Genomic DNA, 233,567 nt, shown 5'->3' on the forward strand with positions numbered 1-233,567 from the left:
CTCCCCAGCTTTCTACAGGGTTTGTTCTCTAATTAGTTTGGTCTTGGGTCAGACAGGTGTCAAGGGTTGCCTAAGGAAAGGGGAACAGAGGTGCTGTCAAGGGTAGCATGAGGATGAGTGACTGCCTCTTTGGCAACACTGTTTGCCAAACTGTTTGACTGCAACTGGAGGTTGTGAAATTGTTCCCTTGGAGTTTGCTTTTACTGGCAACCACTGCCACTAGGTAAGAGTCCTCCATCACTAACCTAGGTTTCCAGAGTTCATCAATCCATTATTTCATACCTGGCCTTGCTGCCTGTTGGCTTTACCATGCTCTCCATCTTTCACCCTTTCACTACCTGTGCTGGACTGCAGATGCCCCTGACCTGACTAGTCCCACAAAGTGTGCCCAAAAAATGACATCTTCACTTTTTACACTGATGCATGTATAAATGCACAGGGAATCTGATGGTGGCCACACAGCAGCATCCTTTGTATTGCATTTGAGCCACTAAGGATTTCAGGTTTTTTAGGCAGTGTTACTGCACTGGTTAATGGGAGAGACCTTACGCAGTAGTATCCTGCCCCTGCATATTCGAACTGTGTCTATCCCCTATCAAATTAGCTCTTGGGAGAGATTTTCCCTCACTAACCACCAGATCCCCATCACCACACCTTGGAAAAACATCCCCATGGTTAGAGGGATGCAGCTCTATCATGTCACGCTTAACTGTGCATTAGGGAGCAAAGCATGAGGGTGGAAGCAGTGAGCATGGCTTTGAAGCCACGCCTGCCAAGGCTCAGCAATAAGCATCTTTCCCTGCCTGAGGAAGATGGTTGGACCAGACAGCCTCCAGAGGGGTCTTCCCATCTCAATCCCTTCGACCTTGCGATGTTTGCTTCAAACTATTTGCTCTCTCCTGTGTGCCTGTCTGTTTGAGTTAAGGACACGAATGTCCTTTGTCTACCTGTGATCGCAGCTTGCCCGCAGCGCGGTTGGGATGACGGAGCAGGAACCACCGCAGGTGCCGTAACAGGGCACAGGCGGCTGGGCGAGGCTCTGCTCGGCGCGCAGCCCCAGCTTCACGCGTGGCCACCGGCACAGCGGAGCGGCACGGGCTGGGAGCGGGAGGCTGTGGCAGCAGCCCCGGCGCCCAAGGCCTGGTGCCTCCTGCCAGAGTCCTTTCGAGGCCGAAACCAAAGCGGTTCGGGATGGCAGAGGCGGGTGGGCAGCACCTGCCCGTTCCCGCACCGGACGCCGCAGCCCTGCGCTCCCTGGGCACACCGGCGGCGTGCGGCCCGTGCCGGGGAGGGACATACACAAACCGGAGCCGCTCCTGCCGCCCCTCCGCCCCCACCGCGGCCGGCGCTTATTCATCCTCGCCGGAACGCCCGCCGGGCGCCGGCGGCCGCGGCAGGTGGGGCAGGTCTGCGGCGCGGGGGTCGCTGGGACGCGTAGTTCTCTGGGGCGGGCGGCGGCGGCGCGGCGCGGCGGCGCGGACTACAAGCCCCAGGGCGGCCGGCGGGGGCCGCACCGCGCGTGGGGCGGCGGCGGGAGGTGGTTCCTGGCAGCGCGGCCCCGCGGCTCTCGCCGCTCCCGAGGGCGGCCGAGCGGAAACCCGCCCCCAGCCGCCCGGCATCCAGGAGGGAGACGGCCCCGGCCAGGGCGAGAGGGATGCGCCTCGCCCTGTCCGACAGCGGCGAGCAGCGGCCGCCCTTAATTAGCAATTAGCCCGTCCCCAGTTCTCCCTCGGCAAGCACTATCCCATGTACGCCGACCCGCCGCTGGCAGCAGCGGCCGACGGCTTCTCCCGCGGTGCTGGCGTGCGGGTCGCTTAAGCCATGGGGAATGGGATGAACAAGGTAACGCCGCTCGTTGTTGTCGCCGTGCGCGAGTGCATGTGCGCGGGCCAGCGCGGCGGAGCCGGGGGTGGCGGTCCCTCCCCGCCTCGGGGCGGGCGGGATGCCGCGGCGCCCCCGCCTTTGTCTCGCCCCTGCGCCGTGGGCACCCGCTCCAGGAACAAAGGCTAGGGCAAGAGGGCTTTCCCCTTTGGTTTTGGGGGTCCCCCACCTCGGGGCGAGGGCGGAGGGACGGAGACCGCGGCCGCGCCGCTCCCCCGGGACGCGCCGCCTCCTCCTCCCCAGCCGCAGCGCGGGCGGGCGGGCGAGAGGGGGGCCCTGGTTTCGGTGATGCGCGTCCGGGCTTCCCCTTCCCGGGCAAAGCGAGTTCCCGACGGGCGGCGAGGACCGCCGTGCCCCCGGCCCCGGGCTTCAGTGCTCGCTCTGTCCTCCAGCCCCGGGGGCTGCCGTGGGACAGAGCCGGCATCCCCGGATCTGCGGCAGGACCCGGGGCATGGGGCTGTCAGCGAGCGCGGCACTGAATCTTGTCACTTGGACAAAGCTCGCTCCGCTCCCAGGGCACGGAGTAGCCTCTGGACGCGGGCTGTCGCTGGAGGGCTGGGCCCGGTGCCGGTGGGACAGGAAAGCGCTCGGCCCCAGTGGAGATCGCAGTGTGGAAGGAAGATGGATCTGTTTTGCAAAGGGTGTTGGCCTTTTGGCAGTAGGGGGCTTATTGTACGCACCGATTCCCCTGGCATGTCATGGTGATTATCAAGGGACAACTGTGATTTTTCTCAGTATCTTCACCCCTATTTAAAACCCAGGTTTGAAAGTGTGGTGGTAACTAGCCTTTTATATATAGCTTACTATGAGGAACAGAAGTTGAGTCATCTCCTCTGTCTTACATCCTGCTTTGAGTGCTTTGGGAATAGCTTTGCTGTGTGCGTGGCCTCTGACAAAGCGGAGAAGAAGAGCTAGAAATAGCTGCTCACATGTTGTCCCAGTCTGACATCCTTGGCCCTGGGATTCAGATTGATGAACATCCAGAGTGCTTAGTGTGCCACCTGGAAGGGGAAGCCTTTTCATCCTATAGGTAGAGACACTGAAATAGAAACCTTCGGCAGGGAAAAGATCTGCCTGCTGAGGAATTGAGTTAGTGCATAGGAAGTAGAACCTCCCTTGGTCCTTTTCTCAGTTTCTGCTTTCAAAGTCTGGGGATACTGCTGTGATATTAGCCACTCATTGATATTAGCCTTCTAGAAATGGCTAGTTAGGAAGAAATACAGCTAAGAAAGACTCCTTTTAGGCTTCTGGTATATTTGTAGTATTTTTCTTGGAATTTTTGAAATTATCAGAACATTTAGAGGGACACAATATTGGATGCTTAAGTTGCAATGTGGGGAGAGAAAAAAATAAAACCAAAAGGACAACTCTCAGCCCTTTGAAGCTGCATTACATTTTACTGTGATAGGATGTGGGTAGGAATTGGCAATCTGTGATTGGCCAATTTGGTAATTTTAATTCAGTTAAATGTTGCCCTGACATGTACCAACTGGAGCTTTCAGGACAAGCATAAAACTACTTGGATTTTTCTCCCCTTTCTTATGGCTGTATCCAAGAGGTTGAGAAGTTCAGCATTTTGGAAAGGGTTGGATCTTTTAAGGAGGTTACAACCATGCTGGGTATTGGCCATTAGGGTTTATTTTTGTAGGGGTCCCACATGTTGGTCTGGTACTTGCCACCTTGAGAATGTGCCCCTGGATCATCTCTTCCTTCTGATCTTGAGTTGGTAAAGCTGGAGGGGCAAGGGGAAACATGAAGCCCTCAGTGCAGATGTAGGGGGTATTTGCTTGTCTTAGTGTAGTCAGTCAATACAAATTTCCTTAGTTTCCAGCTGAAGTGTGTTTTTTGTGGTAGAGCTGTATACAGATGGTAGGAGAAAATAATCAGCTTATTTGGTGGTGGATTACTTCATTTAAGGAACCCCTTTGTACTGCTGCCAAGGGAAGAGGATTAATGATGACCTGTAATGGGTGTGGTAAGAAAGAGCCCTAGGGACTGCTACAGCCTCTGGATGCTGATCCTTTCTCAATGGCATGGTTCCCTCCTTATTTTTCTGTCATGATACTGATGTATTTCATAGCAAATAGCAATTGCACATGACTTTATGTGGCCATTAGAGTGATAAGGGCTGGAGGCCTGGCATTCTTTTTAGGTGGGGTTTATCTCTTATTGCTAATTTTCTCTGTAAAATTAGCCCGGTCTAGTTTTTTTCCTAAAGCCCATCCAAGCCTTCTCATACTCATATTTCCCAAATTAAACTGAAAGCATTTGTTCATATATACCTTTCTTATTCTGTTTAGAGAAGGAGAATCGGCTTGTGAATGTGCATTGACCTGGCTAGTATTAATTTTCAGTACTTTACCTTTTTTCCTTATATTTTTAAGATGTATATTTTACAGAGTAATGGGATCTGACTTAGGAAATTGTTTGGGTGGTCTGATTTGTCCTCATGCTTAATGTCTAACTCTGACTTGTATTCAAAACTCAGGTTGAAGTCTGTGGTTGAAATGCACAAAGATGTTTTCCAAGAGCTGAAGTCTAGTGGCTGAGATGGTGACAAGATTTGACTATCTGTGAACAGGATCTTGGTGAAGAGCTCTGTCTGGGGTTTAGTTGTTGTTCAGTGCTGTTAAAGTTAACTGACAGTTATTCATGTAAACTCTTCAGAAGGTTCGAGTGTTATCTCTACAAGAAGGGCAGATAAGCCCTGTTTGTTGTAGGAGTGGATTCATAAGAAATTTAAACCACTGTGGCTAGTTACAGCTGAGGTAGCCAATTTTATGGAAGTCAGAGAAGCTGTGCCAGTTCTTGTCAGCAGCAAATCCCCCTCCCTGATATGGGCCCCTCTCCTGTACTACTGGACAAAGGTAGGCTTGTCTTCTCCTTTTAGAGTGCCTGGCCATCTCTGAGAAAGCCCCATGAACTTCTCCAGAGTGCCCATCAGTACTAACACATCTAGAAGCAGTGTTGGGCAAGGAGTTAGATGCTTTACTATAAGCATTTGTCTATATAGGAAACAGCAGCAAAGTAGCCCTTTAAGCCATTTTCCAGAGAGATGTTTTGTCAGAGAGGACTGACAGAAGCATTAGCAACTCTTGTCTGTTCCAGGGCTCTGTCTTTGTGCAGGATGGAGAACATGAGCTGCTCCCATGTGAGGTACAAACGAAGACAGGTGTTGGTGTCCTTTTTCCATGGTCGTGCATTCTTCTACATCGGTTACTTACTCTGTGGTCATTTTCTCAATGTTTCGGATCATAAAAAGCGGCTACTGTTTTTATTCATAAAGTGGTGGTTGAGAAGTTCACAAAAACAACCACCTTATTTTTCTACTCTTCTGACTCCCACCCCTTCTCTCTCACACGCCCCTAGCAGCCATCAGCCTTCATTTTGCACGGCCTGGAGTTGCAGTTGCTGAAGGCAGTGTGAGATGACACAGCTGAAAGTTCCCAGCCATAGTCGAGTGCTGAAGTATTAGTCAGCATGACATGAAGATTCACTTCTTTCCAGGTAGCTTTCACCCATAGTAATGTTTCTTGCTTCTAGAATGACTAGTACAACAAGGGTAACATCTGTCCTTGGTTGCACAGTGTCCTAATTACCTATCGAGCATACAGCATTGCATCATGATACACAGATGCAGACTTCTGGATTTTTCCTCCTTTGCCAATAAAAAAACCTCATTTCTGCAACCCCCCAGTGTTTCTCAGTATCTTTAGTTTCTAATGTCAAAGCTTAATGACTGTGACTGGAAATTAGGCTTTTATTCTCTCTTGAGAATGCACATCTGATGCAGATATAATGTCCTGGAGTCTAAAATGCTATCGTCTGCAGCAGTGGTGGTGTGACAGAAGATTTGTGCTGCAGATAGGAAATACCAGACAGCTGTTTTAAAATATCAGAAAAACTTTTTTCTTTTTTTTTTTTTTTTTATTTTTTACTCTTAAGTTGAGGAAGCTCACTGGGGTGATCTCATTGGTGAAATTCATTCATAACTTGAGTCCCTTTTGCTTTAGAACATGATTTTGTTTGCAGAATTTGGCCTCTTTGTCACTGACTCGAGTACTGTCCTTCTCTATAACAGCTACAGGCTGCTTTTTCCTAGCCTGGGATGCAGCATTAGAGCTGCACTTCTAGCAGTGTCATCAAGAATGCTTGAAATATTGAATTGTCACTTGAAACCATGAGTCTTGTACACATGTAAGGGGACAGCAGGATGTTGTAAAGGTTCCTTTTCCTACATGATACCCTGGCATCGAAAACTGTCCTGGGGATTTTGCTGTCTTTGTAAGAATGTTGAATTTGTACAGATGAAGAGGAAAGGAAAAGGGGGAAAGCTGTCCAAGTTTATCTTTGCAAAATGTACAGGTGCCTGTTTGTACAAGACTAAAGAACTGTTTTCTTGATGAGCCAGTGCTGTAATCAGCCCTTAATTTGCAAGCAGGGTCTACAAGCAGCGAGATACAGCAAAGGTCCTGGAGAAGGCATCTTTCAATACTGGGGGGGAAGAGTTGAGCCCTGTGTTTAGAGCCGGTGTGACACAGCAGGCAGAGAGTGATTGCCCAGCAAAGCCTAAAGGGAGGAATGTTTGCACAAACCAAAGCTGTAAGGAGTGCAAGAGGTGCTGCAGCCTTTCTGTTTTCTGCAAGGCTCATAAATCACAGCGAACACGACGCTTTTATCGGAGGAAAGCCCTGAAGTTAGGGCAGGTCAGAAGCTATTTTACAGTCTCTTCTGCTGGCCCTGCTAACCTGTGCATGGTGAGCTGGGTCGCCTTTCAGCAGGAGGGCTGCAATGAAACGCAGGCTGTGGCAATAATCCCTGATGAAAAGTCCTTCATGACTTTCGGAACTTCGCGGCTGCCGGATTGAGCTAAATGGGTGGAGTTTTCCCTTTAAATAGCTGTGCCTGAGAGGCTGTTGCTGCTGTTGTGGTGACACTGGGGTGTTGCTAAGGCTACAGGAAGTCAGTGCTGACATATCTGTATTGGTGGTATGCTTAGCATGGACTGAAGAAAAATGGATCATATGGTTTCACCACCACAGTTCTGATCTCCTCAAAGGCTGTGGGTATGGGTCAGAGACTTCAGGTGGCAGAGAGCAAAAATCTTGGCCAGAAAATGTGTGTTCGGTGTGCCTGGGTTTTTTTTTAATGTCCTTACTGCTGTTCCCAAGTTGAGAGGGTTATGAGAGGGTGGGAGGGGTAGCACTACAGTGTCACCTGCTTCTGTGTCGGTGCATGCACGTGCTGGTCCTTGGGCAGACCTTGAAACTCGCCAATTAAAGCATGTCCTGTAACTGAGACCCATGCGGGCATCTGGGAGTGTGGGGTGAGTGGGTAGATCTGGGAGAGAAACATGCCATTCACGGACTTTCAGCTGTTCCTTTCTATGTGAACACACAAGTGGCTGTTTGCAGTGATTTCCTCTAAGAGCCCCACAGTGCTGCAGCCCTGACTTGCCTGGCTTTGCACTTCAAAAGCCTCGAAGGATGTAATTTTGCAGTGCTTTGTGCATCTTCCTCAGCAACTTTAGGCAAATCACCTTAGCTGTGTGAAGTTTCATCATTAGTTCCATGAGGGTAACTCTTACCCTGCTGCGGGGGGCAGGGGAGGGCTGTGTTGCAAGGCCTGCTTCATAATTTGTAACCCATATTTGCTGTCCTTGGAGAGCTTCCATTAAGTTAGAGTCCCCACGATTAACAACCTGCGTCTGCCAAGGAATGCTGTCAAAGCTCAGCATGCCTAGAGCTATCTGGTTTGAGAAGGTTGCAAAGAGGCACAAAATGCTGTCAGCATGTTTTAGATTGCATTTGACAATAGACGGCTAAAGTAGTATGTTCCATCCTGTATGCAAATTGAACTTTGTCAAATTGTCTTACCACAAGATATCTATATTTGATACTATATTTCTTTCTCACAGATTCTGCCTGGCTTGTACATTGGCAACTTTAAAGGTAAGATTAGTTTTGTCATTATCTCTAGGATTACTTAGCCGGGATCTTAAGGTGTGGTTTTGCAGGCACTCAGAATTCTCTGGCATCTCTGTAGCTTTTTAACCCCATCTTGCTTCACGTTTGGATTCACCTGGTAGCACTTAAAGAAGAACTTGTTTGCTCTCTCATCTGTGTGCTGTGCTGCAAGTACTTTGAGAAAAGTGAAATGAATACCATCTCCTCGGAGCATGCTTCAGCTGGAATTCTTAAACATTGGCCTGCTTTAAACAATTCCCGTGCTTGGCAGGCAACCCTGTGAGCCAGGCAGATTCTTCGTAAGGCTTATTGCAAGCCCTCCTTAAAAGTAAAGGCTTACTATGCTTCCCGCTCATTGCTTTCATTATTTTGGTTATTTATAACAACTTCTGAAGAGTTCTGTTATCAGTGCTTGTGAGACTGATAGGTCTGCTGGTTGCAGCCTGACCACTGATACTCACACCGTCTCTGTTGCAGATGTAAGTTTCTATGGAGTTTTTTCCTTTATGCATGGGGTTTATTTTTTGTGTACAGAAAAACAGACACATTTAGAAAACACAGGAAACTTTACGTAGACATCCAAATAAATAGCCTGTTCTCAAAGCACTCTGTTAGCTGCAGTTCTGGCTGACTCTCCCTACTCAGAAGTAAACCAGTTGTGCATGTACAGTTGTTTTGATGGATGTAGACCCTATATTTCCTATGCTTGGGTTAAATAGCAAAACAGGGCTCACAGTGGCTCCTGAGATATCCTGTCCTTCCTGGGCTGTCTGATACCACACCCAGTCTGTTAAGACTGGCAACATCTACATTGGATTTAGATGGTGCTGCACCTTCTCTCTGCCTCATGCCCACCCTTCCTTCCTTGCCTCCCTATCCCAAAACGCACAAGTTCAGTGTTTTTTGCCTGATTTACCTGCCTCTGGATCTGATGACCCATACTCTGGATCCAGTGCTTGCTGGCCCTTGGGATGTGGAGCTCATCACTTTGGAATGCAGCCCGGGGCTACATGTGAAGTTAAAAGGTGCCTTTTGCCACATCACAAACACAAGCACAATGGCTACTGTATCAGGGAGTTAATCATGCCATGGTAAGGAAAATGAGAGGATGGAGATGATTTCATGCTGATAATGGAAGGAGAAAAATAAAAAAAGTAGGAAAAAAGGAAAATAAGGCCAAGAGGGTAGTTTTGAAAGCCCTTTGGGTGGACCACTGCATGCTCTGATGACAAAATTAACTGACTTGGTCACTGCCATGTTGCTTCCTCTTTTTCTTTTCTGTTCCCTAAGTAATTGAGGCGAGGGGTGGAATTGGGAGGATGTTGGATAGTGGGGTCCTTCTGGTTTCAGGTAGTCAGGCAAGGTGGGCAGAATGGGTGCTGGTAACATGGCTCCCAGTCCCTCTCGCCGTGGCCATCCCGCTGGTAAGCCCATGCCAGTCCGCCCAGGGGAGCGAAACTCAGCCGGAACATCTGTTTGCTGGTGCAGTTCTGTTTTCAGTGGAAGGGAGTTGGCCAAGGTTGTGGAGTGAGTCAGCATCTCTGCCCATGTAGGCCTGTGGCCCTCTCACTTGTGCTGCGCTGAGCGCTCTCCACGTGCCTTGGGAGCGGCCCGGGAATGGCACGGCAGGTCACGCCTGCACGGAGAGCAGAGTCGTGGAGGTGGAGGTGCTGTGAGTGGGCAGTGTTTCTGGGAACCTCGCTGAAAAAAAAGCAGAGGGTGTAATGCTTCTGCCTACCTCCATAAAAGAGAGTAAAGACGAGTTGGCTTTAACCCCAGTGTTTGTGTTCTGGAGTCTGTTTTTAAAATTAATTAAAAACACAAACAAAATGTCCGTTTATTTACTGCTATGACCTTTGCTCATATTGCGTTTAATGACTGCGTTCTACCATCATGAGTACCTGTTATAATCTCAGATAAGCTACCATACCTGGAGAGGAGAAGATAGGTGTTGCAGTACTTCACTAATACAAGAGCATACTTTTTAAATTCTTAGCCTTTTCTGCATCCCTTGTCCCTCAACACCCCCTTGCCTCACTGCTTAGGAGCAGTTGCAACAAGCTCTCTGTGCAGTGAAGTCACCCCATTTAGGAACAGGTTGTTGGTTAATTACCAATGTATTTTTCTGGAGGAGTTTGATCCCCGTGTTCTTGGGGCGTGTTCTGATTTGTGGCACTTTTTAAAAAAGTGACTGATGAGCGTTGAGGCTGCCACGAAGGGGATCACTGACTGAGAAATACACGGCAGCATGTGCAGTTGGGATTGGTCGGAGTATCCTGATTTGGGCAGCTGAAATGACTAGCTACTTGTAAAGACAGGGATTTACACAATTATTTCCTGTAATGCATTTTTCTTCAGTTTAAGACCAATAGCTTGAGTTGAATAAAGTTGCATCTTGTCTGTAAGAGGAGGAAACACTGAATCCCTGGTGTTGTGCATCGTACCTGGACACAGGGCTGAATTCGTGGCACTGTCAGAGTCCCTGAGCAGGGGTGGAGAGGAGTGAGCTTCTCCTGAAGCTGAGTCAGGGGAATGCCTGTAAATCGCTCTGATCTGCCCTCTGGAGGATAGCCTTTCCCCAGTGGCTCCTCAGGGAGCCTCTGGGCATGCACAGTTTCCAGAGCTATATCAAAATGCCATCCTACTCACACTTCTGTCTCACTGCTGCATGGGAGACCTCTGGGAACACTGGCAGACTGGGAAAAGGCACAGTTCTTCCAGATGGGTGCCTTTCTGCTGAGTGAAAGTGGGATGTTTGAGATGTTAAACACTAATTCTGGAGGGCTGTTGTCTGGAGAAGGCATTCAGCAGTTGTTCTGATTGGGGAATTATTATTCACCATTCAGCTATATTTCTACTTTTAGGCCTAATAAACTTAAAAACAGTCTATGGCAGAGCAGTGCAAATTCTGCATTTGACTGGGAGATAAGCTGACGCCCAGGAACAGCTTCTGAAAGGAACCTGTGGCAGAAATGGGAGCTGAGCTTGCTGCTTCTGTTTCATTTGGTGCTGCACAAACCTCTAAGCACATAGACTGGGAGGGGCTTTAGTAACCACCTTGAGGGTCTTTAGGGTAGAAAGTTATATGTAGTGCTGATTATGGAAAGCACTGAAGTATCTCCTGAAATCCCCCTAAGTCCACAGGGCTTGAGTATGTCTCTGAAAAACTTTCCTGAATAAGCACAGATCTTGGCATGTGTTCAAGTGCTTTTTATCTTACAGGCTCTATAAGCATAATTCAACTCACCAGTAGCACACGAAAATTGTGGTATGCTCCCGAGAGGGTGTATTTGAGATTGCACAGCTAGAGGGCAGAAAAATTCAAGAAGAACCATGGATGTGCATATAAAATACCAAGACTGAGTCTGATCTGAAAGCCCAGAAGGAAACAGAGCTCTTGGAATTCTGTGACAGTGAAGGAGGAGTTATTTCTTTGCAATTGGGAGAGTAGGGGGCTAAGAGAGAAAAGTGAGGGAAAAGAAAGAGGAAGTTGACTCTTCTTCCTGCCTTTGGTTTTGGAGAAAATTTGGTTTGTTTCATTTGTACCTTGCAGATGAAATGCCGTCCTCTCAAAAGACAAAGTATTTATTGTGGGACTGCGTGTCCACTTGTCTTCTGCTCTGGAAACTTGATGTCCCTTGAAAGTCACCTGTGCTCACAACAAAAATGGTTGCTTTGTTCCTTAAGGGATTGACAGGACAGGCTGTTTCTCTGCACATCTGAAAAAAAAAAAAATCTGTTTTTTCTGATAAGAGATTCTTAATGGGTGCTCAGTTTGCTTCCAAACCAAGAGGTGTGGCAGTAGCAAAAACCAGACTCAAACATGTTAGTACCTTGAATGTTAAAGAGTTCTTCCTTGTGTGTAATCATTCAAGGTTTTTCCCATGGAATATTTGGGGGCTTTTTAATCTGAAGGGGAAAGCCACAATTTGAGGTTTAATTTCCCCCAAAGAGTCCAGTGTTGCTGTGGATGATCTGGATAGTCTTGGGAAAGTTTCTGCCCTTCCCATTACTAAGTGTATAAAAGGGCAATGCCCACCAAGTAGTTCTGCTGTGTTTCTAGAGTCAGCCAATTCCTGTTCTCATCTGCTTAGTATTTTTTAAAAGTTCCATTTCCTAAGGCTTTATATCAGATACTGAAAACAGGAGAGGATGGAGATACCATTCCCTTTTCCAGGTTCACCTTTTGAAGGAAGACAATTTATTGGTACTCTATTAAACAGAGTACTGACCTCTTTTCCCCCTTTTTCTTGTTCCCCAAAAAGGTCCTTTTTAGAATGGGAAAAAATATGTATATGAAATGGAGACAGGAGATGTGGAGTTTTTGTACATGTGCACAGTTTGTGTGTGTGTCTCCGTAATTGCACATAACTGGATTCAGGAACAAAACTCTCCTGATGGGAAGCCATTCTCAGTAGTAGCTCTTAGTGCTCTGAACCACTGCAGAGGAGGTTCTTCTTTAGGTGGCTGTCTCTCTGTCTAGCTCTCTCCAAAGTAGAAAATAAACTGTAGACAAAATTTTGCTTTATATAATAAAAAAATAAAGATCTGGTGATGATGAAATTGTCGTCTCTATACATCTGCAGATTGAGACTTAGTACTATTGTACATACTGGGCTGACTTGCCTTGTCTGAGAGGAAGTCCTTATCCCTCACCTTGCATTTCTATGGAGGCACTAAAATACTGAAGTAAGAGAGAATGGTTGTAGGTACATTTGAGACTTGACCAGTGTAGAATTGGAGTCGTTCAGTCACTGATGTGTCTTAACTGGAGTGGTTGGAGCTGTGTTGTCTCCCTTTTGCTGATGGGGGATGAAAGCACACTGCACTAGGTGATTGCTCCCCAACCACGCAGTAAGGCTTCCCAGTGCTGCAGGGAAACAAATTCTGACAGGCCCCGGTCCCTGGTTTTGGTGACTTTGGCATTGCTATTGCAGTTAAGTGTTTGCAGCTCTCTGCATGAGTAGAGGTTAAGCTTGGAGTCATAGTATGAAACTGAGGGAAAATAGGCTAAATGTAGGAGGGAGAGAGGAAGACTTCCCCCGTGTGAATTGTGTCATTTTGTGTGAGGAGAGAGTTTCCCAAAGGCTTTACTCAAAAGTCCCCATCTGCATCAACTGAGAAGCATTTTTCTGTATCAAACAGAATGTTAGGTAACCTGTTGTGAAGAATAATACCACATTTGAGGCACTCTTTAGCGGATGCACAGGAGGAGCTCTGATAGGTAGGTTTAATCTTAACATTTGAAAATGAGGTGTTTCATGCTGTGATTTCAAAACGTGAGCCTGCATGTGCTTATACAGCACTGTGCTACAGCAAAGAAGTTAGAATTGCTGTGGTGATGGTGGTTCTTTTGGTTTTTGGTGGTTCTTTACATAACCTCTAATTTTTTTTTGTTATTTATGGTATGAGACTGTGAATGACAGGATATCTTATCTGTACTGGTGTTTAAATAGCTTTATTGTAGTATCTGTAGAGACTTAAGGCAGGTGCTGGGGAACCAGGGGAATTTCCCGTTTGTAAACTGTTAGAAGTTTAGATCCAGATAGTAGCTGGGAAGCTTTTTCTCCTCTGCTTTACTGATTTGAATGGTTATTTCTCAAATATATTAAGGACTTGCTGGCTACCCTGTGACATAGGTCTGGGGTGGCCATTTCCAGCTTGTTTCTAGGAATATCTGAAATTTCACTGTATAGTTTTGATTTGCTGAAATTCCTTTAGCCTAAGTCTCGGTAGGCTAAGAAGAAGAACTAAGGTACTTCAGTCTTTTTGAGTTGTACTGTGTCCATTAAGCCTTTCATACTGGTTCAAAGCAGTCAGCATTTAATTTGGATCATATCTTCTTTTATAGCAGTTCGCCTTGTGTGGCAAGACATTTCTTACCATGTAGGTCATACTGATAATTAGAGATTGAGGTCTCATTGTGCTAGCTGTACATTAACACCATGAGTTCCAGCTAGCAGGCTCTGAAGTCTGCCCTTAATCTTTGTAAGATAGAAACCAGTAATTTTTAGGGACACTTAGACTGGTTTCTGGGCTTCCAAATCCTTGTCTGCTTAGGTATTCCCTAAAGAATTGAGACTGTCCTGCAAACCGTGAAAAAAATCTGAGGGTCAGGTGGATTAGAAGACCTCGCCTGGCAAGCATTAGCATTTCTTCTTTGAAATGTTTGCTCTGAGATTTTTAGGAAATTTTATTTGTTCTGTGAAGCTAGGCTTTAATTCTGTTTCAGGAAGAATTTGTGTTAATTCTCTCTTGAAGGATTAGGCATCTGTGTTGATCATGCAGGCTTGAGCAATAGTGAGTAAAATCCTTGCAGATTTGACTCTTTTCTTCATTTTATTAGCTGTAGAGAAGCTTTCATAATTGGATTAGGTTCAAATTTTATTGCTTGTTACTGTGCTCACTTGGATCTTGTCTATGGGGCAGTATAATTAAATGTCCAGCTTCTCTTTGTGATGCAGAAAAGGCACTGAAACTTTATAGTAGGTGGATAAGATGACACGAGATGCTAATTGAACTCTTGCACGTACATAAAGAATGTACAGGTGATGCTATTGTTATTTTTGTACCTAGAGAGAGCCGGTTTGAAACCTTTGTGGTCAGTGCTCTTTTTTCTGTGTGCAACCAGGCTAATGTGAACAGATTGTATGGGCAGATTTCAAAGGCAGGTGTTCACATCACAAAACCACTGCTGTACCATTCTCTACCATGGTGTGCTGTGCCATTCTCTAGCAAAAAGGTCAAAAGTAAATGGACACAAACTAACTTTTACCTGTATTGGTGGTTCTTTCAGGTCATTTTCTGACATGCTGATAGTTTAGTATGGGGAAAGTTGCTCACTGAAGACAGCTAATCTATTTTACCTTTTTTTCCTCATAGAATCAAGCCTATGGTTTTGCCATATCTAGCATGAGATTTTCAGTCGCCCCAGTTATCTTTCCAGTTTTGAATGTCCGAAACCCCTTGGTTACAGGTCTAGGAACTACCTTTTCACAACTGCACTTCCTTGCTGTAGCATTTTGCTTTTTCATACATTTGATATCTTTATAACCTGTCTCTCTTTAGACTTAAAATTATCATATGTATTGGCTAAATGCACCTTTTCCTCTACTGGTTCACAGAATGTAAGAATCTTGTTGTTGTCTTGGCTTGTCTGTTGAGAGCTCAATTCAAGTTATATGGTTGGCTTCCCTTCTCAGACCTGGATATCACAAAATCTGTCTCCCAAGTGAAAATGTATCCCCTGAAGGGGGATTTGTGGGCAAAGAGGTCAGATATTTCTTGTACAGCTCTGAGTGCATGTTCATTTGGCCATCACCTGCACACAGGCATGCACAGACTTATATTTCAGATGCAAAATACATGAAACTTCTGACTTGAGAACACATTCCTGAGTCGCTTAAGCTTGGTCTTTATATAGTATATAATTTGTTTTGGAGTTAGAAGTGTGTCTTCCCGTTACCCACTCTGATGACGGTGTTCTAGAACAGCTGCATCTGGGGTTTTGCCTGACTTTATGAGCTTTAAAAAGAACTGTGTCAATGATAAGTGACTTTTCAACATGAACAATGGAAATGCTATTTCAAGAAATTAAAAAAAAATTATCTTCCTTTTTCCCCTCTATCACAGATGCCCGAGATGTAGAGCAATTGAGTAAGAATAACATTACGCACATTCTTTCCATCCATGACAGTGCCCGCCCTATGCTTGAGGTAAGAGTTGTGGAGGACTCCACAGTAAATCCTTACTTTGCAGTTACTTTGTTACAGTCATCTTGGGGTTAATTTCTTGTTCTGTGTGATGGGCGTTCTGAGACTGATTTTCTTGAAAGCTGTAGTTTTGGGATCCAGCCACAGGTTTTGTTGGTGCTGCTGTTATAACAACAAGAAATCTAACTGACAAAGGAAGAGAACTACAATGTCAATCTGTATAACACAATAATGGGATTATGTTATTAATTTAATAGTAAAGGTAAGTTCCCTTCTTTGTGGAGTTTAAGCATCACAAAAACAACATTCCTTCCCCAGTACTAGCCCTTCTTTGTACTTGGGCCCCTTCCTTGAGTCTTTATGGCAGATGGGTTTGCCCATAAGTCCTTTTCTATGTGAAATAGCCTTATTTAGGCTTGGAGTGTGGGAGGAACTGGTGATCCTCATATAATACATCTAATATAGCAGGGCATCTGTAGTCTCCAACACTTCAATATAAAGTATTATTCCCCATTTTACTGAAGGGAAACTAATCTGAAGACTTGTATTTGCTGTTATCTTGAGCAGGGAAAGAGCTGGGAACAGGATACAGGTCTCCTTTGTTGGAATGCTATGCTTTCTTCTTTACACCAGCTTACCTTGGAGGGGAGTCTGTCTGGGCTTTGCTACATCTTAAAATCCTGCTATTTGATTTATGTCAGGAACTATTGTCCTCTAAAATTTGTTTGTTCCTTCCCTGCATTCCCCTTCTCATGAAATATGGCAAAACTGGGGGTAAGGCAGTTGTTGGTGTTAGCCCTCATATGCTGCTGGGAATCTCTGCTTTTCTTTTTCTTCATGCAAAGCGTCTCAAGTGATTTCAGTCCTTAAACTACAGAATTTCCACTTCTCCCAGGCAAGTCAATAGGTAAGCCAAACAAGAGGTGTCCCCAGTAGTCACAATCAACCCCAGTATCAAGGTAATGCTGAGGTTGACCTTAAATTTATAAATGTACTGAAGCAGAGCTTTAGCTGTTGACTTTGTTATGCTGTCCATTTGACTTGTGTTGTGCCTGATGCTTGCTAAGTCTGAAACAGACTGAATTTCAAGTGTGCTCTTAGTTGAAGAGATAAACATTTGTGCTGAGTAAAGGAGATGTCATGTTGCTTCTAGGGTGCTGGTCCTTAAAATGAATGGAATTTTGTTTTGTTTTATCATGATTAGAAAATTAGGAAGACTGATTATGGTACAGATCAGCTGCAGCCTCAGGCCAGTGCATCTGGTGGTGGTGGTGGGGGTAGTTTTGGCAGCCCACATACCACCTCCTTGCTTGTAGCGGTGCATCTGTTTGTGAGGCTACATGGTGAATAGAACTGGGAGCTTTTGTGGTTTAAATATAACCAGGTCACCATTTCTTCCTCTAGTTACCACCACGAAAGACATGAAGGATTATGTTTACCCAGATCTGTTCCCAGTCTGGTTCACAGCAGTGTCTCAAAAGTTACAGTGTCATGGGAACAAGCAGTGGCTGGTTGAGGATGGACTTGGTTTAATTACCCCTGCTTCCAACTGTGCCTTCAATTTTCTGTGCATGCAGTATAGTTCCTTTAAAACTTCTCCCCAGTTCCTAAAGTAGTGTGAGGATTTCAAATTCCATTTGTTTGGAGCTGAGCTAGTTTTGATTACTTTATCAGTCATGGTCTTACTGTGGTGATTGTTTGTGACTGAATGCTTCTGTTTTGGAACAAGAGCCTAGAAAACTTCTGTTAGGTTTTGTTACTTCCTTTGTTATTTACGTCCATGCCATGTTGTAGGTGGGCTTGTCTACAGCTTGTTAGTCTACATTGTGCTTGGGGATTGTTCTCATGTCCACTGAAATCAAGTAGGAATGCTTTCCCTATGTGTATCCCTCATCACCTTTCTGCCCAGATTTCACTCGTGGAAAGGGATTACTTTTGTGTTCAGAAATTCATCTAATGTTATTCAGACTGCTAAACATGCAATTGCAGTGATAAGGGAATACTTTTCCCTGAGATTCCCTGTTTCATGTGTATGCTGATCACCTGTAAAAAGCTGCCTTTGCTTCTGCAGTAGTTGCCTTTGTCTTTTGCTAGCAGTATTTTATCTCCAGTATTCCCTAGTTCCTGTAGGAGATGTAGGAACCTGTAGGAAATGCTACAAATAATTAATTAGACAAAGCTTTCTGTGCACACTAAGGAAGGTAAGTGTTTTTAGACATTGAAAAGCCGGTAGTCTTTTAGTAGCATGTTATCAAAGAGAATTTGGCCTTTTCTAGCTGTCCATGGAACAAAGAACATGGATGTGTACTTTAGCTCTCAGAGGTCACAAATTACCCTCATCTTGCTTGTCCGATTTTGAAGTTTCAGTAATGACTGTTTTGATGCAATAATACTTCTGAATACAGCCCTTAAAGTGGTGCATCAGAAGTACTGATTGTGTGCCCAGTGCTGGTGGGTTAGAGAAGGAAAGTGCCCAATCTGACTTGGTCATTCATAGTCAAGAATGCAATACAGAAAAAATAGAAACAAACATCAGTCTATGCAGTGAACACTAACTTGCTACAGATTGTAAAACTATTTTCTACTGTAATAGCTCAAGGCATTGCCCCTCTCTGTGGTGTTACAGACTGTTTTTACGTGGTTGGTTGAAATGCTCCCAGTACCTTTTTAAAAGTGTGCTTTGCTGTGTGACTTACATACTGCAGGTTTTGAGTATAGGTTGCTTCAGTTCCTCATAAGTTGGTAAGCTATTAGAAAATGATTGAAGAGTTTCACAATGAAGTATTATCTTGGTTTAGGTTACATGTGCCTATTGAGATACACTTACAAAAAGTTTTCTTATAGAAATTTGGTTTTGGACATTATCTCCATCATCATTTACAAACTCTTATGGATGTCTGATTCGTGGGTGGCTTAGTTATCAAAGTTTGGCCTTAGGAAGTCATGAGTACTTTCAAGCTGGAATAACAGGAAAAAGCAGGTATAAAATCAGTTGGATTCTGAGACTTCTTACGCCTTTAGACATGGCCAGCTTGCATAAGTGCAAGACACAGAATTGTTTGTAACACTTCAAGTGATTTACACTGGAAGAAATTTGCCAAAATCTGGCCTGAGCTATCTTGCCATGTTGCCCTTTAGTTCTTTTTGTATAAACTGTTTCAAGGAAATTTTTCCTCTAATAAAACCATTTTTGAAATATATTTAGAGAGCATTCTAAGGCTGTTGCCTTAAGTGTGTTGTTAAACAGGATCTTAACCAGTGTGGTGAGAATTTTGTAGTTTAAAGATGCATGTTTATAGCTCCTGTGATACAAATATCTATCTCACAGAAAACCCTCTGCGTAGCAGGTAGCATGTCCAAGAGAAAGGTGTGCATGCCGTATGGAATCAGGTTTGTTATTTCAGATGTAATGAGTAAGAGCAGTGTCCAGCAGCACCATGTGTGCTTCCACAGATGCACAGGGGCAGTAGCCTTGGTGAATCAAGTTGGCTCCTCCAGAGCACTTTGGATGGCTGCCCATGGAACACTCACAGATGTTTTATAAGTCCACACAAAAGCCATAAACAGAGGAGAATAATTAGGTTTCTTGCCACCTGCTTTTTCTATTCTGTTTCTCAATTAGTTTAGGTTTTAAAATCTCTATTTAGGATATGAGACACTGAAAGGTAGATGGGGAAACGTATCTCCACGTTTGCTTTAGATAATAGCGTGTCTGGCAGTGACCTATAGGATCCATCCATAGGTTGTCATCTGTCTGGACTCCCGTAAGGCCTTTGACATGGTACCCCCCCAACATCCTCCAATAAATTGGAGAGATGAATGCCATGGCTGGACTGTCTGGTGGATGAGGAATTGGTTTTATGGTCACATCCAGAGGGTCAGTGGCTCAATGTCCAGATGGAAACCAGTCATGAGTGGTGTCCCTGAGGGGTCTGTATCGGAACCAGTGCTATTTAATATCTTCATCAATGACATAGACAGAGGGATCGAGTACACCCTCGGCACATTTGCAGATGGCAACAATTTTTGTTCCGGTTGCTCAAAGTATGTAAAGGTAAATCTTATTAATCTTGCCAGAAGAATCTAGTTGCAGGTCCATTGGGGTGTTAATCTCTGGATTTTCCAGGTGTTTAACCCTGTTCTGGGGGTGGTTATATGGAGATGAATGTGGGCCCAAACCAGATAGACTGTTGATGTGAATTGTGCAGCAGCTTGAAAACAGCTGCATCCCATTCTGGAAAGTGTAGGCTGTGGTGGACAGTCGTGTCTAAGCAGCTGAACTCACAAGCATCCTTAGTCTTCTCATCATTCCTCCCCACAATCACAGACTTAAATACTGGTAAAAAGAAGAATGCTTCCTATGCTGCCTTGGGCAGGGGTTGTTGTTTGCAATGCAGGAGAGAGAACAGCATGAGTCCTGGGGGAGGGAGGGGTACTGAGTTCTTCTTGTCAAACAGGTGCTCAGACCCTGTCCCAGAGGTGTCATCCCCAAAGAGGGGCAGGGATGGATAGGCATTCTGTGGGTCGCCATGTGGAAAGTCCACATCAGGACTGCACGTCATTGTGGCTGGCAGATGATGTGTCACAGATTCAGACTGGAAGTAAGCAAGACTTCGGCTGTGAGGCTTAGTGATTGCTGGAATATAGTTCCAGAGGTAAAGATGGGTTTTCTCATCTGCTTCATTTTTGTGTGGAAGTTCATTCAGGTAAGGCTGGGTTATAGCGGTCTTTGAGCTTTGCATTTTAGAGCCAGAGTGTTTCACTGTCCTTGGTCTGTCTGAGACACTTGGAGGTGCCGGTTGTGGTGACTGTTGTGAGCATTGCAGACACCTGTCCATCAGTCAGGAAATGGACCGAAACCAGCAGCTTCTTTCTCAGTCCACCACACATTTGTCAGTTACCAGTAATTTCGCTGCTGCTCTTGACCTGCACCAGAGGTTTGATCTAGGAAATGTATGAATCCAATTACCAGTAACCTGTGGTTGTGGAGTCCTTTGGCATTAATTTATTTAAAGCATTATCATTGTCAGACTGACTCCTGCTGTGTTACAGGAAGCTTTGTATGCTGCATTCATCTGGTAGACATCATTACGATCACTGTAATGTAGATCTTAAATCAGCAAGAGTTTATGTGGGTATGCCTGTACTGTCCCTGCCACAGCACCTTTCTGTTGTTCACTCTGTTAATGAGAAACTGCATTAAGAGTAGCTTTTTGCATGTGTTCTGTGTCTGTATACATCAGTTTTCTTTCTTTGTTTTCTGTGATTACAGAATATTTGTTTGGTTTTTATTTTCAGTATGTTGATTTTTTCCCCCCTCATTCGGGAGAGTTTACCAGAGCACCCTAAGAGGACAGTTATCATTTTTCTTTGTATTCTGATGCCATTAACAATATCATCTTAATCTGGTACATGCTGTCTCCATGGCAGTGGTTTTCCCCTCTCTTTTCTTGAATTTGACTACCTAAATAAGTGTTGATATGGTAGGTGGGTGGAGGGTTGGGGGGGCAGAGAAAAGCTGATTGCTGACTGAACTACTGTCTGCAGTTTTGAGCACCACAGTATAAAAAAGACATTGAGCTATTGGAGAGTGTCCAAAGGAGGGCCATGAGGGTGGTGAGGGGACTGGAGGCAAAGCCGTATGAGAAGCGACTGAGGTCACTTGGTCTGCTCAGCCTGAAGAGGAGACTGAGGGGAGACCTCATTGTGATCTTCAACATCCTCAACAGGGGAAGTGGAGGTGCAAGAACTGATCTCTTCACTCTCATGACCAGTGACAGGACTTGAGGAAACAGCATGGAGCTGACTCAAGGGAGGTTTAGGTTGGTTACCATGAAAAAGTTTTTCACCCAGAGGGTGGTTGGGCACTGGAACAGGCTCCCCAGGGCAGTGGTCACAGCACCAAGCCTGGCAGAGTTCAAGAACCATTTGGACAATGCTCTCAGGTACATGGTGTGACCCTTGAGGTGTCCTGTGCAGGTCTGGGAGTTGGCCTGGATGATCCTGATGGGTCCTTTCCAACTTGGCACATTCTATGATTCTGTGATCTTTTTTGTCCAGTCTGTTTGCTTATGCAGCCACTACAACATAAATGTACTGTGTCTTTGGAAATAAAGAACTTCTCAGCCAGGTTGTCTTATAAGGAATTTTAGATTTTTTTCTCCTTTCAAATTCTAAAATTTTTTACCCAAGTAGAAATAGGGTTTCAAAGACTCAGTATCTAAGAAGCTGAACTAAAAGGGAGCAACAGAGTTAAAAAGCTGTATGATGATCTTTTAGAACAATCTTTCGTACTCCCAGAGTAAACAGTCAAATGCATTAATAGAATACAGGCAATGAAAAGATGCTGTAACTGGAACAGAACCAGTAAGTGTGAGTGTGAGGAATAGAAGTTGAAGAAAAATAAGGGTGCTATGGGGAAGATGTATAACTTCTCTGCACCAGATTTATCACTGCTGAATGCTGTGATTTACCTGTTTTATTAGGTATTAAGGATGAGAAGCTTACAGCTGGGGAAATCACAAGAGGAAGTGCTGAATCAAGATTATGAATTAAAAACAAAGTGTACAACTGGCTGGTAAATCCAGACCTTTGGAAGAAAGTGAAGAGCTAGATGACTGAACATTATCAAAAACTGAGAAATGTTTATAAGATCAAATGGTCATAGCCTGAAGAACTGGTATAGATAATGGATTCATACCAGCTTGCAATAAGATCTGGAATTTTGCTTCATATTTTTCAAGCCTGGCTGAATGTTGTAAATCTTAATGCAGTGTTAGCTGAGCTTGATAATCTTCTGTGTTCACCCATGATTTTTAGACTATACATGTGTACTTTTTTTAGAAAAGGAAAGCAAATTCAGCTATTTTAGAAGAAATGAACTGGCAGCTCTGGCACAATGCAAGTAATCTGGTTAGCACAGTTTGTGGATAGTATTTTTGCAGCTATTTAGGTTTTGATTATAGAAACCTACAATATCTGCTGTTAGCACTTAATGTGATGAGGTTTACAATCTTACCTCCTTTAAGTTTTCTAATTCTTTCCTTCTATCACAAGTTTGGGGAAACTTCTTTCTCCCATGGCTGCACTTTCTGGATTGACTTAATATTTTTTGTGTGTGTAATACAGGAATTACCCTGTGCTAAAAGTAAAAGAAAAAAATTCTGTGTTGTGCCCCCAATTTCCCCAGCTGATAACTTTGGAAGTGCTGAAAGCTGCTTTAGTACTTTGTTCTGCAGTCATAGATTCCTAGAATGGCTTGGGTTAAAAGGGGCTTTAGAGACCATATCATTCCAACCCCCTGCTGTGGATAGGGACACCTTCCACTACACCAGGTTGCTCAGGGCCCCATCCAGCCTGGCCATGAGCACTTCCAGGGATGGGGCATACACAGCTTCTCTGGGCAACTTGTTCCAGCGTCTCACCCTCACAGTAAAGAATTTCTTCCTAATATCTAATCTAAACCCGCTCTCTTTCAGTTTGAAGTAATTTTCCCTTGTCCTATCACTACATGCTCTTGTAAAAAGTCCCTCTCCATTTTTCTTGTAGGCTCCCTTCATGGACTGGAAGGCCACAATTAGGATACCCCAAAGCCTTCTCTTCACCAGGCTGAACGTCCCAATTCTCTTAGCCTTTTATTCTAGGACAGGTGCTCCATCCCGTTAAACATCTTAGCCCTCCTCTGGACTCACTCCAGCAGCTCCACGTCCTTCCTGTGCTGGGGCCCCAGAGCTGAATGCAGTGCTCCAGGTGGGCTCTCACCAGAGCAGAGCAGAGGGGCGGAATCCCCTCCCTCTCCCTGCTGCCCACACTGCTTTGGATGAAGCCCAGGATGCTGTTGGCTTTCTGGGCTGCAAGCAAATGTCGCTGGGCCATGCTGAGCTTCTCATCCACCAGCACCCCCAAGTCCTTCTCAGCAGGGCTGCCCTTGATCTGTTCATCCCTCACTATCTGAGGACTATCCTCACACAGATAGTAGTCCAGAAACCATTTCTCTGGACTCAAAAGCATATCACAGCTTAACATGAAATGACTAAAAAGGGAAATACTGGGAAACCAATCACCTGTAATTTTTTTTTTTAAACAAAACACGAAACAGCAACATATGTTTATTCTGGACAGATGCTGCTCAGAAGTGAAAACAGCTAATCTGTTGAAACTGTATTGCAATACTGGATAGCATGCAGAAGTCTTGAACTGTAGGAGGCCTTTCATATATGAAAATTGCATCTTGGTGACACGACAAGTGAAGTCCCTGCTGGGCATGGCTGGGCAACACGTTCTCTGCACAGGCTCTGTTGTCATTGATACCCAACCCAAACGCTTACAGGAACTGTTAAAGACGGAGATGGCAAGATAGCCTTCAAAATCAGAGTTTCTAATATCACATAGCAAGGTTGTGGCTGTTGTATAAAGACCAGCTCTACAAATTCATAATTTAGTCATGTTGGACTGTTGCATTTCTATCCATAGCAGTAAACTTGTGTATCACCAGTGTTAGAAGCTGTTGGTTTTCAGCCATTGTGCTAACTTCAAGAGAAAGTGTACAAGCACTTGTAACAAAAAACCTTAACTTTCCTCAGTGATGTTTCACTGTCTTTTCATGGTAAGGGTTTCCCCTCATGAGACGTTTCAGAAGAAAATGCTGAGCAAAACAGCTACCATTTTTCTTTCAGGTGTAGCGGCACCAGATGATTCTAGTTTGAAGTAATGCCGTGTCTGGCATTGATTCTGCTTGTGAAGTTGGGAGCTCTGACTAATTTTTCAAATATTACCCTGGTAGCCCACTAAGAAGCCACCAACAGACTTCGACAAAGCAGCTTTTAAAGTGTGTCAGGCCAGGCCTTCATGATGGGGTACCCCTTGCAGGACTGCTGTGGTAATGCACTAAATTAGTTCACAGTTTGACTTGCTCATCACATGCGAGCTGTGTCAAGGCAAGCACGTTCCTGTCGTGACAGGTGGCAGGGAGGAGAGGATGAGGACTGTTTGGAGCTTTCAGTGGTGAGCTGTTCGCATGAGAGATGTTTAGACCAGTAGATGTCTGGTGTTTCTAATTGCTTGGTTACAGTGTTAACCAGAACAGGACAAGTGCTCGGACCTGCCTCTGCAGAGGAGATGATGTGGAGTGTGTTAACCCATGCTTCTAATCACAGAATCATAGAATATTTTGGGTTGAAAGGAACCTTAAAAATAATCTAGTTCTGACTCCCCTGCCATGGATGGGTAGGAACACCTTCTACTAGACCATCCAACCTGGCCGTAAACATTTCCAGGGATGGCAAGTCCACAACTTCTCTGGGTATCCTGTTGCAGTGTCTCATCATGCTCACAGTAAAGAATTTATTTCTAATATCTAATCTAAAGTTGCCCTCTTTCAGATTGAAGCCATTGCTCTTTGTCCTGTCACTATGTGCTCTTGTAAAAAGTAGCGTGAGTGTATTCCAGAGGTGTAGTTGTCATGTTCCAGCATTCCCTTAAAGAAAGAGGTGGTTGGGATATATAGTTTTATTTTAGTACTCAGAGACTCCCTTAAGGGTTCAGGGATCAAGTGTGATTGGTAGTGCTCAGATATGCCCTGACGTGCCTGGGAGCTTGAATAAGTCATGTAGTCAAGGCAGACTAACAAAGTGCTTCCCCTCAGCTGAAGTCCTGTAAATACTCTTGGTGTGTCCTAAAGGAGATAAACCACAATTTAATACAAACTCATTAGTGTTTTCTCCCACTCTGCATTCCTTCATACGAGACAGGTTAGAGTTGGAATTCAGGGTTAGAATTAGAAATAATAACTGCAGGTCTATGCAATTAAAATAAAATCCTTAACTTTTCAACATTTGCCTCTTTTATTGAGGAGAGATGGGGAAGGAGGGTTTTAACAGGACACTTTATATTTGTGACTGGCACATTCCAGCCTTAAGGAACTTTTCAGAAGTGTCACTGAGACTAGTTCCTAAGAAAACTATGAGCCAGTGTTGTAAAAAACTCTGACGTTGTATTATTCCTGATAGCACAAATCAAATGTGAGAATTCTATTGCAGGAGCATCCCACTTGCTGCTGTTCATATTGTTAATGTAATTGCAATTTCATTTATAATATTTTTCAATGCCAAGCCCTGTGTTGTTTGCTAAGGTAAATTAGTGGTTGTCCTTGGCTGGAACACAAATGCATTTTCTATGAGTCATTAATAAAATCAGCACTAATGGTGATTGCTACAGAAAGTAACTGAAAGGACAAACCGACGGTTGAACGGTTTTCAGTTTAGCAGGTTCAGTTCGATGCATTACTGGACAAAACCCTTTATGAACTCTCGTTGGTTTGGCTTGAGGAAGCTTTGTGCCGGCTGTTTCCCACTTTAGCTTTTTTGCTGAAATGCCCCTAAACAAAAATAAGTTCTCCTGTCCTCATCTGTTGATGTGACGACTCAAATAAACACATGGTTTTTGACTAACCTGAAAGAAGTTGCCAGGTGCTGGAGGTTTTCTATTTGCATCTTGGTTCACAAATATAAGTTTAGGGTTTTATGTTAAAAAAAAATTTCTTGGAAATCGTTGATGGTATCTTTACATAAATTTAAATAGAAAAGTTTAATGCCAGAAATACAATACTGCTCTTTTAAACTTTTTTTTATGGAGCCTTCCCGCCACTCCCTGCCCTTGGAGAGCAGAAATTTTGTAATTTGAGGTTCTTTCCCCCTCTCATCACCTTTTAACATCTGATACTCTAGATTCAGGCTTCCAGTGCTAACTAGAACCTCAGAAATGTACGTACAGCAGTGGTGGAGACAATGTTCTGAAAAATGTCTGTAAAAACATTACTTGGAAAACCTGCTAAACATGAAGTAATGAGTAGCATTTTTAGTCCTTCTTATTCTCATGCATGCTGTTTTGTGAGTGCTCACTCTATGTAAAAATCACTGGACGGTTTCCTCTCACATATAAAACATATGTTAATATCATTTAGGGTGTAATCAAACTGATTATCATTCTCAATGACTTCAGACTATCTTTGATCTTTGCAGAGGAGCAGCCACCCATGTAGGCACTGCATTTGTCTCACAGTACTTTTTGCACCTTATCCTGCTCGGAGCCAAAATAATTCTTGGTATTGTACAATTGAATTTGTATGTGCTCTGCAAAGGTCCTGTTTTCAGTCATTGACCCATTAGCTGACATTTGACACTTAGAGATATGTCATTTTGCTACTGCAAAATTCTACAAGTTCTGCCAAAAACCCCCAAATGCCAGTTTTTACAAGTTTAGTTAAAATGAAGTCGGAGTTTTTAAAATAAGATTCTATTGAAGTAGACTAGAAACAGAGATTTCCTTATACTGGACTGTTATGTTCCTGAGCACTGAATGGATTTAGTAACAAAGACTTGATTATCTTTTTTAAAAGCTAGTGATATTGGGAAAGTCTTATTCTTTAGTTGTACTGACTTTCCCAAATGTGACATAACTGTTCCAACCTTAGTAGCTCAACCTCTAAAATAGTTAGAAATTTGAATATTGACAGCAATTCCATGAATACCTTATTGACTGTAGTGTAAAGCTTCTACGTATATATATATATATATATATATGTATGTATGTACCCGAATCTGGTTTAATGCCTTGATATTCACTGCAGCAGAACTGACTTATTAATTCCAGAATCTGTGATTAAATTGCACAAATGTTGTTGTTGTTTCACAAATAACAGTGAATTTTAGAAATTTTACTTAACTCTCCCTTGTTTCAACTTTGACAATCTTGAAATCTGAATACTTGCTCTAGTTTTGTTAGCTCTCACTGTATCGGTTTAACTGCAGCACTCAGTTTCAGGGCTTAAGAGAGACAGAAATCTAGTTTTGGTGGTTACTCTGCTGAAACAGAGAACAAAAAAGTATATTATATTTTATTTTACTTATTTTTTTGGGTCAATGTTAACAGGTTAAATACACCAAAAGAAATGGAAGCACCGCTTTTATTTGATGTGGGCATCATTTAGGGTCAGCATGTAAGTAATATGCAAAAAGTTTGGGGGGTGGGTGGGTGTGTTTGGTGGAAGGTAGAGGTGTTTGGTGGTAAAGGTGATTGATGGAGAAAGGAAAGTGAGCAGTGATTTCAAAGTAACAAGTGGAAAGTAGTAGTGAATTGAGATGAGCAGAAAAATGCTGTGTTCAGCATGTCATTGCCCTAGGATCTCGGGTCTATACGTATGCCATATGTTTGGGATATTTTATTGCCTAATAATACACATAATGTGTAAATAAAAAGGCTGGATCAATTATTTTTTAATTGGGTACTCTGAGGAAAAATATGTTTGGAGAGATAAAGCGTGACTGACATAGCTGTCAGCTGAAGAAATGTTTGAATAACAATATATATGGAAGAATATTCAATAAATAAAGGGGATGTATTACTTCGTATATACGATTTAAAATAGTGTTTCTCTTTCCATCAGTTTTTATGCTTTGCAAGCTTTTTCCTTTGTTTTGAATAAATACCATGTTTTGAAATGAGTAGCTGCTCTGTAGCACGTAATTTAGTGTGTGTAGGTGAAGTGGTACAATACCTGTTTTGAGTTGTTCTGTCCTTCCTTCACTGAATAATTTTACAGAATTGTCATTCTTAGGGAACAAAGTATCGTTAATTTAAAAAGAATTAAATAAAGAGTTCCATATGGTTGACATAAAATTTATATTTGTCTTTCCATCTTTATTAATATGCAATTTTGGTTCAATCTGGGATATTGCATCTGCAACTGGATTCAGGTTTATTTAATGAAACTGCTGACTAGGGACCAATTTGGAGCCTGTTGAAATTTTCACAAGAAGCTGGCTATAATAGTCTTTTGATTTAGCTTACTCTGTTTTAGTCACTGTCCCAATGATTGTTGCCACCTAACATTTTATGCTTTGCAGTTTGAGAATGGCAAACAAACTGCTAGGTAAGAAAATAGTAATGTTTCTGTCTTTCTTGCGTGCTAGTACCTTATATTAAATGTTGTAGGTAGCTATTTGTTTGCTTGGCATAAACTGTTCTGCTTTGAAAGGTCCCTTTGGGACAGTTCTTCGATGGTACCTGCAGGGTATGTGCACAGGAAAGACAGTAGTGTCTTGGGGCACAGATATACAAATATTGTGATCCTGGGTAGTTTTTTTTTCAAAAAGAGTCACAAACAGCAGGGTTCAGCAATTAAGTATCTTCCTGAGTCTTCTGTGTGAATACCTGCCTCATACAATTTTGTGGTGGTGTTGTATTTCAGGTATCCAATTATGATGAATTATATTTGATCCTATTATTATAATTATTGTTTCAACCAAGAGAAGCAAAACTAGATGGTAGGGTGGGATCCTCAGGAGTTACCAACTCTGGCCAAACTGTGTTTGGTTCGAAGTTGCTGAGAGTTTCACTGTTGATTTTTGTGGGAGATGGGTTAGGTCATTGCACAGTACTTTTGAAATCCCACCTCTAACTATTTCTGAGTTGAGTGTGTGATTATTTCCTCACAGGGAGGAGTCCATCACCACAGCCTTCCAAAAACACGGTGATATGCATCAGTCAAAATACCAAATTCCAGTAACTTTGACCATCTCCTTTCTGAGAAGATTTATTAATATATTAAGCTAACAGGCTGATTTGCAAGTGCAGTAGTGAAAAGTGTGCTGTGGGCTTCACTGGAAGTTCTAAGTGCTGAAGGTGTCCAGGATCAGGCTTTGGATGAGCCATTCAGGACCATGTGTGGTCTCTCATAGGCCGGTTTCATGCTTGCTTGCAGTAGCTGGAACTAACCAGCCATGACAAAAAAAAGAACATTGCAGGTCTTAAATTTGTGCTGGTGCTACTTCTGCTTTTAGAGTGAACACGATCTGAAAGCCCCTCTGCACTCAGCCTGTGAAAAGCACTCAGCATGTGCCATAGCTTCTGAAATCTGTGGAACAACTTGCGTCAGTGCGTGCTGGAGGAGCGAACCTTCTGGCATGTACAGCACTCCAGAGCTAACCCATCTCCTGCCCTCAATTTTCAATTTTTCAATGGTATGGAGTTGCTAGAGGTGATGGGGAAAGAATAGCCTGTAAATTTACTTTCGGGTCACAGGTCCTCATTTTACTGGAGTGACTCACTTGAAATGATCCTAGTGTCCAAGATAAACCTCTCAGATGTGTCATACAAGTGCTTATTATCATAATTAATCTGGCAATATAATTAATTATCCTTGGCTCAGCAATATCAGTATTACTGCTACATTGTCTTTCTAAAATACTGTGTCTGCACAAGCTGTTTTGGATCAGCGTTTGGCTGTGGAGCCCTCCTTGTTTCCCACAATCTTTCTGACATGGTGAAGTTTGTACACCTTGCAGAGGTGTGTCATGGTGCTGGGGTCAGGATCTCTTATAAAAGGGCTTGTTCTTTGGTGTGAGATGGCAAGTGAAGAAACAAAGTGTGTAAAAGGGGAGATAAAGAGGGGGTTCTGAGCCAGCAAAGGGGTTATAGATGATGCTGCCTCAGGTAGCCTCACACTTGAGCAGTGAAAACTCCTCTCCTTCCCCAAGCTGGCAAATAAAATGCCTGGAAGGTGCAGATTGTGTTCCACCTTATTGGCGAAGGTTCTCTTGTACATAAATGTGTGACTTTCCATGTGTGGTATTGAACATGCAGGATTATTTCAGGGGTGTGCATTGTCAAAAAGATAAAGTAAGGTGCATTTCATAGTGACCCTTTTGCTTGAATTCTTATCTTTACAAGTGCATCTGAAGAATTCATAACTTGGCATCTGAGATAATTCAGAAAAGTTCCAGTGAATGATTTAGTTTCTGTGTGTCTGAGCTACAAGTTGTATTCTTGGAAGTCCTATTTGAGAAGTCAGCTAAATGTGCTTTCAGAAGTGTTCTGTTTCTTAACAGTCATAGGAGCAGAGCAGTCTTTGAAAATAAAATGACAGTTGAAATGTGCGTTGACAATGCAAAGCAGTAGTGTATGATTATAGATATGTTGTTTTAAATATATCCAGTAACATTTTTAATGCATCAGAAGTGGTTATCTAATTTCCCTAATCAGTCTTGTAACTTATTATGATAGCTGACTAAGAAAGAGAGGCTAACTTTGTGGAAGAAAAGTATGAGTTTTATGGTTGTCCTTCTTGAAGGTTTTCAAAAACAAAAAACCAAAATCTGTACCACAAATACGGTTCTTCTTTGAAATACATTTTGTTTGTTTTATCAGCTGGGTAAAGAAAAATGATTGTATGAGATCAAAATAAACTGCGTATCACAATTTCAGGTTGTCACATCTGTTCAAAGAAAGGGACGGGCAGGAGAAGCTGCAACTTCATTTTCCTGGAAATATTGGATATTTCTAGAGAAACAGATTATAGAATATTTCTAGAGAAAATAGAATATCCATTATGTTTTCAGAAAGAGGTTTAGATCTTTTTAGTAAATATGCTCCTTTTTTTAAAAGCTCACTATTGAGCCTTGGGAGAAGCATGACTAAGCTATGTGCTGGTGTCTTAGCAACAAAGAAGATGTGAAAGCAAGTGTTTTAAAGTCTGACTGTGTAGAGATGATCTCTGCTTGTCTGAATGATGGTGTTGCTTCCTCAAAATTATTAATATTCCACCAGTTTAGGGCAGGACTTGTGCAGTGCTAGATAAATGTGTTTAACTTGAATCTGTTCTTCTTGTGCCTTTTTGCTTCTTTACACAGGGAATGAAGTATCTGTGCATTCCTGCTGCTGACTCACCCTCGCAGAACTTGTAAGTATTCTTTAAAAATAAATCACAAAACCCCAGAAATCCCATGGTACCATGATGCCTATTTTAAAATTTGCTGAAAGCTCTGATTCTGATCTCTTATGAGTACTACACAGATGTGAGGTTTAACCTGTTAAAAAAACACAGTAACACTTTACTTCAGCCTGCTTTTTGTGTGTAAGTGTTCACAGGAGGCTCAGTATGCATACACTCTTCATTTGTGGCCTTAAACTTCAGAAACTCCTTAGTGAGTCTGGTCCTAATTCAGTCCCAGTTTATTCTAGCCACTGTTTCTGTAAATCTTTGTGTTTGGCTCCTCTTTTTTTTTAGTGCCATCTCCAGCCATTAATAAAATAAAATATTGGAAAGAGGTTTGAATCCTGGTGCCTCAAGGGTTGAAATAAATTCCTCACAGTGGGCCTTCAAAACAAAATCTCTGTGTGCAATCTACCCCTGCAACTATCTGCTCTGGACTTCTTGAACCTGCCTCAGAAGTCCCTGCTGCTCTTAGCATAAGCTGGCATGGCAGGGAGTTTTCTGCCCTGCAGTGACTCTTACCTTGAGGATATAGGTACTACAACTAGGGTGTCCAAGCCTTGCTCTTCATCATCTCTGCTAAAATTCACATAATGCTAATTGACTGACCCCTGGTTTTAACTGAGCATAGTAAGTCTTGATTCCAAAGAGAAATCAAACCAAAAGAACGTGGATGGTGACCAGCTCTTTCTTCTAGAGCTCACTGTTTATGTTGGGGAGAGGTGAGGGGGGTTTCAGCCACATCCTGCTACCAAGTTTTGTAGAGAAACAAGTAGTGGAAAGAGGCCTGGTAGGTTTGGAAGGAAATGCAGCACTGCTTTTCTATCACAGCAATATTCTGGCTCATGCTTTCAGGGGATATTTTTAGAGCATGTGTTTCTCATACTCTAGAAAGATTCCAGTGTGGCACTTGATGTGTGATGATTTGCCTTTTCATTCTGCATTTCTGTCATGATTTTAAGGGAAGGGGGAAAAAAAAAGCACCACACCCCACTCGCAATAAAAAACACCCTAATCCCCTAGATTTCAAGTCTGTAATGAGAAGGCAGATAGCTAACTGCCTTAGTCATGGACAACTTACATGGTCTTAATATTTAAAATGAATAAAAAGAAATAAATTAAAAGAAATATCCTTTTGGGAAGGAAAGCAGATATAAGATTAGAGGAAAACATTCACATGTCATTAATTGTTCATTGGCAATTTGAGGTCTGTAGCATTTCTGACAACGTCTTCTAAATCTCCTTCCTTTGTTAATAGAGATGTAGATCAGTTGGGAATGGAGAGAGAAAGGATGGCATTTATGATGAACATTAATCAATGTACAATTCCCTCACTGTTAAATATCAAGGAGTTCTATTGAAAAAACAGCTCTTGTGCTTGAGCTGTCTGGCGCAGTACCAAGGCTCTTAAGGCTTCAGTAAGAAGATAAAATATTTGCATGAGTATTGTTTCTGTTACGCTGCAGGCATCTAAAATACTCGCTTTGGTATCAGGTGGTTGCAAGGAAACGTCATTACTTCTAATACTGATACATTCTACCACTTAAAATAAAACTTGATGAGTAACCGATTTTGCTTCTTTTGCTTTATACAGACCAGGCCTTCAAGTAAAATCAAATCATGATGCTCACAAATAGCACCATTGCTTGCTCTGCACATGCAGTCTTCTGAAAGCAAGAGGAAGTTGTCTTTGTTCAGCCTGTGAGGACTGCAGTTTTATCTAGGAGTGGTTAACCATACTGCCTGTGCCCACTGTGGAGGGAGGGATAGCTGGGGCGCAGGAAAGGGAATTGGTTCCTCCGCAACACTTCTGTGTGTCTACCCTCTTCTTCTGAAAAGGGGATTCTGCTGGTGTCAGGGAGGAAAAAACAACCAAGCAAGCAGCATCCTGTATTGCAGGTCCTTGTGTTCTCTTGGCTATGCTTGACAGGCACAACTGACCAGGTGCACACTGCTCTCTTGTCTGTTTCCCAACAGCAAGGACCAAGTGGAAGTCTTCAGCCACTGAATTTTGGGACTGAGCTCTTAATGCACTTCAGCTCAGTTTTTCTGAAGGAAACCTCTGGTTTCTTGTATAATGCACATTTACTCCTAGAAAACTTGTTTAGTGGAGTTCTCTTCCTCAGAGGGTTGAGTTGCCAGGGAAATACAGCAGGGATTCCCCTGTTAGCACGTGGATGTTCACTAAAGTGTGTCTAAAACTTTATTTTACTCCCCTATTCTGCCCCTAGCAAGCATAGGAAGAAAGCAATAGCTTTTCAGACTCAAGGTGCTTCCTAGATGTTAAATCAATGTTTTCCCTGGTCTGTGAGAATTTTACCTTGGGCCAGTAACTGCTCCAAAAATGTCATTTCCTATAGAACTTGTCACTAAAAAGTTAGTTCTATAGAAATAGAATCTTCCCTTTCTGACCTGTTCCAGTTAATTGTCTTTGGCTGTGTGTTTCTAAGGAATTAATCTCCAGCAGTCAGGTGGTTATAATACAGAAGCCAGGTGACCTATTAAGAGGAGAAAATTTTGGTAGATTTTTTTTCTTTTACATCACCAAAGGAAAGAAACATCGAGATGCTCATCCTATCTGATTTGGATGCTGTCTTTTTAACCTTTATAAATATTTGTAGTAGTCCAACTAGCAATGAACAAAAATATAGCTCTGGTATCATAACTCTGCTCTTGGTCTAGTTTTGAATTATGCAGCGGGCTAATGCGTAAGTTTAGATAACTTTTACAACGTCCTGGTTGGGGCGTTGTACTGGTGGTTCTTCCTGTGGTGTTTTCCCACTGTGAAGATGATGCAGTTCAGGACCCAGCTTTCAGCTGGGAGATGTAAAATCCAGATATCATGTAATAAATTGTCCTGAAATCCAACAAATGGGCTGCAAATCAACACATTTGTCAAGTGCTTTCCTGTTAGAGATGATAATCAACTGTTTTGTGGTTAATGTAAGACTTGCCATTCTTCCTTGTGTCTGGCACTTGCTGCACAGCTAACTGGTCCTCAATCTTAGTTTTCATCTAAACATGATTTTATTATAACTTTGAAAATGAGTTTAGGCAACTGTGTCTGCTGGCTCCAGAAGAGACCCTGATGCCATAGGGTTGTGGAGGAGTACATATCTCCTATTCTCTTACTCAAGGTGAGGAGGGGCCAGGGTTCTACAGAGCAGCACTAATTCTAGATGTGACTATTTCTCTTCTCATTTTCATGAATGCCTATAAACACACTCGAAAGTGCTTCAGCAGACTGAGCATCAGCAGTTAGGAAGGGTGAAGAAAACTGGGTGAATGGAGTTCACGATGTTTAGTACCTTGCAAAGGTGGTATGCTCAGTCACAGATATTTTTCAAACCAGAGCATTGAAGTGTCTAACCAAAACTTGTGTGAGACCATTGAAACAAATTCACTGGTGCATGAAGCTGCCCTCCTGGCCAGATTTTCTAGAGAGAATGAGAAAAGATGAGAACGTCAGGATGTTGTCAATACAGACCAAGCTGCATCTGAGTGAATTTTTTCAATCTCAGCTAAGCTCTTCTTCATTGTGCAATAGCAAAGCCTCTTGCACACATAGCCAGACATCTCATTTGTCCTCTTAAGTTTGTTTATGTGCTCCCCTGGCAGACTGGAGCACAATGATTTGTTAGAACTCAGCCAGTGACAGTGTTTTGGCATGACAGTCTGAGTACACATGCATTTGTAAGGCTTTGTCTTCACTTATCCCACATACTTCATCAGTTCCTTGGAGAAACATAAAACCCTGAGCTGAGCTGAGCTGACCTGCTGTCCTAAAGCTTGGGATTGCATTGTGCCTTGAGATTTTCAAAATAAGTTGCTCGGGTCTTCTCTAGCTGTGTTTTCCATGTTGTATCTAGTGATGCAGGAACTGCCTTGGAGAGGGAGTCCTGGGCTTTGGGATGTTCTTTTTGTTTATTCCAGTTAGATATCATTGCCTTTGCAAGTTCTGCAGGCAGTGACACTCCGTTGCATCAGTGTTGTCCTCCAGATCGTGTTTACAGTATCAGCAGCTGCGCTGTTAGGCCAGAAGGGAAGCTTCCTTCCTTTTATGTGGGTATTCCTGATTTTTGTGTGGCTGCTGGTGCTGGGCTGAGGTTTTTTTCTTTTACCCTTGTGGTATAATATTCGCCCAGAGAGGGGAAACATCTTGAATACAGGACGTTGTGTTTCATGGGTGTTGAGCGCAATGTGCGTTCAGGTTCACCCTTGCCAACAGGCCTGGTAATGACTGCCCCCTTAGAACCTCTTTCCTCTGCCCATGTTGCCCACATTGCTACTGCTTGTGAGCTTGAATTGCAAGAGCACTCAAAGGCCACAGTGAACTCCAGCTCTGTTGAGCTGAGAGGTGCTGCTTGACACTGTGATAAACCACAGGCAGCGCCAAAGGCTTCGCAGTTGGAAAGGCAGGGTGAGCAACTTGGAACTGGGATGCAAAGAGGCAGTGCTGCATATTCACTCAGATGATGACAGCTGCCCAGTTGCTATCCTTCACTATGCCCCACTTAAAATGAAAGGGGCATGGGTAAAGGATAATGAGATTATAAACCCTAAAGTTTGCAAACTGAGTTTTCTCTACGTTTTCTCCTCTGCTGCTTTAAAACAGATGGGCTGTAGGCTGACACCCTGAATACAGGCAGAAGGGGTACTGCTGTCTGAAGGCAGAAAACTGGAAGGAACTGAAGAAGCCAGGGCTTGACTTGAGAAATTTTTCATAGCAGGGACAAAAGGGAGATATTTCACATTGGCAAGAAGAAAGTCCTAATGTTTAGATATCCCCTAGCATGTGGCTTGAAGGAGGAGTAGGGTCAAAGTTAAGCATAAGTTTGGGTAACAGGTAGTGTCTCTTTCTGAGAGACTATTTGTCTGGAGAACTGTTCGTGTAATTGTGCTGAGTTCCATCTGAAATCTGAGCACACATGAGGACATGTGAGGTCAAGTCACTGCTTTTAAGAAGAATAAAACACAAACTGAAATACAGACTCGACAGTCATCAGTATAAAGTGCTTGTTAATGTTTATCACACTGTAGTGCCCAAAGTACCAGTTTCTTATTCAGATAGAGTGGTGAATAACTTATGCCAGTGAGTTTTGTGTTTCATTGGCAGACAATAACTTTTACTTTGTAAAACCTGTATTCAGTTCTAAATTCTAGAAACAGCGTGAAGTGAGCTTTCGGATATATTTCTTTCTTTCTAGGTAGCGATTTTACTAAATACAGCACTTTCTTTATCCCCCTTCTGCTTTTGTTTTCAGAGCAAGGCATTTCAGAGAGAGCATCAAATTTATCCATGAGTGCCGGCTCACAGGTGAAGGCTGCTTAGTTCACTGGTATGTATACTGCTTGCTAAAAAAAAGTTTTTAAGGGTTTCTCTACCTCAATTGGATGTTCATAATTTTCATAAATTAGCGTTCATCTCCACTCTGTAGCAAAATCTTCTTGGACTGAATTGCCCCCTTTATTCAAAAAGTCCCAGAAGATTTGCAAATACTATTGAAGCCTTATGCTAGGACTTCTGAGTCTCTGGGGTGGGCAGCTGCCTGGAGATGAAAGAAGCCCAAGAAATTCTTCTTCACCTTCTCTTATCAAACATTTTTTAGGGATTGATTTGACTAGGGATATGTTGGCTGGAGACATATTATTTATTTCCCATCATTTTAATCACCGTATTTCTAAATGTGAGTTCCATAATCCTAATAATTTGATTAGTTTCTCTAACAGCTGTTTTGGTGACTTCGGAGTTGTTAAAAAAAATTGCCTGAACAGAAATTGATTTTTTTCCCTCTTTCTTTTCTTTAAGTTGCTGAAGCATTCAAATGTTGCATTTGTTAATAGCAAGTCCCTGATTGGAGAGATGCTCCTGGGACTGTAGAGAATAGAAAAGGAAATCTCACCTTGGGTTTTTTTTCTTGCTCTCTGCTATTGGTTGTGGTCTTTGTGCTGTATGTCCAAGGGACATATCTGAGTCTATATCTGGAATGAGAGTCACCTTGTGATTTGAACACTGGACTTGTACACAGGCCCTGAGCATAAATCCTCACTTTGGTATTGACTCATGACAGGGCTGTGCATGAGCCATTTGGTCAGTCTTGGTGTATGGAAAACAGGAATAGGTAGTCTGAATTCTGATAGAGTTTTAAAAACTTATATTTAATTTTTTTAAGTATTTCAGAAGGATAAAATGGTGAAAGAGTCTGAAAACTTTCTTTTTGCTGTGGTAAATATGAATCTAACACATCCTTTATACTTGCAATAGTAATAGTTCTGAGTTTGTCCAGTGTTGTTCAACGAGGCATAATGAATGATTCTTATTCTATCCCAACTTTTCATCTGGAGAAACTGGAGTCCTGAGAGTTGAAGCTGCACAGTGCAGTGGATAGCAGAAAGAGGAACTCAAGCAACCAGACATATGTACCTTTTAATGGTTCAGTTAAAGTTCATTTTGGTCCCATGAAATTGCAGCCTTTATTCATGGTGGAGAGGGAACAGTCTTATTTCACTGCTCTGATCTATATAAGCAGAAGAAAGAATGTGGGTGACTTATTTCTGCCTTTTTAAAACCCAAATCTAACTTAGAGTGTGTGCACTGTCCCGTCCTTTTGTGAAGACTTCATGCTTATTTCTTCCTTTCCAGTCTCATATGAATTACCACTCAGAAGCTGCTTTCTTGATCATGTAAATTTTTTCTGCTGCATTTGAAAAAGCAGCACCAAAACCATATAACTCAAATATTGTAATATTTCTTCCTCATGGCAAGCAACATGGCAGTCTGCTGTGATGTTGAGAAGTGATGCTTTTAACTGTGACAGGTGAAGTACAGCACTTCTTCAGTGTACTGCACCTCCTTTTCCGTGCAGCCTTGCAGGTGTCTCCAGAAGTGTCACATTGGTGGTTGCCTACATCATGACCATCACAGACTTTGGCTGGGAAGATGCACTGTCTGTTGTCCGTGCAGCGAGATCCTGTGCAAATCCAAACATGGGCTTCCAGAGACAGCTACAGGAATTTGAAAAACATGATGTTGATCAGGTAAATGAACTACAAAAAAGAGCTGTGAAACACAGCTCCAAGTCAGATCATGGGCTAGTTCTCATTATTTTGTGGTCTGTGTGGTTTATCTGACTCCCCATTTTTGCTTTGAGGAAATGGCTTCTTAGCCCAGCCTGCTCCACTGAGGAGCTACAGATAGATCTGAAGGTATCGGGGAATGCTGGACGGGAGAAGGGATGAAGCACAGCATCTAAAGAGCTCCTGTCCAAATGGGCTGTTAGTCTAGTGGTTGCTTCATGCAAGCTAAGACACAGTTCAAGGCTGACACCTTTAGAGGGGTAAAAGGTAAAGGGTGAGTTGCTCAGAGCATAGCAAAAAGGCCAACCTATAACTTCCAGTTGCATAGAAGTAGTGGGTTTCCCCCCAACACATTCATTTGGAATAGTAAGCAGGAAAGAAATTATCATCACAAATCTTTCCTGTCCAGGAGTTAAACTGAGTCCTCATTATGACTTGTGTGTTGTGATTCCTGCCCCCCCCCATCTTCTGTGGCTAAGACGTAATAAATTTTCTGATGTGTAGGGCAGCCTCAAATCTAACCCTTTTTTTTGTTGTTGGCCTTTGAAGGTTTTGTAGGACTAGGAGAATCGGTGGAAGAGTAGGACTGCCAAGGGGGTTTCATAAAACAAAACTTAATTTCTTACTCCAAAAAAACCCCATCCCACACAAAAGACCTGCTCCTTGTGGGTGATTGGTGACTTCCACTTATGTTACCAACCTGCTGTGGCTGTCCCCTCCATTTTCCATTGCTCAGCATGTTGTTGTTGTGTGGGCTTGTGTGCCTATTGTGCTTATTAAAAATAACAACAACAGCGGCAAACCAAAGTCGGAAAGCAAAATACATGAGGCAAAGGATGTTGGTTTTTTTATTCCATCCCTGTCATTCTGCTGCAGAAAGCTCAGAGTTTAGAAATTACCATTTGTTTTGCATGATGCAGTTCGCAACTGTAAATAATTGTGTTTTTTTAATATTTAACTGAATGTTTCCTGGATCGTTTGGAACTGGTGTAAATGGTAAAATAACTGATTTTTAAGAGACAAACGTCAGAGAGGGACTTTCCAGACTTGTCTCCTTCCTCCCTTACAGTCATTTCTACTCTAATTGATTTGGTCTAACAGCAATGACAATTAAGGCTATATGCAAATAGCCTGATAAAGACAGTAACGTCTCTCTTTTTTCATCCACCATGGACTGCACATTCTGTCTTTATTCACTGAGGGGGAGGTAGTAGGTTGCAAAAAGAAGTATCCACCTGTATTCACTGGCTGGGCTGTAGTTTTTTACTGTCTCTTAAGAGCAACCACATCCTTAGCAGGTGTCTGTTTACACACCTGATTTCAGTGGAATGGTGCCATCTGCCAAGGGCGTGAACTTTTTCAGATTTCAGCAGCATTGGGTGTTTTGCTGTGCCACTAAAGGGTGGTGGTATCCTGTGGGCTCTCTGGAATGTTGTCCTTTAGATCTTGGCCTTATAGGATGAGGTTTAGTCACTAAGGTCACAACATAATTTGCACCTGTTCCAAACTTCCACATGGTAGCCTGAGGCTTCAGATTTGTCTCAGGACCTCTAAGGAATGGGAGGAAGTATCATGTTGAGGTCCTGCCTCCTCCCAGTGTCCTAGTTAATGATCTTTGTGGATCAAGCTGTTCGTGGGCCCCAAACAGAATAAAGCTATGAAGGTTAAGGTTTGGACAATTAATATTATCCCCACTGGAACACAACAGTCGGAGTCTGTGTTTACTAGCTGCTTCTGCAGATAAGCTCTACAAAATCGAGGAATTGGACAGTTCCTCACCTGGAATTGTCCTCAGCTGGACTCAAATTCTCCAACTGGCAAAGAAGTGATGGATTTGAGTGGATAAAAAAAGTGAACATGTGGGATTGCCACTCTTTCCTGTGAGGCAGTGATAGCTGTTGGCAGGTCTAAATCAAGGAAAAGGAGTGGGGGGTTTATACAATATGTACTTATGGAGCTTGTTGGCATACAGATATTTTGTGGTCAGAAGTTGTGGGTTTAAAATGTGATCTCATGACAAAAGAATTACTTTTTGTTATCAAACACAAAGATATTGCCTCAGCCTCTGAAAGCACCTGAGCTGAAAATTGCTGCAAGCTGAAGAAATGGCCAGGGAAAAGGTCTCAGCATTATTGCCCTGCCATTGCTTGATTCTTTCCTCATCATTTACATCTGGTTACTCTTAAAGCAGGATACAGAACTGGACTGACCATCAGCTGGGCCTGGTACATCTGTTACCATGTACTTTATTCAGTCATTCATGTCAGTAACATATGGGGTCCTATTCTATAGCTTGTATTAAACTCCGAGACTACTTCTTCCTAGAAGACACCTATTAGGATATCCACACTACATTTTTTACTACTGGTGTTTGTGGGCTCAAGATAAAAAGCCTGGAAGAGTGGTTCACTTTCTGATCTTCAATCTTCTTGCAGCCTGTTGTGACTTGGGCAAGTTGGCTAATTCCTCTTATTGTTTGTGTATGCAGCAGGAACAGGGAGATTTTAAGTACAGGATGTCCTTTCCCAGCAGGTGTTCCTTACTCTGTATTACTCCAATCAGCCAAGCTGTTCCACAGAAGTGTCATTTCAGGAGATGTTAGGGGTCTCAGTGATTTCAAATATGTGTTCCTGTGCTGTGCATTCTGTGCTGATATTGAAGGACATGCAATATTTGGAATGCTTTTCTTAAACTGCGTATGATCCTAAAGGCTGTTGAAATTTTGTAGGAGAGGAAGCAGAATTACTTCTCCATCAATTTCATGTTACTGTTTCATCATTTTGTACATGTATTTTCAATTTCTGCAGTTTAGGCAGTGGCTGAAAGAAGAATATGGGGAAAACTCTTCTCAGGATCTGCAAGAAGCCAAAAATCTTCTGAGCAAATACAAAGAGCAGGCAGAGTTGCATCAGACTACTGGAGGAAGGCAGTGGAATAACAACTTCTCATCTGTGCCATCTCTCTCATACAGCAACTACACAACAGAGACCTAATTGCAAGAGGTCGACTTTTTTTCTTTCTACTTTTGCAAAACATCTTGCCATGTTTTCCATCCCATCTTCAAGACTTTCAGCAGTTAACCATGCAAACTGTTGATTTATAGAAAGCTTCTTGATGACATGATGTGTGTGTGTGTATGAATGTGTTTCACACAGTTTTGTAATTTGGGCAGGATCAAGCTCTGTTTATGCCCAGAGACAGGATCCAGTTACTGTGGCTGAGGCAGTTTGTCTGTCAGCCACAGCTATATCCCCTTCTGCCCACATTGCCTGGCATTTGCTGTGAGGTTAGCTCAACTCCTCTTGTTGTAGGCTAGCAAAGGGCTTGGAGAGATGAAGTCTGGTGATTCAAGCTGTGGCAGTTTGGCATCTCTGCACCATTAGTGTGGCAAAGGTGTTACTGCACCTGAAGAAGGGAACTCAAGTCTGTGTCTCTGCTGCTCCTGTTCACAGTCCTTTGGCAAGTAATAGTGTGGAGGTGGGTGTGAACTGGAACGCTAGGCTGAAAGCTGGAGCAGGTGAGACAGGGGCACAAGTACCTTTCCCCCAGCAGTAGCATTTAGGAGAGAAGTGGGACAGACAGCTCTGAGTAATAACACCTTCAACCGCCACAGCTGTCTTTGCTTCAGTGCCCGTGAGACAGAGCTGCCGGCAGAGCTGCCACAGACCAAGAGCAGCCAGGCTGTTACCACAGCTCAGCTGATGTGCAGTGATTTAAGCCGTGGTCCCTTGACTGTGCATCTGGTCTGCCAACGTAAGCTTTTCTGGAGAACAGTTTATCAGGGCTCCAGTGCCACTGAACTTCATTCCCCATGGAACACGTGCCTCTTCAGCACACGCCCCTGCGCACATGATAACGCGTCTCCAAAGAGTGGGCTCGGTGTGAGTGCGAGCACCTGTTTCTTTGCTTGTGCTGTGGTTTGCTCTTTGACTTCAGCTACCTCAGAAATGCTGTTCTTGTCATTGTGGTTGTAAATGCAACCTTGAAAATTGCCTTGTGTAATCTTAATCTAATACTGAGTGAAGTAAGTGGGTGCGTGTGTGTGCGAGAGTGTGCGTGTGCATGTATATTTCACAGATGTCTGTATTTCAAAAGTTTATTGTTTTCTTTTAAAATTGCCCATATTTCTCACTGGTTTAAAGACTGAGTTGTTGGAATTCAACTTTCCTGCTGTGTAAACACCACTATATATTTTGCTGTGATCAGATTTGTAGGAATGCATTTGTACAATATATTTTAAACTAGGTTGAAACTAGGGGCCACACTCTGCTCTTGGTAACATTGTGTGTTTCTGGAATGGAGCCATTGCTGGACTCAAGTGGCTTGTAAGAGTGTAACTTCAAACATGTCAGTAGGGGTGCTGGGCACTGTATTGATTGCTGATGGTGTAATGCGGGGTGGCACTGATGCCAAGATCATGATTTTTTGTCTTTGACTTGGAGGATGGAAGGCCCACTTTTCTTGAAGATTCTAGAAAATAAAAAATACCACCCAAACAGCCAAGATAGAAAACTAAAACCAAACCTTTCATTTGTTCAAATGTGGTGTATATCATGCTAAAAGCTGAGCACTGAGTGAGAAGCAGTCAGCATACTAAATAGACTGTTGTGTCTCTTTCAATTTCTTCAGTACTCTGGCCTCCCATATTCCTTCACAAGATTCCTCTACATGTAATTTCCTGCTTGCAGGTGGCAGTGAATTCTCTGGATGGGAGCAAGGCTTTTGGGTCAAGTAAACTCTGGCTGTTAAATATCTGTTGTTAAGTATTTAAAAAAAAATATGCTATGGCTTGTGAAATATGGGTCATGCATATCAATAATTGCCTAAAAGGAACAAAAGGGAATGGGGTGGAACTGACCTGTCATTTCATCTGAGGTCAAGCCTGCATCAGAGTTCTCATTGCACTAAGTGCTTTAAGTGTACTGAGCACAGTGAGAGCGGGATAATCATATCTTTGTTGCAGTAAGGGATGTTGCTGATTTGGGAGAAGTGCTGGAATTGACCTTGTTTTCAAGCTTGCAGCTAAATGAATCACTGCCTATTTGGTATATCCAGCAGCTGCTCTGTGATTGCCCTGGTAAGAGAGGTATTTAGCTGTTCCTGAAGATGTTGATCTGCAAATAATTGTCTGCTTAACAATTCCAGCCCAGCAGTGTCCACATTGGCAGTCCCTTCTGTGCTTTGAGGGTAGATGTGATAATTGGAAAATGTTTTCCTCGGTAACAGGGTCTGACACATGTTCAGGATGCGGGTCCATTTGTTCAACCCTCTACTTACAACAGGATACCTAGGGCAGCGTCAGCCCATCCCCAGAGGGCAGCTTTGTCAGGAGTATTCTGCCTATGGTCTTGCAGGTATCCAGCCAGACTGTCCTGTAGCTGGCTGCAGACACTGTGTATCCTGTAACACTCCTGGCACTCTTGTCCTTGCAGTAGTAATCCTGTGAGTGCTGGTAAGTTGGCAGTTCTTTTTACTGTTCTGACATGTGCAAGGCAGAATGGGAGATACCTGTTAACGTTCATGTGTCCAAGATTAATCTGCACTGCTTTTTTAAAATAGTTTGGTTCTCTCCAAAGAGTCAGTCCCACAAACAGGATTTTTTTTGGCCTGAATTTGGCTTTAGGGCCATATAGCCACATCAGTGTGCGTTATGCTGCAGCTCGGAAGCAGATACAGGGTAAGCTGGGAAGACGGAGGGAGTGCCATATTGTCAGTGAGTGGAAGTGCTTCTCTCTTTTTGAAAGGCAGAAGAGGTATCTTCTGTAGTCTCCTCCTTGTGTAGTGGTCTGTGTGTCCTGTATACTGCAGGTAAGAGCAGTATAAGATCAACATCTGTCTAAGAAAACTTGAATCTGGTTTGTCCATGTAGAGGGCAGAATGGTGGTTGACTCCCTAATTACCATGCGTGCAGGAGAGACAGCTACAGTTCTCACCTTTTGCCTTTTAGAGAGCAAGAGGAGCTAATGCAGACTGAGAATGTGACATGATTTGTCTTCCAACCAGCCTTTCAGTGGCAATTTGTAGGACTTTCCAGCTATCTGGAACATGACTAGACCCAATTCATCTCTTAGTAGTTCGCCTTTGTAGTGCAGATGATGCATTCAGTTGTTTTGTTTCTGTACTTCAAAACACCGTCCTCATTTTGATGTTCACTGGAAAATGTATAAAGTTTATAACACCTTATTGGATATCCAGATTTGAAATGTATAATCGATTTTTTTTGGGCTACACCTGATATCCATGTGTGATTATAAGCAAATGTCTAGTGTTATAGAATGTAGGTAATGGGTAAATGTATTAATAGTATTTATTACTCTGTTTTTTAACCTGGAAAAAGTTGCTTCCTTACATTTTGTGGTTGAGTGGGAAGATACGGCAAATCATATCTGTTTTTTAAAAAGAATAATAACTTTGGTTGCTATAATGGCCACCACCTATAAAGATGTCAGTGAAAAATTATATCAATTACTTCCACAAGTTTAAAAACTCTAAATCTGGTAAGCTTCTTGATTCTCTGTCTTCCTCTTCCTGGGCATCTTAGTGAAGCCTTGATTGCTTTTTCCAAATGTTTGTATTTAATACGTTCTACAATTTTTTTATAAATAAAATTAAATGTTAACACCTTATCTGCTTTTGTATTTCTTGAAAATCAGTAATAGTGTCCAGAAGGCTTCTACTCGCTGTTTGTATCCCTGCAGGTACAGTAAGAGTACAAGACTAACTCATTTTGGTATTTAGATTACTGCACACAGACTTCTTGAAACTTCCCCTCTCTTCACTGAGTTCTTCCAGGTCAGTTCAAGAATCTTCAGCACAAGCATGTCTTGATAGTCTCCCAAGAGGATCTTGCATGTTGCTGTCTTATTTATTGTTGCTGGCCCATCATTGCAACAGGGTGTGTGGTGAATCCAATGTTTTTATTATATTGAAATACCTTCTTTTCCATAGCACACTGATTTAGGGCTTAATCAGCTGTAAAACTTACTTGGTTTTCAGGCTGCCAGTGCTCAAGGCTCTCAGTAGTGGTCTGTCAGAGGAAGCTGATGTAAGTGGCAGATAATTCTCAGGGGAAAACATTAAAAAACTTACAGTGTAAGGGAGGAACTGCCCCATTCAAATTCCCACAGATAACACACTGAATTTCTGGTTTGACACTACCTCTGCTAAGAGGGTATTTCTGACATTTGGGCAATTGGAAAAAAAGCACCAAACCCACACCAAAAAGCCCACCAACCTGAAAGTGTAATCAGTCAGATTATAGCCAGATCTCATGGTGACTTCAGTCATTGCTGAAAGCTGAACTGTTTTTGCAGTGGGACTCCCTTATCATGAAGGCAGAATTACATGCTCAGGCACAGAGAGTTTTGAGTCTTCTTTTTTCCCTCTCCTTCCTCTCCTAGTATTTGTTATTCTATATATTACTGGGAACGTGTGGATGGTGATTCCCAAGGAATCTTGGGCATTTAACTAAGCAGTAATATCCTCCACTAGACTAAAGCAGTTGTGTCTGTAGATAGCTGTGGAAGTGATAGATGCACCTTGTTCATAATACATTTCATAATACACAATACATTATTCATCTTCAGTGTAAATGGGATGGCTCAGATTTTATTAATGTGTGTTTCAGTCCTCTTTGTGAAGAGACTTTGAATTCAGTACAACCTATGTGACACTTGAATTAGTAGTGTGATTACCTTCTCTCTCCTATCTGTTATCCATAGCAATGTCTTAGGTATATGTGCTACAGCACTGATGAGAGAGAAAACATGCTTAAAGTATAATCCCTCCTGATCTAGGAAAACCTCGTAAGTTTCAGAGGAGGGTTCTCCTATGCCTAAAGGAAAACAGCAGTTTCCAAATGAAAAATGCTCAACTGCTTTATCTTCCTTTTGACCACTTAGTACTTTTCAAGGGTAATTTTTATCCAAATCACATGCAAAAATCGTGCTGGAGCCGTGGTGCCCTATTGCTGTTCCTGACTGTGTGTCTCGGTCCCTCGGTGTTACATGTAACTGTTGTGAGTTCTGGAAAGTGGCAGTTTTGATCTGATTCCTGGAGTCCTGTCCCACCATGCAGTCAGCTGAAGGGACTAGAGGGCAAACCTGCATGTCCTTAGATGTGCTGATAACCTGGTAAGGAGTTTTGTCTTTGCCAGCAAATTATGAGAGTCCTTCCACCTCCTCAAGAAGATTGCATTGGCAGAGGGAAAATGATGATGCTCTGTAGAAAATATTAGACAGCATGAGGAAGATGATGTTGCACTGTGCAGTGTTTCTGTAGATACCCCTGGAGACACAAGGCATGTGACAGAAACGGCTAATTTTACACTTTGTTCCCAGCAGTGCTTTAAATGTGGGTTTTGTTTTCCATGTGGCCCAGCTCCTGTGCTTAACTATTTCATTGCTACATTTAGCTACTCTGTCCAATATTATTATTCTGCCCTCAGCCAAGGAACAAATTCTTTCTTTATATATTTGAATGTGTGCTTTGCTCTAGTGAATTATGCCAACTCTGGTTTACCAAAACTGAGTAGCTTGTGAGTAGCAAGGTGACTTCCTGTAGTTTCCATGTAGTGTAAATATTAGGAGTGGGCATTAATGAAGAGTGAGCAAGAGGTGTCCTTTTGCCATTGAGTAGCTGCATAGCTCAGTCCTTGGAGGAGACTTGGTTCTGCTCGTGTGAGCCAAACGCACCTGCAGTAAACTGGGACTAAAACTCACTTGCAAGCAGCCTCAAAAAGTGGGATTTTCAGCCAGACCTGAGCCCAGTTTCCATTTTAGTTGAGACAATTATGAATGTGCAGGTTTGCACCCTCCATTATTTACTGAACTACGAATAGAGAGATCGGAACCAAGACGTCGAAGCTACTTGAAGTGTGAAGTGTTTTTCGGTTGTTTGCTCAATTGGTCATTATTCATACAGGCATTGGCAAAGCAGTGTTAGACCTGGGAGGAGGCATTTACAAATGGACCCTTTGAAAGTGAGTTCTGATTCTCCTTCTTCCCTTCTTTCTCTGAAAATAAGTGAGTTTTTATTTAATTTGTCAGCAGATAATACAGCAAATGGGATTTTTGTTACAATTTATTGCATTTCTTCCCCTCCTCCCATTTTTTTACCTTTCTTTTCTGTGTGTGGGTTTGTTTGTTTGTTTGTTTGTTTGTTTTGTTTGTTTGTTTGGTTTGGTTTTTTTAAAATAACTAGTTTTGTCCCTTGAGTCAGGGTGAGTGCCAGTGTGTGGCTTGCAAACAAATTTGTTTCCTGTAAGTACGTATTTATATTAAAAAATGCTCATGTTATAAGGTTGCTGATTTAATTAATTGTATTAACAAGTACACTTTGGCTGTCTGTGTATCTGTCCTGTTACGGTTGAGGTGTTTTTTTCCCAAGCCTGATGTGTCTTCTGTTGGATGTTGTCATCTTCTGTGGCCTTCTGGCTCTTGGACAGCACTGGGTGCTTTGGATAAGTGACACTGATCCATGACAGTGTTGAGCCTAGCATTTAAAAAATTGAAAAGGGGTATTTTATTTCTGATTTGTATGCCAAAAAGCAATGTTCATTGGTGGACCGGCATCCTGTGCAGGTTACTGATTGCAAACATTTTATTTGATTCTCTCCCTTCTGTTTTAAGGCAAGATGCAACTTTGTTGAAAGTTTCCAGGTAGGGGAAAACTGTCCTGTGTTGAGAGGAAGTATATGTTGAAGGTGTCAGAGTTACGGCTGTGTACATGCATGCTCACTGTGTATTTTTCCAAGGATTGCATTTTGGAAGCCTTTGCAAGTTAAGTCTGCAGCATGTGACTTTCCCAGCAAAACAGCTTATTAAATCCCTCAGTGTCTCAAAAGAAGGAAAGAAAGGAGAAAAACAATCAAGAAATTAATATTTTTGCACGTTGGAGGCTGTGCAAGTGTACCTCTCTCATTTCCCAGCTGGGTAAGGCTGTATGAAGTTAACCATCAGTAATAAGTTTGGAGGGTGAATGGGAAAAGTTATAACCACCAGTGGCTATTAATGTAATACAGTAGTTCATTGGAAATGCACTCTAGACTCTGCTGTCACTGAAAGAATCTTAAATACTTTACAATATTTTCTTTTCTTTTAGAGTTGACCTTCATTCCCCTGGGTTGGTCACCTTACATCAATGTTTCCCTTGGGAGATCTCACATATTTCTAGCTGGCTTTCTCTCCATTAGAATTATACCTTCCTGATAATGCAAGACTTGCATAAATGGCATAGAAAGGGTTGCAAGAGCACCAGTGTTGCAGTAAGACAGGCTAGGCATTTCCATTGTCCTTTTTGAAACAACGGACTTGTGGTTTTGACTTACCAAGAAGGCACACTGAGTCAGTCACCTTTGTCCAATCCATGAAATGCTGGACTGAGAAGCATTTGGGATTCTGTTACCAAATCTCCTACAATCTGCTGTGTGACCATGCAAGTTGTTTTAGTCTTGTTTGCTTCATTTCCCCAGTAAAATGGGGAAGCAGTTATGACTTTCCCTGGTACAGCTTTGAGATGCCCCCTGTGAAAAGCACTGCCTCAGTGTTGGTTGTGTATTGTCAGATGAGGTATCTGCCCTCCATCTCAGGGGTGTTAAAATATGTTCGTAACATCAGAGATCCTGAGGCAGGGCAAGAGGCTGCGGGGGTGTCAACACCTTCATCCCACCTGCATATGAAGCACTCCACAGGATGGTGGTCAGATGAAGATGGGAGAAAATTCAAGATCTTACTGCCTCAGGAACCGTTTGCTGTACTCAACATGAATTATAAAGTGCAGATGTCATAATTTCTAAATAGAAAAAAAATTGAGTGAAGAGAAAGAGGCCCAGAGCAATTCTGGTTGTGACTGCCCTCGATGAAATTCGTCCCTCTGGTGTATCAGTTGAACATAAAATCTCAGGTAAAAATTAAATGGTTGGGATATGTAATGTGCTTGTGATTTGAAGAATGATGGGGGCAGCGGCGGGCGGCAGGCAGAGGAGGAATAGCATATGGCAAAAAATTAAAGCATTGGAATAGCTAACAGTAACATGGTTTGAGCTGCTGATACATGTGCTGGTATGTTCCATGTACTCCAGGAAAAAGTCTGCCAGCTAAAAAAAAAGGGATTCTCCACAGTACTTTGGATATATGGCTATGGTGATAGAAAAAAAGTGTTGTCCTGATTTTCTTGTTCTGGAAAGAAAGTGCATATGGTGACTACATCTAATAAAAGCTGTTCTGGCAGATGAGAGCTGGAGGAAGAACAAAATCAGTGTCTCCTTGGCCAAGCTGCTGCTGCTACTTTTGGACTGCTTCATGGAAGACGTGAATTTGATTCATTTCCAAAGACAGCTTGGAAACTCCAGGCAGCAGAGGAAGGGACTCCCCCTTGATTTAGCTGTTTTTCTCTGAATTCATTGCTCTTGTGTGAAATGCCATCAGTGCCACCTCTCAGGTCATTTCTGAGGGAAGGTCAGTGTTTGGGGACTCAGATTGAGTGATCAGGGAGCCTCAGTGCCTTGAAACCCCTTGAACTTCATGCACGGTTGGGGAATTTGCAGTGCCTGCTGTGGGCATCTCAGTTAAAAATAAAACCTTCAATTTCCAGCCACAGTAGATGCAAATTGTGTGTTGGAGAAGCCTCTGTCTCTCTACCAATGGCCAAAACCTCCTTGTCCTCTCCATGGTTGCCTCCAGCACTAAGCTGGGTAATTAGGATTCTTTTAGTCCCTCCAGGCTTTCCTCCCTCCCTTCAAGACTGAATGGAGGCGGTTGCTGGATTCTGTGCTGATGACTTGTTCAACAAAGCCGAACAGTTTAATCCATTTTTAATCTGAAGCATGTATATTAGGGTGGTTAGAAACTTATAGATTATTTACCTAGCTGAAAATAACTCGTGTGGGGACCCAGCCGTGGAAATAGCAGAGCTAAAAGTAGGGAGAGAATGGTTTGGTGAGTGCTCTGAGAGTGATTTGCCAGCTCTGATGGGAAACAATAAAGGGGAGGAAGAGACAGTAATCGGTGAATCAATCTGCAAAGCTCATTTAAAAATACCTCCTTTTTTGTGGCTTTGGTTACAAGAATGCTTTGTGGGCTGTAGAAGAAAGGCATTAGTAGCTGTTTTAAACCAGCCATATTCTAATTTAATATTTCATGAAGTACTGTGAACCTCTGTGCAAGAGAATTTCCGCCTGTGTGCTTGTTGGGGGAGAGGGAGGGCAGATGGGCAGTGGGTATTTTAAACAAAAGGTTGCAATTAAAGCAAGAAGGAGCCTTCTGTAAGTAGTGCTAGGCTGCAGTTGAGTACTTTCTCTGAGAAGGGATGCAATGACACACTAGAATCCCCATTTCAATAGAAGATGCCGAGATGATGCCTGAAGGAAACTCGACAATGGATTTGTGTGAAATGGCCATGTTCTCCTGGGAGAGGGTAATAAATAGGGTCGTGTCTCCATCCCTAGAGTGAAACCTGCACAGCAGTGAGGGTTGCCAGCTGTGCATCCCAGCTGGCTCTGTGCTGTGACAAGGCATGCCCTGGCTTCCCAGAGGGCTGATGGGTGGGACAGGCCCACGCCGTGGTTTGCTGGCAAACTGCATGAGCTGTGCCCCAGGCAACTGGGAGCGGACTGTGCATTGGTGACACTGAGCTGGTTCAGTTTGGGAGAGGATTAGCATGACCACCTGAAGGGGAAGCTTTAAACATTGAGTGCAACCCTAAGATAAGCCTTTAATGCACACTTTCAGAAGTCAATTATGCTTTTGGCAGTTTTACTTTTTGGCCATCCTTCAAAGGAGGGTGATCAATATTCTTGGTCTGTCACATGTTGTTGCAGCTTTATGGAACAGCAGCTTCACATTTCAGGGATGACTTTCACAAGGCCCTGCAGGTCCACAGTCATTCCTGGAGTGGAGTCATAGCAGTCACAAATAGGAAGACCTCTGTTATGATATATCTTCCCTTCCACCTGTCAGTAATAACAAGATGTGGGAAGAGTTTATGAAGATTGCCTTATTTATTTATTTATTTTTTAAAACAAGGTTACTGATGGAATGTAGCCCAAAGTTATTGTTTCAAAATATCTTCCCAAAAAGGTAGTGTATCCTGGCATCTGACAGTGGGAACAATAAACATGAGAGTAGTTTGAATTATGCAGGTATCTGCTGTGATCATCTTGAAGAGTAACACATAACATTTAATAGAAGAGAAAAGCTTGTAGTCATTGTATGACTTTGGGTTGTCATCAAATTTCTCTTTTTCCTACGGTCTTCTAGAGCTTTGCATCAGTGACTCTCAGTTTCTGTCACTGTTGGTGTGTTGGGCAGCCGTGGTGCACACTTGTTAAACCCCTGGAGGTGAACAGTCATACCAGATAAGCTGATCTTAAGGGGGTTTGTAGTGCTCTAGCTCAGTGAAGCTAAGAGAAAAGCATAACCATGTTTTTAGAGGAAAGCCAATTCAGGCTTTGATTTTGCTCTGTTGGTTTCCTGCTGCTTTATCACAAGAGAAAAACTCTACAAGCAAACAGTGGCACTTGTGGGAGCTGGAAGGAAAAATTGGAGGAACTTTCAGGAACTGTGTAAGTTTCCTGAGAAAGACACACTGAGGGAGAGTAAAGGTTTTTTTCTGGAATTAGTGAGAGGGCAGAAAAGATGGCTAATATTGTTTGTAATCAGAAAGGTGAAAGAAAAAGGACACTTGGAGAATTAATTACATTGACTATTGTATCTCAGTGCACCAAACCCCCCCCCAGAACCCAACAATGAAAACATGACTAACCAAACTGATGGTTCTAGTCCAGAGTGAATACACAAACTGGCTGCCAGTGAGCTGCACTTGACAGGCCAGTGGTTAGAGCCCCATTCCAGAATTTCTTGTGTGGAGCAGGAACATGAGGAAAGAGCATGAATGCATCGGTAGAGAATATTGGGCCCAGCGCTGTTCAGTATCCTCATACGTGATCTGAGTGATGGGAACAAGGATACCCTGATGAAATTTGGTGATGATACCAACCTGAGTGGGGAAGTGACACTTTGGAAGGGAGAGCTACCCTGCTGGACAGATTGGAAGAGCAAGTGAACAAGAACCTTATGAAGGACAAGTGTAATATCTTGTACCTTGGAAAACATAATCCAGGACTGTATCACGGGTTGGGATCTACCCAGCTGAGGGGCAGCTCTGTGGAAAGGGACCTGGTGTCAGTCCTGGTGAACAAACAGCTTGAGCAAAGGCTCAGAGAGGACTTTATCACCACGTCCCAGTATTTATAGGCTGGCTACAAAGAAGATGGAGACCCCTTTTAACAAGGAGTCATATGGAAAAGATAAGGGGTAATGGGTACACATTACTCTTGGGGAGATAACTATTGGTCACAAGAGGGAATCAACCACAGGAGTAATCTTCCCAGGGAAGTGGTGGATTCCCCAGCATTGGACACTTTTAAGATTCAGCTGGACAAGGTGCTAGGTCATCTTGTCTAGACCGTGCTTTTGCCAAGAAATTTGGACCAGATGAGACTTGAAGCCCATTCCAAACTGATATTCTGTGATTCCATGGTAAGATTTAGGACTTGCACACTTAGGCTACATGAGCCCGTGCTGACTTCTGATATTCTGAGCAGGTCCACTTGGTACTGATATTTTATATTTTGAACTCCTGCCTATGCAGAGAGCTGAAAGGACCTGACAACCTCTGCTCCCTTAAGCTCTGAGGAGCTTCATGGAAGTGCACTAAGTTGAACAGTTTTTCTCAGTTCTGCAGGTATGACATCAGATCGTTTGTTTGTGCTCTTTAGTGGCACCAGCAATTATCCTCACCCCAAGGCACTGGAGGCATCTATGACCTTCTTTGAATGGCCTCTGTGCTCTGGAAATGTAAGCTAATATTTTGAAGTGTAAATTTATAGACTGAGAGTTGCTAAAAGGATCCTATTTTATCTCTGGTGAGTGTAAAAATTATGAGAACTCAATTCAAGAGAACCTTTGAGGGAAGAGAAGAGAATTGGTCTCAAGCAGAGCCCTTTTAATATGGATTCCCAAATGAGCCTTGGGCAGCAATAATGATGTTCTTGAGTTCCCTGAAGTGTCTCCAGACACTTCTTTTTTCCTAATGAGGACAGCCTGTCCTGCTGCTTCTCCAACACTATATATGTTCCTCATTTGCCTTATGAAAAATAAACACCAGTCCTTGGAGCTTTCCCAGACTCTACTAGAGAGGACTTTATCTGACTGCCTGACATGGAAGCACACACCTATCCCAAACATGGCATGACTGGACTACCTAGGCACTGCTCTCTGTCAGACAGTACACATTAAACAGATACTGGTCTAGGTTTCAGGCTGGAGTTTAGATGGATTGGGAACAACACCACTGAAGCTGTGTCCTGGGACTGCTGTCAGTCATATGGTGCTGCCAGCACTGTGGAGACTTGGAAGTAACTGTGGCAGTAAAGTCCTCGCCCCAGAGATGTCTCAGAAACCCAATACATGTGCCATTTTATGTGGAGCATTTACTGTTACTCAAGAAGCTTTACTGTGTCAGCAGGGAATTTTGTTTGCATCCCCTTAAATGCTGCTGTCTGTCCTTTTCAAAAAGTCTTTTACAAAGCCATTGCCTCGCAGCTGTGGAGGGAAACCTCATAATTCACAGCTACTGGGGCAGTGTAGCAGCAGGCAGCCCCTTGCATCGGCAGGACTGGGGCTCTCTGTACATGTGCAACAGGCAGCTCCTGGCCTGGACACTTTGCTCCCAGTGAAGCCAGAGGGGGAACCCCTTCCTAGTTCAGTGACAGCAGGATCTGACTTTTGAGTAGCAGTTTAAGGCCCCCAAATGGTCATTTTTTTTCTTCTAAATTTTTTTCCCCTTTCTCAAGGCAGCCAGCCTGCAGCACCAGTGTGGGAGAAAGGCTCATGTGGTACTAGAGAGATGTAACAGGATTTTGCCTTGAGATGCAATGGGATTTCATCCTGCTTCTCATATCACCAATAAATTCTCCCATCTTCAAGGACTAAGTGAAAGAAAAGGGTTAGAGAAACTTTAAAACAGTGAAGCGCATTTGGCAATATGCTTCTAACAGCAACCACTGGCAGTGACTTGTGTCATTCTGAACAGTAAGACCTGGGGAGCACTGCAAGAGGATTCTCAAGGCCTTTGTAAGGCTGGTAGGTCTGAATATCCAGAGATGCTAAGGAGGGATGAACTGTCCCATGATGGGCCAGAGGTGCTGCAATAAAACCAGTGGCAAGGTATTCATACCATCTTGCTGGGACCAGTAGCCCATGGTGCCTTCCCGCTCAGTCACAGCCAAAATTGCATTTGCTATAAACAAATACAACAGACAGCTGGGTTTTTTAAGGGCCAGTGTATTTATTGACCCAATCCACAGCAAAAGGAAAAAAAAAGAATAATTATGTAACAAAATGAGTAATGCTGAGTGGGTGAGGGAATTTCTTGGTGTTTTCTAGCATGCAGCTACCTTGAGCAGAAGTGTGTGTGGCTAAGCTTGCATCACTGACAATGTGAAAAAAATTATTTTGCTTCAAAAGGGAAGCATTCCCCCATGCTAGTAAGTCACCCTTCAGAGCATCCTTCCTGTTCATGCCAACCATGAGTAGCCATGCATGCAAAGATCTCTTCTTCTTTCACCACTAGAAAAGAGCAACCTGGTACAAAAGTCAATGAAAGAGGCCGTCCAGGCTGCATCAGCTGTCAACAGTCGCTGCAGCTGTTCAGTCCTCACAAGGCACCGTGGGCCTGCATCAACTGTCAGCCAAACTTAGGAGGATATTCAGAATTTTTCTGAGATGAAGTGAAATGAAGCCATGCAGGCAGTGTGTCTAAAAAGGGGAGTATATCCCATGTCACTGGAAGGAAAGCAGCAGTTCACTGCCGCTGAAAACTTCCCCCTCTACCTTTGCAATCTGCCCTTGGTGGTCCCAAATGCTGTTCTGATGAGACAGTTGTGGATGCAGAACTAAAGTTGCCATGGCCCTTTGTTTTCCACTGATACCAAAAGCTGCTGTGATCTGGGGTGGAGAAAGGTGGGAGGAGATGTAATAGTGTATTGTTACTCTAATTTCACATATTCATTGTTCTGGGAGACATTTCCGAAAGCAGCCAAGTTTCTTTTTCTGAAGTGGCTACAATGTCACAGTGTTGTGAAGTTTCCTCCTGTCTTCTGACAACACTTCAGCTCTTGTGTATCTCACCTCACATTTACTGAGTTTATCCTCCATCACCCAGGATGAAAAAATGCCAAAGCTGCTTTAGGCTGAAAGATGCTGACATCCCAGGAGAGAGAGGTTTCTTCAAGCTTGTCAAGTACTCTCCATGCTCTCATTCCCTCTCATTTATAAAGGTACCTGACAAGGAGGACTGTAACACAAATGTCCCAGCTGTCACAGGATTGCAGAAGGATGAATTTCCCCCTGCAGGATATTGCACCAAAGCCCCTGCCCAGCACAGCTGGCCAGTGGAGTGCTTTGTGAGGCCTCCTGATCCAAAGGCTGGAGCTGAAACCACTGGGCATCCAGTGGTTCATCTGGTACTGTGCTGCAAAGTGATTTTTGGTTGGATTTGCTGTAACATGTTTTTGAAAACTTTTAGAAAGCCTTCACCAGTTTATGTATGTGCTAGGCTGATCACTGATAGCAGGAGAAATTCTGACTTGTTACCCTCCATTCTTGCCCTCCACTGAAATCCTTGTTTACAGAGACTTGTTTCCTTTTAAATCATTCTCCTGCACATCTAATGCGGCTGACCCGCTTCTTTTCAGAGTGAAATACCACTGTACATTCATTTAGGGCTTGCTTGCTTACTCCCTATAGATCACAGCCAAACTCACATTGTGCCCCTGTGAATGACGAGCCAGCTCTCTCCTCAACAGAAAAATGTAGGCAGGTTTTTTTTGTTGCTGCCTAAAGAAGAGAAATAGATAACTGGATTTTTCTTTTTCTTTAAATACTTTAGATTATAGCCCTCCTTGCTCACTAAATATTTTTCCTTTGGGGCTCTGGGTTCCTCTTTTGTCTATCAGAAAGAAGAATGTAACAAACTGCTAGACCATCACCACCTCCTTCTCACAACAATCTGCATGTCATCACCATCTGCTCAGCAAGTCTGGGTTGAGGATTTACCCCTCGCTAATCAAGACAGGATGAAACTGAATCATGTTTGAAATTGTGAAGTTCCTTCCACAGTGTTGTATGTGCCACAAGTGTGCCTCTGGGGATTCTCCCTGTTTCTTTAAAGCAGGGAAATCCTAGTGGAAGCCACATCTATGACTTTTGTGGAACTTCCCAAAGCTCCCTTCCGAGTTCCTTTCGCTATCATTTAAATTCCTGCTTTGCACTGCTTTTCAGAAAGATGCTCCAGTTCAAAAGGACAGAAACCCCAGACAGTTTTATATTTAATGGACAATTGTAGTAGATAGTAGGAGCAGAATGGATGATACATATGTGGTATGTATCTTCTGGGTTTTTTTTTAATATCACTGCTTAGTTTTTAGTGAGTTTTCTTGTTGTGCCACCCTAACCCCTCCCCTCTCCAAGTAATTTTCTTTTTTAACTGGGCTCCTTGCAGCTCTCTTTCTTTGAAGTGGAACCTCAACCCCAAAATATACAAAACCATGTTGATCTTTTGAACCCAGGAAATTATGTGTGTTTGAACTTACATACCAAGGAACCCAAGCACATTGCTTACATTTGCTGGTGTGAAAGCTGGCAACAATTGGTTAAAGCAAAAAGTACTTGAAGTGGTCGTATATGCAGCCTCCCTTCCCCTGGGCATGGGGCTCTCACAATGTCCCAGGGTGTCCAACACTTGGAGTGTCATCCAGCCACAGACTCTTGACAAGCTCAAAATGTGCCAGGAATCAAACAATGTGTCAGCCACACAGCGCTCAGTGCTCCCCAATTCCCTGGAAAGTCACTTCTTCCTTGCTGGAGGAATGGACAGTGATGCCGTGGGGCGTCCCAGCCCAGGGACACAAGTGACAACACCCCTGTCACCAGTTCTGTACTTGTCCCACTTCCACAACCGTCAGCCTGGCCCTCTCCTTGTGTGTCCCACAGTTTGGAAATGGACTCCAACCATGGAATGTGTCCAAGGCAGGAATTCAGTTTTTACTTTGTTCTTTGCTGTAATAAATCTTGTTTAGATCAGGTACCACCTCTGGAGCAGTCCCACTTCTCCACTATGGTGAGAGTCCATCCCTAGCCTGGCCTAACCTCTGTGATCAAACTGCAACAAGTGCTTTTTTGTCAGTGCTCATCATATTTGGGATGTCTTTGAGTGCAGTTTGTAAACTGCATTTATGGGAAATACTCTGAGGACACAACATGGCTGAAGAAGTTTGGTCAGGTGGGCTGATGCTCTGAAATCCTACCTGTCACCCCATCTTTTTACTGCAAATAAAGGAGGTTGGATATGAAAAAAAATTCCTATAATTAGGATTTGCCTCTTCCACTGGATGAAGGGTAACAGAGGTTCCCAGGTGACAGTGAGCTGGACCTATTACTCCAGGGAATAGGGGACACATGGCCACGCTGTGCCTCACATCACTGGCAGAGGACCATGAATGCCTTGCCTCCATGTGAGCAGTCCCGGGCAGTCCTTGGTAGCTGCCCTGCAGAGGTTTGAGATTATTTGAGTTAAGGAAGAGGTTGTTCTCAACAGTTCCTGGCCAGCATCAGGTACTTTCCTTATTTTTTTTTATTTGAAAACTACTTAAAATTGTTTTCTTTTCCTATAGTTTTATTTATTTCTTCTTTTCTTTAGATTAACGACTGCTGCTTGCTGATGAAAGTAGCTGGAATAGCATAGTTTGAAATGCTTTGGGGAGATGGGTAGGCTGTTCAATCAGGAGGCAAGGAGCCTCCTTCCTTGAGGAAATGGAAGTCCATAAAAATTTTGCTGTTGGTTTTCAGAGGTGAAGGTGTCAACCCAGGGTTTCAAGCTCCTGGCCTGACAACTGGGCACTGGGGAAGGTCACCATGCTGCTTGTGTGCCACCCTGGTTGGATGTGCTGGCCAACTTTTCAAAGAAAAGCTACAGAACAGCATTTTTGTTTTATGTGATGTTATTTTTCAGATTTTTCAAAAAAATAGATTTTGCGGCTAATGTATTGTCTTATATTGTGGTGGACTTGGCCAGTGCTAGGTTAACAAGGTTGCACTTGCTGATTTTAAAGGGCTTTTCCAACCTGAGCCCATGATTCTATAATATCTCAGGAGTGAGGACATGTGGGGAGGAGCTCTTTCAGTCCCGTGCACAGGCTGATGTACAGAGGCATGTAGGCAGCTTAATGAGAGTTGGTTTGAAATATTCTTAGCTATGAAGCAGAGGGGAAGTACAGGAAAAGAAAACAAAACATCCACCAAATCCACCTAAAATAATGTCAACTGGCTGTGAGACTCTTCTGCTTAAAAGACATAGCTTTGCTCACTGGTTTGCTTTATTTCTAGTAGTTTAAAATGTCTCTGCAATTAGTATTATGGAAATATATGACTGGCTAATACTGTTTTGGGAGTCACTATTTTAAATGAAGGAACTGCAAATACCCTTCCAAAATGAGAAGGCAGTTCATATGACATCAGAAGTTGAAGTCGCTACGATAGAAGATGCTTAAAATTGTTTGTTGTGAATCATGTCAGGCTGCTTATAGAGCAGGTGCTTTGCTGGAATAAATCGATGTAGTCAGAAATCTGCCCCAAATTTCCACAGTGTCTCTGAATTCAGTCAATTACATCTGCACAGGTCTTTCTGATGTATAAATGACTTTCAAACTCAACCCCATGCCTCAGAGCTGGTGACTGAAGTGTGGTGTTGGGAGGCTTTAATAGTGCCCCTGTTTGGGGTCTGAGTTGTGCTGCTGCTTTGGGCAGCGGGGGACATCCTTCCACAGGGACTTGCAACCGTGGATTCTAAGGGAAGAAGACCCTGCGGTAGAAACCTGTGCCACCAGCAACCTCCATCTCAGGAAAGGGGTTTTGGGACAGCTAAAGGTGTAGACAGGTAGCTGCGGGCTTTTCAAAACTATTTTTAGGGGCTTAATGCACTTCTGAAAATGCATTTACCAATGTCATTTGCCAAGGGCTTCAGCACCAAGCTTTGCTGGGTTCCTGAAGAGCCCTGGCCAGGGTCTTCACTCGAGAGGAGAGCTGGGGAAGGAGCTCACTTGCTGCCACGCTCCTGCTCACCTGGGTCTGCTCTGGGCTGCAGCCAGAGGGCCAGACCTTTACCGAGCACCGGGACCTGCCCCCACGAGCAAACTCCCAGCAGAGCCACAGGCAGATGTGATGCCATGGCAGCCAGGGCAGTCCTCCCACCCCGGGGCGGAGCAGTGCCAGGGAGAGGGCGCCCCTCACGCCCCTCTGTAGGTTCCTCTTCTGCACCGCGGAACTCCCCCTGTGCTGATGCCTGAGGGGATTTCATGGTCTCCGGTGCAGAGAGGGCCCCTGAATAAGCCACAGTCCTCAAAAGGTCTCTGCTGCCAGACATATTGCCTCTGGCATATCTCTAACAGGTCCCCCTGGCTTAGGGACTGAGTTCACTCAGTGGTATTTTAGGAAGACAGGAGACCCTTTGTACCCAGAGAGGAAGGAAAAACGTTTCTGAAGAAAAGGAGGAGTAAACTCCTGGGTGCAAGAGCATTTAATATGTTTGCCCTGTGGCTCAGCACTGCCCCTTTCTGTAGGGACCCACTTCAGAGAGCCCTTGACAGCTGTTTTGAGGTGACATCTGTCTCTCTTTGCCTTTGTACCTTGTGTGCAATTCCCAGGTGAGTCAGCTGGGACTTCAGAGGGGTTTGGTGAAAGCAGAAGCCATCTTTCTGTGCGTTGAGGGCTTGTGAGCGACTGTTGAGAAAAACAGTCACTTTTCCTGGCATGCCTTTAGTCAGTGTGACCTTAAGAGTGTGAAAAACGGGGCCCGGCGGTGACTGCCGTGGTTAAACAGCAGCAAGAGCATTTTCACAAGAGGACTTCAGTCATTAACTCAGAAAACTTCCATGAAGGCAGCAGGGCTTTTGGGTGAGGTTTGAAAGAGTCAGGCATTCGCAATGGTGTGGAAAATGCCAGAAATGGATGAACAGGCTGTGAGCTGCTGCAGTGTTCGTATCACTAGCAAGGCTGACTGGGGAGGAGTTGTGTCTTAGGATATGCAAAAAGCACCCATTGATGCAGCATTTAATGGGGACACCACAGCCGTGTTCTTGATCAGAGCTTTCTACTTTGCAGACCAAAATGGTGGTCCTACATATTTTTGCCATCTTAAATGGAAATAGTTGATGTCCAGAAACCCTGAGTAACTAAGTCAGCAAAGCTAATGAGATTAGAATGTCTTACTCATGAGAAGACTGATTTGCAAAGGCTGAGTGTGCATGTAGGGGTCTGGCTTTTATCATCTCCTCTAACATTCAGGCAACTGCAGATAGTTTTGTAATAGAGTTCTTGCTGCACAAAGCAACCAACCAGTCAGCCAGGTAATTTCCTACATATGTACCCTCTGGGGATTTTATGATGGACTTTATCTTCTCTTAATATGCAACTTATCTACCTCTCCATCTGTACATGGATTTCTTTGGACAAGAGCAACTTTTTTTTTTTTTAAAAATACTCTCCAGCCTTTGAGAAAGAAGGTTTTTGTTTTTCTCCTGAAGGGTTTGACCTAGTGTGGATCCAATCTGCATGTTTCAACCTGGCCCAGAATTTGCTGGTTTAAGAACCACAAAGGAGAAGACATGAGAAGTGTTCCTTTTACAGTGATACATTTCAAGATGGTTTTATACTTAGTCAAATTACAGCTGGCACCCTGAATACCACACAGTCTTAACCCTGCAAATTGAAATTGGATTTTTAGAAAGTATTTCAGATGCCTTTTGGTAAAGCTGTGGTTACTTGTCTTGATTTATGGTAGCAGTCACCTCCCATCTCAAAGATATATTCCAGTGTTCCAAAGGTACCTTGGCTCATTGACTGAAAGGATTTCGTACTGGCCCTGCCAATGCTTTTTTTAGAGGATGGATGGCGTTTTGCAAACCCACTACCTGAAGACGCCTGCACTTCTCACTTCTTCCTCCAAACGTGGTGATAATTACATTTAAATTTCAGAAGATGGCGTTGAAGATTTGCAATTAATATCCTACACTGTGCGTGTGCCCGGCTTGCCGGCGGCCTGCCGGCGCAGCGCGGTGACAGATTCTGCGACCTGAGACGTTGCAGCAGAGAGGATGTGGATGGAGGTGTGCTGGGGACGTTAGAACAGAACAACACCACCAGTGTCGCGGCACGAAACACGTGCTTGAAACACGAAAAGCGGCAAGAGAGACTTTCATGCAAGCCCGGAGCTCGCTCCTTCATCCACCAGCTCCCACCACGCTAGGGCAGGAGGCTCTGAAGGCAGGCGAGCGAGTGGGCTCCAGCCCTGGTGCCTCACGATGGGCTTTGCGGAGGCAGCATCCCGTGGGCTCAGCGGGGCGGGAGCCGGAGCTGGCGGCTGGCCCTGATCCCGCTGCGGCCGCCCCGTCGGGGCTCGCTGCCTGCGGGACTGGCGCCGCTGCTGCCCCCCTACCTTGTCTCGCATTTCACACCTTTCGGGCTGCAAAACACGGTGTAGGCTGGACGGGGAGAGCCCGAGCCCCGGGGGGAAAGGAGGCGGGTGTCTGTCTCATGCCACTCCGCGATCCCGGCTCTGTGCCCCGGGCAAAGTGGGGTTGGGTCGAAGAGGGTGCCGGCAGGGGGTACCGACCCCGGGCAAGGCGTGAGTGGGTGGGCGGATGCCCCCGCGTCTCCCCGAGCATCTCGGGGGCCCGGCCGGCGCCGTCTAGGACGTTTCTGGTGGGTGTAGCGAGCTGGATCTTTACAGTAAAAGCCGCCCGGCTCTCCCTGGTAGGAGTTTCCCCGGGCTATTTATGTATGTCCGTCTGTCTGTAGAGATTTAAAAAAACCCAACCCAGCGGGGACGCGGAGAGGGCGCCGATCTGCACGCCCTCCCGCCCGCACCGTGTTTACCAGCAGCGGTATGTGTCACTGCCTCAGATGTTTTCCAGTTCGCCAAGTCCCCGCTCCCCTCCACCGGCTCCACCTCCGGGCCCGCCTTCCCCCGCCCGGCACGACGCCCTCCATCATATAAAGAAACTTCCCGGTGCCACCGGCCCAGTCGCCCTGCGCCCGGTCTCAGCAGCCGCCCGGCACCGGCGGCCCCTGCCCGCTCCCAGCGCCGCGACAGAGGTAAGCGGGGGGCGACCGAGCCGCCCGGGACCCCCAGCCCGGGCGCAGCGCTCCCGCCGCAGCACCCGCGGGCCGGGCAGGGAGGCGGGGTGGGCGGTGCGGGCGTCTCGGCTTCCTCCAGTCGGGGCTTCTCCTGTGGCTGTCGGCACCTGAGCGAGAGCTTTGCCTTTTTGTTTTCTTCTTCTTTTTTTTTTTTTTTTATTTTTTTAATTTTTTAAAAATTTTTTATTTTCCCCCCTTATTCTATTTTTTTTTCCTTAATTTAAAGCAAGAAAATAATACCCGCCCGTTACCTGCTCCTGAGGTGACGGCGTGCACCGGCCCCCAGCCCGGCTGGTTCCCGCGACCCTCGGGAGGGTCGCAGGAACGTGTGGAAGGGATCCGCTTCATGCACAGTGAAAGGGGGGAAAGTGACTTTTTTGGGGTCTTCGCAGAGACTCCTGCGGGCTCCGTGCTGGGTAGCCGTGGTCCCGAACGCTTCCCCCCCGCAGACGCACCCATGTGCAAGGGAGATGCTGGAGGACCGGGTTTGGTGTCCGGGGGAATGCTGCCCCTGCGGAGGGGTGTAAGAGGTGCGGAGCGGTGCTGCCTATCTGCCCACAGTAGTGTGCACCTGTCTGGCAAGGGGCTTGGGAAGACTCTCCGTGGGTAGGGGCAAAGATTCCTGGGTGAGGAATCACTTTATTTTGCTAGATGTAATAGGGGGGGTGGAGTGAAGTGGGAACCCACGAAACTAAGATTTCGGGCATTCAAGCATTTTTCAGATCGGTGAGACAAACCTGAGGCCGGGTCCCCATTACTGGTGCCGGTGTCCTGGCGTTTGCACCTTCCCAGTGGGCGCCCATCCCTGCGGAGCCACGCCGCTCTCCATGAATGCCTGCACCTCTGCGTGCAGCTATAGGGCTCTGCATGGTGGGCTGCAAGCTCCCACGTCCCTGGGGACATAAGTGCCCTTATGCCAGGCTCTGTGGGTTGCTGTCTTTCCACTTTTAGGTATATGCAACGTATAGATTTGAGCGTTGCTATGTGTGTGTGCTGGGAGCAGTTGGAGGGGTAGATATGTATAGGACATCATGTGTTCAAGTGTGCCTTGCTGAAGTGAGCTTGTGGAAACCAGTGTGATGTTATAGATAGATGCCATATAAGTCATAACTGCATGTGAAGCCCTCGGAATCGTGTGCGTGTGTCTGATATCACATATGTGCACGATCATATGCAAATACATTTTAATGCAACTTTCCTCTTTTGGTTGAAAAGTAAACCCCCAGTTGAACTCTCAGCAGGACAAGGGAGTTGTGCCTTAAGTCACTTGCAATAAAAATTTTAACGACTGATGTGTGTTCATGCAAAAGAGTGTCGGGACAGGGGGAAGTCTGTCAAAGTCTGCAGCACAGGCAGTGCCTGGGGAGGGCTGTGGGGGGCTGTGCCCAGTTTCCTGAGGCTCTGTACCGTGTTTCCCGGGGCCCCCAGGGTCCCCTACATGCCGTGGCTGCTGTTTGGTGTGGTGTGTGTGGCATCAGGGACCGGGCACCGCTGGTGTGTACTTTGCCCAGCACTTGACCTGTGGGTTTTCCTCTCCCCACATCCTGCCCATTTTCCCCTCCCCCACAGCCTCCCAGAGAGCTTGGACGTGTGTGGAGAGGTCAGCTTGGTGAGGCACCCCAAAACTCCCTGCCCAACCTCTGACACAAGTGGCATGAGCTTGGAGCCGGGCGAGTGCGGGATGAACTCGGTGAGCTGTGGCAATGGGAAACTCCGCCAGTGGCTGATCGACCAGATAGACAGCGGCAAGTACCCCGGGCTGGTGTGGGAGAACGATGAGAAGAGCATCTTCCGCATCCCCTGGAAGCATGCTGGCAAGCAGGACTACAACCGGGAGGAGGATGCTGCCCTCTTCAAGGTAAGGCTCAGCCTGGGCTTGGGATTGTGGAACACTGGCAGGGCAGGAGGGATGCCCCTCACCATCCCATCCTTGCCGCCTGCCTCTGCAGGCTGGTTCTGCTGGTTGGCTGCTGCTGGACGCTGCCTGGCTGGTGGCGCTGGCTGTGGCCCGGTGTCCCTGTGTTTGAGGGACAGCCCACCCTTCCATGCTTCTCTGCGTGGAGTGAAATGCTTTTGGGACTGCAGCACATCTGTTTCCAAACTCATTCCCCTTTCTTATGCCCTCTAAACTGTTTTTGATACCTTACCATGATGCTTTTTTTTAGCCTAAACCTGTAGGGAGTAAATTCATGCATAGTTCATGCACATGTAAGCACAAACACATATGCTGTTTCAAGCATTGTGCCTTGTAGTTGATTCTTTTTTTTTTTTCTTTTCTTTCCTTTTTTTTTTTTTCCCATTTTCCTGCTCTTTTGATTATCTGAAATGTTTCCAGGCTTGGGCTCTTTTTAAAGGAAAGTTCAGAGAGGGCATTGATAAACCAGATCCCCCTACCTGGAAGACAAGATTAAGGTGTGCTTTGAACAAGAGCAATGACTTTGAAGAACTGGTGGAGAGAAGCCAGCTGGACATCTCAGATCCCTATAAAGTGTACAGAATAGTGCCAGAAGGAGCCAAGAAAGGTAAAGCATCTCAAATTCTCTGTGTAACAGAATGTGAATGTGGCTCATTGCAAGCATATGAGGACTGAAGTGTGCTTTTCTGGAATGGCCCTGCAGGCTTTTTAAGTCTTTTAAGGGACAAAAATGAGGGCTCAAGTGCAGCTTGTTCTGATGGCTTGAGAGGCTGTGTCTGTGGGAGGACTGCTGGCGTTTGAGTCGGAGCATTGAAAGGGAGCACTTGCAGGAAGATGCAGACAGGCGCCTGCACATCACTGGAGGAATTGCTCTTTTAGCTGGAGCCTCCCTGCCAGTTCTGTGTAGTGAGAGCCAAGCAGGCAGCTCAAGGGACAGGCCAAAAAAAAAAAAAATTTTACATGCTGGATCTAGGTTGGGAATACAGGGAAGAGCAATTTTGAGGCAGACAGTAGGTAACTGCCTTGGGCGGGAGGAGCTGGGAGTGAGGGATGCCCAGCCTGCAGCCTCCAGGGCAGGGGCAGGGCAGTGTCTGTTCTCCAAGGAGTTCCTAGTGCCAGGCAGGACCTGTGGGAGGCAAAGGCTTGGCATCACTGTGCACTAGGCTGGGCACTGCAGGACAGACTGCTTCCCGGAGCTGACTGCAAGGGGGGCCAGGGAATCCAGTCCCAACTGGGCTCTGGAAGGCATTTTGGTCCTCTCTCTGTTCAACAGCAGGTTGTATGGATTTGTCTTTAATGTGCCGATTGCAGATTTCCTTAAGATGTGGTTGACATTTATTTTCATCCCCCTGGTGAACACAGGTGCAAAACAGATCAACATGGAGGAGCAACCATTAATGATGAACCATCCCTTTCCAATAACATCTCCTTACACTGCACTACCATCCCAGGTATGGCATTAGTTGAGTGTTCCGCTTGGTGCCTCTACACTGAGCAGGACAATTTCTGTGCTCTGTGCTGTGTCTGTCCTTGCTGGTGGGGCTCTCAGGTTCTCTCTGTGAAAAAACTTCATTATGAAAAGCGAGAAATTGAGAAGCAACTTTTCTAATGTCAGATGAGGCCACAGGGCAGTTGATTTCCCTTGGTGTTGTTTATCCCAGAGTAATAGCTCTTTTCTGTTGGACGACAGTTCCTAGTGCACTGCCATTCTGTTGATGCCAGAATGCAAGAATCCAATGAAGCCTTGCTCTTTCAAGCAGACATTTAGCAGCAGTGCTTTGACTGCCTTTTGTTATTCCACTCCACTTATTGTTTACACCAGTGGTGAGAAACTCATTTGAAAGCCTCATTGGTGGTGGTGGCGGAGTGCCATCCGTGTAGCCTGGGCACAGCTCAGACCTCCATGGGCTTTGGCAGGGAGAATCAAGGAGCTGAGATGAGAAAGCTGATGCAATGCACAGCATTAGTTTTGACAGCTGCCTACTAAAAGAATACCTCGTTAAATTGAATAGGTACCGAACTACATGGTGCCCCATGAACGGAACTGGAGGGAGTTTGCCCCGGAGCAGCCGCATCCTGACATTCCCTACCAGTGTGCCAGCGTCCCCTTCGCCGCTCGCGGTCATCACTGGCAAGGGCCCGGCTGTGAAAACGGTAAGATGCCCCTGTCTAGGGCTGCTTGCTGAGGCTGGCCACCTGGAGGAACCTCAGATTCCAGGTTTATTATTTGTGGCTTTGACTGGAATTAACAGATGTGGATGGAGAGGAGTGCTGGGTTCCCTTCAAAGAGAGCCACCTTTGTCCTGGCTTTTGCATTCACTGCCACTGAATGTGTGGTGTGTGGGCTGTACAGTCCTCTGAATTGATAGAAATCAGCCCCCAAAAGTCCTCAGCTGTCTCAAAAGCCCTGAGCAATAAAGAAGGCAACCAACCCTCACAAAAACCCCAAATGGGAACATATGTTCTTTAGCTTTTCTCTCTGATTTTGGACTTTTTGAGGTACACACCAGTGAGGTTTTCCCTCCAGCCTTGTGGGTTAGACTGGCATTATTCTCCCTAGAAGAAAGCTGGAATTATTACTTTATTTTAGTGCTGTGGAAGTGGGACAGCTTGTCATGGATTGAGACTGTCTTGGGGCTGGTACAGCAAAAACAGAATAAAGGGATGTTTCCTTCCCCAAAGATCTCACAGTACCAGAGCCACACATAATCATGGCTTTCCAATATCTGCATCCATAATAAAAAGCCCAATTTGTGAAAATCAGCAGTGCTGAAGCATTCAGGGAATAAAACATAAGAGAAAGGGAACTGTGTCCTGTAGACCCTTGCAGGATACCTCACCTGAGGATGCAGGCATTTGCTTTGTGAGGAGAAGCAGCTGGTTCAGAAGGGCAGGAAAGGATGGGAAGTGAGAAAAGACTCCTAGGAAGAGATGCTGTATTTTCAGAGGACAGCTCTCTACTGGTTTTGATGCAGAGAAATCTTTGGATCTGCAAAAAAGTAAACGCTCATTGCGCTGCAACTTTTGCTGGCAGTATTTTGGAATTATTAGGCTTTTCTTTTAGTTGAGTTATTTGCTAATAAAAGAATCAAGGTAGCAAGCAGAATGAGCTCTGCCCTGAAGTACATCCTCTGCAGCAGTGAAACACATTTGGATACTTTGCTGAATTTGTAGGCAGTTGTTAGTGGTTGATACTGGGTTTCCCACTGGGCTCTAAAATGTGTCAAGAGACATAGGGTGTTTTTTATCCGCATCACTCCAGCTCCTGATTGTGGTGAGTTCTGCCACTGGGAACGGTCACTTGCATCATCCTCCAAAGACTTTTATTGGCATTAAGAAACAGAGGAAAAACATCAATTGCCCGTGGTATAATCCACTTACTGAAAGGCATCTGTTGGAACAGTTTAATAGTAGTTCTGCTAATAAAACCCTAATAATCTCCTGCCACGAATTTTTCCTTACCTACATTTAAACAGTGTTAAGCCCAGCTTTATTGTTACACCCATCATTAGTAAAATTTCTTGTAAAAACAAATTGTTTTATGCCGGTGACTTTTAAGAGCACTGTAGTCTAGTTAAAAATGTGAATTATTTCTCTAATGGAATAACATGTTAGGTAAGGAAAAGGACTAGGGGGAATATTGAAGTGCTAAGGGACTATTTCATGCAGACCCAAAGAAAAATACAGTCCAGGTAACATCTGGAGTGACTGGTAGAGTTGGCCTACCTGGAGGAATTTGGAAATAGGACCTTTTTAAGAAGAAGGGGAAAGAGAGAGAGAGTTCCTGTTGGGGCCTAGGAAAACTCACTTTTGCATCACTGTGATTTCTGCCCTAGCTTTTCTCTTAGGATTTAGGCTGCTGTCACTGACTTTTGTTTGTGAAAACAGGTTGTCAGGTGACAGGAACCTTTTATGCTTGTGCTCCTCCTGAGTCCCAGACTCCTGGCATCCCGATTGAGCCAAGCATAAGGTCTGGTGAAGCCCTCGCTCTGTCAGGTAAGGTCCATAATCCCCCAGGCTTCCCGGGGAGCTTGACAAGAGACTCCCACTTCTGACTTGCCCAGGCACCATCCCTCCTTTCAAATGAAAGGAAAAAAGAAGCAAAAAAAATAAAAGTAACCTCTTTAGTGAAGGAATTTGGTGTATAGTTTTAAGTCTCTGTTTTCCAGGGTACTTAAGCACTTCCAGCCCCAGCTCCAAGGGATGGAGGTGGTTAAAGTTAATGGAAGTGCTTCACTGGCTCACGGTATTAGTGCTGAGGTGCTTTGGTGAGACACCAAATCAGGCCTTCCCAAGGCAAATTAGGAGTATCAGTGACTTAAGGCTTAGGTTTTCATTTAGTAGGAGCCCCCCCCCCCCCCAAATTGGTTTTACCTGGGTACTTTGTAGTGCTCCTGCTGGTGCCATCTGGCTTTGCTCTGCTTTGTTTTTCCTGGTGGAAAGAAAAAGACATTCAGGAAAGGAAAGGGAAGTTATTTCAGCCAGGTTTGCAGATGTCTGGACGCTGGGGAACTTTCTAAGTAACTCTGGGAAAAGGTGTGGGAATGTGCTTTTCACAGAAATAATGGATAGACCTGTAATGTGATACTTGGTGGGTTTCTTAAGTGGGATTGCTCTCCTGAATCAGGGTCAGTGTGTGTGCAGATGTGTGTGCCTTTGTGTGTACGTGAACATATATTGTACACACATGTATATATTATATATATATATATTCAGTGCCGTGTGAATTCGTAGGAGTCAGCCAAGTTGACCAAATGGCCATTTGAAAGCAAGGCAGGGGATTTTGGGTACAGCTCTGTCGGAGCTGGAGCCAGCAGTCACTTCTCTCCAGGCAGCTGAGTGCAAGTTTGCAGGTCCCCTGTGCAGAAGCCTTTTCTATGCAAAGTCTGGGGGGAAACACAGCTACTTCCTTATTAAATCTGAGGAAGTGCACTGAGCCGGTGGGTTTAATTGTGACGTGAACTTGGAAAATGTGACCAACATCAACTTCTTGTGTGCAGATCTTTCCTTTTAAATGGAAATGTGAAGTTTGTGGGATTTTAGTTCCTACCAAATTCCCACGCATCAGTAGCCCTTTCAATAAGATAAGAGAGCATTAATGCTACTGTGCCCAAAAAATTGTAGTATTTATATTGTTTTATATGTTTTTATATTTTTTACTAATATGAGCTTCTGGGTGGTGCTGACCATTGGGATCAGAAATCTCATGCAAACTTGTCTCTTGGCCTTAGCACAGATCTGAAACATAAAACATCCATGCTAATGCATCACAGTGATTGTTTTTTGTTTGTTTGTTTGTTTCTCCTTGTAGACTGTCGACTCCACATCTGCTTATATTACCGTGAAATACTGGTGAAGGAGGTGACAACTTCCAGTCCTGAAGGCTGCAGGATATCCCACGGCCAAAGCTATGAGGTCAGCAGCCTGGACCAAGTTATCTTCCCTTATCCAGAGGATAATGGCCAGAGGAAGAACATAGAAAAACTGCTGAACCACCTGGAACGAGGAGTAATTCTATGGATGGCACCCGACGGCCTCTATGCTAAGAGACTTTGCCAAAGCAGGATCTACTGGGACGGGCCTCTGGCGCTCTGCAGTGACCGACCCAACAAGCTGGAGCGGGACCAGACATGCAAGCTCTTCGATACTCAGCAGTTTTTAGCAGGTAATTCCCACCATGGCTTTGATACTGTTTTGGAAATGTCACCCTGTGGTCGCTGTCCACATCAGCTCTATGGGAGTGCTCTTTTCATGCTACTTTATGAATTACAGTGAGAATTGCCCCTTGATATTTCTGGGCAAATGGAGCCAAGGAGTACTTGAATCCTGAGTAATCCTATAAATTTCTGTACTCTCTGCACATTCAGTGCCCCTGCACAGGCCAGCAGGAGTGAACTGAGGCTCAGCTGGTGACACCCAACCCCCCACATTTCTATATGAAGCATAAAGAGGAACCTAGCAAAATAGTTTCTCCATAAATTGACATAGAAAAGTGGATGCTGATCTTGGATTTGCTAGTCTTAAGTCCTGGATAGGTCTGTGGTCTGCACTTGTGCTCCTCTCAGCTTGACCCAAAAAAAGCCTGAGGTCTTGCCCAGAGTATAAAAATTTCAGTAGCAAGCCTTCTTTTCAGACTGTGCCAGTGTCTAAAAGATATCTGGGAATTTAAAAGGATTTCACAAGCTCTGGAATTTCAAGAGTGCCTAATATTCTGAGCAAGGAGGTGCGTACCTCACCAGAGCTCTCTGGGAAGGTCTCATTTTGCACAAGGCAGTGCAGAAGGAGCAGGGGAGTGCTTTAGGACAGTGCCTTCTCCTTCCAGCCCATGAAGGGAAGGGACAAAGCCTCAACCCCACTTCCCAGCACACCTGAACAGTTAGAGAGAGGAGAGCTGTCCCCCCAGAGGAACTGGTGGGAGATAGTCATTGTTCCAGAGGACAGCTTGGGCAGCAGGAACAGACATTGGCCCTTTTTTGGTATTTCTGGCATCGCTTAGAGGTGAACTAAGTGGCTATGATTTGGTGTGTTTTCTTACTAAAACTGGGCATCAACACTGGCATGACACTCTCAGGGGAATAATGCCTTGCAAAATTTAAAAAAACCCCATCAAACTAAATCCAAATCAGCAGCTTTAGCATACTTTATATTCCAAGGTTGATGTGCTCTCCTAGAGAAACAGTCAAGAAAAAATGTATTTAAAGAGAGAAATCTTACATAGATGTGAGAATTGACAGTTAGAAAGGGGAATTTGAGGTCAGGGTGTTGGCTTGGGCTTCAATCACATGCTAATTTAAAGATGTATAATTCTGTGCCCAGTGATGGTTTTGGAAATCCCTTTCCCTTTTCTCGGGTGGTTTTTTAGGTGTGCTCTGGGTTCTTCCAAATGGTTGACAGGACATCTCTTTTTAGACACCTAACCCCAAAGATAAGCTCAAGCAATAGTTATTTTTCACCCCTCCTAAATTACTTATGCACCAGTGCCTGTGCAAACCCAAGTGTGTGGTTGCAGTCACAGTCTGTGGCGTGTGCAAAGTGAGTTTTTGCATGTGATGATGCTCAGTGAAGTTTGTAGGTGACTTGCTGTGGGCCTGTCACATCTGCACATTAATTGAATGTGCTGAGGTCCCAGCCTGCAGGCAAGCTCAGGGATTCCCCTGTGCTGGGAAACCGGGGCTCCCCTGCGTAGAGAGGTGGGAGATCTCTGCCAGGAGAGGGAATCTTGAACAGCAGAGAAAGGGACAGATGCAGAACTGCTATGGACCAACCACAACCCTTGGGAAACCACTGAGGAGCTGAACCCTGCAATGCAAACTGCACTGGAGCATTGGGGCCTTTGCTGAGAAGCCTCTGCTGCTGAGAAAGCTAAAATGGGGCAATAAATCAGAAATCAGGGGAATGGTCTCTGTGGAGAGAGATAAATGCATTGTAAATGTTGTAAATTGGGCTGGCTGGAGAGTAGGAGGACAGGGACTTGGAGTTTGAGGGTGGCAGCCAGAGAATGGTTGGTGGGACAGAAGGAGTGGCAGCTGGAGACGGAGTATCAGGAGATGGGAAAGGTTTGGGCAGGGACATGGGGAGCCCTTTGGTGTTGGAGGATGCACTTGGGCCTGGAAAGGAAGACAGAGCAAGTGGAAGGTTTTGGAGAAGCGCTGGGCTGACCTCAAGCCATGATTACCCTGGTGGTGGGAAAGAAAGGGCTTTCTTCTCCAGGTCTGTGCTATGGGCACTCCCACAGGTATTCAGGACTTGGAGAATTGCTGAGGCCAAGTAAAACAAGGGAGAGAGGAAGTTGAAAGAAGTTGCACATTATCAGTGTGGTTGGATTGGGCTTGGGTGGATTGTCCTTCCCTGTCCTGTACCAGCACAGAGGGAAGCAGGGTCCCATGGAAAACATCTCTTCTTTCTTGCCTTATTCCCAGAGAGCTCATGGCACTCTTCAGGGGTTTTTAGGGAGACTTTGGGGAAAGCTATGCTTTAGTCCATGTTTTAAGTGAGATGCCCATTGTTCTACTTGTATAACTGACCCTCTCAGTAAGACTGGTAGTCCAAGCCAGCGCTGGGATGCTGTTGTGGTAGCCACTGAATCCACACCTTGGTCTGAACAGCTTGCAGTTAGAGTAGGAATGGCAGGGGTGTATTTTGGGAAAACATGCATTTGTCATGTCAAGTTCAAAGGCTCTCCTTTCCCTCTCTAACAGGGAGGGTGCTCCATTATAACACATTGGCTTTAATATTAATTTCAGCTTTTTTCAGAAAGTGTGAACAGGATTATAAATGAAAATGATATCTTTATTAATCAGCTGTGTAGAGATACGACACTTAACACAGACTTTAGCAAGGATATGTTAGATGGAATGTTCTCTTTTCAGGATGGAAATGCAGTGTCTAAAACACAACATTTGGTCCACAGCACTGGAGATTTTGGTTTGAGTGGAAGTACCTTATAAATGCCTGCCCTGCTACCTTTCATAGGGGACACTGACTATTAGAATAATTATATAATTTGACCATTTCACTTTGCACAAGGCTGTGGGTTAGTGAAGAGGGTGCAGGAGCACAAAGACACAAAAGGCTCTTTTGCTGGCTCAGTACATGGCTGAAGTGTAGTCCTTCCCCTTTTCTTACCTCAATGTCCTGCACCAGGCACAGTGATGACAGTGGCTCTGTGACAGTCCGGCTGTGGCTAAACTTTGTGCCTATCAGTGCTTTGTGTCTCTGGCCACTACCAAGCCACTGGTTTCAGTGCTGCTCTTCTGTGTCTGCTTGATGGTTCCCAGTTACCACTAGTGTCTGCTCCAGGGGCTCTGCTGGCGGAGTCCCACAGTAGTACTAACTGGGAGACATGTTGGTTTGTGCAGATGAAATTAATTGTGAGACAAAGCAAACAGAAAAATTGCAGTGTTGTAACTAGCTCCCCCTGACCCGAGGGAAAGTCTCTGAACTCAGTGTCTTGTGCTTACCTCTTGTCTTTTTCCTGACCTCACTCATCATCCCCTGGAGTTACTTTGTCTTCTCTCACTGTGCTCCAGGGTCATCCACAAAGTCTATCTTACTGGTCTATACTGGTTTTGACTGGGGCAGGGTTAATTTTCTTCATAGTGGTCCATGTGGTGCTATGGTTTGGATTTGTGACCTAAACAGTGCTGATAACACAGGGACAATTTAGCTAATGTTGAACAGTGCAAACACAATGCCAAGGCTTTCTCCGTGTCTCACTCTGCCCTCACAGGCCACAGTCTGGAATGACCAAGAGTCTGGGAAGGGGCACAGCCAGGGCAGCCAACCCCAGCTGAGGGATATTCCATTCCCTATGACCTTGTGTTCTGCAGGAAAACAGGGCTTGGGGGAATTTGCCAGAGGTTGCTGTTGCTTGGGCACTGGCTGTGTGTAGGTCAGCTGGTCATGAGTGATTGCTTTTTCCACTACTTGTTTTTCTTTGTTTTGTCTTGTTTTTTTCTTTTTACCATTAAACTGTCTTTATCTCAGCCCATAATTTCTTGTCCTTTTGCCATTCTGTTTTTCTCTCCCATGCTGGAGCTGGGAGTGAGTGAGTAGCTGTGTAGTGCTTGCCTGTCCTCCATGATTATTCCACAGCACAGTACTTTCTCTCTTCCCAGAGCTGCAGGCTTTTGCTCACCATGGACGTCCACTGCCAAGATACCAGGTCGCCCTGTGCTTTGGGGAGGAATTTCCAGATCCACAGAGGCAGAGGAAACTAATTACAGCCCATGTAAGTAGGATTTCTGCCTTACCTAAAACAAGCACACTCCTTGGCAGATATGAATCTGCCAGTCAGGCTTTTGTACCTCATGTGTACTATGGGGGAGGTAACAAATTGTTGAAAGTGCAGCACTTTCCAGAACAGGGTTTAATCCCCAGATCTGCCAAGGACTGGTAGCCCTCAGTAGGGCAGAGCACCTGATTTTCCCGCTCTGCAGTGTGTGTCATTTGTGATCTGTTGCAAATCCCATCAAACCCTAAAGCTGAAATGTACCGGGAACTGCAGGGCTGTGTTGTTACCACCAGCCCAGATGTGCAGCTCCTTGGACTGCCTGGCCAGTGCAGCATGCGGTGCTTTTACACCCACTGCACCTGCAGGTGCTCCAGAATCCCAGCCTGCATCTCCAGGACCTCAGCCCTTAACGGGACACAGGGGCTGCCTGTGCAGCTTCAGGGCTCAGGAGCTGTCAGGCTCACGGGCTGACTGACCACAGTTCACACACACTCAAAGCTGCTGTTTCGGGATGCTCTCTGAGAGAGGGTGATGACGGAGACTGAGACCAGGTACTTTCTGAATTGGCTCTATTGGTCCATAAAACCACAAGACAGGTGGTAATGCACACATTGGTGGCAGGGCTTGGCTTACTGCATCCTTGATAAGAAAACCGGTGTCTCTGTTAAATTTTTTGAAAGCCCCTTCAGTAGCAGCGCAGGTCCCAAGTCAGACTTTTGCCATAAGCTGTGGCCTCTCCTCAGCTGTGTAGCTTTCATGCTGCCACACTGCTGCCTAGCAGGTCTCTGGGGTGGAAGTTGAGAAGCTCACAAATCCATCCTGAGCTGTGTAATGACTAGTTAGAGATAGCTGCCCATTCCTGACTCTCCTTCAACTCTTTTCCATTCCTGTTTTGGCTTTACAGCTTTCCATCCCTCCTTCCTAGCATCCTCTCTTCAGTCCCCCGTCCATCTCCTGTCCTGGTGTCTTCTTTGTGAGCCTGTACCTCCTGGTCTTTCCAGAGCTTTGCTTCCCCTTTACTAACTGCTCAATCTCCTCATCCTCTTGATCTGTCCTGACTCGTGAGCTGGTGGGACTCCACCATCCCACCAAAGAGTTATGCACTGGAAGCTGCCTGGCTCATCTGTCCCCCTGCCTTCCCATCTCCACCATCTCCTCCAAAACAGTGCCTGTGTCTTTTAATATGGAGGGATTGGCTGACCAGCAGGAGAGGATTGTGGACAAGTGTCATCCAGCCTGTCCTCCACTGAGAGTAAGGAGAGCTTCAAGTGTTTGTTCTCAGTGTACAGCTCAAATATTTACAGTCAGAGCCCAAAGCCCTGAGAGGGAGCGGTGGTTTCTGAAGAGACAGAAGTGAAGGCATTGTTAACTCATACAAATCCCACTTGGTGGTTGATCAAATTCCTCATCAGAGTTTGAATGAACAGAAACAAGAGTAACCTTGATGTTAGGTTGAAATCTAACTTCAGACACAGTCATTTGTCAATGTATCTCAGCTTACCAAAGGGCTCCAACATTTCAAGTTAAGTCCTCAATGTGCTTTGCAATTCAGACAAGACTCTTGGTGTGTTCAGTATGTATTTAAACACCTTGAGTGGCCATGGACATCTGTGTCCTGTGGGCATTGCTCACATCCTGGGGCTGGCTAAGGGACTGCAATTTTTGGTACATCATTTGTGTCACTACTGCAGTCCCTTTTAAATGAAGGCAGTGAAGGTAAGGAGTGGGAGGCACTTGGCAGGAGAGCTATGCTAGGCTAGGCAAGACCTAGCTTAAAACAGAGATTAGTGAGACTGCTGAAATTGTGTTCCCATTCTGGTAAGCAGAACTGTTTTGTCCCATCTTGGTCTTAACTTAGAACCACTGTAAATAACTAAGATAAGGAGTGTGAAGTTTTGTCACATGTCTGATTAACATTTTGTCTGTTCTTAAGGTTGAACCTATGTTTGCCAGGCAGCTGTATTACTTTGCTCAACAAAACAGTGGACATCTGCTGAGAGGCTATGATTTACCAGAACTTGTGCCTAGTCCAGAGGATTATCACAGATCTATTCGCCATTCCTCTATTCAAGAGTAAGATCCTCAGAAAGAGTGGTTTTAAAGGCACTGTAAAGATTGTGGAGAGTGGAAGAGCAGATCTGGGTCACGATTTGGAGATCCACAGTCCCAGCTGGATGTGTTCAGGGTTTCAATGATAGGAAAGTGAACAACTAGGACAACTGTATTGTACAATAAAAGTGACGGGTCTTCAACATTTGGATGCTACGTCTCACATAGGGTTCCACTGTTGCTGAGAATAACTCAAAACTGACAAAATGATTGCTGTGTTTACGTTTGCTTTATGTTCTCCTCGGCTTTTGAGGACTGATCCTTACCGAAGACTTAAATCCAGAGTTTACACTGTTACCTTTGCAGGGCTATTTATTTTGGATTACTGATCTCAGGGAAAGTACATAAATTTGTGGTGTTCCCAATTTGAAACTGTAGCTACTGTAGGTGGGTAGCAAACGTAGATGGTTTATTGAGAATAGCTAATACATGTAAGTGGTTATAAATTTAGATTCATAAGTGTGATGCCTATATTCTTGTATAGAATATTTCAGTGTATTTTTTGAAAACAATGCAATTCTTCAGAGACATATTTTTTTAATGCCTGACTGACATTTGTCTTGACAATGAATTCTTTTGCTGCCATTGTTGTTATTGGATTAGCCTCCATGATAGCAGTTTTAAAGTGATGCATTTATGGTACTGTGTTAAGAAAAGTGACCGTTCAACTCATATTACCTGTGAATTTAGTGGATTAACCACTAAAATTCTAGAGTCCCAAAGAACAGGTTTATAAATAAATTGCATTTTTCTTATAATTGTAAGCTACTATGCATGCATTATACATACATATATATGTATGTATGTGTGTGTGTGTATATATGTATGCATTAGAATGAAGTTGGCAGACCTTGCAAATAGCACAGGAATGGTCCCACTGCCCCTTTTTTTGATGCCACGTGCATGAGCCAGCTTAAAATAACCACCACCTCTGACTTATACAGAGCCAGCTCTGCTGTTTGTGTGCACTCACAGCTTTGTTCCAGTGGTACTGAAATGAATGTGAAGGGAGAGCTCAAGGAGAGCAGCATTTGGCCTCCTGTACTAAGACAGTCAGGGAAATAGTTGTTTGAATGTTTGTAGAATTTGATGCAGTTTGTAGCTTTCAGTGATAGGGTGCCATTAAAAAGACCAAGAGGAGAGGTCTGGTGGGTGTGTGTGTCAATGAAATTTCCTTGCTGGCAGGCAGACCATGTGATCTTAGCAGCTTTCACTCTAGAACGTGATCCCCCTGTGCTTAGCTGACATACTTCACTTGACTTCCTAAATGAGGAAGAGAAAACGGTACTTGGTCTGGCAGCAGACTTGTGTTCTAGGGACTTTGAATTTATACATCTTAAAGATGCATCCTCTTTTGGGATATATTATCCCCCTCCTTCTCCGCAGTGCCAAGCAGAATGAACAGATCAGTTCTACTTTGTTACTTGAAGGATTTTTTTTCCTGGCTTAAAGATTTTTGTAGGGGAGACCTCTTTCTTAGACATTAAAAGCAATGCTCTAGGTGACCTTCTGAGCTTCGCCTGTGCTTTTGTCCTGCACATACATTTTACTGAAAGGGACTTCTGTGTTCAGACTTAACTGGTACAATACAAATATTTGATGTGTTTTTCACTTTTTTCTAGTGGTTGTTGCTTCATATGCTCATTGCTTCAGCTCACGTCTTGGAATAAAGTTCTATTTCCCTACCAACTCGGTGCGTATGTGTTGCTTTCAGTAGTGGGACAAATCTAACACGTGTGGTTCTGCACTGTGAACCCGGGCAGGGCTGCTGGCTGTCTGTGGGGAACTCTGTTCTAAGCCAAAAGTGCAGAGAAAGGTCAAAAGGTAAGGATTTTTGTTTACGGAAATGTCTGCAGTATTAGCCACAGGTAGCAGAAAAAGGGAAAATAGGGAGGTTCCCCTTTGGCTGTTGGTTTCCAGGTCCATGGACATGGCAGCAGAGCCCTGAAGCTGGGGATCTGGTGCTGCCATGCTCTGCTCCTGCCCCTCCAGGGCTTCTGGGGCTGGGGACCGGGCTGGTACCCTCCTGCCCAGCCCAGCATGTGGGGATCCTCTGTCTGCCACTTAGTTCCTGGTTTGTTATAGTTTCCAGTGCACTTTCAAGTGAGTAAAGCTAGGAAAGGGTGAGAAGGAGGATGGTGAAGTGAACTAAAGTAGTGAAGTTGCAAATAGGAGCGAATTTACCAGGTAGCCTCTCTTTGTTGGAAACCAGGGTCCTGAGAGGGGTTTTTGGGTGCAGATTACAGAGCAAGCAAGGTGTGAAATACAGTTACGAGATCTGTGAAGCGTCTGAAGATGGGGGGGAGAGTATTTTCTCTTTTTGTGCAGACTCCTATTGACTATCTAGGTGCATTATCAGTTTTGGCTTTGGAATAAGCTTTTAATTATTTTCCTTGAAGTAGCATAATTTAGGTCTAGTGGCTGTGGAGAGGGAGGGAGAAGAGCACCATCTAATATCTGGCCAAACACAACTTGCTTAGTTTGAATGCAGAGAGAGGCAGGTGAAAGGCTTATTTTAACCGAGCAAAGAGGCTGAGATATTTCACTTGGAGCGATGGTGCAGGGGGGTGAGTGGAAGGAAAATCAAGCTGTTATTTGTACCATAAATTGTTTTGCATGTGAGGACTTAAAAGCTGCATTTACTTTTGTGATGATTTCTTACTGTTCAAAATGACTACGAATACCTTAAGTGGGGAAGAAACAAAAAGCAAACAAACAAAACAAAAAAAAACCCAAAAAACCCTGGAAACATTTTCTCCTTTTAGTATCTTTTTTACAGTCACTATATGAAAGCATTTTAGGTACTTCCTACCTCTGTTAAATTCTGTTTATAGTTTCTGAGGTCTACTTCCTTCCTGTTATGATTTCGATGGCGTTGTAAATGACATGTTTTACTCCTGTCAACACTGAAGGCATAGCTGTTTGGTTTTTTTTTCAAACGTTTCTTGTGTCATTATTGGTTTTTCTGATTTTAATCCAGCAACAGTTGCAACTGTTTCTTGAAAGGGTTTTGTAGCAGAGAAGCACCTATATTCCAAATTTGATTCTTCTGAGTAGTTTTGCCTGCTGCTGTAAGCTGTATTAGCCTTAGAGGGGTTGTAGGTTAACCAGAAACAAGGAGATATATTTTAAGCTGAACTACAGTGCAATGGGGTTTGTGGAAAAAACACAGGATTCACGTGAAAACCCCTGTGGCCTTTTAGACCGGGGAATATGCATGGTGTTTACATCAGCATTTGTCAGCAGCGTGGAGGTGGGGAAACACCACCCTCGGCAGAGGGCTTTCAGGAAAAAGTAAAGCATTTCTCTTGCACGCTCTCAGATCGCTGTCTGTGTATACTTGTAGAGAGGTGGGGGGGAGGGAGGGGGAAGGAAGAGAGAAAGAGAAAGAGCACTCATCAAAAAGGCCAAGCAGATTGAAACAATTGTATCTCTTTTCCCAGGCAGAACTCTGTGTCAATTTTAGATTAACTTGGATGGCAAGATATTAAAGATCGCCAGGGTGGTTTTTATGTGAACTCTGATCTGGCTGGTCGTAGGCTAAGAGTTACTGATTTTTGATTTAATGCTTGTGAGTTTGGCTGGCTCTGAAAAGATGTCAACAGGTCCCTGTGACTCGGAACAGTTGGGAGGTAGCTGGTGTGCAGCCATCCAAGCACTTAACTTCCAAGTGTGTAGTCAGGGGAGCACATCCTTGTTGCATCCCAGGGGAGTGCTCACATCCACTGTGACCCAAAAGCAGCTTCACTGCTGGGCTTCAGGAGCCAGCTGGCCCAATGCCTGCAGAATGCTCCATGTCCTGACCGTGCTGAAGTGACAGTGAGGGAGGAGCTAACTTAGGTGTCTCAGAATAAGACTCTTGGAGCTACAGAAGTTAAATAACTTACAAACTGATTGGATGGGTTGTCACTGTCCTTTTGGGAACTGGCAAGAGGAAAATGCAATCACCTGTGCTCAAGTGGAAACTTAAAAACAGGCCAGATGCCTTGGTTCTGGGTTTGGACTTGTTTTTCTGCTTGGCTCTAGCAGAGACTGACTGGAAAGCTGATGTCTGAGTGGCTCTGCACAGGGTGATGTTCTACAAAAAGGCCATTGTCAAGAATGCATAGAGCCCAGTCCAGGTTTTCATCTCTTAGACAGGAGTAGCTTCATGCCCTGGCAAAAAATGGCGGTGGAACACAGGATTTCATTTTGCAAATGTACTTTTATTGTTTCTGCACAGCACGGCTGCCTTGCATGTCTTTGCAGGCAGCTGGCAGCCTCCTGCCACTCCAGCTTACAGTGCTGCCAGCTGAGGCCAGACCTGGTGTGCTGGGCACTTCTCTTAGATCAATCTTCCAGGCTTCAGCTATCATTTCCTGCTCCCTTCAAAAGATAGGTCATGAATTATGCAAAAATTCTGTATTTTAATCTAAGAGAACGACAGATTCAGGTGACTTTTCACAAACCACAGATAATGCGTGTCCTCCATATTCTTGGGAAGCGTTTTCATCTTTGACCCTTGGGATTTCTCTGTTTTGGTTTTGAGACCAGTTTCTGAATTCTTGCTCTAGGAATGTCTGAAATCCAAAAACTTATGGTCTCTGGTTGTCCTGTCTGCTCACCCCAGCCTTTAATTCCTTTCCTGGCCATGCAGAAATAATGTCCATGTAGTATTGATGAAACCACCTCACAGAGGAAGTTCTGTGAATGTCCACGTGAGCCTGGTGAGGTTAGAGCAGATACTTGCATCTTATTGGAAATACACTTTCCAAGCTCTCAGCTGTGTCAGTGCAAGCACAGTGTGTACATCACCACATGCATCAAGCACCTTTCATCCCATCCTCACCATATAGTTCATCTTTCTCCTCTCACTTCCTTCGTGAAGAGCAGATGTTTAAATGTGGATTTAAAGCCCTGATTTCTTCAGGTCTGCAAGATGCAGATTTTCTCTCTAAGCTGGGGATGGCCAGCGCAGCACAGGCAGTGGTCAGATGCTTTCAGGTTCTACTGCTTCTCCAAAATTCATTAGCCTGTCATTGTCCATGGATAAGTCCTACTCATATATCAGGGACTATTTATCTCATATATGTCGTACATCAGGGACTGTTTATCTCTGTTACGCCTCCTCTTCCTGGTCTAATATGCCTTGGCAAATGGTCATGAGGAAATTTCCTTTTTTCCTGGTGGTTGCAGCCATCTAGTAATGTGCATTGCTAGGTCCCTTGTTGTGGGTCTAGCTAACCCTTTTGGCTCCCTCTTGGGTCCTCTATCAGTTTTCATCTGCACTGGCAGTGCCTCTTATTTGTGCATGCCAAGCATGCTGGGGCACAACCTTTACAGTTTAGTCTCTAGACAACACCATGATTTCTATAACTGTGAGTAGGATGTTCTTTTGTCTTCTCAGTTGTGATTCTGACCCTCAGAATCATGAACTGCTCAGCAGAATATAATCATGGCAATCATCTATGCTAGGCTTTCCCGTAGGAAGCTGGTGTGCAGCTTCTCTCCACCCGAGGCACCACATTCAAATTACATTTTCTCGAGGAGGTGATTGAATCAATGGTTTCTCACGCTCCTGTCAGAGCCATTCATAACTGTCTCATAAAAGCAAAGGCTGAGCATTTCTAGTTTCTAGCACAGAACATATAGACTCCAATAAAATTGCTTTTAGAGCTGGATGTCCTACTTTTTTCCTTTCAAACTTCTGGGTTTCACGATTTTATATCCTCAGAAACCAAAGTTATGGGTCAGGCCCTGTTACATCTGCAATAGCTCATTTTCATTTCCTTTTTTCACACATGATCAAGAGGTTTAGCCCTCTTCATGACTGTCCCCTCCCACAGAAAAAACCCCATGCAAGGAGTAGTGAGAGAGAAAGACTTCAAAAACAGGGTGAGTGACCTCATCATGTATCTGCTGTGGAGACGTCAGTCTCCAAGAAATAGGAGAGCAAGGGGGTTTTCACAACTCAGCTGAAAAACCCAGACTGGGTCTGAAGAGTTCTTGGTGCCCTCATCCTTTATCTCATCTTTTCCCAAACTCTTTGGTGACCCTCCATCCAGAGAAGTGGCTGCTCTGCGATTTTTAACATGGATTACCATCCTGTGTTCCATTACTTAACATGGACTTTCCAAAAGCAAGTGGTGAAATAAATGACAGATTTTTGCATGGGAATATTGCAAATCCTTTTTGCCCTTTTAATCCAATCACATTGTTTTCTTAGAGCTTCTTCCACCCCAGTATAACTGAACCCTGGCAGTTTTAATTGCATCATCTTAAAAACTTTATTATTTGAACTAACTAGCCGGTTTGGTTGCTGAGCTTTGTGCAGCAGTCTGTGTGGGACAGAGGCGGACAAGCCCTCTCGGTGGTGCTGGCAGGAAGCCGGAGGAGCTGGGAGCTCTGTGTCCCTGGTGCCGCGGGCCAGGGACGGGGTTTGCCTGGTGTCACTGCGTGTGGATGCAGGTCACCCGTACCCGCAGACAGCTCCAGCCTGAAGGATGACTCTGAAGTCTCACTTTCCTTTAAAACCATCACTCTACGAATAAAATGGCTTACCTACAATCCCCACACAGTTACAGGCACTGTTTAAATATAGCAAGCATCGATGTCTATCTGTAAATTACAAGGAAATGAATAAATCGAGGCGACGTAAACCACAAAAAGGAAGTTTGAGATCAGCCTGGAGCTGTTATAGGCTGGCGTCTGCCGAGGGACCCGGCCGAACCTGCACCATCCCCTGCAGTGGCGATGCCGCCGCCGGACCCGGCCGGCCTCTCCCGGCTCCCCGGCGCGCACATCCACGTGCTGCCGCTCTCCAGGGAGCTGGCCCACGCAGCACGGGCTAGAGCTGTGTCCCGGCGGCACCTGCACCCCCACAAAAGCCAAAGGCATCCCGGGCACCTGGGGTCCCTGCTGCAGGGAGGGGACGGTGCGGCGTTTTCTGGAAATGAATGAGTTCATTTCTGGGAGGCAGTGGTGGGGGCTGCTCCAGCACGCAGGGGAGTGCAGGGAGGACGAATGCAGGAAGTTGAAGCATGACTTCTGTGCTGCTTACCATCCTGCAGCCTTGCTAGCTGCAGATATCTGGCAAAGTTTTTTGGCCTGGCTTCATTTTTTTATTATGAAGGTTGATTACTTCCTTTGTTTGCAAAATTTATATCAAAGCCAGAATCATTAAGTTAAACACGAAGGTATTACATACAGTGTGTGTGTGTGTGCACGTGCAGCTAGAAAGCCACTCTTGCCCCTCTCTAATAATCTTTTACACAATTGGCAGGGTTTATTCCCATGTGACTGAGGTGCTAATGACACCCTAAAAATTTTATGAAAATATTGGGCTGGGGAGAGGAAGAAAGATCAAGTGCAAATCAGCATCTGCTGCAGACTCTCAAAACATATTAGGCACTTAATTTTTCAGACTCCACCAGGGGAGGAGTGTCCTTTGATGCCTTGTGCCTTATTAACTGCCAGAGACTGCACTGCAGGACACGGCCTGCTAATTCTGCTGCTCCAGAATTACATCTTACCTGCAAGGTCTTATGGAAAACAAACCACATACCCTAAGGGCCCAATAAACCCATTTCTCCTCCTTCCACATGCTAGGTGTTCCCAGGATGAAGGCTGTAGCTCTTGGCACCAACAACCCTTTCCCCTGGCCACCAGCTTGAGAGATATGTTGACTGTGGGCAGGGGAAGGTGAATGCTCATGTGCAGCCTCTTTTTCCAGCCCCTCTGGCACACCCCTGTGGATGGGGTAGTACTGAAATTAGTCTAGCAGGATGCAAGGATTATCAGCATTGCTCTCTACCATTCCAGCCAAACCGTGTCTTCCCCAGGAATAACTCTTCATCTTTGGACGGGTAAGGCAGAGGACAGTGGCTGCAGCCATGAACCCAGTGAATGCAAGGAGCAAAGTGTGAGGAGGATAGTGGGTTGAGGACAGTTGAGTTGCAGGTATAGCTGGGGTTCATTAGGGCCATTTAGTGAGTTCTGCCTTTCACAAGGGCCTGATCTGAAGTAGAGAAGTGGGTTTTGGCCAGGAGGAGAAGTCAGCTTGTTCTCAGAAATAAGGCAGCAGGTGCAGCATGGGGAGCAGGGAAGGCATAAAAAACATAAAAATCAATGCATAAAGACAGGCCTCCCCATCCAAAAAAAAAAAAAAAAAAAAAAAAAAAAAAAAAAAAAAAAAGAAAAGAGAAAGCTAAATCTGGCTGGAAAAAGAGGTGGACAGGTATGAGCCATGAGCTGCTGCTTGTGGCCACACAGGGTCAGTTGGGGGGGGGTGGGCGGAATGGGAGCTGTTAGGAGGGCAGTCTGGAAGAGCTCTGTGAGAGTTGAGAGAGGGTTACCACAAGGGAGTGGGCCAGGAGCAAGCCTGGAGACCATCCTAGGGGAGGATGGAGGAGGGAAAAGGGAGTGAAAGGGCCCTCCAAGGGGCAGCAGTGGGGTCTTGGCTGTGAGGGAAGGTGACAGTGGGGCTGCTAAGTGTGGGTGTAAGTGGAGAGCAAGGGGGAGTTTGAGAAATACAGTGTAGTGAGTCATGGTTGGCATAGGGGAGGGAGCTTGAGGAAAAGCTTGGAGGGAGAAAAGGAGCAGAAGGCAGCACAGCAAGAGGGATGCTGCAGCCACTGGTGCTCTTGCAAGCAGGAGGAAGGGAGGTCAGGAAAGAAGAAGAAGATGGAGGATGATGATGGTCAGAAGTAAGGAGCTTGCTGTGTTTAGGGGAGTAAATGTTAAGTGTGTGGCTGGGTCTAAAAGAGCTGGAGGAGAGGGTTTTTGGAAGGCCTTGCCAGGAGGCTTTCATCCACTCTTAGAGGATGGGGTAAAAGCAGCTCATGAGCTGTGGCTAGAGATAGCCAGAGTGAACACAGTGCTACAGAGATAAAATTAGGAGACTCGGAGCTGTTGGAGAGGTCCTGAAGGATCTTTGTGCAGAGGGACAAGGGGATGCTGAAAAAAGCAGCAAAGCCACAGCCAGTGATACAGCCGAGGTCACAGCAAGGCCAGGTGGAGAGACAAGAAGATGATGCTGAGGGAGAGACAAAGGTGGCCATAGAGAAGGAACTGAGAGCCCAGAGATCAGATAAGGAGCAGAGCATAGCCTGAAGAACGTTTTTAAGAGGAGTGAAAGTTAGCAAGTGGTCCTGATGTGGTGAAGACTTAGTGAAAGTGGGATGTTGAATATTTCCTCAGTTCCTCAACAAAGTCAAGTGAAGCTTCCTTGGCTTCAGGTAAGCATCTTCCCACAGACACCCATGTGCTCCTGCTCCTGCCCAGCCATCTCCAGCTCCATGTTTGAAAGTAGAAAGAGTATTACTTTTGGAACAAAGACAGCAGTTCCTGTGCAGTCCACCGGGGAATCTCATTAAGACTGCCAAGGGTTTAATGGGTCAAGAAGGCTGATTTTAAGTAGTGAATAGTTCAATAAATCATTGATTTTATTGCCGATGATGTGAAAGTACCAGCTGCCATTGCTAGTCAGCACTTCTTTTCTTGAAAGCCCAGCTCCTTGGACTGGCAATGCCATGACCACGCTCCCAGCAAGAAGGTGTTGCTGCGAGCTGCACGGGTGCAAGGAAGTGCCGCGTTCCCAGAATGTGTGGGATTGCTCTGCATCACCCAGTCCAGCAGAGATGTTTCCCTTTCCATGAGCATGCAGCCGAGCCTTACGCATCGATTGTCTCCATCCCCCCTCAAGCCTCTTGCACTCCTTCTGTGGGCTGGGCTGGGGGAGACTGCTCCTCTCCCCCGTCCCATGGGTGGAGGGGAGAGGCTAAATGCATCAGGCAAATGTCATTTACCCAATGCTTGAGAAGGATTCACGCTGACAGCAGTGCCTGTAAAACCTCTTCAGGCTCACAGCCCCTGTGTTCTGGGTCTTGTACAAACATGGGACAAGGTCTTCTGCCGGGCAAGAGGGAAAGTTAACCTGTCCCCAGTGTGTGTGGGGAAACACCTGCTGAGGTTTGCTAAGGGGCAGAGAAAAATCTGGGGTAGGTCCAGAGTAAGCCCATGATTAAAGGCTACCCAAAGCCATCCTTTCACCCCTAAAATAGTCCTGTGCTTATTTGTGAGAAATCATTTAGGTTTGCTTTTAAACACACTGAAGGCAGGTGAGTTTTAAGATAAGTACACAAAGCAAATGTGCCATTTATCACTTCTTACGCTGATGATTAAAGCAAAGGTTTTCTTTTCTCTCCAAGGAATATTGTGAGCTGTGTGCAATCATGTTAATGACAACAGTAACAACAACAGAATAAGCATTATTTTAGTGGAAACTGAGGTGTTGGTGAAACACAATCTAAGAAGCTGGAGCAGGACAGGGCTTGGATAGAGGCTCAAAATCCTGATTCCACTGACTTTGTGGGGTGAGCTGTCACCCCAGAGAGAAAAGTCTGTTTTTTAAAAACCAGAGATGACTTCAGTTATTTGGGAGTGGGTCTGTGGTGTTACCTAACTGCTGAGGACATCCCATGAACCTCACAGCTGCCTGCCTGTGTTTTGATGGCCAATTTGGAACTGAAGCAACTGATGTGGTGGAAATAATTATCTCACCGTCTGATTTAGTCACTCCGGCAAGGTGTTTGCAGAACGTAGCTGCTTTGTATAGGATAACAAAAAAGCAATGGGCTGGCTAATTCAATTAAAAGCAAGTAACTACAGTCTAGGCAGTGACAGCATGTGGGAGGAAGTGGTGTTGTTTCCACTGTGACTGGCAGCGAGCGACTAGCGAAAACAAGGTGGTTTGAGGAAGGCTTGCGTGTTAATGGCATTTCCCTGTTCTGTTTGTCAAGCAAAGGTGGGAATATAGTCACAATTTACTTGAATCGGTTCCTTTACAAGAATAGCTGAGGCGCTTCCATGGGAAAGGTGCCGACTCACTGCGGCACACAGGCAGCCCTGAGCTCGCTGCACAGTGCCCGTGAGCGCAAGGGGCTCGAAGGTACTCGAAGTCGCTGTGGGCGAAACAGAGCAGAAGACACCAGAGCTGTGCACAGGGCAGGCAGGAGATGGTGGTCTGTCTGAGCTGCTTTCTCTCTGACTCTGTGGCAGCAGGCTCCCACCGCCTGCTGTCAGCTGGAGGCTTCTACCTAGAAAAAGTCTGCCCGTGGTGTGGCTGATTCACTTCGTACTTGCAGCGGTCGTAGACCCACGCTGCAGCCACGGGCTCAGCAGTCTGGCTGTGGTGTTGGATCAGAGTTTTCCAGAAGTGAATCAGACTCTGCCTGATGGCTGTATCAGGTGTGATAACCCAGAAATGTCTAATAGCACCTTCCTCTGTCTCTGCCTGTCTGTGTTCACTTTGCCATCCTTACTAAGATAAAAAGGCTGCCCGTACTGATTCTGGGTGCTCCATCCTATAGGACAGCCTATGGGATGTTAATTCCCTCCTAACCACCTCAGATGACTTTGCATGAGGAGAAAATATTTCCGTATCAAAACTCGCTCTAAAAGAAAATTGTCCATAAATAATTAATTTCAGCCTTTCGGTGGCTTGCTCTTTCAGTCAGTGTCTTGAGAAAGAGACAGAACTGAGGTGCAGCACAGAGAGGGACAGTTCCTGGGCTCTACCCAGGAGGCTGGCAGTAAGCAGCGATCGCAGCTCTTGCCCATCACAGGAATGTTTTGGATTCCTGGTGTGCTCCCCTCCTCAGAGAGCTGTCTTCCTCCTTCATTGTCCTGCAGGGACCCCAGCAGGTACCTTCGATTTGGCAGGAGCATGGTTCCATGATGCCCAAAGACAGCAAGCAGTGATGGAAAGGACCTTGATGTGCATGGGAGGGAGCACTAGAGAATGGCCTGAAGGGTGAACCTTCCTCACCACTCACCTGTAGCAGTGAGGGGACAACAGAGTGGCTAGCAAGTCCCTCACCCCTTGGCGCCCTGTGGAAGCAGCACATACGGCAGTCAGGGCTGTAGCTTCCTCTGCTACATCTGATGCTACAGGAGTTACACGTCTCCAGAGAATCGAGTGCATGTGTGCAGAGGAGGGGGCCGGAGCTTCTCAGCACAGAGATTTGGCTGTGTTTGACAAGGTATGAGCTCCCAACGACATGATGCCTCTCGCACTGGAGCAGGGATTCCTCCATGGTGCTGTGCTCCTACTCACAGCGCTTACTCTGGTCTGAAATCTTCCACACCTGGCTGGTACCAAACTCCTCACTGTACTTCAGGCTCAGCCTTCTAATAGGTCTTGTTTCTCCTCAAATGCATAACAGCAAAAATAAAAAAAATGTAGCTTCTTCCCCTCCCACACCAGCTAATCTATTTTGTCAAGAGAGGGATATGCTCCAGACTTAGCTCTGTGATTTCAGAGTTGTACAGAACAGCGTAAATCTGGAAGAGCTCAGGCTTGAGCTGGCATTACCTCTGGCCCATCCTGATCTTCCCATGTTGGCTTTGGTGAGTTTTTTGTCTGCGTCTTGTATTGGTTCAAATTAGACCACAAGCTCTCTGGCACAGTGCATGGGCATTTCTCTGGCACTGAGCACTAAGATGAACTGGTGGCTCCAGCTGGGAGCTCTGCGTGCTGCCACACGACCAAGGCCAGGAGAAGGTGGCAGGGTGAATATAACAAATGCAGCCAAGAACTGGTGTTGCTATCGCACATCTTACAACACACAAAGCACCAGCACACACTTGCTGGCATGCTGTAGAGCACAACCATCCTGGGCATGCTGGGTGCCTTGGAAGACAGAGCTTGCAAGCGTGTCCTGCAAAATCCTCTACCATCAGCCACAGGGGCACCCCCAGGAAAACAGTGAGAGGAGAGGCAAAGGGTTTCCTGTGCAATCAGAGATGCCTTAATACCACTAAATGAGTGCCCAAACCTCTCCAGGGTGTTAAAAACCCCCATGACAGCATAACCCAAGGATGTGCCCAAAGCAAAGCTAACAAGAGCATGACTGTGTGATGCACATGTTTACACTACACAGCTCCAGCTGTTCCAGGGCTTTGCAGCCCCATGTACCCAAACCGTGTCCACAGCTGATGATATTGGATGTTTTGTCTGTCTGAAGTGGTTTCCATTTCCAGCCACCCCTGGGAAGGGCAGCTCCTGATGATCAGTAATGGGGATTGCACGAGCTGGGCACTGCTAGGAGGGACCAGGATGCTTCACCTGCAGGTAAAACTCATATTACTGTTGGGGGCCTGCCAGAAGAGAGAGCAGCTACTTGACCACATTTACTTATACAAAAGGGTAGTTCCTTTTGTTCTGTGGTTGGCACCAGGAACTTCACGCCAGTGATTTTTTTTTTAAGTTGTTTTTTTCTCTTACCCGGTTTGAACGGGGCTGCCTTCTGCTCTTTGTTCCCCACTGCTCGTTTATTCTCACTCACTGCTTCTGCCTCCCTGTAATTCAGCAGCACAGGCCAAGGAGGGAGGCAAGGTGGCTCACTGGTGTTCATTTTTTTGCAGCAGCTACATTGTCTCTGCCTGTGCTGGTTTGGCTTTGACAGACAGCAAAACAAACTCCTTGGCGTTTGCATGGCCCCATGTTAAACCCCTCTCCAGCCCCATGGCATGTGGGTGATGGGAAAGTCTCTGGCCCCACGCTTCCCAGCACCTCGTGGCTCTGCAGCCTGGGCAATGTTCACAGCAGCAGTACCTTGGGAATTGAGCTGCATCTCAAGTGGAAGTGTTTGTGGTTTTTCTTTCTTTTTTGCCTTTTTTTCTTTCCCACTGCTGCAACAGATCTGTCTGCTTTGCTTCTGCCTGTCAGTAAGTTGGGGCTGTGGGACAATAAGAATACTGTTTTGCAGAAGAAACAGGGAGTTTTTTGACATTTGGAATTTAGGCTTTTGTTTGTTGTCTAGTTTGGTTTTTTTTTTTAATTCAGCAAGGGATGGGGGGAAAGCAAGATTTTTCCGGGGAAAAAAGCCTCCAAGAAACAATAAAAATAAAATAAAATAAAATAAAATAAAATAAAATAAAATAAAATAAAATAAAATAAAATATCAAATGGAAGCCATTCAAAAGTACTTCACACCAGTAAGAAAGTCTGAAATCAGGAGCGGGGGTCTGGCCCAGTCCAGTGTGGGACTGTGTGCCTGCTCTGGTGTGGACACCCGTGCCATGCATGGATGCAGGTAACTCAGCAGAGATATTGAGATACCCAGACACTCCTGTCCCTGGAGGCAGCAGCCAGGGATGAGCAAAGGAGGCTTGAACTCGATGGAGAAGAGGCTCACTGGTGGGGAGGATGCCTCTTCACCCCTGCCAAAGTCAGTGACTACAAGGCTCAGCCCTCAGCCCACAGGGAGTATTCCTGGCTCTCCAGAGCTGTGCTCCATAAGTGCTCAGAGAAAGCCCAGCAGAGGGGATGCCTCCCCAGGAGGCGGGGTTGGTCCTGTGTGATTCAGCTGGAGTGTGGTTTTGGGTGCTCGCAGCGAGGCAGGGCCTGGAGGGAAAGCAGCCCCACCGCAGGCACTCATGGCAGCACAGTGGGGCTGAGTTGCTCAGGGGCTGGGTGTGCAAAGCTGGGCTTCTTCTAAAAACAGGAGACTTACTCAGAAGCAGAATCGAGGTGCCACTTGCCTTTACTCCAGCTCTTTTATATATAGTCCCCGTTTCTCCTGATTTTACTTCAGCAGTCGCTGTATGAATTGCAGCTTTGAAGTGTGTGTAGGGGAGATGCAGGGACAACTGAGTGCTACTGGCCAAGCTGGAGCTGCTGGTTTGCTGCTGGATGTGGGGTTCCCTCTGCAAGGGCTGTGTTGAGAGCAGACTTCATCCTCCAGATGGTTGTTGGGGGCTTATGTCACCTTAAATGAAAGTGGGGAGTCTTCTTTTTCCCCAGGGATAGACCAAGAGCATTTTTATTAGTGTTTTCCTTCCCATTGCTCTTCTTCTTCTTTCTTTTTTTTACCCCCCCCAACTTTTTAAAGAAACATAGTCAAGCTGCAAAACTAAGAGGTTTGTTTCCCTGCAATGCAGGATGATGCAGAGCACAGATTATTCCTCCAGTCTTTTCAAGGGAGGTGTCCGATGCCAGGAAGCATGTTAGCTCAAAACCTGTGCTCAAAGGGAAGGAAAGAGAGCAATGGTGCTTTGACCTTACCTCCAGGAACCCTGGTGCTGGAGATGGCAATAGGACTCTCAGTTTGGCTGAAACTCGGAAGATCCCCAGATCCACCAGCCAAATGTCTCGAGGAGCTGCAGCCCTCGAGAGCCCTCCTGCTGCCCTTTCCCAGCACATGCCATGGTGATGTGAGCTGGTGCTGCTTGCACTTCAAGGATTCCCAAACCAATTAATCCAGGCCTCTGTTTATGACAGCAATTCAGAACACACACAAATGGGGGGCCAGCTCCTTTCTCTCTCGCCACTTTTACAAAGCTATGGCAACAAAACCAGGGGTTTGTACCAGCCAGAAGAGAGCTTGATGGAGCAGTCTGAAGTGTTTTCCTAGAAAAGATTCACATAGACATGAGTATTTGGCCTACATGATTATAAGCAGAGATAAACAGAAATGTTTATCTCTTTTTAAACATTGAAGCTGCCCTACTTGGATTTAGGGAATTTAAAAGTAAGGGACATCTTTCCATTCTGGTCACTTTAAAGATTGAGTTAATTTTCCTTTTTCCAGCAGTAATAGTGCAACTTCCAAAAGAGGAGCACATCCTGTGTGAAGTTTCCTACTTCGATTAATAGAAACAGGACACAATGAGCACACGTGTATGAAGAAGACACACACAGATCAGGTCATCATGTTGGAGTCAAAACAGACACCAAAAAACCCAAACCCAACAAAAACCCTCGAAAAACTCACAGGTTTGATTTCACCTCGTGGGAAGGTGAGCTTGAGACCATCAAACAAAAACTTTCAGGCATTTGGTTGCTCAATTTTTATTAATGCTCTCTTCTGCTTTGCTGTCTAGACACCAAACCAAAATGAGGTTGGCAGCTGCAGTAGCTTTTAATGAGTGACATTTCTTGCCCTCAGAAGCTTCCTGTCTAAGTCAATGGGGCAAGTGGCAGAAGAATGGAAACCTTACTAATTAAATTCCTCCCCCACCACCTTTGAAAAAGCGATACCATGAGTGGTTGATAAGAAAAATGTTATGGTTTTGATAGTTGAAAAAAAAATTTAAAAACATGGACAGCATTTTTTGAATGGAGTTATATACCTGCAAGACCTGGAAATCATACCATGGACCCCTTTACAGTCTTAGGCATGGGACCTGTGTCTGCCCTGGGTACTCAGGGCTGCTGCAAGGAACCCTCAGGGTGCCCAGCTCCAGGAAGGCTCCATAACTCGCCCTCATGAGCTCACATCTCAGACATTGCCCTTGCCCAGGTAGTGCTGTCCTAGCTGGTGATGAAGGGAGAATTTCCAGGAGCTGGTGCTGTTCCCTGTTTGTCCTTGCTCACTGCCAGGTGAGAAATGAAGGACCAGGCACAGCCGCAGACAGGGCTGGCAGGAGGCTTTTCCAGCCCTGCTTTTACAGTCAAGGTCTCAACACAGTGTACAGAGATGTGGTGTTGGTGGGGAGCTTGTGGCATCATTTTACAACCTGTCACTTCCCCAAGGACTCCAAGGTGCTGGCTGGACCAATGGTGGGATGGTGCCTAGTGGCTCTGTGGTGGCAGTGAGAGGCAGCTCTCAGCCCTTGGAAGTTGCTTTTGACTGGTCAGAGTAACCATCAACACCTACTAAAAGTAAAACTAACCAAACCCAAGCCCTAGCAACCTATTTCTGTGAGCAATTGCATCCATTATCCTAATGAAGAAGGAAATTCCAGGATTCTGAACAAGGATTGGGATTGACTGGAGTGATTACTCACCATCTCCTCCCAGTGGCAGGTGCCTCTGTGGGTGCAAAAGGAGGCTAAAAGAGTTGAATGAAGGTCTCTGTCAATCTAGGGAAAAAGAGCAGAGATAAGGGATGGTTTTGGCACAGGTCTCAGAATATAGAAAGGCCTCATGGCCCATGATTCAGAGGTGCTGGTCACCACTGTAGCTGTGTCTGAAGTGGTGGGTGTTCAGCTTGTCAGAAAGTCAACCCTTTATTCACAAACCCATCACTCACAAGTCTGCTTATTTACAAAGCCTTGAACTCTTGAAGGAAATCTCATTAATCACAGAAGTCTCGGATTGCTTCTTTGCTTTGGGTTGGTTTTTCTTTTATTCCTATTTTGCACTTCACTTACAGTATTATGCAGACAGAGGAGAATATTATGAAGGCCACATGGGCAGATTTAGGAGATGTCAGCGTTTGACTTGTCTGTGCGGTGCTGGTGTGCCTGGGTATGTGGTTAGCTTAAGGAGACAGAAATGGAAGGGACAGCAAACTTGAGCAACAAGATGGGATTCCAATTTATTGGACCCTTTTTGGCTGTAGCCTGATGCTGCACCTCCTAGAGGTACTCTGAATTGCCATCCTTATGATCAGTCTTCATTCAGTACGTCCCGATATGCTCCAGGCACTTACCCCTTTACTGCTTCCCTTTCCCATTGCCACCAGCTCTAAGGCACAATTCCTCCCTCCATCTCTCATCCTTCATCCCACTCCCAGCTCCTGCCTTGCCCCCAGCAGCTCTGGGGCTCAGGCTGCTGCTGCCAGCACTGTCGGTGGTGGGACCTTCCTCCTGGCTGAGACCCCAACGGGACCCACTCCCTTGTGCTGCAACACAAAGTTCCATGCAGAGGGACTCACGAGCAGACCCCAGGGGGCTCATGGGGAGCCCTGAGTCTGGAATAAAGCTAGGGAGGATTTTTTTAGCTGTCCAGCTCTAGTGAGTGCTTGTGAGTAGGATGATTTATTTCTTCAGAGGTTTATAACTTGACAAAATTTGGATGGAAGTTTTTTGCAGGCAAGCAGCACATTCCTGACACACAAGCCAAAACCCTGCCACATTTCAAGTCCTCTTTCCAAAGCCTGGGGACATGAGGAAAAGGTCACCAAGTTTCTTGAAGCATGGAGCAGGGGAGAAAGAGTATATTTTCTTCCAGCTGAATGATCAGCAACTACTTAAAATTTCCAGGCAGAGAAAATATACTGGGGCAGACTCCAACCTGGGATATTTTAGCCCAAAATTACAAGCAACTGTAACTAGGAAGCAAGAGGCAACTGCTGGATTTCCTTGTGCCCCATTTTTATGTTTTTCGAACACTGAAAGTTGCTGTGCAGTGTGTTTGCTATGGTTGGGAAGAATCAGCGCCCTGCTTTGCTTCTCCCCCCACCTTCCTTTTTTCTGAATGAAAGTGTTTTACAAATGAAAAATGAGGTTTCCTGAAATGAAAGGTTGCCTTTTATTCTGAGTTGGCTTCCATGAAATATATTTGTGAGCCTTTCATCCTTGTTTCTGAACTTGCAGGGGGGTGCAAATGACCATACTGTCCTGGTCAGCTTGGACAGGCAGAGACCAGCGGGGCATTTGAGGAGGTTCCGGGCAGCCCCAGGGAAAGGCTTGTCACTCTTTTTGTTGCCTGTCCCCACATTCAGAGTCAAACCTCGTCTACCTCTGTTTCTCCTCAGGGTGCATTGGACACCTGGGGAGGCACAGGCTGCAGGAGGGCTGTGTCCCTGTCACACCACGGGGTCACAGTCCCAGCCAGTGCACCCTCCTCGTGACATCCTGGGGAAAGGCTTGGCTGCCTGGGTGGCATCACCCACCCCACTTGGTCACCAAAGGGTTCTGGTTCCCCGAACCACAGCGGGGGAAGGTGTTCCTGGACTGCTCACCAGGTATGACCTTCACTTGCCCTGAGTGCTGCTGGTTAAGTCGCTCTTCCTTACACTTTCTGTCTCATCTCCATCACTTTTCTCCAGGTCTTTACTCTCTCTGTCTCTTCAATGACCTCCCTTTGTGTCCTAGTCCCTCTTTCTCCCTTAATTGCTACTTTCCTGGAGTGCCACCTGGAAGGATGAAAAATGGTAAGGAGTCCCATTCCCTGGAATAAGAGAACAGAAGTGTTTCCAGAAATACAGCCTGACCTGCATGGCCCTCTGGGCAAGTGACAGGGTGAGGAGACACTGGGTATGTATTGGAGAGTGTGGGCCAAGGCCACTGTGACTGTGCCTAGGAACAGCTGATAATCATGAGGGAAGGCTCCATATGGGAATGGCAGCGCCCCAGGACACTTAGAGGTACTTGGTAACACAGTGAGCACCAAAACTCTCCCTCCCAAGGAAAAAGCAATGCAACTGTGTGTGATAAACTGTTGCATGGGTTAGGATAATAGTCTAAATGGCACACGAGCACAGGAGTTAAAACTTGTAAAAAACCCCCAACCTTGCTCACTGACTCTAACCTGTGGACTCAGTGCCACAAAGCATTGCTGAGGCCAAAGCTCCACAGGAAAATTAAAATCGTAGTAAGTCAACCCCTTGCCACTCATCTATATGGAAGTTGGGAAGAGCACAGCAGTACAGCAGAGGAAAAACCATCTTGGTGCAATCTTGTGCAGGTGGTAAGAGCTGCAGGGATGCTGCAGTGGAATCTTCCACCAGGTATGCAGGAAGGGCAGACGATGGCCCGTAGAGCTGGAGCACTTGCTCCTCCTCACTCTCAGGAAGGCATTGTGCTTTTTAGAGCAATCCTAGGTTCAGTTTTCACCCTGTGGGACAAACATAAAAGCAAAAGGATGTGTATTTGTGTCCGTGAGCAGGGGTAGATCTACTAAGGGACAGGTCTGAGGAGACTGAACCTTTGCTCACCCCTATCTAACTCCTGCTGGCCTTGTGCCCACCACACATCCTCTTCTTTCCCAGGGCCAAAATGGAACAATTTCAAATGTGATATAACAGATTGTGTAAAACAGATTCTGTTTTGCCAGAGAGAACCTTGGTTATGTTGAAGTTAAGCTGAAATAATATATTGGTGAGAAGTGCAAATTTTTTTAAAAAAGAAAAGATATTGCCACTGCAAAATCCCCTTCAAGTAATTCCCTGCTCCAACAAATCAAATACATAAAAAAACCTCTTCCCAATATAGGACCAAGCAAAACACATGAGACACAAACCCCAAAAGAAGAACCAGCCCCAAGACTCTGACAAAATGGCAGCAAGTGCATTTTATTGGAATACAAGGAACTGAGTAGATGAAAATGCAAACAAAATGCAGATATGGAAAATCGGAAGAAAACACACAAAAAACTCAACAAGATGAAGAATAGAAGGAAATAAACACTTGGGGCATCATTCCAAAAAGCCCACACTTTGTGGTGTGAGTCACTTCAGATGATGCTCCACCAGCCCACTGTGTCTTTGTTCTCCTCCCTGCTCTCTGCAGCATGATAAAAGCACAGGAAGGATGTTCCATGGCAAATTGGCCATCGGCCACTTTCAAAGGGGAGTCATTTAGTGAGATTCACTCATATTTGTATAAGCTGAAACAAAAAAAAGATCAACATGTGCAAAGCAACCAGACTGATCTTGCAAATACACTTCATCTTGGATCTGGCTGATGGGAAAAACACTCTGTTAGAGAGAATGTGACACTATGAATACAGAGAACACCTCCCTGCAGGCCTTAAACACCTATTTCTAGATGAGTATTTACCACCATGTGGTCAATCATGGCTGACCATGTCGTGTACAAGTCTGATTATTACAGCCCTAGTGTATTAGTTTTACTTTTCTTAAATATAGGCGTGTATGGGGGAGAGGGGGTGGGTGTTTGACTCGCCCTTCATTTCTGTAGCACAATGGAGCTGTCAAGCTTAGACCAAAATCTGTGAGCTGTTCTTCCCAAAGTGGTCAACCTGATAAAAAGGCTCCCCAGAAAGGTGGAACCATTTTTATCAGTGAGTGTTTATCACTCACTATTGTTGGTAAAAGCTAGCTAGTCAGACTGAAGGTCATAAGAGACAGAGGAAACCCACAACATTTCTTCAGTTATTTGGGTGATATGCTGCTCCCGGAAAGGCTGAGAAAGCTTTTGAAGACTGAGTAGTTTTTCATTCATGCGAACTGAGTAGGTTTTTTTGTTTGTTTGTTTGCGTGTTTGGGGGGGCTTTTATTTTTTCTTTCTTTTTTTTTTCCCTTTTAGACCTGTCTTACAGATAAAACTTGACACAATTCACCGCAGGCAGGAAACCCTGGAGGGTGCGGTCTGCCGGGTAGAGGAGAGGCTCAGGGCTTTGAGTATGTCACTTCCATCCCTGCCCCTGGCACGGACTCTGGTTGCTGGGGGTGAGCACCTCCTGGCTCCACATCTCCTAGGGACATGGTGGCACACCTGATGGGACAGCTCTGCTGTTCAGGACAGCCAGTGCCAGACACATGATTTGGGGGCTGTCGAAGCCGCTGGGGCGGTGTCCATTGGGTTTCACAAATTCTGGTGCTCATTCCTCCAAATTGCACTCGGAGTCAGACATCAAAGGCCCAGTGTCACAAGAAGCTACGCTGGATTTGTAAATTGAGTTTTCAGTATGTTCACAGATGGCATGTGAGGGTGGCAGAGGAGTGAGAGCACTGCTGCCTTCAGCGTAGCACCAAGCATGCCTTGTCATGTATGAGCCACCCTGACGTACCATGACTTTGCTCCAGGAGGACTGCAGGTTCATGTCTCTGCTCTTGCATCAACACATGTGGTCACAGGGGAGGTACCAAGGCTGATCTCATGTCAGGAGGGGAGCCTTGGGCACTTTGTCCCACCTCAGGCAGGGCTGCTCTTGACCCATCCAGCTCCAGACCATGTGTTCCTTGTCCCAGCCCTCTTCTTTGTGCCAGCCCTTGTGCTTGGCAAGCATCTGCTCAGTGATCTGATGCAACTAATGATGAATTCGAGGCAAGGGTGGAGTGCTTGGCCAGGGTGGCAGTGCAGCAGCCTCACACTCCTCAGAGCCATGAGGTGAAGTGTTTTTTTCCAGCTTTGCAATTCCTCAGTCCCACAGCAGAATCCACTCTGAACACCATAAGAAAAGCACAAAGAAGTGTCTCAAGAGCACATAAGCTGCATGAAGAGGCACCTACACAAGTTGTTAGAAGGTCAGAAGTTCATGTTTAAACAATCCTTAGCTGTAACACTTCATCAGTCTTCAAAACTGAAATGTTGACCTTTACCTGTCCTCAATTCTTACTTTGAGCAGCAAAACATCACTTGGCTCCTTTTTTCTGACCAAAAAAATCTTGAATTCATAGACTCAATCATAGAATGGTTTAGGCTGGACTTTAGGCCTCATCTAGTTTGAACCCCCTGGCCATAGTCAGGGACAGCTTTCACTAGACCAGGTTGGTCAAAGCCCCATCCAACCTGGTCTTGAACACTGCCAGGGATGGGGCACCCAAAACCTCTCCGGGCAACCTCTTCCAGTGTCTAACCACCCTCACAGTAAAGACTTTCTTCTTAATATCTAATCTAAATATCTCCTCTTTCAGTTTTAAGCCATTCCCCCTTGTCCTACCACTATACATCCTTGTAAAAAGTCCCTCTCCAGCTCTCTTGCAGGCCCCCTTTAGGTACTAGGCAGTGTCTCCAGAGCCTTCTTTTCTCCGGGCTGAACAACCCCAACTGTCTGAGCCTGTCTTCATAGGAGAGGTGCTCTCAGAGGAGCCCTCTGATCATCTTTGTGGTCCTCCTCTGGATTTGCTCTAACAGGTCCATGTCTTTCTCACGTTGAGGGCCCCAGAGCTGGATGCAGTGCTCCAGGTGGGGTCTCACCAGAGCAGAGCAGAGGGGCAGAATCCCCTCCCTCTCCCTGCTGCCCACGATGCTTTGGATGCAGCCCAGAACACAGTTGGCTTTCGGGCTGCGAGTGCACATTGCTGGAACTTCTTGTCCACTAGTTCCTTCCTGCACAGCTTAAACCATGGGAATCAGGGCTCCTTACCCTAGGACAACCTACAGCAGCCTACATCCCATCTTAGGCATCCAAATCTGCTTGTGAAGCTGGGTGTGTAAAACAATGGGATCAGTACTGGAAAAGCAAACACACAAGTTCACATATGCTATGGGGTGGGTTCCCAAGTACATTCAGGAGGCTGGACCGAAGCATGGATTAACACAACTCAGGTGGGTCTCTGCAATGAGTACTCTCAGGAGCAGAAAACCACACACACACAGAATGTATTGCACTGGCACACAGGCTCCCCAGGGAGTGGAGTTTATCAAGGTTTATAAAGAGATTCAGCATTCACACATATGGGACCCTAAGAAAAATTGCATATTTTGCCCATGAACTAATCCATGAACCACCTGGGTTTGTAAAGCTGTCACTGACTACATGAGCTAGAAATCAGTTTTCCCGTTTGACTCAACACTTAAATAATGACCCAAAAAGGTCAACCTGGGCAATGCTGCAGCACAAGGGTAAAATGTGCCTGTGAGAGATGTCTTCCTCAGAGATTGTACTAGAACCAGTCCAGTTGTGCTGCTGATTTTGGAAACTTCAAAACGTAGAGTAGGTTTTATCCTTGTGAGACAGAAAATTTTTCTGGGGTTCATTTTATTCAGTTTTGTAGCATTTTTAATTGTTACACAGAATCTCACTTTCTGCACCAAGATATCACCTTCTCCTGTTCCCCAGCAAGGGTGGGTGGAGATGTCTGAAGAGACAGCAACGGAGATTCCCTTTCCTGTGCAGGCTGTACCAAAGAGAGCTAGAACAGGTGTCTACCAACACTTTTTACCCAAATGGTTCAGAGCTCTCTCCAAATTTATTTTCAAACCTATGTCTGCCTGTATTTATATCAGGTTCTAAAAATACGTAGCACCGTTAACATTTTGAATTTTAATTATCTGCTGAATATCTAAAAAGATAAGCTGGAACGGGAAGCCCCTCTGTGAGCAGAAGTACAATCTAGTTAAATGAGTGAAATTTATCAGAAAAAATGAGTAATGAGCAGTGAGAAAGACTGTCTCATTTTGCTAATTTTACTTTATAAATTATCTGATTTGACATTCTGTGCTAAAAATCTGCTTATGAACCAAGAAAAGTGAGGCATGTGCTCCACTTGGTTGAAGCAGAATCTGTGGCTGCAAAAATTCAGCTGCATTAGTACTGCAGCATGAAACCCTGTACCACCAAAACAAGGCCTCTCGTGCTTGTTTCTAGATCACCGTGTATTTAGAAACAAACACGTACACCAGGCTTCAGGTTTGAGTCTATGCTGAGCCCCCTGGTTATCTGCAGTCACATCAGAACTGCAGTAATTTCACCACACAGGTGTCATCAAAGCACGGAAGCAAGCAGCCAAGCTCTCCTTTCCCCTACCTGCACCCCATTTCAGGAATAAAGGAAAAGATAATTCTTAATCCTTAACTTGTATTTAATGCATTTTTCATGAGCTATATTGAGACCATCAGCCCATTCTATTTGTGCACTTTTGCCTGGGAATGGCAATGAACTTTTAATATTAAAAGTTTTTTTTCCAGAAGAAAGAGGTGAAGGGCTGCCAGAATAGGCTATAAAACTAAGCATGTGTTAACAGCATCTGTTACAAATAAGGCTGGATTCCACTTTCCATTGTCTTACTCCTTTTTCCTCAAGTTGTTTAAATTTTCCAATTCAAAAGGAATTTGGCTGAAGATTTCCCTTACTTGGTCTTGAGCTCAAGGAGGGCTGCTTGCAGAAGAGTCGTACAAAACCTATTACAAGCCTTTAAATACTGAGGGTATGAGAGGAAAGGAATACAGTTGTCTTCTGGGATGTTCAGACTAGAAGTAATTAGGTACAACAAAGAAGCCCACCCAGTCCCCCCATTTGTTCCCCAAAAACTCCCACAGCAGATCTGTTGGTACTACTGCTCCAAAAGCTGTTCTGTGCAGTGATAAATGTCACCAACTGTGGCATTTAAGTTGCTCACCAAGGCACATTATTTTAATGGACTTCAAGGTTGCACTGGTGATTCTCCAAAGGAAAGCCCCCTTGGGTTGTCACGTAATACTGAAAGGAGTATATAATTGACATGTATACGTAGTATATAATTTACATGTTCTGAAATAAATATACCATTTTGGACATGCTCTCCTAATACCTTCATTAAAGACAAGGTTTGGATCTCTGCAGCTCAAAACAGCACAGGAGAAATGGAGCTGAATTGCACATATCTCCTCTTTAACCCTTGGCAGCACTATATAAAACCAGAACTTAAAAGAGGTGAAGACAGAAATGGGTACCGTGTTCCTTAATGAAACTGTGTTCCCTGTTACTCCCAGTTTTGCCTTTCATTTCATGCCAAAAAAACTCTAGTAAGCGATGCTAAGTCAGAAAACAGCCTGTCAACCACTTGAAGCCAAAATACACTTAACACGTAACACAGCTTGTGCAAAATTATTTTTGCCTATAATTAACCATCTAGCTCCCTTCTTTCTGGCTCTCTTTAAGAATGCTGAAAGAAGCAAAGTGTCCTGTGCTAGCACTGCAGAAGCATTCCTAAGTACAGCCAACCTCATGTGGGCACACTTCGTGCTAATGTTTGACACAGAAGAACAGCAGAACTGCTAATGAGGACGTGGCAGGTAAATTGAACCATGTCTTTATCACTATATGGACGGGCTGGAATGTAACTAGGCATATTTTTATCCTTGAACAGTAAACACACCAAATTCTCTCCTAAAAATCTTTTAAAAGAATTTACAAGTTACAATTATTTTTATCTTCAGGTGTGGGTAGTCACCCAGAACTCCCCTAGTTACACAGCTAGACCAGAAATGCCAGAAGTCCAAAGCTGTACTTGAAGTATTTCATTATGTTTAACAAATTTCCAAATATTTCAATCTATCTGAAAGCGTGACTAATTCAAATCATATTTAATGCATGTGCTATAGCTTGTTTTGACAGTAGTCAGAGTCTATTACTAACTCCTGACTGATGCTAAAATTTTAAGTGCCATGCAGGAACTACAGTTCCTGAAAACCAGAAACAGATTGCAGATACTATGTGTCCCTCAGGGGTCTCTCCTTCTATCCCTGGATAAGATGCACCTGATCAATCAAATCCATAGAGCCAAAACTTTGCAAGGTTAAAGATCCAGATGTGGATTCTGAAACTCAGGCTTCTGCAGGGGCACTGCATTCAATTTTCAGTTTCAATGTGTCCTGATGAGGTTAAAGATCTTTTCCTTCTAATTTTTATATATGTTATAGAATGAAAAGAGCAAAATAGCTGTGATGTTTATAGTGTGGAAAACATGTAAACCCCCTCATTTCTAGTGAGTCCAGAAATCTGCTTGGATACAAAGATCAGTATTTGCACCCATTGATACAATCAATATTGTACTATTTAATATCGTCAGGAAAAACACAGCTAAGAGTATTTTAGCTGGACATATCCAAAGCTGTTGTCTGGAGTTGACTTAAATATGGTCTGGCAGTAGGTTTGGAAGTATAAATCCCCTGTGCAGGACTATCTCTGATGATCATGGTAACCATGGCAAAAGATTCTTGAAGCTTCCTTCTTCATGAGGCCAAAACTGTATCTAGGAAACTGCAATCTTCTATCTTCTCTTGGATTAGAAACAGAAAATGTCTATCAGTACCTTCAACATTAAGGAGGATTTTAATTTCAGTACATTCAGTGTTAAAAAGGAGTTGAGTTTGTGAATATCTCTACAATAAATTTCCTAGGGCAGTGCTTAGCTAAGTATTAAGACTTTTGCAGAGGAGGGATTTTGTCATTTAGTAGGTTCAGCGAAGAGCTCCACGAAATTCTTCTATCATGATTTAAAAAATATTGCCATTATACCTGCCTTTATATCAACAATCAAGACTTACTCTCTTTTTTTCCTGAACATACATAAGAGCATTTTTAACTTAAGTAGAATCAGAATAAACAGTAATTGTTTTCATTTCTTCCCCAGACTTATGTTCTGTACAGTGTTGCACTAGTTTTTATAGGCCTATTTTATCTGCATCAGACTACTTACCAATAGAGCAGGGAAACATGCTGTTGCTTCAGAAACGTTTCCTTGGCTCTGGATGGCAAAAGGCTGCTTGTGTAGAAAACAAAACAAAAATCTCACCTTCACCATAAAGTACTCTCTCTTCAGGGAGATGCAATAATTTTGGCAAAGGTTGAGAGATTGGACCTGTTTTACAAGGCCAACAGTCACATGTTATTGAGCAGCCATAAGCCCCCTGCAAAGCACAACTGCTTCTTATTTCCTTCTCTGTTGCCATACAGTGAAATTAAACTGGCAGAGTCCTGGGAAGATGCAAGGGGTTTAGCACACAGAATACAACCTGCCCGATCCTCAGTCATCTCATGCCTATTCTCATCCTTAAAATTCAGCACAGGCATGAAAAGTAGCAGGACTGTGGTTCTTTCTATATTACTAAAACAAATGGCTTTTAAAAAGCTATAGGAAGATGTTTAACTTGGACAATGACACACTATGAGCACATTTCATAAACAATTTCTAAAGAACGTCAATTAAAAAAACATTTTGTGAGTGAGACAGAACAGAATTTCTTCTTTCATGCTACTTATTTGAGCTATTCCATTAAGTTAACCCCCAGATATGTAATGATTTTTCCTTATTTTTTTCCCATCACTTTTATGGGGGATTAGAATATTTTTTCCTGTGTTGTTCCCTAATTACACTGATGCAGCATTTGTTTTTTATTTCCTCTCTGCCTACCTCTTGAACTACTCACGACTATTCAAAATACACGTCAAAATATAGTAATAGAAGAATGCCTCATTATCTCCAGAGGCTGAATATTTCAACACAGCATCTTATGGTTGAATCTTCTTGTAAGTCTTTACCTATTTTTAATATAAGTCTTGTAAGTCTTTACCTATTTTTAGTGAGATACAGCCTTATTACTTCCTAAATTTCTCTCTTATATGAGAAATAAAGCTCTCTAGGTTTTTATTTCAATGACAATTTTTTCCAGTTTGTATCTATTTTGGATTTTTCTAGAGGTTCAAAGTTAATGTAATAATTCAATTTATTTTCCCTTGTACTGTTTTCAGCATTTACCTTGCTTTAAATGTCAGAGCCTTTCACTTCTGTTACTTTGATTTCCTTGCTGTATCTCTTCTCTGCAAGCCGCAACTGATGGTGTATTCTGGTGTGGTCTCCCCATCTTTTCCCACTTTCAACAACACTTTTTAAACCTAATTGTATCTTCTAACAGTTTTTTATTGCAAAACCCACACTGACCACTTCTTGTTTTTTGTAATCTTCTTCTCAGAGGAACTGCAGCCTGCTGTACATTGGCTATGAAGCCTCAGCAGTCCCAACTCCCCTTCCATGCAAAGGGATTCCAATACCTCCTGTTGCAGCATGATGCTCGCCGACTTCCTTAATCCACAAACTGGATTTATTCAAATGCAGTGCTCTGACTTGACTGTGAACATTAATTCATATCAGATGGAATTCAAGGAATATTTTGATCGATTCCACGTTATTCTCGTTGCCGTCAATGAGATGTTCTGAAGTGTAAGTTGCTACAGACTACACAGAAGTCTGACTTCAGGTTTTAAAGACAAGCAACAAGCTGTTGTAATAAAAGATGAGTAAAAGAATGATCTTACAATAAAGAGATGTCTGAATGTGTGTTAATCCAGTACAGACAATAGAATAGGTTTTCAATACTTAGAACATGTCTGATACGAATACAGAAATGGTAGATTAGCAAAATTCAAAGAAATCACATTTTTTTGGAAAGTGAGGGATTCAAGAAGAGCTTATGACCATATTTCTTAATATTTTATTATTCTGAAGTGAAATCTTTTACAGAACTGGATGACTATTTCAGTTACTATCAGCAGTTGGGACTATGACCACCTTAGAACGGACAACAATTAAAACAACATCGCTCCAGGTGCTTAATGATAATAACATATATTTGAAATCTCACACTTCCATTCAACATGCTGCTAATACTTACACAGAACTTTTTAACAAGTGACTACATGTGCATCAAACTTTCTCCAAAATTACGTATTATAGGAATTGTAAACTGTATTTTTAAAGCACATAACTGAACTGGCAAAAGAAAAGAGCTAACACTAAAAAATTGTTTGAAAACTATGCACTATTCATGAAATGATTTATTCAAAATTACTTTAATTACAGGAAGAATATATTATTAATGCATTATTTAATTCCCAGCCATGATATTGGTTATAAAATTAAACTGATTTGTTACCCCCCAAAACAATGGCAGCCACACTGTTCTTCTCTCCTGAATCCCTATTTCCCCCCATACAAATCCAATAACTAGTGGTGAACAGAGGAAAAGAGGACTGACTAACAAGAGGAAGACAGTGGTAGTAAGCCTGTAAGAGCAAGAAAAAACAAGAAGAGTAAGAAGGAAGATGCAAAACAAATTACATATTGTGCTCTCCTTACTACGTGAGAAGCTATTAACTATTCTACTCCTTAACACCAAAGAATATTTTACTTGGACATTTTTTCTACTAATCTTATAAACTCGGAGTGCTTTTCTGCTAATTGCCAATGAAAGTGGAGCTTATTTCAGATGTGACGGTTACCATCAATATTCCAATAAAAGGGAGAAACATGAGAGGCAGCAACATATTTAATTAAAAATAAGCAAGAAAATAAAAGACCCCAAGAAATCAGACTTACAAACACTGAAACTGTAGATGAGAACAGAAAAAAAAAAAGTTATCATTTTTAAATGCAAAAGAAGCAGTGTACTTAATATGGTATCTGGACAGTTTTTAGTCAGCTCTAGGGGGCAATGCTCATTACATACTTCTCAATAGTTTATAGAATTTAAATCTTCCAGTCACTTCAGTATTACTCTACATCTAGAAATTAAGATTGATACACTGAACAACATGAGTAATACTCAAATTTAAGGTGACATTTGCTAAAAATACATTTCAATGTATTTTTAACAAGCGAAACTGAGACTGAAGAACAACGATGAATATTTCTTCATGGACATGTGTATGTAAACAAAATTGACTTAATTCCCTCGACAAAGTGAAATACAGTAGACAGAAGGCCATTTTATCGAAGTACATAGGAACAGAAGTCTCACTCAGCAGGACATCCCATAACATTACTGAAAAAGTTGTATCTCAATTTCTTTTCCAGTGGAATTCCTTTTGTTTTCTTTAGGGTGTTCAAAGGAATTGAAGTAGTCCAGAAAAAATGGACAATGTTTAAGCACATTTGTCTGCATTGTGCTGTTGTCTATGTTTTCATCATGGCTGATGAAGAAGCTTGAAAACAGGTCAGTTGCAAGTGCATGCTGCTTTTGAATTTGTTTAGCAACTCTTCTAGTAACCTGTAAAGGGAAAATAGTTACAACTTTAGGAGATTCTGAAAAGGGAACAATTACTGTGAGTTTTGACTATTCTGTCTGGGACTTCAGGTACACTGTCTGCTTTTCTTCTGTGTAGCTGAATTGCAAATTTCAGTTCTCAGTCTTGTCTTTGGAAGTTATTTTGTAGATTTCTCTTAAGTATCATGACTGAAAGATCAGAGATAGTATGACTATTCTAGGAGAAACATTAATTCACCCCAATCATGTGGTTTTGTCCCTAATAGATAAACTGTGTACGAGTTCATTTGGAGGCATAAAAATGGTTAATTTAGATCTACTGAGCTGTCAAGAAGGTACCTGGTGCAGTGAATAATATTTATTATAATCCACAAATGAGAGGTGTAGGAGCAGTGGTATTGATGGGCCTGTCGTAGAAAATATTTACTGTAACAGTGGAGATGCATTAAGTTATTTTACAGTCTTGGCTGGGTGTTTTATTTTCTCCTTTTTCTAGGGAATAATGTGATCTCTGAACTTTCTGCCCATTTCAAAAACAAGCCACCTAGGGCAGACATGTATCACCTGAACTCTTTGGCATGCTGCACTACTGAACAGCCAGTAAGAGAGAGAAAAAAAAATTACACTGTGTGGCAAAAAAACCCCAAACTAGCACAAGAATAACAACTTAAACCAAAAAATCAGTATCTGCTTCCTCAGCGGGTCCTCTGGAAGATGACCGTGTCCACGTTGATCACTTAGCATCATAGCAGTGATTGTCAATGAACACACATAAACAGCTCTCAGAGCACAAATGTGTTATTTTACACAAATACATGTAGGTTACAACGAGCTGCCTGGAACAATGACAATTGTCATGTTATGACCTGGGAAACAGAACAAGTTCTGCACTGCCTGGGACTCAAAACTCTGAGGCAGATGTAATAATGATGCAGTTCTTGATTCTCATCTGTCTCATGAAGCTCAGATGCTTGTAACTAAGTGAAAAAAAAATTTCTACAGGTGTTTTGGAAAATTTGAGTTAAAAGATCTGTCCTTACTCAAAACTGATGTCTAACTTTAACAAAGCACAAGAGCTAAGTAAGATGAGGAGGTATCTTTAGACTTGTGGCTAGTGAAGAGTAGGTTTGACTAAACAGACAGAGGACAACTGAAACAAGGCACAGCCCACAGACCATGAGCTGCACAAACAGTCTCTTTATGTGTCTACAAAATATTCTAAATTTTGACTGCTAAGCGCAAACTGATTTGATGCAGGAAAGTGCAATGAAACCAGTATCTAGTTCAAACCATTTATACTTACACTACTCTGCTCATTACAAATCTGTCCTAGTTTTACCATACCACTCTTTATTAAGCTGTGCTTGTAAAATAGACTACCAAATACTAGGCTGGATGCAGCAACAGAACCTGTTCGTCAAAGGTTGTTATAGTGGAAAAGGAAGAGCCCAAAATTCCTCCTCCTGATGTTAAGAAAGAGCCAAAGACCTTCCTTATTTGTTTTTAAAACAAAACACGCCATTTTTGTGAGTTCTCCATGTATCAGCTTGCAAAAGCCTGACCTTTGTTCTCGGCCATTTTTTTAATTACTGCTAAATTCGGTCATATAATACAATGGAACTCACAGAAACCTTAAGATTAACAAGGAAGGCTAAAATAGACTGATACTACAAGACAAATACAAAGCTGCACTGAACTGATAAGACTAGGATGGGCAAGCAGGATATGTCACAAAGCCATTGGCTCTTCTGGGTAATTTAATAGCCCATGAACAAGGCAAGGACTGAGCTTATTCTTTACTCTGTTAACAGAGGCCTCTGCTCTGGAATTTGGAAGGGTCAAATACAGTGAAAGTTAACCCTCCTCTAACAAAGTTTTCTTACAAGTGTAAAAAGCAATGGCTCCAAAGACCATAAAGGAAACAGGAAGGTGTATTGTACTCACTTTCTGTCAGTTCCACTTGAGAGCTGAGGCAAGGCTTCCAAAGCTTGCTTAAAGCTTGACCTGCAAGGAAAACAAAAATACTTATATTCTGCTAGTAAAAGACTCAGCATTTACAGTTTCCCTCTGTAAATTCTACAGAGAAATGCTGTATTTTATCCATTAATTTTTTTCAATAAATTGACAGAATATTTACCTGAGACCTGACATTCATGTGCAAATTGAACATGAAGTAGTGATGGGGTCAAGCAAGTATCTTGACATTCCTAATGCAATGTACATCATACATCAACAGGAAATGTTAAAACAGCAGCCGATTTAAGACTGTGCTTGACATCCTGGACTGTTCAAGAATTAACAGGCAGTGGCCAGCCTGCCTTCTGCCTGAAGTGACCACCAGTGTATGAAGAACAGATAAAACATCGATTTTCTCTTTCTGTGCTTAGTAGGGCCACTGCATTCTGCCTTACAGAAAGGTGCCTACAAAGAGAATTACAGTAGGTTTGCATTGAGGTAACATAGAGTCATAGAACAATTTAGGTTGGAAGGGACTTCAGGTCCAACCCTGATCTCAAAGTAGGGCCGATTTCAAGGTTAGAGGAGGTTTCTTTGGGCCGTTATCCAGTCAAGTTTTGAGTAACTCCAAAGATGGGGTTACCACCCCACTCTGGGCAACAGATGTGGAACGGAAGTGAGGGAACAATGCAGGACCTGCATAGATAGGTAGAGTCTTGTCAGCAAAAGATTAATATGGTGACCTGTGGCAACTACTACTAGTGACAAGTCCAGGAATAAAAAAATCTCTACAATGCTCCATCTTTCAGGGTTCACTGCGTTTTGCCCTACGATGATAATAGACAATATAGTTTCCATTTTATCCAACCTGAGCCAGTGCCAAGTAGTGTTCTTTTAGAGGCCTTTGTCACTATCAGACACTCAGAATAGGGAAGTGAGTACTCTGAGCTGGATTGCAGTGACACCACAGGACACTATGACACTGTGAAGACACATTAAGACTTGCAAGATCTACAAAACTGTTGATTAGGTGAGATGACCAAATTGCCACCTGCAGGGACACGTAATGCAAATCTTACAAGAAGTGAAGGTTATTAAAATAATGAATGAATCTGCCCATATCCAATTCTCACCATAATCACCTAGAAATTTCAGTCAATCAACTTTACTCAAAACTTCTGACAGCTATCATAGCCTGTTTTTACATGCCTTGGCTGCATCAACCACTATTGGTGCTAATGCTTTTCCTTCTCCCTTTATACTAATGTGTGTGTGTCCCCCACACTATTTATCTTTGGTCTTGCCTCAGTGAGAAATGATAAATTGCTGAAAGCCTTTTGAAGGTGCTGATTCTAGGAAACAGTGTGAACCTGAACTCCCTTTTCCTGATTAGGTGTGTGGAGAAGGAGTAGGGTATTATATAAGCCTATGGAGAGCCCTAATTCTCCATATCCCTGTAAGGGGACCCTGCCAGTGTCTGGATCTGTAACCTCTCTCATGACTCTGGGCAGGTTATTTGTTTTATGCTTTATGAGATTGCTGTAAAAAAATGGATAAAACTCATCAACAACATCTGCTTGTGTCTGGCTTTAGCATAATTATCCTCAGCAGCTGTACTGCTGTTAAGAAGTTTTACAATTTTTTTTTGGTGGCAAATAATAGTTTGTGTCTAAAAGTCCAAGTAAAAAACAACAAAAAAATAACAATTTTCTTTCAACGGATAAAATCTTGCTAGTCATCTGTTTTTCGTATATTTACCCAGTAGATCACATACTCGAAGCAAAATTTCTTCATTCTGAATTTACATTGTGTGTTTTTTGCATGTTTACCAAGGATGCCATTACACTGCAAAAAGTGACATTACAGCACATCTTACTTGCTCTCAGGTGTTAGGTATATGGCCACGGTATCCCTCAATGCACAGATTTCAAGTTTTGCCTAAAGACAGAAATACAAAAATTGAAACAATGACACAATGGCCTTTCACCAAGTGTATACCAGTATCCCAGAGCTTCACCTTCTTGAGAGGCAAATACTATTGCACACTGCAGTTGTAAGCAGTCTTGGCTTTTAACAGTTTATTTCCTGTACTCTTTGTTGCCTTGCTGCTCTGTCAGGAGACTGCTCAAAGGAACAATTTCATACTTTTGATTCAAGCCAAACTGTTTACGTAGTCACTGTGTAGCAGTCAAACACTGGTTTGTCTTTCAGTAACAGCACTAAATCTTCAAATCTGTTCCACCTTTTCTGTACTGTGATAGAAAGACAGAAGAATGCAACTTTTGGGTTTTTTTGTGAAATACAGTGAGCTTAACTTCTCACAGCACTGCTTAGCCAGGGAGGAAGGAAATACAAAAGTACAAAAGTCTGTCAATACACATTTTATGCTTGCTTCTTCTGTTGAATTAATTTTTTTCCATCAGATGAGGAAGTAGAATGATTGTACTTTGTTTCTTGTGCGTTGCCAGGTGGGCACAAGAGTTTGGGGATTTTATTCCTGTACTGTACTGCGTGCTCAAGTATTAATTTTCACTTAGGCAAACTGTGGAGGAGACTGAACTCAAAGATTAAACAAATTTCATAGATCATCCTTTGGTCTTTGAAGAGCAATCATTATCATCATAACTTTTATATGAAATAAAAACATTCTGCAAGAGATCATTAAGTAATTTCATTTAAAAATATAAAGTGAACTTCATAAAAATTCACATTCTGTTCTTTTAAGCAGAAAGATGAAATTTAATCCAGTTAGACATTACAGTAACTGATCTACATTTAGACACAACAAGTGACATTAATCTTCCAAAACAGAACTTTTAACAATGCAACACAGACAACTAATTCCAGTTCTAACGAAAGCCTTTGACTTCTAGGTATTTTCCTCACCTCTGCCCCTAGGTAGGAAGACAGCTAAAAGTAATGGTTTTTTAGAGCCAGAACTTTCTGGCACAAAATATAACATAGCCACCCACCAATTCTATACTCATAACTTTTTGCAATGCAGAATAGTTTACCTCTTTTTTGTACCGTGCTCCAAGCTCAAGCGTTTTGGACTTTTTGAAGTCCTATACTTAAGATTCTGGAGTCTTTTTTACATTTTAGGAGGTACCAATAACCCATTCTCAAGTACCACAGCCTAAGTAAACCTGGTGGAAGGGCGAGCCTGGCAAAACTGTGGGTCATGGGATGGGAACACAGAGTGAGGCTTGATTGAGAATTTTTTGTTCAGCCTGACAAGGCTCTGGTGACTCTCACACTGCTGCTGTCTGTCAGACAGGATTTTCCATGTTCAGAGGAACAGAAAATGACCATGAGTGACAAACTTACAGTAAGGAGAGAAAACCCTTTCAAATATGGGTTTAGGCAGCAAGTCCCTACAGTAGGTTGTTTAGTCAGACAAAAGGGATGTATTCATAGCTTTGTTGTTATTCATGGATTTGTTTTAAATAGGGAGTCAATCTTACTCGGCTGGAATCTTCCCATACTAATTCTCTGTCCAATGCCATTACTACCAGCAACTGGAAAATAAGGCTTACAACTGGATAACTATTTTCCTATCATAATGCAAGAATGCTGTCATGTACAATGAAAATAGGGAGTTTGCTCTTTTTCTGTTACAACTATAGCAATCTGATTCAAAGGGATTTTTTTAAAAAAGGTGTTTTTCTTGGAGTCCTTTAAAGCTTACTCAACAGCAAATACAACTACCAATCTAGCTGTAAATAAAGCAAGCAAAGCTATTCTACCCATGTTACAGCAACAAGGTATTGTAGAGAGAATATAACAAGTGACTAGTTCTGCAAAGTCTTACAAGATCCTACTGCATCCTGTTTTCAAGATTTTTAAATCTCAAAATATCACTACATTTTTTCTTTTTTTAAAGTGAATTTTTTATGTCAGGCCAAAGAGAGTATTTAACAACATTTCAAAGAGATACCATTATGATGCTTTTTATCTCATAGGATACAGGTAGCCTTTCAATCCTGTCTGACACAAAGATAACTCTAAAATATAATCAAACCCAAGAACCAGTATCCCAAAGGGTATTCATCCATAAATCTGAAATAGGTTGTAAACTAATCCTTTTTATCTCCTTGCTTTCACTGCTACAGTAAATCAAACAAACACCCAGATGATACCTCTGTTACTCTCAGTTTTCTAGATTCAGATGTTTGACAATACAAAGTATTCAGGTACCTGTAAAGCTCCATTTTTGCTGAAGGATGAAACACACTGCATCAGTCGACTCAGTTCTTCAGAGACTGCTTCTACAACCCTTGACATTACCCGAGGAACTAAGTCTTTGGAAATGGTAAACACCTAAGTTTTATGAAAGAAGAACCATGAGCACAACATCTACATTAACAGAAACATTTTCAATACTAACATTTCAATAAAAAACATAAACCTCTTTGACTGAAAGGTCTCCTTCATTTTTATCAATGTACAAAAAAATTTCAAAAGCAACTAGAATACGAAGGATGTCTTTTGATGCTTGCCCTGCACTTGGACCAATCCCCTCTGTTAATAGCAAAGTTGGCTATATGATATGTGATAACCTTGCAATACCAAAAAGCAGCTAAACTTCAAAATATGTGCTCTTGTCTGACGGATGCAGGTAGTCAGGTGGTTGTCTTGACTTGACAGACTGCTGTCTTGTAGATAGCACCTTTAATTCAGAGTTGTGTGACTAACACAATTACACATTCAGCTACTTTTTACCCATATATTTTGCTATTTCTTCTAGACTCCTTTATATTTGACCACTGTTGAATGGCTAGTGTTGTTATGCTCTGTGGCAGAGATAAACATTTGACAGCCTGTGAGAGTACCTGAGTGTCAATGGATTTTCATTTAGACTCTGCCACTGCTGTCATTTATTAGTTCCCTGGCAAAAAAATTAAACCTTACTGGTTTTCCCATCCATCAAGGCCACCTTTTTAACTGCTTATTTGTATAACCTTTTAAAGTGGCACTTTCAGAATAGTAACTGCAACACAAAATTATTAGATCTATGCTTGAAGCAAAGTATGAAGAGACCAATCTTCCTTAAAGGGAGCTTTACAGAAGCGAGAAATTGTTGGTGGATTAAAAAAAAAAGGGTATGATTTTTCTACACAGAATTGGGGAAAGTGCAGGCCAAGAGGCTGGAATATAGGAGGAAGTGAGATTATAGGTTAGACACACCAAACTCGTGTCAAAGCTTAAAGGTGATGATAAAGCTGCACAAAACTGCACAGGGCTGGGAGAGAAGATGACACAAGAAGCTGAAGTGATGTATGGAGTGGTGTATGCAAGCTGAAGTGTGTGACTGGAGCAGTGCAAGAAGGAAAATGAATGTATAAAGTTTTGAAACACTTCCCCAGTTTCTGCTTTGAAATGGTCTAAAGAATTAAGTAGTGGAATGATTGTTTTGCTAGAATATGTTTGCTTTTACACAAAGTTTAGATCTCATGTCTGACAAGGACATTTAGTAACTGACAGAAGATATCAATACATATGTGTAAAAATAAATTAAGGAAAAAAAACCCGAAGAAAGAAAGATTCCTACAGAGTTTTCAGTGATTAAAATTAAGAATTGTGTACCAGGCATTCCATAAGGCTGACCATTCCAAAAAGCAGGTCTGCACCACAGGCTAAGTACACTGACCACATAAATGTCAGCTACCATCTGTTACCAGTGCTGGAAAGGGGTTATCTTACTCAGCACCAAACACTGCTGACCAATTCAACACAAACATACCAGGAACATGCCCAAAGATCATCTACTGAGAAGAGAATATTTCTGCCTGCAATGAGCACTCTTGAAGTTACTTTACAGAATCCAGGAAAAATAATTCTCAGCAAGGGTGAATCATCACAAATTTGCAATAAGAAGCCCTTATTTTGATTTCAGCTAAATTTGAATTCAGCAGTAGAGAAACAATTTCCTTTCCATTTCAGTCTATCCTTGCTGTTCATCTGATGGTTAATTTTTGCTGTTTCAAACTACAGAAACTTGCAGCCTTGCTAACTAAACTTAAACCTGACCCAGCTTATAGAATTTCACCAGTGGAAATGGGAGTTTCGTCTTGACACATGTTCTCATATTTCTGTAATATTCTACATCTAGAAATTTACAAGGCAATGCTATTTAGGCCAGAATCAGTATCGGTCTCAATGAAGAGAGCACAGCAACACACCCTTCTGCTGCAGCATTTTAACAAGTATGAATGTTTACAAGACTAGCTCAGTAAGTCACAAATGCCTCTGAATTTTTTAAAGCAAACTCTCTAATTTCCATTTTAATCAATTTCCACTACCCTGTAAAACAATATTAAAAACTATTACCATGTTGGTATATGTTTTTAGTGTTTCTTATTCCCTCATTTGGAAGCATTTGGTAAAATCACGATGCTTCTGTGTAAATGCTTATGCTATAATTTAATACTGAAATTGTATCAAAAACACTGCAAGGCAAATTTGAAGTTCCTGAAATATTTTGCTTTATATGAATCCTTGTAATTTAAGAAGTAATAAGATAAGTAGAATCCTCAAGTGAATCTCATTATATTTTAATTACAGGGAAAAGGTAGAGCAGCCATACTTGTGGTATTTTGGAAGGTAAGAGTAATATTATTACCAATGCTTCTACCAGGAGCAATGGTATTCTGTTAACACTCTTGATGATTAGAAGGAATGATTATGTAAAACACAGGCTCTGATATAAAGAACCATAGAAAATTCCTGCATATTATCACAAAAGGCTAAATAATTGCAGCTCCTCCAAGCTTATTACATTATAAGTAATGTTTTAGCATGCACTCCCTAGCCTAGGTAGCCATTACCCATCTAAGTATTTCAAGCACTATTTGTGCTGTACAGAGACTATAAAACTTTCTGAGTTTAGCTTTCCTGTTTCCATTGTATGTAGAAGACTGTTGGATTTTCACTCTGAGTTGCATGTGTTGAACATTTCTTTCAAGGTGAAACAGAAGTTCATTTACAGATGTTTTGGAAAAGAAAGGTAATCAGAGAAAGAGAGCATCATAACTACCTATATATCTATATATTATCTGCATGGAAAGGGAGAATTTAGCTTTAGAATTTGGCTTTCCTCTTTATCAGATAATGGAAACAAAAAGGTGTAACGGAGTGTTACTGAGGATAAACAGGAACTGCTCATCTCCTTCTGCCCATAAAAAAAAGTTATCAGCTGCCGTAACAGGCTGGCTAAACCTAATCTAAAACACATCTGTAATGAAGACACTTCAACAAAAGGGTGAAAAACCCTGGTGAAAGGCAGGATTTAGCAGGAAAAATACAATGAAATCATATGAATATAAGCACGAAACAATCTGAAGTTTCTCCTCACCTCTGCATGCACAGCAATGATATTCACTAGTGCTTCTTTCAAATAGTTTCTGACACCTGAAACAAAACAAACAAAATAATTACTTTCATTCTGTTGTCTCAACAATACCATAATATTCTACTGTTCAATACTGTACTTTTTATTTTCATTTTTTACTACTACTTTTGCAATCAGAGGCAGAAAGAGAAAGTTCCATAGCCACACCACCAGTCTATTTCCTTTTTCAAATCAAATGGAGAAAGGCACATTTCCTTACAGCAGAAGGTTAAAGAAAGTCAGTAGGTTCCTGTTTTAGTATTCTTCTCTAGCAACATAATTTCACCAACTTTGCAATTTAACAAAAAACTAGCATTATTAAAAATATATTCTGGATGTTTTGCCATGGCAGATAACATGCACCACAATTTGCTAGGTTCTAAAGAACAAAGACCAGAGGCTTTGTTTGTATAACAGTCTTCAAGAGCTTATTACTTTATCAGCTTCTCTATCTGTGAATTATTATAGCTAGGAATAGCAAGGACTTGTTTCTCTGAATGCGGTTCAGAATATATTACTCATGGCAGTTTATGGGAGATGTCATGCCTTAGTAGAAATTTCCTTTTGGGGAGGGTAGAGAAGTCAAATAAGCATTTTCTTGCCAAGCTTATGAAATGCTTGTCAATTTATACTAAGAAGTGAATTCTAAACAGAAGAACATCCAGCAGGGTGTGCTTTAGTTAGGACAGGCTCTTAGTACTCTCTGCTGCTGTAATTCTGTAACTTTCCTGGCCTGTACTCCAGTCATCCAAGATTTAAAATAGACAAAAATCTAAAACTGCCTCACTTGTTTTTATGGCCCCTTCACTTTGTAGGCAAAGGAAAATTAGCAAGCATTTAACTCATTAAAGCATGTATAAATGCTGGAAGTACAAAATAATGAGAAAGGGTTACTGATCCACATGACCTCAACTTCTGATTTGGATTATTCTAGCACAAATCAGAGAAAGTGCAATGACCACATCACTCCCTTCAATATATTCAGTTGACAGTAAAATATGAGAATCATGGATAAAGACTGGTGAAACCACACAGCTTGAAGATCACAGTGTGATTAAGGCTGCTGCTATAAAAATTACAAAGTGAACCTTTAATCAGTTCATCTTACTTGCTCCACCTTTCCTCAGATAACACCAATGTACAACTTAGTCCTGCTACAAAAAACAGCTTTAAAAGGGGTTACCCAAGATCATCAGAACAAGTTATTCTGTGAGAAGAGTAATGTCTCACAACTGCCACCTCAGTCATGCTCACATCTTTAACCATTGGTCCCACAACTTGCCTCAAGATCTAAAAAGGTGACACTTCTCTTTGTTAGACAATTACGGACAAACATTTTATAATAGTAGGACTCAAAGACAACAGGATCCACTTGCATGAGGAACAAATATCTAGGATGTGCAATGGGACATAGCCTGGGCGTTAGAAAAACACAAGCCTTTCTCCACACATTCCAAAACATCTCTAGTGCCTTTTTTCTTTACCTTTATTATTCTCCTTGAAAAATCTCAGTAGTTTTTTTCCATTTAAATTAACCCAAAGACAAGTCAAACAGTATTGTACACTAGGTTGCAAATTTAAAATTTCTTTCATCTTAGCAAGAAAGTGAGGGAGGAATAAAGCAATACCAGAAATTTTATGAAACTGACTTTTTTTTCTCCTGCCCTGTAACCTTGCAAAACAAAGCAAGAATGGTACACACCAATACTTGAACCACACCAAAAGATCACAGGTATATGTGGAAATGCAACACCCCCTTCCTTTTTCCTCTTCTACTGTTTTCCTTCTTTTACTTCATTCTGCCCCTGTTTAAGTCCCCTGCATGCTTCATATCATAGAGGGAAAAATTTCTATCACATCCCAGAAGCAAATACAACTTGACCAGACCCTGAACGATGGTATGCAAATCACATCATGAGGTATAGGGTGAATCTGGGAGCTGATTTGCAATTAACCTCAGGGTGCAGAGTGTTGCTTTTGGTCTGTAAACCTATGTGGTATTCAGCTTTTGTCTGCCTACCAGCCTCATCTTGTGACAGTGGGATCTTTCATGTGGAAACTGTGATTTTACTTTTGCACAAATGCTGCACAAAATTAAGACTTTGACAGTCTCCCTTCTCCAGGAGCACTGTCATGGCATGTTCCTCAGTCAAACCAAATTTCAGTCATGACCTAAGCAGCATTTCTTTGGCCCAACTGAGTGTTCCCTAATGAAGTATCTCACTCAAACCCTGCTACTGCTGGGGAGCTGTAGGAAAGTACAGAGAGGGGGCTGCCATGTCAAACAAAGAGGGCACGTGTGTCTCCTGCAGAGGTGGGCAGCAGGCTGAGCTGGGAAGAAGAGTTACCAAGGAGGTAAGTGAAAAGCCAGAGTGGATAGAGACTGAAGTGGGTTGTGTAAGAGGGTGTTGTGATTCCAAGGAAGAATCCTCATTTCCCACTTATCCCACCTAAACCCCCGAGGTAGCGTGCCTCTTCTCATGCATTCACGCAACTTGGCTCAGGGTAGGAGCTGCTAATTCTGTTGGCTGCTGTGAGCACTCAAATTAAACAGCTTTTGGCTGTACTGGTAAAAGTTGGCTATCACTATGTCTGCAGAAACCTTCCATAACATATTTCATAAAGAGTTAGTCACTGAGTTGCCATAACTGTTATAACTACATAAGAACTGTTAATTTCTAAAAGCATGACATAATAATATCAGCAACATTAGCTCCAGGTGTTGAATGCCGTTGTCTGATGGTGCACAGCTAAGCTAAAATGGTTATTTATGTCAGAGCTCAGAATGAATAGAGTAAATGGAATGGAGATGGACACTATGACAAAAATGAAGTAGCAGTAGCTTAGTATTGCATATTGCTAGCCTATCCCAGCTGCATGATAAAATTGTTAACTTAAACCTCAGTGAAAGAGCATAAGCAGACATATTTTATCTTTCATTCTTATACCACACACAAGGACAAATGGGTGAACTAAGAATTTAAAGGAGATTAGTGCTACTGGGATTGCAAGAAATAAATAGGGTTTTCCTGACCTTTCACAGAAGGCTCAGTCCTGCAGTGACTTCAGGATCAGGGATCAGTATCAGCACAAACATTGCCTCAGTTTCTTAGACAAGTTTTACAATTTAAGAGCAAATAATTCAGCACAAACAGTGCAAAGCTATGCAGTTTAGAGACAGTCCATGTATATGAAATTGTAGTTACCTTAATTGCAGCATTTAATAACCTCAAAGACCTTGTCTTGGTAAGCGAAACAAGCCAAAGACAGAAAGAACATGCAATTGCACTCCAAAAATGCCAGTTAGGGGAACCAGACAGGGAAAGAAGGGAGAACTGTGCATGTGGAAGAACAATATAGGCACAAGAAAGAAAGAAAGGTATAAATGAATTGACCATCAGTGGAGTTAGGCTGGAAATTATGTGGTTTTATGACAACCATTGCTGTCGGGGAGTCAGTTTCCTACCATGAATAGAATATAAGCAAAACGGGTATTTCCCAGCCCTTCTTTTTGTCTTATTTGTGAAGGACTTAATTTTTGGATGTGGAGACAAAGCCAAACATATCAGAATGTCAGGACCTGCAGGCATAGTTAATAACCGTACTATATTTTGAAAAGTTACGATTAAAAAATATCCAGTTTCTGATTTATATCACTGCACTGTTTGTGGCAGTCTTTGTTGAAGCAAAGTATTACTCTTCTGGAGTATGATTCACTGGAAATACAAGCAGTGGCATCCAACTGTGAATTTGTTGTGAAATTCGTTTCAAAATGAAAAAATTCTGTCTAGAACAGAATTTTTGTGCAGCTTTCTCTACAACTGTTCAGCAGCCCACGCAATTACAGTTTTTGGGACACCATGCTGCCAGTCCTATTATACAGCACTGAAAGCTAATGCACCATGTAACTGTAGGTTGCAACTATTAGGCTAATCAAGTGAAACATAACATTCTTAAGTCTAAAATACCTCTTATTTAGCATATTGAAGCACAAATACAATGCCTTTCCATTGCTTCTGACAGAAATGTGTTAAAGAAAGGCTCAACAAGCCCTTGCAATTTCTCTGAGGAAAATGTTATTATTCTGTTACAACATAAATGCATTCCACTCCCACTCTATTCTTAATACCAAAGACTGACTTGCTGGAATTCTAGCTGCCACTAACAAAAGCCCCAGCATTGCTTTAAAGAAAAATGGATGAGAAGACTTAAGACATAAAAATGAAGGACAATTTCAGCCATCAGCTATCATAATGGCAGACAGAAACTTCAGAGTAGCATCTTCCAATTCTGGACCTTCCACTGTACTTTTTACTGGAGAGACATATAACAAAATTATCCACTAATCTCCAGTTTACACCACCTATTAATTTTATTCCTTTTTTTTTTTTCCACTTAAATATGTCAGTCTACATTTCAAAGCAATTTTAGCAACACTGTAAAGCCGTAGCAAGGATGACTCTGTGAATGATGGGAAAAGCAGAAGGGAAAAAGGTTTGTGGTTCTGAGGAGTAACAGAAACCAAACTTTTAGCTTGCCAATGGAGGAGTATTCAGGAGATCTTCAGATGGTGTAGTGCTACCAGCTGTCCCACTTGTAGTTCTCAGAGATATGTTTCCCCCAAGTACTTATATGACATCTTTATACTACGAAACCCCCAAAGTGATTGAGTAAGCATGCAAGAGCTGGGACTCCAATACCACATGTGTAATTCTAAAACACAGAGAGGCTACAAAAACTTGCATGCAAGAAAAGAGCAAAGCTTGCACACACAGTAAAACGGAACTCATCAGGCTGCTTTTTCTGTGCCAGAAGCTAACATGGGTCTTCAAATGTTCCCAGTCCTTCTACAGTAAATTGATAGTGAGGGAAGATATGAGCTTCAAACATTTTTTAAGCCTTCTGCAGACTCAAGAGTTCAAAGAATGAACTGAAGTTCAGTGAGGACAACTGAAACACGGGAAATTTTAACCCAGGCATACTGGGTTGGGCATATTTTTAACTCTTGTGAGATTGGAACCTCATTTGAGTTTGGCTACTGGGAATCCAACCTTGCTGCTGCCTCTCACCAAATCAGCCTTTTAGCTTGCCACTCATGCAAGAAGGAGAGGAAGATAAATGCACAGAACCATTTAGAAAAAGCAGGTGATGTCAGCAGGTACCTCTGCTTATCAAGCAGTAAACCAGACATGAGGATGAGATGCTATGAAGGGTTAAAAGAAAAGAAGAAAGTCCTGTGGTAACTTTGGTTAAAGAGAAATCATGCAGGATTATTGAAAGCTACTGCTCCTCTGTGGAGGAGCTAGAAAAGCCATCCACAGGAAATTTTACAGTTTGACAGCTGTCACTCTTTCTTTTTTTTTTTTTTAAATAAAGCTGAGAAGATTGAAGAGTTCGTAATACATTGACTAAGCTACCAGTCCTGTTTCACAACTGAATTGACTGACTTACTAGAAATCTAAGCTCTGAGGGACTGAAACAGAAATGAGTGTTGGGTAGGCACAGAGCCACCAATTTAGGGAAAAACAGAGAGCGTTCTGTAGGAGGTCAGTACTTAACTGGGCAAGCAACTGCTGCTGGTGGTAGCAATATCTCTTAGTGCTTCTGAAAAGATAGCACTAAAATTGTTGGCTTTGAGGCTTGAACATGACTTGGTAGAGATAGGAAAACTGATGCCTGGGAGTCTGAAATTTTGCATTTTAAAACACATCCAATTGTATGCAGTATTTTTTACAATTTATTGTTCTGTTCGGTGGGTTCTGCCAGTAACAGTCTGAAACCTCTTTTTTTTGTGATTACTTTATAATGAAAACTTTCCTGAAAAAATAATCACATACAGAATTTGGTGATCCAAATTATATTAATTAGATTAATATTTTTCATACCCAGCTGCAGAACACCAATACCTGCATTTTCCTGGACATTTCATTTGCTACTCTGATAGTAAATTTAGAGGAGGGTGAATGGAAAAAAGTATTTAATCTGCTCTGTTCTAAAGGAGGAACTGGCTTTATTTTTTTTCTTTTTTTAATATATATTCTTTTCAGTTACATTACATCCTATTGCCAGATTTAAGCAAATCGATATTGGAAATGTTAATTTCCAAGCTTCAGATATATCATGCCAAACTTTACAGCAGCTCACACATGCAGCATTCTGAACTGCATGTCAGTTAAACTCCTGCAGCTCTTCTGTAAGTTTTTAATCTGCTATGTGAAACTGCTGGAAAAAAAAAGCTGCACACATCTACTGCAAGTCGTTAATCAGTGCTGCATAGTGCACATTAAAAAAGAAACTAATGAATGGTATCCACAAAGCCATGTAACTTCTTTAAACAGTCTGATTTTAACTGTTAAATTTCCTCTAGGTTCTGGCTGCATCACAGCTGCAACAGCAGTATTTAATACCTGCTTTAACTAAAATGATCCTGGCACCATTTCTAGTGTGGTCACACTCTTCCTCAATGCACTTCCTGTTACAGAAGCAGTGCTATGGGCTAGCAGGATTCCTTTTGGGATGGCAGACAATTATTTGTATTTCTGCAGCCCTTGAAAAGGCAGAGTGTGCTCTGCAACACACCAAGTGAGCACTGTCCTGCCCTGTGCAGTCCATGTGGGAATTTCAAGCTTAGATGGATGCCTCCTGACAAACCAAGCTGCCCAACACACACCACAGAATTCCACTTTTCAATATAACCTGAACAATAACTTCCAGCTAAAATCAAGTAATCTCTTTCTGAAAACCCAAAATATAAACAGGTAAGGCAGGAGAGGTGGGAGGGGGAAGAGGTTCTACAGAGTATAACACTGAGGTCACAGCAGGTCAGTACAGCAGTCAGCACTGCCTCCATTCAAAAGCTGCTGGAACAATTTTAAAAAAGGTTATCTGTGCAAATGCGTCTTGGTATAAAAATTTTAATTTAAGAGATCTACAGATAACTCCAGGCTTCCCATACTTATGGATGAGACACCTCCATCTATCAACAAGGTAAAGATCTATCAACTACCTTATCCCAAGAAATGAACAGGAAGCAGCACAGACTAAAAGTGAAAATTCAAATGAACACCAAAATATTTTTATTTTTAGGGTGCAGGATTCCAAATAAACATGACTTATAATGTACCTTACATGTAAAATATTTCAGGACTCAGGCTACTGGACCGTGAAGTACATATAACAAAAACCAGTTTACACTGTGTTGGCATTGTGAAGGTATTTATCAAGGAATATTCCTTATATGAAGGAATAAACATATTACTTGAATTCTTCTGAGCACTTAACTTGGATTTGAGGAAAAAAAAAAAAATATAAGCAATTTGGATTTCGAATCAAGCACCCAGGATAACATGAAACAGGGTGACATCTGCTATCTATGAGGACCAACAGCACAGCACACCTGAGGCTGCATTAAATGCATTTGAAATAAAGCATTGGCCCCCAAAACTATTCAGAAATTTAATATTTATAACCAGGGAAAGTTTAATGTGACTGACAGTCTGTTAAATTTTCTATGTTCTCAGAACAATAAACTATATTTGCCTCATTAGAAAATGCCCTAAATTATTTAATGTTTCTGGAAAATTATTTTAAAAGCTAGCAACTATTTGCAATTACTACAGTAAATGTGATACCTCATTTAGAAAAGTAGTCTTTTAATTTCCAAGCAGCCTACACCTCTCAAGATAGTCCCTGAACCATGGAATAGACAGAAACCTAACTTGTTTGCAGGCATGAGCCTTTCATGAACTACAGCACCGGTACATGAGTATGTCATGCTATTTTACTGAAGTGCCCCCACCCACACAGTGATAGCATCTAACCTGACACCCCACAGATGTTAAAAAAAATATATATTAAAAAATGTAGAGATGTGACTTTGGAATTTCCCCATGGACATACCAAAGCAGCTCACCTCTGTTCTTTACAGCAGCACAAAGGTTTCTCCCTTAAAAGACAGTTGATAGGAAATCAGCTTCAGATAACGGTACTACGAGTGGCATGTTTTCTAAATTAAGGCAGATAGACAAGCCTGCTTGTTTCTTCCTAATTACTAAAAATACATTTGCTATCATGCTTTGTTGTTTGTCCTGGACAAAAACATTTCCAGAAAACTGCTTGCAGGATGCTTAGAGCAGAACATATACCTGGCAGTAGCTCTAAAAATACAGGAGCTCCACCAGGTCACAACCTTTACCACCACCTAAGTGGCTTTATTTGTTTATTATATTCCCTCCTCATTTTGACTCACTAATATTTTTCAAGTTGATTTTAAAAAAGTTAATAATTAGCAGCTGTCAAAAACCAAATAATAAGCATTGCAAATAATGACTTTCATTTACTTATTACTTCTGCTTCGCCCAAAGAAATACAGATACCACCTCTAAGAGAATTAAATGGACATTATCATGTTCAGTAAATTCCTTACTTCACAGTAAGATTTATGCAGTCTGATTAATAACATTATTTCTACAACCTTCAAACAGGATTATATGTATTTTTAAAAATGTGTGCATAGTATATTAACAAGTAAATACAGCACCATATAAAATAAAAAGGTAAGTTAGAGGAAAGTAATTATTTAAAACCAGTCTAGAACAAGATATAATTACAGCATTCACAGAGTTTTATGGATCCATACGATACACCTGAGCCAAGTTAAATGTCATGCAACTGCTCCATTGTCATTAAAGCAGAAAAAAACCACTTGAAAACAGGGACTCCAGAATCTCACTTCAATTTAAACAAGAATGTAAAATTTCTCACTAGGCCACTTCCTGCTATTGCTGGAAACATTCCCTCCTTTAAACGGAGATGGATTTCAAGGTACTGTACTTAATGTTGTTTTGAAAGTACATTAAGAAGAAAATGTGAATGTGTAGGCAAACTGGAAACTCTCTGGAGAGATTACCCACTTATTTAACCACATTTCCTGTTTTTTAACCCATTTGTCCTAAGTCCTTAGACTACTGACAAAAATAGATAAAAGTGTGCTATAAATAGTTCATTAGCAGGTTTTTCTCGGTAAAACTGAAAATGTTTTGATAAATCTATTGTTCTTACCAGCTCCATACTAATTAAACTGTGGATCAGATTAATGTTTTCTTGAAATTCTTGTCTGCATAGCTCACAGTAATTATAAATATAGAGTGCCTTAGGAATCTGTGAAGAAGTCCCAAGAACTAATAGTGACCTAAAAAATAGCTATCAGTAATTGAAATTTAATGAAGAAATTACTGTTAACCTATGTGGGGAAGTTCTGAACAACAGTTCTGAAGCAAGGGAAGAGGCTGATCGTGCAAAGTCAGAACCTTCCTAAATATTTTGAGATCTGAAGGCCAGAACGTTACATCTTTGAATTAGTCATCTTGCACTTAGTTTCAGCCATGGTACTATGTTGATCTAACACAGTGAATGTCATTAGAAGAACCTGACATAAGTAGCCACAAAACTAATTTCTAAAAATATTAAATGTGAAGGCTTTTCAGACTTATGTTACCTGTAGTCTTTGAACTATTCTAATTCAATCAATAGAAATTATGCCATGACATACAAAGAACCTGAAAGTTTCTGTTTCAGCTGCCTTGGAGGAGCAGGAGCTCTAAAGACTGCCAATACTGTGATTAATACCGGTGCCTATGCATGAACTTCAGTCTACAAGAGCAAAACACTAAGAGAGTAATGCTGGTTCTGTGCCTTCTTGCATAGCCCAAACCAAGATGTCTTTAAAATTGAAGCTGCGGAGGCTGTTCTGAACTTTCTGCTACCCCATTCAAACCACACAATGATCTGAGGGACAGCTGAAGAGGTCTGCTGCTTTCCTAAATCCCATGGCTTCTGGGATGCGATAAAATATATTTTCCTTTATTATTAAGAAGGAGCAAAATCTGTAATTGTGAAAGACTGCAACAGAAAATACAAAGCCCAACAGTGCTTCACTTGGGAAGGAGAGTAATGTGTTAGCCAGCATCAAATATTTAAAAGAGGTGCAGGTAGCTGAAGGCCAATTTGATATGTACGCATGTTTTCGGGAGAGTTTTGTTAAGAGATGGATTTATTTTCACTTCTTCCACCAAACAGCAAAAAAGCATTTTACCAATTCAGACCTGAAGGTCTTGACCAAAAGATGCTGCATATCATACTTAGAATTGGACCATAAAGACTGTCCAACTACTCAAATTATTGCAGAATCAGCCAAATTTTGACCAGCTAACCTGGCAACAAGAAATGTAAATGGTGAAAGAACAACAAACAAAAAAGCCTCAAACCCCCTTAAACTAAAGACTCCAATGCACTAATGTAAAAAAAAATACCTACTTCAGAGTTTAGAGCCATTCACACCTCTTCACCTAAGCATACACAGGTATCAACTCACCCAAATCACCACTGGTAAAGAAATTCATTGATGATCCTTAGATGAACCCAGTACTTGATATATGACCCACAGAAATTTGTCTATTTCTTGTTGTCATTTAAGTAATAATAACATGGTCTGGCAGAGCTACAGCCTTTACAATGCTCTACAAGTGCAATTGCCCCACCAATGTGTGGCTGTAACCCATAAAAGCAACCTGGTGTCAGAACAAGAATACAAACACTTCAAAGGCCAGAGTGTGCTCCCCTATAGATTTAGCACTACTTAAAAACTACCTTACCATTTCTACTTCAGCATTAACAGCTTTGGGGATAATGAGTCTTTTTTTTCTGTTGTTGAATTAAAGTGGCTATATGCTTGACTTAAGGGGAAACCCAACAGTATAAATTAATTACAACTATCAGATATTAAAATAGGTGGTTTGAGGCAGATGAAAAAAGAATTACACCACAAGAAAAGACATTTCACCCAACTAAAACATAACATCCAAACCAAACCCATTTTTCTTCCTGAATGGAAAAAAAAACAGGTTCTGAAGAATGAAATACATGCTTGAGACACTTAAGATATAACAAACCCTCCTTCTTGACACAAAAATGAATACACCTAAGGATGACTCAGTATTACCTGAACTTCATCTACCAGCAATTCATTCGCTGTAGGATGCGGCTTCATTTTCCAGAAGAAAAATTTTTAACAAATTTCTTCCCTCTGCTCCCTTTGATTTTCAGTATATAATAGTCATAGCATTATGTATCTCAGTTCTACTATCACTAGATTTCCACTGTAAGAATAATTTTAATGCTAAAGGATTTTCTTTTGATAAAACAGAGACTACTAAAAGCTAACAGGTAAGGTGCTGAAAACAGGGCACAGTCCCTGGTATGATTAGGTTCCCCACTGATTTTAGCAGTTTGTGAATTCTGTGTGTATCCAGGAAATGTACCAGAGTGGAAACTTAATGGCTCTTTCCTGGTCACAGAACATTCTTAAGTTTCCAAGGTTTGTGGGCAAAAGAAACAGAGGCAAGACAAAATTCAACAGTTTTTTCATTAAATAAATTTAGATTATGCTGATCAAGAAACTGCTCTGCTGCTTAAAAGCTCTCTTCCTATTTTTTTTTTCAGAGTGAAAATAATGGAGAAACTGTGAAACAGACCAGCTGGTGGGTGGTAGCCAAATGAAGAGCATCATCATCTTTTAAAACTAGTGCCTACATTCTTCTGAAGCTTGGTACTCATATAATTTCCAGTACTGTAACCTGTTTCCATTTATTTTCCAAATTCTTCACAAGTGAGTCTCTTAAGAAAAAAGAAACCAATTGTACCCCTTTGACATAGGCTTCCAACAGCCTGAGTGTGATAACTCATCACACTTGGAGGTCCTTGCCACTCCCAGACCTCTCTCACTTTACAGAAGTGAAGTCACACATACAGTGGTGTCAGTGTGGAACAAACTCAGCAACATGGACTAACCCCTTCAGATGGCCCCCAGACGTCCCCACACAGGAAGATTTACATCATGACAAGAATGCCAATTTAAAAAGGTGTTTCAGAGACAAAAGAGTGTAGCTGTATGCACCCCATGAAGATACAGGATGACCAATTCAATGGGAAAAGCAAGTCGCTTCTTTAATTGTAAGGTAGACTAAAAATCAACATCTCTATCAAAACTAAGAACAGTTGAATCCAAAAATCTCAAGCAGTATTTCCTTTCATTAACACAAACCAAGCATAGTCTGCAGGAATATTCATTTATTTCTTTCAAACACATCATTTTTAAGGCACCCTGAAGGTGTCCTTTCATGATTTTATAAAACCTAAAATTATTAAAACCTTTCAAAACACAGACTCACTCAGGAAACTATGTGTTCTTCTCATAATTCCTGAAGTCACTGGTACTGTAATAATAGCCTGTCAAATGCAAAATGACAGCAATTTCATAAATGAAGAATGGGCTTAGAGATATACTATGTTTATGAATTTACTTTGGCTGTCATTCAAATATTATTATCATAAAAAATGAGAAAACCGAAGTCAATTGATCCAAAAGAGGCTAATTTCACAAATAAAGTATTTGGAACAATACAGACACTAGTAATTTTAGTGTCCAGTTTTGCTCTGCATCTCTCTAACCTTCAAGTTACTGAAAAAATTTTAATTACCCATAAAACATACCCTGCATTTATTACAGTGACTTAAGACAGATATACTTGGGTAAGTAAAAGAAAAGGCAAAATTGGCAAGAGAAAGTAGAGTATGGACATTTTAAAATATTTTTTTTTAAGTAAGCAACTTCAAAAGTGGTGCTTTGAGAAAAAGCTTATGAGCAGCATTAAGAGGCACAATTTTCATGTTTTCTACAGTACGTTTTGTAAGTAATAATGATGATTTTTTTGGAAGCTGCTATTTCTATTGAATTATACAAATGTACAAGGATAACAAGCAGGAGGCAATGCATAATAAAAAACCCCAATACTTCTGGAGCCTGATTCTGCAAAGGTCTGTGATGCTCTTAAAAAATGCAAGGAGTCACCACACTGAAAGAAAGCACAGAACCAGTTCTAAGTATTTTCAAATACTTTCTTCCATATTGCTTTGTGTACCAATTGTACATGAAATAATGAAAGTGCATGAAATTTTTATTTGTCTTTAGTAACTAAATTCAGCAAACTGGCAACCAAATCAAAGCCACTGTATTAACTTATAAACACTAATAGGGAGCAGTATTTAGTAGGCATGATGGAAGTATCGAGTCATGGGAAAAAGCTGACTGCAGAAAGGGACTGATTACAGATACCGTGGATTCTTTGGAAGATGTAGTAGGAGGTTGAGCTCTGTTTCATTTCACCAAATTCTCAAACCTGATTTCTATGGTAAAATCTAGTTGTTGTTTGTTTGGTTCTTCTTCCACAGACTTGGCAACTTGGGATGACCTTGAAGGGGTAGTCACCATTTTGACTTTCAGCCAGTCCTTACTTCTACCAATGTACGTATTTAAAAATGCAACACGTACTGCAGTCAAATGCATGTAGATCAGCATATCAGGAATAATTACTCACAGAGTATACCTTAAATTTATGGCAAAAATTGCCCTAAGTTGAATTTTATGTATAGCTTTATTTATCTGTCTGCTTAAATAACCAGTGAGTTGGAACCAGATAAGAGCAGCTTTTAGATATGTTACTGCAGAAAAAGAAAACAAACCAAAACCCCAGAAACAAAACCCCCCAACCAAATCCCAACAGTCAAATAAAACAAAAAACCTTACCCCACCTTACTGGCTTCTAGTCTGCTATGAAAAAGGAGAAAATGAGAGAAAATTGTTGCAAGACACATACAGTATTTGGTGAGATCCCATATTAATCCTATTTATTAGTATGAAGGTGAGAACTTGCACTGACTTCCAGTTTTACTATTTAATTTTTTTTCACTTCCAAGCTTTACTGAATCCCTACAGCATTTTGAAAAGGGCATGGATTTGAAATAAAGAATGTTTCTGCATGACCTGAACAATAGATTCGTAAAATTATTTAATTCAAAATCAACATTTGGAAGCTATCTTGACTCAGGAGTGACCCACAATAACTGGAAAGCTTAAGATTTTTCACACTTCAAAGAAAAGGCTTTTAATATTTTTGAATTACTTCAACTGCTGAACAAGCCCAACACTAATTTCATCCACACATCAATAAAGTTTAAGTGTTTCATTAAATTTAAATTGCTATTCGTTGTGTAAAGAAATTTTAAGCTAATGAAATGTTTTTTATTACAATGGATCTGCTGTACTGTTAGAAGCTGATCATATTTTCCCACTTAAAAAGTAAGACTTCAAGAGCTTGATAACTTGGCTACTGAGAGAATATGCTCCAGGCTGAATTTTGTATAGAAGTTTTGTATAGAAAGCTGAGGCTTTTTGTTACACTAGAATTTTTAACTTAAAAACATGCACACACCCCTGGGCAGAAAGTGTTATGAAGTACTGAGGAGACAACTATTTTCCCACTGTACTAGTAGGCCTCTGCAAGTCTGTCCAGTGGCAAGGTTCATTTTGGAGACTGTATTTTCATCAGTGTTTGTAAAATGTTGAAACGACGGCATCCTTAACTACCGCATACATTCAGCGTTTAGAAAATAATAGCTTTTACTACTCCTCTTTCATCTTGAAATCTGTATTGTTTTATGCTTGACCATAGACCCCTTAGGCAAAACTTCAAACCATAACCAAGAATGTGAACTGACCAGTGGGTTCACTAAGGGCATCAAGGTTATCAACCTGCAGAGTTGTCTGGGGCAAATTCCAGATGTTTTAAGATGATTGCATCTGCACAGGAGGTAGTATAATACTGTATTTTATATGGCCCTTGAAGAACCTCTACCACAAGACACTAAGCACCTTTATCAGGGGAGATCACTCACTGTTATGGATTGTTTCTAATGAGTACCTACATGCTAAAGGTTATTAAGACGAAACCATTCTCTAAGCACAACACTGTGAATTATAGAAACCACATGGGCAGGTACATGCACAGAAAAGTCTGGTTATTTTGATAGAGCTTAGTTTATTTGGACCAATACCAAAGTTTTAACCTGGGACTTTCCATTTAAATATCACACATAAATCTCCAATCCTTTATAATTTGAGCTAGAGAACTATGACTTAGCTACAAACAGCTGCAAACCAACCTCTACTAGAGGTCAACCTTAAATAAGGGCCGCATTCACCTATGAATAGGTAACAACAACACAATTAAATTTCCCAAATATTAATCATGACCAATAGATACTTCTTGATCTCACAGTGCTACCATGCACACTGCCTTCTGAAACTGTGATGATGACCCCAGTACAATCTGGGTAAAGATTGCCAGAGGGACTTGGAAACAGTTCTGAGTACAAGAAGAGAGGAGTCCCATGATCTTTTAGCAGCTAACACTACCAACTGCATATTCTGAGAGAAAGAGAAAAGTATCTACAATTAGCACACCTAGGGAAATAAATCTTTGAAGGAAGAGAATAAATCCAAGCTAAAAAGCCTAACCAGGAACTCCAGAACAGAGCTGATACCACAGTTTGGGACTACAGGTAATTCTACTTTTCATGTGACTTACCTTCCCCACTCCACTAGTTTCATTACACCACAGTTTGTTAAAGACTGCCACAGAAACTACCTTGAGAATTACCAAGGTAATAAAAAAAATCTGGTTTCTAAGGGTAACAATTGAAGGAGCAGTCTAACACAGCCCACTCAAACACCTCATTCACAGCCAAGGTTTGAATGTATTTTGGCTTATAACCCAACTAGTAATCAAATAAAACCAAATAGCAGTAATAGTGACTATTGACTTGGAGTTCTAAGCTTTTTTGCCTATGATCTTCTCATACTTCCCTCATCTCCCTAGTCTTCAGTTCTGGCTTCCAAACCCATGTAAACCAACCCCATTGAGTTTTTCCTCTCACACGTCCATCCACTCATTTCTGTTCAGTTATCTAACCTGCAAATCCAACCTGCCTGTGCTCCAAAACTGTTCCCTGCATCATTCCATAACATTGGGGCACCCCAAATAATCAGTAAACCTCACAGGAAACAAAGGTGCCATTTGTGCCTATCAAATACAAAATAAACATGAGAACATTCACTATGCCAACAAGCTAGAGCATGGAGTATTGTTTTGGTGATGATACAATTTATTACTACTTTTGTTTTATTGAAAGGGTTGAGGCAATACAAAACCTGTGTGGATATACCCTCATTCATGCTTGTAAATAAAGGGTGCTGGAAGAGGGGGGAAAAATGCTTGCCCCTTCTCCTGCATGCATTATCATTGATTCCAATCAGCTTTCTGCTTTGAGCAATGCAGGGATTAGATCCTATTATCAAAGACAGTCATAAAAATACTAAATGATATTAGAAGATCTTAAGTGTTTCTCAAAGAGTATGCTTGAGGGGCTAAAAAAAGTTTAGGTCTCCTTGTAAAAAAATCAAAACAAAAAAAACATTGTTGACATTAACACATCCTCACAGAGACTGACTGCATAAACTAGAAAATGCTGAACTGATGACAAGTATCATACAACTTCCTACAACTGTCTAGACAACAGAAGAAACTTCTGAGTTGTCAGACATGTCTGATAAATAAATCCTCTGAAGTGGCAATAACTATAATCTCATTCAGGAATTAGAGTGACGTGTAATACCACCAGTTAGAGCAGGTATGTGAGCAGACACAATTCTCAAGCTACGAGACTGGGCTGCCATCTGACCAAGGAATCACAGCAAGACTTCATTTGAGAGATACAAAGATGTTGCACTCATGCTCTTCCTATCTCTAAAGCAATATAAAAGAAGTCTGGTTTAGGTCTTCAAACTTTCAAATGAGACAAATGCTTTCCCAAATATGTTATTTCCCTTTTTAAAATACACCTTGCTTAAACAGGCAATTTTCAAATTTGCAGACCACTTTTATTTTGTAGTTTGAGAAGAATGCAGATTTTCCAACTTTTATTGAAAAAATACCGAAGATAAAATGTTTTTTGGAGCTTAATTCATGGAGATTAATAGCTTTTAGCAAAGCACAGACGCAGACAGAAATGCCACAAGGTATCCTATCAGGAAGTTTGACAGATAAAGCCAAAGAGAAGCTGGAAGAGTGATGGACAGCAGTCTAGTAAGCAACTACTGATAGGCTTAATAACAGAAAATGCCATAAATCAGAACTGTGAGTGAAGGCAGATATGTGAAAAGCAAGAGGAAGCATAAGGTATAAACCAGTTAACTTGCAGATAAACTCTACTGCATGCTTGTACATGTGGAGTCTAGAGCTTCTGAGACCAGCCAACAAAAACTTGAATCAAAATTAGCAGCACAAAATCTTGCATGCAAGAAGTTGGAGAAGCACAAGAAACTGGCAAGCTGAAGGGCCATTGCCTTCTCCTGTTCTCATCTTTTGCAAGGACATAGCGGGTACAACGTGCATTCCATTTCACCAGCTAGAATAATCCTTAAAATTTACAATTCAGACACCAATATAATATGACAACACAATGTTGACAGAAGTGAGAAATAGAATGAAACCTGAATGCCTGAAAGTGAAATTGAAGAAAAATTTCACGTTAAAATCAAATCACAAAAATGAAGGTATTTTGAAACATGCATTGAAATTTGTGCTTATGTTTCAATCAGCAAATTAATTTTTTTTACAAAAAATGGCAAGGCTACAATATGAGGGCCCCCGGCTTTACAATTTTAGTACATGATTCTGCTCTGTGAAGAATTATGTGTAGTAAAACAAATGCAAGAACTGTAGTCATTCAACGCATGGATTGTTACACTTGCTGATTGATCGGTCATTTAGGGATGAATGAATTCAACTCATCCTAATACAAATTTAATTGTTATTTGGTTGGTATTTCCTTAACAGAAGCATGAAACATCCATTTACTAATGTATGTTGCATGAGTAGTTAGCATGAATGAAAAACAACATATTTTAACTGGACTATTTAAAGACTACTATGTGTCAGAATCCTTGTGTCATAAACAAACTACTGGTATTTTGTAACAAAAGCCCCCAAACTCACAAGACCTTTGGCAACTTCATTTGCCAGTGTAGAATACTCTTTTTACTTAACATTATATGCAACAGACCTGCAAAACATCATTGTTTTCTTTCTGTTCACATACATGGTATATTATATCCCTGAATCAAAATACCAGAATTTGGCCTTACTAAAGCATAAAAAGTCAGACAATTCCTAAAGAGAGGACATCAACAGTTTGACGACTATTGGAGTTCAAAATCATCTACTTTATGTAAGTAAGATAATTCTGAAGCCATCCATTTGAATGGTTAGGAGAAATCTAAAGGGTTACAGAGATTTCAAACAAAACTATTTTGCACATTTCAGTCAAAAAGTAATTGCTTATTTCTAACAAAAAAAAAAAGGAAGAAAGAAAAAGAAAATGATTTGTACTATATCCAAATGTTTTTAAGATGTAAATGCACTTGTCATCTTTCATGTAAGCAGGGTGCTGGTGCCCCAAATTAAACAAAAGAAGAAAAGTTAGGGTTGACAAGTATGTCGCTGCGTAACTACAAATTAAATATGCCTTTTGATATTTAATTTTTAACTGTTGAGTACCTTTTCATCAGGCTATTGCCATTAGAAGTTTTTTATTAGATTAATAAATTAGACAAATAACAGATAAAAGATGTGACAAGTATAACAAATTGATTTAGCAGATCTGACGCACTTAATCTTTTACTGTAATAGTGGCATTTGATATATTTGAAATGTTTCAAACAATGATCCCTTAACACACCAAAGAAGAAGAAATTCAGATTTAACTCTGCTATATTCAATTTACGCCAAGTACAGAATGAATATCTAAAAACCACAACCAACTTCCAGTTGAAAGTGCAAAATCACCTAAAACTTTCAAAGCTCTGTGAAATTTTATATACTACAACCCCCCTCCCCAACATCTGACAACACAAGCGAAACACAGAAGATACATATTTAAACAAGATTGTTAGAGCAGCAGCTGAAAAACTGTATGCTTGTGAACTCCGAGTGAATGCTGGCTAGACTGCACAGCAGCCAGCATTTCAAAATAAGTTATGAAGAGATATTATCGTATCTGAATTCCTCAGAAAAATAAATGAACATCAACCTTTTGTGTGGTAAACAAATCCTCACATACTACAGTCTTTCATAAATTAATATAGTAGTTGCATATGTAAACAACTTAAATATAATCAAACTTGCCATATTATGAAAAGTAATTTGAGATTTGCATGCAAAAGCTCATTAGTTTAGTGCCTTCTAACACCAGCAGTCACACCTTAGATCAAAATAAAGAGCCAAATATAAAATTACTTTGTGCACAAGCTCATTAATAATCAAAAAGACTGAATGCCCACATACCACAACTACCTTTGCTTGTATTGCACAAACAATACACAGAAATCTCTTCTATCCAAATTCAGAGCAACCATCTCATTCCTTCTCCAAAAGTCTACAGCTTTGCAAGTAAAATATGTAAAAATATAAACAAAAAGCTGCCTAATTTTGTCACATGAATAAGACATAACTTATGCTTTTTAAGCTAGAAATAAAAAAACCCCAACAAACACAATTTACTACCAAAAAAGAGAAGTATGAACAGGAACAAAAAGCCCCCTTGTATGTTAAACTATCAGATTGACCAGTATACACAAAAAACAATCTAAAAACATACTTGGCAACTGATTAACACTATGTTTCCTATTGTTCCTTTCATCTCTTTTAATTATGTTAATAATGTAGAATAAATTAGAACAATGTTTCAAACACGAGAAAGGAACTAAACTAGATTTCACTGTTGCTGCATGTTAAAATTGAAATCTGTTGTAGACTCAGAAGTCTACACTGAAACTAAAATGAAAACTTAAATGAGTTATTTATTAACAATAAATCTAATTAAGCAAATAAAACTGCCTTCTAACACCAGCAGTCACACCTTAGATCAAAATAAAGAGCCAAATAGAAAATTACTTTGTGCACAAGCTGACATTCAGATCTCTCATACTGAAAAGAGCATGCATGTTGAAAAACTAAACAGTAAAAATTTTAGCACATAGGCTAAATGAAAATTTGCCCCATGCAAACAATTGATCCTTTTTTTATACTTAAAACTATAACAAAAAGCATATGTATAAGGAAATATCTGATAATTATAGGACAATTGCCTAAATGAGCAAGGCATAAGCTTCTTCCACACTGACAGAAACATGGTACCACACTTGAATAGTACATATTTTTCAAAGCTTCCTCAAAAGACAGGCCTCTTAATTTTTTCTAAATTCTTCTTCAGAACTATTCATTTAATGTTCTTCTCATTCCTGTATTTTCCTATGAATTTTATGATGCAAGGAAGTGTTGTCCTCAGTACTTACAGACAGATTCCTGCAGAGCTGCCAATGATAAATAGTGTCAAGGTTTTGGGATAAGATTTTTCTGAATGTTCTATACCTTACAAGACTTTAGCTAGTCAAATTAACCATGAATGTTCAAACTGACAGGATTCAAAGGAGGCATTTTAAAGATAAAGACAAAAACGCTTAAGTGAGTTATTTACATGACACAGCAAACTCTGAGGACAGAAACCTACCTGCACCATTTTTCCCCACCCAGATTATGCTTTATTCACTTCTCGAATGCTGTAACAGCTCAGGATAGATTTTTGCCTGTATCAGTTCCACTTAATATAAAAACCAGTTGTATTTCCAAATCAGCTGTCATTTTATGTAGCAAGTCAAGTGCACTCATGTGGGAAAAAATATTATTTAAAGATGGAATTATAAATTATTGCATTTGTGTAGTTTTTCTTTGTAGATAATTTTTACTGATATGGAAAAGAAAACAAACAAACAAATTGGAAAACAGAGAATTCCCTTACTGCATTGGTCTACATGGCTAAACAACAATATTGGCAATAAATAGATGTAATTTCTGTACCGGAAATTTCTGTGGATTTGATTAATTTTGCTGATGATATAGACCTTGACTTTTGAAGCCTTGATTCTCAAAAAGAAAATGTTGATAGCACTGTCAAGGCAAAACATTTAGGCTATTGCTGTGCTACTTAGTGGTATTGCCTATATATAGCATTGCCTGTAGTGATACTTCAAGTATACAATAATTCATACATAACTTCTGTAAGCTGTGCAAAGAAAGTAATCAGTAAAACAAATAGGCTGTTATCCCTAGAGGATGAAAGTGCAAGTTTGAGGGGATTTCTTCAATTACACAGCAGCCTCTGGTAAGCTCACTTGTCTAGTGAGTATCAGATTTCTCTGTCCTTTTATTTGCACTTCAAGCCTGTCTCTTGTTTGAACAGTCCCGCGCAATCCATTAATTTACCTAAATAAAAATGGATTAATTAATTTCATTTCTAAATCCTACCCTAATTTATGTTTTTAACTTGCTCACCCAGTCCCGGTTTCCTACCTTGCTCCACCTCCATTCCTTACTTGATACCAGTCTTCATGACAAGCTTTTTGTTCCAGTCTCTCCCTCTCTCGCAGTTACACTATTTCCTATCTCAGCATTAGCATCCTCCCCTGAATTATTCCATCTACCCAAAAGCATTACTTCCAATAGTCCAGATCAAGTGTCCTCTGCAGAGAGCTGTTCAGAAACAGCCGTAGTCTTGAAGCTCTGGACTGGACAGCAAATTCACCACCAGAAAATTCTTAATCTTGTTCCTAACCAAATCATGAGTGTTTTCATATGCACGTTTTCAAAAATGTCCTTTGCAAAAGATGTATCATGGCATCAACATGCTCCCATTCTGGTGAGACTTTCAGTGGCCAGATGGGTGCTTGAAAGTTTCCGACTGAATCAGGGAAGTTATTTGTCTTTACCTTACCTTTTAAATATATGCAAATTGGTGTTTTGACCTCTCCTTTCCCTTCAAAAAAAGAACTGATCTTGTCAAAATTTGTCTTTTTACTATCATTAGTACTATTTGAAAGCTAATGCAGAAACAGCACATAAAAAAACCTTCACGCCAATCTCTAATGTCCCAGCAATCATCCAGCAAGGATGCAATACTACACATCACAGATAGCACTACTCAGGAACACAACTGAGGTCTAAAGAGCTTGCCTTGCCATTCTTTTTTTTTTTTTTTTTAATTTTTAAAAATTAAGGCTATGAAATTCAAGATCCAAACCAGGCAAATTAAACAAATCAAATATTTAAATTTTGCAGTTGTAAAGATTACTGAAAACATGTAATAGTTTCTAATATACAATTTTTTCTTAAGAAATCAATATGACACTCTTTAACAAATCCTTGAGTGAACGATGTGTTTGGCTCAAGTTAGGCCCACTCCCAGTCATATGTATGCTATTTCAGTTTAATAAAGTAGGTATTTTTCATGCTCTTGGAGATTAAGTGTAACATAGAGCTTTGTTTGTTTTGGGTTTTTCTAAGAGGAAAATACAAAAAGATAGCATGTCTACTGCAGCATTAACTGCATTGTTTAGATTATGTACAAGTATATTTTCTCAATTAAAAACTTACTGTACAATTTAAAGTTGTTTGTGACTATCAGTTTATTGAAAAAATCAATTATATGGCTGTTGAGTGATCCTTTTTCTTTTATAAGTTGAATACTGGAAAAAGTCTGATTCTCATATGCCTCACAAAGAAGCTTTTTTTCCTCCAGTTCTTTTCAATAATGAAGTCCCTCTACCTGCATGAAGAGGTCACTTATTACTCACTTACTAATTTTATCTTCAGGGCACCAAATATTTCCAGGGTCAATGAACCATTGCTATAATCAAACAAACTGAAGGTACTCAAAGTTACTCTTTGTCCAGGTTTTGGCTGGGATAGAGTCAATCTTCTTTCTAATAGCTTGTATAGTACTGTATTTAGTATCAGAATAATGTTGATAACATAACCGCGAATCAGGTGCTGCTGAGCAATGCTTACACTAAGTCAAGGACTTTTCAGTTTCTCATGCTGGCCTGCCAATGAGTGGGTGGGGGTCCATGAGAATCTGGGAAGAGACACGGCTGGGCAGCTTTTCCTGACTGGCTAAAGGGCTAAAGGATATTCCATACCATATGATGTCATGCTCAGTATATACACTAGGGGGAAAGCTGGCTGGGGGCAGACTGGGCATCGGTCACTTGGTGGTGAGTGACTATTTTTCATTTGCATCACCTGTTTTTCTTTCTTCTTCCTTGTGGTTTATTTATCTGTTATTTTCCTTTTCATTAAAATTTATTATTATTATTCTTTTATTTCAATTATTAAACTGTCCCTACCTCAACACACATTTTTTTACTTTTACCATTGTGATTTTTTCCCTCACTCCACCAGGGCAGGAGAGGAATGAGAGAGCAACTGTGTGGTGCTTAGTTGCTGGTTAATCATGATACTTTTATACCAATAGTTAACAGAGTACATTTGACAGAGGTTAATTAATCAGAAAGGTAGTTCATCAAGGTGGAGAAGCACAGAAGAAGTGTCTATATGTTCCTTTTTAACATGTCTAGCTTGGGGATTAACAAAAAAACCCCAAACAACTTTTCTACTATTTTGAATTGGCCAACACTATCATATGTAATCCTAAAAGGGTGTCTCTAATATTCAGTCTTCAATTTTTGCTGGGAAGTTCCAGAGACAGTATGTAAACCAACAATAAACAGGACAACAAGAAGGCTAAGGCCCACCTCTATCAGAAATTCAATATTCCCTTTAAACAAAAAAAAGACCACAAAATAATCCTAAAGGCAATGTGAGCCTAGTAAATACATGCCAATGCACTAGATCAAGAAATGAGAATATAAAAAGCTGACACAACTTCTTTGTCTTGGTTAGCTGGTGGGAATCCAAACGTGCCAAGTGAAAACATACTTCAAATATGATGATAAGTTATGAATTATTCAGACACATTTTTGAATGTGCAAGATGAGTATCTAAGTTATTTCTGCAGTACATTGTATCACAGAGTATATTCTGAGCACAAAAGTACTAACAAGAGATAGAAGAGACACTTATCTCTAAAGCAATAAACTCTAAGATCCTTGTGCTTTTAAGCAAACAAGCACCTGCAGCTCTTGATTCACAGATTGCCAGTGTGCTTCTTGTAATTACCTCCATATCCAATTTTAAAATACAACAGAATTTTTACTAAGTCTGCCATAGACAACTCTATGAAAAAATCAAAACAAGAATGTACAAATTGATTAAGACAAGATCACCTTCAAAATGCCATGTACTATGTCACTGCAACTAATTTCTACTTGGTATTAACCAGGCATATATGCGATAGGGGATTTAAATGCATTGGTTTTACATAGGACAAATTACATGTGCACAGGACCTAAGTGTGCAAAAAAGACAGACTCATTTATATTATGCTTCCTCAAAACAGAGGATCTTAAAGAATCTGAATAATGACTAACATCTCAGTCATTTTAAACACCTTATACCTGCCCTTCAATGGCAGTTTGCTGAACTACTGTTATAATGTGCATTTTCTTATAATTTTACCTTTTCAGAACTGTAATTACATCTATTATCAAAGTAGCCAGATTCTATTAGAAAATATCCCAAACTACCTCAATGAATTTCATTAGAAAATAGCAAAGATGGCTTTTATAATTCTTTCTATTATATTCAAGCAATGAAGCAAAATAATCACAAAAAACAAGTATTAAAGAGATTATCAATAATGAAAGCAGCTTTAATCATTTGGGGGTATTTGAAAAATGATTTAGGAATTAAGTAAAGTCTGTGAGAAAGAACTCATAATGAGAACATGTCAAAAGTTAAAAACACCGACTAGAAAAAAGTTTTTAATTGTACAGTATATTTTAGCTCCTATCAATCACTGTTAAAATCATTTGAGTTTAATAAGCAGGTATTTACCTGTTGGAATGAGACAATCTTTCCAGTCAAAATATCCTGCATAAATGCCAGGTTCTAATGACCCAACTATTGGATCTGCCTTGAATTCAATGTACATTTCAAACAGTCTTTGATCCAGCTCTTTCAAGGATTCCATACTAACCTAAAAAATTAAACGAAAAAAAGGAAAGTGAAAGAACATAGTAAACAGTAATTAACTAAAAGAATTTAATCACACAGCCAAAAAATTTCCTCCTGTCTTCTTTAATTTCAGCAAAAAGCAGCAATTATTGACACATTTCAATTCATAATTATGTACATAAGAACTTCCATATTATCTGTCCATCCTACCCAGTATAATTTTTTTTCCTGATTGTATTCAGCAATAGACATTTTCGTGAAAAACACAAGGAATGCCTAAGTAGGCAGATCATTCAGTAACTGTCTACTGGCACGATTTTTTTTTTCCTGCATGTCAGGAGGTCCTTATCTTGCAAAGTAAACAATTGAATTTTGTGAACGCTTTAAAATATGCCCATAAAAATTTCTGTCATTAAACATTAAGATTTTTATGTAATACTTTAGATCTATAAATTTTAATTTTACAATTTCTCATTGTGTTTAAAAAATACATGATTTATTAGGAGTCTCTGTCTTCTGAAACTGAACATATGGACTTCCCCTCTCTACTTCAACAAATCTCTGTACAATAGAACCATAAGCTGCATCTCATTAACATCTACAGAATTCTTCTCTTTGACAGCTCTCCATGCATTTTTTTGTAATTCACAGAACTCAGCCACTCTGAAAGCTGAGGGGATATGGACAGTTTGTTAATTGTATCTGAACAACTTTAAATTTTATACAAGGCTTTTTATTAAACACAGGTATCCCCTGTAATTACAGCTTCTAAAAAAAAATTCTGTAACACAATGTGGAACACCAGTACCTAAATATAGTAATGGATGCTAAATGCAAATAAAATGAAATTAAAATTAAGCTATAAATATCATGTGACTTCTGCTGAAATGTATGTACCTATATAAATAAGAGCTTAAGCAATACAAAAATAAAGCTTTTAAACTAGTGTTCATTTTCCTCAGCAATTAGGGGAAAAGGCACACATGCACACACACACATGCACACACATATATGAACAATAATTTCCAGAAGTAAAGGGGTTTAAAAGTGAGGTCTACTTTAAAAGCAGGTCTCTAGATCAGACTGGGAATTCAGAAGAAGAAAAGACTCCTTACCATTCCTTTCTAGGGATTTAATACTGCAAACTGCAAAATAAGGGTTGAAACTTATTACTACAGGCATGTCTCTAAATTGTGTTCTATTCTGGCATGCCTACATTATTAAATGAAGAGAAAAAGGAACTGCAAGATTTGAGTCAGGAACAGAGGCAGAGAAGTCTTCAGGAATGAGATCACAAGCGTAAGGGAAAACAGTTGTTACTGATAAAAGTTGATGTTAGGAAAGTTGGAATGGTGAAGTAGGTGCTCAGAAACAAGACACACCACAACTTTCCTGGTTTTCTAGGTGATGAACCTTCTTTGATTTGTCACAAGAGGATCTCTATCCCAAAGGCAAGCTTTCTATAAGGCATGAGAAGATCAAGGCTATTTTCTTCCTGTTTTCCTTCTACCTGACTGCCATTTTAAAAAAAGAACACATTTAAAAAGGTACAGAAATCTTGCTCTTTTTTCCTCTTACACAGGTTTCAAGACATTTGTCACTTAAATTTCTTAAGATTAGGGAGAATAACAACCCTTAGACCATCCCTATTTAGCTTTGAACTAGGGGGAAAAATAAGTTTGAGTGCCAAGTCCCTGCAAATATGCACCCATTCAAAGAATCTGTAAAACAACTGCTTCAATGTTCCTTAGCAAAGTGGTTTAGAATTAAGGAATTCCACTGTCCACTTCTGCAGCCATTCAATACAAAAGATCATCTGCACATTCAGTACAGGTTTTTTTGTTTCATACAAGTTATCTTCAATCTGTTTCAGGTTCAATACACAACTAAGATAGTGGTAACCTGGTTTTTCAGGTGGTGGAAAGATTGCAAGAAAGAATGAACAATTAATCTGAAAGTATTTTGAGCCCAGGACTGGGGGAGAGAAGCAGCAGAAGTTCTTAACATCAACCATCTACACCCATTTTCCTGACCCTTAAGTGGGTTAAATGCTCACAAAAATTATACAATTCTCACATTGTTTGTCTTTCTGCTATGAACATTCGTGTGATCACAGTTTTCAATTCTTGCATTAAAGTCATTTTGAGCCTCTACCCTTCCACCTTATCTAATTATCAGAACTGTGGAAACAATTTTATTCAGAAGCTTAATCAATAAGCTTGGATGAATTTTATGGAATACATCTTTTTTTTTCCACTTCCTAATTGAATAAACTGATGATAAAAAGTTGAATTAAAGAATCTCCACAGAGAAGTACAAGAGTCATAAGTATGTGCCAAGGTAGCATGTGCTAAAAGCACAGTGTAATGTTTGGCTGCTTTATGTAATTTTGTATTTGGAACACTAAGAAAAAAAATTGAAATAACCATATAGAATGTAAGGAAATGTTCTTGGCTACCATTTTATAATTTCTGTACTTCAGAATATTAGATGATAATCATTTCCCTACTAACAAAGGCAACTTTAAAAAGACCAACCTAATGTAAGAATAGTTTTTTCCTAAAACACAGTACAAAATTCACTTTAAAATTAAATTTATAAAGCTGACAGAATTTAAAAGTATAATTTAATTTCAGTCTTCTCAGATAAAAACTAGTCCTTAAAAAAGTTTGCCAATTCTTTATTACAATTTTTTTAATCTAATATTTAAATAAATTAAAAACTTTCAGAAGTTTAGGTGACAGAACAAAAAACTGAAACAATCAACCCACCCCTCTAAACATCTGTGAGCTTCCATTGTCATTAAAAATAAAGGGCTCAAAAATTGCCCTTTTATGATGACTATCTAATTAATCCAAACCCTCCCAGCTGGCATTACCAACTGACGTGTCCCATACATGCAGTATTGCACCAGTCAGAGCTTTCAAAGGGTTAAAGCAGATTGGAAATTAATCTGCCATTTCAACACCTGAATTTGGTAATTTCTAAACATACCAAACTTTTAGTGGCAATACTTTGATGTGGCTGTGCAAGGCAGGGTGTTGAACACATACATAACAGATGTCTTAGCTGCTTACATACACAACACTAACTGTATTGAGCTCAACTCGGTAGCAAAAAATGGCACTATCCAGAGTAATCTTCTATATTGTGCTAACCATACAAATCACAGCAATCCCTTTCAAATGCTATTCAAAACTATTTAGGCTGTAGAAATTCAAGCAACATTCAGGCATAATGGGACTAAGTATGTACTACATAGTTGAACAATCAATTTGAGTGAAATACTGTACTCTGTACTGGAAAAGATAACATTTTACTTCCAATCAACAAATATTTCTGTAAATAAACTAGCTTTATGGTCCTAAGGATTAAGTCACAACATTTCTCATAAGAAGTGATTAATCTTTACAAAAAGGCAGGAAAATGAGACAGCTACTGCCACCCACTTTGACATTTTCATTCTTTGAAAAAGAAAAAACAACAAAAACCCCCCCTAAAACACAACAAAAAACCCGTGAACTAGTTTATGAACAAGAGCTATCAGTAATGCAGATTTCCAGAAGAAATAATTTATCAAGTATATTCCTGAGATAACAATCTTTTACTCTCTGCATTGAGAGAACACAGTGACATTAAACAGCTTTACTAAGAAATCAGATAAGCTCTGCCATTGAACACACAAGTCCTGAACAAGAGCTCACATTTTCTACACCAGCTACTTAAGCCCTGTAAGAACACACAGAACCATATCCTTGTTGTTGTTGTGTCCAACTGATGCTTGGAGCCCCACCCATTTATGGAAGGCTCACCCAAGAGTCATTTTGGATGTCTGGACACTTGCACCTACTTTCCACAGAAAGTAAACCAAATAAAAATCTTCAAGCAATGCTACTTCATTCCAGTGCTCTCACTTACTTGAGTTATTTTATCAACACCTTGGAAGCCATGTTTCTCAAAGTGCTCAGCTATATTTAGGAAGGTATGACGTTCCAGGTAACGGCAGTTACTAAGCGCAATTAAAAGTCTCTGCTCCTAAAAATTTAAGAGAAGAAAGAGTATACTACTTAAAAAAAGAAGTATCAGCATAACCAACACTGTAAATGTATACAGAGTACTTTACTGACTCTCTGTGCATAATAAACATCCTCATAAATAAAGTGGGGTATGAAAATACTTTTGTCAATAAACTACTGAGAACTGAATGAGTATCAGGTGTGATGACTGAACATGCTTCTTATAGGATCCGGAGCATTCATTGGAACAGTTGTGACTAATACAGAATTGTGGTTAAGACTTCTTTACAAAAATTAGGTTTGGACAGCTTTCCAGGAAGCTGTTTCTGGATTTTACTTTGTTTCAAGAAATACACTAAGAATTATGACCATCATAAAATCAACTGAAGATCATCTTCACTTTCACATGAAGCTGGCTAAAACAAGAGAAGCAGGTACTGAACAAATGCACTCAACGACTCTAAAATACTAGAAGGCTCTGAAGTACGTTATATAATTCCAGAAATTTGAAGAAATTCTAGGTGGTTATAACTTAAGTCTGTTCTTCAATGATTTTTTTAACTACAAGGGAGACAAATATATTCTGGAGTTGAGATATCACAATTGCCTTTCCCTGATCTTGATATAACAAGATACAGTTTCCAAACAAAGAACCAAACAAGACAGAACTATTTAAATAGGTTGGGTCTTCCCTCTTCCCCTCTCCTTCTTTTGATTGCAAACTATTTTTCTACCTCAGGTAAAAGTTAAAAATGAACCGAGAAAATATTTTGAAAACAAAATTATCTGACAATGAAGTCACCATAACAGCACTGATCTGATTAAAAATGGTATTGGTTTTCAGACCCAGAACTCCTGACAGTTTTGTATTTCACTAATATGATGACTAGGACTGAGAGTTGCCTTCTACTCTAAGTTATAATCAGTCAGTATGCAGACTATTCGAAAAATGAGAATTTAAAAAATGCAGTGACCAGTCTTACTCCAATTCTTCACTTTCTCTGTTCTCATTCAAGAAAGAGAAGACAAAATGTCTTGTGATTTGCATAAGAAAATGATACCATGGAACCATGGAAGCCAGACATTGTCTAAAATGATAATTTCTTTTTTAAGTATTCGTAACCTATGACATATGGGAAGAAGCCACAGACACAACTTAAAAATTAATTATTAATTAATCTATGTGTTGCAAGAATAAAATGATATAAAGAACTAGTTATTGTAGTCTACAATTCAGAAACTTGCCCAAATTTGGCAATCTGTGATTCTTTATTGTAGCAGAAATTCTTATTGCTCCTGTAAATTAGGCACAGTTGGGCTTCTACAACATTTAAAGCCTGTACTAAGGAATATTAATTTCAGAAGAGGTTCTCATAGGTTTCTTGCAGGTGAAACCTAAATTTTTTCATCAGCTGCTTAACCAGAAGAAAGTGCATTCACCAAAGTGTCAAGAATATTAAAAATCTTCTTCCAACATCCTAAAACCCCAAAATCAAACAAGCCAAACAAATAACCAAGACTTACTCTCAGTAAATTTTCTGGGGAAAACTGTATTACTGAATATCTGTATCTTCACGGGTTCTAAAAAGTAACTAGTAATCAGACTGATTCTACTCTAAAACAAGATCATAAATCAAAAGTCAAATCCTCAGCTGCAATTTTCACTGGCTTCTGTGACACCATTTTAGTTTCTGAGGACCCACTTTCAAAAATCATTTTCATGAGTTACCTTAACATAGTACACTAAAATACCATAAAAACCAGTGCTTTCAATAAGAACCTTATAGCCTTGTATTTTCTCATGCTGATGTGTCTAGGAAATGCCTGTAGAATACAAAATTGTTCTCTATAAAAAAGGAAAACAAAATAAACAATATTTATAATAGCATAACAATAAAAAAGAGCCACATTCCTGTATCTCTGAGAAATACTTTCACATCAGCTTTTAGAAATAAAAGCCAAACTTACTGAAGAAAGACTTGACTCTTCATGAATGCTTCCAAACAAATCCGGAGATGAAACATCGACTGAAAGGCTAGGAATATTGGTTAAAAAGTAAGTAGTATAGTGCTTTTGATTATTTGATACATGGTGGATTCAGATGAACAGGAATGAAATGGAATCTTGTTTCAAGCCCCTCTTACACTAGATAACAAAGCAGCCCATGTTCAGTTTTTCCAAGATGCCCACAAAGCCTGCAGGAGGAGATTGGTGGTCTGATAGTACCATTCTAGCTACAGACCTTTCAATTCCTTCCTAAAGCATTTTTCTTTTCTATAATTTCTCTGTTTTGCCACAGATTCTGTTTTTACACCTATCCAGCCAATGGTCATCTGAGTAGGAAGAAAAAGAAATTGCATTAAAACCATAGTTAATTTGCCCTTTCTAATGCATATTGCTGTATTTGCCAAGTCTCTGGCTTTTCACAAACCAATGTTTGTAACTCCTGGAAGCTCAGGCTACTCTGACTTGTTTTGATCTCTAAAGTAAGTGGCTCATAAGCATTTATTGAACAAACAACTTTCATGAATTTAGCAGAAATACCAATAGAATCAGTAAAATAAAAACAAGGGAAGAAAAGATAGGCAGGGGATGTTTCACCATGACTGGATGTTACTTAGTGACAAGTGCAACTGATTCCATGTAAAGTCATGTCAAAACCAACACATCTGCTTCAACAGCACACAACTTCTGTCACTGAATAAAATGGTATAAGTACTGTAATATTGATTATCTTGTACAATCTTTATTACATGATGCCACACAACCTTTTTTGACATAAAAAGTACCTGCTCTTATTCCAAAGCATCAATACTCAGAGGCAAAAGTATTCACAAGAAATATGAAATACAGAAAGGATAAAACCACACCCCACTGAAATTAAAGACTTGCATCCACAATTTCAGAATACTACACATAAATCCTATTTCTTTTTACTTACTGTGATGTATCTATGTCACCATCAGGTTTGGTGCTCAGTTGTTCCAAACAGTCTATAAAGCCCTAGGAAATAATAAAGCACGATCTAAATTTTCTGCCAGAACTAAAAAAAGTTCTTAAATTCACTTTTACTACAGTCAATAAAAGCAGAATAATCATCATCACCTTTTTTTGTCTTAAACCTTACATAAATACAGTAACATTTTAGTTACTACTTTTGAATGCATATTTTCTATTTTGTATGCATCATAGTTTACTTGTAGGAAAACACAGTAATTTTCAATACTGGTAAGTCATTTTCATGATGCATTTCTAAAATGATGCAGTGATGATCTGCTGATTAGCATGGTTAACAGTTTTCACATGTTCAGTCTGAACAGTGGATCCCAACTAAAAATTGCAGAAGCCTCACTAGAATCCTTTTATTGCTTTGGCTCATGATTTCTCATTTGAGGAGACTATTAAAATGCTTGAGAAACCTAAAGAATGCTATTATCTAATTTCAAATCAATTAAAAAAAATCCGATTATGTTACAAAGAACACTATTTTCTGATACAAAAATTAAAAGCCAGATCTTCAGCTGATGAAAATCAGCATCTCTCCTCTCACTGCAGCATATAGATGTTAGATGGCATCAGCTCAGCACGTGTCAATTGTCAGTAAAATCTTGAACAATCACATTCAGGAAAAAACTTGAATATGTCACTTACCCTCAGAGGATTTGCCATCACCAGATTTAGCTAGTAAGCTCTACCTACTTTTAAAGTCAAACATTTCTCAGCATGCCTGAGTGTACCAGAGGAACAACACAGTCATCAACTTAAGATACCTTTCGGGAGGTGGATAAGGTACAACGCACACATTTTTGATGGTCATTTGTTTTGACAATTTCATACTTCAAAGTGCTCAAGTTACCTGCATGATCCCAATGCTTAGCTGGCACACATCCTCCTGTGTTTTCTGCTGTTGGAAAACCTGCAGATGCAAGCATATTATTTCAGCAGAACAGCTTCACATGGCATTATTCTCAAGGAAGGCTTGAGTAACTTATCCCTAAAGAGATGAGACAATTAAAGGAATGGCTGCTGGGACACTGTTTTCTTATGCATCAATTTCAATTTTTCTCCATCCTAAAGATGGGAGAGAGAATACAAGTCCCAGTAAATAGTTTGATAAGCATGAGGAGATAACATAGTAAAAAGAAGGAAGAGCTTGTACACGTGATAAGTGTCATTGTTGGCTAATGGAATTGCAGCAAAAGCTCCCAGGATATTTCAAGGTCTTTATGTCCTAAAAAGAAGGATTCATCATGCAGGTGAATTCACTGCAGATTCTCTTCAATAATGTTCATTAAGAAAATAGACAAGCTAGTCATAAAGATTAATGTGAGGACAGAGAAAAAAAACCAAGAGAGTTTGAAAAAGTGTTAAACTCCCCTACAACACTGAAACCTGAAAGAAAACATCAATGCTTCAATCAGTCAGGGCCTCAAGGCACTAAGTAGAAGGGGACAAAAAGTTGAATTTAAGTCCTTCAAGTAATTTGGATCCAATACTGAGTGAAGAGTAACTCCTAGGAATGGCCTCTCCCTTTTTTATTTTAGATTTAATGTCTACTGCTATCTGAAAATAACGAGTAGCATTTTTTTCAAAAGAACAGCTTTAAGGATTTAAATATAGCTTCAATATGCCCCATACACACAAATTACCCTTAACAAAGGAAGCACAAACGTAAGTCTAAAACCTAGCACAAGTGAAAAGGTGTACATGGGAAAAAAAATAAAGAGGAAAGTTATATCCTTGGATCATTCTCTGAAAGTTCTTTTAATATAAATTACTACTGGTTTCAGAAGAAGGACAAAAATGAAACCATAATTCAAAACTTACACTGGCTTCTCCAGGTTTGCAGTCCAGCACAGTTTTAAGAGATTGCAAGGAATGAATAATGCACTGTTCAAACTGGGATGGCTGAAAGTCAAACAAGTTGTTAGCTGTAGATATGCATGCTAAATATATACTACACAAATACATAAAAACTTAAAAGCTATATGGTAAGCTCTCTACTTCCAAATTATCCCAAATAAGGGGTGGGGGAAAAATAATTCACACTTCATATATTACCAGAGGATCCTTTCATAGTGATACACTTTTGTAAGTAAGTTGTCTACAGAACTATTACCATAGATCAATGTACATTTTTTTATCTGAATGATAGACTTTAACACCAAACAGCCTCATATAAAAGCCTTATGAAAGCTTTTTAGAGCTGTTTGTAGCCTTACAGATGCCTGTTGACACACTCTTTCCTCCACTCCTTGATCTGAGCTGGGATAGAATTTTACTACAGATGTCCAGTATTTCTGCGTTGTATTTCAGCAAAAGGTTTCTAAGAAAATTGGACTGAAGCTGCTTTCGAATGGAACAAAAAATGGTTTGAGGGGCTGTTGTTTACCCTCAGGTTTCCAAACCTGAAATATGAGTGTCTGGATAACATGTATCAATTTCATCCTGAAAGTGCCAACAAGTTCACAGAAGAGTCATCAGTCACTTTTTCCTTCTCTTTCTCTCTTCCTTTTTTTTTTTTTAATGCATCTGTCTGCTGGTATTGGGCAGGAACCTGTTGTGCAGGGCAATGTGAAGAAGTCACTGCTCCAGAAGAGAGGCATCCTCTTACCGGATTTGGGTCAAAGAAGTGGACAAAAAAGTTTGTAAGTCCTGTGAACTTGCTTTTCATTCACTAGATAGTTTATGGCATGCCACCAACTTCAGGCTTAGGAGTAACTTTTATTTCTGTAAATAAGAGGTGGAGGTGGATTGTGAAACTGATGCTCACATGGCAAAATGAAAACCATGAAAAAAGCCACTAAGACAATCTGTATTTAGTATTTTTGGATCCCTTAAAAGAAAAAGGCCAGTAGTAAAGTGCTGCTCTTGGGTTTTTGCTTCCACACTATAAAATACCACATCTCAGGAGAGGAAAGCTGTTTAGACATGTGATTCCTTGGATATTATGAGGCTGAGAAAACCTGGTTCTGTGTCTCACTGCATCTTTTACCTGGAATATAAATGATAAAGGGGTCCTCAACCAGTATTTCCTGCAAACTTAAAATCCAGTTTCTACCTCATGCCTAAAATGTCCCCAGAGAGACTGCCTGGCCCTTTTTTATACTGTTGCTCTATTATTACCACAATGAACTACCACAAAACATAGTCAACTTCCACCTTTAAAATTTGGCATGTTTCAACCATGGCCTCAAAAGGTATCTAGGGAAGTGTTGTATAGAAGGAATGAATGGATGATTTCTAAGTACAAAAAAGTCTTAAGCAGTTTTTCAATAAAGATGGGTCAGGATACAACACAAGCATAAAGAAATAACACTTTTGTGGAAGAACCTTCCCCCTGCTTTCATTCAGTAGATGAACACAGTGAAAAACAGAAAAGTTAAGGGACTTGCCCATGGCAGCAGCAACTGAAATCAAGACCAGAAGCTGTAAATCTGGTTATAGTACTACAATTGACAACAACACTTCTTCCTACAGTATGCATATTGTGACTGCTTAATGTACTCCTACTCAACTTCAAACACATATTTATAGAAGCAAATAAGAAGAACTAAAAAAGTCTGTGGAGCATTCCCTTAGATAACATACACAAAGCAACTCTCCCTCCCACAGGCCTTTTCTGCTTTCGCAGATTGTTTTTAAGTCACACCTACAACCTATTTGCTGTGTTTTAGGCATTACTCATTACTGTTTATTTCCAGAAAGCATCTCACTAATTTATCTGAATTTGGTTTCAAGTCATCGGTTGTTTGCATGTAGGTAATCTCCTAAATTAGTTGCTTTTCAGTTCAATTTCTCATTATAAGTGACCTATTTATTTAGCTACAGACCAGTTCCATGGTAGTGTGCCTACTAAGTTTTGAAGCATTTTGATGTGAACTGAACTTGTGACCTCAAGTATGATTTTTTACTTTGATAAACCATTCAAATATGTAACCATTCAAACAATTAAAAAAATTTTTTTAGCTTCTCATATTTTCATATTTTAATAAAACTACAGACACCAGTCTGCACGCATACAGATGAAGTCCAAAGTAATTTAAATTTCTAAGAATATAGAAATCGTTACACATGCAAAAAAAAAAAAAAAACAACCCAGCAAAGAAAGTGCGTACAAGACACGAAATATACCCACCAACGATGTCAAACCTTCGTTGTCAACAACCCAGTCCTCCTTTTCAGCTAATCTCTTTATATCTGTAAGACAGTAATAGGGGAAAGATGGAATGGGTGGGTGGGGAGAGAAGGTATAAATTTTCATTATTAAAAACTCCTTGAACTTGAAAAGATAAACCACAGACACTGGGACTGCAATGACTAGGCATACAAGCAAATAGCACTACAAGCTTCAAAGCCTTCAGCATTCTCAAATGACTAAGAATGGAACTCACACATGGTGTGCTGGTGACTCCACACAGAGAAGCACATCTATGATACATGGCAGGACTTGCATGAAGCCCATCATTTACTGGAAAGCTTAGAATTAAAGGAATATTGTGAAGGCTTTGGTTTGTTTTTATTTTGTAAATTTTTAATCACAATATAAAATACTTCATTTAAGAACCCAAGCCTCTAGCCTATTACACTCTAGCTCTTAATTAAAATGAAAGAACAACTGACTAGCATTTTAGCAAAGACAGAAGGGACAGCATATAATTCATATTCAGAACTGTAAAAGAGGCACAGGGTCCCCACGCAGGGTCAAGGATTCACAGTGCCAGATTTTCTTCAAAAATACATGAAGAGATATGCAAAAAGCACTCTCTTCCACCTCCCAGAAGGTGTTAACTTACACAGGCTTACTATACAACTACTTATTGGGATGTGAATCCAAAACTTATGCACTATAAAAACACAGTTCCTCTAGGGATGGCATGCATTGTGCATCATCACTGTGTTTTGGGCTTAATCGAAATGTAAACAGAACAAAGATCAACTGTGTGCAGTTTGTGGGGCTTTGATATAGTTTTTCCACACACAAAGTACTCATCAGAAGTGCCTGCACACCATGAAACTCCCTTTTAAATGAGAAAAAATTTCAGTGAATTATCATCTCTTCTAAAAATCCAAGAAAGGAGGATAACTAATGCATGCTGAAAAGTATCTTCAAAATCTTAGTGCTTTCTGCAGCTAAATTAAGAAGCTTAGTTATAGTGTCATACTCTGCAACTCTCATGGAAGTATAGGCTCAGTGAGGATAAAAGGCATTAAGGGATTGTGCAGAATAATTACACTGCTCACTTTCCTACTTAATTCAACTGTTATTCTTCTAAGGGTTTAGATTGCACTGGTCAGCCTTTACCTGCTTTTGTGGCTGCTCAGTTTTGCATTCTGTTCTTAGCTAATACAAATAAAATTCCCACTAAATTTCTTTCTCATATTTCACTGCTCATCAAATTCCAGTCAAATACAATCACGTAAACCCCCTGTCTAGTCTGGCATTCACATAATTTCTCTTTCATGACCTTTATGACCAGTGATCACATAACGGGAGGGAAAGAACACAGACTGCCTTCTCAGGGCCAGTGTGTGTATATGGTGTTTATCATAAGACAACAAAAAAACCCGGTGCGTGGGCAGATTTACTGTATTTGAAAAGCTAAAGTGTTCTATTGAATATTTTAACTACATCTGAGTATTTTAACTACAGCTGAATGCCTTTACCAACTTACAACATGCAGCAAAAGATGAGACTGAAGTTTATATTGGCACGTATATTTTGAGATATTTATAGGGGTGAAATTCAAGTTCAGGAGGAGCTTTTTTGTATTGCAGATAAAGCTATATTTATGTATTGCAGATATAGCTACTTCTGAGATACATTTACATAGCTCCATGAGAATATCCATTACCTTTTCTTTCACTCATTCCCCAATAATAAGAGTTTTTTCAAGGGCCCAATCAACCTGGTCATGTGCAGAAAAAAATCCCCACTATCTAAATACATACCAGAAATACAATTTTTCTTCAGTAGGCAAAGAACAAAAAAACCAGGCCCCAAAGATACTGCATGCAATGCATGGAATGAGAGTTATGATACAAGCAGGCATCTGTCCTCCTGTTTGATGCTATAGCCAACACACAGAACTGCTTCACTGATAGGGGATAGAAGCAGCGCTCGAGGAAGGCTGCTGTTATGGCTAGACAAAAGAGAGCGACATTATCCAGCCAATAACACATACCAGCATCTCTAAGGATCTGATTTCTTTTGATTCAAGAAAGAAAAGTATGAGTTGCTTTTATTAAAGACTAAGGTGCAGACTACCATAAGGGTTTTTCCTACACAGAATGTGTAGCCAGCAATCAAAATATGCAGAGCAGAAACTCTGCATCCAAACAAAGAACCGGGCTATTGCCATGATGCAACAAGTAGGCAAAACTAGTAAGACAACAGAGTTTTTCATCACTGATCACATATTGGAGCTCTCTGGACTGTGCTAGAGAAACTAGGTAGGTAGGTCAGAGATTGGATAAGCTGAAGACTGTCAAGAAAATGGTTGAGAGCTACTTTCTTCCTTTGAAACAGCAGGACATCTGAGGAATCACTCACAGTTCCTGGACAGAGGAATAAGTCAGTCCAATAAGACCATCCTCAAGTCACAATTAAAAGAAAAAAAATCTCTTTCACCTATCATTAAGAAAAAACAAACAATTGAACTCAATTGGGCTAAGGGATGAAAAGCAAAAATGACTTTCTCATACTTTAAGTGAAATAGTGATAATACTTTACAGAGTTTTACAGAGTTTTAAGGAGACGACAATGTATGAACTTATCTGGCTGGCTGGCTTGATATTAATGCAGAAAAAGAATATTAATTGTGAAATGGGATTTAATAAAATAAGAGCCAAGAACGCAATTCAGATCAATATTGTAACAAATAAACCATAAATACCTAATGATTTGTTGTCACCAAAAGTTTAAAGACTTGCTTAATATTGCCACCTATGCTTGGCACACTCAAGCGTAGAGTAAAACTCTTACCTTCATGTCAGCCTCCATAAAATCATATGCTAAAGATCAAAAGGGACTAAAATAAAATATTAAAAAGCCCTAATTTTTTTTAACATTGAGGGTAAGTAGTCTTTTGGAAAAAAATCCCACAGCCCTGCTAAGACAGTTAGTAGATCAATCTGCCCTGATTTTAGGAGAGACATTTATTTCTGGAAGATCTACTTCATTCAAATTTAAGTTTCAGAGTTGAATACAAGACAGCAGGAAAACTGGCCTCTGACGGCCACATTAGATTTAGAGAGTCACATTAGATTGAGAGAATATGTTACTGGTCTTCACAATCCAGACATTTATGGCAAAAGTTGTGTACACAGTAGGAAGCCCTGGAGATTACATTAGTAAAAAGCCCTGGAAACCACACAACTAACATACCTCATAAAGGGCTGCAAGATTTTTTTTTTTTTTTTGTCCTTGGGGGTAGGACACTGCTTATTTAATGCTTCATGTTATAGAAAAACTCAAGAAAGAAAATATATTTCCAACATGGAAAAGCTGCATCATGAAAAAAATCACTTGTGTTGTAGAACTGTCTCAACCCTAAAGAAACAAGTCTAACCTACTCTATTTATTAGACTGAGGTAAGAAAATACTCATAACTTATTTCTGGAAGAAAAATGGAGTATTTGAGTAACTCTTGCGAGAGACTACAGAATCAGATGAGTCCACTGCCACTACAACATCTGTAATAAACATGTTATTTTCCAGAACATGGTTTGGCCTAATTAGAGGCAAAAGAATGACAGTAAGCAAGGAGACCTGCAGCCTTCTATTACCTTCAGCTGTGTGCTGTAAGGTCACGATAATGCAACGTACACGAAGGTCCAGAATAAGATCCTGGATGATCTGAAGCATGTCATTGGGTATCTCGAGTGCAGTAAGAGACTCAGAACTAAGCCTGGAAAACAAATAAAGTTAGATGGAAGTGTAAATCTGAAGGTTTTTTTAAGCTGATATAACTACATTGAATTTTTCAGACATTTTCTGCATATATAAATACAAGAGCTCCATTCTCTGTGTATCTTTGAAAACCAATTATCCCATTCTGAGAAGAACAATTATTATTTAATTCTGAAGACTGTAAATGCAGATTTTTTTTTCTCTAAGTTTACGATAATGTCATCACAGCAACATACCACCTTTTTCTACCGTCTTACACTTCCCTGCTTGTCTTTTTGCATCCATATCCGGCCCTCTGATCCAAGAATAATCCTTTTGGAGCAGAAGCAACTGTTTTTTTCTGTTTGGTTTTTTTTTTTTTTTTTTTTTTGTTTGTTTGTTTTTTTTTGTGTTTTTTTTTTTGGTTTTGTTTTGGTTTTTTTTTGTTTTGCTTTGTTTTGTTTTTCTTTTTAGGTGAATGCCTAGATCAAATACAAGATCTACAACAGGGTTTATGAGATATTTTTTACTTGCATGAAAACAGTAACAGTGATTAAACTGCTAGAGATGGTGATGTGGCTGTGCATCAGATTGCTAAGAATATACACATTCAAGGAGCCAAAATACAGCCTACTGCACCATAAGCAGAATTAATTCACTGTTTTGCTTCCAACTCTGACCAGGTACAAATCACGGGTACTACAGGTAAGGATGGAGACATTAATTTCTGTTTTTCCTTTAGAAATAGTAACACAGCAGCTGCTTGCAAGAATTAGCATTTCAGCTTTTAACGAAGAGGCTGCCATTGTGCTCAGACTTAGTCAGGGGCACAGAGGGAGGTTCACTGCTTTTATCCAACTCCTGGATATGTAAGCAAGGACAATTCAAAGGCAGTCACTGCCATCTGCCCTAATGATACTACTGAGGAAAGCACAGGTAATAGAAAGTGCCAAGGTGGAAGAATAGGAAGGTACAAGCAAACAAGTGGAACATTTCCAGTCATCCACCTGTAGGCTCCAGTTCCATACGCCTGGTACTGGGCAAAAAGCACCAAACCCCCACCATTAGCCAGACTGCTCTCTACCCAGGACAACTACTGAATTAGCAGATTAGAAAAATCTATACTATCTCAGCCAGTCAGGAAACAGAATGTAAATACCCACCTGTGAGAAGTTTAAGTTACTTTAGACTGCACAGAAGACCTGTACTTTAGAGTTGATTCCATTGAGCACAGAGCTGTCACATCCCTAAAATCATCCTTTTTCTCATACAACACACCCTAACAAATGCATACCTTTACACCTTTATAGTAAGGCAAAAGTCTTGCAGCAATGGCTCACTTGATTGCATAGTTCTAATTTATTCTCTGGAACCTATTCATACTGGGCTGTGACAGGATGGGGTACAAGAGAAAGACTGTGCTACCACCTGTGTGATAAATACAAATATGTATGTGTGATATCAGCTGTGTGATACATACAAACGAGCAGAAAAATTAAGATCACACAGATGTAACTGCAACTCCTTATTATCTAATATTGTGAGCTTTATCACTTTAAAATACAAGCAGAAAGCAGTAAACCATTTGTAAACTGACAGAAAAGAGTAAAATTGTCATGTGCTTCACAATGACTTTTAGCTACAAACTATGAAAATAAGGCTTAAGCTATTACATAACTTTGCAACAGATAAAGGCCTTAGGCAATGTGTAGACTCTTCTTGGGAACAGCCCACCTTCATAATTAGTGTGAGTCACAAGATTTTTGTCAGACTGTCAAAGTGTGGGGGCTTGAAAATTAACGTACTTGCAGCACTTGCATAAACTTCTGACCTGGCCATCACCGACCAGGACCCTATGATAGCATGTTCCATTCCTCTTCTCCAGATACCCCTTTTCTTCCCTACTTTTGATCACTTTGCAGTAAAGTCTAGCCCACTTTACTCAAGTGCCATCGCTACAAAAACAAGGTGGGGAAAGGAGTAGGAGGGAGAGAGGATTTCCCCAGATCTAAGTTCAGTTGTTCATTACAAGGGTAGTGCCCGGAAAGCAAAAGGAGATTCTCTGAAAGACAGTCTTCATACAGGCTGTAACCTCAGCCTGGATCTTATCTCAGAAGGCAGGAGCATGGCTAACCTTTAGAGAATCTGTTGGTTACATTTCCAAGCCAGTATTACACATGTGCAAGTGCTAAAGTCTATAATTCTATAATTTGAGTGAAACTCATGGCTTGCTTCCCATAAAAGGGCAACACTGGTGCCCCTTCATATCCTTTCATCAAGTAGCAAGTCAGATCCAACTTAAATTGAGAGCATTCCACAAAATTCAGCCAGAACAAACTTCACATGGAAATATTTTTCTATGCGGTTACAGTACAGAAAATTTAAGTGACAACAGACTGAGAGAAAGTGTTAAACAGACTTGACAACAGGTGCGGATCACCCCATCCACACTAAAAATATCTATACATGATTCTACCCCCCCTTTCTTTTCTTCATCCATGCTTTGCCTGTTACCTGCCTTGAAAACTCTAGATAAAAAGTACAGTATCATACCCAGGTACTACTCAGAAGGAGTAGTTACTTTCAGAAGATAGTGACAATTCCTGTAGTCCCCACAGACAAATGCAAGCAAACTCTTCATATTAGTGAGTCATTTTGCGATTAATGAAATCTGATTAATTTTATAAAAAATATAAGCAGAGTGACATTATAAGCAGGAGTATCACCTTCCATTAAACAACTGTAATGATACAAGAGTAAGAAACATGATATTTTCACCCATTTTGGCAAAGATGGGAAGACATGTAGCAAATGCAGCAAATAATTGCTTTCTACCCTAAGGAATCAAATCCTGTTTCATTCACTGAGTGTCTATGCTGTGCCAGGCAAATATTTTATTCAAACTTTTTAATAAGATGCTATGGGAAAAAATGAATATATTATTATGTAATAAGACTATATCATGAGACATCAATAATTACACTTACACATAGAATCCTAAACGTGACATAAGCAATTTTTTTGCAATCCTATTTTTGAAAATGTTAACATTCTCAAAACTTAGGGTACTTAATGAAATGAACAAAACATTTTGTCTTATAGCACACAGATTGCAGGAATAGGATGATTTTACGGGTCCAGAGACCCATTTACCTTACAGTCTGGATAACATGTGTTAGCCACTGGCCAGAAAGTTCAGATTTCATTTCCCAGCCACCATACTGTCTTAATTCTCCTTCTCTGAGGCTGAATGGAAGCAAGGCTCCACGGATAAGTTTTACCAGAGAGTGCATCACTTCCTGAATCATTTTCTGCATCAGAAGAAGGGAAAGAAAAATCAAGGAAAGAGCTCTTCCAAGATGCTTAAGCAGCCATGTACTTGCTATATACAACAGGTAGCAATGTTAGATTTACAGATGGTTCCATATGGTAGAGAAGAGAGGACAAAAAGGTATGAGGGTACACAAATGATTTAAGAAATTTTATTTTTCAAGGTGACACTAAAGAATCTTGCCATGAAGGACAAATGAAAGAAATTAAGGTTCTGCCCACCATATCTCCCCCAGCTACTTACCTTGAAATCATTTTGTCTTTGCCTAGCATTTTTCTTCGATCTTTCCATTTGGCCAGATTTTTCAGCAGTCTTGTGAAAATGAGAAAATTGAAAAGTGTAAGTATCTTATAACCACTGTTAAAATAATTCTGAAAAAGGGGGTTTCAAAGTGAAGAAGTGAAAACTGATGAGTTTATGATGTAATTATAAAAACTAACTCAGGGCATTTTACTAAGCAAAGACCATATACATATATCAATAAACTCTACTTACTGTAGGTAAGTACCCTAATGTTTAATTCTGAGGAAAAAATGTGTGCTTAAGACAGAGACAAGAGTAAGAGTAGCTCAAGCAGTACAAACTTCCTGAGGTCAAAGTTTTCTCACTGCAGTGTTAGTGAGATCTAAAACATATAAAATATAGTCTAATTGTGCATCAAGTTTACATGAAGAAACTATTTTTTCAGCATGCAAGCTGACCAGAGAAAGACGCCAATGTGAAGTGGGAGACAATTTTTGGAACGACAATTTGGAAATGCAAGATGTGAGGGGGAGGGTTGCAGGGTTTTTGTTTGGTTTTAGGAACAGTATTTTGTTACAATGTTCTTTAAATAATTCAACTAATTGTAAAAGAGACTCTGCAAAATAAGCAGCATCTTCTTTTTCACTTGTTTGAGAACAGAGGAGCGTGAGTACACTTTGCATGAGACAGTTACAGTTGAAGAAAAACATGGTTTGACTAATAGTTTTCCTGTTTGTAGTTCTACCCTTCTGTGGAGACTACTGAGATCTCAGTAGAGCAAATTATATTGAAAAAGTTACTTCAAATCCTATGTGAAGTGCAGACATTGAATTTTTTACTTAGAAAATCTCCTATTCTATGTTTGTACAGCAACATCTACTGGACAAGAAGTGCAATAACATAACAAGAGTGTTCTCAGAATCTTACTTTCAAATAATTCATTTGAAATGCTGTGTTTTTCGAAATCCCTATTTAGTTAAAGCATTTAAGATTTCTGAGATAAAATAAATAATTTTAAGTGAGCAAAAACTGGAGAAAAATCAAACTGCTTAACAGTTTTGGAAAATGCATAGCCATAAAACTCTTGTACGTTAAAGCTCTGAATCATACCATTGCAGACAAGGAGAACAACCTTCAAATTATTGCTGCATTTAACTTCCACTTCTCTCTTTCAAGGCATTAAAAAGAAAATAAGTTGTATTCCTTGAAACTTCAGATAGCAACTTTAAATTGACATTGGCTTACAGCTGGATTAAACAGAGCAATTCATAGATCTCTGATTTTTTTTTTTTTAGTGGTTTTGCTGAAGACCAATCTTAAACCTTTCCTGCACAGACAGACCAAAACCATCTTGTGGTAAGATCAACGGTTACTACTCACATTTGTGACTTCACCTAGAGTGATTCAAAGAACTCAACTTTTCAAACTGTTGAAATACCACACACATTTTTAACTGACAATGTTTTAAGGCATATAGCTAGCCTTTCAGAACTAAAAAGAACCCCCTCCCCACCAAAACCCTACAAACTGAACAGTAAAATACAATCTTGAAATGCATATGTGGAGATTTTCTTTCTACATTTCTAAAAAATCTTGAAGACTTGAATAAGCTAACTGGAATAACCCTCTATATCATTTTTCATAGGATATTTCTTAAAAAATGTAGCAATTGCCTTGCTTCCTGAATGGTGATAAATAGCACGCACCCATGGTAAAAGAATTTTCTTAGTGGACAATTAAAATCTGTACTGTTTCTGACAGAAAAACACAAACTTTCAGTCTTGAATGCACTGTGATGACAGATATTCTTAGGTCTTCTAGACATCTTCTAGCTTATGTCACCCCCTTCTCTCGCTCATCCTCAATTGACTGTGGCATGCACAACATACAGGAGGAGCAGAGGATACCGACCTTCCTATCTCCCCAAGAATTTGTGGGACCAAAGGAGCAGAAGAAATCAAATGTGTAGGGATTAATCTCTCAGAAGTTCAGAATTAGGCCCAAAAAAAGAAGAGCATATGTACATTACAGACTAACAACAAAACGACCTCTTTTGTTTTAATACATTTAAACAATGTTTGTTCAGGCAGGACAGAAGATCACTACATTTTCCACTTGCAGTCATTTTCATGAGCAGGATTTCTTCACCTTGTTTACAGTTCAAGTCTCTGTTTCTCTAGAAATTGCTTTCTTTTTATTGTACACAGAAAAAAAAAATCACAGTAACTTTACAGGTGAGTTTGTAAAGTTTAATTTTCAACAGTACTGGTGTCAATAAGAAAGGATGTTATTTCCCTTATGAAATTAATTATTTTTGTTGAAGTCAACAGTACTAAGGTTTATTCTTGATTTTACTTTCTTCACTGAACATTATGAGTAGATGTCCTATCTTTTGATTTTTATCATGTAAAACGAGGATCACACATATCATCTATTTCACTTAAGCTATAATGCTCTGTACATTGCATTCAACATCTAAAGGGCTATAGTACCTATTAGTATCATCATATGAAAACAGTATATTGATTTATAAACAGTGGCAATAAATAGATAAATTAATTCTTTAGTTAGAGAAATAGAAAATGAGAACATAAGCTTCCAAATGTTCTTTATTGAATGCTTTTGTTTTTTCTACTAAAGCTGCAAAGAATAGTAGATAGACGCGCTGACTTCAGAATTTAAACACAGCACAACATTGTATACTACAAATTAATTAATTTATCAAAAACTAATTTTCAAAATCTGTTAAGACTGTGCACATAAAACCAGCATGGGTCATAAATAATTACTTTTGTTTTTCCCCTTCTTCTTGGATTATCAAGATTTTATTTGCATGATTTGGAACAATCAGATATCTAAGCAAGAAGGAGTACCAGCACAAGTAGTTGCAGCTGACTAACCTTCCAGACTAGACTCCCTATAATGTGTCTGTGAATTCTGCTCTGTGCCTTGGTTATTTTGCACTTCTGATCTTGAACCTAACCTCACTTCCAAATACTTAGAACTGAAGAAATGAGCACTCCTTTTCCAAAGAAAGGAAACAATATTTTTTCTGTATGACTCTGTCTTTTACGTATCTCTACCCTTCATGCAATGTGCTATTTCTTCAGATCACCAATGAAGGGCCAGCTATGAGTAAGAGGTGAAAGTACACAGGTATTATTGAGTCCAGCAACTGGAACACAGACACAGACACACACACAATCCCCACTGTCAGAATTTGAAGTAATTCTACTGTATGCTTATGGTCTTTTAAAAGAAAAATCTCTTACTAAAATGTCATTACTTCTACCAGGGAAATACAATACTTCAAATATAAGTAACAAAGGTCTGTAATAATTATAAGTCATTTATATAGAAGAATCCATACCTCACTGAATAAACTTCCATTTACATAAGAAACCCAGAGCTTCCAGAAGTTGGGCAGCTGACTTACAACAAGTTTTGTCAACTTTTCAACAAATACAACTTGCTGAGGAGCTTTGTATCGCCAGGCTAAAAGGGAAAGAAGGGATGGAAAAAGCAACACAAACATTTTAAAAAATAACAGTAGGAATGTACTACTAGGTTGCTGCTACTTTGTATTACACAGGTGACTATCGAGTATATATAAAACCTTTTGGGTAGAAATAAAAAATTTAAAGCCCAGTCCATACACGTGTACACTATTTGTACACATACAAGCTCCTTCTTCTCCTCTCATATGCTTACAAGATGCCAGCACCATGACAGCATCTACAGAATTGTTCCCCTTGCAGGAGTATCTAAGGCAATCCACCTAAAAATTCATTCAGTCTTCTGTCTTCAAACCACTCTAAAAAGTAAGGTAACATGAAAGCAATCAAGACATTAGAAAAGTTTCAAACGAAATCTTGGCAACAGATAACTTTTTGCAGTTTCCTCTGCAATGGGTGAAAGGGGGTAAAGAGAAAGCTGAACAGAGGCAGAAATACTCATTAACACAGAAAATAAAGGAAACCTTGTGAAATACTCTTCCATAACCATCTATGTTCTCTGTTGAAACTTTCATGATTACAATGGTTTAACAAAACAGGGTATCAGCACAGCAGTGGTAAGAGACTTGTATTTGACTTCAAGAACTAGTCTACTTTGGAACACTTGGACAAAGAAATCATATAGTTTTTGAAAAAAACACAAAATAAATAGCCAAAGCCCCCAAAAACCAAAATAAAACCACTTTAAAATGGCATGTTTGTTGGTGTGGTGGTTTTTTATGTACAAACTCAGGTCTTGTACAAATGATAAATTTAAAAATATTATCTCATCCTATATAACACTGTGGAAATGCTGAAAAACATTGCATGAAATAACACTTTTTCTATCTACTTTACTACAGAATGTTGCCTACACGACAGGATTTGACCATTTAGGCAAAAAATAGCTGCCTAATAGCACATTACATACTAGTAGGCTTCACCAGAGCCTCACTATTTTACTGTGTTGGTAGACAACCTTGAATCTTCATGCCTTCAGCAGCAGCCGTTTGTTGAAGTGTGGATCAAGTATTGGGCCATTTCTTTACTGGAGAATTGAATGTCTGTACTACCCACTTTTTCTCGTGGCCAAAAAGTTTAGGCAGTTTGGATTAGTACTTGAAAATAAAATCGTAATGGAAGTCCAAAATTTGGAAAGAAGCTCTGACATAACTCAAGTGCAACTGTGCTGAGAGTGATGTATCTGTTTAGGAGGCATGAAAATGTCAAAGCTCAACTGGAAAAGCTCCTAGTGTGGACACGGATAAGATACTTTCACCAGCTTGGTTTGTGACTGTCATCATAAAGAACTGGTCTAGACCCAGTGGCAGAAAAACTCTTATTAACAAGCTGTGACTATGTCAGGAAGCTGTGCAACACTGCTATAGCAGCAGAGGCTCTGTAACTTCTACAAACCCCATCTTCTAACAAAAAACAATTCAGTTCCTTTGAGAAACCATTTCATCTTTGCCAAAAGCTCCAGCACAAATCCAAGGTTATAACCAGGGATGTCTGCTGGTTACTGGAAACATGCTGGCAAGACTTACTTCATCTATGAAAATCTTTTCCCCTCGAGGAAGCATACTTCAGGCTTAGTCCAAGCCTGCAGACAGCAGATACTTCTTAGAAAAAGCTACTGCACATCATATCAAAAGGTTATGGCAACAAATTCAGGATATTTTTATTTTGTTGCTAGAGAAAGCTCTATACTTTATTCCACTGATTCTATTATAATCTCTGCAATACCAATCTAAAGATGAAACTAGAGCTATTGTCTGTTGTTTACATATTCTCATGAACTTATGCTCAAAGAGCTGAAAGTTATTTGAATGCTGCAATTTTGAATTCATAGTAATTTCTTTAAACAGTATCTTGGACAATCACTGTCAAACATATTGGAGGAAAAAAACCCCAAACACACTAAATCACCAAAAAAGCCCAGAGATACCATTCCTTAAATTTACCAAAAACCAAAAAGATCCACAAGCAAACTGAAAACAGAACACATCATGGCACAATTGGAACGGCAGCCCTTGCACAGGCATCCTAAATGGTAGGTTTGCTTTGTCTCTCCACTCAAAGTAGAACAAAGATGGCAGAGCTATCAGTGGTCACGTGCACCTAAGTACCAAGGAACTCAACTCAGAGGCAACTCATTCTAACTCTAGGATATTGGGACGGATTATTATACTGCTCCAATTCTCCAGTTTTCCTTTGAATCTTGGTTTAAATTGGTGTCTACAGAATATGCAAAACTTGCTGAAAACTTACCTTTTTCAGTTTGTAAAAAATAACAGATCCATAACTAAGACTCTAAAAGCAAAATAACTGATTGAAGTGGAATTGCCTGCCATATATGCAATTAAGTCCCTGCACATGCAAAAGAATTCGAACAAGTTAAAAAACCCCTGGATTTTGGATGTTGCTTGCTGCATTAAGTGTGGCATTTGTATTGTTAGTGGATGGCATTCAAAAACAACCAGCAATTTACTGTTTTGCTTTGTAATGCTTGTTAATCAACTCCATGCAAGGCTTTGGGCTGAGAAATGACAAGGGTAACAGTAAGACAGTTACTTCAGTAAGAAATTATCTATTCTGTGGAAAACATGTTTTCTGTCTCCTGTGATATCACCATTGAAAGATTCCCGAGAAGGTTGTTTGGACAAGGGTACTGAGGAGACTTACAACACAGGAGGTCTCAGCTGGCTGTGGACAGACAGACTGCTTGAGCTTAGTCAAACATTTTGTTTCCCTTTCTGGGTTTAGAGAATCAGAGATCCAGATATGTGAAGTCACAGAAGGTGCAAATGCAAGGAGAAGCATCTTAGCAAAAACACACAAAAGGTGTAACAAGCAAAAGGTAGTAGGTGGCTATGCATGCAAGAAAAAAGATCTGGTTTTGTAGAAAAAAAAGACTTTAACTACATTCTAAGAAGCAAATTTTGAACTTGAATTTGAATTTTATGAACTGCTCTTTACTTGCAGAAAAAAGAGGAGTTCTTTAGTAAGCAACACTGACGTATGAGAAGAAAGATTTGTAATTCCTAACAATACAAAACAAACACACGGAATGTGGGTTCTTGTTTGGGTTTTTTGACTACACCACACACTGGTCACTGGCAGCTGCAACTTTGTGTTTTCAAATAAAACAGATGCCTACCATCATCACGGCCAGACTGAAAGCTGCTGCCCCTTTTCAGTGAAGCAGTTTGACTGAGATGGCCAATCGGCGATGGACGCACATCACTGTCCAGGTCTAGCATGGGGCTGTGGAGCAATGCATTGCCTGGGGAGAGGGGAAAAAAACCCAAAAGTCAGAATAATTTTGCACATCAGTTGATATGGAACTGCATGCTGCATGTGGAATTCTAACTTAATTCAGTGATACAAATGTTATCTTACAAAAACATTCTTAATATTGCTTTATTTAGACTGTTTGTTCCTCTGTATCAATACTATTAAATACCACCACTATGGATGCCTGTAGCAAAGCCAAAACCACAAGTACCATGGGGAAAATGCCATTCTTCGGTCTGTATGTTTCTCTGTTTATAATTAATGCCCTAAAATTAGTTGCTTGAAAGCCATGGATAAACATGTATTTATGCCATTAGTGACATTGCCCACTCTTTTTTCCTGGTGTGCGTCCTAAATACACTTTTCAACAGTCAAAGGTTCTTTTTTTGTATCCAGCTGAAGTAGTTAAGGGCAGAGTGATCAACTATTACTCAGATGTTTGACCTTGACAGAGTTCAGGTAGAGAGAATCCATCCATCAGGAATCAGATGAACTAATGGCACCTTTCCTTTGTAAATGTCCTTACTTATATGTAACTACAAACCCACAAAATTTTTTCCAGTGTATCAAACAATTATTTTTCACCTTGGGTGCCTGTCCACATGTAGGTCACTGTTCACACATCTAAGCAAGGGTCCAATCTGAAGGAGGTGGATACTTGGAGTCTAATGTGAATTTTGAAAAACAATCATATAGGAATAAGAGGACTGTGATGATTTTTTAATATACTGGGACACACTACCAATATATTTTTTAAAGTCTAAATTGCTGCTTTATGCATTTCACATTATAGATACATTTCTGAAAGTAGTCATCAAAAATTATTTCAGCATTGCTCAACTGAGCTGTAACAATTAAACTTAAATGAATCACAATTAACAGTATTATAGAACAGCCCAGGCTGGAAAGGATGTCAGAAGACCATCTAGTCCAACCTTTCATGGGAAAGGGAGCCAGGGTGAGATTATCTAGCCCCCTATCCAGTTCAATCTTGAAAATCTCTAGTGATGGGAACTTTACAACATCACTGGGGAGGTTACTTCAGTGACTGATTGTTCTTAATGCAAAAAAAAAAAAAAAAAAAAAAAAAAAAAAAAAAAAAGTCTTATATTGAGATGAAACCTCCCCTGGTAATTCATGCTGAATTTTATTTTATACTAAGAATCTCAGCATTTCAGTTTATATTGTTGATCTTCTCCATCGATACCTACATTCACTTAAAATAACAGGAAGGTCACATAGGACGACCACCAGCTGTAACACTGAAACACTCAGATTCAGGAGTAACACAAAGCAAAAATGATTCAAAGCACATTTATTCTGGTGTCAGAGCAGCATGGCAGAAAAGATACACCTAATCCTTTTAATTCAACAGCTGGGGCTTAAAGAGCAATATAAAGTATTGTGACACTTATCACAAACTTCCAATAGGTGACAGTATTGGGTTTTATTTCATTTTGAAAGTATTTTTTTTTCTCCTATAATTTTTTAAAGGCTTTTAAAGAAATTTCCTGTGGCCTTTCACTGCAGCATTATCATTACCAAAATACCTGTCAGTTCTTCTGTTCATCTTATTAGTGTTCATAGTATAAGACACATAAGTAAATAGATCCAATCTGCTACATCATTCACAATTGTGATTGACACACTCTATTAACTGACTTAGTGAACTCATCCCTCCGATCTTTAGGCTGTATTAGGATTCTGTTCACTATTTAACTCCTACACCACTTATTAAACACATCTTTATGACACCTTTAAAACTGATGAGTTTTCAGCAACATAGAATCTGCTGCAATGATTTAAGTGTATTATTCACTGTCACCACAAACAAGATCTACAGTGAGTTTGAACAAGTGTTTGTGGAAAGACTTTGCCTTTTGAAAGAATTAAAAATGCACAATAATGAGAAAGCAAAAAACTAATGCTTTGCAGTAATCAGCATCCAGGAAAACAATCCAGTCATCTTACAGAATGAAGTAAAACCAAAACAAATTAATTCCCCTCCAAATAAAACTTCAGTATCTTACAGAAATTCTACACAGAATAAAAAAAAAAAAATGTAGAAGGCCCTGAGAAATTTTAAGTGTCTCACATAGTTCCTGGGATTTCAGGAGCACTTGAGTGAGATTCAACATATTTGCACTTTATATGGGAAAAAAAAGGTATGCCAAGAAGGCTAAGTCAAAATTGTCACAGGTACTGCTATTTAAAACATAATTTATTAAAAAATCACCAGCAAAAGTATAGCAATGTTATTTTCACAACAACTACAACAACAAAAAAATCCCTCTGATCTCTCTGCGTAGAATTAAGACAGAATGTAAATAATTTAAGACAGAATGTTAATATAAGGAATGTCTTGTAAACAGATGGTCTCTAAAAATGACAGTGCCAATTAAAGCTCAGAATTAAGAAAAACAGACACACTTACCAAAACACCTTAATGTGAATTAGTTCAATTAAAACACTTGCTCGAGGTAGCTGGATTGCTGCTGATGCACTAACCCCATGCACCCCAAATGGTTTGTATGTTCACCAGTAACAGAAAACATGTAAAGAACACTCTCTTGTTCCACCAGAAAAACCACATCATCAGTTTGCTGGTGTACCAGGAAAAGAAAGTTTAACATGAACTAATTTTTTAATTGGTTGTCTAGCATTACAAGCAAGTATAACACAGCAGCAGGGAACTACAACAGCACATATACCCTCAGGACTAATAAACATCTGGACTACATTAGCAAAGCTGATCTTGCTTTCACCCTACCAGAAGATAGCGCTTGAAGACTGCACACTAACACATAAATCTTGGAAAAAAAGTGGGAGTTAACTTACAAACAATTTTTTTTCTATCCCAACTTGTTCCCTTTCTGGAGCCAGCAGCTTAAATTTAGCAGCATAATGTAATACAGTGAATTAATAGTAGTATGGACTGGAGACAATAATATTTATAAACCTAAATAAACTAACCAAATAATAATTTACTGCCCACTCAGTATTTGATTTGTGTACTATTTTTACATTCCTAGATCCTGAATGTAGGACAGCAACAATCTAAAGTTTCAAGAAATTAACTTTTTACTGGGCTAACAGGTTTTAAGATGTATAAACAATATGAAAAAAATACTCCTGGTAGATCTTTACTTTTAAAAAATACACTGTATCTTTGAAGCCACACAAGTATTTTTTTCCAAAATACAGCATCTACATGGAGCATATCTGTAAATGACTCTAGTGCCAAGTGTATATTTAACCAAGATAACACAGGAAAAATAAATGTACTACATTCTCTTCTTCTATCCAACAGTAATGACAAAACAAAAGTACACTTAACACCTTATTACATTTACAACTGTACAATCATGAGAAAATCAAATGCAAAGTTTTAAGGATCTCAATACTGCTTTAGTTTTTTTTCTAAGGATTTTACTGGCTTTCAACTTTTTGTGCACAGATATTTTGAAGGTGCATATTCAGATGCTGTGTGAAATAAAAATATTTCAGTGGTTTTGTTCACACCTCTTCTGTTCTAGTGCAGTAAGATCTCACCAAAATAAGAATCTAAAGAACACAGTAAAAAGCACAATTCTTGCTGATATTATTTCTCTAATTTGTGCTTCCACTTTCTCTAAATCAAAAGTCACCTGTGCTGAACCCTAACTGCAGGTTTATCGTACTACAGAGTACTTCTGTTCCTATGGTGCCTATAGCTTATGTAAAAATCCCAACCCCATATTTTGGATTGTTACCTGCAAGCTCTTGGCATACAGTGAGTTACAACCTCCATTAAAAAGACAACTGACATGAAATCTGCCTAAAATAGATTTTTCCATGATATACAAACCAGTCAATGATTTAAACTTTTAAAAGTTGCATTACTTTCATATTTCTAAACTACGACCAAACTGAGTGTAAAAATTGTTCTGCAATTTCCATTGCTACACAACTGCCTGGGCTTTTCCCCCCTCTGAGGGCTGGGAAGTGGAGGTTTCTCGAGGGAGTCACACATCTCTCGCCTCCCTCAATAGTCCAGCCTCAGCCACTCTGCAATTGTGCCAGCCTGGCGCATCAACTACATGACTTCCAGTAAAGATTTTTACAAAAGCTGCTGGTGATCAGGGGATAATATAGTGACAGTACTTCTGCAGTGACAAAGAAAATTTTTAACAAGTGACCAACCTTAGGCTAAGCAACTTTTCAGTGAGATTTTCTACATTAAGTCAAATGTCAGTCATTACACAGACTTGCTCATATACAACAAGCACACGTACACACAGCGTATACATCATGTGTATGAGCAAGATTAATTAAAAAAAAAAAAAAAAGAGACCCTGCAAGATGTGCAACCAGGTGAATACAGTTACTGTATTTTCTCATCCATTATGTATCTTACAGTGAATTTTCTCACAGGCTACCATAGCAAGGGAAGGCTGATCTACAGCCCCCTGACTCTCTGAAGGGCGGCAGACTTCCTTACCAGCCTCAAACACCTTTGAACATTTTTTCCTGTGCACAGCGGGCCCTTGTCCTGTGCTACAGCCTGACCACCCACTGTTGCTTGTTGACCAAACACACAGTGCCTGGAGCCCGCACCGACACAACCAGGATAAGATTCCTTTCAAGGACACCGCATTGAGAATTTCAATTTGTCTAGGCAAGAAATTAGGCAAGCAGAAGAAATTACTGAAAAATTAACCTGCTCAGCAGACGAATAACTGCATTTTATTCTTTTTCTTAAGTACTTTTTCCTTCTAGCCTTATATTTTATAGTGGTCAAGAAGAAAATGGGTTGTTTTTCTAGAAAAGAGATGAGCGTGCAATATTTAAATTGATAGAAAAAATGGTTTTGGGAGACATTTAAAAATGAATGCTTTTTTAAATCTTAAGGTTAGTCTTCATTATTGCAAATAATGTATTAATAATGAAACTATTTTTCAGTTTACTACAAAAAGGGTAACTGGGCCTATTCTAGTGGTGTTCTAAGTATTTCACAGCCTAAGGCCTTACTGTCAGCCCTTCAGGCCAAAAAAATTCTGAAACAAGAGCCAAGCATTCAAGTCCAGCACATAAATAAAAATGACTTCATTTTACTAGCACTAGCTCCAGTGGACATTAAGATCATCAGCACTTTTGGAAAAACTCAATTTAACTCAATTGCCCGAATAAGGACTAAAAAAACTGGAGCAAACACAAAGGTAAAATTCTGGCCACTGTAGAGTTTCACTCTATCTTCAGTCATACTAATCTTTTAAATTTTGATTGTAAGCTAGCTGTGTTGCTTTTTAATCCCAATAGTTACTCTCTTTATAGTACTTTAATACTATTTAAATTATTATATAAAATACGAATGCCCCCTGAACAACTTAAGATGCTGGATTCTACTAAAAATTCTAAATTACAGCTAAATTACAAATACAGGTAATAAAAGAGGAAAATGAATCTGCTATCAGTTTTTGTACTGATCAATTTTTATTCTCTGTCTCACTTTTTTTTTTTTTTTAATTAATAACCCATTAAGGGTTTGCTTGACATCTGCTGTCAAAAGGGTATTTCTGCTATGGACAGGGGATGTGGTTTAGACATGAAATGGCTCCCAGCTGCAAGAATTCTTCTTCCAGATGTACAGTAAGCAAAGGCAATGGAAGAGAACCAGCTGCTAGGATAACAAATTGAAAAGGCCCTTTTGACACAAGCCTTGCCGGCCTGTCTGATCTAACAAAGATGGATCATTCATTGCAAGGTGAATAGAATCTCAGTGTGGCACAGAAGAAAGAGCAACATGGTCTAAGCATCCATTTCTCTCTTTCACACTAAGTACAGCTGCAGTTACTCTGGCACAGAAAAACCCTGCAGAGTTTTTAACAGTATGTGGAGAGCTGTGCATCATACTCAGCACTGCAAAAATTAGACTTTTTTCCAGCATTAAGAACTAAAATAGTAATAATTTTAAAAAATATCACAGTGACTGTACTAGCATGCCTCTGTTTGGAGAGCTGGCTCCACACTGGGAACTTTAATAGGTTGTATATTGTATATTTTGTAAGCCAAAGGGCAGTAGAAAAACCACACTACAACCATGTCAGTGTTTTCATTTACAGCTGTAGTTTTTAAACAGGTTAGCTATTAACAGGTAACTTATTTGCAAAAATATTACACAATATCTCAAAGATTTGCATCACAGATGAGTGATTTAGGTTGCTCAAAGAAGACAGGCAAAAGTGGTTTTAATAAGAATTTGTAGGAGTGAGACTTGACAAAGTTTGCAACAACCTGTTAAAGAACTACGGCTTTCTCAGCCAGTTTGACGATAACTGGATGGGAGTCCCTACCCATTTTAGTTCAAAGGATCATGAAACCTACTAAGCCACTATTAAAGTCTAAGCAAATAACCACTGGCCACACAGAAAACAGTCTTAACCTCCACAGCTTGTATCCCTGATACTTGCATTAAGAATCCCATTGCTTAACTCCTTTTGGCTATCTGCCCAGTGCCTCAGGCAAATTTTAAACTAAACCTCATTTATTTACATTTATTTTCACATCATTTTATGTCATTATGTTCTCCATGTTTCCTGCACTCCAACAAATCTGGGAAGCATAAACCATAATGAAAAACTACAATTATGCTTTAATAATAGAGGAATTACCAAGTATAGTTACAATTAAAAAATACGTAAAATCTTAACTGAAGGAAACCATTTAGTATACAGGTACCAGAACTGAAAGTCCCTAGATGTCTACAAATCACAAGATCAAAGGTCAAAAGCAGCAATTCTGGCTTCAGCCACTACAAGGCATAAAATGCCAACACAATTCAGTTTACCATTCAAATATGTATTTCTAGAGATCTAATAAATACTGTTTTGAGGGAGCATATGTTCTTCCATGGTAACCTTTATATTCATGGCTTGGAAAAATACTCTTTTTCCATTTTTTTCTGTCTCACGCATCTCCTTTTTAACATATCTACATACTAAGTAACAGCAGCAAACTGGCTTTACCTACTTCAGGTCCTCCCTGGACAAAAACAGTGGGATATGACCAGATAGATAATACTAATTCATCTATGCATCAGGAAAACTTCATAACCATAAAAAAAAGTTTCAAAAACAATAAAAGAGCACAACTGCCTATTCCATTAATAAGGCAGATAGCATTTTAAGTTTTCTATTTAATGCAATAAATCCCTATATTTACAAGCACTACTACATAAGCAGAGCTAGAGCTCCGGCCAGTTGCACATGGGTCCCACATCTACAGCGGCACTTTTAATAGAAGAATCTGAACATCAGAGGAACAGGAGAATGGCGTAAAACAAGGACAGGAGCATGGGAACTCTATGCTTCAGGTATCCCCTGTACTGCCTCACTACGACTTTGGCTATGCTGTTTGGTCTCTTTGTGCTGGCTCTTTATACTTCTGTGCAGGAGAAATTCTGATCTGCACTTTCACTCACTCCTTAAAACATGTGGGCTTGGATTCAAACAGTTTCTCATAATATGAACATCACATACCTGCATTTTTTTTTGCCTCATAAATGAGGAAGGTCTGCTACAGCAAGAAATAGATAGGCTAAAGGCAATGATGGGTGAGTAACAATAGCCATATCTTAGCACATAATGAAACATTAATCTGCATAATGCAAGATTAATCAGCAAACCAACAGGGTTGTTTAGACTGAGGGGAAACATTACATCCATACACATACAGAGTTATTGCTCAAGGGAAATAATACACTCCTGAATGCTGCTGTGAAGTACTTCATACACAGGAGTTGAGAGAATTTCCCGTCCTACTTGTACCCATTGAAATAAATGCAACCAATTAACTAATGATCAGATTACTGTATCTGTTATGATTAATGTCTATAAAAATCAAAGGAAAGATTCAATTAAACAATTTGCTGCTGGCAGTTGAGAGCTTTTTAAGTCACAACGCCAAATTATTTGACAGAGCTTAGCACAGCTTGATATACCCTTTCAGGTTTTGGAAATAATACTAACACAAGCTGGATTAACTGGAAACAGACAGTATTGGAAACACACAGGATTTCTGCTGACCCCTGAAATAAATTCTGAGAAAGAACTCCAAGATCATTACAGTCCTGTAAACTTGCCATGGTTCCTTCTTGCAGGTTGCATCAGAGACTGCCCCATGCTATGATACTAAATGATACTTTGCACATCTAGGACATCATTCCAATTGCTGAGTATTTCTTACAAAATAGAGTTCATCTCTGGTAATATACAAGCCCAGAGCTTTTTTAAAAAAAGTTCTTGTGATACTACTGAAGGATTAACACTTAGATCAAAAATACATACTTAGATATCAACCTAAATCAAACATATTTAAATATATCTCTAACACAAAAATTTGTGATAGCACCTTCCAATACCTTGGCATCTAAATTAGCTCACTCTTCTCTTTCAATCTGCAGACCCTTGGAAGTGCAGCTATTAACAAGAGGGCAATCATCAGGTGAAGACCCTAGAGAGGATGTTAGAAAACTAGACTTAACTTCTTGTCAGTATTGGGAATTTTTCCTGACTGCCATTACTATTGGCCTGGATGACATAAGTCACAACCCCTTACAGACGGTAGGAGATGCTATTTCTATATAAGCAAACGAATTATTTCAGTTGTAATGACTAATGGGTCAGCCTTCTAGTTGTGTGGAGACAACTGGAACAATTTTATCCCATATAATATACGACTTATACTAGTGACTAAATTTGGAGTAAGTTCTCCTTAGAATTCACTTAGGATTGTGTTTTAGCTTGTTTAGCAAATAATTGCAGAGTGAATCTTCTCTTCCTGAATACATCATGGCCAGCAAATAAGTTCTTTGAGAATATCTGCAGTTTGACAACCAGCTGCAAAAATCCTATCCAGAATGTCTAAGGGTTTAAAGAAACCCAACCTTATTCAGGTAAGAAAAGCAGAGACTTCATCTAATTCCAAATCCATTTCAAGTAGTAAAAGTCATGTGTAATGACTCAGAGCACAGTTCTCCTTTCAAAACTAATAAAATAGCAGCAAAAGGCTTTGGCACAAGCTCAGCTGAAAGGCGAAAAATTTTGCAGAAATGTAAAAATAGATACAATCTGCTAACTGAGGTTTAAGTTTACTATGCTGAAAAGTTTTGACTCAATCAGTTTGAACCCACAGATTCAGTTAGCAAAAGAATTAAGGTAAGAACAGCCAGAAATAGCTGGTATGCTCAAGGTAGAGCTACAATTACTGTCTGCTTGTTCCAGCATTCATAATATGAAGACTGCCATCTGCTAGAAACAATGGAAACCTAGAAAAACTTTCACGCCCTTTTCATTGGAATATCAGTCTTATGAGCCATCTCTTCCTACAAATTCTTGATAAACAAACAAACAAAAAAAATCTTTTTTTGAAGCACGTGTTACGTGGAAGACTTAAATGTTTGAAAATTTATTATTATTTTATCTTAGAAAGAGCCTACGAATTTATGAACATATAAATAACATTTCTAACTTGTTTAAGTTGATTAGATTCCAGAGTCTTGCATAACCAAACTGAGTAAAACTCCACACTTTCCCTGTTTGAAAAGCATACACCTATTAAAGTAGATTAAAATGCATGCCATGTCTCCGATCACAACCAGCATTGCTCTACGTGGTAGTTAAAATCAATCCTTCTGCGTTTTTTTTTTCTGTCTCCCACCTGGTGTATGCCAAAATTAAAGATCTATGGAAAGCAAAAACCATGCTTAGCAACTTTCCTTTGTCCTACTAGATACTAAGTGAGAAATTCAATCAGCTAGGATTGATTCTTCAGTATTTTAAAACCTGTGCAAAAAACTATAATCAATAGAACACCACACAGAAGGCTGGAAGAAAACAATTGGAATTCGATGAGCTGTTAGCATTTCTTTCATACATGCACAAAATATTAACTATCGATACATGCATTTGCTGGGCATTCGAGTTATTTAAATTCTTCTGTGAGCCTAACAAAGCTGTAACTTAACAGCCCCTTTGATATTAAGGCTGAGGTAAGCAGTTTTTCGTTGCAAGAAAATACCAAACAGGTTGAGATTCTTCAAGACAAATCCAGGAATTTAGACGCATTTTCCACTTATTCACTGGAGCCTGCACATCAAGATTTCATAGACCACTAAAATGTTTCAAGCACTAGGTATCTTTGTCTCTATTTCTCTTGCTAAAAAGATGAAAAATGGCCATACAAAATTTTGCAAGTGAGAGAAAAAGGAAGCTTAGAATTATTAACCATGGCTGTTTTCACAAGTGAGTTTTGCTCCTGGTAACTGAATGTTGTGAGGCTGGTGGCGACGTCTCATGAGGGGCTTTGACAAGGAAAGAAGATGGGGAGGTTTTGGAAATGTTCTGATTTTTGACCAAGATGCCAGGAAAACAATTTGGCATTCCAGCCGGTTCCACAGCACTTCACACTGTGCAGTGGAACAAAGATGGTCTGCGCACACTTTTAAGCTAAAACTTACTGACATCGCTGTCACAATTGATGTACCCTGTGAACTCCATACCTCATGTCACAACCTCTGCAACAGAGAGTTAAAGCCTCCTGCAGAAAATTTACAGCACATTTCTGCAGCAGCTCCAACTCAGAAAAACCTTTGTGGTTTCCCAGAATACAACACCTTATTTGGCTGGGGATATGCATGCACTAACACTAAACATGGGAGTTACCTATAAGCCAAGGGATGCCAGATTCCAATATGCCTATTCATTTCAGAACTGGCAGCAAACTCTCTAAGACTTCTTGAGAAACAAGGCACTGCTTCTGTTTCCTAATTTGAAAATCCAGTTTTCAGATTTTACTACTAGAAATGTCAGGCCAGCTGCCTTCCAGCTACTGGAAGGCTTTTTATACCTGGGCTAATGTGATAGATCATGTTAATTTGTAGCTAAGTTGCTGCCACACCTGCAATACTTACACTTTTCTTTGAGGAGCAATGTTGGCAAAGACAATACAACTATGTATTCATATTGGTCTTAATAATAACTTTGCCTAAATATTCCCTTTGTCCACCTCACAGGTCTGTGCAGATTCAGTGTAACCTGAATTTTGAAACTGCACACAAACAAGGAACAAGAGGACTCCATAATATCACTCACTACATATGAAGGAATTAAGCATTATCCCACTGTGCCCCAATGTCCTGTGTATCCATATACTAACAGAATATCTTGAGACAAAGAAATCTAACTGGTAGATTCAGAGAACAGTCCAAACTTGATATGACCTCAAAGAAGTGTTTCAAGAGGACAGTAAACCACGGATAAATGATTGAAACTTAATGCTTTTCCTATGTAAAGAGCTTAAAAGTCATAAGTTAAACAAAAAGAAAACTCCAACTACTGTTTTGTTTTTATAATAAAGAAAAAAATATAAGTCAGTATTCAACTTTGCAAAAAGCTATCTAAATTGATGGGGAATAACTAAAATATCCTCTGTAGACTAGAACTTGTCAAATAAAAGGCAATGCCAAATTCCTAAATGTCAAATATACATATATATATATATATATATATATAAAGGTAAAATAAAAATGTATCCTTGCCTTTTTGTTCTTTAACATAGCTCTCCTTACAGTTGTGCATGAGCTGCAGAATCCACTGATGTTGAGCACCAATGCACTGCCAAGCTGGGTCCCCAGGCGCATGAAGATCAGAAAGATATCTGTAAAATCCAGTCCAAAAATCACAGCTCTGACTTGACACACTGAAGGCCTCATTAAAACAGACCAAGGATGTAGTAAGAAATACTTTTTCTTTTTTCCACATAATTTTAAAAATTTAAGAATAGGTATTAAGATACACTCCCATCCACTGCAAACAGAAGTTTTGCATTCTCCCTTTTTCAATTAGTGAAGCAAAATTCCACCGAAAAATTTTTACAGAAATAAAAACCCACCTGTATCTTTAAGATCATATTAATGTATTTCCAGTTGTGCCTCTAGTAAAGTATGCAGGAAACCAAACTCTTTATCTGCAAGGTTGCAGTTTAGTGCCTCAGATTTGAGTGGAACCAGTGGCATCTCAAGCACATAAAAGATGGTATTTTTCTTCCTACTGTATATGTCCTGATTGTATCATCATGTAATCTTAACAAGCAATTACAGAAAGAATTAATTTCTGGTAGCTCATTAATTTTAGCACATGCATGCACAAACGCATGTAAACCAAGTTCCTGCTTGGCTTTTTGTTTGTTTGTTTTGGTCTGGTGGTTTTTTGTGCACACAGTGCCTGAAAAAAAAGAGCAGGGAGAGAACAAAAAGGATTGGGGCATCTAATCTGCAGAAGCAAAACAGTCTTTAGGGAGAGAGGAGTATTAGAAGCCAGCTGTTGTGATTTTGAAGAGAACACAAAAGAAATGTAGTCTCATGTACGGCACTCAAGACTCTGACAAAGTACTTTCAAAAGGGTATTTTCAAGAAGTGGTAGCTGCTCTACTGTTTAAGGCACTCTTATATTCTGCATTAATGAGACTCAGGATGGATTAAAAAATTCAAGATGCTTAAGGTGAACTATACTGATACGTTATCTCAAGCAGCGCAGGGAATGTTTAACTCCCTCACAAACGCTGTTTTACTACAATAATACCTAATGTTAATTAGGACTGTGTTGAATTCTGTCTTCTTTGACAAACGTCTGCAGCACTTGAACAAAAAATAAACTGTCAAAGTAGGATTGGTTGGATGGACAAGAAAATTACACAACTAGCCATTTTGACAGGGTGACATTTATAAATTATGAGCTCAAGTCCTTCTCAGTGTTATGTTGGGCTTTAGTCTTTTCTTAGACACAAAATTAAAAAAAAAATTACCACTGGTCATGAAATACATACATCTACTTGGCTGTTAAGTGCTACGGTAAACTGATTCTGAACAGTATAAAATAATTAACAGTGTAAATATCCTAATAAAATGAGAGGAAAATATGAATTGAAGCCTAATCATAAACATTAAATATCTGAAGGAGAAAAGGACAGTACTTTAGGTTTTGGTCAGCCTTCAACTTCAGAGACATACAAAACAAATGTATCAAGGAAGAAAAAACTCTCATAAAAATCACAGGGTTTATGCAAACTATTTTACAATTCGTATTTTGTTAATTTCATTTTTGCTGAAGTCCTCTGAAGAAAATTTACTTCATACCTTGCCTTCAGAAAATTTACACTAATATAACCATGTATATTTAGAGTATTGAAACTAATGTAACAATTTTGTAGGCTGGGATTCTGTTGATTCATTAGAACTAAATTATTCCACATTCATCCACTCCCTGCTCTTCTTCATTATACTTTCTACATATGGAATACATTTGGTTACATTAACACAGTCTGCTTTATCATAGGCTGGGCTATTTTTAAAGATTCAACAGTTCAAGGTAGAGGGGCTAGAATAAAAACCCACCTTAAAAGCAACCAACCAAAACAGCCAACCCCAAAAACCCAACCAAGAAATAATAAAACACAGTCCAAACCAAAAAAACTCACAAAAACCCCCAAACAAAACTCAACCAGAATCAAGCACATGTACAACTATGAGTCTTTCAAAGAATCCTTGGAAAAGGTCATACAACCTGGCTTAGGCTAAGCAGCTGCTCTTTAAAGTTTTCAAGTGATGCAGAGAAAAGGACTAGCCAGTGCTGCCTTCACAGACACAAAATGCTTAACTATTCATCTTAAAAAACAATTCCATTTAATAAGCAATATTTATGTACCATCCAGAAGAATGAGAAGCACTCTACATAAATGCACACAAGTCACTGTACTCATAAACTCTCATGATGCAAAGGGACCTAAGACCCCAATACCGCACTTGGGCCTGTGTGGCTGGGCCTGGTGCACACACAAAACACTCAAGACCTTGTGCAGGTGTCTGAATTTTACAAATGCTTCCTGCACAGCACATTTGGTCTGCTTCTTTTAAGATAACTGATAAAAACACTGAGATTGTCAAGACACACTAGGAGCACTAGTAGCAGCCAAACCTCAAAAGCTTTCTAAACAAAGCCATCAAATGTTCCAGAGCACTCTAAAGTTTGGCACCAAGGTCTCAAAGGTTAAAGTCTACATCAACTGGTCTCAGTAGCCCTACAGCAGACACTAGCTTTGTGAAAAACAGCAAATCTATAAATGTTAATGAAAACTGGGGAACTGGTTCATATTCATGAAATACAAAGGAACTACATTGTTTAGCCTGAGCAGTAAAAGAGCCAATTCCACTTTCAAGCAACAGAACAGTCTGGATTAAAACCTCCCTGTTATCTGACTCAGGATGATTCCATTTCAACATCAAGTCAAGCTGAAGTGTAAGAAAAGTTAATAAGGAATCTATTTTGAGGTATGCAAACTAGGAGTAATCATTTCAAACACAGCTTGCAATATGTTGGTTTAGAGAAAGCAACAGAATTTCAACATGCCTTAAAGATTTAAAAAAATTAAATTCAAATCTTAATTATGGTTCATGAAATTGTTCTCATTCAAGAACTGTTTTTCAGTCATTCAATAAACAGTCCAGTTTGCCATTATTTATATAATCATAAAGTCTCAAAATACTCACAGCTTTAAAATCACTACTTAGACCACATTAAAACTAGTCACTACCCCATTTAGGAAACATTTAAATACACATCTAACACCATATGTCTTATGAAGGCACTAGTCAAATGATTACCTTATATAACGTTTCTGATCATGCAATGTTGACGGAGTTTCAAGCAACTTATCCAACAAAAGTTCTCGTAAAGCTTCAATTCTGGTTTCAACTTCAGCATAATCTAGGAATAGGGAGCAGAAATAAATCCAACGTGTCCTTCAGCAGTGTTATGAACTGAAAATTATGTTATTTTTCTAGGGTATCAGACACTTCTGGAGTTAATGTGGAAATCAATATAAATCATTTTATAACAAGCCACATCTGAAAGTATTATATATGACAGCTTTACAAACCCAGAGAATTAGACTTTAAAGTCTTTCCAACAATATATGAGAGAGATACTCAAAGTCACATTTTAATTACTGTAATCTTTTTTTATGTCCAGTAATATCAAGCCTGAATAAATAAATAAAATTGGCTGTGATTTCACATTTTGTAGTAAATACCTCACTCAGAAAACTTGCCAGAAATATTGCCTAGAGTAATTGGCTCCTATAAATCCATAATTTGTATGGATGAAAATCTGTATCAAACCCACATAAAACTCTTTGGTCTCCTGTGTGCATTTTAGCCTTTAAGTCAAAAAAACCCCAAAACCACTAAACAACAGAACCCATATCTTACATTTTTTGAACACTTGAACCTCTGTCTTTCCAAAGAGGGACTTGGCTTTTTCGTAGTCATTAATAACCACATCGTAATCGCCCTTAAAAACAAAACCAAGCATTTTCATTTGTTAAGAGAAAGACTAATGTTAACAGGCTACTTTCAGCAAATAGAAAACTAATTTTAAAGGATTATACCTTCTGGATATTTCTTTCAATATTTAAGGGAAGATTGAAAAGAAATTTAAAGCGCTGAAGAACATTAAGCGCATTTCTCGTTGAATCGGCTTTGTCCTTGCGACCCAGCACTTCTTGAAACAAGGTATCTGCTGTGTTACTGGCTCCTATTTCAAAAAGGGTGACAGTAAGAAAAAGTAGAGTCAGTAATCAGTTGAAATCACAAACAGATTTTCTTTATTTTAATGAGTTATTCAAGGGTTTTTTGAGAGCAAATGAGTAATTATTGCTGATTTTCATACTTTTTTTTCCAATTGTGTTAACGTTTTACAACTGCTAAAATTCTATTTCAAAGTGAATCACTTAGCATTTTAATGTGGTAAGACCCCTGTGAGATTAAAAACAATCACTCTTTCCTATTTCAAATGCTTAGCTTTGCTGCAGATATCTTATAGTTTGCTTTGGCTCCAGATGTACATTTTACAACCAAATTATGCATCTCAGGATATAGAAAAAGTCATAGAAAGTTTTATTTTTTAAAAAAGTATAATTTCGTTTTGGTAATTAATGTCAGAGCTTCTAAGTTATCACTGGGTTTTGCAAACATTTTTTTTATATTTTCAAGTCAAGTTTTAAAAATGATTAACAATATTTGAGCCACTTGAAAGTACCAAGGGTTAAGACAAAGACAGTATCATGACTAAAAAAGTCTAACTAGCTGGTCACTGTAACAGAATGAATACAAGTTGCCTTCATATCGCATTAAAAGTCTTACAGGCTTCATCACACACAGGATGAAGCCTTGGTCAACAATTTCATATATATTTAAGTTTCTATACCATCTACGAATACTCTTCAATAAATACATTAAATATAGCCCTAAAACTTTTTCTATCCAAACTAAAAAGCATTCTACTTTCTAATAAAGATTGCTTCCTAACACAGAACAATAAAATTTCACTTATTGTAGAGAAGACTTACACTGCATGTGAATATTTGCATTTTTCAACTTATGACTTACTTTTAATTAACCAGAAAAAAAAAAAAAGAAAAGTGGAACTGTTTCAGCCTTTTTGATCATTGCGTGTAGAAGTTTCTACATTATCTGGTCTAGTGACTATACTTTAAGCAAAGATGAAAAAAATTACATCAGTCTCGCTGGGTGGCTTGCATGCCATTTTCTCTAGTCAACACTGTGGGTGGCCTGCTCATGTTAAAAGTAGTCTTTGTAAAATAATTGTTATATCTAAATAATGTTTAAACTTTGTTGAAATTTTGAAGCCTTGATGTAAAAAAAGTTTTGTCAGGACATCTATTTCCACCACATACTATTCAGCATAGAAGACTTTAATCCATTAAGGAGAAATGCACAATGAAAACAGTTAGCTGGACATTTAAATACAGATCACTGTTAAAGTATGATTTTTCTCAAGGTTATAAGAAATGATTGTTTTGTAAATAGTAAGTAACATTTTGTTTGTTTGAATTCATATGTTTCTTGTCCATTCTTTTAACAGCCCAGAAGCAATGTGCTGTAGCTGGGAATTGAAGTTATATTCACGAAGTTGTTATTTTTTATTCAATGCAAACCTTTGTTAAAAGGTAATAGACAACTGCAGGAAGAGCACAGTGACTTCTACCTTCATCTCTTTATGAACTAGTTTGCTGTACAAATCTTCAATTCAGGTAAATGATTCTATTTTTTTTCCCCTAAGGGTACTTTTCTGTTTTGTAAGAAATTGAAATATATCAAATTACTTGTTAATGTCTTAATGAAATTCAATACTTCATGCAAAACAGGTCTATCTTTTTAGAATTAAAATATTGTAATATTTCTTCCCTCCTCATCTCTCCAAGTCCTTTCTACAATAACCTTTAATAATAATCTTTATCTCTTGATTACTGATGAACCATCCATGGAAAAAGTTTCACTTCTTATATGGACTAACTATGTTTTCAAAATGGATGATTCATCTATAGTGCATGAATTTTTTTACTTCAAAATAAATGTCTAGTTATCCAACAGTTGTCTGTCATAGAGCCTGACAAAAACACTACATAAAGGAATTTGATTGATCTCCTTTAATGTACAATTCTTCATTAAATTCATTATAAGACACTGTATATTTTTAATAACATAAATTTAACTGCTAGTTTAGCAATTAAATTTAGCAAAAACTCCAAAAATCTATAATTCCAGCTAAAACACCAAACTGTTCTTCTACTATCCCAGGCCATTTCAATTTAATAATTTGGAACCCTCTTAACATACATTCAGATGATGTGGAAAACATCCTCATTGTTAAGGGTTTGTAACCAAGCTCATGCAACAGCAGTTGTCTCTCAAAACATGCACCTACAGTCCATAAAATTCAAAATTCAACTAAAGAATTGAAGTCATTTTTGAAAGCAGTCCTTGTTACTCATGGATTATGGAAGCTTTTCAATGGTCAGACAAGAAACAAAGCTTTGATCCTAAACTACTTTGCATAATATTATTTACTCTTTTTACATCCTTGTATTCCTACTTCCCTGCCTCCCACCCATCGTGACTTGCAAAGTATTGTGAGGAAAAGCAGCCAATTCTTTTCATAGCAGAGCCAAACTTAAAACCACTCTGAAGTGTCTGGCACAAGCTCCTCTACAGATACAGTTTGAAAAAGACAGTTTGCATTGTCTACATACGGAGTTCAGCCACCATTTATCAAATGAAACAGTAATTATATGTTATAGGTAAATTTGTCTTATATTAGTGTATATAGGAAAATATCACAAACCTAAATTTTTGCTTTTTCATTTAAAATCTGTCACATGATTTAGTACAAGGGAAAGTGCTCTCCAAGGAATCTGTGCTTGGTGCATGACATGGCATAAATACAGAGTACTAAGGATTGCACTGGAAAATTTCAGCAAATGCTTCTTTTTCTCCTACCCTAGATGTACCAAATATTATGCACACGTAGAAAGACGCTACAGTCTTTATACAGAGGTGTGAGGTTTTATGTGGTGTTTTTTGGTGATTTTTAAATTTTTTGGCAGATTGTTTTTTTTCATTTCAGGCATCAAGATGAGGGAATTACAATGTTCAAACTACACCTTTATTGCGAGCATTAACGAATCCCTACTGAAAAGAGCTAGAGCTGTTCACAAAACCCCCTGCTTTCTTTGTGCTCCCCACACAAACACACATACAGTCACTGCTTTCTTCATACAAGACAAGAAAAACAGTGAACTTCCATGTCACTTTCTTGATTTCATAAAACACACTCAGACTTTCCAACACTGAGTCAGCTATCTGCATGTCATTCCTGCTTATTGATACAGCACTAAGGGAAACATCCCTTCCTCTGTGAAAAAAATCACAATGAAACAAAGTAAAATTATCTTGGCAGAAGTCCCAGAATTAGAAAAAAAGAAAAAAAAAAAGAAAAAAAAAGGAGTAACTTTTTTGATCTTATGAAACATACTGAACTGCAGCACATTCAAGCCATCTCTCTCAATTGCAACCTTTCAGCTAATACAGAGAAAGAGAAAACAAAGTACTGACAGCTTTTCAAGGTTTCTACAAAGAATGCTCATGCCAAATAGTCTAAATGCCAGCACATTAAGTAAAAAAGATCCTGTCAATAGACCTTGTTATTGCAAACAGCTTAAAAATTGGGGTTTTTTCTGCTTTTACTTGAACGTCTTACAGTCCTGGTAATTAGCTCAGCTCATCCTTCTACAGTTCTGTCTATCCATATAGTTCTTCTGTTTTCCTTGTCCACTCAACATTGAGGTGCCACCAAAATTAATCTAAAGTAAATACTTTAGAACATCTTTATTTTGATATTTATTTGCTTTGTTATCACAAACACTGCCAAAGGTCATGGCAAACACTGCCACTTATTTCAAAAGATGCATTATCACACCCTGGAACCACTATCACCAAACAGGGAAGGGCACAAGAGACTGTACTGTTTTCTACTTTCTACAATATTCCTAGGAAAATATTAAAGCCTGTTAGAAAGTCTAAAGTCCATAAATAGTTGCTGCTGGAAGGACAAAACTTACTGTTCAGTACATTCTCCAGTTTTTGCGTCATGGATCCTTCTACTTTTTCCGTTCCATCCGCTTCCAGTTTTTGATGGATTGCTGGAATAAAGTGTCTAGTTAAAATGCAGAACATTTTAATAGGTGGGAACACATTACATCAAAGTGACACTTTTAAACATTTTTAGAATTAAAAATAAAGTGTTATTTTTCTTTTTAGACACAAAAAAATACAAATATGCTTCATGGCAGCAGAGTCTAGTGGAGGACAGGGCTTAGAGCCAGACATTGCAGAATTTTAACCATTACTTTGACATAGACTTCCTTTATCTTGTTGAACGAGACAGTAATGCTTAAGGAAAAAACCCACAAATACGTGGACAGAACAATCTAATAGGTATTATAATCGAAGTTAGCCACTTTTTACAGGTATTAAGTAAAATTTGTATTTTGAAAAGTACCATTTAAACACATAATACTTCTGCTTTGTAAGTCACAGATGTCACCAAAAAGAAATTACCAATAATTAAAGGGTAGAGAGTCACTGGGAATTTGGATGATCCCAAAATCAAGTGCTAGAACACTCCCCAATTACTTCTTTTCATCTATAAAAAGACACTCCTAAAATACAGTTTAAGAGTTTCTTGGAGCATTAACCATTATCATGATGTTTCTGTGTAATTTTGCTCAAAACAACAGGAAAACAGAGGGGAGGTTGCTTTATATATATATATATTTAAGATGCTATTTTTCTCCTGTCCTAAAATGCCAAAATCCTGAATTCTTATTTCTATATGGTATTACTAATGGATGTGGAAATGCCTAGTATGAGCACTAATTTTCTCTTTTACTGTAATTTACTCTAATTTCTTTTTCAGGGAGGGGGAGATTTAACAGCATGGCCTGATGACACCATCTCACTCTGAAAATATGAACAGTGAATGTAGTGTAGATGGTCCTCTCTTCTATGTCCCCTCTCTCATGCAGCCCTATTTCCCTCTTGTACTGTTCAGCACAACCAGAACAAACCAGTACTTCTCTTTTTTTTTTTTTAAAGCATTATTCCTGCATATTTGCAGCACATATAAAGTATGATTTTCCTTTCAAATTTTTAATTTGTTAACATGTGCAAAATGTACTCTATGAAATAGCCATCAGCTATTTCAGCTTTATATATATTTCAGCTTTAGATAAATTTGAGGCTTAAAAAAAGTCCTACTGCTTTCTCCTGGTTCTCAGTAGAATGGAGAGAAGCTAAGATACCCTTGAAAACAGCGATACCTGGTGCTTTGAATAAAGCAAGTAATGACATATTTTAGTTCAAACCACAGATACACTTCTGAAACCAGACTCTCAATTGCCACAGCTTATCTTGCTCTGGTTTGTATGGCAGAGCAACCTAAGCTCCTCAACTGGATTCTTTTAAGGTGAAACAACATTAGAAGAAGCACTCCAAGACTACACCTGATGTGCTGAAAGAGATATCTGGAATTCAATCCACTGGATGAGACTTGAACTAGGTCTGAAATACTGTCATAAACTGCACATACCGTACACAGAGAGATGCCACTGCCAACTGGTTTCCTCTACAGTGCCTACTTGCCCATGCCATGGAGATGCAAGATAAGAAGTGAACAAGGACAGGAACTACCTTTAGGAAAGGCAGCCCTGTGGCCTCAGTCTTACTGCAAGGAGTGAGTGAGGGTGGCTATTCTGAAACAGGATGCCCCTTTATAGTCTCTAGCCTCTTTCAAAGGAGGAATTTTCTTGGGGGGGAGATGAAGGTGACAGGTGAGTAATGCCAGTGTGTAATAAAAAAAAAAAAATACAAGAGCAACTCTATTTTTGTTCTTGAAGTCATCAGAGGGGGAAAAAATCTAACTAGGACACCATATTTCTTAAGACAATCAAATGAACTAAAACTAACATATTCTTGCGTATTTTAAGGACAGAGGTCTGTCTTAGATGGCGTGTTAACTGTCACACATAGTTTGTGTACAATGTGGACAGCACTTAACAACAAGAATACCTCTAAAATTTTATAGCAAAAACATTAGTGGCTCTAATAACATTATTCCATTTGTATATGTCAGTTTCAAACAGAGGCAGCCAATTACTGTAGTGCAATTAATGCTACATGCTGAAAAGCAAGTTCAGCACAACAGCAACCACAACATAGACATTTTAAAGCCAAATGTTGCAAGTACTATTGGAAACACATCAAATTGTAATGATTTTAATTTACTTATTTTGTAATCACTCTATGAAACATACTTTTGGAAAGATACTTTAAAAACAGATATAGACAAAAATCTGAGTTACCTACTACCTCAGAGATTTTTAAAATTCAGCATTTTGGAACCATTAATTACATACCATTAATTGCTGACCAATATCACATAGCTTCTGAAGGGGGCACACCTACGCATTTCCAAAAGTGACCTGTAATATCTAAACCTCTATCAACGCATATATATCAGCAACGGAAGGTAAACACATGATGAGGAATTCCTTTTTGTACCTAAGTTTTGAAAGAGCATTATTTACCATGTTAGAACTTTCAAAAAGTCTTGAAATGTAGCTTCTTATGATGAAGGCAGCTTATTTAGAAATTTTATTATGGTCTTTAACTAGCTGCTGAAAGCTAAAATACATCTTCTCTAAAGCCCTTCTCTTTGTCATCTTGTTCAGAAAAGAACATACAATAGCAATATACTCTTCCCTCCTCTTCCTTTAAGAAGGCAGAAAACAATTTTTTTTCACACTGGTAGCTTTTGTGCATAGTAACCTGGAATAAAGTATTCAAGAATCTTAGTTTGAAAGTTTTGATGTTGGAAACCCAGAAGAATGGCCCCACTAAATCAATCCATAACGCATATTCAGACAGAGAAAAATATGTCAGTGGGGCAAAAAACCAAAAAACCCCCAAGGTGTTAAGTTTCAGAAAGGTGGAAAGCACTGCAGAGTACAGATAAAGGCATATTAAGCATATGCAACTAGGAGTGTAAACCAAAAGGCATTTCTGAACCATTGTCTGAAATAAGGTATTTTAGGACATTCTGTAAAGTCTGAACCTACTTAAATTACACTCTGTTTGGACAATAAATTTATTATATTTCCTTCTTCATGTTTAAGCTACTTTGTGTACTGAAGCTATTTTTTACACATTATATTCAGATTTAGCAACAGGTACATTCATTGTGTTCCAAGGCTGAGTTACAAAAGAATAAAAAAGTCTTAAGCTTTCACAGCGAAAAATGTTATGAAAAATGCTTTCTAATAAAGTCTGAGCTTACTTGGTTTGCATCAAATGATTCTGAAAAAGCTAAGTGCATGTCCCTTCCATGGGGACAAGACAAAAAGTCCTGGAGTTAGAAGTTTAGACAAGTAAAACTATATGCAGTCAAGAAAAGTGTCTGTAGACCTCATCTGTTTGGAAGGAATCTAGAGATACTGAAGTTATTTTTTTCTACTAAAGTGCTAAACACATCTAAGAGTGGAATGACACTGTTAGGGACAACCCCCGTTCTCCTGCACCCACATGCTTCCTTCTGCTGGATCTGGCAATCACACAGCTGCAGGGCAGCTGTAATGAGGCAATTTGGTGGAAAACTAACTCACTAAGGAAGAAATGTTTCTTTACTGATCAGTGAGCTTGTCTAAACCTTGCCCCAGTTGCAGCACTGCAGTATAAGGAAAGAGAAAGGAGCATATGGCCAAGGGAAGGTGGAAAGCCATCCTACTCTTCCCACACTATCTTATATACTTATACTATAAGGTATTTAAGATTACCTTCAAATCCAACTTCTTACCCTCAACTCATCACTGGCTACAATAAGAAGAGTAAGGAGAAAATTTAAGGTCTTTGAATGCTTGGAGTAAAGGATGGATGGGATTTTTCTCAAACTGCCAGTTACCCTGGATTTACCTGACACAAACTATACAAGTTAGAAAAGCAGCTGGAAACCTAGCAGAATCTGTTCCTCATTTTTTGGAGCTTTACTGTAAGAAGCATACAATAAATAAAAATGAGGAAAGGCTAGGTCTAGATGCTTCAACTAAGGCCAGATAATTAACTGTATTTTGTATCATCTTTGCCAGTAAGTGTTCACATTTCCCAGCTAAGTCAAAATATTTAAAGGCTTGCAAACTTCACAGCTGCAGGCAGACACTAATTAGTAATAGCAAAGAAACTAAGTTCAAAACTCACAACCACTAGGCTGTGACTAAATACACCAGAACACATGCAAAGTTCAATATGGCAAATAAGCCATAATACAGGCCTTGTAGTAAAATAAATAGCAATTAATTCATTGCTACTTGTGTTGAAAACAATTTTATTTAATCTAAGAAAGGATATGGAATTTTTTGGTAGATTTATGGAAACCATAAATCTAGTAAATTAAACCACACTTGCCAGGATCATGCAGCTTTTGCTTGACTTGCAAATTTCATACTTGATTTCCTCATTAGATATTTTTAAAACGTGTTTTGAGATAGGCACCAAGAGTGGCATTCTCAAAAGCTCCTCATTCTAACTCAGCTCAAAATGACACAGATGCACATTTTCTACCATTTTCTGACTAAAAGATGTCTAGAAATGCATTGGCATATCTCAAAATCTCATTCATTTTCAAAGAAATGTAGTTAAAGACAAAAAGTACCTGAAATAAATCGCATCCTTTTAGTCAGATGCAGAAAACAGGAGTGGAAAAAATACAAAAAGGGCAGGGCTGACTCAGCAAAGTATTTCTGAAGATCTGATGTGGTAACTGTAAGAACCTGGCACCAAAGAACATCAATGGAGGAATGAAGAACAATGCATGAATAAAAATGCCTTTGGTTTCCTTTATTGGAAGAGGAAAGCTGTCGTGAACAGAGCTCTTAAGACATTACCCTATGAAAACCTAAAAAAAAAAAGCTGTTTGTTTCCTATGGCCACTAGTTAATAGCACTAAGTCTAGTTTGGTTTGGTCATTCCTGCAGTGTCCCTTGAGAATTCTAGATATTTTTGTACTGGCATAGCAAACTTGGCTTTGTTTTGGTTAACATTATTAATCTTAGCAAAAATGACAAAATACTGAACTAAATGCAGTATTGTCTAAAGTTGCCTTTTTGTGATTTGCTTCTCTAGCATTTACTTCTTCAAGCTTGTTTACCCAACACAGTGGCAAAAATCAAAGAAAATAGACAGCCTTAACATGGTAATTTAAGCTAATTAAAGCACAGTGCTAGGAATGGAGGCTTTATTGATATATAAACCCCAAAAATTTTAGTCTAAAAACATTGTGAGACCAGACAACTTGTTCTCACTTGGGCTTATATTAAAGCAAGTCTTATATCTGGGCAAATGTCTTGGAAATAGACAGGAAAATGTGGCTTATTATTCTGCCTATGGATGCACTAAAAATTCTAGGACTAGAACCAGGCCTTTGCCAGAACACTTCAGAATGAAAGAGTACAGAACATGCTGTTCTCTCTTTACTGGTGCTAACTTTCTGCATCTGTGAAAGGTAATAGTAAAAATAAAAGCAGCTTTTAAATGTTGCATTTAAAAGGGGGTATGGAAATCAAAATGGAATAACGTAGCACGAAATTAAGGTGGTTTTAAGGCTTGCAGGGTAAGTCTGGGTCAAATTTAATCATAGGTAACTCTTTTGCACACTTGCAATCAATTGCAGAATTTGCTGCTTGAAAATTGCAATTGCAAAATTTATTTCTCTTTCTACATGCTTTACTATTTTTCAAATTAAAACAAAATAGTTAACTTACCTGAAAAAAAACAAGTTCATAAAATATGACAGCCACACAGTAACTATAAGCTGCCAAAACTGCATTCCTTTGGAGAAATTCTGCTAGAAATTAGCTCACATCTCTGAAACAATAACTGATGAAGAAGCTACATGAGCAATCAGCATAAAAGCAGGTACAGGTTCAGGCAGAGAATTTTCACTACATCCTGTGGCAATTCCTGCTGTTTCACATGTTCTCTGATCAGATTTTCTCTTGCTTGAGACAAAAAAACCCCAACTCCCTACACAATAACATGCTAGAACTTGCACGAAAGGAAAGTTTGAGCCTTTTATCAATCATGGTAACTTTTGCTTTTATAAAGTTGCATTAGATAACAATTGGTTTACTACAAAAATTGACCATAGGCATTGCATGAAGAGGAAGCATTCACCCAAAACTAAACTATCTACTGTCACTTAGATACTCTATGGCACTCTTTGTCAGCTCATCTTTCTCTCATAATACATTTCTCATTTTAATGTCCCTCTTGTTATTTAGCGCTGCAAGATCAGAACACAAGTTTTCAATGAGCAAACTTCAATTAAGTTTAATTTAGCACACCTATTTTTAGATTGCCTAATATAGCACGCTACTTTTTCATTGTGCATGCTGAGAAGGCCTATAAATGTAAGGACAAAATATGAAGCAACGATAGTACTTATTCTTCTCATTCAGCTTTTGTCTGTAAGTGTAGCACAAAGATGATTCAAGTATTCAGACAGGAGCACCCACTTGGAAAGCCAGACAGTGAGCAGAGAGGACATCAGCTATTGCTTCATGATGACTACATGGAGGCATGATACTAATTCTTTACCTGAAAGAATCTAACTTTCACCTACTATGGGGCACACACATGCAGGGGAACTGCCACTCTGAAGTGACCGACATGCTCTCAGATATGTGCCCGATACATGCAGCATCATTTTTTTATTCTTGCCAGTTTGTTTCCATGACCCTGTTCTTTCTTATCCTCTACAAGTTATCATTTTTAAAATCACTAGCTGTAACAGCAGACTGTTCTTACCCTGCAAAGACAATATTCTATCACTTGAAGTGGGATGAGGAAGGTAACAGTAATAGACACACACCACACAGAGGATTAGACACAGAGCTATTCCAGACATTTAAAGTCACCTGCACAACATTTAGGTAGCAATCATATATTTGAATTTGATTTACCCAAATCCATATGTTTAACAAAAATCTTTAGTACTTGAAATCACATACACCAGTGAAGTAAAGCAAAAGTGTGAATTAGATTTGTTACAAAACAGTGATATGACAACAGCAAAACCTGGTATACCATCCAAAAAACACGCTACCAAGCAAAACCAGCCATGCACTAGCATTGAATTGGACAAAAGAAAGCCATTTCAAAATTAATCATCAGTTTAGCTTGCAAGCAGAATCACTAATGAAAAATTGGGTTGGCTCTCCATAATCTCTTTAAATTCAAATGTAACATAACTCCTCGAAAGTCATAAGTAAAGGGACAAGCATCAGTTTTTAGCTTCTCAAATTCCCAGTCTGACTCAGAATTGAATATATAGCTCAGGTGGTATTTTTTGTTTTACTTTCAGAGAAAATGAATTTAACAGACATAATGGCAGCAGCACAGACTTATTCAGCCTGAATCCAATCCTGGAATACTAACATTCTAGACTAAGCCTTAGGGGATGAACTGTAAAAATAGTCTATAGGAAGAAAAAAACCAAACCCAAATGAAAAAAACAGCCATTGCCCAGATTAGGATCATTTCAGCCAGGTAATTTCAGCCAGACTATCCTATCTTATGTATCAAGAAAGGTAGTAGACAAAAGGGCAGCTATAGTCCAAGGTCCCTATCATGCAGGTATTCTTACAGGCCACATATCTGAACAGGAGTGGGAAAGGGCAAAAAGGAACAGTGCTGTAAAAGCTAGCAGTGCTTCTTTTGTACAGACATCTTCCTGAAAATCACGTAGAATTTATTTTAGTTGTAACTGCAAAAAAAACCTGTTGCCATGGTGAACTAGAGAGCCAAATCTAAATCTCAAATTTGTTCACGGTATCTGTGTTTTAAAGACATCACAGCATCTTCTTTACCTGCCAACAGAGATCGCATACTTACATGCTTTTGTATAAGTGAGAGACTGAATTTCCCTATTTTTTTCCTTTAATTTAAATAAGAAGAAACTGCAGCCTTAGGTTCATTGCAAAGAGTATTTCAGAAAAAAATATATTGAAAGAAAACTAATTTGCTAACTTTCCAATGACTTCTGCATGGGACCTGATTTGCCCATGACGATAAAATATGCCTTAACTACAAACATATAAACAGCCACCGTTTTAGGAATGCTGCTTTCTAGGTTGCAATTAGAATTACAGGAAATGAACCAGCTGAACTCTCTGATGCTGACAAGTGGGTCAAGTTGAGATAAACCCTGCTCCCTGCAGCTCAGTTTACAGCTCCCTTCAGCTGACGAAACAAACTTCCCGTTGAACATCTCCTCTGCAGAGTCACTGTCAAACTGTCAGCCAAGCTAACAGGCAGAGAGATATGGGGATCTGATAAGGCTATTCTATTTTCCCTGAAATTAAACCAAACAAGGATGGGTTCTGGTCTATTTGAGCTCTTATTTTCTTAGTAAGCAACCTCTAAATCACAAAATACAATAAATATCTTAGGACTGCTTTTTATGCTTTCCACTGATTATTTATGAAAATATAAACACTTATTTAAATGTGTAATAGTGTCTGACAGTACAATTAAGACAGTACAATCAGACTGTACTTACTGGTCCCAACTAATAAAAAAATCTGCAAAATAATTAGTAATTCAGGGTTTCCTTAATCAAGGTAACATATTTGAAACAAACATTGTTAAATGTCTGTGAGTTAAAAAAAGTATGTATAAAAGCTGTAGAGGAGTATGAAGTACCTGGAAAAGCAAGTGTTATACCTCCTAATGTGATCCCCCTATGAAAAGTTATCCTGTACTAATTTAGGGAGACTTAAGAGAAATAACTGCTCACAAGTAGCTCTGTTCTATAACAACAATGCAACAGACCTGCAGTTTATGAAGCATAACCACTGGGGTTAGAAAATGTGTTCTAAGATATCTGAAGGGGAAAATTGAGAGTCTAAATTTTTGCCCTCAAAAAAACCTTATCTTCAGGAAATAAATTAGATTTTAGAAATCTTCTCAAAGGAATAGAGTTTAAAATAATATAAACCAAAATAAACTAACTCAGAAAATTTAAATCATATTGGATGACAGACAAAATGTATTCAGTAAGGGTTTTCCCTTGAGTCACTTTTCATCTGTGACAGTTGTATGCTCAGCATCAAAGAATAAAAGTTTGCAGAGCAATGGCTATGTCCCTAAGAGTTTGTGCTGAATTGCTCAGCTTTCAAATATAAAATATTCCTCATGTAGCTTTGTTGAAATGCATACAAATTCTAGTTGCACTTTTTTAAAGGAGAAAATAAGACATAAAAATTCACCCTTGCATGTGTAAGGGCAGAAAAGTGCCACCACATCATCTTGCACAATCACTGTCTAGTCAGATGATATTTTTAATTTAATGTTCTTCTGTTAAAAAGCTTGCATTTCATAACTGCATGCTGCAGAATTAATGAGGGGTTTGTTTGCTTGGGGGTTTTTGTTTGGTGGTTTGTTGTTGGTTTTTTAAAATCTGTATCTGAGCTCTTTCTCTAGAACAATGCTAATAATGCTTACTCTTAATTCTCAGCATCTTTCACTTGAGAAAACTGTAGTAATCAAATGTTCTGGAAAAACCTCTGACATCTGGGCAGGAGTGCTAGACGATGGCACCAAAGAAGACCTTTTTTCTTCTTACTACTGTAAGCCACGTCCAACTTAACAGTTGATTGTACCCATCACAAGTCCAAGTCTTTAAAAAGTTATGCAATTTTTCCAGCTACACTCTCACAAAAATATCCTGCATTAAGGAGGAAGAATGGGCAAATAAGTATTTCTGCATGCAAAACTGAAATTCGTAAGCAATAAGAGTGGGTTTATTGACTGAAAAGAAGCAAAAACTCTTTTGCACATGCATTTAATATGAAATTTCAACAGAGAAATGTGTATTAAAATGCTACAGAAAGGCAGCTGTGACCTGTACTTCATCCTCATTAAGAATTTGGATTTGGAATTTAAAAACTAAATATTATATTGATGATGCCCTTAAACTTCAGTGTTACAGTTTTGAATTTATAAGATATTGAGGCTTTAAGTCTCTAATTTTCTTTTACAACAGCATCAAGGCCATTCTTCCATTGTACCACTTTAACTCACTGTATAAGAACATAAGATGAAAGTGTGTTTCCTTTTGAGCACTAAAGGGAGATCACTGAGGGGAAGACAAAACCAAGCCATTTTGGTTACAGACAAAAAGTGACATCAAGAACCACTTGAGTCATCCCAAATCTAAGTTCATAATTTATCGAAAGGACTGCACTGATAAACCCTGATTTTAGGTAAAAATAACACTGATAAAGGTAAAATATGAAAAACAATATTACAGCTACTATATATATTTTTTTAACTAAGACCTTAGTAGTTAATAAAATAAATGAGATTGCTTTCCCTACCATTCCTTTATTAATATTTCTCACATTTCTACTTGCATGCTGACCTCCTCATTTATCAGAACATCAGTCTCCAAAGGCAAAAAGCCTATACTAAGAAGTGGAACAAGAGAAAATTACTCAGTTGTGCTCAGCTTTTTTAAAACCTCACAACATTTATGGTTTGCCTTATCTTTCTTAAAATCCAACTAAATATTTGCTGATCCAAAAAATAATCTTACAAGGTAACACTGTTAGCACTACTTTGTATCCAGAGCAGTAACTTCTTGAAAACAGAACTCTCAATCTTTTAAAGTATTTAATATTCCATATGTAAAGCAGATTTGATTGTGAAAAACAAGCCATATTTCAATATTTATTTGGGATTATGTTTCAGATTATTTGGGATTCTGAACTATTCAAGAAAACATAGCATTTCCATATTTTCAAGACGTGTAAGAATTACAAAGAAATAGCCTATTATTTTTCCTAGCATTTAATAAAAACTCAGCTCAAAAAAGGGTTAAAGAATGCCAAATAACAGTTTTTCTTAATGTCTTTTCTTATGAGCTTCACCACATTCTCCAGGTTTTCTGCTAAATTCTTTAATACTTTTGTTATTGAACCTAGTTATATTTTGGCCAAAGGGGTCGATGATCAGGATAGGTAATCAGCCTCGTGGTAAATGACAAACCTATTGGGGATGGTTTCCTGGGCACTGTTACTTTCTTATCCAGAGCAGAGCCTCACTAGACAGGACTACAGCAGCCCACAATGAGATTTGACCTGAGAGACACTTCATGCTCTAAGACTGTGTCTGTGTGTGTCTATATACAATAAATAGATACATAAAAATGGCAACTATGATAATCTCACTGGTGTGCTGCATTCTCCCAAAGGCAAGCAGAACAGCAAGGCTCTCTGATTGCCCAAAGTAAGAGGTATACTCAATACTCATCTAAATAGTACTGTCTGACTATTGAATAATAAGGCATCATAAAATCAAGTTTTTTCTGTTGCTCCCGTTTGTGTCATCTTAACATTAGCTCCAGCTTAACACTACTTCTCTTTCCTGCATTTGTGGTCTAAGCAATTTAATCTAATTCCTCCAGTTCCTGTGAGATACATTTTGTGGCGTCTTTTGCAAATATACCACAACAATCAGCTAGCCACTTCTAGCTTGTGACCAGCATAACACAGATTTTGGGCTCATGATACAATTTTAGTACAGACTGTGAAGAGAAAGAATATTTTTAGTATTAAATTCAACCATACATGCATATAAGTCTTTTCTTTTATACTGTACTTAGTAAGTGCAAAGCATCTTTACCTGACAGAGCATCTTGCGCTTCAAAAAACGTGCTGAGACCTCCTTTCACATAAGCTAGACTCCCTTCGTTTTTCTTGTTGGCTTGTTTCTTCAAATTCACAACAGCCGTTTTGAGCTGATCAAAACTGAAAACAAACAAGAAAACCTCAGTGATGTTCAAACAATAAAGTCAGCTAATGAATAAACAGAACAAAGTACTTGGAAAAGAAAGCAAATTACTTTCAGAACAACTACTAAGGGACAGTTAATTGCTAATGAGTGTGCTTTTCAATAATGACAGCTCATTCTTAGTCCAAGATCTCGGTTTTTTAGTTTCAACCCTAAAATGGAGCTGCTATCACTTGTGATGGAAGTCATTTCTTTATAATACAAACTAGTCAAGAAGTTTCTTCTGAACATGCAATATTGCTTTTACTTAACTGTCTGTACTATATTAAATAGGTGACAGTATAATTCACTACACTTAGTACACGGTAGATTAACTACCAAGGTGTTAGAAGTTTCTTTAGTAATGATATTTAGCTCTGCAGCTTCGCCCATAACCCTTTCTCACTTTTGTTTTTGAATTCATTCAATATTTTTATGTTGGTTTGGACATACAGTTCAAAATTGAATACCATATTAGTGCAAAATAATGAAAAGCTAAACAGATTCCTGCTTAGGGAAGTACGGTTTCTATACGCAATCTACTGAAATATTTGTGCAAGACACTTCATAGAGCAATATTAATTGCCAACTCATCACTGTTGTTTGTATGGTAGCTTTCTTTTTATCTTAGATTCATAATATTTCTCAATTTTTGCCAGTTTACATTTGATTTCACATCTGTATTTTCTGCAAGCACCTGCAATTAATTGAAAAGTCTTAAGTTGTGAATAAATTTTCATTAATTGTATATAATTTTTTTTTGTTGATGACGATCAATACGATCTCAGTAGTTATATTACTGAATAAACTATAAAAACACCACCATGAACAAGTTCAGAACTACAAATACAGCACATGATTTTCAACCTTAATGTCTTTCCTCCTACCTGCATGCCAAAGCCATCTCCCCAACACAAAAGAATTAAACAACAAACTGCACTAATCCGCTGTGAGGAGAGGGATCAATGAAGTAGAAAATTAAGACATAAGACAATTCCATGAATATTCTGCCCATTTCAAAAAGAGCTGGTAGAAAAAGGCACATAAAGAGAACAAAACAAAGTTTAGCCCTGGCAGTGAGAAGGCTATCACCACCTGCTGGGAGACAAAGAACACTGGTGTACTTAGAAGCACTTCTCTTTTCATACTGATGATCACACAACATTTTGCCTAATTTTCTGTTTCCATCTGCTGGACAGAAATCACATTACTCATCACCTGGACTGGTCCACTTGGGCATATGAGAAGTACTTACCAGCAGCATTTTCAAAGTAATAAAAATCTGTACAGTTCTCCTTTTAAGCACTGTTTTATGTTATCTGATGATCTAACAGTGTGTCAAAATAGTTTATTTATATTTGTCAGGATACTGCCAGGATTAAAAGAATTAGTAAAAAGGATGTTATACTGATTTCTTAAAAAGAATGTCCTTCATGGAAAAAACAGACATAAGCTAACCAAAATGTCAGTGCACCACACATTTACCATTTCTGATAGCTAAGGTTATGTAGGGGACAAGAACTAAACCATTGCTGTGTTTCTGGAAAAACAGAACAAATTGTATGGGACAGATAATTATACAATTCCAGATTTTTTAGACTACACATTTTGAAATGGGAAAGAAAAAAAAACCAATCAAAACAGTTTTGCTGCTTCTTTACTTAAAGAGATACTTGTAATTAGATTCAAAACACAGCTGGATTCACCCTGCCCTTTAAGCATTTATTCCTGTTGAGTTTTACACTGCTTTTGAACCTTCAACACTAAGATTTGGATTTCATAAACCAATATAAATGGAGCTAATATGCAAAAACCTCCAGATTTCATTTAAAAGTACAAATTAACACTCTTTATTCCATTGGATGGAGGAGATCATTACTTCAAACTGTTGACATGCAAGGACGTAAATTGATGGAATTTTTTTCAGCAAGAAGGATTAAGTACTTAAGCTGATAGTGGACAAAGTGTTAAATACGTTTTCTCATTTCTAAAAGCACTTAACTCATTCAAGCTGTGTAGCCATCGACATTTATACACTCCTGGGCTTGTGGCTCAGCTCTCACATCTTTCCTTTAGCAGTGGCCATAGCTGGGCAGAGCACTTCAACTGCAGCTTTACCAATGCCAAGTAGAAGAATTATCTCCATATCTTACCTAACATAACACATTGCTGCTGAAGATGATCACCCCAAAAAAAGATTTGCACCAGACAGCCAACTGTTACAAACACTGGATTGTCTTCTGTATGACTGCTTTCCAATCCCAGGTGTGTACTCCTCCTGCTTGCCTCCCCCACACCCCTCTGAGTCTTGAATTCAACTACTTCACAATTGCTACAGCCACGGCTGCCACTGGTTATCACATCCCCTGCCTTGCCTGCAAAAATCAGATTTAGAATGTAGCACCCCTGAAAGCCCACACCGCCACTATGTTAGAAGTCATTCCCAGAACTCCTCACAAGCCTCCTGGGATTGCTGCCCCTCCTGTAAATATGAAGGGCATTAAAGTCTTGTACAAGAACCAAGGTCTGCTCTCTGGAAACTTCCCCAAGTTGCTGAAGGAAGACTTTGTTCACTTCCTCATTCCACTGCGATGTCACCTGTTCCAGACTCCTGAGAAAGAGCTCAACCATCCTGCTCCATAACAGGGACCATGTATTTATTCCAGCTGTTGTTCACATGAAGGTCAAGTCCCTCTCTTCTTTCCTGGGTACCTTTTTCAGGTGGCCTCTTACTATCCATCACTAAATACTAGGTACATGAGCTATCCCACTTTATTCCAGTAGTATATTTGTCTAATCCCACATGGAGCCCTGTCTCTTACTTTTTTCTCAGGCAGCACAAGAGTGTGTAAAAGCACTTGAGGTTAGACACTTCCAGCTAGTTTTGTAACTACCTATAGCACTCTTAATGCCATCACTAAACCCACAGGTAGCACTCTGTCCCTTCATTTAACTGCAGGCTGTTATCACTATCCCTTGATATGCCAAATTTGAAGTTTTTGTCACCAAAGTGCAAACCTGCTGACAAAGATGCTCCCACACTCCCACCCCACTTTTTCAAAAGAATTCCATTTCTCACTGGTAGTCTTTGTCCTTTAGTCATGGATCTGGCTATGGAAGTAAAAATCGCTTCCTTTGAAACCAGGAGTACAGCCATGTGTCCCTATCACCTGACGCCTTCCCCTTCATGCGTAAATCAAAGGGAATACCTAAGCTCCCACACTCTCCACTGTTGTGCCCAGTCTGCAATCTGCCTGCAATCACTCGTGATCTGTTCTACATCTTTCTTGGCGTGTCACTGGTGCCCACATCAATGAGCAACAAAGTGGCAACAGTCCAGCAACCAAACATCAAGAAAATTTTTTACAAACAGCTACATCAAAAGCTGTTTGCTCTTTACCACTTAATTATCCCCTCATTTAAAAAAAAAAAATAAATCATGATCCCCAAAGTTATCATATTCTGACAGACAGAATTAATTTGGAATAACTCCTCTTAGGTATTTGATTTCAAAAGATGCTGTCACTATACAAGTATTAGGTAATAATGTCCTCTTGCTGTTGTTCTGGCTCTTTAAAGTACCATCATTTTGAGAGGAAATTTAAGTATTTCCCAAGCAGAGTAATGATTATTTCTGGAGCTCCAAAACCCAAATATCCTCCCACCTCCAAAACCAAGAAGCAACCCATACCTTTTTCCACCAGTAGAAAACAAAATTAAATCAATTTGTAAAGTAGTATTTCCCTTTAAAATACTAATTGGAATACCCAGCTGAAAACAACAAAAAAAGCTCATCTTCTCTATTAAAAATGGCTTCCAGTATTATCTGAACACAAGCAGATAAAAGTTTTGGAACTCAGTTATACATGCAAAAATACATTTATATAATGCGTTCATGTAAGTACATACTATGAACTATATTTCTAAATCAAGATCTTAATTGTCAAGATTTTAAGGGATTTACCTCAAAGATCCTACTTGCTTGTCCAACTTCTGCTATTACAGTATTTTCCACAAGTGTTAACTACAACCTAATTGACACTAACAGTTTAAGTCACCTGTTCAGTGCCCATAACCTGTGTCTGTTCATGACTTAACACCTGGAGTTTCCGCTCAAGGCCATACTAACTTCTTGATTCCTAAAGTTTGAAGGAAGACAGCTTCCATCTGACATGGGGAGACAGGGAAAAACAACCTCCCAACGCCCATCATAAATTAGGTCTGGTTAAAAGCAAGGTCTTTCTCAGAAGCACATTAAGCAAACTGGTTGATTAAAGTTGCAAGCCAAGCAGAAACACCAGAGACAATCGTGACTACAGCTCTAGTGCTGTAAACCAAACCACCATTGACACATCTTCTGCATAATGCAATACCATCAGTGACTTGCATTTAAAACAATTGTTTATACGATAGCAACAAACCTTGTTGTCGAATGATTCTCAATCAGGTACCAGGCAGCAGAAAAGTTTTCACTTGTGAAATCAGCGCTCATCCCAGGAAAGAGTGACTCTAAATCTTTTTGAGGAAATCTGCCCCTGAAAATGAATATTCATTTCTTCAGTGAAACATAGTCTTGTGAACAGTTTACAATTAAAAGAGTCACAAAAAACCCCAAACTAACAAAGCCCAAATCATTTCCCTCTAAGATGGAAAATTTAACTTGTATTTCACCTTGAAATTAAAGCTGCTATTACAGACACATGTAACAGGACTGGGAAAGACTGAAATCTAATCTAAGTAAAACTAATTTTACCATTTTGATTTCACCACTACACATAAGACAGAAATGTTATCTGTACAAAATATTTTGATTTAACTTTAAAATGGCAGGACATCAAAAGTTTGACAGCTTGTAAGTGATCTCACACAATTTTTGTCTATTAGCTCCTGAGCAGAAGTCACACAGAAACATTAAAGGGAGATACACAGAATACACTTCCATTATATACAAACACTGAAAGAAATACTGAGTTAAAATAATTCTATTGCAAAACAGAATACACTGTTCACCATACACCAAACAAAGGAAAAACAGGCTTATCTCAAGTGACAGCCAGCAGGTTTTGTTAGTTTTTATTAAGTCTTACAAATGCATAAAGAAAGCATGCAAGCCAATTCCTTGTGAAAACAGACTCTCTAGAAAAGCATTTTTAAAACTACAAGTAGTTTCTAAGATACTCATCTAGAAAATGTATTCCATTTACTTTAAGTCTGTGTAATAAAAATATTTAAAGCACTTTTTGATTAAAACATGACAACCTTCATCCCTCAGTCCAGACATACACAACACTTGGCCAAATTCATCCCACCATGCACTCAGTACACCACCAGGTGCACTCCCTCCGCTCATCTTCACCACCAGCTGCATCCCATCTTCAGAGACTAATTGTGGCAAACAAATTCACTTTTTGTCAGCCTTAAATGGATCAGTCAGTGGGACTAGATGGCCTTCTGTCTCTTCCAACTAAAATATTCTCATCTATTTCAAAAATTGACTGTGTCGCTTTTGGATCACAACATCCAACTCAAAAGACAACGAAGTCCCTCTCTGATGCTCACAAGCGAGGCGAGTGTTGCTATACAAAGTATACTGTATGCAAATGAAAATCTGCCATACTTTGCATTTGACAGCAAACTTGGGTGGGAGTAGAAATCCAGAGTCAGTTATAAGAATTACATTTAACACATATGAAAAGCCATTTAAATGGACACAAAAGCAGTGATTTGTTAGTTTTAGTTCTTTTCTGTAATCTAAACATGTTCCAAGATAGCTGTTTTTATTACAAAAAGCAAACAGCAGATTAAGTGAAACAAATCTAAAGGCGGGCACATTAAAAAGTACAATTATATAGAGAGGAGTTGTTTCCTGGAAGTTTCTTTTCATATCCAAATGGCCATTAGCACAAGCAGGTACAAAGGACCTACGTACATAATGACATGGTACAGAAGTCTTTCATCAGTAGCACCTGATTACAGCAGAGGCATGAAACAATACTTTCTACAAACCAGAAAAAAATCAAATGAGACACAAGGAAAAGTGATGACAGATATGAAAAGTAGAGATACAGGGAAAATAGTGTGAGAAACAAATGTAGCAAGCAAAAATGAGGGTCCCAACATTTGTCTGTGTTCAATGAAAAAGTGATCATGTTAAAATAAAACTTTAAGACATAAGTAGTGAGATTCAGGTTTTTCAATGACCTTAAATTTCATGAATGACAGTAAACAGAAAATACTGATGGATGTAAGAAGAAGAAAGTTTCAATTTATTCTTCATTTAAAGACAATTTAGGATACCTTATTTTACTCTCAAATTAGTGCCCAGTAGGCAAATGAACTTGAAGGATATTACTTCACATGTGATACACAGTACAACTGTAGAAAAAAGCATTTATATTAGATCCACACATGGTGACATCTTTGTGGACAACTGTACTTTTAATGCTACAAAATAAAACTAAGAAAACAAATTTGAGTTTTCAAAAGAGACTTAGACATTCTGTGCAAGCACTATTTAAGTGAATGCAATCAATACAGAAGGAGAATTTCGCTCATATTTTCTGAATTTCCATGTATGTTCTCCAAAACCAAAAGAAACATATATAACACAAAAAGCACACACACTCAAATATACCATTACCAAATGCTACTCATTACTGCAGGTTTATAAGAGATATGCATGACAGTTTAAGCTTGTGCATGAGCTATACAATTCCTACGGGAGAAAAAACGAAACTATTTTGTAATGTGTATATAGAGAAAGACCAAGATAGACATGTAACCAATTACTGCAAATGAATCTTGTCCACAGACAGCAGGACAGAAATGAAGGAATTTTTTTTCAGTTTGATGTTTGACTGCCTTGAAAAGTTATTAGGAGCTTTTTTCCAACAGATGTATTTGTGTAGAACCATAAATTAACAATGCTTTTATCTGTGCAGACATATTTTAGACATAGTCACAACAGACTAGAAACATGAATGTGAACGTGTGAGGTATGTTAACAATATGTTACACTCTATGGTTTTGTATCCTTATTTTTATCATACATTTTACCAGTAGTTTTTCCACTAACAGATACGCTACAGCTTGCTACATAGAGACTTGCTACAGCTGTCTTCAAAACAAAGTTCTCACTAAAATGCTCAAACTGAAAGCAACTGTATTTCTAGAATGTCTGGCCAGATGCATCTAAAAAGAGACTGACTCCACATACACACAAGTTTGTTTCATTAACTTCCATTAGTAAATTAAATAAGTCAGTTTTTGGAAGTTGCTCTCATGAAAACTTGCTTACCGTTTACTTATAAACAAGCCCATATGTGACTTGAGAAAGTATTTCTGGTTTATTCTTTTCAACATTACGGGGTGAAGATGAACTAGTAGCAAAAGCTTAGATCATGATGACATGCAATTAAACTGTAAATCATTTTTCTGTTGACTTTCTTATTATACAATAATCACTTCATGAAGAATACTTAATCATTATTAAAAAGTAATCACTGTAAAAGAAACTGGGAACCTCAAATTAAATCCACAAAACCTCAGAAAAAGAACAGTGAAGCTTACCACCCTTGACAACCCTAAGTATTACACTACCTTTACAATTTTAGCAAAGGTACACATACTGGATTTGTATAGTAGTACTTTCTGATAGGCACACTATTTTACCTAAAACAGAACTAGATATGATACTAGATCTATAGTTAACATTTTAAAATAGTCTTTTTCATCCTTCAGCAACAATTTTAAATACAAAAGAAACTGAGATTTCACATAGTGGTTATATTAATGAGAAGTATAGTAAAAATACATTTGGTTACAAGCCACTCTACACTTTCACTTCCCTCAAACACATTTTGAGTATAGCTAATACAATCATACAACATTTGGTGTAGTGGTCCTTGCTTCCATGTAAAGGCCACGCACATTGACTTCGGATTCAAAACATGTGGAGTACAATCAATTCACTTGTGCCACAAGTGCCCGTCAATAGAAGTCCCTCCTTGCTACCTACCCCAGGCTCTAGGTTCTGTATAGCCTAATAGCAATAAACCTAATTTGACAGCACAGGATACGTGGACCCTTACAAATTCTTCTACAGAACTTGTGCCTATACAAAGCATTTATACTCTCCAGACGTTTGTTGAAAATCTTCATGGGGAAATCACAGCCTCCAAGCAGCCACAACCAAGTGAGAGCAACAGGATGCAACAGATACTAATTAACCAAGCCTGACAAGAAATGCAGCTTAGCAAGTTGTAATTTTTTTGTAAAAATTGTTTTGCTTCCAGAACTTCAGAATCTCACAGTAATAATTTCAGCATATATGACAATATTTGCAGTTTAAAGGTGGGTCCCAAAGCAGGATACAGCCACCACAAGGTAACTTGAAGCTCAGTTCCACAGAAATTTACAGGGCAAAAGGAGCAACTTTAAATAAACACAGATTCTGAATAGCAACCAGCATAAACAAGCTCCAGCTAGAGCTGCTGTACACTCCCCCCTCTGTCTGGTACCATTCAGACTCCTTGAAGCTGGCTTTGTACCAGCTGTACTGTGTTAATAATGCATGCAAAAAGACCAGCATAAGGGACACTGGTGTAGACTAAACACGACAAATCAGAAGGTGTTAACAAAGGTCTCTCCAACAGCAACAGGACAAGGGTGCACTCTGGCAATTCCTCCCTGGTAGCACTGGGTTAATTAGAAATATGAAAACAAAGTGGCAACTGTATTTTAGAGCTGGAAGAATGTGGTAAGAGAAATCCACTAAGAGATTATAGACTGGCAGCTGCAGCTGATGCATCAGCCTAACAAGCAGTAAGTGCTACTTTATTTTTTAATGTCATAAAGCTAGGACTATACTGCAACTCTCTTCTGCAGCTTTCAGAATTTTTTTGCATGCATCTCTGTGATCAAGTTTCCACATGCCCATCCCATTCAATGATGAAATTTACTGCATTTCCATACAAGCCATTTAAAAAGAAACATCTTGGCCTCCAGAAAGTGTTTTCTTATCTCATGGTAGCAAGCTGACGTTTACCATTAGGTGGCAGCGTAAGATCATCTGCTTCCTTCTCCCAGATGAACTGTTTTGGAAGCTGGCGTGGGAAGAGGGAAGCATCTGTATTGAGTGGGTGGATACAGAAGTATGTGGAATGTACTTAGCATGTCAGCCTTTGCTTTCATGTACGAGATGGATCCACCAGAGCGACCTCTGCTACATGCAAAACAACAAACACTATTCAAAAATTTTCTAACCACCACTAGGTCTGACTGATGTTACTGTTCGGCAGAGGATGAATTTTCTTAAGTCTGATAGAGTAGTAAGAGGAGTCAGGGAACCCCTGGTTAAACAAGCACTTGTCATGCGGGGGGGGAAGTATGTGATACATCAGAACAAGCAATTCATTCACAAATCTCACGTAGATCTAAATTTTCCATCAACGTATTTCAGCCAGTGTCTACAAGACACAATCTCTCCTAGAATGATCTTGTGTTACCAACCTGCTTTGGTAACAACTCCTAACTGCTAAAACCAACCCAAGTACTGCCACATGGCTGCTAAGGTCAGAATTTTCACACCAAGTTCCACATTTCTCTGACTGAGACAACTACTCTGCACACTCTTTTTCTTCCTGCAACCTATTTAAGACTTATCCTGGAAAAGCTGGCAGCCAAATGCTTGGACAGGTGCATTCTTTGCTGGATTAAAAACTGCATGGCCATGCCTAGAGAGTGGTAGTGAATGGAGTTACCTCCAGCTGTTGGATGGTCACTGCTGGGATTCCCCAAGGGTCAGTACTGGGACCAGTCCTGTTCAGTATCTTTATCAATCGAATGTACTCTAAGTAAGTGTGCAGATGACACGAAGCTGGGTAGGAGTATTGATCTGCCGGAGGGTGGGGAGGCTCTGCAGAGGGATCTGGACATGCTGGATTGATGGGCTGAAGCCAGTTGTATGAGGTTCAACAAAGCTGAATCCTGCTTATGTCACAACAACCCCAGGCAGCGCTACAGGCTGGGGACAGAATGGCTGGACACCAGCCAGGCAGAAAAGGACCTGGGCGTGCTGGCTGACAGTGGCTGAACATGAGCCAGTGCATGCCCATGTGGGCAAGAAGGCCAGTGGCATCCTGGCCCATATCAGGAATAGTGTGGCCAGTAGGAGCAGGGCACTGACTGTCCCCCTGTACTCAGCACTGCTGAGGCCACACCTCTAGTGCTGTGTCCAGTTCTGGGCCCCTCAATTCAGGAAGAAGACTGAGGTGGTGATACGAGTCCAAAGAATGGCAGCGGAGCTGGTGAAGAGTCTAGAGAGACAGCTTTGTGAGGAGTGGCTGAGGAAGCTGGGGCTGTTTAGCCTGGAGTAAAGGAGGTTCAGGGGTGACCTTACTGCTCTCTACAGCTGCCTGGAAGGAGGTTGTAGCCAGGTAGGGGACGGCCTCTTCTCCCAAGCAACCAGCGACAGAACAAGAGGACACAGCCTCAAGCTCTGCCACATGAGGTTCGGGTTGGACATCAGGAAGAATTTCTTCCCTGAAAGGGCCGTCAGGCATTAAAATCAAGGTGGTGGAGTCACTGTCCCTGGAAGTGTTCAAGAAATGGCTGAATGGCACTTGAGGATGTGGTTCAGTTGACAAGGTGAGGATTGCTCAAAGGTTGGACTTGATGACTTTGAAAATCTTCCACTGTAACAATTCCATGATTCTATTTTATGATTCAATGTTTCTGTAAGTGTTCCTGGCTACATCTGCATAACACCACAGCCAGGAATACTCCCTGGGAAGGAAGGTGGCATAGAGCTACTTTGCACTGAAAGTCAGCATACAGATAATGATAGGACACTAAAGCTTTGTATCAGTCTTTACCCCATATTAAAAATTAAAAACTAGAACTCAAAGATTTTAAATAACTATTTTCTGGTGGGAACTGAACACCTCACGGCATACACACAATAGGCACTAAGTTACAGCAACGCCAAAAGACCCTTATCTGATTGGATCAGCTCTGTGCTTCAGAAGATGAATGAACAACTGCTAGGAAGGCAAGAGAACAAACATGTGCAAACACCCTTCTACAAATACATTTGTCACTTCAAGGGTCACAACCACTGAAACACAAGAACTAACACGTTCAAATTTCATTATAATATAAATTACTTTTTTTATTAGCAAGTGAGATTCTTAGTTATATGACCCAAGAACTGTAATTAATTATTAGAAAATATCAAGAACTTATCAGCCAGCAATATACTTACTACTTGCTAAATTTGCAGGCTGAAAGAAGATGGTCTGAACATTATGTATACATGTAACACTTAAAATATCTTGACTACACATGTAAGATTTAAAATATCTTGATTATGTAAAAGAACAGCCAGGAGGATGACTGCATATACATAGTTGCTTTTTTTGCATCCTTGCAACATTTGAAGATGAATATGAAAAGACAATTCCAGTGCATATTTTGAGTATATATATGTTACTCCTACAATATATCTATAGGCAGTATTCTAATTATTAACAGAATGTCAGACCCACTATTACATATTTCCCTTAATTCACAGTTCAAACCTTTTTTCACTTAAATCTCAGTCATTCCCAATTAAACTCCAATCTTCAATCTACTGAGCTGAATAACTTTTTTTTGTCCCTGTGCATGACTAATAATTTAACAAAATGCTGTACTGAAGCTCTTCTGCTCATTACTTACAAGGTCTTTTTTCTATTATTTCCAGGTCTCATTTGCAGCAGCTTGAAAGCATCTACCTGAATGGTTCGCAAACTACAATTAATTTTTAAACATATTTTAATTGGACAAAGTACCATAAAAAAAGGTTTAAAAATCCACAAAAGGAACTTTTAAAACCAAGCATAATCAATATTTAAAAAAAACCCAAAACAACAAAACCCCTCCAAAAAACAATGAACTCATTCCCATGCTGCAGCTTGTCTTTTCTGTATCATTTGCTAATACCTGATAACCACTTTTTACAGGGAGGGCTTCTTTCTCTTTCAGTCTGTAGTCTAACCACCTTCCTCTGCCTTCTCTTCAGTGTGCTCCTATATAGTTCATTCATATTCCATTTTATCACATCTATTTTTCACTGCTTTTCTCCCTGAGCTTCTTGATTAATGTTTTGTTTGTTTACCACTATTTGCATAGTACAAGGTGCTCCTTTCTCTTCTGTGTCAGCCATCATGCTGCAAGTGCAAGGACTGTAAATCCCACCAAGTCAGACCAGTGCCAAATGTTTCAGCTTCAAAATTAAAATACATCCCAATTTGTACATGTTTAAAGAAAAAGTTCAACTAAGCCAAAGGTATGAAAAAAAGAGAGATCCGTAACGTTGCAGGGTCCCATCTGCAAACACAACAGTATTATTAGGATCATATTAGGGTGTCTTTCATTTTAAAGCATCCTAACAATTTTTATCATTTCTAGTGACAAATTATTCCCATATCTAGTAATGGTTATTGCTACTTTTTTGCTTATTCACTCTCTTAGATCACAATTGCCTTCTTTCACTACTTTGTACAACTTCTCAATACACACCCATCACATAGATAAAGTATTTGCAAACGTGAATTTAGTTAAACTATATGGTATTACAGAGTATTTTATAGAAGTAAACATCACATTGCTCCAATTTACCAAGAAAATGATGAAAGATTTTCCATTGAGAAGGCACTCTTTAATTAAACCCAGAATGTTCATCTATAGTCAGAACTATTAACACTGTGCTGTCAATCATAGCACGAGGGCAGACCAGGCTTTTCCTCTCTTTCCCCTCTCCACAATTTAACTCCTCCATTCCTCCACACAACTACTTGTTATACTGATCAGTGTTCCATCTCTCATACTGGTGCTTGCCATAATCTTCCTGCTTCACCTGCAATGAACCTGGGAGTTCAAGAACAATGAACTAGGCTTGATATGCTTGCCCAAAGATTTCCTAATTCCCTCCTTCTCCAAAAGGTTATTTCCTAGCTGTATTTACGTGTTTCTGATTATTTCTTTTCACACAAAACCAGATGTTTCGTAATACATTTTCTAATGCTTTCAGAAGAAACATTTAAAATATAACATGGTTGGTTTTCTATTAACAAACATCCAAATAGATAACTCTAAATTAAGCAAATCCTAAACTAATTCTGCTTAAGTTTCTATACGATAATTCTTAATCTATCATATTGACAATGTCTTAACTATAAGAAATACTAATTTTGGCTATGAAGTCAAATACTGCATTAGAAGTTTTGTTAAAATCAGAACAAATTAAAAAGTAACTGTGTCATAACCTCTGTATTTATAGAAAGACATATGGTGAGAAGACTGTGGAGTGAGGACTATACAACAGAACAAATTATCTTGACTTAAATCCCAGATAAAATATTGCAAAAGTTGTTGCAGGGGTCAAGAAATACAGAATTAAAGCAGAGAAAATTAGTTTTAATGTCAGCCAGTCACAAATGCTTCTTACAATGTTTGAGAACATATATAAGTTTTGAGATTAAGTGTTTCACTGAAAAAAGTAACAAGACAAAATTAACATATCACCATTAACATATAATTTCAAAGCAGACTTGCTACAATAAGATTGATTAAAACTTAGCTTTATGCAATAGAATACATCAAATGGATTAAAGAACAAGTTCCAAAAAAAATCAGAGCCCAGAACAAATCTACAGAGAAGGAAATACGAAAACATTTGTAGGTAAAGTTTTACCAGAGCCCAAATTACTCTTTCATCAGTATTTGTATCATCACCAATAACAGCTTTATCACTAGTAATTTTTTATAAATAATTGGTAGGAAACAAAGACTGTCATCTAGAATGAGAAGACAGACTTGTCAAGGAAGGAACAAACAGAGAAATACAGGCAAATGCAAAATGATACGGTTAGAATAAAGGAATCCTGGCCATGCCTACAGAATAATGACCAACCATGCCAGCAGCCAAAGTAGTGACTCAAAGAAAATCAGCTAACAAAGTACTCAATGCTAGCTGCCTGTGCAGCACAGTGGTAAAAAGGATTATTAGGTTTTTAATTCACAAACAGGGGAAGGAGAGTGGAAGAGTGACAGAAAGTCTTCTAGTAACACACTAGAATATTGTCCATAGTATGAAGGTCCGCATTTTTCATGGATTGGAAAACTGAAGAACATGGAAGAATTATCTGCCAGAAGTTACACCAAAGGCTAAAGAAAAAAAGAGATAAAATCTCCATCTTATTGCAAAAAAAAGGCTTAGGACTTTGAAAAGAAAGAAAAATATCTATTCAAGCTAGGAAAGTAATGCCAGGGGCTAGAAGGTGATGTGGATCCACTTCAAATTCCATACAGATTTTGAGAAAGTGCAGCTTTCTCATCAGAGTAACTTAACAATGGACATTGCAGATTTTTTCCAATGCACTGCCCCTCACAAACAGATGACACCTTAGTAATAGTTTAATTTTAAATCACCTTTTGTTTTGGAGAGCTGAGAGATGTACTCCTAATACTATTTCTAAGAGCTGGGCAGGTTTAAAGAGTGTCCCATTTAAAGATCCCTAATTTCATTTATCATTCACTATAAAGTTTCTATTTCAGGGAAAAAAAGTCATAAATTCCACCATACTTAAGAACTAAAGTAAAGACGACTGTGGGCTGGAAAACAGTATTAGTATTTCAATAAAGTAAACTAGCTGATGTGGCATAATAAATCACATTTTACAGTGCAATTTTAGCAACAGATAGCAATCTAACATCCTTAAAAGCCCCATGAAACTCAAATGCAACAGTAGGTATTCCATAACTACAATATATAAATCTGAAGCCTTAGGTTATTTAGCAATCCTCAAAATCTAAACATCACTGGGGTTCAATATATCAGGCTTTTAGATTATCTACAGTTCTAATTGATGATCCAAAATAGAGGATTATGGAGCAGGATACAATGTACACTAACAACTCCGAGTACCAAGTAGAATACTAGCAGCTACTAGATGTATGAGTTTTTACATCCTTCCCTGCCCTGAAAACCATTAAACTTTCCTGGAATTCACAAAGACACATATAGAGAAAACCACTAAAAAAGTGGATTAAAGGCATTTGGTACTCACTTGTCTATCTCAATACCAAGCGGATTAGCTGGACGTAGGGACAAGGGGGGAATCCCTTTGTTCCTGTCAGTGCGCATGTCATAATAGTTCATTTCATCCACCCAGACAGCAGACTGATCCAAGATACCTAGAGAAAACAAAGCACAGATCCTTAAAACAACAAGGGCAGTCCAGCACCATCAACTTCTAACATACTGAATTAATTTGAAAAATCCTGATAAATATAAAATGCATGCCTAGGTAATATATTGAAAGATAAATGGCAAAACAACCTGGATGCAATTATGCTAAATTATTTTATTATAGCTGCTGAAAAGGTATTCATGGCTGGGCATCAAACATTACCCTCTTGCAGAGTGCAGTTTCACGTACATTAGGAGTGCTTGCCTGACCACAAAGTATTAGTATTTTCATTCCTGCAAGTATTTTGGTATCTATCCAAATCTTGTTATCTGCTACTTTCAAAAGAGCAATTAATTGAAAGTGTTCTCATTTGCATATTTTAGGGAAGATTCCTCTTCTGCCTCATTTGCTATCCAAAAGGTAAGTGAACTTTGGCCACATGCCAAGACAAATGGCTTCAAGGACACAGAACTGGCTTTGTTTCCAATGCCTCAGCACAGACAATGCATAAAGGTGAAGCACAATACGTCCTGGAATCTCAGCTGAAAATGGAGCCAGTCATACCCTTGGCCTTGCCCACCTTTAACAAACCCATCAGATACTCAACACCAGAAGTTACTCCATCCCCACACTTCCCCATATTTTCAAATATGAATTCTCCTCTCTCATCACCAAAAGCTTCACTGTGTAACATTTGCACTTACACATTTCACCTTTCTATTATTAAGATATTAGTGCAGCTTGGGAGAAATTACATGTTATTTAACTGTCACTGAAAGGCTGAGAATAAAAACCTAAAACAGTTCTTGTGGGAACTCCTGCGTTAGAAAAGATAACTATCCAACTTCACCAATAAGGGGTTCTGAGAGAAACATTTTCAATCCACAGGGTATTTAGACTGGATTCTAGGTTAAGCAGAGGTCCTAGACTGCTTGGCAAAATAATTTCAATGGTTAAGCATCTCATGAGAAATACTTAAGACTTTTTGTTTTGCAGGATGGTTTGAATTACAAATAAGAAATGGCACTGAGGACTCAACTTTCTTTAAAGGATTAACTGCCAGCTCAGGATTTAGGTGTAAAGCTCATGAGCTGGCTCAGATTTTGTATTTATCTAGTACACTTAAGAGTAATTACTGGATCTGTTATTAAGTTTTTAAAAATTTTAGAAGTTTAGTACTATTCCTTAAAGAAAGGGCTACTTTTCATTCATTACTGAGGGTTTTATCAAGCCATTGAGAAAGGATTCATTTTACATATACCCTGAGTTTCTCTCTCTCTATATATATATACTTGCACATTTTATTGATATACACTGCATTTTCTAAACAACTGAAAATTTTCCTGAGGTGGATCCATTTCAAATATACATTTTATAGAAAGAGGCATTCAGTCATGTATTTACTTAGCAAAGAAGATAGATGTGGATTTGAACAAGAAATATACCTATTTTTTCAGGTTTAAGCAGTTTGAAAGAAACAGTTGAAGTTCCTTTGCCACCAGACTTTGTAGTAACAATAATGTCTCCCTTGTCATTTTTAGCCTGTCCAACTCGACACACGATTTTACTGGCAGACATCCATTCTGCAGTGAGGAGACAGTTGTGCCCACAGATTGTTAAGCCTGGGAAAAAGAAAAAAAAAACCAGACATATACTACTGTGAATAGAAGTGTCTTTTGAAATTCTGCAATGCAAATTCATTTATGATGCTTCATGTATTTTATGTAAATATATAACCCTTCACCAGTCCCCTACAGTCAGTTACAGTCAAGGAGCCACAAATACATTTTTCAGATGTTTCCTAGGTGACTGCAGGTATTTTGTCCCAGCAACAATTCACGAGACACAAGCAGTGCTGTTTGAAATTTATTTTAATCTCTTCCACCACTTTTGGGCTACTGTGACTTTTACTTAATGTAGTACAATAGATTTTCTGTCTGCAAGACACTAGAGAACTGCTGCTCAGTATTGTATTTCTGTGAAACTTCCTCTAAAAGCTGCACGCAGCAAATCTTTCACAAGTTTAGTCTGTATGACTTGGCACAGAAAAAAAAAAAGAAGATGCTGCAAAATATTCACAAGAAACAATGTTTCTTCAACTTTATTTGTTTAGCAGTACTTCTGTGGACACAGAAGGCTGTTTGGGTTGAAGTAGTATTAATTGACAAATATTCTGTCCAAATCCCTTCTGTACAAAATCCATGATGCAAGACTGATTCTGATGAATAAACTGCCCTTGTTCCATGGAAGAATAATCATGTAATACTCATCTATTCCCTCTTCTACACTTTCTCACAAGAAGGATGACAGGAAGGTCTTTTTTCACAGGAAAAGACTGTGACATATTAAAATATGTCAAGCTTGAGTGTTCAAGAACACCTCTTACAATTTAAGAGTCAAGGTGCACCTTAATGTAAGGTCCAAGACTTCCTGAGATTTCACATCAAATTGGTCTGATCAAGCCAAGAAATCACCACCCAGCTGATTGGTTCTGGTCAGATCAGGACTCTGGATGCTGGAATAGATGGATTGTTTTCTCAGATCTAGAAGAACAATTTCCATATTCCTAGCTGGAGTTTTGATGTCCTGAAGAACTGGCAAGATCCTAACTGCTCTAGTATCTAATTTGGAGAACAAATTCATTACATTCTTCTCAAATTTAACACCCTTAGCTAGAAACATTTTGCCTTATGTCTGAAAGGACAAGGCTGTACTAGTGTGTTGGCTGAACTGGAGCATAAATTTGTCAGGCAGAGCAGTTTCCCCCCTGTTGGCTTGCCTTTTGTTTTTAATTTCTAGAAAGCTCTGACCAATTTAGAAAATACTTAGAGACAGAAAAGGGTCAGCATATGTGGCTCAGTATCAAAGCTTCACACTTATTTTTTCTCACAATTTAAGTCTCTGACATGACACAGCAGACAAATTTGGCAGTTTTCATGGCTGTCAGACATAAAAATGCATTACTCCCTGCCAAAAACTATCTTGAAAACGAAATAAAAAAAATAAAAAAATGGAAAGGCACTGAATCTTATTACAACTGAAATTAATTTTACTTGAGAAAGGACAGTAGATTTGTTTCTTAAATATTCTTTCTGAATTAAAGGGGGGGAGTGGCATGAAAGAGGATATACAGACAAAAAGACTTAAAATAAAAACAGTATTTTGGTTATTTAGTCATAAAATTTTAACCAGGTCAGGTTTTAGTTTCAAGAGGGAAAGGAAAAAGCCCATACATTATGATGCATATTACATATATGCAATAATATAACCTTACATCATATTGTTATAATTTTACATCTCTTACTGTTTTATGCTAGCATCTTCTCTAAAGGAAGAAAGATTGCGACAGGAACTAACAGAAATACTTTGCCCAAATGATTCATACAGATGTTTTCACCACATATTTTCTGAATTCATGGTTAAATTAAGTAATACTTTAAAATCCAGAACTAAGCTATAGCAATTTAGTAGGGTAAAAAATTTTGAACAACTGTTTGAAGATCCTTGTATCAATTATTGTCTACTCATTAGAGGTTCCAAAAGCTCTCAATAGAGCAAGATCACAAGGTCCAATACTTCTAAAATAGCAGGAAATGGCTTTTGCCTGTATCTTAAAAATGCAAAAGAAAGTTAAGTCTCTATCAACATTTTATATACCACATGAAACACAGTAATGGCACAACACAATTTCTAAAACAAAGGCATGTTGAGGGAGAAGTTTTGATAGCACAGTTACCACATTTCTTTCTCCAGAAATAGGAAACTTCCCTTTAAATAATATTTAATTTGAATCTGTTGCATGGTACAAAGAGCTCAGAGAACATCATTCTCAGCTTCTAGTTTTTATGTGCCTTTCTATAAATAGGCATAAGTAATACTCTTATTGAGACTTTCCGATTTTGGTTAAGCTTATATATGGACAATTTTACAATGTCTGAAAAATACAGCTGCAAATGTCTTAAACGACAAACTAAACCTTGAAAACACAAATGTTACAGGTACCTCCTGGATTTGACATTTTGTACCATGAGCTATAAAATTACAAATAAAAAGTTTATTTGGTTTCAAAGATACAAAGAGATTACTGGAAGGGTCTCTCCTAAATGAAACCAAAAGAATATTCCTCTACTATGTGATACTCTTTTTATATATAGAAAAAAGTTTCTTGCTTTTCATTTTATACTAATGCATCTCAAACTTTATAAACTTTATAAAGACCTCACTCAAACTCTCATGCCTACAAAGAAAACCTCACTTTCTCAAGTATTTCCATTCAAGTCACAGGGAGTATTTACATGCCTAATTTAACCATTAAAAGAAATCTTTACATATCTGGGGCCTTAGTTACTTACTGGAGAAAGCTGACAACTGAGCTAAGGAAAAAATAAGGCAATGCATTATTTATTTTTACCTCAAAGCATAAAATTGTTAGCAGCTGTGTGTTACCAATGTTACTCTGAAAGAAATATAAGTAGAAATATTAGCAGTTGGTCAGCTGAAATACTGAGGTACAGTTCAGGACATGTCTTCCTTCCAAGAACGTAGCACTGATCATTTCTAAGAGGATCATACCAATGAACTAATGAGGCTATTGAAATACATCAGCCACACAAATACACAGACATATACTCACCCCTAACATCATCAGTTATTTGAGGATTTCTCAATATGGATTCTATAGTGTACTCCAACCTCATCTAGCAGCTCAGGAAAATACTACTTCCCCTTTTGAGAGACAGCAAACTGAAGTGAAAAACTGTAGTAGCTGATGCTTGGCCATAAAGCTCATTGTGGTGGCCATGAATGGAATTTGTGAATCTTGGTTTACAGCCATGAAGTGAAATATTTTTCCTAGCAAAGCCAAACAAAATTCCAATGGCCTTCAGAGGAGTCGTGATTCCACAACAAATTAGACAAATTGTCTCTAACATGACTACTGAAGTACACATAGGCATAACTTAAAAAAGAAATAAAGGAAATTCCAGTAGTTATAGTTAACTTGGGTTTCCAGAAGATTTTATGGAGTCCCTCTCGAAAGGCTTAAGAGAATGAACCAGCTATAGGATATGAACCTCTAATGGATAAATAGCTCAGCGAGATAGAAACAGGGTTACAGTAAATGAGGTGTTTGAGGAAAGTTTCCACAGGGTTTATGCCGGGATTGCTTATGTTCAGCACATTTATCAATTACAGATAAAGAGGTTATAAAGCTGGCTGATGATACTAATTTATTCAGTGTAAAGACCATAAACTGCAGAAAAATGCAAGCCAGAACTTATTAGACTGAGTGGATGCACTATAATGTAGATGCCATAATACAACAGCTGAAATTCAATGAACAAAGACAAGATGTATGCAGGCAAAACCTTAAATTCACAGATGGCAGGCTCAAACTGACAACTAATCCTCGTGCATTTAATTATGGAACTATAGTAGACAGAACAACAAAAACATTAGCTTGATCCCTAATAGGAGTTATACAGAAAACAGAACTCTACAGACAAAATACAAAACAAAAGTGAAAGTACAGTGTTATGCCACAGGGCATTCACATCCTGAACACTGCATGCAACCAAGATGTGTCACCCACGACTGGTAATGAAATGAAAAGAAATTTTCTGAAGAGTAAGAAGAAGGGCCAAGGACACATGCAGAAAATTTAAATAAGCTAAGATGTTTCAGCCTGAAAAGGAAGCAACAGAGCAGCAATGGACAAGCTCTGTGACCAGGAGAATCAGTGAAGAGGTCTTGTCCCCTCCTTCAACGGAAGAGCTATGATAATTCAAATGAAATTACCATGTTAAAAATCAAAACAGAAATGAAAAGGGTTCTTCACATATTTTGTAGCTAAATCACTGAACCTGCTTTGTCGTAACTGCTACAGATACATAAACTGACTTTACGCTAATTCAAGGAATAGCAATCCCCAAGGACTTTCTGAATACATTGAAAACACTTCTGACATGAAAATTTCAATGCAGAAATCCTCAGTTCCTGAGAATGTAACAAAGGAGCATCTCATTACGTCTACGCTCTTTCTAGTACACTGCACTAAGCATTCACTCTTCATCTTCATGTTCAGCACCGGATGCTGAGTCAGATTAAGGGTTCATCTAAAAAGGTACAGTCAGTCTGTTTAGTTGCACACCGGGCAGCACCCCTGAATTTCGTGGATTCCAGTGCGTATTTGTGTAAAGGGCATTCCTCATAGCATCCAACATAGATTCTACCATGCAAAAAATTTATCTCTAATCATATCCAAAATGTTACCTTCTGCAGTACCAAAAGGCTGTTTTTTTGACTTACCTATGAGGTCTGTAGGTCCAGTCCCCAAATTTTCTCCTCTAATTGTCACTTTTGTCCATGAGATGCCTTCATTGGGAGAGATGCCAGTTACAAGTGGGGGCTGTCGTGCTCGAGACATGATGGCTGTTCAGTTACTGCAATCTGAGCTGCTTTTATCTGTTCATCAAGAAATAGCAAATTAAAAACCCACTAATTATATTATGTAAAAAATTATTAAAACCATTTCAATCTGTTCTTCTAAATTGGTAGGGAAATATAAATGTAAATATGGAACACCGCTCTGAAAGCCTCTTTTGACACATAGTCATAAAACAATAAAGAACACTTATACCTTCTTTGCACTTCTAAAAAAATTAAATATAGCTTTCGGAAAGTGAAAGTATATTCAGAAAAATATTAAACCTTCAGAATGCTTAATGAAGCTATATACACAGACTTCAAATTACATTTGTCAGAATTCAAATGAGTCTATTCCAACATCTATTTAGAAGTTATTATTGTATTCCTTAGAAAGTTCAGAACTGGTAATCTGGAAAGATAAGTAATAGACTATGATTACAGATTTGGATAACTTCTCCATCAAAATAAGATTTACTGGCATAGACAGTCCCATGTGAAAAAGCCTTCAGCACTTATTTGTATAAAGCATCTATGTTAACATGCACTGAGAAAATTAGAACATGACTTGCAAACACTACACTAGCAGAGATCAACAAAACAAACAATATTAACAACATATTAACAAAAATGTACATAAAATTATCGAAGAACCATTTCCAGAAGAGTATTCCTTTGTGCCTGAAATTGAGTCAACTCAGACCAGTTAAATTAGCTCTGTCATTAATAAGCTCTGCAGCTCAAACACAAATATGGTACCCATGTTATGTGGTCTACATTTAGTTTACTATGCAACTGATCACAAAATCCTGTTGTTTATTAGCAGTTTCCTTTGTGCAGCTCTGCAGCTATAAACTGCTATAAGAAGCTGAGTACATATATATGATGATATATATGATGTATAACCTGAAGGATATCCCACAAACTTCTCCATATTTACAACACTTAGTAAACACCATCACCATTCCAAACCTCAGTTATACATATACAACACTTCGGTGTAAACCATTTCTGAAGTTCAGGTTGGTAAAAAATATGTGGAATATAAGCCAAGCTTCCTAAGGTTGCTCTTAGCTATTGCTTTTTGAATTGAGATGTATTTTCTACTTTTACTTGCAAACAGTCAAGTCCATGAAACCCAGAAACTCTTTAAACCATCTCTAACAACAAATTGCAGCAAAACTGCAGTCTCCAAGCACCTGCAGTTAAGAAATACTAGAATTAAGACATACTTGTTTCAGCTGCTTCTGCATATACAAAATACTTTCATTGTACCAACATACCCCATGCTTTTACACAGCCTCCCCACGTTTTTCAGTGGTAGTAGCTAGATCTGACATGAGAATCAAAGAATCTGACTAGATCTGACTGGTTTCTTTCATCACGTTCCAAAGTTGGAACATACACTGAAAATGAAGATGGAAATAGAAAAGGCAGGAATTGGGCGGAGGATCTCATGCTAAAAGTAAAAATACACTGCCCTCAGAACAGGACCACCTGTCTCTCTGTCCATAGCACAGATGCATAGGTCACCTACAATAAAACTTTGCATTTTTTTCTGATCCAGCTTCAGAGCCCACAGCCACACCTGAAGTCACTGTGAAATGCATCCTGAATAGGAGAATACTGCACAATGCCCTGAAATATTGAGGTCCTAAACAATGTCAATTCTCTAAATACGTCTGATTTTAAATGTCTGTTTCTTAGTTTCACATATTTAAAATAGAAATGCTATCACTTATCTCCAAAGCTATTTTTGAAAACAAATTCATTAACATAGAAAAGGCATTTAGATACTTTGAACACAACAGAACTATTAATATCTTCAGAGAACTTTTCAGACTGAACAGTGTGCAATTAGTAAGAGATGCAAATTCATGTTGAACAAGCAAGAGCATAGTAAGCTGCAGGATGTGAGCCATGTCCAGTGTATGAAGGAAGGCTGATAAGGGCCCATGATAACACACACAATGTATATCTAGTTTGCTTTTGTATCTTTACCTGGCAAACCTCATAATATTTCTTGACATTAAGAATGACACAATGTGTTTAATAAAGCACTGGTTTATCTTTTTTTTTGCAAACAACAATCTAATGAAAAAGGAATTAAGTTACATAGCAGTATATGGGTACTCTTAATAGTCTTATATGTAAAATACTGGAACCTTTTACATTAACCCAACATGAGGCTAGAGAAGCAAGTAGTCAACAGATGCAGACTATAACCATGTGGATAGAACAGCACTGAAGGAAAGAACTGTATCAGCAGATTACAAAGAAATCAGCTGACTGAATCTCCAGCTATGGAAAAGAAGGTTGTGCTCTGCACTTGTGCCCTACTCCTATTTCTTTCACAGAACTGGCTTCTCCTCCTCCTCCTCACACAGAGACTGTCCTTCAAAACTGAGGCCAGGTCCCCATCTTGCAGACAGACTGTCTCCTGCCCCTATCCTGTCGATTGTCCCTCTGACTTTTTACCCATAAGTTCAAGCAGGGAAGGAAGAAGGATGTTACCATTCCATCCTCCTTCCAAATCCCGACACCATGGTAGTTCCTCTTACCCCGCATTCCCTACTCCAAGCCTTCTCATGCAGATATCCCATCTGCACTACTACTGAGCCACTTCCTCACCACCGGTGAAAATTATAGACCTCATCTTCTGTCAACATCCCTAATCCTGGAGTCATAAGGTTTGCTCAGCTTTCCTCTCATCTGTGCTGCATTCAAAACTACATCACCACACCACTGCCTGACAAAACAGTGGGCAGCACAACAGAAATAAGCTTCCCAGCTCTCGTTGCCAAACCTAATAGTGCCTGGAGGAAACAGAACACGAAATTACAAGGGAAGTCTTGTTTATTCCTGTACAAGATGCATACACACAGAAGTTCAAACCTTTCAGAATTTGAAGTTTCCTCTGGAGCTCTGGGCATAAATGATGCTAGAGAAGAATCAGGTCCCTAATTTTACCAAGAGGGAGGAGAACAAACTGCATCTATTCCTCATAATCTTATCTTACAACTTTTCTCAGATCCTCAGCAGAGCTCAAAAAACCACAATAGCTGTAAAGGAACAGTGGTGTTATGTCCTCCCATGCACATAAACACCTTCTGCAGGAAGCAACATGTGTCTAGACACCAGTTAGTCAACATAAAACACCTCTTTTATTTTTAAGCAATTTTTGGTAAACATTTATGTGGAACATTAATCAGTAACATTGACGTAAAAAAGCCATATTCAGGAACATCAGGTAATACAGAGAAGAAAAAACCTTGAGAAACACAAGTAAAATAGAAGCTACTGTAGTAGCCATATTATTTGTGTGGTATTATTTGGTTGATCCCTCCTCCCCCGCCCCCATGTTATAGTTCCCTTGCATCGCTGCTATTGTTGCTTTCAAAATACCTAGGCACACAGGTAATTGGCTTGTTTCAATACCAAAACTCAAAAGTAATATTACAACATATTTTACTGGATTTCGGAAATTGACACTAGATCCCCCTTCATGATGAGCTAAATAAATGTAATAAAAATGCTGAGCCTCCTGAGATCTAGTATTTCTTCTAAAGTATTTCCATACTTACTGCAGAATTGCTTTAAAATACCTCACCGGAATGAGAATACCGCAGTAAAGCTCAACACATTACAAAGCACTACTGCACTGAGATGCTCTATTATTATTATTATTTTTGAACAGCAATTGCATTCATTTATTTCAAAGACTGGAACTCTTTGTAATATGTCATTACTATAAATATCAAGCAAATGCTTGGGAGCCTTCAATTCATTCATAATATTTCCTCTCCTTCTTAGGACAGATGTCAATAGCTAACATGACTGAGGTGCTTACTGGGAAGCCTACCCACTATACTGCTGTGGCAAGTTCTTAAATTTATTTTAAAAATATTTACAGCAAATCTGACAAAAAATTACTTTTTCATTTCACAAAACAAGACAACCACCTAAGTAAAAGCTTTTGTTGCAATTCTGTATGTTTCCCTAAAGATAAAATCTATTCTTTACAAAATATGTATTACACATAAAATAGTCTTTTATTTAATAACAGCGCTCCTCCTGAAAGACTGATTCTCATGCAGACAAGCAGAGTTTGCAGAAAGACAGTTTTCTATACAAGATCCTTCCTCTGAGGAGCCAGACTCACAAAGAGGTTTCAACAAGACTGTTTTTTACAATGGACAATCTTCTACATTAGCAGAGGTCTCCTTCCCTCTTTATTTCTCTCCACCCTTTATTTTAAACTTAATTTCCTCACAGTATCTCCCCAACAATTTAATGTGGATATCTGATTGACCGCTTCCATGATCTTGCCCATACTATTCTATTATTCTGTCACAATTCTTGTCATAAAAAGCACAAGAAGTTAGAAAATGTCTGTAAAGACTACCTACTACAAAGTCCTCTTGAAAAATGCCTTTCATAAACATCTTTTTCTCTACACCAGCTTCTCAAATGAACTGCCCTCTCACAAGGTTTGGTTAAAAATAAAAAAATCCAGACAATTCTGAGCATTACAAGCTTGCTAAAGAGAAGACATCTTCTCTCTTTATCCTAAGAAAAGCCACTTTAAAATAAATAATAAAGCAATGAAATATGGCCCAGCATAAGGGAAAGCACAAATCTATTTGTTTTGGGTTTTTTTAGTTCTGTAAGCCTTCAGTTTAAAGTTGGTTTGAAATCAGAGTTCTTACATAGGTTTCCTCATTCAACTTTCAATGGCAAAGAGCAGAAACCCAAAGTAAAATGCCAATAGCTGCCATACCTGTTCTGTAAAGCAAAGTACTACTTTCTGCATTTAACTACACTCTGGAAGTACCACCAAAATATGAAATACATGAACAACCAATGTTCAGGATTGAATTATATTAAACTGGCTGGTAATTTCAAATCCCAAAAGAAAACTACAAACATCCTGAAGGCATGGAACTTTGGAAGATGAGTAACATTATGCTGCCACCTTACAAATTTTACCAGTGGGAAAAATTAGCAGTTGAAGTGTTTTAAAACAAAGTTTCTGACTTCTAAAACAAAATAGCAAGATAGTTCCAGTGACTGAAAAGTCAGTTTAATTAAAGTTTCAGTGATGCTTTGTCACAGACACTGAACTTAAAAGATTCTCTTGGAGGAAGGCAGACTCAAGGTCAATTCAAGTGCCATAGTCATCTAGCAAAGGGAATCAAAGCAGTCAAGAAGGGAGGGAAGAAAAACCCAATTTGTCATCATCGAGAAAGTCTCAGTTACAAGGAAGCATTTAAGCTGTCAGGTATCAGATACTTACTTGTTCTCACTCATACATACGTGACAGAATACAATTTAAAAAGTTTTGAGGCGGGAACAGCAAAGCATTACCCATGTGCAAATCACAGTATGCCTCAGATGTTGTTGTTTACTTAAAAAAAAAAAAAACCACAAGAAAAGCAACCTGAAAACAATAAGTGAATTACGCTAACATCACGGAATTAAATGATTCCCAAATGAAAAGATTTATGACATGCCTTTTTAAACAAGCAATAAATACTCACATTCCAGAATGTAGGTGATGGCCTTTTCACCTTAAACTACACAAACTTGTGCTTCTAGTACATAAATCTAATAATTTGTTTTCACTAGAAAACCCAGAGAGTCCTGAGTACAACACACTATGAGAGAGTCAGTGAAGGGACACAGCAAATGACCCCAAGAAGAACGACAAAGCAAAATGTTTCCTAGATGTTTGTACTCAAAACCATTACAAAACGATGAAAAACACTGTTACAACCTTTTCTGTGCTTTATCTTCCCAACAATATAAATTCAGACAGACAATCTACATAAACCAAGAATTAAAAGCATCCAAAAAGCAGCACTGTGAAAATAACTGACATTTATTAACCCCTCTGGAGATCTTCAGTGCCCTAGAATTTCCACAGCCTTCAACACTGCATTAATAATATAAAGTCCATTTCTGCAAGCCTGCCAGAAAAGACTGGGAAGTGAATAAGCTAAACAATGCTGAAATTCCAAGTGATATTAAGAATCTATGCATGTTTATTTAAATAATAAAAGAAGACTTGTCAATTTAAACAAGAAGTGCTCACGAATCTTACATTTAGGGGGAAAGAAACTCTTCATAACACCACTAAGCTACTTATAATGAAAAGATGAACAAACATAAAAAAGTGGGTAATTTCACCATCACACAGAAAAAACAAAGCCTCATTTGTCTTGCCCTGTCATATCCGGCATGTTGATTCAAGCCAATATTAACACTGACAAACATGTTAACCTACAGGACATCATTACATGCCAAAAATCAATTCCAATTTGGGAAGATGTGCAAATTTTGCAACAGAGAGGGCAAACAACAAAAAAGAAAAGACTTGGAGTATTAAATGACATATGATATCCTGTGCTTTTTCAAAAGGCTCCTGAATATTCCAATCAGCCACAAAGGGCACACTAGACATTTTAGTCTTAGGGTGGCCAAGGAATGAGCGCAGCAGTTTTGCTTTCACAACAGCCGTCCTCGCATAGTGCCTTCAATATCTCAGAGGTCCCACTTTCCTTAACCCAGCAAGGTACATCTTCATGGCGATGTATCTTGACGGAGTGAAAACAAAATAATCACAGCACTCAGCGATGCCATTAACATTTCTGAGTCACAAGGGATTAAAAGACTTGGACCCGGGGCAGATGCTGGGAGAGCCCTCGGCAGAGGAGTTCAGCGCCCGCCGCAGCCTGGGCTGCAGCTGCGAGGGATTGACACCGCTGACGGTGGAACCCGGCTCGGGAGAAACTCCGGGCACAGTTCCGGCATCCGAAATAAATTAAAGTAAACAGTGTTGCTCTCTCTCATCCACCCTGTTAGCAGCCTCTCGGTTGAGCTGGAGACCACACACCCAGACCACACAGCACCAGCTGAACTCACTCGCACGCAACATCTAGAAGCTGTCACTCTGCTGAGGCATGAGGAGGAAAGAGGGGGGCCGGAGTGCGAGAGTGTGTGTGTGTGTGTGTTTAGAAAAGCTGCTTGCTCTCTCCTCCTATCATTACAGCTGGTTATGTTTTGTGCGGTTGGGAAGGAGGGAAAGAAGGGAGGGATAAGAAAAAAGACCTATAAAGCTCACTAAGAAAACATACTGGCCTTGGCCTTTTGTAGTAATGATTTGCACTCCTCCTGTACTAGTTTAGTAGCTGATGAAGGGCTAACAAAGCATCCATTTAACATCAATTAACCTTCTATCTATCACATGTCAAAAAAAAAAAAAAAATCTAGACTAGTATAAATTCATTTCCTTGTACATTTTAAATGACAGCATACTGTCAGTTACAACATGAAAAATACCTATATATTGATCTATTTTTACATCAGGAGTTCTGAGATGTTATTTATTTGGAGAGGGGAGAGATTCCCCACAAAGAACAATCAACCACACAGATGCCACTATGATATCAAAACACCGAATTTTCTCCAAAAACATTCCATTGTAAAATGAAGTTTTGTTCATTAGCATCGTATACCATAAACAATCTGAAGGAAGTTACTGAGCCAACATTCAGTTTGTAACTCATCAGCAAGAAGTAAAAATAGGAAAACACTAAAAATAGATTAAACCCAACAATAACCTATAATACAGATGATCAGAGACTTTTAAAATGGGGGGGGATTTCTTTGTTTCTTTTAGCTCAGAAAATCATTTCATCTGCCAATTATGTCACCTGTTCAAACAGAGAAAGCTGAATAAAACGTTTGAAGACTAATAAAATCTATTTCAGTGAGTCTACTTGAAAAAAGATTTACTTCCCTCCGCTCTGCTACCATGAGCACACATACCTCCCCCATCAAGCTCACCAGTGCACAAATTTAATTTAATACATACACATCTGGACAGCCCAGAACCACAGTCACATTTTCACCTCAGTTCAAAATCTTTTTACCTAAGTGACAATGACAATATCCAAGTGCCACTATTAAACAAAACCATCAAAACTACAATAATCCAAATGTCAGTAACAGTCTTATAAACTTGAAGGAATATATTTTTGGTTTTGTGAAAACGCTGAGAAAAAAAATCCAAAAAAAAAAAGTCACCTTATCAAATATATTTTAAAAAATGTTAGCTTCAAAGTTCTGTAATTTTACACTGAAGATAATTTATTCCCCCAATTTATTAATTAAGTCAACCTGCTGGTTTATACCAGTTTTTGAATGTACACTTTTGCTGATATAGTCAATGTTACAGCACCTATTCATTACCAAGACTCAAACCAAACCAATTTAACTTTTCTGAATGTCTACTTTGGTCATACTGACTTGCCTAGAAAAGGGCAATAGCATACAAGAAAATATAATTAAAGAAAGTTTGAACACAGATGTTTCTCCCCAAAATTTCTGCTACTTTCATTATAAATTACATTGCAACTCTCAAGAAATTGATTCATCTACTGTTTAAAAGCTTCTGTATTTATTACGTGACACATCACTATAATCTAGCAACATTGTAAAGAGAAGTCCTAAACATCTACATATAAACATATATGTAAAAAAGTCAACTCAGCTTTATACAAAACCATATCACAGATGGCCATAAATCTCCCATTAATTTCTAAATTCTCACAAAGCACATCTTCCTACATCTGCTTCTACCTCCAGCATTCAGCAACATTTGCTTCATCCAGAAGTCATTATCCTACTCTCCTCCAGTTAAGCCATTCATCTGTCTTTTGTTCTAAAGTTATGATTAATTTTTTGTACATCATTTTAGTTAATAGGAAAATGGTAAAAAATCTTCATACCTCATTATCCTTCAATCTTATGTTATTCACAGGCAGAAATTAGAAAACAATACTTCAAGCATCAAAAACTTTCAAATGTGTTTATGCAAATGCATTCAGAAAGATCCAGAAGTTCAGAAAAATAAACTAAATGAATCCCAAAGGGATGAAATTTCTTTTTCTAGAGAAAAGAAACAAGACACCACAGATTTTTTTTCTAAGCCCTGTAACTATACACAATATTCTTTATAAAAACTATACAACCACTGCAATTACACAGTTCACATGGTTAAAGTTTTAACTTGGATGCTTGTAGGTAGGACTGCAACACTAACATTTACTGTGTGACTTTTTTGGCAGTTCCTTTTGTTTCAAAAATATTTAAAAGATGAGACATACACTTGTGTTACTGAGATTCTTGTATTTTTCATGTTGTCTCCCCAACACCTCTTTCTGGCCTTTGCTCAGGAAAGTACTCAAGCCATACACTACACCATTTTTCTCACTTCACATGGTCCAACACACACTCAAGTACTTCCCCGACATTCTGTGTGCACAGGTATTTTTCTAGCAAAAGCGTGTCTTTGCCTTACATACTCTAAGTCTTCATTTCCACTCATCCACCTAAAATTCCATCTCCTGTATGGAGGTATCATGCTTACAGAGTATGTGGTTGTCTTGTGAGAAACCCAATCTCCCCTGCCGTCTCTGCTAAGGAAACATGAGAAGAACTCATCTGCTATATACATAGCTTCTTAATTTTTTGCCAAAAATCCAATGTACAGTTTTCCAGCAAGAAGCAAAGTACACCTGTTAAAACCACAGTGAAATTCCAAATTTCACAAGACTCACAGAATTCTTAAATAGAAACCTGAAAGTAACTGCTTTTTTAATTGAGACATTTTATGAGTATCTCAAAAAATCAGTTTAGTTTGCCCTCAATAAAAAGGGGCTATTTAAAAAGGAACTTTTGCTTAGAATAGCCTTAAATCTCTAACTAATGCAGGCTTTTTGATGAACTTCCAAATACGGGATATATCACTTTTGGGTTAACAACAATGTCAAAAGGAAAAAAAACCCTAAGTCTAAATATACCTAAAAATCCTTGATTTATACTGTAATCTGATCCACAGACACTTTTACACTGCCAGAGACCCCACTGGTTTCTGCACAATATAGCCTAAGCTCTGCCTTTGAGAATAAAACTGAAAATCTGGGAATCTGCAGTTCCGTTAAGGTCAAGGGAAAACCAGACCCATTAAGGACTTGGTGTCTCAGAAACTTTGTTTTCCTTAAAAACAAAGCAAACAAAATTAGAAAGGAAACATGGGCTTTCCCACTCACCAAAGGGCTCTCACAGTCATCACCAGGCGTAATAACAGTATTTTCTAATGAAAATGCTCAACATACTTTCTGCAGATTAATAACGTCTGTAGTCAAGAAAAGGCTACACAGACCAAGTTCTTTTTGGAGAAAAAGCACTGAATACTTCCAAAATGATATAAAAAGTACAATTACAAAGAATTTCTCCAGAGGAGTGAGGTGTATGACTTGGTGTTGTTTAAAATACTAAATACGTAGCTTACCTTTCCCTATGCAAAGCCTGTAACATGGCAATTACACAACTAATAGTTATTTGCAGGCACTTCTGTCATTCCTTGGTTTCTAGGGAAGTTGCTTTAGGGGGTTTTTTGAGGTTTTTTTCCCTCCAGGATATCACAAAAATGATTTTTTCTCCCTCCTGCCTTTCCATTCTCCTTATAACTTCTGACACTGGGAGAATAATCCAAGTGCTTTTCAAATGAAATGCTGATTGAAATTCCTTAAAATAATTTTCAGGGTAAGGTACAAAAATTTTTATCAGCCAGATTTTTGAACTCATACTTTGCAAGCTGTAAACACAGACCTTTGCTTTCATGTTCAGCACAAAAGATGAAACATGAATCTGACAAGACTGTGCTGTGCATGTGCTGTCTCATCATCCCTCATCCTCCAAGCACCTTTACAAACAAGATTCCCTCCATTACCAAACACCATATTTCTCCCCTGGGAAAAGTAATTTGAAAGACAATGTTGCACAGCCCAGATTTACAGAATGTAGGTGGTCCAAGACAGAAGGTCAAAGTTAAGCTGAAGAGCTAACATCTGACTTCTGCTAAAAGATACTAATTCAGCTGTTTTTCGATTTTGAACCTTCAGCTGGCTTTTAAGTACGGCAGTAGGTTCCACTCTGTCTGAAAAACTGACATAGAAAATAAATTCACTGTAACATGTACAGTCTTCTGAGTACTATTTTCAAGTCCATGACTGTAAAATGAAGTACTTCTGACTTCTCCTGCAGAAGGTTTTCTTTGCCTGTTTGCACAAATAAATAGTGACCTACAGGCATTCAAAATACATGCAGGTAGTATCTGTATGTGCTTCTCAGGCTTTTGTCCTGGTGTACAAAACTTTAACTGTATATTATTTCATGGATATTTTCCCTAGTTGTCAGAATCTGTGTTTTTAAGAACACCTTTTATATTCAGTCTTCTGTGACCATCCTATCAAGATAAATAATTTTTTATTTTCATTCCTGGTTGGTTTCATTTTTTTTTTTAAGTGAAGTCAGAAAGCCGAAATGAGCAGAAAAACCAGAATTAAAATAACTCAAAACTGATGTTTAGTTTCAAGTACAGTGATTAAGACTTACTGAATTTACAGCTAAACATACCACTACATTGAAAGAAATGGATTAAGTATGGTTTAACATATCTGAAAGTTTTGATTAATAAAAGAGGTCAGTGGCCTCCGCCTTTCTAGTCAACCTACTTATTTTGCTTTAGTCCAGCTTCTGTGGGAAGAGCAGCATAATAAAGAATGGACTGTATCAGTGGGCACAGTTTCTTTCTAATAGGACCTCAGGAAGACAATTGGTGAATTACAGATTTTAATGTCTTTATTGTCCGATCTTGCCTCAAATGCTTTAACAGCTAGCATAAAACCCTTGATGATACTCACAGGAAATCCTACAATTTAATTTTTTTTACTGTTCATGACTTAGAAATTTACTTTTTTTTTTATTAATTCATTTGAAATTTCAATAACCTAGACTGCTACTCAGCTCTAAAATATGAAGAAGCAATTATAGCATTAAAAAAACACTCAACTATCAAGTCTGTAAAAATATTTCATTTATTGAATGAAGACCATAAAAACACAGGACAACTTTACATTTTTTTTTTAAGAAAAGCCAGCATAAGTTTGATGGATAACAAGCTTTTAATTAAATTGTTTCACCTCTGACACATCCTAAAAAATTATGTTTTCCATAAAGAAAACTGCCCTTACCATTACAACTTAATTTTCACTGAGATAAGTCCAACCGGTATAATGAAAATAACCGCATCTGTTTTAAATGATGTTGCAGACAAGAGAAATCCCATCTAAGCAAAAACACTGTTGTCCAAGGAGTGGGCATAAACCACAAGAACTGTAAACTAAGCTATCCATAGGAAAGAAATCAGCAACGAGACATGCCTCTTGCTGCTTCTTGCTGGGTCAGTGCAAGCTGTGATAAGATACTATAAAAATAGGGAAGTAAGATTACAGAGTATTCCTTCTTCAGGTGAGCAAAATGTAAAGGAAGAAAACAGACCTGTTTTTCTAAGCCACAAGTTTGTTTATTTACAGTCCTTTAACTGTTCTGACAAGTTTATCATAAGCAAAAACAAATTATCAAAAGCAAAAACAAAACAAAGTTTACAGCAATGAAACGCAGAGAAATCACTAAAGGAGAAAAGAAACTGTTTACTTGTTATAAGAACGATCAGAAAACCTGGAAAGCTGAAATAAGATTATGATTTTAGCTACATTTGAAATAATGAATATTTGGAGCTTAGATTCAATCTGATACCCTGTCAGAGCTAGGACGGCTTAATATTTTACTGGCTTTTGACTCAGAGCTTTTGAGCCTATGGCTAGAAGCAGTTAGCCTGCAATGAGCGAGGAAACTGCAGAAGGAAGACTGTTTTAAAAAACAGTAAAACTGGACAGAATAGAAAACTCCCTTTTGGAAACAAGATCATCCCAGATTTCAGACATCTACCCCTTGCTAAGAGATAATTTTCAGGTTCCTAATTAGGATATTGAAGAGGCAAGGAGGAAAGATGTTTGGTCACCGAGCTCATGGACACTTGTGGACTGCAAGACAGTCCAAATGAGGCAGAAATGGAAGACTGGGTACGAAGTTAAAAAAAATTAAGTCCCAGAGAAGTGTAATACTTCCAGACAGATATGAATGAAAGTGACCATCTCTCAACCAGCATGTTACTTCAATTCCTTCCACATTCCTTTCCCTGTTATTTTCTTATTGCACTTGTCTAGATACCCAGTCATTTTGGGAAGTTGTATCTGAAACTTGACGGCACCACTAAAGGTGAAGTTAAAAAGAAAAAAGCTACCCCCCCCCCCAAAAAAAAAAAAAAAAACCACCAAAAAACCAAAACAACAACAAACCAGTCCTGCCCAGCTTTTCAGCAAGTCCTGCAAGTAACCAGCTTTGACTCACCTCTCTACCCTGCTTATTTCCTCTATCCCCCACCCAGCACACCCACACTTCATGGAGCCTTACGACTCCATCATTTCACATGGATCGGACTGGATGATGTCAGCAGCAGTTTTTGCCAACCTAATTGACTCTGGGACTTCGCACAGCTCTCGCCCAGCCCGTGCAGCCCAGCGGGCCCCGGAGCCCCCGCAGGCCCCTGTCATTCGCGAGAGGCAGAGGCTAAGGCCACGGAGCTGCTGCTGCCGGGCCCTGGCTCGCAGGGACGACGCCACCAGCGCTGGGAAGGGCTCCCCGGCCCGGGCCCGACCTCGCACGGGCCCGTCACCCAGCAGGACGCCGTGCGCCCCCGGGGGAAGTCGCAGGTGGCAGGAGCCCCTCGCCCTGCCGGCAGTGCCCCGCCTCCTGGCAGGGGACTGCGGAGGAGGAAGAGCTGCTGCAGCCAGGAAGTCACCGGGGGGGAGACGGCCGGAGCCCAGCGACGCCCCCTGCGCCCCGAGAGCCATCGCCGACAACTCCGTCCCCACGGGGCCGGGGCGGGGACGCGACGCTCGACCCCGCCCGGGGAGCGGAAGGCGGGGGGAGGCCGAAGGGAGGGGAACGGCCTCCGCCCCGGGGAGGCGAGAGAGGGGGGAAAGGGAGGGGGCCGGAGCTGCCCCGCAGCGCCCGGCGGGGGCCGGGCCCGGGGCCGGTCACTCACCGCCCGCCGCCGCCGCGATCGCATCCGGCACCTGCGGCCGCCCCGCTCCCGGCAGCGCCCCGCGCCCGCCGCCTGCAGGCGCCGCCAGCCGCCGCCCGAGCAAATCGATGGAGCGCCGAGCCACCGAGGCGGGCGGCAGAGGCCGCGGGCGGCAGCCGCCGTGCCCCGAGCTCCGCCCCGCGGGGAGCTCCGCCTCCTCTCGGAGCCCCCGCCTTTTCCCCGCCTTCCTTTCCCGCTGTTTCCCTCCTTCCCTCGCTCCCAACATTAAGCGGGAGATCCTAAAGGCGTCGGGAGAGCCGGGAGTTGGTCCCTCCGTGGATGAGGAGCAAGGGAAAAAAATAGAAACATTATAATAACAGCGTTGACTACAGACAACAACGACAGGACCCGAGGAAACGGCCTGAAGTTGTGCCAGGGAAGGTTTAAGTTGGGTATTAGGAAAAAGTACTTCACCCAGAGGGTGGTT

At 40.1% G+C, this 233,567-nt stretch overlaps 3 protein-coding genes across 7 annotated transcripts; 2 read left to right on the forward strand and 1 right to left on the reverse strand.

Annotated features, from left to right (window-relative positions):
- The first annotated feature begins 1,544 nt into the window (after window positions 1-1,544).
- DUSP22 (dual specificity phosphatase 22) lies at window positions 1,545-45,031 on the forward strand. 4 transcript variants are annotated; one of them, XM_069008214.1, is made up of 8 exons: window positions 4,660-4,748; window positions 4,990-5,037; window positions 7,799-7,832; window positions 15,480-15,562; window positions 31,246-31,295; window positions 36,593-36,667; window positions 38,195-38,366; window positions 41,213-45,031. In XM_069008214.1, the coding sequence occupies exons 1-8, from the start codon at window positions 4,662-4,664 to the stop codon at window positions 41,396-41,398; spliced, it is 735 nt and encodes a 244-aa protein (XP_068864315.1). In that variant the 5' UTR covers window positions 4,660-4,661; the 3' UTR covers window positions 41,399-45,031. The 4 variants fall into 4 exon arrangements, with proteins under 4 accessions (XP_068864317.1, XP_068864318.1, XP_068864315.1 ...); XM_069008216.1 differs by lacking the exons at window positions 4,660-4,748; window positions 4,990-5,037 and adding an exon at window positions 1,545-1,842; XM_069008215.1 differs by lacking the exon at window positions 4,990-5,037.
- A 17,507-nt stretch (window positions 45,032-62,538) lies between these two features.
- IRF4 (interferon regulatory factor 4) lies at window positions 62,539-78,090 on the forward strand. The gene is made up of 9 exons (XM_069005880.1): window positions 62,539-62,614; window positions 64,226-64,514; window positions 64,992-65,178; window positions 65,934-66,022; window positions 66,584-66,725; window positions 68,460-68,567; window positions 69,883-70,236; window positions 74,189-74,301; window positions 76,238-78,090. Exons 2-9 carry the CDS (start codon window positions 64,311-64,313, stop codon window positions 76,379-76,381), a joined length of 1,341 nt encoding a protein of 446 aa, XP_068861981.1. The 5' UTR covers window positions 62,539-62,614; window positions 64,226-64,310; the 3' UTR covers window positions 76,382-78,090.
- Window positions 78,091-104,989: 26,899 nt separating this feature from the next.
- EXOC2 (exocyst complex component 2) lies at window positions 104,990-233,223 on the reverse strand. 2 transcript variants are annotated; one of them, XM_069008219.1, is made up of 28 exons: window positions 233,102-233,223; window positions 218,968-219,123; window positions 214,107-214,283; window positions 212,539-212,665; window positions 201,850-201,963; window positions 197,282-197,406; window positions 185,608-185,688; window positions 181,576-181,721; window positions 181,397-181,478; window positions 180,791-180,893; window positions 177,671-177,789; window positions 165,959-166,084; window positions 162,675-162,799; window positions 159,305-159,373; window positions 158,884-159,041; window positions 155,628-155,749; window positions 151,978-152,039; window positions 149,667-149,747; window positions 148,696-148,755; window positions 147,781-147,842; window positions 146,808-146,874; window positions 144,742-144,858; window positions 140,704-140,845; window positions 115,865-115,920; window positions 112,708-112,830; window positions 110,387-110,448; window positions 108,499-108,558; window positions 104,990-106,557 (listed from the first exon to the last, which is right to left on the reverse strand). In XM_069008219.1, the coding sequence occupies exons 2-28, from the start codon at window positions 219,083-219,085 to the stop codon at window positions 106,464-106,466; spliced, it is 2,778 nt and encodes a 925-aa protein (XP_068864320.1). In that variant the 5' UTR covers window positions 219,086-219,123; window positions 233,102-233,223; the 3' UTR covers window positions 104,990-106,463. The 2 variants fall into 2 exon arrangements, with proteins under 2 accessions (XP_068864320.1, XP_068864322.1); XM_069008221.1 differs by lacking the exons at window positions 212,539-212,665; window positions 214,107-214,283; window positions 218,968-219,123; window positions 233,102-233,223 and adding an exon at window positions 202,688-202,778.
- Between the last annotated feature and the right edge of the window lie 344 nt (window positions 233,224-233,567).

This window comes from Aphelocoma coerulescens, chromosome 2, assembly GCF_041296385.1.
Source record: "Aphelocoma coerulescens isolate FSJ_1873_10779 chromosome 2, UR_Acoe_1.0, whole genome shotgun sequence".
NCBI classification, from domain to species: Eukaryota; Metazoa; Chordata; class Aves; order Passeriformes; family Corvidae; genus Aphelocoma; species Aphelocoma coerulescens.

Bases quoted from the DNA above. Each gene is read 5' to 3' on its own strand.
- DUSP22 (XM_069008214.1), top strand. From the start codon at position 4,662: ATGGAAGTCAGAGAAGCTGTGCCAGTTCTTGTCAGCAGCAAATCCCCC. The intron at 5,038-7,798 runs GTACAAACGAAG...TCTTTCTCACAG, and splicing joins ATGAGCTGCTCCCATGTGAG to ATTCTGCCTGGCTTGTACAT. The intron at 36,668-38,194 runs GTATGTATACTG...TTTTCCGTGCAG, and splicing joins GAAGGCTGCTTAGTTCACTG to CCTTGCAGGTGTCTCCAGAA.
- IRF4 (XM_069005880.1), top strand. From the start codon at position 64,311: ATGAGCTTGGAGCCGGGCGAGTGCGGGATGAACTCGGTGAGCTGTGGC. The intron at 66,726-68,459 runs GTAAGATGCCCC...TTGTGAAAACAG, and splicing joins AGGGCCCGGCTGTGAAAACG to GTTGTCAGGTGACAGGAACC. The intron at 68,568-69,882 runs GTAAGGTCCATA...TTCTCCTTGTAG, and splicing joins TGAAGCCCTCGCTCTGTCAG to ACTGTCGACTCCACATCTGC.
- EXOC2 (XM_069008219.1), bottom strand. From the start codon at position 219,085: ATGTCTCGAGCACGACAGCCCCCACTTGTAACTGGCATCTCTCCCAAT. The intron at 152,040-155,627 runs GTAATAGAAGGC...ACTGTCTTACAG, and splicing joins CTTACAGCACACAGCTGAAG to ATATAAAGAGATTAGCTGAA. The intron at 106,558-108,498 runs GTGAGTACAATA...TTCCCTTTACAG, and splicing joins TCAAGTGGAACTGACAGAAA to GTTACTAGAAGAGTTGCTAA.